Source organism: Mytilus trossulus, chromosome 11 (assembly GCF_036588685.1).
Source record: "Mytilus trossulus isolate FHL-02 chromosome 11, PNRI_Mtr1.1.1.hap1, whole genome shotgun sequence".
Lineage (NCBI taxonomy): Eukaryota > Metazoa > Mollusca > Bivalvia > Mytilida > Mytilidae > Mytilus > Mytilus trossulus.
Genome location: NC_086383.1, coordinates 19,124,360 through 19,368,549, shown reverse-complemented (window position 1 = coordinate 19,368,549; position 244,190 = coordinate 19,124,360). Strand labels below are relative to the sequence as shown.

General features: G+C 32.2%; 3 protein-coding genes and 1 long non-coding RNA gene across 4 annotated transcripts; 2 read left to right on the top strand and 2 right to left on the bottom strand.

Moving 5' to 3' along the window:
• Positions 1-41,777: 41,777 nt before the first annotated feature.
• Positions 41,778-45,538, bottom strand: LOC134689811 (uncharacterized). The gene is given in 5 exon segments (XM_063549777.1): positions 41,778-41,863; positions 41,866-41,995; positions 43,876-44,007; positions 44,181-44,372; positions 45,476-45,538. Coding segments are annotated over 5 exon segments (603 nt in total).
• A 6,409-nt stretch (positions 45,539-51,947) lies between these two features.
• On the top strand, positions 51,948-82,067 carry LOC134689810 (mucin-2-like). The gene is made up of 8 exons (XM_063549775.1): positions 51,948-52,119; positions 71,363-71,723; positions 72,647-72,694; positions 74,104-74,222; positions 78,112-78,179; positions 79,502-79,710; positions 80,407-81,197; positions 81,954-82,067. Exons 1-8 carry the CDS (start codon positions 52,096-52,098, stop codon positions 82,065-82,067), a joined length of 1,734 nt encoding a protein of 577 aa, XP_063405845.1. The 5' UTR covers positions 51,948-52,095.
• A 3,929-nt stretch (positions 82,068-85,996) lies between these two features.
• LOC134689809 (MAM and LDL-receptor class A domain-containing protein 2-like) lies at positions 85,997-242,966 on the top strand. The gene is made up of 87 exons (XM_063549774.1): positions 85,997-86,062; positions 87,403-87,560; positions 87,904-88,442; positions 92,650-92,771; positions 93,961-94,118; positions 95,311-95,397; positions 97,575-97,832; positions 98,953-99,072; positions 100,757-100,804; positions 109,303-109,490; positions 110,533-110,695; positions 111,898-111,951; positions 113,280-113,531; positions 114,390-114,515; positions 115,841-115,882; positions 117,729-117,916; positions 118,958-119,120; positions 122,581-122,667; positions 126,990-127,159; positions 127,593-127,761; positions 128,301-128,384; positions 128,507-128,626; positions 130,637-130,774; positions 131,752-131,893; positions 133,316-133,491; positions 143,248-143,336; positions 143,876-144,011; positions 144,345-144,523; positions 144,748-144,829; positions 145,347-145,532; positions 146,415-146,750; positions 147,133-147,288; positions 147,882-148,229; positions 149,327-149,443; positions 151,240-151,605; positions 151,855-151,977; positions 152,442-152,780; positions 153,329-153,424; positions 154,170-154,505; positions 155,258-155,368; positions 155,830-155,916; positions 156,645-156,977; positions 157,596-157,706; positions 157,938-158,072; positions 158,642-158,980; positions 160,909-161,781; positions 165,526-165,762; positions 166,469-166,585; positions 168,511-168,597; positions 174,079-174,232; positions 176,561-176,697; positions 178,405-178,515; positions 178,820-179,152; positions 181,015-181,140; positions 181,627-181,781; positions 182,315-182,528; positions 183,693-183,857; positions 184,396-184,749; positions 185,285-185,443; positions 186,056-186,397; positions 187,502-187,642; positions 188,284-188,622; positions 190,139-190,243; positions 191,513-191,641; positions 198,526-198,776; positions 200,152-200,269; positions 204,348-204,458; positions 205,035-205,166; positions 208,183-208,527; positions 216,577-216,684; positions 218,431-218,490; positions 220,742-220,833; positions 225,008-225,134; positions 225,813-225,985; positions 229,402-229,483; positions 229,848-230,040; positions 231,012-231,184; positions 232,346-232,459; positions 233,076-233,186; positions 233,630-233,744; positions 235,061-235,168; positions 237,474-237,511; positions 238,273-238,447; positions 238,935-239,215; positions 239,636-239,787; positions 240,607-240,763; positions 241,130-242,966. The coding sequence occupies exons 1-87, from the start codon at positions 86,004-86,006 to the stop codon at positions 241,186-241,188; spliced, it is 15,369 nt and encodes a 5,122-aa protein (XP_063405844.1). The 5' UTR covers positions 85,997-86,003; the 3' UTR covers positions 241,189-242,966.
• LOC134690818 (uncharacterized) lies at positions 196,206-197,630 on the bottom strand. Its single transcript, XR_010102030.1, has 3 exons — positions 197,544-197,630; positions 196,793-196,884; positions 196,206-196,334 (listed from the first exon to the last, which is right to left on the bottom strand). It is a non-coding gene; the product is annotated as an uncharacterized LOC134690818 (long non-coding RNA).
• Positions 242,967-244,190: the final 1,224 nt, after the last annotated feature.

The following is a 244,190-nucleotide window of genomic DNA, read 5'->3' as shown; positions in this document are numbered from 1 at the left end:
GTTTAGAAATAGGCTCGTTCTACAAAACAAGTTTTTTAACCATAAAAGAAAAGGAATATTAGGAAAATTATTTAAGTGTATTTGAATTGTTTGAACTGATAACATGGTTGGCAAAGTTATCATTGTGTATTAATTAATTTATTATATAATTTTGTATTTATTTATGATGCTTGATAGACATTAATTACAATATTTATATTATAATCTGGTACGAGGCATTATACATTACAAAAAAAACAACAACAAAAACAGCATAGTTGTTCTTTGACTACCGTACGACTATTATTCTTTCAAATTATAGCTGTCTTACCTGAATAATGATGTAGATCAAAGAAAATTACAATCTTTTTCGATATTGATTGAAAAAAACGTTATCCGGAAACACATGGAAACTGATAGAAGTCATCCCAAACTCGGATGAACTATGAAATTTTCCGAAAATAAGACCAGATAATATAAATACTTTAATATAATTAGAATAGCATTATTTATCTATATTGATGTAATATTTATAATATTTTGTAAATGACTAACAATATGCAGTTTATCTACCTGAAGAATCCCTGAACTTCTGGTACTAATGAAACAGGGACCTTCACTGACATATCTGTGTCAGTGGAGTAATTGTTAACAGCGAGCAATACTGTTGTTGAATAAAAAAAAAATACATAAACAAACGACAACCACTGGATTACAGGCTATTAATTGAATGTTCATATCACACTAAATATTGAAATTAATAGACAACCAAAAATTGGAAATTTTGGAAATAAAGGAGGAGGGATAAAAAAACACATTTTCCTGTCCCCAAGTACCTATGACTTTTGATACTTTTCCTCAAATTCTCCAGTCATTCAATATTTTACAAAATTCTTCCAACAACACTTTACATACTTTCAACTACGCTCTGAATGCCCCGCGATTTCGCGGGTGTGTTCTAGTAGTTTATTCACTAGAGAAGCCATATTTATTTGTGTATTGGCGGTCTAATACACGAGATTGCCTGTGAACATAACAAGCGTTTTGATTGGTCGATCCATTGACCGGAAAATTATAAATAGAAGGTTGACGAAACGAACTTTAGAATTATTCTCATCGTCTGCAAGAGCAGTCACATTTCTCGAAGCAATATATATATTTAGTAAACCTAAATCAGAATGTCTGAACCACAGTCAACCATAAGTATGGTACGCAGGTTTTAATTGTTTTAAGAAAAACTTAAACCTTCTAGCACATGGCTATTGTTTGTTTTGCAAAAGTCAAACTTCGACCTACGGGAAAGTCCCGTCAACCATCGTTCCACTTAGTCAACCTTCTATCGATGCAATAATATGAAAGAGGTTTTCTGGAAACCTACTTTCGTTTTAGGAAATAAGATATATGAATATTTTATTATAAACCAACCCTTTTAAGTATTTCATACTTTTGGAAATAGAAGGTTGAAAAGTTCAACCTTCTATAAAATCAACCTACGGAAACAGTCAACCCTATATAAATTTGAGGTCAACCTCCCTGACCAATATTAGGCTATAAATAAAGATGATTACGGCCCATTGTTTACAAATATTAATGTATGTTTTATGATCAATTGTAAATATTGGATTATATAGATATTATATAAAATACCTATGAAATGTTACCTGACTTAGTTATTATTTTAACCTTTATACCAACTCAAAGGATCCATGCAAATTATGTTCGATCGGGCCTCCTTATTCCATTTAACTTACCACTCGGTTTAAGGGGCGAAATCGTTACATTGGTGTCAGAAGTGGGATTCTTTGAATTTGGTGGTTGAAATACATAATTTTTAAATTATACTAAAGAAGCTTTAGTATATTCACTTCATGTAAATCTATTTCACTAAATTTTTATAATAAGAATTAATAAAATTTTAGTACATTATGGATGAATCTGGAGAAGTAATTATAGATGTAAATCATTTTTTCCAAGAGGAAAATGATGGAGAAATAACCATTCCTTTAAATGAACAGAAGGTTGATAGTGTTGACTATGCAGAGTAGACAATAAGCCATGACAAAGAACAAAACTTATTTATGAATGAATTAAGAAACCTTAAAAGTTTATTTCATAACCAATGAGGGGAGATAACCCACGAGTTTTCTAATTTTCAAAAAGAAGTTATCATTGCTGTAAATCAGATAAAAAGAGATTTTGAAGACAAAATTTCTTCTATTGAGGGTCGCATTATCCAAATTGAAGATGATGTTCATGACAACAAGAAAAATATTTCTACCATTTATGAAATGATGGAACAAAATAAAGATTTAGTAAATCACAGTAATCACATGAGTGACATGGTAAACACTGAAAACATATCTAAAGGTGATGGGCAAGCTTTTCCTGATGAAGCTAATCAGACAAATCAAAATACAGAAAAACAACAAAACACAGATACTATTTATTCACTTAATAAAGATAAAATGTATAATATAAATCAAAACTATGCTGTACTGGATAGACCTCAGGTTTCAAGATTGACCAATTCCCATACCCATTCACCCAAGTCTAGTAATGTCACCATGAAGCCACAGTTGCACGAGGGAGATGAAGATTTAAATGAATATTTAGCTGAGTTTGAAATTTAAGCTGAAATAAATGGTTGGAATTATGCCATCAAAACATTATATTTGGCTGGTAGTTTAAAAGGGGGAGCAAGAGCTCTTTTAAATGAACTAGATAAAGAATCTAGGAAGGATTATGATAGTTCAGTAAAAGTTTTGGACAATAGATATGGTTCAGCTGAGAAATCAGAACTTTTTAGGGCAAAACTCCAGACCCGTATGAGAGGCAAAGAAGAAAGTTTACCTGAGTTGGCTCAGTCAATTAAGAAATTGACTAAGCAAGCATATCCAAGAGCCCCATCTACAATAACTAGTGTATTAGCACTCGAAATTTTATAGATGCTTTACCAGATGCTGATCTGAGACTAAAACTTAGGGAATCTAACCCTAAATCTATACACCAAGCAGAAACACTAGCTGTTAGGCTAGAAACACTAAAGTTAGCAGAGAGGCAAAAAGGTCGCATGGTAAGACAGGCAGATTCAGTTCAGACTGATGCTAGATTTAATACAGAATTTAATGATGACAAGGGGGAAGATTTAAAATCATTAAAAAATGAATTGAGTGATTTTAAAAGAGAACTGGTCTCATTGTCCCGAAATATAAAGGGTATGTCCCAAAACCAAAATAGGAATAGCCAAGTGGGAGGTAACCAACAGAGGAACTATCAGTATGGTCAGAGAGGATATAATAACCAGAATAATAATTTTGGTCAGGGAAATAGAAATTTTAACCAGAGTAATAATAATTTTGGTCAGAATAGACAAAATCAGAATAATTACTATCAACAGGGAAACCAGTTGAGGTCGGACTCAGGGGTCGGAGCCAGGCCGGGACAGAATGGCCCAAGTCGATAAAGATTAATGAATCTTTGGCAAATAATGAGGGACTATTTGTTAGAGCTAAAATTAATGATAAATGTTTAGCTTTTCTTGTGGATACAGGAGCAAATGTTACTATTTTAAGTAAGAAATTTATTGATGAAATAAATCCCTCATTATATCATAAATGAATCCTGTAAATATTAATTTAATTACTGCTACTGGTGATAGTGCACCATTTATAGGACAAATTGATGTTGAAATTTGTCTTGGGAATTATATTTATCACCACAATGTTTTAGTGGCTGATATTTCCAATGAAGGTATCATTGGATTGGATTTTCTTGTGACTCATGACTGTGATGTCTTGTTAAGTCAAAATAAATTGAAGATTAAAGGGGAGATAATTCAAAGTTATCATTATGCAAGCAGTGCTTAATCTTGTTATAGAGTTGCTATACAAGAGACAGTAGATGTACCTCCTAACTCAGAAATGATTGTTTCTGGGGAGTCAGACGAGCCTATTTTTAGAGGTTTAGCTGGTTTGATAGAACATAATGAGAAATTTATGGAGAAGATGGTTTATTGGTGGCAAGATCAATTGTACATCCAGAGATGTATAATATTCCTTTGAGGATAACAAATTTAAATAAAGAGCCCTGCACTTTGTATAAAGGTACAATTATTGCTACCTGCAATAAAGTAAATGAAGAAGATATTCAAACTTCTGAGTTTGTCAATAGTGTGGCTGGTGGCTAAGCTATAGTAACTAAGGAGACAATTACCTGATTATTTACATGAAGTATTTGAGTTTTGTCAAGCTAATCTTGATAAAGATCAAAAGGAAAAATTTAGAGACCTTTTAATAGAATATAGTGACATATTCTCAAAGTCCTCTGAGGACATTGGTTTAACTGATTTAGTTGAACATACAATAAATACTGGAAATCACCCTCCAGTACGTCAGCGACCCAGACAAATACCCCTATCTAGAATGAAGGATGCTGAAGATGAAATTCAGAAAATGGTTAAGTAAGATATTATAGAACCCTCTACCAAGTCCCTGGAACTCCAATATTGTTCTTGTGAAGAAGTCAGATGGTAGTTGGCGATTCTGTGTTGATTTTCGCGCCGTAAATTTATTGGTTTTATGCCCATCGTACCCCCTACCACGTATAGATGACACAATTTATTCTCTGTCAGGCTCTAAGTTCTTCTCAACCGTCGACTTAAAGTCAGGATATTATCCGATTCAGGTAGCCAAAGAGGATAGACCAAAAACAGCCTTTTCCTTTCCAGGGGGTGGTCTCTGGCAGTTCAAGAGAATGCCAAGGGATCTATGTAGTAGTGCCCCTGTTTTGAACAATTGATGGAAACAGTTTTATCAGGTTTGGCCTGGAAAATTTGTTTAGTTTATTTAGATGATATAATTGTTTTGTCAAAATGATTTGAGGAACATATGAAGAACTTGAAAGAAGTTTTTCAAAGATTAAAAGCAGCTAATTTAAAGTTGAATCCTAAGAAATGCAACTTTCTTAAGAAAGAAGTTGAGTTTTTAGATCACATTGTTAGCGAAAGTTGAGTAGCTACTGACCCTAATAAAATTCAGTCAGTTAAGGACTGGCCAATGCCCAAGAGTATAAAAGATGCGAGAAGTTTTCTAGGATTAACATCCTACTATAGAAAATTTATTTTAAAATATGCTGATAAAGCTAAACCTTTGTATAAGGTTACTGAGAAAAACCAAAAGTTTGTCTGGACAGAAGAATGTCAACAATCTTTTGAAGAATTAAAGACTACTTTAATTAGTGCACCTATTTTAGCCTACCCTACCAGGGAGGATTTATTTATTTTGGATACCGACGCGAGTAATGATGGTATGGGAGCAGTGTTATCCCAACTCCAGGATGGAGTAGAACAAGAATGTGTCCAAAGTACACGGATGCCCCACTCGCACTATCATTTTTCATGTTCAATGGACCGTAAAATTGGGTAAAAAATCTAATTTGGCATTAAAATTATAAAAATCATATCATATGGAACATGTGTACTAAGTTTCAAGTTGATTGGACTTCCAACTTCATCAAAAACTACCTTGACCAAAAACTTTAACCTGAAACTCCCACTTTCATTTATTATGTTCAGTGGACCGTGAAATTGGGGTCAAAAGTCTAATTTGGCTTTAAAATTAGAAAGATCATATCATAAGCAACAAGTGTACTAAGTTTCAAGTTGATTGGACTTCAGCTTCATCAAAAACTTTAACCAGAACGGACGGACGGACGGATGCACAGACGAACGGAGGCACAGACAAGAAAACATAATGCCCCTCTACTATCGTAGATGGGGCATAAAAAGTAATTTGTTATTTTAGTAAAACTCTCAGAAGATCTGAGAGAAAATGTTGTGTTACCAGAAGAGAACTACTAGCTGTAGTAGTCTCTATTAAACATTTTCACCATTATTTATATGGTAAATACTTCAAGGTTAGAAGTGACCATGGTGCATTAAGTTGGTTGTTTAATTTTAAGAATCTAGAAGGTCAATTAGCTCGTTGGTTCGAGGTCCTGGCATCATATGATTTTAAGATTGAGCACAGAGCTGGAAAGTCCCATAATAATGCAGACGCCCTAAGTAGAAGTCCTTGCTATAACAAAGAATGTCCTCACTGTGCTAGAGCAGAAATAAATTATGAATTGGTTCCAACTCATAAAAACGTTTTAACGGTTGAAAAATGTAATGATAATGTCACTATTCGTGAATCTTGCAGAAATGTTCAAGATGTTAGTGTCAAACAATCAGTTACAACAACTAGTATTAGCGGTATAAATGAAGATTGGCCAAACATGACAAGTGACGAAACGTGCCACCAAGTAAAAAGTCATGTAATTCATAATGAATTTAGAAGTAAGTGTCCAGATATGAACCCTGATGTACTCCTTGTTCAGTCTAAGATAGTAAGAGTTTGTACCAGATCTAAGGATTATGGTTGCAGTCAAAATGAGAAGGACGACCCAGTAAAAGAGATAAATTTTGAAAATGTTTCAGAATCTCAGTTATCTGATGATGTAATCAGTATAATTATCCAATGACAAATAGATGAAGTTAAACCCATATGGGCAGATGTATCTCATATGAGTTATGAAATATAAAAAATGTGGTGGAAGTTCTTGTGCAGTCAATGGTTGCTGTAATAACCGTCGGAAATTAAATTTATGGAAAGAATCAATGTGTGAAATACACGGACAATTTCACGAAGACTGTGCATGTTCAATTCCATAAAAATTTCATCTAATGCCGTCAGATTGTCAAATTAGAGCAGAATGGACGAAGGCAATTAATAGAAAAACTTTGCCGAAAACAGTTTTCGTTTGCTCGGAACATTTTCTAGATGGATTGCCGACGGAAAGAAATCCATTTCCAAAACTTAAAATGGGTTATGAAAGGAAAGTTACACCTGGCCGGCGAAAAATTCATAAACATGATTCAGATGTTAAAAAACGTAAATTGATTGACTGTGATGGTGACAATTCAGACTTTGAAGAACTTGATTTAAGTCTTGAAGTAACTGACCAATCTTTGCCCGAAGCGTCTGTAGTTTTAACGTTGTCAACCCGACTACATCATGTGCGTCAACACAATGTGATGAAGCTGACTTTGTACTGCACAACGAACATTCATATGCACACGCATGTACTGACTTACAGGATAAATGTGCCCAAACAAACCTTACATTAACTGAAGAGAAAGGAGTGCAAATAAAATTAGATGTAGGTACTATGTCAGCTACCCGACATATTGTGACTGATAGCGACTCCTTACTTTATACTGGTGTGACTAAGGAAGTTTTTTTCACTTTGGTCGAGTGTATGTCCCAGTTTAACACTTTCAGCTTTCAACTCGATATTGCCGATCAAATAATGTTAGTTTTAATGAGGTTAAAACTTAACTTGATATTTCAAGATCTAGGTCGTAGGTTTGGAATTTCTGATAGCCTAGCATGCAAAATGTTCAACTCTTGGATCCCGTTGTTGGCAGATAAGTTGAAAGCTCTTATATGGCTTCCAAGGGAAACATTAAGAGACTGCTGCCCAGAATCTTTCAGAGAAAACTACCATCGAACAACGTGCATAATAGATTGTGCCGAGACATTTATCCAAAGACCTACTAATTTGAAAAGTTGGGGCGAGACATATAGCAACTATAAATCTCACAATACGGCTAAGTACATGGTAGGGATATCTCCTCATGGACAAATAATGTTTATATCAAAAGCGTTTTGGTGGACGTGCAAGTGACAAATTTATTGTTGAAAAAAGTGGTTTCCTTGATTATCTGTTACCTGGTGATGAAATAATGGCCGATAGAGGCTTTAAAATAGAGGATTTACTTTTCCCGCGAAGGGTTAAACTTAATATTCCGTCCTTTACTAAGGGTAAGCCACAATTGAGTGCTGAGGACGTCACTTCTACACGAAGGATTGCATGTGTAAGAATCCATGTAGAAAGAGCAATCAGGCGACTGAAAGCGTTTAAAATCTTGAGTGGTACAGTACCTGTGTCTTCACTTAAACTTTTTGACGATATTTTTATTGTTTGTTCTGCACTTGTGAATTTAAAATATGATCTCATTCGAGATACATGTACAGAGGAGGACACTGAATGAATAATATCAAAACCAATGTCGTACCGCCCGTATATAATAATAAATATTAATTTGTTTAATTAAAAATGTAATTGCATTGTTTTGTTTTTTGTGTATACATTTGTAGTTATTTTTGTCCTTGTATTTTGTATTCAAACTTTTTGGTACTTTTTTCGGCACATCATATACAACGTAACATGAACTACACATGACTAGAGTACCAAACATTTTTTAAAAGATGCATAACACGTGTGTACTGTGTAATATGTACCAAATAAAACAACCAATGTGTGGATAATAATAATGAGCCAACTACTAAAAGATAAAATTTCAACTACAATGTACAATATTCTCACCACAATACACCAAAGATATTCATGACATGACATGACATAATAAAATGTTACTTGTATAAACTAATACTTCATCAACCCATTTTAAATATCCACACTGTGTAAACATTGTGTATATCATTTGATCTCCAAGATAAACATTAAACAAAATGCCATGATTTTAAAAATTGCAACTTGTATGAAAACAAATGGAAGAATAGGCATCTATCCACTTAAAAGTACAGGTACAATGAATTGACTAGTGTTTCGTGTGTTTAGTTGATTAATTGATTGTTGGTTGCTTAACGTCCAATGGAAAATACTTCGTGCATATTCAGGATGATACATGTAACTTGATTGGTATCCTTAGTTGTGTTGATTCGGGGCAGTTCACATTAGAAACTTGACTACTGTAAAATCAGATATTAATTAATGTTTTTATTTATTTCAAAAAAAAGTTTGATTTTTAAAATGTTCAATTTTAAGATACATACATGTACATGTATATTTACTATTGAAATTTGACATGATAAGAATGAATGCACTAACTAATTTCTGAATTTACAGTTTTAAATGATTTTCGTGATTATATTTGCAACAAGATCACTTTGAGGAGGTTCATATATTTTTTTTAATTCTGAGGATTTTTTAAATACATGTAATTAACAATCATATAGTACACGTAGTATGTACATGTACGTATGATACATGTAAATAAATATGAATGTTGTATCTACATTATACATTACATTATTTATGTATGTGCCTGTCCCAAGTCAGGAGCCTGTAATTCAGTGGTTTTTCGTTTGATTATGTGTTACATATTATTGGGGCCTTTTATGGCTGACTATGCGGCAGGGGCTTTGCTCATTGTTGAAGGCCATACAGTGACCTATAGTTGTTGATATCTGTCTGTCATTTTGGTCTCTATAGCAGTTGTCTCGCTGGCAATCATACCACATCTTCTTTTTTATATATATAATTCAAGCAAAATGAAGAAAAGAACTTGGTATTAATGTTCTACTTGATTTAGTAAACATAATGAAAATACTAAATGACTTCAAATATTATAATCCTAATAAAATGTGTATGATATCACAGTCGCATAAATTTTATAAAAGCTTTGCTAAAAACTAATCTATCATCTTCAATTTCATCAACAATAATATTCCTCATTTTCTTGAAATAAAATGTGCGCAGTCTAGCAACATGCTCACATACATATTGTTCATCATAAGGTACTTCAATGAACTGAAATTCATCAGGATTTAGCCAAATTAATAGTTTACATTTTCTTAGTCCAGTGCAAAACATAGTTAACTGAATTTGCAGAAAAAATCCTCGAATCCCTTTCACTTTTAAAACTAAAATACCATTGTTATTCATCTGAACATCATATTTTTGACCTGTGAATAGTTCATTCAATGTTGTCCACTTGGCAGAAGGTACAGGACATTTAATTTCCAGAAATGTGTCATCATTTAAAATACCATCCGGACTTGCAGATAGCCAGTTCTCTTCTGATGATACATATGTTCCCTTTTCAATGACACGGTATCCATTTGTCAATAAATACCCCTTAGCTGCAGTTCTTGGCCGTGCTTCGTAAATATATTCCCTATAAACTTTGGATGAAGATGTTCACGAATAAAGTTTGTACAGTCTGTAGTCTCCTTAATCGGAACTTTGCTTGCGCTGCTTGCAGTTATTCGAATTTTTCTTGTGTCTTTCCACAGAACACTCTTGCTCTGGTTAATAGTGTCAGTTTGTAATTTTACAGTACGGGCCAAGTCGACAGCAAGATATTTGGAATAAAAGGATGCGCACCTTTGACAAGAACTTAATGAATCATGTTCACCATGGTCTTTAGGAATGTTCTCCTTAGCGGCTGGTTTGCTAACGAAACTTTTATTAATTGTTGTTCCTTTTATTTTGAACAAGGGGAGAAGAGGAGACTGTTCTACAGCTGTTCTGAGTTCTTGGGAAGAATAATACATTGGTGTGTCACGAACACCTGGAGCATTTACATTTAAATCTTCAAGTAAATTTTCACCCTGTTTTGGTTTTTTGAACAAAGGCCTTGGCTCAATGTTTCTCTTGGTACCTCTATTCCACATGGCATTTTCATCTGTACAGCTAGCACCAGTCATGTTATTCCTGACAGCATGTTCAACCTTCCAAAGCACTGCACCTACATGGCTACAGGATAGCCCTTGCCCTGCCATACAAGTACACCATCCTTGTTCAACGGTTCCGTCCATAGAGCAAATTACATAGGCTTCGTTCACTCGACTTACTGTCTGGGAAGCACGAACATCTGCTTTCAAATACATTCTGGCATCCGAGATAATGTTATGCAAAACTTTGTCAACATTGCCGCTCTGAAAATAGTTGTAGCTTTGGAGACTTTTGAAGATTTTCATTTCTGCACCATCCACGGCTTTTGACGATATCAAATAATTAAAAATGTCCCCGTACATGTTGTTTGGCCACTTTCTCATGTCGTCAATCCACTCCGTTACGTTATTTAATTCTGAGGGCTTTTCACTTGAGTAGTCATAATACAGGTAATAATCCAACAGTTTTACGCACTGATTCGCTATGTTTACAATATTTCTTTCACTAATGCAATGGCGGACTGCTATCGTTACGCGCAAGTGGCAGTTATCTTATCAAAGGGCGATAATTGAATAAATCCGTCTATAGTACAGTTTTAAATTTATTTATTTTATGAAAATATATTAAATCGCAATAGCAAGCTTTTAAAGGAAATGTTCCTTTTTATACAGGTCACAATGTATACTTATGGTATCTGCAGTGATTTTACGTTTGATCAGTCTATAATCTGTAATAAAATTAACGGTACCAATTTTCTTGCACCAGATGCGCATTTCGACAATACATGTCTCTTCAGTGATGCTCGTGGCCAAAATATTTAAAATCCAAAGCTTATATAAAAGATGAGGGAGATACATTCCTTAATTTATAATAATTTCTATCATTTTGTAACAGTAAAATTTAATAACACAAAAAATCCGTATTTTCATGCCTGTAAGAGGCACATGACCGAGAAACACAGCGGGTTCGGCTGGAGATGCGAAGAATGAAGAGTCCTGGTGAGTCGCCGAGCAGCTCACAAGAAGTGTGAGGGAATTTTAAAACTTATAAATAGATCCACCATGACTTACATCAAGGAGGAAGAAGATCAGTTCCTTCTGTTCCAAAGACAGAGAGAGGATAAAATGATCAGAGAAGGTTGATAAGAAACAAAAGAAGGAATTACAGAAAGATAGCAAAAAGAGGTCACACAGGAATGAGCAGGACCAAGGGACAAAGAAACAGAGAACAGTGCTGGAGAAATTGTATAATGAAGAAAATATGGTATTTGGAAATGTAGGAGAGAAAAAGAAGATGAAAAAGGGTGAGGAAAAGAAGACAACACCAGAGGAAGAAAAGGAGAAGGAAGGAGGAAAAAGAAGGAGAGAAGGAGAGTAAGAAGGGAAAAGAGAAGGAGAACATAATGGAAAACAGAAAGGAGTCGGTAAAAAAACAGAAGGAGGTACTTTCAAATTTATTGAAAGATATGGAAAACTCTTCAGTGGGAAGTATGGAGGAACATGAGGAAGTGTCACTATGTGATCCAGAGGAGAACCAGCCCTGATCCGGTCATGCCATCTATAGACGTCCCTGTTACAGCCTTCCCTATTATAACCATCCCTATTGATGCCCCATTGTAGAATCATCATCATTGGAAATACCACTCATCTCTACTAGCCTATGTCTTCCTATATCAACCCAACCTTGTCCAACATATTCCCCAACCCAAGAAATCCTCTCCCCGTCCGATCTACGACAAGCAACCGCCATATACACCCCTACCCCAGTAAAGAAGTTGAAGCTAGAGTAGATGAACAAGAGCCAGCAATCCCGTTTCTTCATAAATGTGGACGGAACTAGGTTTGAAACTTCTGCTATTGCTATACAATCCTGCCCAGATTCACTCTTGTCAGAGATGATAAAGGAAGATTCCATTGTGAAGCCATATTTATTTGATGGATGCCACACATATTTTTTAGACAGAGATGCAAAACATTTTTACTTAATCCTTAATTATTTGAGGAACCAGGCCAAGATCCATTCAGATATGCTGCCTAGAGATGTACGCAGCTTGAGGGAGTTACAGGTGGAGTGCAACTACTATGAGTTGCGACACCTGGAACTCGCTGTACAGTAGAAGATATTGGATTTACAGCAGTTAAGCTTGCTTTAAGAAGGAACATTGGGGGGAGGGGGGGTAGATTTCATTAAGACAATTTCGGTCATAGGATTATGTGAAAAACATTGGGGTGGATATTATGATATACCTGTGTGTTATTTAAATATCTCTATTATGCATGGTGAGATTATGTATTCCTAATACAGCTACAGTATTACCTTAGAAAGCCCCATGATGTCTTGATGACTGAGAAGTAATTTATCCTTTTCTTTTCTCAGGTTTTACTGTACAGTATTGGCTTATTTATTCACATGTGGTAGAATGGTTTGTTAATTATGGATTTTATATCCATTGATAGTGCTATTTGATATGTCATTAATTGACATAATTTGTTGTTGAACTTTCATTACCCATTTACTGGTATGTGAATAGAGTGTATAGAATGAGCTTGTATCATATGACAGGGTTGTCTTATTGGATTTTTGTTTTCGAGTTTTCAGCCAACCAACCAATTTAATTAATGTATAGATAGTTTCTGTGCATTTGAGGACAAACGCTTAGTGGTAAGGGGGCTGTGTTACGATCTAGTGATCGTATTATTAAAAGAGGGACGAAAGACAGCAAAGGGACAGTCAAACTCGTAAATCTAAAACAAACTGACAACGCCATGGCTAAAAATGAAAAAGACAAACAGCAAAACAATAGTACACATGACACAACATAGAAAACTAAAGAATAAACAACACGAACCCCACCAAAAACTAGGGGTGATCTCAGGTGCTCCGGAAGGGTAAGCAGATCCTGCTCCACATGCGGCACCCGTCGTGTTGCTTATGTGATTACAAATCCGGTAAATAGTCTAATTCGGTAGGTCAAATTCATGAAAGGGAAGGGGATTGTAGTTACGACGTAAGGAACATATCCGATATCATTTGTGAAACGGTTATTCCATAACGGTCAACCAACTCGTGATGGCGTCCGTAAAATTTACGAAGGGATGATTTCAACTTCACCATTTGGAACTCTTGGTTTAATAGCTTCCTTGTGAGCAGTAACCCTCTATCAAGAAAATCATGATAGGAAATGCAAGCACGGGAATATCGTATCAATTGGGAGATATATACCCCGTATGCAGGTGCTGCTGGAATGTTGCTACTTAGAAATGGAAAGTTCACAATTGGAAAGCTGAAATCATCTCTTTTGTCGTAAAGTTTTGTCTTCAACCGACCCTCATTGTCAATTTCTAGATGTAAGTCAAGATATGAAGCCGACTTAACTGTATCTGTAGTATCCTGTATCTCCAATTCGATGGGATAGATGCGATCCACATAGTCACCAAATTTTGAATTGTTTAGTGAAAGAACGTCATCTATATAGCGGAAAGTAGAGTTAAAGGATATTGCTAACTTCTTATCTTTCTTCCTAAGAAGTTAATTAATAGTACTCGTCTTCTCCATATTCTATAGTAGTAATTTTACGAGTCAGCTGTTTTTGTTTACGTTTTCGCATCGCTATTTTTACGATGGAATGTCACCTCGTACAGAATATTTACGGTTGGTTGGCAGGTATTTGTATTATAAATGATTATGTAATGTGTTTACCTTCTTTGCTTACTGATTTTCTTAATGTAATAACTTGTGTTTTAGCCGTAATCATCTAAATACCAGCAGTGCCATAGTTTATTTACTAGAGAAGCCATATTTATTTGTGTATTGGCGGTCTAATACACGAGATTGCCTGTGAACATAACAAGCGTTTTGATTGGTGGATCCATTGACCGGAAAATTATAAATAGAAGGTTGACGAAACGAACTTTAGAATTATTCTCATCGTCTGCAAGAGCAGTCACATTTCTCGTAGCAATATATATATTTAGTAAACCTAAATCAGAATGTCTGCACCACAATCAACCATTAGTATGGTACGCAGATTTTAATTGTTTTAAGAAAAACTTAAACCTTCTAGCACATGGCTATTGTTTGTTTTGCAAAAGTCAACCTTCGACCTACGGGAAAGTCCCGTCAACCATCGTTCCACTTAGTCAACCTTCTATCAATGCAATAACATGAAAGAGGTTTTCTGGGAACCTATTTTCGTTTTAGGAAATAAGATATATGAATATTTTATTATAAACCAACCCTTTTAAGTATTTCATACTTTTGGAAATGGAAGGTTGAAAAGTTCAACCTTCTATAAAATCAACCTACGGAAACAGTCAACCCTATATAAATTTGAGGTCAACCTCCCTGACCAATATTAGGCTATAAATAAAGATGAGTACGGCCCATTGTTTACAAATATTAATGTATGTTTTATGATCAATTGTAAATATTGGATTATATAGATATTATATAAAATACCTATGAAATGTTACTTGACTTAGTTATTATTTCAACCTTATACCAACTAAAAGGATCCATATTATGTACGATCGAGCCTCCTTATTCCATTTAACTTACCACTCGGTTTAAGGGGCGAAATCGTTACAATATATATTGGATGTAAATGTAAGCAGCCATGATCAGTTACATTATAGTTATTAAATCATATGCAACGTGAAGGGAGAAAAAAGTAAAATCACAAAAATACTGAACTCCGAGGAAAATTTAAAACGAAAAAACCCTACTCAAAATGTCCCTTTCTCTGCGCCTTGGCAGCTATTTACTCTTTTGTGGTGCCATCAGATGTATTTTGGAGGGCAACATTATTTTTAATGATAACAAAACCTATCTCTAGTATTTGTTGTTAGCATGATGTCGTTCAAATAATCCATAAAATATTTGGCACTGGACGTTATGTCTCTTGATCGTGTTCGGGTCTTTAGTGAAGCTCGAAGTTTAAAATCAAACTTTTAAAATACCAGAACTGTTAAAAAAGGGGGAAGTAATTCTGCCGAGACCCCGCCGTGTAATATTTTGATTACTTTAAAAGGCATTATCGGAGTTAAGTACAAAATAATTCAATAAATTAATGCAATTGTACTCAAATTAATTGTATGTTCGCTCTAAATAAACATGAAATACTTGCAACTGAACAATGATGACATGTTCTAGCGTTTGACAGTATAGACACGTTTTTGGCGAATCGCTAGTATCGGACATGTTTGGGCAAAAGTGACACATTTTGGGGGGATGAACAGGTTTGGGAGTGTTACATATATAAGTACGTCTGAACCAGTGACAAATCTAAGACAGATTTCGTCCATCGGTGTGATACAAGGCTTTGTCAAATTTACATATCTAACATTGTTGGGCTGATAGACATATATGTATACCGATGTTTAAAAATGAAATAAATGAAACTTTGTTCAAATGCTTATAACCACAAGTGTATTATTTGTAAAAGGCATATAGGTAAAGCACATCAGCAATATTAATATCTTTATTTATTTATATATATAAGTAACATTATACTTGTGACATAAACAAAAGTAACAACAACAATAAAATAGTTGAGTTGAACACGTACATATCTATATAATTTTTATATATGTGTCCGGTGACCTGGCCATCAAATCAAGATGGCCGCCACAGCTAAAAATAGAACATAGGGGTAAAATGCAGTTTTTGGCTAATTACTCAAAAACCAAAGCATTTAGAGCAAATCTGACATGGTGTAAAATTATTTATCAGGTCAACATCTATCTGCCCTGAAATTTTCAGATGAATCAGACAACCTGTTGTTGGGTTGCTGCCCTTGAATCGGTAATTTTAAGGAAATTTTGGTTATTATCTTGAATATTTTTATAGATAGAGATAAACTGTAAACAGCAATAATGTTCAGCAAAGTAAGATTTACAAATAAGTCAAAATGACCGAAATGGTCAATTGACCCCCTAAGGAGTTATTGCCCTTTATAGTCAATTTTTAACAATTTTCATAAAATTTGTAAATTTTTATTAACATTTTCCACTGAAACTACTGGCCCAAGTTAATTTTAGATAGAGATAATTGTAAGCAGTAAGACTGTTTAGTAAAGTAAGATGTTCTAACACATCACCATCACCAAAACACAATTTTCTCATGAATCCATCTGCTTCCTTTGTTTAATATTCACATAGACCAAGGTGAGCGACACAGGCTCTTTAGAGCCTCTAGTTTATTATGATATTGATTTGTTGATTTGAATATAATTTTCGGCATACGCATTTTAAACACTTCTTATTTAAAAAAAAATTCAACAAAAAAAACAAATCCACTGAAATCTTTCTTTTATTTAAGTTTGTTTGATAAATACTAAATAAAGGCAACACTAGTATACCGCTGTTCAAACTCATAAACCCATGGACAAAAAACAAAATCGGGGTAACAAACTAAAACTGAGGGAAACGCATTAAATATAAGAGGAGAACAACGGCACAACACTACAATGTAACACACAGAAACGAAACGGAACATTTTCCTCGCGTATGCATAACGTTTAAGTTATACGTTATATAAGGCATGTTAAAAGAATAAGTTAATTTGAATAACTCTTCCTAGTCGGCGGATAAAATTGAAAAAGTAAATTAACAAAAAATGCCTCCAAGCAAAGTAGTATAGCAAGCTTAACCTCTCACTATAGTATGACAGTTGCATAGAATCCATAATATTTTCAACCATGTGTGAGCTAAACATACAAACATGGATCTACAATCTGTCGACACCTGTATCTTGGCATTGCCCACGGTCATGTTTTTCTCAGACTGTTTATGACGTCTTTAAATCCATTGGATGTCGGATGTGTACGGATTGATAATTTAGTCTTGGATTCATGATTTGTTTATTAGTTGTTACTGGCTTTGGACTAACTGTCAGTTAACTGCGAGTACTCTCATATCTGTACATAGTGTCTTTTAATTGTTGGTATGTACAAGTACCTGCCCATATCCACTTGTATTTTTATCCATCTGATGAGTTAAGCCTTTTCCAACTGATTTTTATAGTTCATTCTTAAGTTGTACTGTTATACCACTGTCCAAGGTTAGGGGACATTATGTATGTGTGTGCCTTTCCCTAGTCAGGAGCCTTTAATTCAGTGGTTGGCGTTTGTTAATGTGTTACATATTTGTTTTTCGTTCATTTTTTGTACATATTGTAAATAAATAAGGCCGTTAGTTTTCTCGTTTGAATTGTTTTACATTGTTGATTTTGGACCTTTTATAGCTGACTATGTGGTATGAGCTTTGCTCATTGTTGAAGGCCGTACGGTGACCTATAGTTAATTTCTGTGTCATTTTTGGTCTCATTGGCAATCATACCACATCTTCTTTTTTTTTATATGTGTCGGACCAGACGTGACTGCGTATTTATACATCCCTCACTGTCAATGAGAGGCCCTTTTCAGTCTAGTCTACATAGTCCGAAGGGTGCAGTTAAGGTGACCTTAATTCTTCCTAACATGTCTGTTTTAAGTCAGGAATGTGATAGTTGTTTTGTACTCGTTCCGTTGGTTGTCAATGTTATCTTTTAATACTTTAGTATAGTTACCGAACGATTACAATTATCTTCATTTGCAATGTTACATGTATCAAAAAGATGATCACACGTAACAATAGTTACAACTTATCCGTGCAAGCAGCTAATCAAATGTGAAGTTTTTCCGTTCTGAGAAAAATATGTGTTGGACGAGCGGATTGACATGAAGAATGTAATATAGCCCCCGTTTTTAGAAAGGAAACATGTTATTTTCTTACCAAACCTCTATGTTATCGTTGTGAATAACCAATTTTCTAAGCATCAAAAGAAAAAAAACTATTTTGTTGAAAAAATTATATGCACCTCAAATGCGCTCATTTCCGAAATGAGGCCATCCGGGCTGTTGCTTACACGTTTTGCGTCATACCAGGCTCTTACAACTGTAGTTCTTCATTGTTAGTTAATGACGGTCAATGATCATAGTATTGTATTTGAAATCATTCCTCAACGTACTTTGTTTTAAATACTTATCAATCTAATTATATGTAGTAACTTAGTATAACGAAATCGGAGATCTATATTTTAATTAGATTGCATACTTATCAGTGAATAGCGCTTTTGACGTGGTTTTTTGAAGACTGTAACTTATGATACACTATGTTATATTCTGCAGACCTAAAATAAAATGTGCTCAAAAGTCTCTTTTCGGTGTATCTATTATTGTACAATTTACCTGTATTATTGGAACGGTAGTAAAACGATTGCCATAGTAGGGCCTCCGTTTTGGATGTTGGAGAATTACAAGTACTCAGCTACGTCCGGTTAGAAGTGGACGTTAAGAAAAGTGCCACGCTCTTTGCACATTCAGAATCTTTGTTACAACTCTTTAAATATTTAAATATTTGCAACTGAACTATAATCAACCAGTTATCATCTTCGTGTTATATTGCCGCAAATAAAAAAAAATGTTATTGTTTTTTTTTGCTGAGCAAATGGAAGCATTACGGCGCAAAAGCAATGAACCGTTTTTCTAAATGCTTTAATCATGTGATTTAAAGTAAATCAAGTTTTACATATTTTAAATATTGAAGATTATTCTTCCATAACAAGATTTATTTATTTTATCACTTTCAAAATGTTTTGTTCAAGAATGCAGTGGCGGATCCAGGGAGGTTCCAGGTGTTGCAAACCCCTTTCTTTTGGACGAACAATGCATTTGAAAAGGGGCACATAGTTTAAACCACTCGCCCTTGATATCCTGGAATGCATATAGATAGTTACATATGAAGTGCTTCATGAAAATGATTTGGAAAAAAAATGCACGAAGTTTAATATGATGTTTTTTTTTTATTACTGCCTAGTAACTGACATAACGACCAAAATCAGCAGTTCACCAACACGCAATCTTTTTGTATACAATTCAACCAATGTCAAGATATTTTTATACTCTATTATACCTTTATTTTTAAAATGTTAACATAGTTTGAATGAACCGTAATCCGTAAACATTTTTTAAAGTTTAGTTATTTACGGTTACAAAATATGTATATATATACGTTTTTATATTAGAAAGTATCCATTAGGGAAAGTACCTTTAAAGGAAAATCCCTTAGTACAATGAAAATTCAAAACAGAAAATCCCTTAATAGATGGTTAAATCAAAGCTCAAACATATCAATTATTAAGTGAAAACCAAAAGAGGTGCGAAAGATACCAACAAGACAGTCAACTGTCATATTCTTGACTTGGAACAGACATTTCCTTTTCGTGTAGAAAATAGTGAATTAAACCTGATTTCGTGGCTAGCTTAACCTCTCACTTGTATGACCGTCGCGTAATATTCCAAAGATTCTTGCAGCTTTCTAATAATGTTCGTCTGAAATATCTTTTAAAACTTTAAAAATCCACCAATCTAAATAAAGTCAAATGAGAAAAAAACAATAACCAAACATATTTTCCTTTGGATGGATGGTCATTCCTTTTATAAATCAGAAATTCCTAATTTTTGCAATGTCTATCATTTTCAGGATGCATATGATACCTAAAATGCTGACGGGAATAGAGATATGGTCACTATATGTCTCCCGACCGGCAATAAGACTCTTTTCAAAGTAAGGCGTCCGATTCGTTGTTCGGGATGTACAAGTACGCAACTACGTCCAATCATAATGGGAACGCATAACCTGATGCATCGTACAACGAGGGTCATATACTCTTTGCACTTTTAGATCACTTCAAAACTTTTTGAGGGTTTCGTATGTGGCCTGTTGCAATGTTAAAATTCTGTCTCTATCCAATTAATCGTCATTTCAAAGAAGCAGTATAAATTTCCAAATTTTCGTCCCGGGTGGCCTTTATAAAGGACCTACCCAATAGATATAAAAAGATGTTGTAAGAGTGACAATTAGACAACTCTCCATCCAAGTCATATTCTATAAAAGTTAACCATTAAAGGTCAAAGTACGGTCATCAACACGAAATCTTGGCTCACACCGAGCTATGGAGGGTCCCAAGAATTACTAGTGTAAAACCATTCTAACAGGAAAACAAACGGTCTAATATACACAAAAAGCGAGAAACACTTATGAACCACATCAACAAGTGACAACTACTAAACATCAGATTTCTGACTTACGACAGGTATATTGCCTATTGAAATATGTTGAATTATGAAATATTTGCTACTAGACGTTCAGCAACCAACACTCAATTAATCATACATATAAGATCTTAAAATGAACTACATTTGCAGTGTAATATGAAAAATAAATTAGAACAAGATAACACCTAGTGTATGGTTCTTAAACAGGTTGTATTACCGTGTAACTACTAACAAGGCTATGCAACACAATAGTTTTCATAATACTTAATAGTTTTAAGGACACTCAACCTATGCCATATCATAATCAGTAAACATTTAAATTACTTACAGTCCATTGCTTTACCTTTAAAAAAACAACACATAAATACATGTGATCATTACTGTAAGTCCCAAACTGGGAAATAACCTTTATTAAAAGGTTGTTGACACCATTAATGTTTAGAGTAAGCAGAATTGCATCTAATTTCTAATAACATTTGGTTGAAACAAAGAAACGAGTTTCACCAAATTTCTTTTAAGCATGTTTTCAGGTAATTTTCGTCTTCGTCGTTTTTATGGCAAAATAGGATATAGATGTCAACGAAGAAGTCAGATTTAATTATGATGGAACATTTGAATGGAGGAGAGACATTGCACACGGTCAAGTTTTTCTCGGACTGTTTATGACGTCTTTAAATCCATTGGATGTCGGATGTGTACGGATTGATAATTTAGTCGTTGATGCATGATTTGTTTTATTAGTTGTTATTGGCTTTGAACTAGCTGTCAGTTAACTGCGAGTACTCTCATATCTGTACCTAGTGTCTTTTAGTTGTTGGGATGTACAAGTACGCGGCCACGTCCACTTGTTTTTTTTATCCATCTGATGAGCCTTTTCCAACTGATTTAAGTTGTACTGTTATACCACTGTCCCAGGTTAAGGGAGGGTTGGGATCCCGCTAAAATGTTTAACCCCGCCACATTCTGTATGCATGTGCCTGTCCCAAGTCAGAGCCTGAAATTCAGTGGTTGTCGTTTGTTTAAGTGTTACATATTTGTTTTTCGTTCATTTGTATGCCCCACCTACGATAGTAGAGGGGCATTATGTTTTCTGGTCTGTGGCTCCGTTCGTTCGTTCGTCCGTCCGTTCGTTCGTCCTGCTTCAGGTTAAAGTTTTTGGTCGAGGTAGTTTTTGATGAAGCTGAAGTCCAATCAACTTATAACTTGGTACACTTGTTGCTTATGATATAATCTTTCTAATTTTAAAGCCAAATTATACTTTTGACCCCAATTTCACGGTCCATTGGACATAGAAAATGAAAGAGGGAGTTTCAGGTTAAAGTTTTTGGTCAAGGTAGTTTTTGATGAAGCTGAAGTCCAATCAACTTATAACTTGGTACACTTGTTGCTTATGATATGATCTTTCTCATTTTAAAGCCAAATTAGACTTTTGACCCCAATTTCATGGTCCATTGAACATAGAAAATGAAAGTGGGAGTTTCAGGTTAAAGTTTTTGGTCAAGGTAGTTTTTGATGAAGCTGAAGTCCAATCAACTTGAAACTTAGTACACTTGTTGCTTATGATATGATCTTTGTTATTTTTAAGCCAAACTAGACTTTTGACCCTAATTGCACGGTCCATTGAACATAGAAAATGAAAGTGGGAGTTTCAGGTTAAAGTTTTTGGTCAAGGTAGTTTTTGATGAAGCTGAAGTCCAATCAACTTATAACTTGGTACACTTGTTGCTTATGATATGATCTTTCTCATTTTAAAGCCAAATTAGACTTTTGACCCCAATTTCATGGTCCATTGAACATAGAAAATGAAAGTGGGAGTTTAAGGTTAAAGTTTTTGGTCAAAGTAGTTTTTGATGAAGCTGAAGTCCAATCAACTTGAAACTTAGTACACTTGTTGCTTATGATATGATCTTTCTTATTTTTAAGCCAAACTAGACTTTTGATCCTAATTGCACGGTCCATTGAACATAGAAAATGAAAGTGGGAGTTTCAGGTTAAAGTTTTTGGTCAAGGTAGTTTTTGATGAAGCTGAAGTCCTATCAACTTGAAACTTAGTACACTTATTGCTTATGGTATGATCTTTCTAATTTTAAAGCCAAATTAGATGTTTGACCCCAATTTCACGGTCCACTTAAGGGCATACGATACAGTAGAGATCCCTCGTTGATTTTTTCTTAAAATTTTGATAGAAGGTCAATTTCAATGTGTACTTTTCAAATATGCAAAGAAAAAAGTACCTTCATGACTTACTTTTCGAGATAATTTGGTTTGAAATTTGCATATTTGGAAGAAAATCCCTGAAATTTCATAAATTATGACTTTTAAAGAAAGTAACGATACTTTTGAACGAAAAGTCATAACTTCATCGGGTTTTTTGTAAAATATTCCCTTGATCCGTGGCATCAACCTGCTGAAATAAGTTTAAGGTTATATTAAATCATCTTGTTCCGGATTAATAGTGCTATATCCGAAATAAAGAAATTGACCATATTTTTGCGTCTTTTCGGAAGTGCCGAAAAAATTTGATCTTTGAATTTTTCCTGAAATTTTGGCGGAGTATTCTTGAAACACTACTTGATTGATTGCAAAAGAAAAACAATGGGGTCCATGTGCTTGTTTTTTCGATAAAAGCCATAAACCTTAATTTTTTACGACGTCTGTCAGTATGGCGCTAAATAACGTTAAATTAAGTTTTAATCGCAACCACGTCGTGTACTCATTCCCGCCGTACACGAGTTCGCTGTCAAGTATATGCAGGTGTTTTTCAAAGCGTTGTTACTTATCATAAAAAATTATAAGATGGTTAATCATAAAATTGAAAAACATTTGTGCTAAACATTTAAGAAACGAACTTTGGACAGGATGCTTTTCATAATAAAAAAAACTATAAAAAAGGATTCTATATCAGATTGCTTTGTCAGATGTACGGCAAAAAAGAAAATCAGATAGAAGTATACAGGCGCATCTCTGTCCAACATAAGTTCTAAATTGCTTCATGTACTGTAAGAGGATAGACAACATTATTGACATGACAACATGTGAACCAACTATAATTTAAGTGAGGCGATACTATAAATTGATAACAGTATTACCTTCAACAATGACAAATCCGATACCGTATCGTCAACAGGACTTTAAAAGGTCCCGACGTATTTTGATTTTTTTTTACATTCAAAAGATAATCATCTCTCAAATTTTAATTATAAGCAATACTTCTTGTTTTATAATATAAAGAGCTGGTTTCATTTGTACAATTTAACTCATGCCATTATTGCCTCAATCGACCGAAAATGAGGTTGTAATATAATTGTTCATAGGAAGTACAGCAGCCGATATAAGAGAATAACATTGCACGATGTCTTTATCAATAGATAAGTTACATAACCTTTTTTACGGCGTATACGTATGAATATTGGCGTACTTGTTTGTCTAGAAGTAGAGCTACATCTAAAGTGTGTCTCATTGGGGTCGAAGCATGACGCGGTATTGCCGATTTTTTGTAAGAGTGACAAGTGAAAATCAAATTATTTTGTCGTGAAAACGGGAAATGAGGTCTAGCAGGACCAGGGAAATCACAAAAAAAATGAGAATTGCTTACGTACATAGTGTTAGCGGGATACGAGAATCTGACAAAACAATAAGAGTGATCCGGGATCGGAACCCCCCAATGAAACCCCCTTGAAAACACTTTGCTCGTCTGTCCGATCGTCTAACTATACGACGAGTTTTAACGTGTTTATACTTTCTGATCTGTCTGTCTGCAATTAGTGTACATTTGCCGATACTTCAATTTTTATCTCTCAATACATTGAAGTACAATAGGGACATACTTATACAAATAGGAAGACATATTATGATTACCAATGAGGCAAATCTCAACCAGAGACCAAATGGCTAAACGACTATAGGACATCGGACGGCCTTCAACAATGAGTAAAACCCATACTGCATAGTTAACTATGAAAGGTCCCCTATATAGCTACATGACAAATGCAAAACAACTCAAACAGAAAACTTACGGCCTGATTTAAGTACAAAACAATGAACAAATTCAAATATGATGAACAATACCAAACAACACCATTTAATTACAAGCCCTTTTACCAGCATGTGAACGGGCGTTTTCTTCTTTTGGTCTTTTACATCCAGTTTCATATACATAAATAATAACTAACGTGTGACAATTCTGTATCTATTGGTTATATTTTGCTTAAATTCAAACCAAAAACAACACCAATACATTTTTTTGAAATCTTTTTAACGGATTTTTATTGACAGATTTTCTACATACACATACAGTATCATATGTTTTTAAAATATCACTTAAAATCGGCAATTTTTTTATGTGCCAATTTCAAGTCAAGAAAAGGATGAGACACTCTCTTTGTTTATTATTTTATTTACGAATATGTGTGTTATACGAACTTGTCCACCAATGAGGGTCTCGCACATGCAGTCGGTTTTGTTATTTCATTGATAGTCTGTTTTATTTGGCCTTACAATGACAATTCTCCGTAAAATTTGGAGGCTGCCAAATGCAAAACAAAAAAAAAAAGAGAAAAAAAAGACACAAACTTAATAATTTTGATTCCGATGTTTTTCAATTCAAGATATTATTATATTTCGACTTCATGATCAATAAATGAAAATAACTGTTCTCGTCATGAAAAATATTGCACAGCTGTACAACACGCCGTAGTAATGACTTATGTGCATGAATTTCAACACCAGACCCGATACAGCCATCATATTTTGTTAATTTTTTCTCATTAATCACGGGTTCATACGTTTACTCATTTCTTTAAGTTTCATTAAAATAATGTTTGGATGTCATAAATGTGCAATTAAATATTTGCCACTGGACGTTAAGCCGCTACTAATACTCATAATTAACTATTGCAGGTCGTTTTGTTCCGAATTGTGTTATTGGTAAAAAAAATCAGTATGTTACAGTTTAAGCAACGAATAGTAAGATAGACCCAATTCCTTGCATTTTTTCTTTCTCTACGCTGAGCAGATTCCGCTCGGCCGTGCTGGTTTTGCACTAAAAAGCTCCACAATTCTTTTTCCGTCTTTCCATGTTATACTGTCAGTACTCTCTTCTGTGTCTATCAACATTTCTTCAATTTCGTCATGCAAAATTGTATTTGAATTGATTTATTTTTGTACATCTCAAGTATTTTCTTTAATCTCACTGCTTTTCGGCGGATTTCTCCGTCTTTTAGAAACGGCATGGCCACTTTTTTAGCAGGTACTTTTTTGAAATTCACACAATCGAAATTAATGACGTCAGTGAATATTCCGCGAAATATGACTTCTTTTAGAGCGACTTCGCGAAATATTAACGTTTTTATTAGAAACATCGCGAAATTACAACGTCCTGGTTACTAACGTCGCGAAAACAACACGAACAGTTTTGAAAACGTTATTATCTGCCCCTGCTACTGTATCGTATTCCCTTAACATAGAAAATGAAAATGGAAGTTTCAGGTTAAAGTTTTTGGTCAAGGTAGTTTTTGATGAAATTGAAGGCAAATCAACTTGAAACTAAGTACACATGTTCCCTATAGTATAATCCTTCTAATTTTAATGCCAAATTAGATTTTTACCCTATTTCACGGTCCATGGAACATGGAAAATGATTGAGTGGGGCATCCGTGTACTTTGGACACATTCTTGTTATTACTATATTATTTTAATTCTCTGTGAACTTTTTTAAGCTACTCTTCTCTATTTTCAAGAAATGGTCACTTGATTGCCTTAATACATAATATTTTTTCGATTTTAAAAACTATTTTAAAAAATATATTTGGCTACTTAATATTTTTCTGTACAAGAACATTTTACTTTCATTTCATTAGCTAATTTTGATTTTTCAAGGAACATATTTTCAAAGCAATCTTTTAGTTTCTTTAATATTTTTTTGAATGAACTCTTCTCTGGTTTATAGATTATATCCGTTATTTTTTTAATGTCTTATTTATTTGTATGGGCTATATTTACTACATATAAGAACCATGAAAAGTAAAATCACAAAAAAATACTTAACTCCGAGAAAAATTCATAAAGAAAAGTCCCTAATTATATGTCAAAATCAAAATGTACCGTGTGTGCTAAGCCATTTAGGTAAACAGAAAGCATCATATAATAAAGGGTTGTTTCATCAATGGATATTTTTGCTAAGTATTTCAATGATTGTACTTTAATAAAGACACTATGGGATAAACAAAATTTGACTCCAGTTAATGTTCTGGGTCACTTTTTGTCACTTTCATTACTTCACATAACTATTCTTTGAATACTTCTTTGAGTTACTGCGGGTGTTCTCAGACGAACCGTTTCATTTAAACTATCTGCATCTGCATGGCATCTTGGACAAAACTTGTTGACTGAAGCGCCCAAATTTTTACAATAGCTAATAATACTGAAATCAGCAACTACTACATCAAATTGTGTCTTGATCACACACTTTTACTTCTTAAATGCATCATAAAATTCTATATTTTATTCATTGACACTCTGAATGTCTTTTATAATTAATTGTGCAACATTCATTATTTCGGTTCCTCTGATGCATCAAGAAAGTGAGCATTGCCCTCCGTGTGCCGAACAAATAATGAGGGGGGATAGGACCTTTATCGGGACTCCGGGATCGGCTATTTTTAAGCTCGGGATTTCGGGATTTATTCCTTCGGGATCCGGGAATTCTTTTTTTCTAATTTCGGGATCCGGGATTTTTATTTATTTAAATTCGGGACCTCGGGATTTCGTGTTTTTAAGCCCGGGATTTCGGGATCATGACCCCTCCTATCCCCCCTCAATAATGGTAAACCTGCAAGTTGCATTTGTATACAATGCAATGCTAACCATCTTCTACTTTTGTTTGTTGATGTATCAACTAAAAACAAGTTGATGTGTACAGACAACACAGGCAAACTGGTCTCAAGATGAACAAAAGCAAAAGCTGTAAAATCCTCTTCTTTCAGCTCTGTTGAATATCCTCTGGAAATTCTGTAGGCATGATTTATCTATAGTATTAAACGAGAAGACCTCATTTTGTGTGTCGTTTCTCTTCCTTCCACGATAAATTAATCATCATGTCTCTGTGTCCTATAGGTACCATGCATAGTCGCAATTGTCATCCATTCTTATGATTAAACAGTTTGGGAGAAAAACGAAAATATAAGGTGTCATACCACCAATTAAAAGTCCCTATCTGTTCAACCAAATTTTACAATTTTCACAGCTTTCTAAATATTTTACCTTAAGTTTAACTTCATAGAAACCAGGTATATCCTGAATCGCACATGTATCAGCTTTCTACATGCCAATTTTCAACAGGTGTTTAAAATCATATAAAAAAGAAAAGGTCTTCCGAATAGTGGTACCGCTAAAAATAACCCCTGGTTTTCGGGAAATCTTAAATTAGTATACTATGGAGTGCATTAATCCTCAATTTTGAATGCAAACTCATAAACAAGTAAATTTTAGCTCAAAATGGTCTTAACATATTTCTCTTTCACCAAAAGTTTCATTTCTGCCAATTTGTTGGTTAGTTTAAGTAAACAATGACATAAAATGCACTATTTTTTGTTCGAGTAGGCCTACTTTCACATACGTTCTAAATTTTAGGGAGTAATTGGTGGTATGACACCTAAAGAGACAAAAAAATTGATTAGAAATCTTTTATTTTGCTTTATTCTTAATCCTTAGTCAATTTGTAGTTAAGAACAGCCTATCTGAGCATTATGTGACTTATATTAAAAATTTCACAGCTCAATTTAAACTGACTGTAATGTATGACTTTGATAGAAAATACTTGAAAATTTCATTTTGGGCTACAGGAACATAAACTTTCATTATCAAGATCAGTTTTTGCTGATTTTTCCTTGTTTGTACTACTTCTTTAAAGACTTTCCACAATTTTTGCAATGAATTGAGTAAAAAATCCAAGGTATTGAAGTATCTAGGAATATTGACCCCCCTTTTTTTCATCTGGTGTCAGTAAAGGACTACAAATTGATCAAAAGTGCAGTCATGGTCATTTAACTGTGTTGATTTACATCAGATAATAAAATTTGAGATATAAAAATTTCATTTGGAATAAAAAATGGTTCTTTTGTGAGTTTCTGCAGTGTTTACATTAGGCCATGCTATCTGCCAAGTACATAGTATGACGCAATGATATAAGGGGTAAAAATCAAATAATTTCATTAAATCTGCATGACAAAATTTGTTTGGGAGTAGTAAACAACCTATGTTTCAATGTTTAACACCACAGAATAACTTTCTGTGCATTTATAATATTATTTAGGACATTTTTTATATAAAAGCATATTGTTAGGATAGGAAAAGCTAAAAATAGCACAAACTCAAGTTTTAGGCTCTAAATTTGCAATATGTGACATTTTGCCCCCAAAAAGATTGAAATGTGGCTACTATTATCTCAAATGATCAGTTGAGACAAAAAAAAACAATTATTTTCTGATTTTGATGTTTCACCGCATTTTGCTTAAAGAGACAAAAAAATTGATTAGAAATCTTTTATTTTGCTTTATTCTTAATCCTTAGTCAATTTGTAGTTAATAACAGCCTATCTGAGCATTATGTGACTTATATTAAAAATTTCACAGCTCAATTTAAACTGACTGTAATGTATGACTTTGATAGAAAATACTTGAAAATTTCATTTTGGGCTACAGGAACATAAACTTTCATTATCAAGATCAGTTTTTGCTGATTTTTCCTTGTTTGTACTACTTCTTTAAAGACTTTCCACAATTTTTGCAATGAATTGAGTAAAAAATCCAAGGTATTGAAGTATCTAGGAATATTGACCCCCCTTTTTTTCATCTGGTGTCAGTAAAGGACTACAAATTGATCAAAAGTGCAGTCATGGTCATTTAACTGTGTTGATTTACATCAGATAATAAAATTTGAGATATAAAAATTTCATTTGGAATAAAAAATGGTTCTTTTGTGAGTTTCTGCAGTGTTTACATTAGGCTATGCTATCTGCCAAGTACATAGTATGACGCAATGATATAAGGGGTAAAAATCAAATAATTTCATTAAATCTGCATGACAAAATTTGTTTGGGAGTAGTAAACAACCTATGTTTCAATGTTTAACACCACAGAATAACTTTCTGTGCATTTATAATATTATTTAGGACATTTTTTATATAAAAGCATATTGTTAGGATAGGAAAAGCTAAAAATAGCACAAACTCAAGTTTTAGGCTCTAAATTTGCAATATGTGACATTTTGCCCCCAAAAAGATTGAAATGTGGCTACTATTATCTCAAATGATCAGTTGAGACAAAAAAAAACAATTATTTTCTGATTTTGATGTTTCACCGCATTTTGCTTAAAGAGACAAAAAAATTGATTAGAAATCTTTTATTTTGCTTTATTCTTAATCCTTAGTCAATTTGTAGTTAAGAACAGCCTATCTGAGCATTATGTGACTTATATTAAAAATTTCACAGCTCAATTTAAACTGACTGTAATGTATGACTTTGATAGAAAATACTTGAAAATTTCATTTTGGGCTACAGGAACATAAACTTTCATTATCAAGATCAGTTTTTGCTGATTTTTCCTTGTTTGTACTACTTCTTTAAAGACTTTCCACAATTTTTGCAATGAATTGAGTAAAAAATCCAAGGTATTGAAGTATCTAGGAATATTGACCCCCCTTTTTTTCATCTGGTGTCAGTAAAGGACTACAAATTGATCAAAAGTGCAGTCATGGTCATTTAACTGTGTTGATTTACATCAGATAATAAAATTTGAGATATAAAAATTTCATTTGGAATAAAAAATGGTTCTTTTGTGAGTTTCTGCAGTGTTTACATTAGGCTATGCTATCTGCCAAGTACATAGTATGACGCAATGATATAAGGGGTAAAAATCAAATAATTTCATTAAATCTGCATGACAAAATTTGTTTGGGAGTAGTAAACAACCTATGTTTCAATGTTTAACACCACAGAATAACTTTCTGTGCATTTATAATATTATTTAGGACATTTTTTATATAAAAGCATATTGTTAGGATAGGAAAAGCTAAAAATAGCACAAACTCAAGTTTTAGGCTCTAAATTTGCAATATGTGACATTTTGCCCCCAAAAAGATTGAAATGTGGCTACTATTATCTCAAATGATCAGTTGAGACAAAAAAAAACAATTATTTTCTGATTTTGATGTTTCACCGCATTTTGCTTAAAGAGACAAAAAAATTGATTAGAAATCTTTTATTTTGCTTTATTCTTAATCCTTAGTCAATTTGTAGTTAAGAACAGCCTATCTGAGCATTATGTGACTTATATTAAAAATTTCACAGCTCAATTTAAACTGACTGTAATGTATGACTTTGATAGAAAATACTTGAAAATTTCATTTTGGGCTACAGGAACATAAACTTTCATTATCAAGATCAGTTTTTGCTGATTTTTCCTTGTTTGTACTACTTCTTTAAAGACTTTCCACAATTTTTGCAATGAATTGAGTAAAAAATCCAAGGTATTGAAGTATCTAGGAATATTGACCCCCCTTTTTTTCATCTGGTGTCAGTAAAGGACTACAAATTGATCAAAAGTGCAGTCATGGTCATTTAACTGTGTTGATTTACATCAGATAATAAAATTTGAGATATAAAAATTTCATTTGGAATAAAAAATGGTTCTTTTGTGAGTTTCTGCAGTGTTTACATTAGGCTATGCTATCTGCCAAGTACATAGTATGACACAATGATATAAGGGGTAAAAATCAAATAATTTCATTAAATCTGCATGACAAAATTTGTTTGGGAGTAGTAAACAACCTATGTTTCAATGTTTAACACCACAGAATAACTTTCTGTGCATTTATAATATTATTTAGGACATTTTTTATATAAAAGCATATTGTTAGGATAGGAAAAGCTAAAAATAGCACAAACTCAAGTTTTAGGCTCTAAATTTGCAATATGTGACATTTTGCCCCCAAAAAGATTGAAATGTGGCTACTATTATCTCAAATGATCAGTTGAGACAAAAAAAAACAATTATTTTCTGATTTTGATGTTTCACCGCATTTTGCTTAAAGAGACAAAAAAATTGATTAGAAATCTTTTATTTTGCTTTATTCTTAATCCTTAGTCAATTTGTAGTTAAGAACAGCCTATCTGAGCATTATGTGACTTATATTAAAAATTTCACAGCTCAATTTAAACTGACTGTAATGTATGACTTTGATAGAAAATACTTGAAAATTTCATTTTGGGCTACAGGAACATAAACTTTCATTATCAAGATCAGTTTTTGCTGATTTTTCCTTGTTTGTACTACTTCTTTAAAGACTTTCCACAATTTTTGCAATGAATTGAGTAAAAAATCCAAGGTATTGAAGTATCTAGGAATATTGACCCCCCTTTTTTTCATCTGGTGTCAGTAAAGGACTACAAATTGATCAAAAGTGCAGTCATGGTCATTTAACTGTGTTGATTTACATCAGATAATAAAATTTGAGATATAAAAATTTCATTTGGAATAAAAAATGGTTCTTTTGTGAGTTTCTGCAGTGTTTACATTAGGCTATGCTATCTGCCAAGTACATAGTATGACGCAATGATATAAGGGGTAAAAATCAAATAATTTCATTAAATCTGCATGACAAAATTTGTTTGGGAGTAGTAAACAACCTATGTTTCAATGTTTAACACCACAGAATAACTTTCTGTGCATTTATAATATTATTTAGGACATTTTTTATATAAAAGCATATTGTTAGGATAGGAAAAGCTAAAAATAGCACAAACTCAAGTTTTAGGCTCTAAATTTGCAATATGTGACATTTTGCCCCCAAAAGGTTGAAATGTGGCTACTATTATCTCAAATGATCAGTTGAGACAAAAAAAAACAATTATTTTCTGATTTTGATGTTTCACCGCATTTTGCTTAAAGGTGTCATACCACCAATTAAAAGTCCCTATCTGTTCAACCAAATTTTACAATTTTCACAGCTTTCTAAATATTTTACCTTAAGTTTAACTTCATAGAAACCAGGTATATCCTGAATCGCACATGTATCAGCTTTCTACATGCCAATTTTCAACAGGTGTTTAAAATCATATAAAAAAGAAAAGGTCTTCCGAATAGAGGTACCGCTAAAAATAACCCCTGGTTTTCGGGAAATCTTAAATTAGTATACTATGGAGTGCATTAATCCTCAATTTTGAATGCAAACTCATAAACAAGTAAATTTTAGCTCAAAATGGTCTTAACATATTTCTCTTTCACCAAAAGTTTCATTTCTGCCAATTTGTTGGTTAGTTTAAGTAAACAATGACATAAAATGCACTATTTTTTGTTCGAGTAGGCCTACTTTCACATACGTTCTAAATTTTAGGGAGTAATTGGTGGTATGACACCTAAAGAGACAAAAAAATTGATTAGAAATCTTTTATTTTGCTTTATTCTTAATCCTTAGTCAATTTGTAGTTAAGAACAGCCTATCTGAGCATTATGTGACTTATATTAAAAATTTCACAGCTCAATTTAAACTGACTGTAATGTATGACTTTGATAGAAAATACTTGAAAATTTCATTTTGGGCTACAGGAACATAAACTTTCATTATCAAGATCAGTTTTTGCTGATTTTTCCTTGTTTGTACTACTTCTTTAAAGACTTTCCACAATTTTTGCAATGAATTGAGTAAAAAATCCAAGGTATTGAAGTATCTAGGAATATTGACCCCCCTTTTTTTCATCTGGTGTCAGTAAAGGACTACAAATTGATCAAAAGTGCAGTCATGGTCATTTAACTGTGTTGATTTACATCAGATAATAAAATTTGAGATATAAAAATTTCATTTGGAATAAAAAATGGTTCTTTTGTGAGTTTCTGCAGTGTTTACATTAGGCTATGCTATCTGCCAAGTACATAGTATGACGCAATGATATAAGGGGTAAAAATCAAATAATTTCATTAAATCTGCATGACAAAATTTGTTTGGGAGTAGTAAACAACCTATGTTTCAATGTTTAACACCACAGAATAACTTTCTGTGCATTTATAATATTATTTAGGACATTTTTTATATAAAAGCATATTGTTAGGATAGGAAAAGCTAAAAATAGCACAAACTCAAGTTTTAGGCTCTAAATTTGCAATATGTGACATTTTGCCCCCAAAAAGATTGAAATGTGGCTACTATTATCTCAAATGATCAGTTGAGACAAAAAAAAACAATTATTTTCTGATTTTGATGTTTCACCGCATTTTGCTTAAAGAGACAAAAAAATTGATTAGAAATCTTTTATTTTGCTTTATTCTTAATCCTTAGTCAATTTGTAGTTAAGAACAGCCTATCTGAGCATTATGTGACTTATATTAAAAATTTCACAGCTCAATTTAAACTGACTGTAATGTATGACTTTGATAGAAAATACTTGAAAATTTCATTTTGGGCTACAGGAACATAAACTTTCATTATCAAGATCAGTTTTTGCTGATTTTTCCTTGTTTGTACTACTTCTTTAAAGACTTTCCACAATTTTTGCAATGAATTGAGTAAAAAATCCAAGGTATTGAAGTATCTAGGAATATTGACCCCCCTTTTTTTCATCTGGTGTCAGTAAAGGACTACAAATTGATCAAAAGTGCAGTCATGGTCATTTAACTGTGTTGATTTACATCAGATAATAAAATTTGAGATATAAAAATTTCATTTGGAATAAAAAATGGTTCTTTTGTGAGTTTCTGCAGTGTTTACATTAGGCTATGCTATCTGCCAAGTACATAGTATGACACAATGATATAAGGGGTAAAAATCAAATAATTTCATTAAATCTGCATGACAAAATTTGTTTGGGAGTAGTAAACAACCTATGTTTCAATGTTTAACACCACAGAATAACTTTCTGTGCATTTATAATATTATTTAGGACATTTTTTATATAAAAGCATATTGTTAGGATAGGAAAAGCTAAAAATAGCACAAACTCAAGTTTTAGGCTCTAAATTTGCAATATGTGACATTTTGCCCCCAAAAAGATTGAAATGTGGCTACTATTATCTCAAATGATCAGTTGAGACAAAAAAAAACAATTATTTTCTGATTTTGATGTTTCACCGCATTTTGCTTAAAGAGACAAAAAAATTGATTAGAAATCTTTTATTTTGCTTTATTCTTAATCCTTAGTCAATTTGTAGTTAAGAACAGCCTATCTGAGCATTATGTGACTTATATTAAAAATTTCACAGCTCAATTTAAACTGACTGTAATGTATGACTTTGATAGAAAATACTTGAAAATTTCATTTTGGGCTACAGGAACATAAACTTTCATTATCAAGATCAGTTTTTGCTGATTTTTCCTTGTTTGTACTACTTCTTTAAAGACTTTCCACAATTTTTGCAATGAATTGAGTAAAAAATCCAAGGTATTGAAGTATCTAGGAATATTGACCCCCCTTTTTTTCATCTGGTGTCAGTAAAGGACTACAAATTGATCAAAAGTGCAGTCATGGTCATTTAACTGTGTTGATTTACATCAGATAATAAAATTTGAGATATAAAAATTTCATTTGGAATAAAAAATGGTTCTTTTGTGAGTTTCTGCAGTGTTTACATTAGGCTATGCTATCTGCCAAGTACATAGTATGACGCAATGATATAAGGGGTAAAAATCAAATAATTTCATTAAATCTGCATGACAAAATTTGTTTGGGAGTAGTAAACAACCTATGTTTCAATGTTTAACACCACAGAATAACTTTCTGTGCATTTATAATATTATTTAGGACATTTTTTATATAAAAGCATATTGTTAGGATAGGAAAAGCTAAAAATAGCACAAACTCAAGTTTTAGGCTCTAAATTTGCAATATGTGACATTTTGCCCCCAAAAGGTTGAAATGTGGCTACTATTATCTCAAATGATCAGTTGAGACAAAAAAAAACAATTATTTTCTGATTTTGATGTTTCACCGCATTTTGCTTAAAGGTGTCATACCACCAATTAAAAGTCCCTATCTGTTCAACCAAATTTTACAATTTTCACAGCTTTCTAAATATTTTACCTTAAGTTTAACTTCATAGAAACCAGGTATATCCTGAATCGCACATGTATCAGCTTTCTACATGCCAATTTTCAACAGGTGTTTAAAATCATATAAAAAAGAAAAGGTCTTCCGAATAGAGGTACCGCTAAAAATAACCCCTGGTTTTCGGGAAATCTTAAATTAGTATACTATGGAGTGCATTAATCCTCAATTTTGAATGCAAACTCATAAACAAGTAAATTTTAGCTCAAAATGGTCTTAACATATTTCTCTTTCACCAAAAGTTTCATTTCTGCCAATTTGTTGGTTAGTTTAAGTAAACAATGACATAAAATGCACTATTTTTTGTTCGAGTAGGCCTACTTTCACATACGTTCTAAATTTTAGGGAGTAATTGGTGGTATGACACCTAAAGAGACAAAAAAATTGATTAGAAATCTTTTATTTTGCTTTATTCTTAATCCTTAGTCAATTTGTAGTTAAGAACAGCCTATCTGAGCATTATGTGACTTATATTAAAAATTTCACAGCTCAATTTAAACTGACTGTAATGTATGACTTTGATAGAAAATACTTGAAAATTTCATTTTGGGCTACAGGAACATAAACTTTCATTATCAAGATCAGTTTTTGCTGATTTTTCCTTGTTTGTACTACTTCTTTAAAGACTTTCCACAATTTTTGCAATGAATTGAGTAAAAAATCCAAGGTATTGAAGTATCTAGGAATATTGACCCCCCTTTTTTTCATCTGGTGTCAGTAAAGGACTACAAATTGATCAAAAGTGCAGTCATGGTCATTTAACTGTGTTGATTTACATCAGATAATAAAATTTGAGATATAAAAATTTCATTTGGAATAAAAAATGGTTCTTTTGTGAGTTTCTGCAGTGTTTACATTAGGCTATGCTATCTGCCAAGTACATAGTATGACGCAATGATATAAGGGGTAAAAATCAAATAATTTCATTAAATCTGCATGACAAAATTTGTTTGGGAGTAGTAAACAACCTATGTTTCAATGTTTAACACCACAGAATAACTTTCTGTGCATTTATAATATTATTTAGGACATTTTTTATATAAAAGCATATTGTTAGGATAGGAAAAGCTAAAAATAGCACAAACTCAAGTTTTAGGCTCTAAATTTGCAATATGTGACATTTTGCCCCCAAAAAGATTGAAATGTGGCTACTATTATCTCAAATGATCAGTTGAGACAAAAAAAAACAATTATTTTCTGATTTTGATGTTTCACCGCATTTTGCTTAAAGGTGTCATACCACCAATTAAAAGTCCCTATCTGTTCAACCAAATTTTACAATTTTCACAGCTTTCTAAATATTTTACCTTAAGTTTAACTTCATAGAAACCAGGTATATCCTGAATCGCACATGTATCAGCTTTCTACATGCCAATTTTCAACAGGTGTTTAAAATCATATAAAAAAGAAAAGGTCTTCCGAATAGAGGTACCGCTAAAAATAACCCCTGGTTTTCGGGAAATCTTAAATTAGTATACTATGGAGTGCATTAATCCTCAATTTTGAATGCAAACTCATAAACAAGTAAATTTTAGCTCAAAATGGTCTTAACATATTTCTCTTTCACCAAAAGTTTCATTTCTGCCAATTTGTTGGTTAGTTTAAGTAAACAATGACATAAAATGCACTATTTTTTGTTCGAGTAGGCCTACTTTCACATACGTTCTAAATTTTAGGGAGTAATTGGTGGTATGACACCTAAAGAGACAAAAAAATTGATTAGAAATCTTTTATTTTGCTTTATTCTTAATCCTTAGTCAATTTGTAGTTAAGAACAGCCTATCTGAGCATTATGTGACTTATATTAAAAATTTCACAGCTCAATTTAAACTGACTGTAATGTATGACTTTGATAGAAAATACTTGAAAATTTCATTTTGGGCTACAGGAACATAAACTTTCATTATCAAGATCAGTTTTTGCTGATTTTTCCTTGTTTGTACTACTTCTTTAAAGACTTTCCACAATTTTTGCAATGAATTGAGTAAAAAATCCAAGGTATTGAAGTATCTAGGAATATTGACCCCCCTTTTTTTCATCTGGTGTCAGTAAAGGACTACAAATTGATCAAAAGTGCAGTCATGGTCATTTAACTGTGTTGATTTACATCAGATAATAAAATTTGAGATATAAAAATTTCATTTGGAATAAAAAATGGTTCTTTTGTGAGTTTCTGCAGTGTTTACATTAGGCTATGCTATCTGCCAAGTACATAGTATGACGCAATGATATAAGGGGTAAAAATCAAATAATTTCATTAAATCTGCATGACAAAATTTGTTTGGGAGTAGTAAACAACCTATGTTTCAATGTTTAACACCACAGAATAACTTTCTGTGCATTTATAATATTATTTAGGACATTTTTTATATAAAAGCATATTGTTAGGATAGGAAAAGCTAAAAATAGCACAAACTCAAGTTTTAGGCTCTAAATTTGCAATATGTGACATTTTGCCCCCAAAAAGATTGAAATGTGGCTACTATTATCTCAAATGATCAGTTGAGACAAAAAAAAACAATTATTTTCTGATTTTGATGTTTCACCGCATTTTGCTTAAAGGTGTCATACCACCAATTAAAAGTCCCTATCTGTTCAACCAAATTTTACAATTTTCACAGCTTTCTAAATATTTTACCTTAAGTTTAACTTCATAGAAACCAGGTATATCCTGAATCGCACATGTATCAGCTTTCTACATGCCAATTTTCAACAGGTGTTTAAAATCATATAAAAAAGAAAAGGTCTTCCGAATAGAGGTACCGCTAAAAATAACCCCTGGTTTTCGGGAAATCTTAAATTAGTATACTATGGAGTGCATTAATCCTCAATTTTGAATGCAAACTCATAAACAAGTAAATTTTAGCTCAAAATGGTCTTAACATATTTCTCTTTCACCAAAAGTTTCATTTCTGCCAATTTGTTGGTTAGTTTAAGTAAACAATGACATAAAATGCACTATTTTTTGTTCGAGTAGGCCTACTTTCACATACGTTCTAAATTTTAGGGAGTAATTGGTGGTATGACACCTATAGGCGTCCGGATATTGGTTCCGTAATCAGACCAACTTTTCAGTCATAGACAAGACCTCCGGTTTTAAACTTACACATAAAGTCCTCGGGGACAGGACAATTTTATATGCATGTATACTATGATTCTCTATACAATATAGCGGTGATCGCCATGGAGAAGAAACTTGGAATTGACAGTTATAAGCAAATACACTTATAATATTATATTAACAACGATGTGTGAACAAATCAGATATAATAAGACAATAACAATCAAAACCAAGGAGTAAACAAAGACTCAAAAAAACAAAGGACATTTACATCAACATTTATAAATAATAAATAAGAAACAACACGAACTCAACTAAACACAGGGAGTGAAATCAGGTGCTCCGGAAGGGTTTAAGGATGTACACCTCTGAGGAGCCAAAAATTTCTAGAATTAAACTTTTTTCTAACCCTGTTTTTTGGGTTCATATGATTGTAAAAAAATAATTGGTGAAGAAAAAATCATATGGTGGTGCACTTCTTTCTTTGCTACGGCCCTTTGAAAGTACCCAATTTTGATGATTTTCTCATTTTTCATCAGTTTTTACCTATTTTGGGGCTATAATCATGAAAAAAATCACATTTCCACAATTAAACTTTTTGTCATACTTTCAATAAAGATAAAGGGGACCAATCTGAATAAATTTGAATTACAAAAACTATAGGTAGGTGTTAATATAAGAAAGTTTTATCATATTTTGATGCTTTTTTGTGCCAAATTTACCATGTTGTCAATTTTGTAAATTTGAGATTTTTCTCCGTTTTAAGTACAAATTGCATATTTTTTCAACTTCTTTGTTATAAATGTTTGAAAACATACATATCTAAGAAATTTGAAAAGAAAAAAGGGATGTGGGATGTACATGTTTCTGGTAAAATAATTTTTTGTATCCCTCACCCATTTTCTCGAAATTTTGGCTAAAAATACTGACTTGATTGGTAATAAAATTTGAAAAATTGATTACTCAAAAACTACTCGTTGGAAATACCCAATTTTTTCACATAGTTGAATTTGATTATAACATTTTTTAAATTCATTCATATTTTCCACTTGTACCACATGTTTTAGACATAATTCCAGAACGAGATTTCAACGAGACTGAACGAGACTGAAATGTCAGAAGAATACATCCTTAAAAAAAAGCATTCCCGGCACCGTATACGGCACCCGTCGTGTTATTTTTGTGTTCAGTTTGGTAATGATGGAAGGTTATTAAATACAATAGTCAAAATATAGGAACAACAGTCATCATAATTTTAAAAGAAACAATTTTACAAATAGCACAAAAGCATCTATCAAACATTGCTTCGCGTGTCTGACGTCATTTTGTCGTTCAATGTTTAAACAAAACAATTTTATAATTTCACATGGGGAATGTTGGCATACAAGGTTAAAAATCAAAAGTATGTTAGAATTAATTTCAGAAATTGACCCGAGATTTAAAATTGTCCAGAAGTTCTTTGGAATTTCTAAGAATCCACAAATGGTCAATACCACTAAGCGACCAAAATATATTTTTTTCGTTATTCCAACGTATTTTCTTATTTATAATAGAACAATAACATAATGACGGGATCTTATAAAGTACAGTCACGTTATAAGAACCAATGAAACACAAAAAGTCTCATAAACAAAACACACCAACAAAAATTAAAGATAATGCAAACACATTGACGGGATGTATAAGTACCGAGCCACGTCAAATGGATATCACAGAAAACAATCCAAACATTTAAAGTAATATTAATAATAGAACAACAAAACACGTTGTGAAGATGATGAACGACGTCAGTACGCAGAATCGATACATCAAGACCATCATGAATTGTGAAGTTGATACAGAAACGGGAAAATAATGGAATTTAACAGAAAACAAAAAATAACGGACTTTGGAAAAACAGAAGAGGGCTTAAAAAAAATGTCCGGTCTCTAAGAAGTTATGACTTTTGATACCTTTTCTGAAATTCTCCAGACATAAAATCGATTACAAAAATTCATCCTTCATCAGTTAATATATACTTTAAACCAAGCTCTAAATGCCCGCGATTTCGCGGATGTGTTGTTATTTATTTAATATCAGCAGGTTTCAAACAGGGCACTATATTAATTGATAGCTTCTGCATTTTTCAAACAGAGATTTAATCGTATTCTTCAACATCTGTGTGATGTGATGCAATATTTATGGTCACCAAGGCTTCAAAAACGGATGTCTGTAAGTTATCTCGGAACTTTTCAACCCTTCCATATACTGTATATAGGCCTTCTTGAATAGAATGAAATATCATTTAACAAAGACATTTTGTTCATAGCTAGGCGTTTTGAAAAGAATGTCATATCTCCATTTTGAAGAATTAGAAGGGTGGACATTTTAATTGGACTGTTGTGGATGTCTGATCAATGACTTTGCAACATCTGGATGAGCAACAGATAATCTGACTACCTCTTTAGTCATAATTACCTAGAAGGGAACATTTTCTGTATATTTAGTTTCTAAATCTTATATTTATACAGGGTGTTCCTTTTTCGAGAATATGCACCATGGAATACGTGCAAGGATTTGAGATAGAATTGTCTAACTTTACAAATTCTTAATAACATGTGGTTTTCCAGTTAAATATAATGTTAATATGTTTCAATACAGTGAATATGACCACATAGATAACCTTAGCCGTATTTTGCACAACTTTTTAGAATTTTGGATCCTCAATGCTCTTCAACGTTGTACTCGTTTGGCTTTATAACTATTTTGATATGAGCGTCACTGATGAGTCTTATGTAGACGAAACGCGCGTCTGGTGTACTAAATTATAATCCTGGTACCTTTAATAACTAAATACCCAAGTCAGGATTCATAAATTAATTGGTCTTTGGTATGTTCTGTGTCAGGTTTTTGTATTTGGAATTTTTATGGGGAATCCATCATATTTTTTTTTATATATGTATAATTTGTGATGGCGCTGACCAAGAATTTCAACAGAAATTTAGGATGATAAATAGGGAACACAAACATTCACTTTTATATATATTGCCTAGGCAAGTCGCCCAACCATGAAACCCCTGTATTGCCCGAATGGATCGGGGTATTTGTCCCTTATCCTTCAAACGCAACACGATGAATTACTCTCCTGTTGTCAGCTCCCAATTATCCATGGTTCCACAAGTTGAACTGCCTGTATGCCTAATGCCTTTTCCCTCTGCTGTTATCTTCATTGTCCCCGAATCCAAAGACAGTTTGACTATCGTTGGGCTAAACACTACCTGAGTTTTTAAAAAGAAAAGTAGATTTTTTTTCCATATTTCTGATCAAAGTTTTCAATATAAAGTCATATGTGTGCACTCTCTGTAAGCAGCAGTTATAAATGCTAATTGAACCTATACAATACTGTAAAACTATATCAAAAAGCTCAAGCAGAGAATTAATTTGGTAACGCAGATGTAATGAAAGTAACACTTATTGAATCTGCTGTACATGATTTGGGACATAGATCCTAATGCATCTACCATACCGATCGCAGGTTAAAAGATGTGATAGTTCTGGTGATCATGTTCATTATTGTAAGCATAACCTCCTGAACCATGGCCATTTGATAGATTGCAATGGAAGTTTACACAACATGATTCAATGCTTAAAAAGGATTATCATGTGGAACACTTTCTAATAGCGACATTTCGAATCTGACATAAGACAAGTATTTTTTGATATTGATCATAAAATCTTTAATATTACCAAAATTTACATTTTTGGCTACTTCGTGTAAAGTTCCAGAGATTTACTTGAAAGAAATTGAAATTGAAAGCTGCTGTTTCAAATACATTTGGGAAGGAAAAAATGACAAAGTAAAAAGTAAAAAGAAACACACTTATTGGAGAATACCAAAAAGGGGGGTTAAGAATGATAGATTTTGACAGTTATTTTACAGCACTGAAAGCCTCATGGGTCTCAAAATTAACAACAACCAATATGTCGAATTGGAAGATTATTCCTACTAAATATTTTAACAATCTTGGTAAAAACTTTCTTGTTTTTAGCATGAATTTAGATAATATTAAATCAATAGATAGACTTGGAAAAATACCAGACTTTTATTTACAAGTAATTTCAAGTTGGGTTAAAACAGGAGGAGGTTTATTAACATTTTCTAATCACTTCTCTAATATTAGAAAACAGATTATTTGGGGAAATAAATATATTAAATATCGCAACAAATGCCTGTTTTTCCCGAACTGGGTTAAAAGTGGATTGGTTTATATAAACGACATGTTGGATAGTAAAGGAAATTTATCCGAAAGTTTTATTTTAAAAAGGTTAATTAATAAAACAAACTGGATTGCAGAGTTTAAGATGTTAAAATCCTGCATCCCAAAAGAATGGATGCAAGTTTTAAAAAAAGAAAACTCCGTTAAGAGTAACATCAATATATGTAAGGTTAAATTAAGATGGCAAAATAAACAAATTGAATCAAAAGATATCAATAATAAAATACTCTATAAAACTTTAGTAGATAAAAAATATACAAAGCCAATCGGTATCAACATTTGGACAAGATATTTAAAATTAGAATACGTACCACAGATGCCATTTGTATATGATTTTATATTTAAAATTTTAAAGGAAAATAAGTTGAAAATTTTCAGATGGAAACTGCTTCAATATATCATTCCTACAAAGCAGCTACTATTAAAGTGGAAAATATCTGAGAACGATAAATGCAACTTTTGTAAAACAAAAGAAGAAGATTATTTGCATTTCTTTATTACATGTTCATTTTTGAAAGATTTTTGGGAGAAAGTACATTATCTTTTAGCCAAAATGAATTTTCAAAACAAGATATTGGCAAAACATATAGTATTTGGATACAAAATATCAGATCAAGGATATAACGGTTTAAATTATTTCTTGACAATTTTAGGTTTTTGTATTTACAAGTCGTACTATGTGTCAGAGCAAAAACTGAAATTTTTAGATGTGTATGCTATGTTTATAAAGGAACTACGAAGGTTTATGAATGAGAACAAAACAATATCTCATAATGTATTTTTCATAAAGTATTTTTTTTATGCATGCTCAGCGTTTAAAGCATTATAACCATGCTCGAGTGAATGTTTTCTTCTGAATCTTTCACAAACCTGACGCCGGGAAATGCTGTTGAGAGGAATCTGATTGCAACAGAATCTCTCTTCTTCTGTTGGCATCTCTCGGTAGTGGGAGAACCGATACCAGCTTTGGACTGCTCCACTTGAGGGAAGATGCTGGCCTTCCTGGCGTTGATTGGTGGGTCAGGATGTCGAATACAAATTGGGGATGTTTCTCAACCATCTTTGTAATCAACCCCTGACGAGCCTCATCCGTCAACTGACTGACACATTCCTACAAATAGAAAAATAAGGAATAACAAAAGTAAAAAATAAGTTATTGTTTCCTAATTACATACCCTATAATGTCTCGAACGTTCAGCTGTATCAGCCATAATTGGTTGAGATGGTCCTGTTTCTGTATGCCTTCCACGGCCCTGCGTTCTTCCTCTTGTCTGCCTACCTCTGACTCTACCCCTTACTCTTCGAACACCTAGTGTTGGTGAAGTGTCATCCGGGTCAGCGGAAGATAATCTAGCTTGGTCCGAACTCTATCAAATATGTATCACAAAAATGTGATATTGGAGTATAACTAAATTAAATTTCTTGTGTCGTTATCAAGAAAAATTTAGTGCAGAATATTTTGTATTAAAAAATGTGAAGATTTTGAGTACAGAAGGTTTTTTTTATTAAAAAATGTGAAGATATAGTTGATCCCTTATGTCGATTCGTTTGAACTTTTGATTGTTACAAAAAATATGTGTAAGATTTTACTTTTTTTTATGTTTTGATAATTCTTATAGGATTTGCATATAAGGGAATACGTTGATATGATTGGTCGAGAGGACTTCCGGTAGTTGATCTTGCCGTTTATTATTTTTCGATAGACGACGTTGACCGAACTTCTTTTCGTAACCAATGTAAACAAGATGGCGGCGATAACAACGACGTTATTTTTTTTTATTTTCACTGCAAGTTAATCGTTTAATAAAACAATACACAAAAACATTCGTTTGAATGATAATAAGAGTTATTGCAGTTTATTTTTTATCAGATAGGAAATTTCGTTGAGTACATATGTTAACGTTAACCAACAAATATCTTCAATGACATAAATATACAATTGACGTGTAATAAAGGTAACGAGTGTGAAAAAATATATTCCCTTTCTCCAATTTATAAGGATCAAAAGCCTTTTTAAAGGAATTTATTGGTGTATAAACTGGACCAAGTCACTCACAAACATATCATAAAAGTCCGAGTTTGTGAGTGAATCAAATAAAAGACCTTTGAAATTCGGGCTATATGCATTTATTATTAGTAGAAAATGTCGTATATCCCCCGATTAAACTCTTTTCGTGTGGCATTATGAAGATAGTGTGAGATATTTTCATCAGAACATATAATAAGAATATTCTTTCGAGGTTGACAGGTAGAACATCAAAAAACGAAATTCTGGATGTTCCCCTATTGGTGCCCCAATAGCCCCGTCGTTCGAAATTTTATTAGCGTATGCTATAAGCTTAAGTTATTTTTGTCATGAAGACACGTTAATTATTTCAGATCCCTCTCATGCAGTACCATTATTTTCTTTTTTTCAGCTATATATTACATTCAAACAACACTAGCATAAGTACTATAAATATTTTCTTACCTCAGCTGCAAGGTCAAAAGTTGAATTCAGCGTCGGAAAAATCCGGAATCGGTGACGTTGCATAATTAATGAGATCTCTATGGAAAGATGACGCTGGAACCGTCTCGGTTATTTTGTTCAATACAGGGTTAATACACGAATATCGATGTTTAGAACATACTTGAGTATCGATTTTTAATATAAACTTCGAAATGAGGCGCCTATTTCCCCCCTTTTTTTCTCCCCAAAATGAGCTTTCATTTGACTTGAAAGAGGCACTAGCTGTCAAATTCATGTTCACCGATTTTAATCAACTTCTCATATTTGATTCATAACAATGTACAACATGTATCCAAACTATCAAAAGTCTAAAATAATTAATGAACAGGGCACGGGCACGAAAATACGTAGCTTCGTTTCGTGTGTATTTTAGTCTAGACGTCATCTAATTAACTATCGAGTTGACCTCTAAAGTCATCCGATGACCATATAAGCGATGTAAACATAAATATTATATAAATAGATTAACCAGATTTTTCTAGGTCTATTTAATTTCATATTATAGATGTTTATCATCGTTTTTACCTGTATAAGAATTATTTTTTGTGGATCGAATCCATCAATGAAATGATTTATCTTTGTTTCACTTTCAATGTTGACATTCTTTTCCTTTTTGTAACTTTACACATACAATTAACGTGTTATCCATCTCAAACTAAGGGGTTAAATTGAAGTTCACATGAATACGGATTCAATGAGGTCAAATTATTCACTTGCTAGTGAAAATTTCATAATCAATGTTTTTTTAGCTTATTTTGACAAAATTGAAGCATATTTGCTGCTAAAAGCGAATTATTATTTCACTATTTGCATTTCATTAATGACAGCCGAAACAATAATATATTAGATTTTTTTTATATATCTCGTAGCTAGTGCCCCTTTAAGTGAATTTTTACGAAAACAAGAACGTGTCTCCAGTACACGGATGCCCCACTCGCACTATCATTTTCTATGTTAAGTGGACCGTCAAATTGGGGTAAATACTCTAATTTGAAATTAAAATTAGAAAGATCATAGTATAAGGAACATGCAAACTAAGTTTCAAATTGATTGGGCTTCAACTTCATCAAAAACTACTTTGACCAAAAACTTTTTTTTTTTTTTTTTTTAAATTGATACTTGTTTATTCCAAATATTTCCTGTCTACAATTTCCTCAGTTGCCCAGGATGCAAACTATGGATTCCCGTTTACATTTAAGCCAACTGTCCGGGAAGCAGGAGGTTGAAAAATGTGCACTATATTATCCGAACAAAATAGTATACATGTAATAATACTTATATTCTTTTATATGACAATGAGTGAAAAAGGAATATCTTTATAGAATGTACTACTAGTGGTAAATAATATAACATTATAAAAACATAAACGAGTGCACCTTTAAACCAGATTCACATAATATTTTAACATAATCGAGTGCATCTTTAAACCATGGATTACCGTAATCAATATAAATTAAAGAGATATAAAAAAAAAACCAGACAACATGACTGCTATCTCCTGCAAGGTATGTACTTATAGTATGAAATTAATTAATGTGTTTATTTTCTCTTTGTCTAATGTATTAATTGATAAGACCAAAAACTTTAACCTGAAACTTGCACTATCATTTTCTATGTTCACTGGACCATGAAATTAGGGTCAAAAGTCTAATTTGGCAATAAAATTAGAAAGATCACATCATAAGGAACATGTGTACTCAGTTTCAAGTTGATTGGACTTCAACTTCATCAAAAACTACCTTGACCAAAATCTTTAACCTGGAGCGGGACGAACGAACGAACGAACAGACGGACCCACAGACCAGAAAACATAATGCTCCTCTATTGTCGTAGGTGGGGCATAAAGAACTCATTAAGTACAGTTCTGAGAGAGAACTCTCAGTTACCGACAGATAGTCCAATGCCAATAACTTCTCGTTAAAAAAGAACACTTTCTTTTTTCACACATCGTTGTCAATAGAATGTAATTTCATGCGACTGACATACAAGTGAGATGTTTATCTAGCTATAAAACCAGGTTAGAAAATCCATGTTCCAAGTCGGGAATATTTTCTTGTGTAGAAAATGGTGGATTAAATCTGGTTTTACAGTTAGCTAAACATCTCACAAGTATGATATTGACATAAAATTCCTTCATATTGACAACAATATGTGAATAAAACAAACAGATATGATAGATAAAAGTTTCTAAAAAAAAAAGAGGGGACAGCAGTCAACATTGTGCAATCATCCTAATCACTAAAATATACATATATATATGTAACAAAGAAACCCTAAAAGGCATTAAGACAAAGCACAAAGACAAGAATACAACCATAGCCCATTAACAAAAAGGCGGGATGCACAATTACTGAGCCACGTCAAATGAATATCAACATAGACTAAACAGTAAAAGTAATATCCCAAAATACAAATAAAAGAAAACTATAATACGTTATTTAAATGATAAACAACATCAGAACGCAGAACATATACTTTAAGACCATCGTATATTATGTGTAAATAAACTCATCATAGATACCAGGATTCAAATTTTATATTTACGCCATACGCGCGTTTCGTCTACTAAAGACTCATCAGTGACGCTCGAATCATAAAATGTTTAAAAATCCAAGTAAAGAACGAAGTTGAAGAGCATTGAAGACCAAAAATCCCTAAAAGTTTTGCCAAATACAGCTAAGGTAATCTATTCCTGAGGTAGAAAAGCCTTAGTTTAAACGGAATATGTATTAAGAAAAACCGATACCTGTATAAGTAAGCTGTCATAGGCAGTGGGATAACAACATGAGAAATAATTCAAAGAAGACAAAAAACTGCCAAATTTCCTTTAAATTACCAATTTAGTAGCAGCATCCCAACAATGGGTTGTTCAGTTCTTCTGGAAAAAACGATACCTATACGTGTAAGCTGTAATAGGCCTTGTGATGATAAATGAGAAATAATTCAAATCAGACAACAAACTGCTAAGCTTATCGTACTAAATACTTCAACCAACACAAGACAAAAACAAACAAAAACTATAATCATCATAGACAGAAATCAAAGACAACCACTGGACTACATGATCCTAGAATAGGACAGGCACATACAGCATATTGCTTGTTTTAGTACTCATTAAGATTATAACACAATGTGTACTGCTGTATTCATATTTTTGTCATTTGTACCGATTATGACTGTTTGCTTTCAAAATTCAAACCAACATAATCTTACAATGAAGCCAACTGATAGTAAATTTTGAAATTGTCAATGACTTTAACAAAAAAAAACATTGGTAGTCGTTAAAAGAAAATACACTTTCTCAAACAAATAAACAACAAGGGTAAATTAGAGAAGAAACAACAATGTAAAAACTTTTTGTGTCTAATATGACGGATTTTCTGTTACGAGAAAGTTCACGTACACGCGTTTTATAAAAACAAAATTAAGCTATTCTATTCAAGTGTCAATCGACAATCCTCGGTAGAATCCGCTACTCTCCTTCTATCATTAGATGAAGGTACGGAATCGGCCGATTTGTGACGAATGATTCAAGTGTATAGTATATTCAATTGGTTTTTTTTTCAATTTTAACTTTAATATAATAAAATTAACGGTACCAATTTTCTATAACTCATTCTTACATAATTTTTATAAGAAAAAATAACACAATACAAGAACGTTGGAAAATTGTTAAATAAAGGTTAAAAAAAATCATATATAAATGTCACAGATATGCATATCTATTTTTCGCTAAGGAAATGATCATTTAACATCCTTAAAAAATATTATAATCCCCAATTTGATAAAAAAAAAAAAAAAAAAAATCTTCTGAATCCAGGTTTTTTCCTTAACCTTATAGTGTTTAATTTTAAACAATGTAAATTGATTGATAACGTTGAAAAACTAAAAAGAATTGTTCAACTTCATTTTTGGTGAAGGATCATGGGTTTTTTTATGTTTTTTTTCCGAAATCAAAGAGGGTCGAAAGATAACAGAGGACAGTCGAAGTCATAAATCGAAAATAAACTGACAACGCCATGGCTAAAAATGAAAAAGACAAACAGACCAACAATAGTACACATGACAAAACCTATCATATATATGACGATTAAATGGGAAATCGTATAGACAACAACAGTACACATATGACACAACCTAGCATATATATGACGATTAAATGGGAAATCGTATAGACTGTCATATTTTTTTACAAACTGTTCATTATATCTTTAAATATTTTTTTTGAATTCGATGTGCTTGGTTGAATGAAATTATAATTTATGAGTAAATATTATATTAATAAAGAAAGTCATAATATATGTTTCTCTATTACGTCCTAGGTAAAATGATATTCAAACTCGAGAATTATTCAGTGATCTTTTTGCTGCACGAATAATAAAATCTCAAAAAAATACTATTGTTAAATAGTAAAATACCGTAAATAATTTTGTAATTGATATAGTTTGCACAATGCCTTTGAAATTAATAATATGTAAAGACTATCCTGTTATAACCTCATCGTATAATACATTTATGCACAGTGTTCTCGACATATATACATAAAACATGTAATCGTATTGTACCCAGTTGACGAGAAGGCAGTTTTCAAAGATCCGCACGATTGTATTAAAGCCGGTTAGGTTTCTTAACGGAAACGTGTTTAAACTATTTCTTATACGTTCCAAATATAAAATGCTGTTGTTAAGTTTACATTATCTTATTGTATATTCTTTTACATCGTCGTAATAATAGAAGGTGCAGTGGCGGATCCAGGAATTTTCATAAGTGGGGGCCCACTAACTGACCTAAGAGGGGGCCCGCTCCAGTCACGCTTCAGTGATTCCCTATATAAGCAAACAAATTTTTTCCCAAAAAGGAGGGGGCCCGGGCCCCCCCCCCCCCCCTTAATCCGCCTCTGAGGTGTGTCACTGAGGAGTGGTATAAAAGAAAAAGATAATGTGCGTACCATAATACAGGAGGGGCGAAAGATACCTACCAAAGGACAGTCAAACTCATAGATCGAAAACAAACTGACAACGCCATGGCTAAAACAGACAAATAATAGTACACAAGACACAACATAGCAAGCTAAAGACTAAGCAACATGAACCGTGGGGCCCACCAAAAACTGGGGGTGATCTCGGGTTTTCCGGAAGGGTAAGCAGATCCTGCTCAACATGTGGCACCCGTTATGTTATTACAAATCCGGTAAATAGTCATAAACAGACTTCAGGATTAAAATGATTTGCCCCGGGAAAATAAGCATTTCCTATTCTGTGCATTGTACCTGTTTAATCCATTTATAATTGTTAACTCATAAACAACACGACGGATGCCACATGTGGAGCAGGATCTGCTTACCCTTCCGGAGCACCCGAGATCACCCCTAGGTTTTTGGTGGGGTTCGTGTTGTTTATTCTTTAGTTTTCTATGTTGTGTCATGTGTACTATTGTTTGTCCTTTTTCATTTTTAGCCATGGCGTTGTCAGTTTATTTTCGATTTATGAGTTTGATTGTCCCTCTGGTACCTTTTGTCCCTCTTTTATAAAATTCATGGTCACTGAGGAGGGTGGACTCAACAACTGCATGTCATGATGATAGATACATATATGTATATAATGTTTCCTTCTTTTTTTGCTTTTTATGATGTATTGTAACAATACTATGCATTCAAACACTAGATTCTGTAGTTTAGGGCGTAAAATATGGACTATTACTGGAAAAGAGGGCAAGTATGTTAAGGACAGAACCACAAACCCCTGAAAGCGTTGTTGCACAGGGTTTTTCAACGTTGAGAGAGCATGGCAATTTGGCACACTCTCTCTACACGAGCCATATGTTGTAATCATATTTTAAATTGAAAAAAATATATATATCACGTCCACATGCTGTATATGGACGTGGCTACGTACTTATACATCACTTGCAATCAAACGGACACCCGCTTTATTCGAGTTTAACTGCTTATCGGAAGAGGACCAGTAGTGTAATGACTAGATAATAGCCCGAATCAAGAAGCATATCTATATCTTCTTTGATTCTGTGTGTCTGGAAATACATTAAACACTTTTGTTTAAAACGAAACCGTTAGAAAAAATATGAAATGTTTAAACAGGTTACAAATATAGGAAACAATATAATAAAATTGCACTAAACTCATCATAGCTACCAGGATTGAAATTTAGCAAATTGTTTTAATTCGTTATCACGAATCTAGAGACAACGAGAAAAGTATTTCAAACAACTGAACATATCGATTCTTTTGATAATCAAAAGCAACCTGATACGTTACGACTAAATTACATCCTAGTACCCGAGTACCATAATCATTCTATTCTTTGTACATACGACATTAAAATTTATTCCCATTCATTAAATATAGCTTGACATTGGAAGCAAGTCACCCGTATCTTTAAAGTTTGCCCCCATTTACTTATAACAAGTACCCAGTTAAAAACAGGTGAAGGTGTGTTTACAAAATTTAAAAAAAAGTATTTCGCAATTTGGATGCAAAATTCAATTATAGATATTACGCAGGATAAAAGGATTATGTATTAAATAGTGATCATTTGTGTACGACTTAAATCATTTTATAGAAAATGGACAGACGCTCGCGATATGAGGTAAGTGTTGCTAACCCTTCTTGTGTTTTGTCTGATGTATAAATTCTTTATATTTCGTTCCTTTTCAGTCTTTAATTAAATCAGGTATGAAAGATAAAAAAAAATGGTGCTTGCTGGCTTTAAAAATAAATAAGGACAGACTAAACATAAATAAATAAAAGAATAGAGCAGAATTAAATGTTCTTCTTTATTTTTAAATATGTATATGTATAATCGATTTATACAACAAAGCATTGATTATGTATTTTACCTCACGGACTCGTCATATTTTCTCTATATTAGCCTTATTACCAAATCCAGCTGGATGCTGACACAGTTGGTTCATTTAAATTTTCAAATGGCCGGTGTATTAAAATGTAATTGTTAATTTAATTATTCACAGTTTGGTCGTGTATGAAATACAATGACGATTTTTAAGCGAACAATTAGTTAATATAATGTCAGGGAAAACATGGCTTCTCAAATAAATGCACATAATATATTAATCAATCGCTATTAGGACATGCTATTTCATACGCTGAAACAGTTCCTTTCTGTCAGGTGTCTTTTTATTAGAGACTATACAATCGTGACGAGTAATTGATAAAATTTGACCAATTCACTCAAAGTGGAAAAAAATACCTTGTAATAATTATCGTTCCAAAAAATATATAATTATATGATCTACTAAAAGAAAGAATTGCAACACTTCCTTTGAGGTTAATGGTGTCAAACTGCGGGCTCAAATCTTTGTAGAAAATTCTCAAAATGATCTGAAATTAATAGTATTCTGGGGCCGTGTCAACGAAGCTGTCCTAGGACTAGGACATGTCTTACGATGGTCTTAGGATACGTCTAAGTCCTAAGTCAGGTTAACGAAAGTGTCCTAAAATAAGATATGTCCTTAATATGGTCCTAAAGTTAGGATATACAAATAGGTGTCGTAGGATAGTCCTAAAGGTTACAATGTCCTAAAAGGTAATAAAAACAAAATATATGGCATAAACTCAATACTAAAAATACTAATACTATATTAAACTATCATACTGTTATTAGAATTAGATTAATAAAACAAAATATTTTTCAATTTTGTTAAAGATTCAATTTTATTACATTAAATTATTTCGTGCTGCCTTTTTTTAAGCCTACAAAATACTACTGACTACATGTATCATCATAAGCAATATTTTTTGCGAATAACCAAAACGGTGCAATATTAATTTAAATATGGGAAAATACTACTTCTTTTTTTAACTAATCCTGTATCGATATATGTAATGAAATCGAGAGGACCTAACGACAAAACTAGTTCATGTACTAAAATTGCAGCACGGATATTGCATTTAACAATGTTTTCTGACTATTTACTTTTGTTTTCGTATTAGATTCTTTTATATCTTTTATCATATTTAATAACGTATTTATTAGTATTACTTTAAATCTTTAACTTTTATTTTGCGTTAATTGTTTTCCATACAAGAGTCGTCCTCTCTCTCTTTACATATAGATACTAAAATACAATAAAATCTATGTCATAGACATCTCTACCTTTTTTCCAATTGAATAAATGTGTTAGGATGGTCCTAGGACCATCGTAGTTAGGACTGTCCTAAGACAGCTTTGTGTTACATCCTAAGACATGTCTCAGACACGTCCTAAGACCATCCTAAATAATGTCCTAAGACATATCTTAGGACATATCCTAGGATACTATTATTGACACGGCCCCTGGTTTTTAAGGATGTTGAATAGGTTAAAGAAGAAATCTAAAAAATACGATAATTTTTTTGTAGGGTTTAAAAAGAATCCCTCCCAATTTATTTTTTTAATTTGGCGAGGGAAATGTTAGTTTCTGGTAATATGTTATCCACTTCGTCAATTTTGAGCGTTGTATTAATTTTTTAACAAGACCAGACATGTGAAAAAGTTGTTAAAGATATGCTTTTCCATTTTGAATACCTTCCCTTAAAATTTTGCAATAAATGTACCTGTCTGAAATTTGGCCAACATATTTTTTTTTTCAAGTTCAAGTACAAATATGAGTGAATGATATTCAAAGAAATGAACTTGACCGATAATTCGAGATTTTTTTTCATTTAATTTTCTTTTCTGTCAGATGTTGCGTTGCTTAACTGTGTTTTTGGGTAATATACAATTGTGTATACATATGTGTGGTACTGACTCTTCTACTGTATCGGATGGATTTTAGATCCTGATGTAAATCAAGACTACAAGAACTTTTTTTTAATAAGTTAAAAAGTTCTAGTAAATATAGATGTTTATTCGTTGCAGTCAGCAATGAAAGTGCTGATAAAATATATTAATTTCAAAGTGCTAGAACATTTTTTTTTTAATTTTTTTTTTAATACAGAAAAATTATCAAAAAAAGTAAAATCACAAAAATTCTGAACTCCTATGAAAATTGAAAACGGAAAGTCCCTTTCCAAATGGCAAAATCAAAAGCTCAAACACATCAAACGAATAGATAACAAGTGTCATAAACAAAATATTCCTGATTTGGGACAGGCATGTTTTTAAGGAGAATATGGTAGATCAAACCTGGCTATATAGCTAAATCTCTCACTTGTAAATTTACCTATATAATGAATGCTGATATTTCTTCTCTTTAATTCTTTCTTTTATATTAATCTGTGTGTTTTAATTATTTATTATACATGTTCATGTTTCTACATAACAAAATAAATATACATCAAATTTAAAAGTTAAAAAATGTATTGCCGAATAAGTTAGTATTTGAGGTATTCTCCAATTAAGTTTTCTTTAAATAGATATAGGAAGATGTGGTCTATTAAACAGTGTGCTCATTTCCTGAAGGTTTGCAGGGGGGTTAACAGAATAGAGAATAATGGGCAAAACATGTAAAGAAAGATAATTATGGATTAAAAGAACAAAGAATAGAGAGAAATGGACCCAAAAAATAGAGAATAATGAGGAGCTTAAATATAAAGAAAAGAGAAAAATGGCAAAATAAATTTAAAATATCGAAATAAAGGATCCTATAATATCGATATGTTTAACATAAATATGACGAAATAAGATTAGAAAAATAGCTTTTTAAAATTGAATACCTCTATCTATGTATATTAACCTTTGGTTGAGACACCTATGTATATGTATGTTTATACGGGGGGAAATGTAGCGAAAATTTAAAAACGTTAAGAAATGTAAATTGTTTGAGTAAAGAAGGTTGTATGTACATGACATAAAATGATGGATAATAATTTAATGTTACAGTTAAATTTTTCTTTACCAATGTATTAAATTTCTTTCAAAGGAATGCGATCCATTTCATCCTTTAAAAAAATCATATAATAAATTTTGATTCGGACTTTGTAAATTTAAATTGTGATTTTCAGTGTGAATTATTTGCATAGTAACCGTATCGAAACATTTAGTTAATCTGTATAATTTGTATTGACCAGAATATGTCATTTAAATCTTTAATGGCTTGTTTCTCATTTTTATAGTCTAGTGAAAATATACAAAAGACTGTCCTTCTAAGTTAACTATAGTTTACAAAACATCTTTATAATAAACTTATATGTATTATTGTGTAGAAACATAATATTTACCTCGAAAAGTTTGCTTGCAATATTTTGTTGTACATGTAACACCTAAGCAGTATTTTCTGTATTAAGGTATAGACGAGTAAAATTTATCTTTATACAAAATTGTCTTAAATGAAGACTATATTAGTACAAAAACAAATTATTGTATACACTCTGTCATATTTCATTAATGCAAAGATTAATCACCAATATTCATAATATGGAACGCCATAGCTGTCTTATGTGTCTTTTTTATTGCTTTTCTATTATAAGATGGTGCTTTTCTATTATAAGATGGTGCTTTTCTATTATAAGATGGTGCTTTTCTATTATAAGATGATGGTTTTCTATTATAAGATGGTGCTTTTCTATTATAAGATGATGGTTTTCTATTATAAGATGGTGCTTTTCTATTATAAGATGGTGGTTTTCTATTATAAGATGGTGGTTTTCTATTATAAGATGGTGCTTTTCTATTATAAGATGATGGTTTTCTATAATAAGATTGTGCTTTTCTATTATAAGATGGTGCTTTTCTATTATAAGGTGCTTTTCTATTATAAGGTGCTTTTTTATTATAAGGTGCTTTTCTATTATAAGGTGCTTTTCTATTATAAGGTGGTTTTCTATTATAAGGTGCTTTTCTATTGTAAGGTGCTTTTCTATTATAAGGTGCTTTTTTATTATAAGGTGCTTTTCTATTATAAGGTGCTTTTCTATTATAAGGAGCTTTTTTATTATGTGATGGTGGTTCCGGTGATTAACCGGGAGTGTGGGGAACCACTAATGACAAGACGATTGTCCGGATAGTGACAAGACGGTTTACCGGACGAGATATAAATAGTCATAACTTTTTTGTTATTCGGTAGATTGGTTTAATATTTGTAGACCTTAAAGATATTAAAATATATTTTATGAAAATCGAACAAAACAAGTGAGAAAAAAAATATTTTTGAGCAAATAAAGTTGACCGGACGGTATTCACACTCGTCGTTATACGCTGTACATATATTCAACTTGTCGACAACAAGTGTTAATATCTTTGACAATAATTGTCCAAGTAATTCAGGAATCTGTGAGATTTAAAAACAAATTATACGAAAATATAAATTTATAGTAAAAACAAATATGTTTCTCCTAAAAAAGTTGACCGGACTGAATTCACATTCGCCGATGTGTTTAACAGAGACATATATGATACATGAAGAGATTCGCACATCTATAATTGTATTTTAGGTCTTTGGTTTTAAATATATTAACAGGATTTTCTTTCTTCACAGAAGGTTGACTGTCAGTAAGAAGTATCTGATGATCTTGACTGCCATTATCAGCATACCTCAATCTTAGTAGATTTCGGTGTTTATAAAACCTTTCTGTTTTGACTGAGGTATTTTTTAACTTGGCTGGTGTTTTCAACTTGGCTGATGCCTTTAACCTGGCTGGTGTTTTGTTGTTTTTGGAGACTGAGGTTCCAAGGGAAAGGACACTCAAATAATGTGCCTCCTAAGAGTCCGAGAAGCTCTCGGGATGCACGATTTTGCGTATTTTTTTTCAAGGCTTCTGGGGGTCTTAAGCGACCGCCAGACCCCTCACCGAATGGTGAATATATTTTGCCTCAATTTTAAATTTAAATATAGTGACAGACTAGTTAGTGACAGTGCAGTATTATACAAAAGTAACTTTGTGTTCGATGCCCGTCCTTTATTTTCTATTGAAAAGTGTCTGAACACGACTGAATGCAAGTTTACTTCTTCGATGTTAAAGGTCATATTGGAATACATTGTTGTTGTTTTTTCAAATGATTTGATACCGGCAGATTGGTGGTCTCACTTTAATTTAATCCATGTCAGCTATCTAGTTTTATCTTTAAAAAAAAGAGAGAGCCAGTTTTGGCATTCTTTAATAAAAAGTTCAATTCACTGTAATCTTTGTTTGGATTCTGATTGCCATCTGATTATATAAGTTAATTCAATTAAATGTATTTGATGTCTCAGGTGTGAAAACTTAAATGACATGATTATTTGCTTGATTAGTGATTACGACAGGTGTCAAAATTAGATAGTAATCTAATTAAATACATGTAATAAATATTTTATATATCAGGTCTTCTAGTGTGCTGGTGAACTTACTCAAGTCAATATTTTGAGCTCAAAGTTTTTATTAATTAATTTTATTTATTTATTTATTAATGAAATGCACATGTATACCCCTGGGGGTTAATAAAAAAGCACCTTATAATAGAAAAGCACAACCATCATCTTATAATAGAAAAGCACCATCTTATAATAGAAAGCCATCATCTTATAATAGAAAACCACCATCTTATAATAGAAAACCACCATCTTATAATAGAAAAGCAATAAAAAAGACACATAAGACAGCTATGGCGTTCCATAAAAAACCATATAGTTTGCTGAATATATAGTATACAACAGCTAACTGTATATTATTATATTAAATCTGTTTCATTATTAAATGCACCAATCATTCAGAATATGAATTCCTTATAAAGTTAAAATATGAAAGCACCGGAAATTATTGTACTGCACAATTCAAGGTTGTGTTTTTATAAAGATTGTTATGATCATATCAAAGGAGTAGGTCCGGTAAGGGCTGATTTTGGCCTCAAATTTCATGTTCATCTAACGAAAGATTTTGGTCACTTTTTAAACACTTAAGTATCTATTTCAATTGATTCAATTAAGTGAAAGATTTTAACTGATTAAGTTGTTAAAAACGCTCCGATTCAAGCCTAAATATGAAAAATCTATCAAATATGCCAAAAACCGTCACTTTTCAGATGGTTTTTGTCAAAAATGAAAGTGGCCGCATCCGTGTTCATCCTAAACCTGTATATATGTTATGTATTAAAATCAAATACAACTTCCATTTCAATTTTATGAATGAACTCGAATGCGGCCACTTTCATTAAAGACGGAAACCGTCTAAAATTGGACTAAAATGCTCAAATTGTGAAGATTTCAGTAATTTTGCATGACTTAATGATGCTAGTACGCGATATGTGTGCATTGTATTGTAAAAAAAAAAAGCCCATATTTATGTAGCAGAAGCATTCTACTTTCCAAAAAATACCTTAAAGATTGTATTTTCACAATTTTGTAAAACTGCTATATTTTGGGGCCAAAAAGGGGTCTTACTGCACCTACTCCTTTGTAAAAGTGTTTGATAATATTTGTTTTACCTTTATGTTGTATTCAGTAAGATATATATTGAGTTGAGATCATCCCGGTTTTGTGTGGTGTTTGTGTTGCTCAGTCTTTAGTTTTCCATGCTGTCACGGTTTTGTGTACTGTTGATTCTCGTTTATTGTTTTTTTGCCATGGCGTTTTGTCAATTTGGTTTGACTCTAATGCTCCTTCGTCAACGAACATAAAAGGTCATTTGACAGAATAATCTGCAAAAAATGTTTATTTGATTGACTTAGTCCCAACTTTACAGCTAATTTCCTAATTCATGTAAAGCAAAACTTTGGTTGGCTTGCTTGCTCTGTTTGTATAATTGTTTATACAAGCTTGGTAAATAAGAAAGCATCTTTCAACAATACATATTGGCATAGTTTAACCTGTATATATAATATTTGAATTTAATTGGGTGTTATCCTAATGATTGTGCAATATAAAAACAAAGCAAGCAAGTTAAACAAAGTCTTGCTCTACATGCTTTTGGAAATAAGCTGTAAGACAAATATGGGGTTACATCTACAATATCTATGCAATTATCATATGTTATAAAGCTATTTATATTAGCTATAACAAAAAAGGATATTTATTTAAATAACTATTAAACAGTAATGTTTCGAAGCAACTTTTTGTCTAAAAAATTCTAAACATTTCTTCTAAGGATAATTTAGAAATTGTTTCATTTTTTTTCTAATCGTATCCAACATCACACAAAATTTTTAAAAAAATATTTTAATTATCATCCTACCCTTGAATTAACAATGTATTTGACCACGTATACCTGTTGAAGCATTTGTTATTAACTACGCTACTATAAAACCATATGTCCGAGAGCTGCCCTCATTTTTTTAGTTGATGACGAAATTCCCACTAGAAATCCCGGTAGACAAATTATGAAGAACTTATTTAATAAATTAATAGTTGGCTTGATATCATTTCCAATATGCATTAAATATCTGCTACTGGACGTAAAACAGAGAGCCGTGGTGTAGTGGTACTAACACAAAAGATCCTGGTTCGATACCCGTTCCGGGATGAACATTTCAGGGACTGAATTTTCGGCTGTGACTCTCCCTTGATACCATTTGCGAGTATGGTCTGGAGGAAACGATGATAGTCCGTTCGAGGGAATGGGACGATAAATGACTGACCTGTGAAAAGAAAGAGCCATATCGCTTACACGTAAAAGACAACCAACCGTGTAGATTTCGAAAAAGAGCAGGCTAATGTCGCTACAAGGAAGCACTCGCACCCGTAAAGTGGAAAAAGATTATTATAAGTAACAATTAAGCAATCTAGTAGACGTCGAAATTCCCACCCTTTATCCTTTTCTACCTGTATGCAGCCCTCCATAATAAACCTATTGTAAGTTTATCTTGTTCTAAATATGCATCAATGTATGCTAATTTGTGGTTAGCAAAGAGCATATATCAGTCATAAAACTTTTCTAAGTGGGATTGCTAGTCATCATGTTTGTTTGCGGGGGACCGGGAGAGGAGCACTTTGCTACTGCGAAGCAATGTTTTTACTCTTTTTGTTCCTGAAAACTATGAACACAAGACGGAACTATATTTCAGACTGTGCTTCACAGTGTATATATTATGAATTTCAAATCAATCAGGCTCGTAATATGAAATAGTTAAAAAGTTAAGAAGAATGCTATTTATTGTTTAATCTTTCTACAAAACAATAGTTTTTTACATTTCAAATTGGTCCAATATTTTCGAGAACATTTTTATTAAAAAATATTTTCAAGACACGACCTATTGAAACTGGGCTGTTTTATACAAACAACTTTTCATTATACTAAATCGTCGACAATTGGACTTTATTTTTTAACGTGTGAAAAGGCGTAGTCATTAGGATTTTTCAAGGCATGATGACTTTCATAAGCACTTTCAATTATATAAAACTTACTCATTGGAAAAACCGTACAATTATTTAAAAATATTTTAACACATGAATAAAGCTTATGATTGGTATTTACACTAGTACTGTTACAATTCAAAGTTGACAAAACTTCCGGGTTTTCTCGATTGAAATTTGAATTACTTACTTATACATGTATGCATGATTTTTTTTCATCCATGAAGACAACTTTAATGTTCTAGGATTAACCAAAATTCGCTAGCGTTATAAATAGTTGTAATGCAATCTGTATGGTTTGATTCACAAACTGAATAAAAGTGTCCTAAAATTATAACTTTAAGCAGTTGTTTAATTTTCTTTCAAGTTTTACTTTCTTGGAAATCCATTTGTTATTTCGCCAGTAAATTCATCGTACTAGTGTTATAATATATGACGAAAGTAGATTTGGCAAAATGGTCTATCAAAGCGTAAACCAAGGAACGAAATTCGAATGAACCAATCACAGATCATGATCTGCTTACCCTTCCGGAGCACATGAGGTCACCCTCTAGTTTTTGATGGCGTTCGTGTTGCTTAGTCTTTAGTTTTCTATGTTGTGTATTGTGTTTTATTATTTGTCTATTTGTCTTTTTCCTTTTTAGCCATGGAGTTGTCAGTTTATTTTCGATCAAGAGTTTGATTGTCTCTCTGGTATTTTTCGCCCTTCTTTAAGAAACTCGTCAGTAGTTGTCCTATGTCATACCATAATGATTTTGTTGGTTGTTTAGATAATTTGTTTTTGATAAACTATCTTTGATAATCTTTACTATTTTAAAAGTAATGCCCCGCCGCTAGGCGAAAAGTGCATTACGTGATACAATTTACCGTCCGTCATTCTGTCCGTCCTTCCGTCCGTTCAAAAATCATTTTCACATAATCATAAGCAAGCTTGAGAGGGGGCATTCGTGTTAAGAACTAAAGACATAGGCATTGTTTGAAGATTTCTCGTCCATATTCAGAAACATATTTGGGATTTGCTCATTGCTGAAGGCCGTTCGCTGACCTATGTGAAAAAAATTTATACATAAAAATGATCTGAATCTGTTTACACTATGTAATAACTGTACTAAAGTTTATTGACTGTAAATATATGTTTTTAAATATAATGAATTAAATTAAAATTCTTTAAAGGTTGTCAATAAATGCACGACTCCTTAAATCAAACAAAACATGAAATGGACCGACACAGCAAAATTGTTTTGATTAAAGGAAACCATTCAATATTTTTAAAATACAATATATGATGTATGACTCGTTATTTAAAGATAGAAAAAATATGAATAAGGCCTTGAAATCAAATCCACGGTGACAATGTCATTGGTTTGAACACGCTAACATTGGTGTTTTTTTTTCTTTAACTAGCTACTGTAAACAGAGACATATATGCATGCCTCTGTTGTTACTTACCAAATGCAACAGACTTTGAAAAAATCGAATATAAACAACAATAATTGTTTGTTTTTTTCCCCTTCCGGGATATTTTAATTTCAAACGAGAACCAAAAAAATTGCAATCAAAAGAAACGCTTTTTGTTACTGTTATTGATATTGCTTTTTTTTTTTTAAATGTCTTTTTTACATTGTGTATTATCCCCTCGACTCTTACACAGCATTTTCATTTTAATGCCTTTTATAGATAAATATGTGATATGAGTTGTATTCATTGTTGAAGGCCATACGGTTGGACCTATATTTGTCTTCTTGGCAATTATAACTAGTATATATTTGTTTAGGGGACAGCTGAAGGACGCCTCCGGGTGCGGGAATTTCTCGCTACATTGAAGACCTGTTGGTGACCTTCTGCTGTTGATTTTTTATTTGGTCGGGTTGTTGTCTCTTTGACACATTCCCCATTTCCATTCTCAATTTTATTAATTATATCGCATTTTCTTATTTTTATATCCAGAAGATTATAAATTCCCCCTAGATAACGGCCGTATGTGTTGGTGTCAATTTAGAGGGGAGAAATGAAACGTTATTTTGTAATACCAAAAATATTGAGGCATATAAAAATAACATTCATTTGAAGTAGACACCGTCAAAAAAGAATAAAATCGTTCCGTTTAAAAGCGATTTTGTTATGGATTTTACCAAGTGTAATTCTAATAGATTATTTTGGTGTAAATGAAATGCTGCTGAGCGCAATTGCAAAAGACTGTAGATGACTTTAGAAGAGACAAAATACATAATTGTACGTCTGTTAAAATTGAAGGAAGAAATACACAATGAACGACAGTTTCTACTGATACATATACATCAGCATTGTAGTAAATAGTACAATCAAGATTATTCTATTGAAATGGGCCTTTGTTGCTAGTCACGTTTGATAAATGATATGAAGACATGTTTGTCTATACTCTTGAACTTTGTTACTTTAAATGACATTTTGAATTGGATTTATAGACATGAATTTTAAGACTAGTAAATACTGGTAAAAAGGTAACATCTACCCTAGCTAAATACACTCAAATAGATACCACGACTAAATTTTGTATATACGCAGGACGCGCGTTTCGTCTGCAAAAGACTCATCGGTGATGCTCGAATCCAAAAAAGTTTAAAAGGCCAAATAAAATACGAAGTTAAAGAGCATTGAGGACCAAAATTCCTAAAAGTTTTGCCAAATACAGCTAAGGTAACTTATGTCTGAGGTAGAAAGCCTTAGTATTTCAAAAAAATCAAAATTTTGTTAACAGTTAATTATTTATAAGTATAACCATATCAATGATACACTTTAAAATTAAAAAAAAATCATCTATTGTGTTAAGTTGAAAATGGAAATAGGGAATGTGTCAAAGAGACAACATACCAATCAGAGAGCAGTGATTAGTCCCAAGGACATCAATGGGTCTTCAACACAGCGAGAAAATCTCGCAACCAGATGCGGGCTTCAGCTGTCCCCTAGTTCAGAGTGACTGTTAAACCTAAAGTTGGAGATATGTTGGTTGTTGAAATATTCAATTCGAACGTATAGAATCAGTTGAATTCGTTATAATTAACTTGACTATAGGATTTTTGTCATGCCCCGACTTTCATCATTCATTCGGCGAAATTGAAATTAGAACCACAGATGTACTTTAAATCATTTTCCGGAGAAATAAGAAAACTGCAAGCAAAGTATCATTAACCCAGTAACCAGATCATTGTAAGGATTGGTTCGCTCATGCACAACACTACACCGTGTGAAATATAAATTTTGTAGGTAGTAATTGTATCCTATTCTTACAAATAAGATCTATATTAAAAACTTATTTAGAATACAAAAATGATTATTTATAGAGCTTACTTAAAAATTTTCGTCGCATTATAGCCTTTTTGTACTGAGGCGATATTTGAAATTCTCAAAGAAAAATATTTGAAATTCTCAAATTACTGAATTTAGATTGATACATGTATATATGAACATTTTCGGTTTATGTCAACCGAGGAATATTTGACGATATTAAGATATTTCTTTGATACACCTGGAATTTTGGGAAATTCAATACGGGTACAAATGTACAAAAAATCATGTACAGAAAAAACTAGTACCGGGAAATTGACAATCGACAATAAGTGCAAGGATTTAGAATAATAAAAAATGAAACATCTTCTTCTGGAACTATCATACTAATTTATAGTTCCAGCCTTCTACTTCTCTTTGCTATTTCTGCTACATGTATTACGCGGCCACTTGTTGTATTCCACTTTTGGTCGCGCATGTTAATATTTTACAAAAGACTTTTGCTTACATTCTACATATTGTTAAGTAAATATAGGGTTATACTAAACTCAAAGTGAAAAACTTGCACTGATATTAAATCCTACTTTCATTGACTTTATTTTTTCGGCTGTACTTCCGATCCTTACACTTATATGCAATCATACTTTCATTGACTTTATTTTTTCGGCTGTACTTCCGATCCCACCCCTTTCCTTCCTTACAGCAACATCATTAACAACATTTACGTCATGAGCAGTACTAAAAGGCATGATCCTTGTCATAATAAATGCAATTTCAATTTCAATTTTTATTTACAGCTATTATTTAGACTGTTAAGCCTAAGTAGTAAGATTTAAGGGACAATTAAAACGGATTAATGCAAAATCGTGTTGACTCACAGCAAAAGTAAAGCAAAATAAACCACTCAAAATTTAAATAAATGCAGAATTTTGTTGATAAAACATACAAACGTATCAAAGTACTACGCGGTAATAATAGTTTTATAGGTTGTATTTTATAACATTCTACTTACCATTTAGCTAATATGTCGTTTTATTATAGGTATGACAATTTAACACTAACTTGAGGCAAGCTTTGATACAAACTACTTTATAAGTACTGGTAAATTATTAGTTTATTACATCAAAAGGTGCATATCGATTTTGTACTGTCATGAAATAAAAGGTAAATAAATTCAGAATTTGCATTAGCACCGGTTTTTGATGGGATTGCTCTATATATTTCTATATTGTGTATTGTATACTTTTGTTTGTCTGTTTTACTGTTTTCATTTTGAGCCATGGCGTTATCAGTTTATTTTCGACGTAGTTTGATTGTCCATCTGGTATCTTGCTTCCCTCTTTGGCAGGCCATGACTTTCTTAATTTTAGCAAAAGTCTGAAAATCGAAGGACAGTCAGATGCACTTCTAATTCTTTTTTGGGTAATGCAAAATCACTTCAACCTAGTTTGTAACATCTAAGTTACCCGGATTTAGCATAATTAACGTTATCAGATCTTTGTAGGGATGTTTTCGACCGTACACAGCCATACATCAAGTGTAATATAAATTTTGTAGGCAGTAATTTTAAACTCCAATTACGCTGTAGTCATACAAATGAGATATATGTTAAGAAATTACTTCAAATTATTTTTAGAGCTTATTACATTTCTCTAGGCACTGAATCTGTATTATTATATGTGCATACTTGGGGTGCATGTGAGATAAACAAGTCTACTAAATAATAATAAATAAGGCCGTTAGTTTTCTCGTTTGAATTGTTTTACATTGTCTTATCGGGGCCTTTTATAGCTGACTATATATATATGCGGTATGGGCTTTGCTCATTGTTGAAGGCCGTACGGTGACCTAAAGTTGTTTATGTTTGTCATTTTGGTCTTTTGTGGATAGTTGTCTCATTGGCAATCATACCACATCTTCTTTTTTATACTAAAGACGATTTGAGGTTTGCACTCCGTCTGTCTGGCTGTCTGTCCGGAAGGCCGGCAATACAGTTAGACGTACTTTCATTGATCTACAAGTGTTGGTCAACCATCGCTTAAATAATTAAATATATATATTTGTATATTTTGTATTGGCATCAACTGAAACAATATTTTCATTCTTCATTTATTTAATGAAAATTGAAATATATATTTATCACTCGACATATATATATTAGTCACACATGAAACAATTGATATAGGGTTCCTGGCTCTAAAAAGATATATAAATGCATGCATAAAAATTCATAAAACATTTTAGTCTAGCTACAAACTATACATACACGAATAGTTTTACACCCCTACCCACCCCGGCTAATGAAAAGGCAAAAACAGACTTTGATTTTATTCAACGACAACAATATTTGTAAGACATTCATCGGTAAAACTGTTGCGTCAAACAGAAAGATTTATACATGTAGGACAAGTAAATAGGATTATTGCAAAGGTAATATAAAAACACTCAAATCTGAATAAAATGTAGTTTTTTGTTGATAAACCATAAAAACGAATCATACATATAGTACTACGTGGTAATAATGGTTTTATAGATTGTTTTCTGTACTATTCCGCTTAATGGATGTGGCTTACAACCGTTTTATAATGGGTGTAAGAATTTTTCACTTTTGGGGGTATAATATACTATTTAACATGTACCGTTCATGTCTTAACTTATGACCTCAGCAGGTGCATTTGCGAAAGTAAGGTGAATAAGTTTACTAAAAGTGCTATAATGATAAAATACAACCCGACCATAGAAAAAACAACAGCAGAAGCTCACCAACAGGTCTTCAATTTAGCGAGAAATTCTCGCACCCGGAGGCGTTATAGCACTTAGTAAAAGTGCTTTAATGATATACTACTGGAATTGTTTCTGTACTGGTTGAGGTGTGCTGCTGTCTGAATATTGTTAAATGAAGACCTGTATGTGGTCTTCTGCTGTTGTCTGCTCTATGGTCGGGTTGTTGTCTCTTTGACACATTCCCCATTTCCATTCTCAACTTTATTTTTTATACGTGTGTCATTTTATCAGATATCGTTTGTCAGAATGATCCTTATATCATCCTCGCTAGCCAAGAGTTATAACCCACACCACTTATGGAGTGGGTCGTTACCCTTGGTTAGCGAAGATGCATTAAATCATAACATACATATATAAAATTCCTCGATGAAGAAATAAGGTCTGTGTATCTAGACTAATGCTAATGTGGTTCCTACGCAATTCGTGGCATGCTCGGTTTGCAGGTTTGATGTCGGTTTTCGTTTTAATTAGATATTCGTACTATTAAAAAAATAAAAAATAATATGATTTAATTTAATATTACTTTTAACCTGCACGATGTCTTCTGTTACATTTAAATACTGTTTTGAAATCGACCAAAATCAAATATGACGACTAAATTCTTACAAGTACTCATAAAGGATAATCAACTGTAAAATTTTCAATAGCATATTTTTAGAATTTTTAATGTGAATCGTGATTTAAACCACTTAATTACTATAATTAATTTAAATTGAATACTGCAGAATACTAAGAAGTTATACTGAACTATATATCTTTATATAAAACTAAAGTTTGCAGTAAAACCTTTTTTGAATCTTGATAACATTATTATGAATTAGAGGTAATTTATATAGTCATCGGTTTAAATATCAATATTAGTTTAACTTTTCACATGTGTCTGTACAAGGTCAAGAAGCTTGTCAGATTTTTTTTATGTTTTAATTTATTGGATTTTGAATAAAATGGCTTATAGTTAAATTATGGTTGAAAATTATATACTTAATATATTTAATATACTTGATAAAGTTATGGTATGTTTAATTTATTTCAATTTGTCATCGGGTCGGGTATAGGTTTGACAGCCATATTATAGGAAGAAAACGCTAGTTTTTTTGTATATGTTGTATTAACGGCCAAAAATTAAAAACTGCCAAAAAATATAAATACTAATATCACACGCTCTAAATCACAGTCAGTGATACCAAAATCCTTAAAGAACTAATACCAAAATCCTTAAAGAACAAATACCAAAATCCTTCAAGAACTAATACCAAAATCATAAAAGAGCTAATACCAAAATCCACAAAGAACTTATAATAAAATCCTTAAAGAACTGATACTAAAATCATAAAAGAACTAATACCAAAATCATTAAAGAACTTATACCAAAATCCTTAAAGAACTTATACCAAAATCCTTTAAGATCTAATACCAAAATCATTAAAGAACAAATACCAAAATCATAAAAGAACTAATACCAAAATCCTTAACTAATACCAAAATCATTAACGAACTAATACCAACATCATCAAAAAACTAATACCAACATCAAAAAGAGCTACTACCAAAATCAAAAAGAACTAATACCAAAATCATAAAAGAACTAATACCAAAATCATAAAAGAGCTAATACCAAAATCCACAAAGAACTTATAATAAAATCCTTAAAGAACTGATACTAAAATCATAAAAGAACTAATACCAAAATCCTTAAAGACCTAATACCAAAATCCTTAAGAACTGATACCAAAATCATAAAAGAACTAATACCAAAATCCTTAAAAGAACTAATACCAAAATCATTAAAGAACAAATACCAAAAGCATTTAAGAACACATATCAAAATCCTTATAGAAAAAATACCAAAATATTTATAGAACTTATACCAAAATTACAAAACCTTTAAAAGAGGGACGAAAGATAACAGAGGTACAGTCAAACTCATAAATCGAAAATGAACTGACGACGTCATGGCTAAAAATGAAAAAGACATACAGACAAACAATAGTACACATAACATAACATAGAAAACTAAAGAATAAGCAACACGAACCTCATTTAAAGAACTGATACCAAAATCCTTAAAGAACTAATGAAAAACAAGGGATAATAAAACAACTTGGGACAGATACAATTACGTCGAGGGATTGATTTCGGTTTAAATTTATCCTTTCCATGTTGAACTGTAAAGCAACAATAGATACAGAAAATACCACAAAATTCAGCTTTAAAAATTATTGAGTAACAGACAAGAAAAATAAAGTACGTAAATCAAATCCCAGTCTAGTGGCTAATTGTTCTTGAATGTTCCGGACGATTCTGACATAGAACGGCGTCCAGCAATGTTTTGGAACTCAAAAACGGTTCTCCGTACTAAAAAGTACCATTAACAGCAAATGGACATTTATAGAAAGTGTCTGTGAGAGTAATATACCTGATGACAGACAAGATTTAGACACATGAGCGGTCAATTTGAATAAGCAATTATTTGAGATAACAAATTAAGCGTAAAGCTCTAAACTTCCGCGTTCTTTCGTTTCTTTAGGTGTGTCAAAATTAAGGTAAAATAATGTAGGATGGAAATTTTCGTTCTTTAAATTTAAAATAACAAGGACTTCGCTAGGGGTTATTTATTAAATCTATTTGTACATATATATGTATGTTAGCGGCAATAAGTGAAATTAGACATTAAGCTTAAATCATAGGCAATAAGCTAACGTCTAAGTGGAAGAATATTCCACAAGCATTTCTTAAATCAATGATAAAACGTAGAAGTTTTTGACCAATTTAAAGAATCCGTTTTACGTTTCAAGTAAATAAAGTGCACCTTTCTTTTTGATTTTTTCATGCTTTGTAAATTTCCTTTTCTTGTTTTGATTGTAATATAAGTGGGGCATTTAATCTCAAGTATCATTGAAGATTACTCGTCATTGTTGAGATTGAAATTAAGTCATTTTACCTTCCTTGTACATATTTGAAAATCCATTGTTACAGTAAGTATCACTTGGGTACATTGAGGTCATTCGAGCGATTAGGAATTTCCATAGCAGCTATGTATCAGCAAAATTTTCGTATTTAGTCAACAAAATAGTAACTTGAACCTTGTTCATCGTTATATATCACGTACTCAACTGAATGGGTTTGACACGTGATATTATATTTTATATTTTATGTCAAATGAAAAGAAAATCCATATAAAATGTATATAATTTGTTATATATATAATACATTTATGTCAGTACTAATTGGCATTCTTCCTTTGTTTGTTTAAGTGAGAAACAAAAAAGAACCAATGAAATTATGTACACTGATTTAGTGCTGACTGCGCTTTGGAAATACCCCGAAAAGATGACAAGCCTATACGATTATATGACATTAATGTTTCATGAATTGCTAGATACTAATATTACCCGCACGTTTAAAGCGCTGTTTCCTAATACTCCATATACACCAATACGTGCACGTGCTCGCCTTGCCAACGTTACACCAATGCGTTGTTATATTTGAACCGTTCATATTTTTTTTTATATATCAGATATAGAAAATAAACGTTATTATCATTTGATGCTCCTCTGTTCTCTTTTTCTATTTTTGAAGCTTTTTCGTTTTTAAAGAATCAAATATTGAGCATACTATATATTTTTTCACAGAAAACCATTATTGTCACTTGATTGATTGCTGTAGCAATCTTAATGATTCTTATGACCCACGTTAATTTTTGTGCAGATATAACAAATCATTCATCATAATTATTTGAAGATGTGACCTTTCAAAGTAGGGTTTTCATTATCACATATGAAATCTACATATGTAAATATACAAAAAACAAAAACAAACAGAAATAGAAAGAAAAAAAAAGATAACACGGAATCAAAACGAGCATTGTGGTCGGGTTGTTGTCTCTTTGATACATTTCCCATTTCCAATCTCAATTTTATTGATGATGAGCCGTGATATATCATTGTCATAGTCATGATAAAATTGAGAATGGAAATACGGTGACTTATAATTGTTGATGTTTATGTCATTCTGGTCTTTTGTGGATAGTTGTCTCATTGGCAATCATACCACATCTTCGTTTTTTATAAGTCAACGACCATATAAAAGAGTAGAAAACAACCGAAGGCCACCAATGGGTCTTCATGCAAATGAACAAGCCAATAATAAAAATCCTCAATTTATGACACAAAGAATTAATGTGATAACAGGTAGGGGTATTCACGTGTTTTAGCCCTTTTTTTTTTACTTCAAGAACTTATTCTGTCTGCTCGGAAGGGGTAGCTTGTAATTAGATATAGGAAGATGTGGTGTGAGTGCCAATGAGACAACTCTCCATCCAAATAACAATTTTTTAAAAGTAAAAAAAGGTCAAAGTACGGCCTTCAACAGGGAGCTTGTAATGTTTGAATACAGGAGGATGTCATAACTTTTGCTATGCTGTTTAACTGACGTTTAATTTGCGCAAATAAAATGCCAAATTGGCGCAAATGCAAAATGAACACTGAAACAAAGAAAATACAAATTAAGGCCACAATATTTCTTAGATCTCAAACATTATAAACAAGTTGTAATTTTAAAACATTTTTTCTCTCTTCGCAGGAGCATCGACGACATGACAAAGACCACTACCACCGTGATAACAATTCTTACGACAACCCAGGCTACAACAGGGATGGTAATGGTCAAGGGTATGGGCCAACTGGCTATACACACAAAAACTATCTAACCCCAAATATTAATGTTTGGGATCCTAAAAATTTTCCTCATCATGGATATCCAGCTAGTCATCACCATGGAGAAAATCAGAGAGCAGGTTCCGATCAGCCTCTGCATGGTAGTATATCTTCTGATTCAACATCAGGAACGAAGTCTCGGAAAGCTATAGCCATTGCTATAGGATTAGGACTTTTAATAGTTGTCGGAGGTGCAATAGCTGTAGCTGTTTATTTTACTAGTCTTAGTAAGTATGAACAATTTCTTTTAATTCTTTATCATTCTTAATCTGTAATATTTTTGAATGACGTAGTTTATATCGCTGACAAGCATATTATCCGTTAAAAGAACTAATTAAAAACCCGTATCTGATATTCAAGATATAAGCAACATAGTAAATTAGCGATACAGCATCCATAGTGTGATATAAGACTTAAAGTCAATTGCAAGAAAATGCGATTTGATCACTAAATAATCGAAATATATAATCGTTTGACAAGTGTTTTCTGTTATGAATTGTGCAGATCACAAGTATACTTGAAAATAGTGATATTTTGTATGTATCTTAGAGATTCTTTTATGAATTTGTTATAAGCACTTTTATATGTTACAATAGTTTAGACAAGTTTAAGAATGCACCCGGTAAGATCACCAGACTTTCGATATTAATAGTTTTATTACTGTTTTCGATAAAACTAATACGTTTGAGTCTTCGACCTGGTACAGATTGATTATGAAAAAAAGAAGATGTGGTATGATTTCAGATGAAATTCAGATTCAATTTGAGACAGCTCTTTACAAGAGACCAAATGACACAGAAATTAACAACTATAGATCACCGTACAATAAAATTGAAAATGAAAATGGGGAATGTATCAAAGAGACAACAATCCGATCATAGAAAAAAACAACAGCAGAAGGTCATCAACAGGTCTTCAATGTAACGAGAAATTCCCGCACCCGGAGGTGTCCTTCAGCTGGCCCCTAAACAAATATATACTAGTTCAGTGATAATGAACGCCATACTAATTTCCAAATTGTACACAAGAAACTAAAATTAAAATAATACAAGACTAACAAAGACCATAGGCTCCTGAATTGGGACAGGCGCAAAAATGCGCAAAAATGACTATTTTTAATAATATTTTTTTCAAATTTCTAATTTAACAGCTGATGTTCAGAGAACGACTGTCTCGACAATACCAACAACGACACCTGGTAAGTAAAGCGACTGGTTCCCTGTTTAAATCATTGATTGGTTGGCTAAGTGTGGTTGAGGGTAAGATATTTGTTGATTGGTTGGTTGAGTGAGAAGTTGAGATAAGTCTATTTGTTTATTGGTTGGTTGGTGGGGAATTGCGATAAGTATATTTATTGATTGATTGGTTGATGAGCAGTTGATATTGGTATATCTATTGATTGAATGAATGATGATGAGTTTAGTTTGATATATGTATTGATTGATTGGTTTAGTGATATTTGAATTTCAAATAATACATATATGATGTTTGATTAGATGGTAAAGAGTTGAGATTACAATATGTGTTGATTGATTGGTTGGTTAATGAAGAGTTGAGATTAACATAATTATTATAAATTTATTGGTGAGTAAGGAACTGAAATTTATATATCTTTTGACTGATGGGTTAGTGAAGAGTCAAGATTAAGATATGTATTTATTGATACCTTATTGAGGAGATATGATTTAGATATTAATATTTTTTTTGGTTTCTTCTATGGGCGTTGAGAGTAACCTATTGATTGATTGATTGATTGGTTAGTGGGGAGTTGAGTTTAACACAGTTATTGATTGTTGATGCTAGTTATGAAAAATATATGTTTCCTCTTTGATTTTTATACCTACTTATATGAAACGAAAATAATACCATGACAACTGACGTGCATTGTTTATGTGTTACATTATGTATATAATATATGTCATATTTCTTTTTCGTTCATTTTTTTTACATAAATAAGACCGTTAGTTTTCTCGTTTGAATTGTTTTACATTGTCTTATCGGGGCCTTTTATAGCTGACTTTGCGGTATGGGCTTTGCTCATTGTTGAAGGCCGTACGGTGACATATAGTTGTTAATGTTTGTGTCATTTTGGTCTTTTGTTGATAGTTGTCTCATTGGCAATCATACCACATCTTCTTTTTTTTTTATATTAACGGATAAAGTGGACTAAGGGAGCTGTCGGTTTACAAAGTAACACACCATGTCCGGTAGTTGGTTGGTCAAAGACATCCTCACCTGTACCCTCTCCTCCAAATAATTCACCTGTAACTTTTAGAGATATCAGCTATAAAATTTCCTGTCTAGTTTGTTATTGGTTCGTCTTTCTTTTTTTTTTTGTTATAAAAAATCAACAACCGCAGTGGTAGATCAAGATTTTGTATAACTTGAGGACTTCTGAGGCATAAGAGGGGGCACGCTCCAGTTCTCAGTGATACCCTATATAATCAATCACTTTTTTTCCACAAAATGGGGCCGGGTCCCCATGCCCCCTCTCAATCGGCATCTGTACTGTGTTATCTCCTGAATCGTTACCGTTTATGAAAGAAAAATCCGGTAAAGTGTATAATTTTATATGGTCTGTGAATTATCTGCTTCTTTTTTCAATAGTTCCACCTCAGGAGCTGAAGTTTCAAGGAAACATAACAATTGATAACAGCTGGGATGAAGATTTGAAAAACTCTTCTTCGCCTGTATACAAACAGAAAGCAGCAAATGTTTCAAATATGGTAAGTATATGATAAACTTTATTAGTGAATCAAAAATTCCATGTAAGTCTCTGACATCTACCATATTTATTTTTTTAGTTTTTATTGGAGTGCTCACTGGACATGGGATCCTGCTTTTGATCGTCTGTGTTGGCACATATGTATGTCCATATAATGGTAGTTATGACCCACATGCACTTGTTTCTATCCATTATGGATAGTCAACCTTCCCATAGTTATAAATAAGCTCATCATAGAAACTAGGATTAAAATTTTATATTTACGCCAGACGCTCGTTTCGTCTACAAAAGACTCATCAGTGACGAAGTTGAATAAAAAAAGGTGTAAAAGGCCAAATAAAGTACGAAGTTGAAGAGCATTGGATACTGACCAAAAATTCTTAAAGTTTTGCCAAATACAGCTAAGGTAATCTATCCCTGAGGTAGAAAAGCCTTAGTATTTAAAAAATGCAAAGTTGAGTTATAACAGTTAATTTATTATTATGAACATATCAACAGAGACATATAATACAATGTATTATATGTCTCTGATATCAATGACAACTCAAGTCAACACAGAATTTAGTGCTGACTACTGGGCTGGTGATACCCTCGGGGAAATAAATCTCCACCAACAGTGGCATCGACCCAGTGGTTGTAAATAAACTCATCATAAATATAATGACCCGCAACACATAATGCGGATTATTACTCAAGTTGATCCGAAAGATATCTCACAAACCTGAATTTTTGTGTGTTTTAAAAAAAGATTAAAAATTAGGTTTTTGAAAACCAAAACATAATTTTAATTAGACGAATATACCAACTTCTTCTTGTCGTCAAATCTTGAGCCACACAGTGAAAAACACGAAATTTAGGTTAGTGCCTTCCGAGATTGGTCTGGGAGTTATAAAAAGAATTTCCGGTTGCTGTAAAAAGTTTTCTTTCGTGTCTTTCTTTGTATATATCACATATGTAAGCCTCAATGAAGTAAACACTTGATAGACTGACCGAATACATAATCTAGGGGATAATGTTTTTTCGGTCTGTGTCCGTTCATCCGTACGTCCGTCTGTCTGTGACTGTCCCGCTTCACTTCAGCAGCAGCAAGCACAGGGGCTTGTTACCATTGCCGGGTTTACTATCCATACGAACCCCTAAAAAACAACAAGCCCCTGTGCAGCAAGTTCAGATTAAAGTGCACATGCACTTGTTTCTAATCTATCCATAGGAAGGTCGACTATCCATATAAATAGAAGAAGCGACCTTCCTGAAACAAGTGCCTGTGTTAAAGTGTGCCTTCTTATGGGGTTTTGGATTTTGTAAATTACTTGGTCATTTTTTTTAGTGATTGATTATTTGATTACCAGAACAAATATTTCATGATTTTTTTATAATCTAGGAGTTCTGAATGTATTTCTTTAATATTATTTGATTATCTTGTTTAATTTTTTTAATGATGATGTGATTACTTTTTACTGATTTTATAAAAAAAAAAAGAAAGAAATTTCAACTTTGTCTTTGGTAAGAGACGTATCTTATAATATATTTGGTTACTGTACATTGTAGATGCCTGTTGTCAATGTTTGTGCTTTAACACATGGTAGGAAACATATATTTCATTGTTGAATTTGATTGAATTTGACCCAGTTTTATGGAGAAGTAAATCAGCTCAATCCTTTGTTTATAATGACTCAGCACAATCCTGAAGATCATCTTTCATACACAATTATTAAACAGCAGCATAACATCTCTTTACTCTTCATATAAAATGTATACATGACATAGTTAAAATAATAGTTTCCTCGATAATCAAGTTTGATTTCTACTTGATAAACGTCAATAATGTTAAATTGAAAGTTGTAGTGTTACAGTCTGTAGATAGCTGCATTGCAAATGTAAATGCTCTTTTGTTCCGACGTTGGAAAGTACTGGGCGGAAAGAACTTATTAGCCGAAAAGTTCCGGAGGAACTTATCAACTAGTTACTTTGTTCCTTCCTCTAGTTTAAAAGTTCCACTGGAACAAATTGACTCGTTGAAACGTCCGAACATATTAACTAATTAGAAAGTACCTTTTTGCCAAATTCGTCAAAACCGGAACTAACAAACCAGCCCAAAAGTTCCAACGGAACTTAACAACCAGTCACAAAGTTCCATTTGGAGAAGTGATGCAAAGTAAAAGCGTAACATATTATCTTTGAAAGTTTTCTAACGGGAATAAAGATAATAGCCACAAAAGTCAAACGGAACTTATCAACTAGTCACAAAGCTCCTCCTTCATCATGTCCATTTGCGAATTAGCCCAAATTGGAAATAGCAGTTCAAACAAAACTTATCAACTAGTCACAAAGTTCTTTTTTGTCAAATAAGTCTATAAAGGAACTAATAAACAAGTCAAAATTACCAACAGAACTTAGTAAATAGTCAGACAGCTACATTCAGAGAATTGGCTAAAAAAGGGAAGAACATATTAGCAATGAACTTTTAAAAAACGGAATGCAGAGACTATAAGACCCTAGCCACAAATGCCTAAAGGAACTCAAATAGCTACAAAGTCCCTCCTTCATGGGCGAATTAGCCCAAATTGGAAATAGAAAACTAGCTTAAAAGTTTAAACGGAACTTATCAACTAGTCACAAAGTTTCCGTTTATATAATTGTTGTTTCAAGCAATAACAAAACTAAAATAAATTGACTAGCTGATTTGTTCGGGATCTATGTAACTAGTTGTTTTGTTACGGCCATAATTTTTCAACTAGCTACATTGTTCTAGGACTTTTCAACTAGCTACTTTTTTCTGGAACTTTTCAACTGCGCTCGGAATAAAACAACTACTGAACTAGTTGGAAAATTCCATCGGACAAAATAACTAGTTGAAAAGTACCGCTGGAACAAAGAATCTGGCGGAACATAGTGGCTGTTACACATATACATAGCATGTGAATGATGGGTAGGATCAATAATGATGTTGAAGTGAAAAGATAATATTTAAATTTCTATAATTTTTTATGATATTAATAATGGCTAAGGTAAAAACAGGGATTGAAGTTAAGTTTTTGGCAATGGTAGTCCACAGCTAAAATTGTGTAGCCGATATATATAGTTCTCTACAAGAAAAGAAGAAATAGGGGCCATTAGCGAGTGGGCCCCTGCTAATTTCAAACCCTGCAAAAGTATAGAAGTATTCAGTATGGACTGATTTGATGCTCAGTCATGTCAGATGGATGTTACATTGTAAATATTTTACATTTTTGATTTACCATAGGTGGCTTCCTGTCAGTCAGTATTATTTCAAGTGACTTTGTTTAAAAATTATGTACATAGACCCTCATAGTTGTAAAAGGACTAGGGAATTGCTGGATACCCAAGATTACCTCTGGATTTTGATGGGTTCTTGTTGCTCAGTGTTTTTAGTTTTCTATGTTGCGTTTTGTGGACTTTCAGTTTGTCTTTATTTTTCTTGCCATTGTTTTTGTTGCAAGTTTTTCTATGACAATTCACAATGAACGAGTTGTGTATGACTGACCTCTTGATACAAGAAGTACCTACCACCTCTTTTATAAGGTTAACATTTTCAAATGAATGCAATTAAGTATTCAATACAATGTGTTACCGTACATTGAGTTATTTTTCGCAGGGTGAAAAGTATTGCTTATTTTCGCAAATAGAACAAAAGTGCCAAAATAAATTGCGCCAATTTAAAAGTCTGCATGCAAATGTATGGATAAAATTTTGGAATCCTCCAAAATAATAACCGCCAAAATATTTCGTATAACCATGGATAACCTTATTCACTGAAAATGACAAAATTTTACACCTGCTATACAGTATCAGTGAATTTATAAGAAAAGAAATATTTTGTTAACTAGGTGAAATAACAAAAAGTATAAATTTATCCTTATGTTTTTCAGATAGACAAAGTCTACAAGTCTAGTGACCTAAAAGATATATATCTACGAAATGAGGTTGAAGGCTTCAGGTATTAAATATCATTAATTGTAATGTCTAAAATTTCAATTAAATGTACTACAGCATATGAATGTCGAAAAAATTAATGCTTTAGAATTTATGACTTTAGGATCACTATGTAGCATTACCACTGGATATAGATATACCCTCAATGAGATAGCAAAAAGTATCTATTCTAATCCCTGTACAGTAAATGTCTATTCTCCTTACAGTTTATCCTCCTTTATATTTTCAATAGAATTAGAATGCAGTGTTGTAAATGTGGTATTCCTTAGTTCAAGAAAATGTAATATAAATAGTTAAGGATAAATCGTCACATGCTTTGTTAAACAGGTACCATGGGGGGTAACCACCCTATCCAATTTCAATTTGAAGAAAGAGACCGCCAATTTAGGATCATGATCAGCCCCTAAATAGAAGCTACATTATCACAAAACTTTAATTGTCAGTAAAATTGAGTTTATAAGGCCAATATTAAAATTATGATTGTTTCCTGTGGCCAGTCTACCCACCCGGGTAAAATGGACCATTGTAATGCCCCACCTACAATAGTAGAGGGGCATTATGTTTTCTGGTCTGTGCCTCAGTTCCTTCTTTCGTCCGTCTGTGCGTCCGTTCGCTTCAGGTTAAAGTTTTTGGTCAAGGTAGTTTTTGAAGAAGTTGAAGTCCAATCAATTTGACACTTAGTACACATGTTCCCCATGATATGATCCCAATTTCATGGTCAACTGAACATAGAGAATGATAGTGCGAAGTTCAGGTTAAAGTTTTTGGTCAAGGTAGTTTTTGATGAAGTTAAAGTTACATCAACTTGAAACTTAGTACACATGTTCCCTATGATATTATCTTTCTAATTATAACTCCAAATTATAATTTTGACCCCAACTTCATGGTCCACTGAACATAGAAAATGATAGTGCGAGTGGGGCATCCGTGTACTATGGACACATTCTTGTTTAAGTCCATGGTTCAAAAAATTATTTTCCACAAACATGACAAAAAAATGAAAATTATCATGATTATTTTAATTCCTGAAAATAATTTGTTTCCATTTTTGAAAAGTGCTTGAACATGTTGAAAGCAAAAGGATGGATAATCTAAATAAATACACTCAAACTGAGCACTAACAACTGACTGAACAAGTCAAACCATTCATGTGACCATGCTACATAAATGTATCACATCCAGTATAAATTAACCTGCCTTACTGGTCTGTTAACGAAGGGTAGATCTGGGGAAGGTGAAACAGACATTCTTTTAAATGTGGCCTAATGAAAATAGTAAGAATTGGATCTGTAACAATGAAGCAACTAAATAATCATTTTTTTTCAGACAAGGCAGTACAGAGGCAATTATTGATATTATCTTCAAGAACCCTGCAGTAGTCAAAGAAGATGTTTCAATTTCAACAGCAGCGCCACCTGTTGTGAAGTTGGATAACAAAAAGATTGCTGAGACTTTTGTTAAAAGTGTTGAGAATGGTGATTTGGAAGAGTACAATGATGTGTTTGATATTAACACAAATACAGTCTCATTTGCTGGTAACTATTTTGTTGCAGGATTTAAAATATCTTTGACTTCGAACTGCCTTGTTGATTTTGAGGTAACGTGCTTGCCTTGAATGTGGGAGATTGTAGGTAAAATCGACCCCTGTCAGGGTTAAAAAAAAAAAGAGTGTAAGAATGCCCTAAATTGATTTAAAATTTTACCTTGTTTTGTCAAGATATCCCACTGGGAGAATATATTTATCATCCTCAGATCGCCAATCAGGCAGGCAACCAAAAATATTTTGCATTTAATCCCATGTCAATCTTTCCCCCACGACATAAACAAAAAATGTTCCCAAACTATTATTTGGGATTGTCGGTTTTGCCACACTGTAAATAACAGAGTTGCAAACTAAAATATTTGATCTGACCATACTAATGTGACTTAATGGCTAATTTAGATATGTATTATTTAAAGGTATGGCCCACATATTTTTGAAGCCATTTTAAATGACAATTTATCACAAACATTCATAACAAAATGTATTTTGTTTACAAGTATGATTTGATCAGTGATGCCAATTTTTCAAAAGAGGTTCACAATAAGATCAATTTTGTATAATCAAGGCAGCAATATATTCTAACTATAAACCAATTAGTCTAGTATCATTCTGGTATTCAAAACTCTGTACTACAGAGCAATACTCAAGTACTTAAATATTTGTTGACATTCCTAATATTTACTTTTAGATATCACACCACCAGCCACAACTACTTCACAAACAACAACACCAACAGCGACTACTACAGTACCAGCTACCACAACACCTGCAACCACAACACAGACTACAACTACACCAACTACTACAACACCGACTACTACACCAACTACTACACCAACCACTACACCAACTACTACTACACCAACTACTACTACACCAACTACTACAGTACCAACTACTAAACCAACTACTACAGTACCAACTACTACACCAACTACTACTACAGTACCAACTACTACAGTACCAACTACTACAGTACCAACTACTACACCAACTACTACAACACCGACTACTACAACAACTACTACACCAACCACTACACCAACTACTACACCAACCACTACACCAACTATTACACCAACAACTACTACACCAACTACTACAGTACCAACTACTACACCAACTACTACAGTACCAACTACTACAGTACCAACTACTACAGTACCAACTACTACAGTTCCAACTACTACACCGACTACTACAGTACCAACTACCACAACACAGACTACTACTATGCCAGCTACCACACCAACTACCACTACACCAACTACCACAACACCTACAACCACAAAACCTACAACCACAACACCAACTACCATACCAACTACCACACAGGCTACTACAACACCAACTACTGTTCCGATAGAATCTCTTGTTGTGTTCTATATACAAGTTCTGATGAGAAACATGACCTGGATTCCTGCATACAATGACACTGGCTCAGCAGAGTATCAAAGCATACTTCAGACTGTTAACCAGGTACTTTGGATTTATCTCTATAGATTTTGTATCTGTACTCAATTTCTCATTTGTTTATTATTACAAAGTTCTGACAAATGATTTTTAAATGGCATGTCTAGAAACTCTGTGTTATCATTTTGTGTTGCCTGGACACTGACAGAATCAAAAAGCGAGACACAGCTTTTCAGGTTTGCTGTGTCTCGCTTTTTGGGAGGCTTCAACAATGTTTAAGTTTCTGATTTCCTGATATGCTTATCCTCTTTGGTCCTGTACCTTTAGTCATTGACTTTGAATATTTTTCTTCATATACAGAAATAAGAAGATGTGGTATAAGTGCCAATGAGACAACTCTTCATCCAAGTCACAATTTGTAAAAAATAAACCATAATAGGTCAAAGTACAGCCCTCAACACAGAGCCTTGGCTCATACTGAACAACAAGCTATAAAGGAACTTAAAAAAATACTAGTGTTAAACCATTTGAACAGAAAAACAGAGGGTCTATATAAGAACAAGAAACACTTATAAACCACATCAACAAACAACAACTTCTGAACAACAGGTTTCTGACTTAGGACAGTTGCAAACAAGGGCAACAGGTTTAAACATTTTAACAGGCACCAACCTTCACCCTAACCTGAATGTAACATCAAAACACAGAAAGACACAATTTAAAATATCAATTGAAATTACATGATAATATCTTAGAAAATCGATACAGGACTATAACTTTGATCATTTATAATTTGTCCATGATGGTTATTCTGTTCTGTAGATGGAGGCCAGCCTGAGACAACAGATGTTATCTATGGATAATTCACCTACAATGTCTAACACATCACCAATAGCAGAAATCTTGTATCGACTTGTCTTAACAGGTGCTCGGTAAGTATTTCTACTGTAAGATAGTTAACATACAATGTCTAACACATCACTAATAGCAGAAATCTTTTATCTACTTGTCTACACAGGTGCCAGGTAAGTAATTTTACTGTAAGATAGTTTACCAATAATGTCTAAAACATCACCAACAGGAGAAATCTTGTATCAACTTGTCTTAACAGGTGCTCAGTAAGTATTTCTACTGTAAGATAGTTTACCTACAATGTCTAACACATCACCAATAGGAGAAATCTTGTATCGACTTGTCTTAACAGGTGCTCAGTAAGTATTTCTACTGTAAGATAGTTTACCTACAATGTCTAACACATCACCAATAGGAGAAATCTTGTATCGACTTGTCTTAACAGGTGCTCAGTAAGTATTTCTACTGTAAGATAGTTTACCTACAATGTCTAACACATCACCAATAGGGGAAATCTTGTATCGACTTGTCTTAACAGGTGCTCAGTAAGTATTTCTACTGTAAGATAGTTTACCTACAATGTCTAACACATCACCAATAGGAGAAATCTTGTATTGACTTGTCTTAACAGGTGCTCAGTAAGTATTTCCACTATAAGATAGTTTACCTACAATGTCTAACACATCACCAATAGGAGAAATCTTGTATCAACTTGTCTTAACAGGTGCTCAGTAAGTATTTCTACTGTAAGATAGTTTACCTACAATGTCTAACACATCACCAATAGGAGAAATCTTGTATCGACTTGTCTTAACAGGTGCTCAGTAAGTATTTCTACTGTAAGATAGTTTACCTACAATGTCTAACACATCACCAATAGGAGAAATCTTGTATCGACTTGTCTTAACAGGTGCTCAGTAAGTATTTCTACTGTAAGATAGTTTACATACAATGTCTAACACATCACCAATAGGAGAAATCCTGTATCGACTTGTCTTAACAGGTGCTCAGTAAGTATTTCTACTGTAAGATAGTTTACCTACAATGTCTAACACATCACCAATAGGAGAAATCCTGTATCGACTTGTCTTAACAGGTGCTCAGTAAGTATTTCTACTGTAAGATAGTTTACCTACAATGTCTAACACATCACCAATAGGAGAAATCTTGTATCGACTTGTCTTAACAGGTGCTCAGTAAGTATTTCTACTGTAAGATAGTTTACCTACAATGTCTAACACATCACCAATAGGAGAAATCCTGTATCGACTTGTCTTAACAGGTGCTCAGTAAGTATTTCTACTGTAAGATAGTTTACCTACAATGTCCAACACATCACCAATAGGAGAAATCTTGTATCAACGTGTCTTAACAGGTGCTCAGTAAGTATTTCTACTGTAAGATAGTTTACCTACAATGTCTAACACATCACCAATAGGAGAAATCCTGTATCGACTTGTCTTAACAGGTGCTCAGTAAGTATTTCTACTGTAAGATAGTTTACCTACAATGTCTAACACATCACCAATAGGAGAAATCTTGTATCGACTTGTCTTAACAGGTGCTCAGTAAGTATTTCTACTGTAAGATAGTTTACCTACAATGTCTAACACATCACCAATAGGAGAAATCTTGTATCGACTTGTCTTAACAGGTGCTCAGTAAGTATTTCTACTGTAAGATAGTTTACCTACAATGTCTAACACATCACCAATAGGAGAAATCCTGTATCGACTTGTCTTAACAGGTGCTCAGTAAGTATTTCTACTGTAAGATAGTTTACCTACAATGTCTAACACATCACCAATAGCAGAAATCTTGTATCGACTTGTCTTAACAGGTGCTCAGTAAGTATTTCTACTGTAAGATAGTTTACCTACAATGTCCAACACATCACCAATAGGAGAAATCTTGTATCGACTTGTCTTAACAGGTGCTCAGTAAGTATTTCTACTGTAAGATAGTTTACCTACAATGTCTAACACATCACCAATAGCAGAAATCTTGTATCGACTTGTCTTAACAGGTGCTCAGTAAGTATTTCTACTGTAAGATAGTTAACATACAATGTCTAACACATCACTAATAGCAGAAATCTTGTATCGACTTGTCTTCAGAGGTGCTCAGCAAGTATTTCTACTGTAAGATAGTTTACCTACAATGTCTAACACATCACCAATAGGAGAAATCTTGTATCGACTTGTCTTAACAGGTGCTCGGTAAGTATTTCTACTGTAAGCTAGTTTACCTACAATGTCTAACACATCACCAATAGCAGAAATCTTGTATCGACTTGTCTTAACAGGTGCTCGGTAAGTATTTCTACTGTAAGCTAGTTTACCTACAATGTCTAACACATCACCAATAGCAGAAATCTTGTATCGACTTGTCTTCACAGGTGCTCAGCAAGTATTTCTACTGTAAGATAGTTTATCTATAATGTCCAACACATCACCAATAGGAGAAATCTTGTATCAACTTGTCTTAACAGGTGCTCAGTAAGTATTTCTACTGTAAGATAGTTTACCTACAATGTCTAACACATCACCAATAGGAGAAATCTTGTATCGACTTGTCTTAACAGGTGCTCAGTAAGTATTTCTACTGTAAGATAGTTTACCTACAATGTCTAACACATCACCAATAGGAGAAATCTTGTATCGACTTGTCTTAACAGGTGCTCAGTAAGTATTTCTACTGTAAGATAGTTTACATACAATGTCTAACACATCACCAATAGGAGAAATCCTGTATCGACTTGTCTTAACAGGTGCTCAGTAAGTATTTCTACTGTAAGATAGTTTACCTACAATGTCTAACACATCACCAATAGGAGAAATCCTGTATCGACTTGTCTTAACAGGTGCTCAGTAAGTATTTCTACTGTAAGATAGTTTACCTACAATGTCTAACACATCACCAATAGGAGAAATCTTGTATCGACTTGTCTTAACAGGTGCTCAGTAAGTATTTCTACTGTAAGATAGTTTACCTACAATGTCTAACACATCACCAATAGGAGAAATCCTGTATCGACTTGTCTTAACAGGTGCTCAGTAAGTATTTCTACTGTAAGATAGTTTACCTACAATGTCCAACACATCACCAATAGGAGAAATCTTGTATCAACGTGTCTTAACAGGTGCTCAGTAAGTATTTCTACTGTAAGATAGTTTACCTACAATGTCTAACACATCACCAATAGGAGAAATCCTGTATCGACTTGTCTTAACAGGTGCTCAGTAAGTATTTCTACTGTAAGATAGTTTACCTACAATGTCTAACACATCACCAATAGGAGAAATCTTGTATCGACTTGTCTTAACAGGTGCTCAGTAAGTATTTCTACTGTAAGATAGTTTACCTACAATGTCTAACACATCACCAATAGGAGAAATCTTGTATCGACTTGTCTTAACAGGTGCTCAGTAAGTATTTCTACTGTAAGATAGTTTACCTACAATGTCTAACACATCACCAATAGGAGAAATCCTGTATCGACTTGTCTTAACAGGTGCTCAGTAAGTATTTCTACTGTAAGATAGTTTACCTACAATGTCTAACACATCACCAATAGCAGAAATCTTGTATCGACTTGTCTTAACAGGTGCTCAGTAAGTATTTCTACTGTAAGATAGTTTACCTACAATGTCCAACACATCACCAATAGGAGAAATCTTGTATCGACTTGTCTTAACAGGTGCTCAGTAAGTATTTCTACTGTAAGATAGTTTACCTACAATGTCTAACACATCACCAATAGCAGAAATCTTGTATCGACTTGTCTTAACAGGTGCTCAGTAAGTATTTCTACTGTAAGATAGTTAACATACAATGTCTAACACATCACTAATAGCAGAAATCTTGTATCGACTTGTCTTCAGAGGTGCTCAGCAAGTATTTCTACTGTAAGATAGTTTACCTACAATGTCTAACACATCACCAATAGGAGAAATCTTGTATCGACTTGTCTTAACAGGTGCTCGGTAAGTATTTCTACTGTAAGCTAGTTTACCTACAATGTCTAACACATCACCAATAGCAGAAATCTTGTATCGACTTGTCTTAACAGGTGCTCGGTAAGTATTTCTACTGTAAGCTAGTTTACCTACAATGTCTAACACATCACCAATAGCAGAAATCTTGTATCGACTTGTCTTCACAGGTGCTCAGCAAGTATTTCTACTGTAAGATAGTTTATCTATAATGTCCAACACATCACCAATAGGAGAAATCTTGTATCGACTTGCCTTCACAGGTGCCTGGTAAGTATTTCTACTGTAAGATAGTTTACATACAATGTTTAACACATCACCAATAGGAGAAATCTTGTATCTTCTTGCCTTCACAGGTGCCTGGTAAGTAATTTTACTGTAAGATAGTTTACCTATAATGTCCAACACATCACCAATAGGAGAAATCTTGTATCTACTTGTCTTCACAGGTGCCTGGTAAGTAATTCTACTATAAGAGAGGTAGAATTGTAGTTATAAAGTTGAGAATTGATATCGGGTATGTGTCAAAGAGACAACAACCAGACCAAAGAGCAAATAGCAGCTGAAGGCCATTAATGGGTCTTCAATGCAGTGAGAAAATCCCGCATACGGAGGCAAGCTTCAGCTGCCCCCTAAACAATAATATATAATAAGTTCAGTGATCATGGACATCATACTAAATTCCGAATTATATAAAAGAAACTAAAATTAAAAGTTAAACAAGACCAACAAAGGCTAGAGGCTCCTGACTAAGACTATATATATGAATACACTGTAGCTATGAAAAGATCTTGTTTGAAAAAATGAATAAACCAAGTAAAGATTTTTTTTACAATAATAGAAAAGTCAGCAACTGTTTAGGTTGCACTTCTGTAAAATTATAATAGATAGGTCAAATGTTCACATAATGTTCACAAGGTAAAATGTTCACATAATGTTCAAATAAGATATCTTGCTAAAACTGTCCCACTGTTAATATTTTGAAAGTTGAAAACAAAAATATCTGAGATTGAGAAGTTCATATGCATTTCCGTTTTTATCAAATGTCAAAACATAGGGCTGTGCAGCATATTTTCTTAATCTATATGCCTAAAAATTTCAAGAGTTTATAAACTTATTCTAAAATTCTGTACTACCCCTTTTTTCACTTATTGGGTCTCCCTCAAAATTCAATTTGTCCGCTATCCTTTGGTATTTATACTCTGTCAGCAGTAACTTTTACCAGATATATCATCATGAGAATTGCAACATAGAGATCATAAATGAGAACCAGTACAAAATAGATATCTACTTACCCAACCGGACAAGGCAAGGGTAAGGCAGTCAGCAACATCAAACAAATAATTCTTTTATCTGTGGTCTAACTTGCTGTAAATAGTTTGATTAAAGTATATTTAAATGTGTTTTTTTTTTTTTTTTTTCAGTCCATTGAATACAAATGTTGAAATAATGTTCAATCTGGAGTTCAAAGGTCGTTATGCTAAGAAATCAGATGGTTCTCAAATGATGTTGGACTGGTTGACCATCAAAGACATTTTATCAGCTGGTCTAAAAATAGATAGAGACGATTTTATCATAACAGGTTTGTTTTATGTGTACAATAAATTCAATAGGTATTGTAATTAAGATTTGATAAATGGGTTTCAATTGTTTTTAATGAAATGCAATTACATTTCTTCAGAAGCAGTTTTTCAAAACTATGGAAAATTTCACATTCAATTTTTAAGCCATGAATACTCAAATTTGTTTTGTGTATTAAAAGGCCCAATAAAGAAATGTTATGAAATTATTATAAAAGTTATACTTTTACAAACTGAAAGACACAGATTTCTTTCTTTCATTGTGATATTTTAAGAAATAAACTTTTTTATTTGAATAAACAATTTAAGTATTTGATATTTATCAATTACCTGGTTTTTTTTCAGATTTGACACCAATGTCAACAACAACTACAGCTGTCAAGGATTCAACAACCAATACGACAACAGCAACGCTTAAAACAACATTCTCTCAACCACATAACATGTCTTCAACAACCAAAGCTGGCAACTTTTCACCAACAGCCATGCCAAACACAACACATTGGCAACCACATAACATGTCCACAACAACCAAATCTGGCAACTTTTCACCAACAGCTTTGCCAAACACAACACATTGGCAACCACATAACATGTCCACAACAATCAAATCTGGCAACTTTTCACCAACAGCTTTGCCAAACACAACACATTGGCAACCACATAACATGTCAACAACAACCAAATCTGGCAACTTTTCACCAACAGCTTTGCCAAACACAACACATTGGCATCCAAATATTTCTACAACAACCTCCAGCTCTGTTCCCAATGGGACGGTGATTTTCTTTGTACAACTTGTGATGATTAATATGATCTGGACTCCTGCCTATAATGATACTGGTTCTCCTGAGTATCAAATGTTGATGTTGGAAATACAACAGGTATTATGAATATTATACTGTGGATTCATTATTATTCGTTGGATACCAATTTTCGTGGATTTCTTGGGTATAGATGAACCACGAAATTAAATGTTCAACAAATGACAAATTTTCTAAAGGCTTGTATAAAGACTTTGGCAAAATCACGAAATAAAATGTCCACGAACATGCAAGTTTTCCTTCATCCACGAAAATTGATACCCACGAAAATAAATGAATCCACAGTACACAATATAATGCTAAATTGTTCAATGATATTTGAAACAAATGCAAAAATTATGGCAATTTCTTCATTCACTTAGATCATAAATACTTTAAAAGGGGTAATAAAGATCCTTAGAATAAGGCTGAGTACAACAGACCGCATAGACCACTGACTCCACTAAAGAAAATAAAAACAAGGGTTAAAAACAACTAACAACACATGGTTTAGAAAACCTAACTTCTTTTCCACTTTTCTTTATAATAAAATCCCAATAAAAAAATAACAAGATGTGGTATGGTGCCAATGAGACAACTCTCCACTAGTGACTAAAGGTGTAATACCACCAAATCATGGTACGTCACATCCGGTTGCATACAAAAGTAGGTCTAAAAAAATATTTCCTTGAATTTGACAGTTGTAGGTAATTTATCCTACATTTTATTGCAGTAAAACTATTTCTGTGTCATAAACATATGTCTTGGGTATTTCAAAACACCATTATTTTTTATTTGTGATTTCTATAGAAAATTTTGTAATCTTGAGGTTACATGGTGACTTAACCTTGTACACAGATAGAATAAGGGGAGAAATTTGATTGGTTACCTTCCAATGATGATTATTTTCTTATATGCAATGAAATGTGATGTGAAACTTTTTCTATAGAACTGGACAGGATAAAACTTTACTCATGCCAAGTATTTCTTTATTTGAAACAAAGATAAATTCTGCACAATTTTTTGAAAAGTGCAAATTTAACAAAGACTAATAGGGGAAAATCAATGGTGGTATTGCACCTAATATGGGAAGCTGTACATGCACCTATGGCCTTGTGAGTAATCTCATGTGTTAAAATTTCTTGCTATTTAAGTGAAATAATACAAAAAAAGAAATATTCTGAGTGGATTGAGTCTCCAAAACACATTTTATTAGAAAATTGTCTTGAAATAGGACTGCACTATGAATATTCATTTGACAGAACAAGCCATACTAAGTGCATACATTTATTTTTTTGGAGGGGGGTGGGCTTTTTCTCCTTATTTCTTATATTTTGCTATGATATAACATTTTTCTAGGTAATACTTAAATAAATATATAGTTATAAGTAAATGAATTTTTTTTTTATGTTGTAACGACAAGTTATTCACTAAAGAGAAGCCTTTTAGTCCCTCTTTGGAACGCGGCGTAAATTTAATTTTTACGTAAGGACTTATTGAAACCTCCTTGGAGACAGTAAACTTTTATATGGATTGTTCATTCTGCTAAAATGCTTCAATTACACATTTCTTATAACATTTCTACCATAAATGAATGAAAGTTACCCCAATATTTTTATTTATTGGCCTGAAAAGTTGAAATTTTGAGGAAATGAGAGGTATAAATTGACCCAAAGAGACCTTATAAAGAAGACATAGAGGTTTATTAGTGGTATTTTATCTTCCTAAAATCATCTTGTGTATCATTTCCAACTGTTTGTAGGCAGATAAGATAGATATTTGATCATTTATTGGTCCACACTCTATTCTATCTTGATGTGGCTTGGTTTGGATTTGTCGAAGAAATTTTGCTCCGAATCACTGTAGATGTCGTCTTTCAATATACATGTACTAGATTTTTCTCAATCTATTGAACTGATTATGACAAAACTTGACAGAAATGCTGGAAATAACCAGTATTATTGTATAGCAATATAATATTTCCCACAGAACGTAACCAAAAGTTAGCGAGCAATAAATTCTAATATTGCACTAGTGCAATAAATCTTCAAAATTCATGACGTCATCAACGTTTAAATCTTAGTTTAAGGGGGCTCGCGGGTCTAAATCAACTTTTTTTTTCTAATATAGGATTTTCCTATATTTTTCTATGATTAAACCTTATCTTATACCTAATGGAAATATAAAATAAAAATATGGGGTCACCGTTCATTTAAGGTCACAATTTGCCTCCGAAAGAAGCATACATTTTTGTTAATGTCCTTTTTTTCTGTTGAACTAATAGGAGAAATATTGGTAATATCGAAATAAAAAAAGAACTAAATTACAGAAATCGCTAAAATTTTACAGTTATTTAGTTTATGTACAGCATGTTTGAAAACAATAATAAAAAATATATGTCACCGATGAGTTAAAAAAGATATTTCAATTTAAACGTCCAAAAATGCCTTTTTTGCACCAAAGGGAGATAATTTGGAGCTTTTTCAAGGATATGGACATTTTAAAAGTCATCTGTGGCCTAACCAAATCGATTTTCCTTGATGATGTTTGTGCTATATAATAAAGTAATAGCTAATTATGTAAAAAAATAAAATTTGTAATTAAAAAAAAAATGTTTAATTTTTTGCCGATTTTTTTATACCCGCGAGCCTCCTTAAACCAATTTTTACTTTCAAATATTATATTGCTATACAATAAAAGGGTTATTGCATGAATATTGGGGATATTGTCCCTCGTAGAACATATATTGCACTCGCAAGCTCGTGCAATATAAAATTCTACTCGGGACAATATTCCCCAATATTCATGCAATAACCCTATATTGCAAAGAGAAAAAGTCACATTCAGTTTATTGAACAAAAAGGTCTCCTTTAGGTGTAATACTACCAAATCATGGTACATCACATCCGGTTGCATACGAAAGTAGGTATAAAAAAATATTCCCTTGAATTTGACCGTTGTAGGTAATTTATCCTACATTTTATTGCAGTAAAACTATTTCTGTGTCATAAACATATGTCTTCGGTATTTCAAAACACCATTATTTTTTATTTGTGATTTCTATAGAAAATTTTGTAATCTTGAGGTTACATGGTGACTAAACCTTGTACACAGATAGAATAAGGGGAGAAATTTGATTGGTTACCTTCCAATGATGGTTATTTTCTTATATGCAATGAAATGTGATGTGAAACTTTTTCTATAGAACTGGACAGGATAAAACTTTACTCATGCCAAGTATTTCTTTATTTGAAACAAAGATAAATTCTGCACAGTTTTTTGAAAAGTGCAAATTTAACAAAGACTAATAGGGGAAAATCAATGGTGGTATTACACCTAAATGACACAAAAATTAACGACAGGTCACCATAAGGCCTTCAATGAGCACAACCCATACCTCAAAGTAAGCTATAGTATGTAGACCTAGTTATATTTTAATCAGCATATTTACATGTATTTCAATCTAAAAGTTTTAAAATTCCTTGTTTTTAAAAGTTATCAAACATACTTATGTTGTTACTAGAATACACCCGTGATATCACTGGTCCGTGACTGAATTAAAGTATATAACTATGCGCAAGCCTTATTTGAGTATAAGTTTTGTCATCTGGTAAAGTCATGCCGATTATAAGATACACAGTTATTCTCTGCTTTCAAATCTTTCTGTTTGAACCCGTCGAACTGGAACTTATCAATTATTGGTAATATTAATTATTTGGAAAACAAAAGGTCCTGGAAAGGAGTATTTTTTAATCAACAGCATTGTCCTATATTAATTATGAATAAAGTTGAATTCTTTGATTCGCTGTTTTACGTCATGCCCACTAACAAATTGAAAACTGTACCTTTACGCCTTATTTTTAGTCCAGATTTTTAGTATTCGTATTGTTATCTTAGAAAGTCTACAATAGGTAACAATTTGACTATTTAGGAGTGTCAACCCTGTGATTATGACCCGTGTAAAAGCATATTAATCCCGAATACACCGTTTGGTGGTGCGCCTGTCAGATGCGGAACGTACAGATAAGGTAATAGGTAACAGGTGAATATACTATTGGTATCGGTATCGGACTCGACCCGGAACTTCTTAATTATTGGCAATATTAATTACGTGGAAAACAAAAGGGCCTGGAGTGGTGTAATTTTTAATCTACACCTTTGTACTATATTAGTTATATATAAAGTTGAATTCTGTGATTCGTCGTTTTAACGTGATGACGGCTGACAAATTGGACCTCGTAATTTTAGTATTATAGATTTTCTTATTAAATTTTCTTTTCAATTTTAGATGGAAGTTAAAATGCAGCAATACATGTCATCAATGGATAATTCAACAACCATGTCTAGGTCTTTGTCCAGTTTTATGCCTGTGTCACAGATATATGGTGGTTTTCACTTTCATAAAATCAGGTATTGTGTGGACTACACTGTAAATTCTGAAATTATTGCGTGCATTTATCATTGCGATTTTGTCATTTTGGACTAAAATGTGATTTTAATTTTTGCAATATTGTGAAAAATCCCGTTTTATTCATATAAAAAATATCTAAATGAGAGTTTGAATTATTGCAAAGATAACCCTATCCCATTTTTCGCAATTATTATAAAAACATCGCAATAATTTCTGAATTTACAGTTCTAGTCCTTTTCTTGTTTCACAGATTTATGATAGAGATTTATGAGATAACAGTATTGTTTTATCACATATGGGGACATCAATTGGCCATTTCTGAACCAAACACCTAGACTTAAATTAATTTGGCCTGTTTAATTTTCATAAAATTTTGACAGAATATTTACTTTATAACCCTTTGTCAAAATTGAACCACACATTTTATTGGAAAAATTTCATTGGATATATAGCAGTTTGACACACTAATTATGATCGCTGAGAAGCTTAATATTTCCTTAACAATAGAATGTGATAAAAACGGTTAACTGATTTTTACAGAGCTATCTCCCTTTAGTATTATGTACCACCTTAATAATTGAATAAGTGGAGAAGTGTCATTAAAGCCAGTAAAGGTATTTCCAACCATAAAATTGAAAGATTTTTCTCATTACTGCATTCCTGTCAACTGACCTGTGAATTTACTAGCATACCTAATATTTTTGTCTAACATTGATGGAGTCAAAATGCGAGACATAAGTTTGCTTAGCTGTGTCAGTGGCATCAACAATGTATTAGATTGTTAATAGGTGTAGTTTATGGTGAACCACTAGTGGTAAGTCAAAGATGTTTGGTATGCAGTTGTATTAGCCAAGGGGGTGGTTTATAAAATTCATTAACAAATTTGGAGTTCATGCATTCCCTGAAGGTAGTAAAGGGGGGTATCTGCACGGAAGAACGCAAAATAAAATTGCCATTTCACGATGATCAAACAATTAAAAATTTCTTGCATGTTGATCTTTTTACCGATTTCATGAAACACGGTGAATAACGAAACTTTTTCACGGCTGCACATGACAAAACATGTTGCATGAAAAAAGCCCTTTACCACCCTCTTCCCTCAGTTTCTGTTTGTTACAGGATTTGAATATTAGTAAACAACTAGTAATGTAGTCTAAATTTACTAAGTTTTTTTCATTTATTTTGCAGTGAATTCTATGGCAATGTTATGATAATGTTTAACCTAGTGTTTAGAGCTCGTAACGCTATTATGCCAGATGGTTCTATGATGACGATGGATACCAACATGGTGGGAAATATTTTATCAGATGTAATTCATGTACACCCAAGTCAAATGCATATTAAAGGTAAGTATTAATTCTACCCCCCAAAAAATTTCTACCTGCAAATCTAAACCTTTTCCTATTGCTGAGATTCAGTGAAACTTTATTTAACATTTTTGTAACTGGCAGTGTTCTAGTTATTTAAAAGTGCCAGTCTTTGTAAGAATCAGGCAATTTAGGGAAAAATCAAAACATGATCAGAAAAAACCCACCGAGCTAATCATGCTATTTAATACTAACCATCGTCCTGAGTTAAAAATAATTGGTCTTTCGTTTGTGTGTGTCTGGTAATATCAAATAACTTGGTTAGAAAATTGGTTAGAATGATAGCAAATTATAACAAATTACAGAGTTATCTCCCCTTATTCGTTAATTTCTAGTGCATTTCAACCAAATTGTATCTTCTATTACCAGAACAGATAATGGAAATAAATGTTATTTTTGTGCATAACTACATTTTATGAACTGAAATCAATGTCAAATTGGGTGGGTTTTTTTGGTCATGTTTTCACCACTGCCTGATTCTTAGGCAGACTGGCACTTTAAAACTATGATTTCATTGTAGAAGGTTGTTGTTTAAAGACAGTTTCTCAATCATATTTATAGATAAGAAAAATTATTATAATTGATTAAATTAATGTATTTTTGCTAGATTTAATGTATTTTGGTGTTGTTTAAAGCTTTTTAAAAGTTGAAACTATTCATTTCCATTAATTGTAAAGTATTTTTTCCCCTTCAGAAACAATAATTATGCACTATTATTAAATGAGTACTATGCTAAATAGTGTAATGTTTTTTTAGATAATTTTGCATTCTGGAATAGACACATACTGAAAAAAGACCCCATGACCCACATTCAATAATTAAACTTCCCTTTCGATCCTCCTTCATACATTTTAATGGATTAGCCCTTATTAAATGGCAAAATCAATAGCTCAATTTACAGCTAATTTCCTAATGCTTGTAGAGTAAAACTTTGGTTGGCTTGCTTGCTTTGTTTGTATAATTGTTTATACAAGCTTTGTAAATAAGATTGGCATTTTTAAACAATATATATAGGCATAGTTTACCTGTATATATTATATTTGAATTTAATTGGGTTATATCCTAATATGATTGTACAATATACAAACAAAGTAAGAAAGCTAACCTAAGCTTTGCTCTACATGCATTAGGAAATTAGCTGTAATGTTTTTGTAACATTTGATTTTTATAGATTTGATGTCTGAACCAGAGAGAACTACACATACTGGAGGTAACACCACTACAATGACTCCACCAAGTAATACAACAGTACAATCAGGTATTTACTCTTCTGTGTACTTTTATACCATAGGGTAGCCATTTTTGTGAAAAAAAAGTTGTACATAAGAATCTGGCATTTTAAAGCCTTCATACCTGCCAACTTTCCAAAATGCCCATGCCTGGCCCAATGGGGGGTTTGGGTGCAAGATGGCTGTCATAGTCGTAAAAAAACTTCATGGGGGCCTTCAAATACATTTTAATGTTGTTTTTGGCTTCTTCATACTTTTACAAGCCTAAAGTCATTATAAATTAATTGTTTTGTTTAAAATTGTGGACAAAATTGCTCTTTCAAAATTTCAATTTGGAAACTTCCATGGGAGAAATCCCCCGCAAATAGTGATAGTTGGCAGGTATGCTGTGATGGTACTTTTATACCATAGGGTAGTCATTTTTGTGAATAAAAGTTGTACATCAGAATCTGGCATTTTAAAGCCTTTTGATTTAAATTTTTAAAAATGATACCTAATAACAAAACTATGATCACACACAAATCAATTAAGAAAACCAGAAATTTACAAACACAATAACTTTTTTGAAAATATCAAGTTTAGATATTTTGGTTTTGATCTGCTTAAACATTTTTCCCAGTAATTTTGTGTAATAATCTAGAGAAAAGTGTATTAAAAGATTAGACCTGACAGTTTCATTGTATAATATGAACGATGACACCAGGTTGATTAATATTAGAGTAAACTCAAGGGGCAATTACCTGAAGGTTTAGGAGCAGAACACAGCTAAATTTCTAGTAAATGTTTAATGAATTGTAGCAAATTTCTTCCATCAGATTCTGATACTGTAAACTCAGAAATTATTCCAAGGTTTTTATTATTGCAAAATCCCAATAATAAATGGCCATGTCATTATATCTGAATTTACAGTTATAGTGCAAAAATCTATCTTCATGCCTTATATATCATGTACTGTAGTACGCCGCTAGATTAAAACTGACGTGGAAAGGTAACATATGGCCACCGAAAGCTCTTTTTTTGAGAGCCCAGGTGGTCGTGTGGTCTAGCGGGACGGCTGCAGTGCAGGCGATTTGGTGTCACGATATCACAGTAGCATGGGTTCGAATCCCGGCGAGGGAAGAACCAAAAATTTGCGAAAGCAAATTTACAGATCTAACATTGTTGGGTTGATGTTTAGACGAGTTGTATATATATATATATATATATATTGTAGTACGCCGCTAGATTAAAACTGACGTGGAAAGGTAACACATGGCCAGCGAAAGCTCTATTATTTTGTAGAGCCCAGGTGGTTGTGTGGTCTAGCAGGACGGCTGCAGTTCAGGCGATTTGGTGTCATGATATCACAGTAGCATGGGTTCGAATCCCGGCGAGGGAAGAACCAAAAATTTGTGAAAGCAAATTTACAGATCTAACATTGTTGGGTTGATGTTTAGAAGGGTGGTATATACATTATGTACACAGCCATGTATCACCATCATTGATGGCAATCCGATGGATACATCTGTTGTAGAGTTGTCACTGACTCAGACGTACTTATAAATATAATTATTTTCTGTGACTGTATACTACATTAATTTGTAGGATCCTTTACTATAGATAATTTAGCTGATCTGTAACAATAACATCTTCATGCCTTATATATCATGTACTGTAGTACGCCGCTAGACTAAAACTGACGTGGAAAGGTAACACACGGCCAGCGAAAGCTCTATTATTTTGTAGAGCCCAGGTGGTCGTGTGGTCTAGCGGGACGGCTGCAGTGCAGGGGATTTGGTGTCACGATATCACAGTAGCATGGGTTCGAATCCCAGCGAGGGAAGAACCAAAAATTTGCGAAAGCAAATTTACAGATCTAACATTGTTGGGTTGATGTTTAGATGAGTTGTATATATATATATATACTACTACTTTTTCATTAAGATGCAACTCATCTTAAACCATACAAAATTAGGAAAAATATGATATATATGATGAATAAATAAATTTATCTTTGAAATAAACTTTTTTTTTCGACAGAAAAAATGCAAATTGAAAGAAAATATCAAGAGACCTTTGTCAATCCGTGTATACATATTATACGCTTTCACGCATGCTCAGATGTACTACCTGTGAAATTTAAAAGCTTTTTATTTTAAGATTTGACCACTTGTACCACGATAAAATGTTTATGTTATAATTAGTAATTTCTATGATATATTTTCAGCTGTATGTATAGAGGCCACATCAAATTACCATAACTCTTTCTGTAAACCATTGGGCTTTAACTTAACGTCATATCCCAACTTTGTTGGCCACCAATCAGAAGCAGAGGCTAGCCAGGTGGCGTTAGTGTTGCTAAATTACCTGTTCAACTGTACAGTAAATTCAAGCCCTGTACCTGTATTTGTAATGATGTGCTCAGTTTTAACTCCCTCCTGTGAAGATGGAAGAGTTATACCACCATGTTCAGAGCCATGCTACGGTTAGTTTATATCTATAGCAATAACATAGAATTTTCTTAACATGAGAATACAGTCAAACCTGATTTAAAGAGACCACCTGTATTAAGGCTTAAAGCAAAAACCTGTGGTATAAGACCATTGATTTTAGATCCCTCTTAATTAGTGCATTCAATATCTATTGAACCTGTTTTAAAAGAGCACTTGTCTTATGAGACCTCTTTTTTTGCTTTCCCTTGAGTGATCTCTTAATAAAGGTTTCACTGTACTTTGAATTCATATATTTTTATGGATATTTGATTTTGTGGTTTTTCAAAAATATGCATACAAGCCTATAGACAAATTTAGAATAAAAAAGAATGTTTTCCTAGTTTTTTTTATGGATGTAATGCTTATAATCCTCCTTACAATTTTTATGATTAACCAGTTTTACACAAAATTTGTTTGGAGAACACTGGACCTCTGAAATGAAACTTCTAGAATCTCTTGAAATTCATAATATTGTGTATGCATTTGTTATATCCTAATTGTTGAAAAAAGCAAAAAAGTACAGTTTTCACCCATCTGATTACAATACAGATATTGTGGTTTACTTTTTGTTCTGGTAATTATTAAATCTGACAGCCAATGAAACTGCAGCCTTCAACTTTTTGAAGGTGTGTATCAATTAGACAAAACCAGAGGATATCGAAGGACTTTATAACAGATTGTGTTTAGATCCTTGTAAGCTTTAAGGTGGTACCTAACACTACAGGGAGATAACTCTGTAAAATCAGAATAACGTTTTAATGACGGTGTGTTCTTAAGAGAATATTAAGCTTCTCAATGATCAAAATAAGTGTTTGTCAAACTGCCATATGACCAGTGTAATTTTTCTGATTAAACGGTTGGTTCAATTTTTTTGATTTTTTTTATATTTTTGTCAAAGGGTCAAAGTAAATACTTTGTCAAAATTTTCAGAAAATTAAACGAACCAAATTAATTTTAGTTCAGGTGTTAAGTGCAAATGTACCACCTTAATGGCTAAGACTCAGATCTAAATTTTAATTAGATTGAATTATCATAATCTTAAAAACTTCGCAAAATTTTTGAATGTTCAGAATTCAAGTATGCAAATTAAATAACAATAATTTTTGCTTTCAGAGGTAGCCATGACTTGTGGATTACAGAATATTTTAGAAAATGTTCTTGAAATGTGTAGCTCATTTCCTTCTTACAGTAGTGGTCAACAATGTATACATTATTTGGATCGAATTCCTTCAAGTAAGTTTATGAGTGATGTAAGATTTTGTATAGGGCTATTCAGGAAAAAATATATGTGGGGTTTGAAGGCTCTTTAACTATTATTGTATGGGTTTGGGGATGTCAGAAAGATTAAACTTTGTGATTTAATGTATGCATAGTAAAATCAAATTGTATGGGTGATGGCCATAAAAAAAAAAGGTGCCATCCAAACCCTGACACTGCTTTAACAGTGACCTGATGTTTTTGGGTAAGAACAATGAAAGGTTTTAAAGGGCCGATTTTGGCCTCAAATTTCAATTTCATCTAACAAAAGATTTAAACACTTTTTTAAAACTTAAGTGTCTATTTCTATGATGAGTTTATTTTCAATTGATTCGATTAGTTTATGTGAAAGATTTTAAATGATTTAGTCATTAATAACGCTCCGATTCAAGCTTATATATATGAAAAATCGATCAAATATGCCAAAAAACGTCACTTTTCAGATGTTTTTTTGTAAAAAAGGAAATTGGCCGCATCTGTGTCCATCCTCAACCTTTATATATATTTGTATTATTATCAAATACAACTGTCATTTCAATATTATGAATGAACACAAAAGCAGCCACTTTCATTTAAGACGGAAACTGTCTAAAATTTAACTAAAATGCTAAAATTTTGAAAATTTCAGTAATTTAGCATGACTTAATAATGCTAGTTCCTTATATATGTGCATTATATTGTAAAAAACAGCCCATATTTATGTAGCAGAAGCATTCTTATTTTTAATGAATAGCTTAAATACTACATTTTCACAATTTTGTTAAACTGCTATATTTTGGGGCCCAAATGGGGCCCTACTGAACGGACTCTTACCCAGAGACCTTTAGATTTTGAAACAACCAATGTTTACATTCTTTATGTGTCTTTCTCTTAATCAGGTGCCTGTAGTTCAGTGGTTGTTGGTTTGTGTCAGTTATATTTGTTTTTGTAAATTATTTTGTTATAAATTAGTTTTCTCAATTGAATTGTTTCGAATTTTTCATAATGGAGCCTTTTATAACCGACTGTACTATATCATTTTTTCTCATTGTTGAAGGCCATACAGTTGCCTTTAATTGCTTACATCCACTTCATTAGAAATTTGACACTCTTATCACATCTACTTAATTTTATGAATATATGATTATTATAGCATTAAATGCCTTTTTAAAGGAATTTTGGTGTATAAACAGGACCAATTCACTTACAAACAAACAAAAGTAAGGAACTTGGAGCTGGTTTGTGTTATTATTGCTCACTACATTGGTTACGGAAAGTAGTTCTAGCAACATCACTAATGAAAAATAAATAAAGTCAAGAGCTACTTTCGGAAACCCTCTCCACCAATCATATTAATGTATTCCCTACTATCGCAATTTTTTCGAAAATTTCCTTTGATCTTACTGGCTGATTATTTTCTTTCTCAGCACAGTAGAGTGAAATGAAAAAATTATCACTAGAAACCAAGGGAGCAAGTGTTCCTTGTCAATGAAATTAATTAAGGTTGTCATAGGTAAAATAGCGATAAACAGATTATCATTGGTTATCTCATCTTGATTGCTTTTCTCACTTTCTCACTTTTGCCATGTCAGCTCAAGCAATAAAATCAATCTCGTTGAGATGATTAACGATAATCTATTAATATTCAAATAATATAAGAATTATTATTTTATTTTTCCAGCACCTGTGCCGACAATAAGTAACACAACTACACCATCCAATGGGAATGGTAAGTTTTGTTAAGGTGATAAGGAGATGATGGAAGTGTTTAAGGTGGTACCTAACACTACAGGGAGATAACTCTGTAAAATCAGCAGAACATTTTAATGACGTTGTGTAAATAAGAGAATATTAAGCTTCTCAATGATCAAAATAAGTGTTTGTCAAACTGCTATATAACTAGTGTATTTTTTCTGATAAAACGGTTGGTTCAAATTTTTATACGACCGCAAATTTTGAAAAAATTTTCGTCGTATATTGCTATCACGTTGGCGTCGTCGTCGTCGTCGTCGTCGTTGTCCCAATACTTTTAGTTTTCGCACTCTAACTTTAGTAAAAGTGAATAGAAATCTATGAAATTTTAACACAAGGTTTATGACCATAAAAGGAAGGCTGGTATTGATTTTGGGAGTTTTGGTCCCAACATTTTAGGAATTAGGGGCCAAAAAGGGCCCAAATAAGCATTTTCTTGGTTTTCGCACTATAACTTTAGTTTAAGTTAATAGAAATTTATGAAATTTTGACACAAGGTTTATGACCACAAAAGAAAGGTTGGGATTGATTTAGGGAGTTTTGGTTTCAACAGTTTAGGAATTAGGGGCCAAAAAAGGGCCCAAATAAGCATTATTCTTGGTTTTCGCACAATAACTTTAGTTAAAGTAAATAGAAATCAATGAAATTTAAACACAATGTTTATGACCACAAAAGGAAGGCTGGTATTGATTTTGGGAGTTTCGGTCCCAACAGTTTAGGAATTAGGGGCCAAAAAGGGACCCAAATAAGCATTTTTCTTGGTTTTCGCACCATAGCGTTAGTATAAGTAAATAGAAATCTATGAAATTTAAACACAAGGTTTATGACTATAAAAGGAAGGTTGGTATTGATTTTGGGAGTTTTGGTCCCAACAGTTAAGGAAAAAGGGGCCCAAAGGGTCCAAAATTAAACATTGTTTGATTTCATCAAAATTAAATAAATGGGGTTCTTTAATATGCCGAATCTAACAGTGTATGTAGATTCTTAATTTTTGGTCCCGTTTTCAAATTGGTCTACATTAAGGTCCAAAGGGTCCAAAATTAAACTTAGTTTGATTTTAACAAAAATTGAAACCTTGGGGTTCTTTGATATGCTGAATCTAAAAATGTACTTAGATTTTTGATTATTGGCCCAGTTTTCAAGTTGGCCCAAATCGAGGTCCAAAATTAAACATTGTTTGATTTCATCAAAAATTGAATAATTGGGGTTCTTTGATATGCCAAATCTAACTGTGTATGTAGATTCTTTATTTTTGGTCTAGTTTTAAAATTGGTCTAAATTAAAGTGCAAAGGGTCCAAAATTAAACTAAGTTTAATTTTAACAAAAATTAAATTCTTGGGCCTCTTTGATATGCTGAATCTAAACATGTACTTAGATTTTTGATTATGGGCCCAGTTTTCAAGTTGGTCCAAATCAGGATCTAAAATTATTATATTAAGTATTGTGCAATAGCAAGTCTTTTCAATTGCACAGTATTGTGCAATGGCAAGAAATATCTAATTTCACAATATTGTGAAATAGCAATTTTTTTTTAATTAAGAGTTATCTTTCTTTGTCCAGTATAGTAAGCAAGAAATATCTGCAAGAATTTTTTTTAATTGGAGTTATCTTTCTTTGTCCAGAATCAACTTAAATCTTTGTTATATACAATATACAATGTATATTCACTTTTTACTACCAACTGATAAATTTAAATAATCTTTACCATTCAGTGATAACAAGCAGTTTTTTTACATCTTAATATTTTATGATGTATTTAAATGAGTAGTAATTGTTGCAAACTCCATTAGAATATTTTAATTGAAATTAGTTTTGGAATAAGGGAAAGGGGGATGTGAATAAAAAATTGGGTTCAATTTTTCTCATTTGAAATTTCATAAATAAAAAGAAAATTTCTTCAAACATTTTTTTGAGAGGATTAATATTCAACAGCATAGTGAATTGATCTAAGAGAAAACCAAAATTTTAAGTTCATTTGAATACATTCATTCTGTGTCAGAAACCTATGCTGTGTCAACTATTTAATCACAATCCAAATTTAGAGCGGAATCCAGCTTGAATGTTGTGTCCATACTTGCCCCAACCGTTCAGGGTTCAACCTCTGCGGTCGTATAAAGCTACGCCCTGCGGAGCATCTGGTTTGAAATTAGTATATTTTTGTCAAAGGGTCAAAGTAAATACTATGACAAAATTTTATGAAAATTAAACTAGCCATATTGATTTTAGTGAAAGTGTTGGGTACCACCTTAACAACCTTGAGTGGCTTTACAGCCCCTGCACAGTCGGAATACAGTATAGGTGTCTTTCCCCATCTTGGATTGTTCATTTACAGAGAATCTAAGGTCCAGATTTTCAATCAAGTTACCGAAATTTGATGCAGGAATACAGATAACTAATGTGAATTATTGTTTCAAAGAAAAAAATTATAAGATTTTAACTTAAGTGTAGATTTTTTTTGCTTGAACAAATTCTATCATTATTAATTTATACTTCCATACCATAGTTCCTTTTATTCATGTTATTAGCATTTTCCTTATTTCATGGGTTAAATCTATACCCAGGAGAAGCAGAAATATTGCTGGCTTTCAACGAGGATTATGTATAATAATTTTATATTAAATTGTTGGTTTTATAATAAAAAGCTTGCTCAGAAATATGAATTTGTAATTTTAAAAGAATAAAAATCTTGAATTTTGTGTCTTATTTTTGAATGTGCGTTTTCATATTTGCATGACCTTTTCTCCTAGCAACTTTAACAATTATTAAAGCATTGCAAAAAATGTTGACTGTATTATTTGCTGTGATAGCTGTTGTATATGAAAGTTTTTATTTTCTAGATTGTACATTAACTGGAAAAGTGACCTGTCCTGATGGTTCCTGTATTATGTCCCATTTGTTGTGTAATGGAATTGCTGATTGTTCAGACGAATGGGATGAACAAAATTGTAGTAAGTGGGGTTTTTTTTCTATCTTTTTTTTTGAATTTTCAAATCGATTCAAATGCCCTGAAAATTTTCACTTCAAATTGCTGTTTTTATAATAAACAATTTCCAAAAATCCAAAGGTAAGTGCATCTTAATTTTGCCAAAAATGTTTTGCTACCTAACACTGTTTGTATTTATGACTTTTCCTGTTGTTGAGATTCAGGTAAACTTCAGTTAACATTTTGTACCTTTTGTAGATTTAATGTATTTTTTGGGGTTTTTAAAAGCTTTTTTAAAAGTTGAAACTATTCATTTCCATTAATTCCTTCAGAATCAACAAATGCACAACAAATGTATTATGCATAGTAGTGCACAAAATGTGGTGAGCTGCGTCCCTCCATTATGGGCTAGTAAGGAATCTGTCTGACATTGTTTACCTTTTTCAATCTTTGATTTAGCTCATATATCAGGTTTACTTTTGTCCATACATAATAATATTATTGAACAATTAAGCATTATTTCACTTTTGTAGAGAGTACTCATTACAATTTTTAGTGTATGCATTTGCCTTGCCTGTTGAGATGCCTAAACCATTGTTAGAGAAAATAGTAAACCTTATTTAATAATGATAAATTTTATACAGTAATTGACCACCACCAAAGTGTCAAATTTAAATTTATTTTCAAAGATTCGTCAAATTTCCTTATCCAATCCTTTGATTAAAAAATTATCATCAGCTAGCTAAAAAGTAAATGGCTACAATACCAAACTCAATGGAAAATTCTAAATAGAAAGTTCCTTATCAAATGGCAAAATTAAAAGCTCAATAACTAAAAAAATATGTTCTCAATTTAATGTTTTTGTAATATTTGATTTTTATAGATTTGATGTCTGAACCAGATAGTACTACACATTCTGGAGGTAACACCACTACAATGGCTCCACCAAGTAATACAACAATACAATCAGGTATTTACTGGGATAGTACTTGTACACCATTCTGCACTTTTTCTCCATAATACTCCACATTCTTCAAACCCCATTTACAAGTGCTGGCAGTAATACCACTACAATGCCTAACCCAAGTACCACAACACCATCATCACAAATTTAATAGTACTTTTACACCATAGGGTAGTAGTTTTTGTGAATTAAAGTTGTCATCAGAATCATTCATTTAAATTGCAAAAAGAAATGTTCCTTTGATATTTTGATTTAAATCCTGAAAGTAAAACTATGTACTCTGAAACACCCAAATCAATAAAACTAGAAATTAACAAAGAAACTTAAGGAAGCTGGCTTGTCATGTTTAGATTTTTTGTCAGATTTTCAGAATCCTCTGGTTTTATCCATTTGAATGCCTTGAAAAAAATTGCCCAGTGACCCCCATTTTTATTTTTGTAAATCTTTTACATGTATAATGATAAGCCATAGCCATCTGTTAAAGTCTTATTAATTTTTAATTACTTTTTAACTGTTTTTGAGAACTTTAACTTGTCAATGATAAAACTATGAAAAGTCAAGAGAGAATATTTCCCCGCCAAAATTTCAATGGCTAATATCTTGAAAACAAGCACAGTGACCTATATATCTGTTTTGCTCTTTGGATACCTTTATTAACCCCCTATCTATATAAACTACTGTTTTGAAAAGTTAATTACCTTGAAACTGAGAAGCGAACTCCCTTAAACACCTGCAATTTTATGCATATTTTTCCACTGCATTGAGAAAGTTTCAATATATCTGCAATTGAGAAAGTTTCAATATATCTGCAATTGAGAAAGTAGAATTTTCAAATTGAATAGTAGGCAGACATTTTTGACCTACAATAACATTTTCCCAGTAATTTGTTTAATTATTTTACTGAAGAGTGTATTAAAAAATTTGATATGACAGTTCCCTTGTATCTTGTCATTTAGGTTGGTACAATGTAAGAGTAAAACTCTTGGGGAAATATCTGAAGGTTGTATGAGAATAACACGGCAAAACTTATGTTTTACTTTGTAAATTGGAGTAAAATCCTTCAATCAAATTATGAAAGCAGTTCTTAAATAAAGTAAAATGTTGATGTTAATATTAGTACTGTGGTTTCATTTATTTTCGTGGGTACCAATTTTCGTGCATTAAGGAAAACTTGCATGTTCGTGAATATTTATTTTTGTGGTTTTGCCAAAGTCTGCATACAAGCCTATAGAAAACTTGCTATTAGTTGAACTTTTAATTTCGTGGATCACCTGTATCCACAAAATCCATGAAAAATTGGTATCCAATGAATAATAATGAATCCACAGTAAATTAATAAAGTGTTTTTTACTTCCTAAATTTGTCTTTGAAATAATCTTTTTTCCACAAAAACATCAATTTTGAGAAAATATCCAAATAATAAGATCGTTATCAATCCAAGTCTTATACGCTTTCGTGCATGTTGAGTTGACATACTGCCTGCGAAATTTAATAACTCTTTGTATCAACACTTGCCCAATTGTACCACAATCTCGTGGGCATCTTCTAGAATTAAAAAAATAAAATGTTGATGTTATATTTAGTTTCTTCTATGATATATTTGCAGCTGTTTGTATAGAGGCCACATCAGATTACCATAACTACTTGTGTAAACCATTTGGTTTTAATTTAACGTCATATCCTAACTTTTTGGGCCACCAATCAGAAGCAGAGGCTGGCAACATAGCATTAGTCCTACTAAATTACCTCAACTGTACAGTAAATTCTAGCCCTGTACCAGTATATGTAATGATGTGCTCAGTTTTAACTCCCTCCTGTGAAGGAGGAAGAGTTATACCACCATGTTTGGAGCTATGCCTTGGTAAGTTCTTATCTATAGCAATAACTTAGGAATTTTCCTAACATGGAAATTAAGGTGGTACCCAACACTTTCACTAAAATTAATTTTGCTCGTTTAATTTTCATAAAATTTTGACAAAGTATTTACTTTGACCCTTTGACAAAAATATAAAAATTAAAAAAAGATTTGAACAAATTGTTTTGTCAGAAAAATTACACTGGTTATATAGCAATTTGACAAGCACCAATTTTGATCATTGAGAAGCTGAATATTCCTTTTTCAACACAACGTAATTAGAACGTTTAGCTGACTTTACAGAGTTATCTCCCTGTAGTGTTGGGTACAACCTTAAGTTCTGATATTTATTTTCATGGATATTTGATTACATGGTTTTTTTCTAAGTGTGCATATAGGCATAAAAAGTTATAGAAAATTTTTTAAAAAAATCTCAGATTTTGTTCTGGATGAGATGCTGTTTTTTCTTCTAACAAAATTTATGACAAATGCCATGAATTCATTTATTTAAATGGATATTCGATTTCAAGGTTTCACCAAAGTGTGATTACAAGCTAGCCTATTAGAAAATTGAAAAAAAGATTTTTTTCCCAAATTTTGTTCTAGATGTGATATTGCAATTGATGAAAATTGAAAAAACGTGTAAACTTCAGCCTTCAACTTGAATGTGTGTATCAACTAGACAAAACCAGAGGATCCCCAAAGGACTTTCAATCAGAAAGTAGAATGAAATTGTGTTCAGATCCTTGTAAAGATGGCTTGGACACAGATCTGAATATTAATCAGATTGAATTTTCTCAATCACAAAAATATCCCAAATTTATTATGAACATTTTTGAATGTTCAGAATTCAAGTATGCAAATTAAATGACAATAACTTTTGTTTTCAGATGTGGCCATGACTTGTGGCTTTCATAATATTCCAGGACTAGAAAATGTCACTGAAATGTGTGCCTCATTCCCTTCCTACTATAGCGGTCAACAATGCATACATTATTACTATCGTATTCCATCAAGTAAGTTTATGAGTGATGTAGAATTTTGTATAGAAAAAAATATTTGGGCGGGAAGACTTTGAAGGCACTTTGATTATTTTTTATGGGTTTGCAGATGGCAGAAAGATTTAACTTTGTGGTTATGTATGCAAAGTAAAATGAGATTGTATGCATGGTAATGGCCATAAAAAAAAGGCGCCATCCAAACCCTGACACTGCCTAAACAGTGATCTGATGTTTTTGGGTATAAGAACAAAGAAATTACCCAGAGTCCTTTAGATTTTGATACAACCAATGTTTACATTCTTTATGTGTCTTTCTCTAATCTGGCGCATGAAGTTCAGTAGTTGTTGGTTCGTGTCAGTCATATTTGTTTCTGTAAATTGTTTTGTTATAAATTAGGCCATTAGTTTTATTCAATTGAATTGTTTCATATTTTTCATAAGGCAGCCTTTTATAACTGACTGTACTGTATCATTTTTTCTCATTGTTAAAGGCCATACAGTTGCCTATACATGTATAATTACTCACATCCACTTCAATTGAAATTTGACACTCTTATCACATCTACTTAGTTTTATAAATATATGATTATTATAGGATTAAATGCCTTTTTAAAGGAGTTTTGGTGTATAAACAGGACCAATTCACTTACAAACAAACAAAAGTAAGAAACATGGGGCTGGTTTGTGTTATTATTGCTCACTACATTGGTTATGGAAAGTAGTTCTAGCAACATCGCTATAGAAAAATAAATAAAGTCAAGAGCCACTTTCGAATACCCTCTACACCAATCATATTAATGTATTCCCTATTATCGCCATTTTTCGAAAATTTTCTTTCAATCTTACTGGCTGATAATTTTCTTTCTCAGCACAGTAGAGTGAAATGAAAAATTATCGCTAGAAACCAAGGGGGCAAGTGTTTGTTGTCAATGAAATTAACAATGTTGTCATAGGTAAAATAGCTATAAACAGATTATTATTGGTTATCTCATCTCGATTGCTTTTCTTACTTTTGCCAAGCAATAAAATCAGAGATGATTAACGATAATCTATTAATATTCAAATCATATAAGAATTATTATTTTATTTTTCCAGCGCCTGTGCCGACAATAAGTAACACAACTACACCATCCAATGAGAATGGTAAGTTTTATTAATGTGGTAGGGAGATGATGGAAGTGTTTAACGACCTTGAGTGGCTTTACAGCCCCCGCACAGTCGGAATACAGTATAGGTGTCTTTCCCCATCTTGGATTGTTCATTAACAGAGAACATAAGGTTCAAATTTTCAATCAGGTTACCATTTGATGCAGGAATACAGATAATTAATTAATGTGAATTGTTTTTAAAAGAACAAATTTATAAGATTTTAAATTATAAATATTGATATTTTAAAAGTGTAAATTTTTTTGCGTGAACAAATTCTATCATTATTAATTTATACTCCCATACCACCTTTAGTTCCTATTATTCATGTTATTATCATGCCCCTTATTTTAGGGGTTTAAGCAAAACCCGCGAAAAGCGGAAACATTACTGACTTTCAACAAGAAGTATGAATAATAATGTTATATTGTTGGTTTCATAAGAAAAAGCTTCTTTGGAATAATAATTTGTAATTAAGAATTAAAATCTTGAATTTGAGAATCTATTTGAGTCACTAGTTGGGTGACCTCTTTATTAAGCATATTCAGACTGTTAATTAAGCATATGTAATCTTGTTTTATTTCAGTGTCATGTGACGAAGATCATTATGCCTCCTATGGCTGGGTAGAGACACCAAATTACCCCAACAATTATCCTAATAACGAGAGACATAGCTACTGTATACAGAGTCCATTGTGGCTACCAATAACATTACAGTTTGTGGATTTTGATGTAGAGCCTTCAAGCACTGGCTGTCCTTTTGATTATGTGAAAGTAAGTTTGTTAGGGGCTCGCGGTTATAAATAATATTTTCTTCTAATATAGGATTTCGCTATTTTTTTTCAATAAATAAACTTTTCCCTATACCCAATAGAAAAATATAATTAAAAAATGGGGTCACTGTTCATTTAAGCTCTTAATCTGCCTTCAAAAGAAGCATCCATTTTTGTTTAGGTATTTTTTTCTGTTGAACTAATAGGAGAAAAAAGGTAATATCGAAATAAAAAATGAACAAATTTCAGAAATCGCTCAAGTTTTACAATAATTTAGTTTTAAGTACAGCTTATTTGATAAAATGATAAAAAAAAATACAGGGTACCAATGAGTTAAAAAATATATTTCAAATTTAATGCAAAAAAAAGGCTTTTTTCACCAAAGGGAGATAATTTGGAGCTTTTTCAAATTGAATGATATAAACATATCAAAAGTCATCTGGGGCCAAAACAAATTGATTTTTTTTGTTTGATTTTTGTACCATTTCATAAAATAATAACTAATATTGTAATACATAAAATTTTAAATGAAAAAAAAATGTTTAAATATTTGCAAAATTTTATGTACCCACAAGCACCCGCAAGCCTCCTTAAGGATATTCGCTGATTTGTTTCAAACAACAAGATTCTATAAAGACGGTAATAATTTAATCGCTGAATAATTGTTAGGATGCAGATTATTAAATTTAAATACTATTAATTGTCTACACTAATAAACAGAACTGGAATGTAATATATGTTGTACCAATTACATAACTATTAATATTTAATGTTTACTTTAAAATTAAAAATTGATTTGAAATATTAAATAGTTCGAATGCATCTAATTTGTAGATAAACTTGATTGAAAAATAAAGTAAAATAAAAAAATGGCTGGAAATGACATGAACAAAAATGATAAGTATTTTTACATTCTATTTTTTATTAATTAATTGAAAATTAATGACATTATTTTTATTGGTATGATGTTTGCCTTTTAATATCAAACTGTATTGTAATGTGTTGAAGAGAACACAAGTTTTATTAAGTAATTCTAATTATAGATTTATGATGGGTCATCATCGAGTGGTTCACGGCTTGCATCTTACTGTGGAACTTCAATACCAAGCCCTGTTACAGCTTATTCTGGACAGATGTACATTGAGTTCTATTCAGACGGTTCACAAACTAGAAAAGGATTTCAAGCAGTCTTTTCAGATGAATCAAGTATGTTGCAATATTAATTTTATCATTAGAAGTCTGTATGTCAAAATATTAAAAGAAGATGTGGTATTGATTGCCAATGAGACAACTCTCCACAAGAGACCAAAAAGACACAGAAATTAACAACTATGTTCACTGTTTGATATAATTGTTCTACCTAATAGATGTTCCTCTAGAAACTTTGTTATAAACAAAGTCATAATATCCAATACTATTATTTCCATTAAGAACATAGACTGTTATATTTATTCTACAGGAATTAATATTCCAGAATGCTTTTTCGTTTGAAACCTATAATATGAAGTAACTGCTATTTCTTCACAGGTAAAATTAAGCCTTTTTCATCATGACTTTGACTAAATACATTTTGTCAAATATAAAGATTATGATTTATACTTTGTTAGCAGTGTCAATGAGGACCTTGTTGTCTTCATGCTAAAATTAGCATACTAGATAATATAAGTATGTATAGAGGTTCTAAAGGGGGTAAATTGAAATAGAATGAGTAATTTATTATTTTGAAAGAAAAAAAGTACTCCAATGCCTTTTCATTAAATTTCAAGAAACAAGGCCAATAATGAGCAAAAAGTACAAAAACATGAAATAATAAAAATTGAAATAAGTTGCATGAAAGTTATTACCCTTTACTGTTCTCATTAATTTCATGGTTAACATGGATATTGAGACTTACTTAAAAACTGTAGCAAAATCTATTTTCAAACTTAATACCATGTAATACAAAAAGCAGAAGATGCCAAATATTCAGTCAAACCTGCCTTAACGGTCACCGCATGTCAAACTTTGAGCAGTCATCTGTTTCTAATGGTCATGAACTTTCAGACCCTAGCTTCTAAGTGTTTTCTTATTATGATTTAACTCAAATCAACAAAATCACCTATTTTTGCACTAAATCTTTATTTCAACTTTTTATAATTATCATTTTCAAGTTCTAATTTCCAAAAAAATCAATACAAATGTGTTAAGTCCCAAAGTCAAATGAAAATCTAAATCTGTCAACATAAGTCAATAGAATTTTAATTGTATATCCTCATACATACATGTTATTGTAGTGGAAATATGGAAATTTTATAAGAAAAGTCTTCAAATTATATTTAATATGCTAAATTTCAAACTTTTAAGAAATAACTTTTAATAAATTCTGCTGATATTTTTTCAAATCACTAATTTCAGATTTTTATTTTCAGTTCAAAACAACATGACAACACCTGGGACACCAACAAACACTACAACAGGGCCTGGTAAGGTTCATCACAACTATTGTGGATAAAGCCATATTACTTTTATATTTTGTAAACATAAATTCTAAAATAAAACCATGAACTCTAGATCTGTAACACTCTAATAGATAGGACTAGTAATTCACAAATAATGGAGATTTAAAACACTAAATTTATGCATATTTTTCAACTGCATCAAGAAAGTAGAATTTTCAAATTGAATAGTTCACAGAATTTCTGATATTTTTGAGCTGTAAAAACATTTCATAGTAATTTTGTGTTATAATTCAAGAGTGTACAATGTAGAAAGAAAGGAGTAAGTTCGGTAAGTGCCATATTTGGCCTCAATTATAAAATTCATGGTTACAAGACAATAAATGTTTTAAGTTGCATTAAAGAAATGTTAGAAAGTTAAACAGAGCTGTTTTTGACAAAGTTTAATACTAACATGTTGATTTTTACATCCATGAAAGGTCAAGATAAGGGATTTGGTGAAATTTGACAAAATCAGCTGGATTTCAACCAAATAAAGGACCAGGAAACATAGAGCGCAGGTGTCGACAAGCTTAATATCCAACTAAGACATCTTAAATGTCTTCACAAACATTATTTTAAAAGATCTTTGTTGTGGAACGTATGCACTCTATGTTTCCTGTCAAATAATCTTAGGAAATTTACCCATTTTCATTGATTTTTTGTGAAAAATCAATATGAAGAAAAAATCAATATGATTACAACTTTTGACGTCATAATGTAAAGCAAAAACATAAATTTTTCAACAGAATGGCTTTTATTCTATCTAGTCAATGTATTAGCTATAATTTATCGTGATATTGGTCAATAAATCTGAATTTGAAATTTATGCTAAAAAAGGGGGCCATTTTAGGACCTTATCGAACATACTCCTTTGAACTGAGAGTTTAATTGTATAAAGATGTCATTGGGTTAATTAGAGAAAACTCAATAGCTCTAGCTATAGGCAATTAACTGTAAGTCATAGAAGAAGAACAAAGCAAAACTTATAATTTTGTTTTATGAATTAGAGGTAATCTTACATTTAATTTCTGATAGAGAATCCTCCACCCAATAACAACTGAATGGCTAAAAATAGCCCATATATGGCACTTAAAAGTGGCGTTAAAAGACCAGCAATCAATCATATTCTGATATAGCAGTGCTTTCATGTTTAAAAAAAATAAATTGATTATTTTAGTGTTGATGTTTTTGTATTTAAAGTAATTTCTATTTCTGACATGGCAACTAGTGCTTAAATATTGTAAAAAACTAAAATTAATTGATTTTATTGTTGATGTTGTAATAAGTAATGTTTTATTATGATGTACTTACAGATATTTGTATAGAGGCAACGTCAACGTACCACGACTCCATTTGTAAACCATTTGGTTTTAACTTAACGTCATATCCAAACTACCTTGGGCACCAATCAGAAGCAGAAGCTGCACAATTTGCATGGTCTTTACTTAATTCAGCCAATTTTAACTGTACAGCTGATGTACCAGAACTTGTAATGATGTGTGCATTTTTAACTCCCTCCTGTGAAGGAGGAAGAATTATACCACCATGTTCAGAGCCATGCTACGGTTAGTTTATATCTTTAGCAATTACATAGAATTAACTACTTCTGTAAACCATTAGGCTTTAATTAACGTCATATCCCAACTTTGCTGGCCACCAATCAGAAGCAGAGGCTACCCAGGTGGCATTATTGTTGCTAAATTACCTGATCAACTGTAGAGTAAACCCTCTACCTGTATATGTAATGATGTGCTCAGTTTTAACTCCCTCCTGTGAAGGAGGAAGAGTTATACCACCATGTTCAGAGCCATGCTACGGTTAGTTTATATAGATATATATATATAGCAATTATATTTTTGAGGGTCTCATGGTAGTTAAATCACCTCATATGTGGGCGGTTCTGGGTTTAAATACTATCTGTGTAAAACCAGAGACTTTAAAATTGGTATTTGGTGCTTCATTCTTTGAGGAGGGGTAGAAGGGGTCCTGATCCCAAAATCCTGGGCTTAAAGGTTTTGATCGCCATTATCACCACCTGACAAAGCTGTGTCGTTTTAAATTTTTCCATGCATTTGGTTATCAATCAGGTGAAGTAAAGAAATGACACTATTTTAAAAGATTTCTTATAATGTTCCACAAAACTTTTCTACTATTGAACCCTGGAAACTGATACTTTAAGGTAACAGAACCCATAATATGATTTTTTTATGCTCCATTTATGGGCATTTATGTTTAACATTGTGTTAAAAATGACAGGAGAACATTGGACCTCTGGATAAAACTTGTAAATACAGCTATGTTTGGATAGATTTATTATTGAAATAGTTGAACATTGACAAAAGTTTTAATTTAAAACATTTTTAATATATTAATTCACTGTATTCAAGAATGCAAATTAAATGACAATCATTTTGATTTTTCAGCTGTGGCCTATGGTTGTGGATTACAGAATATACCAGGACTAGAAAATATCACTCAGCTTTGTGCCTCATTCCCTTCCTACTATAGCGGTCAACAATGTATACATTACTTGGATATTACTTCTACAAGTAAGTGCATGTCAGGATGCAAGATTTCATATACTTTGTAAAAGCAGAATTTTTCAAGGAGGATTTTATTTCGTTTATTTAGTGCAAAGAATATATCTATGAAATTAAAAAACCCATGAAAATTAACCTACATGTAACATATAATTATAATATCACTTCCATTTACTGGTAACCACGAAATTAAATCCCTATGAAACCTTATACAGATACAAAACCACTAAATTTTAACCCCATAAAAGTTAATGTTTCTACAGTAAATGTATTAAGAAATGAATGTTTTATCTCCCTCCTGTGAAGAAAAAATAAATGTAACATGCATTTTATAACGGGAAAAAATGTGACAGACAACATTCTAATATATAAATGACAACACATAAAAGTTTGGGAAATACTAATTCAAAAATTTGTAAATCTAAATAAATTCAAACTGATTTTTCATAAACAAGCTGCTTTTTGGATCTGTGAGACGAAAATCTCCTATTTTCTAATGTACTTAGGTGAGGTTTTGGAATTTGTATCAAATGTTCGGACTTCTTGGTAATTTTCCTTACAATACAAGGTAAACAATTTACCAAATAAACCCAGTTATTTTTTTACATAAGACTTAATAGTATATAAGAGGTGCATGCATTCACCAAAATTTGAGCAGATTCTTGATTTTTTTTTTTTATTTGAGACCAAAATAAAACCAATATAAGGTGAAAGTCTAAGTAAGCCTTTTTCTGCCACATTAAAATATTAAATATCGTGAAAAGGAATCAATATTTATAGCTTTTTTGGATCCTCAAATAATGCTCTTTTGGCATTTAGTATCAATTTTAAATTCTTCATTTATTCAATTTCACCAAAGTACAGCCTTAGGTATGCTTAATATACAACATGAACAAGTGCTTGTATTCTTATTGTCCTTGGAACACACAGTTGGTTAAAAGCATCCTAAATACTGTGGATTTTTTTTTTGTGGATTGAGGAAAACTTACACTTTAGTGGATATTTCATTTCATGGTTTTGCTAAAGTCTGCATACAAGCCTTAAGAAAATATATAATTGGTTAAACATTCTGCTGTACCCTCAAAATCAACAAAAATTGGAACCCAATGAAAAAGAATGAATCCATATAGTTATGGAAATTCAACAAATAACTTGGCAGTTATTTTCATTTTGGAGTAAGTTCATGTTGTATATTAAAAAGTAGTAACGCCGCGGCATAAAGCAACCAACAATCAATCAATCAATCAATCATTTTGGAGTACAAACAACTGAATTACCCAAAGCTTCTTTTGGAATCTGAAATAGCCAATTAAAATGTTGTATTATATTTCCAGCACCAGTGCCAACCATAGGTAACACAACTACACCATCCAATGGTAAGTTAATGTATTATAAGGGATGACATAAAAAGTTCAATGAAGGATAAAAAAAACTTAATTCACATAGTTTTTTTCATTGACCCTCACACCCCCATCTGAACTTAATTTGGGATAAATTGATTGACCAATAGGGATATATGGAAAATCGATTTTGGATTAAACAAACCTTGCAGCAATGTTAACCCCAACCCCCAAAGTATTTGATTTAAGTTTTTTATCCTACATCAATTTTTTGATGTCCTCCCTAATATTGTAGATTTTGTACCAATTTTTGTGGATGTAGGAGAGAATGCATTTTGTGGATATTTGATTTTATGGTTAAGCCAAATTTTGCATACAACACTATTATTTTAAAGATCTTTAAAATAGCGGTTTACCTGTTTCCTCAAATCTACTCAAATTAGAAGCTGAAGATTATAATAATGAATTTACAGTACTGTTGATTTTACATTTTAAAGAGCTTGCTCAGCAGTTTGTTATGAAGAATTGCATTGTTGAATTTGTGAACTTTTGTATTGCCAGATTGACATTTTGAATATGAATTGAACAGTATTTTTCTCAATATTGCAAAAAAATAAAATAGCATTAAAGTCTGAAATGACAAAAACACAATAATAAATGTACGTGATAATTTCTGAATTTACAATATTCAAGTAAAAAAAATCAATTGTTATAACAGACATATGTTCTGTAAAGATATTTATTTTGTCAACATTTTATAGTCAAATGGAAATTTTTAGCTGTTTCACTGAATTTTTGCAACTAACTGTAATTACACTCTTATATAGAAAATTGTATCACCAAATAGACAAATAGTATTTACTTTCAAAGTCATATTCTATTTAGTACTTATTTTTGGGCTCTCACAATTGTAATTTTCTTTTACACATGCTATTTAAACTTCTGGTTTTAACATACACTAAATAATAATAAAAAAAAGTGTGATTTTTACTTATTTTAACAATCATGAAGTGTTTTTTGAATCATTTTCAAGCAGTTACAACTTCTGTTTGATGATGGAAATAGGTTTTTACATGCAAAAGTTGCAAACGATTACACATTGATTTCAAATTACCAGAGTTCCATTAGACTTTTTCTAACAATTATAAAAAGGTTATTTTACGTAAAATGTCATGGTAAGAAGGGAGACAATATCCAGTGCAAACTACATACTATCCTGTTTATGGTTAGCATGATTATGATCTGAATTTGAAATGCTCATGACTGCCAACTTTTCAAAATGCCCATGGGGTTTTTCCGTGCAAGATGGGTGTCATAGTCCTAAAAAACCTTAAAGGGCCTTCAAATACATTTTAATGTTACTTTTTGTCTTCTTCTTACTTTTACTGTCACGGAATAGAAGTTCCTTCATGATATAAGTTCCAAATGGAAAAACTATTCTGGAATATTATTTCCACAGGAATAAATATTACAGTAGATGTTCCTAACGGAATAAATAGTATAGAATATTTGTTCCGACAGGTACAGGTATTATGACATTGTTTATAATAAAGTTTCCACTGGAACTTCTGTTAGGTGGAACAAATATACGTTGACATTACAAGCCTAAAATCATTGTAAATTAATGGTTTTGTTTAAAATTGTGGACAAAATTGCTCTTTCAAATTTTCAATTTGGGAGCCTCCATGGAGGAAATCCTCTTCAAAAAGTGATAGTTGGCAGGTATTAATGCTTTTCTAGAAACAGCAGCCATATTGGGGCCTTCATTATCAAGCTGTATGCTAGGATCAGTGATCAAGATAAAGTTTTCATGATTAAATATGATTTTAAGTTGAATAAGCAGATGAAACTGTTCAGAATATGCATTCTTCTTGTTTTACAGTTTCCTGTGATGAAAGCTATATTAGTTCCTATGGCTGGATAGAGTCACCAAATTACCCGAACAATTATCCTAATTCAGTGACTTGTACTTATTTAATAATGAGTCTTAGGCTGTTACCACTTACATTGCATTTTGTTGATTTTGAAGTAGAGGCTTCAAGCAGTGGCTGTAATTATGATCATGTGACTGTAAGTGTGTCTATTTTACGAAATGTGTTGGGTTTATTACAGGAATAAACGCCTTTTTTCAAGGAATTTTTTGGGGTATAAACTTGCCCAATTCACTCACAAACAAATAAAAGTCTGAAGTTCTTAATTGTGAACAGTAATGATTTATTTATTTTAGTGGGTATGAGAAAAAAAAATGGTACTGTCCTGGAAATTTTAGTTTGTGTAATTGCAAAAGTTTTTTTTATGAGCCTATAGAAAATTTGTTAGTATATGTTTTATTAGTTTTTTATGCCCCACCTACGATAGTAGAGGGGCATTATGTTTTCTGGTCTGTGCCTCCCTTCGTCTGTGCGTCCGTCCGTTCGTCCCACTTCAAGTTAAAGATTTTGGTCAAGGTAGTTTTTGATGAAGCTGAAGTCCAATCAACTTGAAACTTAGTACACATGTTCCTTATGATATGATCTTTCTTATTTTAAAACAAAATTAGACTTTTGACACCATTTTCATGGTCCACTGAACATAGAAATTAAAAGTGTCAGTTTCAGGTTAAAGTTTTTAGTCAAGGTAGTTTTTGATGAAACTGAAGTCCAATCAACTTGAAACTTAGTACACATGTTCCTTATGATATGATCTTTCTTATTTTAAAACCAAATTAGACTTTTGACCCTATTTTCATGGTCCACTGAACATAGAAATTAAAAGTGTGAGTTTCAGGTTAAAGTTTTAGGTCAAGGTAGTTTTTGATGAAGTTAAAGTCCAATAAACTTGAAACTTAGTACACATGTTCCTTATTAGTTGATCTTTTTACTTTTAAGGCCAAATTAGATTTTTTACCCAATTTCACGGTCCATTGAACATGGAAAATGATAATGCGAGTGGGGCATCGGTGTACTTTGGACACATTCTTGTTTGTTATTATTATTGATGCCCAACCTGAACATGGTTTTCAAGGCTATAAATAATATGTAAGGGTTAGTTATTATTAATTGTCTACTCTGGTGTGAACAAATATTTTATATTTTAGAACACACAATTTTTATTAAGTATTTCTATTTATAGATTTATGATGGGTCATCATCAGATGGTACACAGCTAGCTAAGTACTGTGGAAGTTACATACCACGTTCTGTTACAGCTTCATCTGGACAGATGTTTATTGTGTTCTATTCAGACTATGTAGTACCTCAACGAGGATTTCAAGCAGTCTTTCAAGATGCATCAAGTATAATTGCTATATAATCATTCTATCCTCATTTATAATTATTGTGTCACCCCTTGTCTGTCCCTCTGTCCTTCAATATGTCCTTCTTGAGGAGAGGGTTTAGTGTTTTACCCTTCTCTGTTGGGCGGACCTTCTTGAAAACTGTCCTGAGATGGGGAGTTTATTGTTTTATCCCTTTTTTCGTTCATCTTGAAATCAGGGCTTAATAACATGAAATACTGAGGTTCCAAACCAGGGGTCGAAATTAGCGCTAGTCCGGTAGTCCGGGACTAGTGAAATTTGCGTCGGACCAGTAGATTTTGTCAGCTGGTGGTCCGGTGGACCAGTAGAAATTTGTCAATAAAAATCCCTAATTGCATCGCAATCTCGGTTTGTTTACAAAACAATTTACCTGTGAAATCAATTACACAGTACTGGGGGGGGCATTACAATTGATCAAGTAAATTAATATCTCGGGTGAGCGTCCTTCACAACAATATAAAATATGGAAATTTTTGGAACCGCCTGACAAAAAAATTAAGATAATTTAATCCTATTCCGTCCTGCTCATTCTGCTGATGCAGAAAGTTTTTTTTTAGATGAAACTTATGAAGAATGATTGGCGATCACAATTGCTTCCAACTGTTTTATCAGATCTTTTATTCATTTTGTTTCACACTGAAGATATAGCATCATTTGATCCAGTCCCGGCTATTGAAATGTGGAATATTTCGGGACAGCGCTCCAGACAACCTAGTCAGGCACCCTATGGTCGTCATGAGAATTGCGATGACGTGGAAGACAATGTTGATTTTTTTTCTGTTCTTGATCCTGATTTTGATAAAGAAAATCATTGAGATTACAAAATCCTTTATTAAAATCAGAATAAAGACTATTCCTTTGTTACTGTCTAACTTATGTAAACGAAAGCATCAAAATTAAACATCTGTCATTTATATTAGTGTTTGTCAAATTAATGTCATTTTTGCAGGACCAGTCGATTTGGAACCGGACCAGTAGAGTTTTCAGTCCACTGGTCCGGCTGGCCAGTACTCAAAAAAGGTGAAATTCGACCCCTGTTCCAAACTTAAAGAAATTTCAATCCTGACATCCCACAATTTGAAAAATGAATTCCTGGATCTCAAAAGGATCAATCCCGAAATCCTGAGCTTAAAAACACCTGATTCGGTAGTCCCAATATAGGTCTGTCTTATGACTCAATCAAAAACCATGTTACATTACACAGATGTTTATTGAATTCTATTCTGACAATACTTTTAGGCCCTCTTTTCAGATGCATCAATGTGAAAATAAGGAGATGTGGTATAAATATAGAATAACCATACATTGTCTCAAAATATCAATGTTATTTGTACAAGGCTTACAAACAGGTAGAAAGCGAGGCTGTGCCGAGCATTTCTACCTGTTTTGAGCCGAGTACAAATAACAAATTGATATTTCGAGACAATGTATGGTTATTCTTTATATACTGCAACTCTTAAAAATGTTCTGAATGAAGTATTTTGGGTAAAAAACGTCATTTCTTAATTTGAAGCGGACGACGTTAAATTTCCGCGAATCTGTATGTTTTATTGACGTCATAGATAAAACTCTACGGAAACCCATTGTCAACGTCATAAACAAGGTGATATACGGTCATGGACTGTATATAACATATGAATATACAGTCAATGCAATTTGACTGCTCAAATAGCACAGCTGCAATATATTTGCCAATATGATACAACTATCCTCCAAAGTTCAGATGTTGCAATATAAACAATATTTTACAAAAAATAAAAATTTTACAATCAAGGTGGATGCAGGGATTTACTTTTTATCTCAACCCATCCAGTTTATTGTCCCCTACCAACAAAGTCAAAGGAGACTTTAGGCTTGCACTCTGTCTGTCTGTCTCCATTCTGATGATTTAGTCCAGAGTTATGGTCCATAAAAAAAATCCATATCTAATGTTAGAGTACTATGTTAAACCATATTTTTATACAAAAAAAAGAGAGATAACTCATTTTTTTAAAAGAAATTCTTTAGTAAATTGTTTGAAATTTATGCCAGTTTGTTTGTTTGTTATTTTGTAATAACTAATTTTCTGAATGCTTCATATATATACATAAAAATATTATTAAGTGAAATCCTTTAATTATTAAGGTATATATTTCCTTACATACAGTGTGTATATAAAAGTTGTTGACACTATAGATAAGTTACAAATCTATATTTGTTTGTGACAAATGAAAGAAAAAATATTTGGAACTATTAATCATATTTGATTATAATTTGAAAAAAGATATACATTGTATAAAATCATATCTAATTTTAGAGAACTATTTAGAATTATATCAAATGTTAAGAGCGTTTTCCACACTTTTTTCCATCATGCTTGAAGATATTGATTCAATTTGATAATTGGTATAAAGTTTTATCATGACAAGTTCCAAATTAAGTTCAAATTTTGTTTTGGTCTGATAATTTTCTGCATGTAATGGTCCTTGGACTTGAAAAATGGACTCATATAATCAGTTATTCACACGGTTTTTAGTCATGCTTAAATATAACGACTTGATATTTACTTTTTGATTACACCATGACAAGTTATAGAACAAGTTAGCATTTTGTTCCAGTATATTGTTGTTTTAGCCCAGTAGGGGGACTACGTATTGCCATGCAATACTCCCACAATGCTTGTTAAATGTCTGTGTTATATGAAAAATAAAGTAATTCATTAGTATTTCAATTAATCTTTTATATTGCAAGATCTGATTAAAATGTAGGATGATTCACACAAACCTTTGGAAATGGCAGAACAGATTCTTTCTTCGATTCTTCAAATAAATTTGTTGTGCTTATAAGAGGGTATGAATACACTTTAGCGTCAGGCATCAAATTGTCATTTTCAGCTACCGTTAGCATCGATCGGTTAAAATTTTACAATGATTTGTTAGAGTATTTTTAGCGTGATGCGTCAGAGGTCTCAAGTAACTATTGTTAATGTTAATTTTGGAAAAAAAATATGGCAATTCACAAAAATCAACTGATTTTTGTATCATCTAAAAGAAAATGTAAAAAGTACTTTTACAACTTGTTACTTGGATGGAGAGTTGTCTCATTGGCACTCATACCTCATCTTCTTATAGCTATTCAAATCGTCATGCACCAAAAATTACTTTTAATGTCATTTGTGAAGAATTTGTACCATTACTTGTCATGAAGGTATTCCCATAACTATCTTCTTATAAGATCCACTGTCAACAGTAAACTCAGGAAAGATAACTCCATGTTTTTTAATTGCCAAATATGACTTATATACCAATATGCCAACATGATTTGCAAATCAATAGTAAGCTATATAGTTTTCTTATATATGTTTAGTAATAATTCAGTCAAAAATTACAAGATAAATTCTTGACCGAGACATTACTGCTGACATTATACCATAACACTGATACCCGATTTTTATTTTCAGTTCAATCCAATTTCACAACACCATCAAGACCAACAGGTCACACCAATTACACAACACCTTGGACACCAACCACCACTTCACCAGGAGGTAAGGTCAATCACAACTTATATTGATTTATTTATTTTCATGAAACCCATTATTTGTGATTTTGCAAATTGTGTGTATGTAACCAGCCTTTTCGAAGTTATTATTTCCTTGATTATTCATAAAATCCAGAAAACTTAGTATCCTATAAATAATAACAAATCAACAATATCAAGAAAAGTCATAGTTGAAAAATTAGTCTTAACAATGAAAAGAGAAATGACAGCTATCCCCATCCTCATACACACACATTCTACTCAGACACTTTAAAGTTAAGCATGTTTAAAACAATTCAAAGGATAATATTTTTCAAAAAATAAAGTTTTAAATCTAAGTAGTTCTTCTGCAGAAATAACTAATCTGTCATCACTAAGGTTTAATTTAGAGTCCCCCTCTTTACATTTGACTGAAGTCTTTATATTGACAATAATTGGGATTTTTAGCTCACCTGGCCTGAAGGGCCAAGTGAGCTTTTCTCATCACTTGGTGTCCTGCGTCGGTGTCGTCCGGCTTCGTTAACTTTTACAAAAATCTTCTACTCTGAAACTACTGGGCCAAATTAAACCAAACTTGGCCACAATTATGGGTATGTAGTTTAAAAAATGTGTGGCGTGACCTGCCAAACCAAACAAGATGGCCGCCATGGCTAAAAATAGAACATAGGGGTAAAATGCAGTTTTTGGCTTTAAGTCAAAAACCAAAGCATTTAAAGCAAATCTGACATTAGAATATTGTTTATCAGGTCAAGATCTATCTGCCCTAAAATTTTCCGATGATTCAGACAACCTGTTGTTGGGTTGCTGCCCCTAAAATGGTAATTTTTGGGAAATTTTGCTGTTTTTGGTTATTATCTTGAATATTATTATAGATAGAGATAAACTGTTAAAGCAATAATGTTCAGCAAAGTAAGATTTACAAATAAGTCAGCATGACCGAAATGATCAGTTGACCTCTTTAGGAGTTATTGCCCTTCATAGTCAATTTTTTAACCATTTTTCGTAAATTAAAGTAATCTTTTACAAAAATCTTCTCCTCTGCAACTTCTGGGCCAAATTAATCCAAACTTGACCAAAATCATCTTTAAGGTATTTAGTTTAAAAAATGTGTTCAGTGACCCGGCCATCCAACCAAGATGGCCGCCATGGCTAATAATAGAACACAGGGGTAAAATGCAGTGTTTGGCTTATAACTCAAAAACCAAAGAATTAAGAGCAAATCTGACAAATGGTTAAATTGTTTATCAGGTCAAAATCTATCTGCCCTTAAATATTCAGATGAATCGGACAACCCGTTGTTGGGTTGCAGCCCCTAAATTGGCAATTATATGGAAATTTTGCTGTTTTTGGTTATAATCTTGAATACTATTATAGATAGAGATAACCTGTAAACAGCAATAATGTTCAGCAAAGTAAGATTTACAAATAAGTCAGCATATGGAAATGGTCAATTGCCCTAAGGAGTTATTGTCCTTTAAAGTCAATTTTTAAAAATTTTCATAAAATTTGTGAATTTTTACTAACATTTCCCACTGAAACTACTGGGCCAAGTTCATTATAGATAGAGATAATTGTAAGCAGCAAGAATTATCAGTAAAGTAAGATGTACAAACACATCACCATCACCAAAACACAATTTTGTCATGAATCCATCTGCTTCTTTTGTTAAATATTCACATATACCAAGGTGAGCGACACAGGCTCTTTAGAGCCTCTAGTTATAGATAGAGATAAACTGTAACCACAATAATGTTCAGCAAAGTAAGATTTACAAATAAGTCAACATGACCAAAATGGTCAATTGACGCCCTAAGGAGTTATTGTCCTTTATAGTCAATTTAAAAAAAAATTCATAAAATTTGTAAATTTTTACTACCGGTAACATTTTCCACAGAAACTACTGGGCCAAGTTCATTATAGATAGTGATAATTGTAAGCAGCAAGAATGTTCAGTAAAGTAAGATGTACAAACATATCACCATCACCAAAACACAATTTTGTCATGAATCCATCTGCGTCCTTTGTTTAATATTCACATAAACCAAGATGAGCGACACTTAAATACTATTTACTATATTTACTGATGAGTAAATATATAATTATACCCCCGATTTAAAAAAAAGGGGGGGGGGGTATACTGTTTTACCTCTGTCTGTCCGTCTGTCAGTCAATCAGTCCGTCCGTCCGTCAGTCCGTCTGTCAGTCAGTCCGTCCCATGAATATTTTTCGTCGCATTTTTCTCAGGAACTACAATACAAGGATTTCTGAAATTTGGTTTCAGGGTTTATCTAAGTCAGCTATACCGTGTGATGCGTTTTCAGATTGATCACTTGAAAACTTCCTGTTTACCGAACACTTGTATGATTTTACACATGATAGCCAAGTTGAAAATTTTCGTCACACTTTTCTCAGGAACTACAATACAAGGATTTCTGAAATTTGGTTTCAGGATCAATATAAGTCAGCTATACCTTGTGATGCGTTTTCAGATTCATCACTCGACAACTTTCTGTTTACCGAACACTTGCATATTTTTACACTATTTATTTTTACGTCGCATTTTTCTCAGGAACTACAATACAAGGATTTCTGAAATTTGGTTTCAGGATTTATATAAGTCAGTTATACCGTGTGATGTGTTTTCAGATTCATCACTCCACATCTTCCTGTTTACCGAACACTTGCATATTTTTACACTATTTATATTATCCACTTGCAGCGGGGGTATCATCAGTGGGCAGTAGCTGATGATGATGTGTGGATTTTTAAGTCCAGCTATCCTGTTGGATATTGCGGACTGAGTAACCTATTTTATAGACTGGAGTCTGTTGGTCGTTTTGCCTTCATTTTACTCCGACTGCGTTGGTGTTGCTGGTACAGAGTATCTGGTTGAGCCGCTTGTATAGCTGATTTCATTGCCTCTTTGGATTCTTCATTGATGACTGGCGATGTGTGTGGTGGTCTGCACAGTAGGTCTGGGTGGTCGATGTCAAACCCATCTTCAAAATCCATCCTACTGCACTTGCCTCTGTCATTGGTGGAGGTATAAAATACTAGGCGGTGACAGGCCTTGTTGGGGTTGTAGGGACTGGTGACAATATCCCTACTGACTACAACCCCAGCTGGTTCCCCCTTGTACTTCGTTGGTGTTAGTACAGGTCCAACACCGCTGTCTCTTGTTTCTGTTTGTGTGGTGGTATGTTGGACTTTGTCAGCAGGTACCTCAGCTGTTTTTGTTGCCTTCCACTGGTCAAAGCGCTTTGCGTCTCTTCTCCTGGTGGAGGGTGGCTTACTCTTCAGGGCCGGCTTGGATTTACTAGAGGGTACCTCTGGTTCCTTAGCCTTTGTCTTGGTCCACGTGAGCTGTACAGACACCTGGTCAGAACTTGCGGAAAACTTCCAGGCAGGTTCTTTTCCAGTTAGCTTCATGGCTGCTAGTAAGGCATTCAAATCATTTGGAATTTCCATTATGTCACGAAGGGTAGTGAGTTGTTTTCAGCTGTGTTCAGTACCAATACTTCAATGCGCAGTTTCACTTGTTTTATAAGTATAAAAAAGAAGATGTGGTACGATTGCCAATCAGACAACTCTCCACAAGAGACCAGATGACACAGAAATTAACAGCTATAGGTCACCATACAGCCTTGTAAAAAAAAATGACAGGAAATTAAACCTCAATGTTATAACTATTATATTGAAGTAATACAAATCAGTATACACTGTTTTTTGTTATATATTATATTAATAAAACAGTTACATGTAATATGATTTTCATCCATTTGAATATCATTCTATTCTCCTATTCTAATGATAGTGCAGTGCAAGTGCAATTGGTGCATGGTGGACACTTTTCTATAAAAATTAGATTTTTTCAAAAGATTGGATATTTCATATTTTCCCACAAAAACAATTACAGAGTTACTGGTTCTTGCAAGGATTGTCGCAAAACATTCTGTGGAGATATTCCCCCATGTCTTGTGCATGCTTAAACACAATTTTTTCAGTTCGTGTGTTTTAATGCTATTACTGATTTTTTACTTGTATAGGTATAATCTAAAGACAGAAAAAATCATATTATTAAACTGTATGTTCTACACAAAAATATTTTTATCAGTATTCATTGAAGAGATGTATTTATAACAAACAATAAGGAATGTTAGTTTGAACTGGTCAATATCCGCGTATTTATCATGCTTATAGATTGGTTATAAACCCCAAAAGAAGCTTAACTGTGCAAATTTAGGCAATAGCAAAACATCGGAATGACCTCAAGGTCATCTCGATGTAAAAAGGTGTGTTTGATGAATAAAATCTGTTTATTTGTTGTAGCATGTGGTGGATATTTCACTGGACTTACAGGAATTTTAGCATCACCAAATTATCCTGGAAACTATCCAAATTATCAGAGTTGTAATTACTATATTGTGGCACCAATTGGTTACACAGTACTGTTGACCTTCACCCATTTCCATACGGAAAGCTGCTGTGATTATGTGAATGTAAGTATAACCATGCTGAAACAAGCTAGAGCTTAATGGCCTTTAAACTGCTCATGGGTCCATTGTGTTTTATATCCCATATATTGAGAAGAGGTATATGCTAATGGGAGTGTTTGGTTTTCGATCCCACTTTTTGTCAACAAGAGTAGGGTATATCCATTGTAATTTAATGAAAAATTAACATAATATTAACCAGATATTGCCATTCACACATTCACCACATTCTCCTAATAATTTTTATTTTTTTCAAAAATAAAAGTCCTGGTTGATTTCAGAATAATGCTGAGGGTTTCTCTTTTAAAAGTAAAGAAAACTTAAATACTGTACTGTCAGGAAATAGAACTTCCTTTACTATATAAGTTCCAAGTTTTTCTCTGTGCTTCATTATTGTTAATTTTGATGAAGAATTATTTATGCTTACCCTATTTTATAGGTATTTGATGGCCTAACTAATAGTGATTTGTTATTGGTCACATTGAAAGGAGATTTGAGTGGACAAAGAGTAGTAGAGTCTACAGCCAACAAGATGATGGTATACTTCTATACTGATGGCAGTGTTGTTTATAATGGTTTCAGGGCTATTTACACCACAGACATGGAGCGTAAGTTAACTTGAATACAATCCTTGTATTCTGCGCATCTATGATTACTTTATTAAAGCCTGAATGCATAAACAAAGAAAAATTAAATAATTTTTTGAGTTTCATTTTTATGCCCCACCTACAATAGTAGAGGGGCATTATGTTTTCTGGTCTGTGCGTCCGTTCGTCCGAATGTCCCACTTCAGGTTTAAGTTTTTGGTCAAGGTAGTTTTTGATGAAGTTAAAGTCCAATCAACTTCAAACTTAGTACACATGTTCCCTATGATATGATCTTTCTAATTTTAATGCCAAATTAGAGTTTTTATCCCGATGTCATGGTCCACTGAACATAGAAAATGATAGTGCGAGTGCATTCGTGTACTGAGGACACATTCTTGTTTACAGTGAGTCTTATTTATAATTATTCTATTTAAATTGCATGCTTTTGGTTTTATTAAAATTTTCAAAGGTGATATTGTTCTGAAGAGAACCCTTCTTTTTGGAGGAACACCAGATAGACTACAAAAAAAGGTAGTGACTGATTTGTTATTTTCTTTCAGATTGTCCTATAGACCATGTGCAGTGCTCTATGAGTGCATCAGATTGTGTATCTGTGTATAAACTGTGTAATGGATTCCCAGACTGTGTGTTATTTTCTTTCAGCTTGTCCTATAGACCATGTGCAATGTTCTATAAATGCATTAGATTGTGTATCTGTGTATAAACTGTGTGATGGTTACCAAGACTGTGTGTTGTTTTCTTTCAGATTGTCCTATAGATCATGTGCAGTGCTCTATGAGTGCATCAGATTGTGTATCTGTGTATAAACTGTGTAATGGATTCCCAGACTGTGCTAATGGATTTGATGAACAGCATTGTCTCAATTGTAAGTTATTTGTATATATATACAGTGCAGTCAGGTGTATCCGCGCACCTAAGACTTATGACTTCACTTCATTTAACTGATAAAACCAATAATTGGATAATATTGTGTGAATACATTCATAACATACTTTTATTTCATAAACTTATCAGTTTGTAGGGTTTCACCCTCAAGATTTTGTGTAATGGGTTTCCAAAATTGGGGAAACCCCTGTTCTAAGAGTTCCTCCAATGTCTGGTGATTTCGCGCATGCCTTCCAAAATAGATAGAGGTAAGATTTGCAGCTACAAAAGGTAGCTAAATTCAAAGCAAGCACACTGCCAATGATGCAGAGCAAAAATTATTTCAATCTGATAAAAAATTGACCTAAGTACTGTGGATTCATTTATTTTCGTGGGTACCAATTTTCATGGATTATGGAAAACTTGCAAGTTCGTGGATATTTAATTTCGTGGTTTTACAGAAGTCTACATACAAGCCTATAGAAAGTTTGTTATTCGTTGAACATTTAATTTCGTGGTTCACCAGCACCCACGAAAGCCACGAAAATTGGTATCCCACGAATAATAATGAATCCACAGTATAACAAATTTTATCTGATGCTGTATTTTTTTTTAATGGCCATTGGCCAAATATTGTAAATCATGGGATGGCAGTTATTATTTCAATCTCGAATTTATCAATTTTATTCTTTTTTAACCCTTCGGAATGCTAAAACAATAACAAGAACAATTTTTTTGTGTTACGGTGTTGATATAACGAAATCAGCTAATGCGCTGTGTCACCGGCTGTGCAGACACCAGGGACTCCACTGTATGAGGATATGAATGGGTTTATAACAAAATAACAAATAATTGGACTAGATTGCATAAAAAAGAGGAGGAGAGCAAAAATAGAGAATAATGGGCCAAAAATATAGAGAATGATGAATAAAAATTATTATTAAAAGAGAAAAATTACCAAAAATATTAAACGATTTAGAAGTAAAGACCCCTCATCCAGAACCTAATGTTTGGTATTATTAAAAGAGGAAGTGTTGTATATATGTTCCAGACCGTATGAGTATTTGGACCGTACACGTACGGTCTGGACCCAATGCGTACTTTTTCAAAATACTAATAAGTACGGTCAGTATTAAGAAGTTGGCAAAGTTAGATGCATATAACAGATCAATATAATTTAACTCTCAAATTGATATAAAAAAGTTTAATTGTAATTGAAAAAAATCTTTTTATTTTAATGATTTAAAAAATTCACGCTAATTGAATCTGTTAATCTCTTGTATTTAGCATGTTGATCACTCAGTAAAAAAATTAAAGATTTTGATTAATGTTAATTTGTTTAAATTTAACCCATATGATCTAATAACATGTATGGTCAGCTTGTACTTGACCATACACATATACTCATATGGTCCGACCGTACTCGTATTGTCGGACCGTACGAATATACGTATACGGTCCGGACCGTACGCGTACAGTCCAAATACTCATATGGTCTGGAACATATATGAATATGTAAATGAAACAAGAACCATTTAACAACACTACAAGAACCATTATAGAGATTTAGAGGTTAGATATTGTCATCAATAATTTACAAATTTGTTTACCTACTGTGCCATCCTTCATGTATAGTCAAGATTGATAATACTTTTCACATTTGTCAGACATTTTCCTGTTTCTGAAACAGGTTGACTTGTGAGTGGTGTATACCCAGCATGGCAACGCATTCCAGGCGCGGATCCAGGGGGGGGGGGGGGGCGGGTTTTGGATCCGCCCCTGCATTCTTGCTAGTTTTTAACCAGAGCTGTATGAAAAATCCAATAAAGAGAATTATTTCAGAAAAGATAATGGAAATGTTTGTGTTTAGAATTCTGGTGCAAATATTAGGAAAACCACAAATGGATGATGCCCACATTCCAACTTTTAGACCTCTGTGTTGGTTTAGGTAATTAACCAAAACAGATAATGCCTGGCAATTATTTAATGTAATGATGCAATAATATTTTAGATACAACACTGACTAGTACCCAAAGTACAGTCAACACTACCACCATCATGACCACATTGATGCCACACAATGCCACCATGACCACACTGATGCCACACAATGCCACTTATACAACTACTCCTGTCCCTAGTAACATAGGTAAGACAGTCTAATTAAAACATAGAATACCACTGTATATCAAATTATCTATTGTAAAATCAGCAAATTAAAGCTAATTATAGGAAAGAACCAATTCATGAATTGTGTACTCTTTATTTCACAATCCAAGATGGCAGTATACAGCTACCCTGGATTCATTATTATTTGTTGGATACCAATTTGCATGGGTTTCGTGGATACATGTGAGCCATGAATTAAAATGTTCAACCAAATAAAAATTTCTATGGGTTTTGTTTTTAGAGATTGATTTTACCATGAAATCTATATATACAGCTAATTTTAATCCACAAAAAAGCAAATTTTCGTCAATCCATGAAAAATTGATACCCACAAAAATAAATGAATCCGCAGTTATCTACCTTAAACTGATTCTGTTTAGGAAGAAAATCAGATTTCATGATATCCTTTTTCAAAAATTTACATTTGTATAGCAAGGAAAAGCTGTAAATATTTGGTCCATTTTAATAATAACACTTTCACAAGCCAAGAAGAGATATATAGATTCCTACACTGCAACAAGTGTATTACAATATTTCTCCACTTGAGACAGATAAATTTTATTATTTAAAGCGCGAGGCTTGCCAAGCTTTTTAGATAATTAAAATTTAACTGTCAAGAGTGGAGAAATATCATAATACTCGAGTTATAGTGTGGGAATCTGTTTCTCTGATGATTTTTTATCCTTTTTTTTCAAAGATTTTCAGAAACTTGAATTCTTTATATGCGCTGCCATCAGGCATGGTTGCCTTTTCTCATGACGTCACAATAGGAAAATTCAGAAGAAATCAAATTAAACATTTTGACGTCATAATCAAATGTCGACTAATAATTTCCCGAGAACAGATATTTCACTAGTGAGGAGAAATATTTTTCTCACACCGATCAAGAAATGTGAAAATAGCACAAAAATTAGAGAAACTTAATACATAATTTGTTGTAAATATCTTTTTTCTTAGAACTGCGTCTTGTTAATGGATCTAGCTGTTTAGAAGGAAGGGTAGAAATAAAATTAAATGGAGTATGGGGAACTATATCTACATCTAATGCACCATTTACTACAAGGGAAGCAAGTGTCATCTGTAGAGTTTTAGGATTTAGGTGAGAGTCAAGTTTTTACTGCCAGAAAGGCTGGTGCCATCTATAATTGTTTGCTATTAAATGAGATATTACTGTCATAGAGGCTACTGTCGTCAGTAAAAAGATGGTTTCAGGTAAGATCCTGCAGTCCTGTGTCATCTATAAACAGATGGATTTATATTAGATGTCTCTGTCCAAGAAGCTGGTGTCAGTTTATATTTTACTGTCAGAAAGGCTGGTGTCAGGTTATATTTTACTGTCAGAAAGGCTGATGTCAGGTTATATTTTACTGTCAGAAAGGCTGGTGTCAACAACAAAAAGTTTGTCTCAGGTTAGATTTTACTGTCAAAGAGGCTAGTGTCATCTATGAATAGTTGATTTCAGGTTAGATCTAACTGTTCTTAATAGATATATTTAAATTAAGGTTAATGTCAGGTGAGTTCTCTCTGTCATATATTAACAGTTAGGATTCATGTGATATTTTAAAGTCAGAGAGGCTAGCCTCGTCTATAAACAGACTTTTCTGTTGGATTCTACTGTCAGAAAGGCTAGAGTCGTCTATAAAAAATTAATTTCAGGTCTGAGGTCATATATAAAAAGTATTACCACCAAATCATGGTACGTCACATCCGGTTGTATACGAAAATAGGTTGAAAAAAAATATTCCCTTGAATTTGACAGTTGTAGGTAATTAATCCTACATTTTATTGCAGTAAAAGATTTCTGTGTCATAAACATATGTCTTGGGTATTTCAAAGCACCATTATTTTTTTGGGGGGGGATTTCTATAGAATATTTTGTAATCTTGAAGTGACTAAACCTTGTACATAGATAAAATAAGGGAAGAAATTTGATTGGTTAACTTCCAGTGATGGTTATTTTCTTATATGCAATGAAATGTTATGTGAATTTTTTTCTATGGTACTGAGCAGGATAAAACTTTACTCATGCCAAGTATTTCTTTATTTGAAACAAAGATAAAGTCTACAGATTTTTTAAAAAGTGCAAATTTAACAAAGACTAATAGGGAAAAATCAATGGTGGTTTTATTATGGGAAGTGTACTTACAATCAGAGAGGTGCCTTCATCTAAAAAAAGTTGGTTTTAGGGGAAAACTTTCTGTAAGAAAGGCAGGTGTCATCAATAAACAAATACTTTCTGCACACAATTTCATACGTATCCTTTCCTTAATTTCTGTTTTGTTAAAAAAAAAAAGTTTGAGCCTTGGTGGGTAAGTGTTCTAAGTAGTTTGTGTTTTCCACTCCAATCTTTATTGACTGCTAGTTTTCCTGCAATTTATGTTGTGTTTCTTTCAAACACTCAAGCTTCCTCCATAAATTAAAAACTGACTATTATTTTAAAGCTGAGGGAGCTCGAAGTGGCATTAAATACAAACAATCAATCAATAAAACAAAGGTTCTAATTAGCGAATTTTCATTTTAGCGGAGAAGGTGCAGTACCATATCAGAATGGATATTTTGGACAGGCAGAAAGCACAGTACCTGTATGGTATACCTATTTGTATTGTACTGGTTCTGAATCAAGACTGGAGCAATGTTCTAAACAAAAATACGCTGTTCTTAGCCATGCCTATGATGTGGGCGTCAAATGCCAAGCAGGTACGTCTGCATGCATACACAAAATAATATGGATTCAATTTTTAGCTCATCGGGGCCCCGAAGGGGCCCCATGTGAGCTTATGCCATCACTTGGCGTCCGTTGTTTGTCTCCGTCGTTGTCTGTCGTCGTAAACTATTTCAAATATCTTCTCCTCTGAAACTGTTGGGCCAAATACCTTCAAACTTTAACTAAATGGTTCTTAGGGTACCTAGTTTATAAATTGTATCCGAAAGTTTTGATCCATCGACAACCATGGCAGCCATAGCTAAAAATAGAACATAGGGGTCAAATGCAGTTTTTGGCTTATTTCTCAAAAACTAAAGCTATTAAAGCAAATCTGACATGGGGTAAAATTGTTCAATTGGTCAAGATCTATCAGCCCTGAAATTTTCAGACGAATCAACCAACCCATTGTTGGGTTGCTGCTACTAAATTGGTAGTTTTAAGGAAATTTTGCAGTTTTTTGTTATGATCTTGAATATTATTATAGATAGATATAAACTGTAAACAGCATTAATATTAAGATCTACAAAAAAGGTAATATGACCAAAATTGTCAATTGACCCCTTAAGGAGTTATTGCCCTTTTAAGACCATTTTACACAATTTGTTCATCAAGTTTGCTAACATTAAAAAATCTTCTCCTGAAACTGCTAGGCCAAATACCTTCAAACTTTAACTAAATGTTCCTTAGGGTATCTAGTTTATAAATTGTATCCGAAGTTTTGATCCATCGACAACCATGGCAGCCATAGCTAAAAATAGAACATAGGGATAAATGCAGTTTTTGGCCTATATCTCAAAAACTAAAGCTTTTAGAGAAAATCTGACATGGGCTTATACTGTTCAATAGATCAAAATGTATCAGCCCCTGAAATTTTCAGATGAAACGAACAACCCATTGTTGGGTTGCTGCCACTGAATTGGTAGTTTAACGAAATTTTGCAGTTTTTTGTTATTATTTTGAATATCATTATAGATAGATATAAACTGTAAGCAGCAATAATGTTCAGCAAAGTAAGATCTACAAAAAAGTTAAATTACCAAAATTGTCAATTGACCCCTTTGTCTTTGGGGCTTTGAATAAAACTATATTAACGGATCAGTAGAAAATGAAATTAGGTTTTTGGTATTCCATAAATAATGATGAATGCACAGTATTATGGCACGATGTATCGGGATAAGTCAAGGTCATTTAGTAACTAAAAATATAGCTAAATTTGTGAAGAAAAAGGTTTTCTGGATGCTAAACCAAAGTCTATTTAACATATATTCTAAAGAAATGATGAAGAACGTCTTCATAGAACGAAATCTTTATCTAAACTACATGTAGGAATACAATAACGTCGCTAAGTAGCGACGTCGAATATACAGTTACGTAATTACGGCGGTAAACGACGTGTAGACATTTACCAATTACACGAAAATGTCTATAATAAAAGAATGTAAAAGTATTTTACAACATTCTGGGGGCCTCAAAATGAGTTTACTGTTCATATTTCAAGAGGAAGTTAACAATTGGCCGTGTAGTAATAAGTCCATTTGGTTCTGTTGATGCGTTCATATTGTCCTCTGTGTGCATAAAGTTCTCAGGTGATATTCTCCTCCCTTGAAATAAATGTGACGGTGTCAATTGCTCTGGATCTCGGATCCCGCGTAATGTACGATACTGGGCGATAGTTGTAAACTCTTTCAATCTCCGTAAAATCTGTTCGTAACATATTTGCATTAACAGTGGGTGGTTTGTAGTGAATACGGCTTGTCGTAAAGTTCTCTGATGTCTTGATTTTCTCACATTCTTCATGTCTGTGCGGGGTTAACATATTCATGATTGGTGAAAATGATGGACTGTAATGTTCTGATGAATTTCAATGCATAGGCCCAGATAATAGGTAGCCTACTTTCGATTTCACTGCGGTTGGTCCCGGTCCTCGAATAACTTTGTCCTCTACAATATCCCAAAAGTAATTAGCGCCAATTAATATAGAAACTTCAAAGTCCTCGTCACGTGATACAGGGTGTGCTAATTTAAATCCATTTAAGTACGGAAAATGTGACTGATTTCTTGCGTAAGTTTGTATAGGGTGAGCAATCTTTAGAACGATAAGTACATTTATTGGTATTAATTTTGTAGTCTGGGCTCGTAAATAAACAGTAGCCACTTGAAGATGTCTTACCTTCGTATTTGTTTCACCGAATCCTGAGACCGTTATATCTTCATTTCTCACGGGTTTCAAGTTTAATTTATCTGCCATATCCTTGGTAATAAAACTGCGCTGTGCACCTTCGTCGATTAAGGTGTTTGCTTGACTAAAATGGGTTTTGTCGGACGAGACTGTAACTATCACGGTTTTCAAAAGTACTTGAGCTCTTACTGATGTCGTTAATGATTGCATGCTTGCTACTGAGAGATTGCTGTCTAGTTTTTCTGAATTGTAATATTCCGTTTCTGTTTTTGCTTCGTTTTGCGTATATTGCTCCGCCTTATTGCAAATACTTGTGTGATGTCGTTTACCACAAATTTTACATGTATTTATTGATTTGCAGTTTGCAATTCTGTGTCTTCCCAAACAATTAAAACATAACTGTTTCTCCTTAACTGTGCGCTTTCTGTCATCAATATTTATTACCGTCATGCATGTAGTTGGAGCGTGAATGTCGTTACAATATCTACAGGGTTTGCTGGTTAAATCTCTGTTATTTGATTCGTAGTTTCGTTTTGTACTTACTATAAATGCTGACGTAGATGTATATTCTGATTCTGATTCATAACAACTTACGGACTGACCTGCTTCTTGGATAATAATTTCATGCTGAATTGCGTCACGTAGCAACGTTAACTGTAAATTCCATCTATCATTTCCATTAACGCGTACCATATTTTGTCGGATGTTTCCGGGAATTTTATTTAAGATAATTGGTACTAGAAGGCTCCCTTACGATTCATGTGTTTGTCCCATTCCCTCAAGACCTCGAATGTAATTCTCCATACTGTCGTAAAAGTTCTTTATGTCTCTAATATTCGCGGATGGATTAGGTAGACTAATAAGGCTTTGCATATAGGCATTCACAATTTTGTGGGGTTGACCAAATCTCTGTTTCAATACATGTAGGGCTTGAGCGTAATTTGTGTTTGTAATTTGTAATCCTGAGATGCACTGGCTTGCTTCTCCGTACAATTGAGACCTTAAATAGTTAAACTTCTGAACGTCGTTTAAGGACAAATTTTCATGAACTGCTGCACAAAAGGAATCCCGAAATGGCTGCCATTCCAGTATATTTCCTCCGAACGTGGGTAGGGTAAACTTTGGTAATTTATGGTACATACTAGAGTTTGAAAATGTAGATGACGAATTATTTGCTGGCGTAAAACTTACTGGAGTCGGGTTCATTTGGTTGTTTGAAAGTGTAAATTCTGTGGCGTGCGGGTTTAATTGTTGTTGTTTCATAGATGTTGTGTTATTTGCTTCCTGGATCACTTTTGCTAATTTCGTTAAAGTAATTTGAATATCAAATTCATACCTGTCGGCTTCTTCTATCTCTTCTTGAATATCCTCTTCCGAAATTTCTTCCACAATTTTGTAGTTGAGTTCCGAGATAACTGTTTCCTTTTTCCGTATCATTTCCCTGATTGAAATTATTTCATTGACATCGTATTCCTTCAATAACTCCTCCACATTTCCGCTCACTCCCTTCAGTAGTTTCGTGACTGCACCACGATGTCCAGCTCTAATAGCTTTGAGTTTAGAACTCATCGTTCTTTTTGTCACGGCACCAATTTGACATATATTCTAAAGAAATGATGAAGAACGTCTTCATAGAACGAAATCTTTATCTAAACTACATGTAGGAATACAATAACGTCGCTAAGTCGCGACGTCGAATATACAGTTACATAATTACCGCGGTAAACGACGTTAAGACGTTTACCAATTAAACGAAAATGTCTATTATAAAAGAATGTAAAAGTATTTTACAACAGTCTACATATGGGACTGCAACCTTATACTTGCATTATAAATGGTGACATTTAACAATAGAAAGATCCCTATTGATTTTAGATTAATAAGGTCAAGGTCATAGTGACTAAATTAGACTGAACTTTGTGCAAAAAAGTGGTTCACATGTATCTGGATACCAAATCAATTACTACATATGGGATTGCAACTTGGATATATGGTCACATAGAATAAAAGGAAGATCCTGATTAGTTTTAAGGTCACTATGTCTAAGGTCAAGGTTGTATTGACTAAAATTAGATTTTAATAAAAATTGTAGTTTTGTGAATATTTGATTTTTAGTTTTGCCATAATCTGCATATAAGCCTATAGTAAATTTGTACCTAGCTGAACATTTTAATTCATTGTTTTTTTTTTACCTATGAAATTCAATCATGGGTTGTGCAAAATTATCAGCTTATGTAAGGATTATACAATGAAAAAGCATGTTTGTGTAAATAGTAGGAAAACTTAATAAAGATAGAATTCTAAAATAAGATATGAGAAAATAAATTTTATAAAGTGTTTTGAGTAAATAAAATTATCAAGGATTATCTCCCTCTTTTTTGTGTTACATAATAAAACAGATAGATAAACTTTACATTCCAGCTTAAGTTTTATAAAACTTAATTGTCTGAGTGATCTCCCCTTAAAAAATCAAAAGTTTTAAAATTTTGAATTGATGCAAATTTTTATGCCCCACATAATTTTTCGGTCTGTGTGTCCGTTTGTCCGTCGTACCGTTGGTCCGTCTGTCCTGCCTCAGGTTAAAGTTTTTGGTCAAGGTAGTTTTTGATGAAGTTGAATCTTGAAACTTTTTTTTTTATTTTTATTATTTATAACTTCCAATTTACAACATAATATACACAAATATAATAGCAATATATAATATATAAATCTATAGATATTATCTAATCAATACATCTTTCTATTAGGAAGCAATTTTTTTTTTAAATATACAAATATAAGATAAAGAGTAAAGCAGTTTGAACACCGGAGAGAGAGAGATAGAAAGAGAAAGAGAGCGAGAGAGAATAGTGTGGTGAGTTTTCAATATAATTCATCTAGAAATTGAATTCTATTTTAGTATAGTAAATACAGCATTTTCATTTATAACATGTATATACATTTTTGTACTTAACTAAGCATGCTAAGTAATATATCAAAAGCATTCCATTCTCTGAGAAACTGATGTTCACATTTGTTTTTCATAGCAATATTTTTGTCCATTGCATACACATATTTTATCTTTTCTTTTACTGAGTTTATTGTCAGTTGTTTTTTAAAACATCTGGAATTATAAATATATTGCTTTATGGTAAGAAAAATAGTATTTTCTGCATTGCCTTTTGATATTTTTGCAGTGTTACCAAACAAAAAAACTTCTTTTTTAAAAAGTACACTAATTCCATTGGTTAGAAACCAATTTTCAATCTGTTCTAATAATAATTGTGTATGTTCACATTCCCAAAATAAATGTTCTAATGTTTCAATTTCTCTATTACAAAATGTACAATTTGGATTATCATAAATCTTAATTTTATGAAGAAATTTGTTTGTAGCTAAGATTCGATGATTGAATCTAAACTGTAGCCACTGTAACTTAGTATTATTTGTGACAACAAATGGCAGTTTATAAATTTTTTTCCAATGATTTTGATCAAAGCCAAAAATTTCAGTCCATCTTAACTGACTAGTGGGAACACTTCCATTTTTATTCAAAACAATATACATATCTTTAGATCCTTTTGAACTTTTAACAAGTCTTTTAATAGCAGATGGAATTAAAGGTAGTTCTAATTTGTGATTTTTTCCCACAAATGATTTTGATGCTTGATGTATAGCAGATATAATACTATTATATCTCATGAAATTCACATTTATCTGATACATTTCTTCTATCTTTTGATGAGAGAAAAAGGTCCCATCTTCATTTACAATATCATTTATAAATCTTATGCCATTTTCAAACCAGTCTTTATAAAAAATAGGTTTATTTGCTACCTTTATATTATTGTTAAGCCAGATTGGACTAGCAAGAAAGCATTCCCAACTGTCATATTCATCTTTTTCTCTAAGAAGTTGCCATGCTTTCAGAACATCTAGCCAAAATTTATTTTTGATATGTTGCTGTAATTTTTGGATATAAACACTTCCACAACCATAAAATTTTTCAAGTTCTACATGAACATTTGACAAAAAAACATTCTGCCATTTGTTGTCTGTTTTAAATAATCTCCTTATCCATGTACACTTCAGTGCTAAAATAAATGCACTAAGATTTATCATTTTGAGTCCACCATCTTCAATATCATTTTGTAAAACATCTCTCTTAATTCTATCAATTGGTGAACTCCATATAAAATTGTACATAAGTTGAATAACATTTTTTAAAATATCATCACTTGGATTTGGTAAGGATATAAACAAATGATTTAAAATAGGCAATATCAATGTCTTTACTACAGTAATTCTACCAATAACAGTAAGATTTCGTTTTGACCATTGTCTTATTACACATTTAATTTGTACAATTTTTTCATCATAATTAATTTTTACAATTCTATCAAGATTAACATCAAAGCTTATACCTAGTACCTTAAAACATGTTTCTCCCCATGTAAGGTTTCTATTTTGGCATAATACCTCATTACTATACTTTTTATTTCCTATCCAAATAACTTGTGTTTTAGAAAAATTAATATTTAAACCAGATATATTTCCAAACCAATCTAATTCATTTAATGCTTCATTCAGAGATTCTTCTTTACCATCTAAAATAAGAGATGTGTCATCAGCAAATTGTGAAAGTTTGTGCTCAACTTGTGTAATTGTAATACCATTTATTTTATCATTATTTCGTATTTTTAATGCTAATATCTCAGCACAGAGAATAAAAATATAAGGCGACAAGGGATCACCTTGTCTACAGCCTCGTTCTATAGAAAAAAATTCTGATAGATGTCCTCCCTGGTTTACAGCTGATTTGATATTGTTATAAAAAACTTTAACCCAATTAATTATTGATTCTCCAAAATTGAACAACTTCAAGACACTGGTTAAAAATTCCCAAGAAATCGAATCAAATGCCTTTTCGAAATCTATGAGCAGCAAAAGTCCTGGAATATCTTTTTCCTCAGTAAATTGCATAATATCATAAATTAAACGAAGATTTTCTCCAATATATCTCCCACTTATAAATCCAGTTTGATCGAAATCTATCAGTTTATCTAAAACTGTTTTAAAGCGTTTTGCTATAACTCCAGAGCCAATTTTATATACTGTATTTAATAAAGATATAGGTCGCCAATTTTTTAAGAAATGTCTAGGCTTATTTCCCTTCGGCAGGCATGTAATGATTCCTTGTTTTTGCGTAACAGATAGTTCACCAATCTCAGTACTGTAGTTCAAGGAGTTTACAACAAAAATTTTCAAATCTTTCCAAAAAAATTTTAAGAACTCTGTGGAGAAACCATCAGATCCTGGTGTTTTATTATTTTTCATATTTTTCAATATCAAACCAGCTTCTTCAATTGTTATTTCACCTTCAAGATTTTTTTTCTCATCATCAGTTAGTTTTTTTAATTTTATATCTTTCAATCCTTCTTTAAGTTTACTGAATTTATCTCCCTTTGACTTGTCTTTATTCTTGTACAAATTTTCATAAAAAGATTTTACTTCTTTTAAAATATCTTTTTGTTTTGAAATTACATCTCCATTTTCTTTTACTACTTTTGGTATTATCTTATTTGTAAAATTTTTTGATTCTAGCCCACAAAAATAGCTAGTAGGTTTTTCACCCTCTTCTACCCATTGTATTCTTGATCGAATTATCTTCCCTTTAATTTTTTCTTTTCTTATATTTTCTAATTCACATTTTTTATTTTCCAAAATCTGTATTGAACCTTCATCTACCTTTTCTTCCAAAATAAGAATTTCATTTCTAAGATCTTTCTCTTGTTTTTCTTTTACCTTTTTCTTATAACTTGAATAAGATATAGTTTTACCTCTAATTTCCATCAACATTGTCTCAAGAAATAAGTGACTATTAATATTAAAATGGAGATCTTCATTATTCATGTCTTCAATTCTATCTATATCATAAATTACATATTGTTTTTTAACTTCTACTATTTTTTCTTTAACAATCTTTATATATTCTGGATCATACAATAATGAATTATTAAATTTCCACAATCCTCTACCTCGATCAAAAGGATTAAATTCTAGATTTAATACAACCATAGAATGATCAGAGCGATAGCTAGGCTCGATATTACAATTTTTCAAACAGCATAGTAAATCTTCAGATAAAAGAAAAAAATCTAGCCTTGCTTGTTTAAAGGGGGTTCTTTTTCTCCATGTGAAACGCTTCAAATCTGGGTAAAGTTCACGGAAAGGGTCAATGAGACACCTTTCCTGAATGATTTCTAAAACTTTCTCCCGAGCATTTGGGTTATTTACATGTAAATAATTATAATAGTCTATATCAGGGTTGAGAACAAGATTAAAATCACCACATATCATATAGCTATCATTACCAAAATCATCTATAATTGACATAATTTGATCATAAAAAATAGGAGTATCTATATTTGGTCCATAAATAGTTACAAATGTAAAATGTAAAGTATCAACAACTAAGTCTAATACTAAATAATTACCACCAACATCTTTTTTTTCTTTTAGGACCTTTAACTCAAAGTTGTTATTAAACATAACTGCTACACCTCTTGAATTTGAGCTATAAGATGAAAAATAACTATCATATCCCCACATAGCTCTTATATTATTTTCATTTTCACATAAGAAATGAGTATCTTGTAAACAGTAAATATTGTAATTCTTTGTTCTTAAATAGTTAAAAACATCTCTTCTTTTAACACTATCTCCTAAACCTTGACAATTAACAGTTAATACCTTCAGGGCACACATGATATGATGTCAGTAAATACACTAGCACATAATATGACCTTAAAAAAATCTAACAGTAATATCTGATTATTCTCAATGTGTGTAAAAATACTAAAGAAAAACATTTCACCAACATAAAGATGCATAAAAATGATAAACAGGATAACTCACCATAAACTAAACCAAAACAAAATGTAATGGAATGATATTGCAGAAATGCAATAATTAATAAAAAGAATAAAGGACTGGAAAGAAAAAGAAAGAGATAAAAACAAGAATTTAGCATCAAAATGGCAGACATTTTTGATTGAATTAATGTCAAAACAAAATTCTAGTTTTTTGCAGTATAATTGTTCTTTCAATTTTATATATCCTGTATATGATTTATCAGTTATGACATAGTCAACTATTTTACAAAGTGGAGACAACTTTTATAGTATTAAGATTTGTCCCATGAATCTTGAAACTTAGTACACATGTACCCTATGATATGATCTTTCTAGTTTTAATGCCAAATTAGAGTTTTTACCCCAATTTCACGGTCCACTGAACAGAGAAAATGATAGTGTGAGTGGGGCATCTGTGTACTATGGACACATTCTTATTCTTTTTTGGTTAAAAAAGATGCTGCCATAAGAGAAAATCATAAATATTGAAATGTAAAGGCTAACAAACAATTAAATTATATTTCTGCATCACATTTGCTAATTTTAGTAAATATCTAGACCAATCATTTGCAGCCATTTGCAATCAAAAAATGAATTGAAAACCCTCATTAACCTGAAGGGGTGCAATTTACTAATATTCATAGATTTTTATAATATATAAGTTATATTTTTTTCAGATATATCTGAGTACCATTGTTCATTCGACTCTGGTTGTATGTTTTTGTCAGCTTCATCCTCATCATCAGTGTACTGGCTAAGGCGTTTTGTAAGTATCATCAAGTAGAGTTTTGAAACTAGAAAAATGTTATAAACAGTATTAACTGATTGATTGCTGGTTAATCCCCAGAAACAATCTATTTGTCTGGTAGCGGCTCTCATCAAGTGCAGGAAGTCCTGTTTCTGATGCCAAGTGAAGTCAAACCAAAGACAGCTTCTTTTCTTAGCACAATACATTTGAATATTTTAGAAAAATTAAAATAAAATGTATTGTGCAACATTGATTCTGTAATCTTAATTGCTATACAACAGAATAAGAAAATTTGAAGTATAGTCTCTCAAGAGATAAATCAATAGAGTTGCTGTCCCTTTTCTGTCAAATTAAAGAAAAAATATTGATTTAAAAAACTGAAAAAAAATATTGAGAAAAAAATGAAAGAAAAATGTTGATAAAAATTTGATAAAAAAAATCTGTACATTTAAGTTATGAAACATATCTTAAGATCAGAAACATAGATGTTTTGACATATTCCATTTTTTAATTATATGCATTTATGAAGAAACATATGTATGTTTGTGATATTTCAGAGTTGTACACCATCCACTGCTACTGGTCCCTGCACTGGTCATGATGGTAGCAGTTCAAGTTATTATATATTTCTAGAAACCAGTAGTGGGTCAACTGGTATGACAGCTTCACTGAACACAAATGTTACCTTTGATTGTAAGATTTATTTAAGATTGCAACCCTTCCACTTTTATACCTTTATCAAAAGCAAGATGCACTTATAAAAGAACACACAAAGACTTCTATAGCCAACTAAGCAGTATGACTTTTGCTGTACAATGACCTTTATTTATTATAGTTGTTTCATTTGCTATCATACCGCATCTTCCAACTATCATATATACAATAAAAACCTGTACAGGAAAAGCACTAACTCTAAAGATAACTGTATAATAGATTCCAACAGCACTTGATAAATAACAAATTACACACAATTACTAAATTATTTTTCTTAAAAGAATTTGTATGATTTTTCTGATTTATTTGCAGCAACTCCGAGATGCCTTTCTTTCTATTACCACATGTATGGTTCTACTATAAATGAGCTTCAAGTAAAAGTTAGAAGTAGTACTGATTGGAGTGGGACTGTTGTTTGGTCTAAGAAGTACGATCAGGGAAACATTTGGCATTCTGCCAGTATTGATATTCAAGCTGTTTCATCATTACAGGTATATAGGCTTGAATTCCATTTACTGTAAATTCAAAAATTATTGTGTTCATTCATTATTGCGATTTTTTAATATTGAAGAAAAATGTGAGATTATTATTGCGATTTCAGGAAAATATGTCAGTCTCCATTTTTACAACACAAAATTTAGGAGGTGTTGGTTTCTGCAGTTCCTTTTTATCTTTTTTAGAAATTTGATTATATAATATGTTGGTTTTTTTTCAGATTCAGTTTATTGGAATAAGTGGTTCATCATACACTGGAGATATAGCTCTGGATGAAATTAAACTTATGAGGGGAACATGTGGTATGTATTAACTCTAGGTTATCAGGAGTACTTTTCATGAAAAATCTTAAAAGTAAAAATACTTGTTAGTCATACACATTTCAGTACAAGTTTTGATCAATTGTAATCGTAGGATTTTTTGTGAAATGAGCTGCAGAACCATTTGTTTTTGAGAAAAACAAAGGTGTTGACTTTTTACATCTGTCAAGAATTAAGATTTTCACCAAATATCTTAAGGGTAAGATCACTCGAATGTTAAAGAGACTTTAAAATTTTGTCATTTTGTGGAGGCAAAATTTCACAATTTCTTGAGCTAGCATGTTCAGTTTATTTTACATTAAAGATGAGGGACCCATATGAGTCTTTATCAACAATAAGTTAATATTCTATAGTTTAATAAGCCCTTACAGATAATTTTATCATCCTAACAAAAAAATATTGTCATAAAACATGCAAATTAGTACACTGCAAAATACATAAATGAGTTGATAGGTAATACTGATTTTGAATTTTGATTATTTACAAAAATATTTTACAGATTCTAAATCAGACTATGTATGCCCAGCAGATGAAGAAGAACCAGGGGTCAACTGTACTTTTAGTAATAAACAGGCATGCAACTATACTATAGAAAGTATTAAAGGGAATACAACCTGGCAGTTTAAGAGCTTCTCTTCGTCAGGACGGAATCTACCTTCTTCTGATGTTGGTGGCAAATCTATTGGTAAGTACGAGAGATTCTCTCTAGAAATATAAATCAGACTGAGTATATAACTGAGCAATAACAGTATGAAATTACACAAAAATTGAGTAATAACATGATAATGACTCAACTCGGCAATAACAGTATTGAATATAAAAAAGAAGAAATGGAATGGCTTCAACAATGAGCAAAGCCCATAAAGCATAGTCAGTTATGAAATGCCCTGAAATAACAAATGTAAATCAATTCAAATTAGAAAATTAGGTACACATTAATTCAATTAACACGGATAACAATCTAAAATTTCCATCTTCCTGTCTCTGCTACGTATTACCAGAAAAATGCATTTGAGACTGTCAATTTGCCAATTGAAGACAGCAACTCTTCAACTACAGTACTCATGATCATTCCGTAATTTCAGAGTTTTGCTTTATTTTGCACTTTTATAGGTACTGCAAAATATTGTAGATAAATATATAGGTAGACTACCTATTACAAATTTAGTAATTTCATGGTAACATTACTTTTTGACACTGAAAGATTTTTTGAAAATCATTTCAAGTAGAGTATTTTATCAATTAGAATAAAAAATGGAAATAAGCAAATTCTTCAGGCAAAAAGTTAAGTAAAATTTGTATGCTTGTATATATAAGAAAATTATTAAAAGATAATAACAGTTTCAATTCATCACTTTTACTAATATATATATGGCACTCACGCCACATCTTTCTTTTATCTATATATATATATATATATATATTTTATTTTTTATTTTATTTTAGATTGATAGATAGATTTTTTTAATTTAAAGTACAACTTGGTACATATACATGAAATACAATATATTACAATTTTAAACCGATGCAATCAATAAGCATTTTATATTTATATTTTTATGTATAGGATATTTCTACTACCAGAATAGAAATGGAAATGAAGGAGATTCAGCCAGACTCCTGTCGCCAAAATTTACATCCTCTTCAATGTCAACATTACAATTTTATGCCTACTTTGGTGGCAACGATGTAGGTTCTCTACAAGTTTCCACAGTAAATGGCAATGGTCAGAGATCTTCATTATGGAAGAGAGAGGGTGAACAAGATGAAGGATGGCTTATGTCCTGTGTACCCCTCGCACAGGAAGGAGATTTGTCGCTGGAGTTTGTAGCATCCCGGAGCAGCGGTGATGATGCAGTGATTGCTGTTGATAATGTGACAGTGTCAGATGAACCATGTCATGGTAAGATTATATCCATAAACTATTGGCATATTATGGCATAATTTTTTTTACGATAATGATGTAAAACAATTTAGTTATATTTTGACTCAGTTTATTTCAAACAATTGCACAACTTTAAAAATGCAATGTAATGGGTGGTTAATTTTTCAAATGCACATTTTTGTGCTGTGATTTTATGTCGAAAACATCTTGATGTAGAATTTTTACTAATTAATTTTATTAATTTTTGCATCCATAAGTCTTCAATTTTTAAAATTACTCCTAGAAAACCTTGTTAATTACTTTATAGAAGACACAATGTAAAATATTTTTGAATAACCATAAATAAATTTGTGGTTACTTTTACCCATAAAATTAAAGTATTTTTTTTTATAATTTACAGTTGGAATATCAGAAGAGAAATGTGGATTTGAGCAGCCATTAATCTGTGGCTACAGTGTAAACTGTACCTGTACACTACCATCACACACGTATAAGTGGATCAGACATAGTGGACCAACAATGTCTAAACAGACTGGACCAGACTCCGACAGCGATGGTACTGTATAGCTTTTATACAGCAGAAACAGTCATTTTTAGAAGGGTTAAACTTTTGTGGTTTTGTCTCTATATAAGATTTTTTTAGGGATTTAGTGGTGTGGTTACCATTAAATGGAAGTGATATTATATGATGGTCACATTTTTGTGGAGGTTTTAATTTCGTTGATATATTCTTTCCACAAAAAAAACAAACAAAATTGTCAAATCCTCCACTGCTTTTACAGTAGTTTTTAATTTTTTTTTTAACAAAATATAAATATTCTTTTAAAATTGCTTGTTACAACTTTACTTCATTGTCCAAGCTTCAATAAAGTACCCCTGTGAAATACTTTCTGAGTATCCAGGAAAATACACAAAATATAATAAAATATAAACAGTTGTAGTTATTTTTAGTAGCTTTTACAGTAGATATAAGTTAAAGATGTTAACATTATGATAGACAATTAAAAGACCTATCAGGATCATTTTCTGTTAGTTCTGTTCCCAGGTTATTTTCAACTCAATTTCCTGAGGTTATCATCCTTTGCATAACAAGTTTAAAATTTTGAATGAATTTTTTTTTTGAAAGATGAAAATTTCTGTATATTTCAGGATATTATATGTATGCTGAAGCAACATATGGTAGCCTTGGTGATGCAACAGCCTTAACCTTCCCAGAATTCAAAGCAACAGGAAGTCAGAAACTTCAGTTTAAATATCATATGTATGGTAATGATACAGGCACATTATTGGTTCAAGCCAAAGATAAGGGAGATAATTCTCTTACAACAGTCTGGACTTTAACTGGTCCTCATTTGGATGAATGGAAACAGGTTTGCATGCCACTTACTATACTAGCTGGCACTGACGTAGAATTAACTTTTGTAGCAGTCCATGGAGATGGTCCCCTTGGTGACATTGCTATAGATGATGTTCTAGTAACAGAGGAAGATTGTCCTCGTAAGTTTAGTTTGCAAATCAATTAAAATCTTTTCTTGTCAAACTAGCTGTGAATAAAATGATCCTTAAAACAGATAGATTTTTTTAAAACTTTATTATGAATTTTCTTATGAGCTGCATCAGATAGAAATTGACCTGATGCAAATGAATATGAAAATTTCCTTGCATAGTTCCGTTGATTTTATTACTACCACTGGGTGGATGCCTCTGCTGGTTGACTATTAGTCCCCGAGGGTATCATCAGCTCAGTAGCCAGTACTTCGGTACTGGCATGAAAATACTGATTTTTTTGTGTTATCAAAATTTGCTGTTACAAAATATTAGAAATTATTATAAATTAAGGATTGTATCTCCCTCATGCAAAGCTCTGATTCCTTTCAGGGATTTGGCTATACTTTTTGGACCTTTTGGATTATAGCTCTTCATCTTTTATATAAGCTTTGGATCTCAAATATTTTGGCCACGAGTATCACTGAAGAGAAATGTTGTTGAAATGTGCATCTGGTGCAAGTTAATTGGTACTGTTAATTTTTTTACTGTAACTGTTTAAAAATTGAGTTGATATAAAAAAACTTCCAAAACAATCCAATTTGAAAGTTCATCTTTTATTTTGTAGTTGAATGTTCCTAATTCATACAAAGTCTTGTACATTTACATGTATATGTACCTTTGCATAAGGTTGATTTCTGACAAGGATACTAAAAACCTATGATTATCAATGTCAGAATTGTGAAATATACCTTGAATAAATTTTAGAATTAACATTACATAATGTTGGCTTGAAAATAAAAAAAATGTGGAAAGAAATAACTGCTGGAGGATAGTTAACATTGAGTGATTTTTACTAAAATCTTAATTGTAGATGAAATTTTAGATTTTTCATAGATAGAATGTTGAGAGGCCAGCTAAAGCATGCCTCCTGTGCGAGATTTTCTCGCTACATTGAAGACCAATTGGTGTCCTTCAGCTGTTATCTGCTCTTTGATTGGTTGGTGTCTCTGACACAATCCCCATTTCCATTTGCAATTTTATGTTGTTGTCTTTGTAATAAAAGTTTGTTAATTGTTTAAATAAACATTTTCTTTATGTAATTTCAGATCTAGCATCATGTGACTTTTCCTATGGGTCATGTGGTTATCTTGTTACCTGGAACGATTACCGTGTGAAGTGGGTCAGAGGTCAAGCTAATGGTGTTCCAAATAACACCATTGCAGGTAAAACATAACAATGTTTTGATTTATGTAAAAATTAAATATGCAAATATCTACTTTTTTCCGAAATATGTTCATGTTTTCACATTAGGAGAAGAGTCAACTTTAACTTGTTTTTGTGTAAATTTGTTTTGACATCATTTTCTTAGTGCAAAGTTTGCCAAAATATATTGCTGGTCAAACAAGGTAAGATTTTAGGCCGTTTTTATTTAATAAGTTGGTTTACAGACATCAGCCCAAAAAACTTAGGGTAGGAGGAGGGAAAATAAATAAATTTAAACTAGATCTTTCCAGGTTTTTTTTTATTTGGTTTACGGATATCTGCAGGGCTCACACTTCTTCAGAATTATAGGAAGAAGCAACTTCTCTTTTTGAAACTGATAGGGAGAAGTGGTGAGATTTGAAAGAGAAGTGCTCATTCGTGTGGTGCCCTACAATGTTTGGATTTTACTATAGTATAAAGGGTCATATGTAAATAATGTTCTTTTTATATTGTTCAATTCATATCTGAGTATACAATTAAAGTAACATTTCAAATCAAAAGTTTACTTAGGTTCTTGTGAGAAACTTCCAACTAAATATTTAATATCTAGCACTAAATTGGTTTTTTTTTATTTTGAAAAATGTAAAGAAATTATAATATATCAATTACAATTTAATTCAAAACTATCTTAAGTATAAAATTCAGTGTTTCTCATCAAAAAATATATAAGTTATTAACCTGGTCCATAATATATTGATATTAGCTAACTGTGATAGTCTCAGAGTTAAGCAACTTTAATCAAGTTTGAAACAAATTTAATCTATAAAAAATAAAGGGAATTATAGACACCAATCAATTAGATGTAACTAAAATGCCTCTTAATGCATGTGACATACATAATTTTTCCCTTTGTGGTCAATATTCGTCTGTCAGCTGTTTCGCCGGTGCGTCCATAATAATTATTGTAAAAGTACGGATTTCGGTCTTAGCTGGTCCGGTTCAGATCCGTAGTTTAGAAATCGGTAAATGGCGAACGAATGCAAGAAAATTTACAAAAATAAACGATGTTTGACAAGTTATTTGGAAAGGAACATGACGTTTTCAATGCAATAAATGGATTAAACATTTACTAGAGGCAACTTTTATCACGTTTAAATGAAGTAACAAACTTATTTTGCCGTCGAAATTTAGGTTGATGTACGTTTTCGAGTGACAAGCACCAGAACTTGCAAAAATGTTCGAGGTGCTGAGTTGTATTTTTTATCAAATAAAATGCTACACACTGCAAATACAATGCTTTGAACAGCCTCTTTTCTTAAGATAATGAACCGTTTATGTCTTAATTTCTTAAATTATCAATAAAAAAACGATGTTTCATCAACTTGTTAAAAATTGAAAATGTCCGATGACGGATGCGACTGGTATCGTCAAGAACAGGGCGACCTTTTTTCGCTTTTGGGTGTCAGGGAAAGATAACCAGTTACGTTTCCGGTGCACTGGTTTACGATTTTTTTAATGCAGTAATAGGAACCAGAATACGAAACTTAAAGACAAAAATTCCGTTTAAAATTTTCTTAGTAAATCGATAAATATGAGGTAGGCGGAAATAATTTTTAAGGACAAATGTGCGTTTATTTTTATTTGAATTAGCGAAAATTCGGGTCGGCGGATCCGTAAACCAACTTATTTAATAAAAACGGCCTTAGTGAATAGGAGCAAAGATATTAAATAAAGTTCTCATTTATACTAGTGTTTCTTCCAATATTTTATTTAACATTAAAAAAATTAGACTTTAAAAAAAATATTTTTATTTCAGGAAGTTACTTTTATGCTTTAAGTGGCAGTTCATACGAAGGAAGTCAGACTTTTCTTTTTACCAAATTTTTCCAAGCTTATGGTACAGAGAGTGTTACCTTTGACTATTTGAACTCTCGTTACACAAAGTTTGAAGTTGGATGGATTAGTGAACAATCTGGTAATACTACCATGAGAAGCATAGAATATAGTGACATCAATATTTTATGGACAACAACTAGTCAAGCTGATCAGTGGACAAAGAAATGTATAAGTTTGGGTGCCGTGACTGGGAATATAGCAATAGTATATGTACATACAACTACTGTTTGGTACACTCAGATAACTGCGGTGGATAATGTTGAAGTATCAACAAGTGGTTGTAATGGTAAGTTTTGAGCTTGCAACAATCATCAGTTCAATGTTAAACTGTTATAAATAATTAAATATTTAACATAATTATTTAATTTACAATACAAGTGCTGATCATTAATTTATGAATTGCATACATGAACATGAAGAAATTGACTAAATGCCATATATATGTTATAAGTGAGAATCAAAGCATTGTATATTTCAAAACAGCGTTATTTACCTATTTACAATCATTCATCTAATGTTGTTTTATTTATTGTAGATGGTATTCACGAATCTGTATGTGGATTTGATCCCTCTGATTTGTGTGGATATAATATCATCACACCAGATAAATGTCCCACAGTATATACATACAAATGGACTGTTCACAACTCTAATGGTGGTAAGTATGAATCATGGGAAATATCTGTTGAAAAAAAGATTACACTTTTTCAGAATCTGAAGGACTATGGGTAATCTCATTGATCTTACACCCAAATGAAAGTTAGGTGATTTGTTGAATTTCCATTGCTTATCACGTTTTTAACCAATCACAACCTTTTGGTGTTTGCTTTTAAAAATATAACCCAGAATGCATTAGATTCTGAAACGTGAATTGTTGTACTCTTTAAAGTACTTGAAGCTATCAGATCTTTTCAAGGGTAAGGGACAGAAGACTTGATGATAAATATATGGTGTGTGATTGTTTGCTGATGTAATGTATTGAAATTTTAATGAGTTTCAAGATTTGCATTTATTGTTGATATTTGAGGATGGGGTGGAAAGCTCTGACAAAAAAAACAATGTATATCAAAAAGGATAATGTTTGGATTACCAATGAGTTAACTATTTATGATTTGATTTCAGATAATTTTTTGGTTGCCAATGGATCACTAGGAGAGGAAGGGGATACAACAATGGTAGAATTTCCCAATATCACCATATCATCTACGATGTACTTACATTTCAAATATATGATAAACAATTCGAACAGTGCTCAAAACCTGATGTATTCCATCAGTAAAGATGGAGATTTTACAACAGTTATGACAACTAAGCCAATATTAGCTGCATGGCAGGCATACTGTGTTATTGTACCATCTCCAAGGGAGGTAACACTGAGATTTAAGGCTGACAAAACTCAAATGAATAACCATACTGATGTATATATTGATGATGTTGTGTTGTCAGCTAAAACCTGTCCAGGTAAGTTATTACTGTAAATTGGGTTATTTTCTGGTTAGGTTTTGCTCAGAGTTTGATCCTTAGATGGGACACCCGAAAATCTTTGCTATATTCATTATTCATTTTTATGGTCTTTAACAACGAAATTAAAATCCTCCTGAAGAGTAATTTTCACAGATAAAGGACCATATAAGACACATGTTTAAATTGAAGTCTACATAATATTTTGATATAAATTTCAACAAATAAAAAAGCACACAACTAAAAGTGTCAGGTTGTGCTTTATAGTTTCACACTTATTGACAATAGTTCGTCATTGACCTTCTTTAGAGACACAGAATCATCACCTGTGGTTAAAATTCTATGAGTTTACTAAAACTAGCCTCAATTTTTGTCAAGTTTAACGAATGGAATTTACAAAAGAATCACCTTTTTACAATGTTTGACGTAAAAGGGATGTGAAATACATGATAACAATTTATTTACTTAGCTGTAGACAAATTTTAGATTGAATGTAGAGGCCAAAGTTGATAGGAATGTATTTATATAAACTTATTAAATCTTTACAGTTAAATCTTTGTCCTGTGATTTTGATGACTCTGCCGTATGTGGATACTACATGTCGGATGCCTGGAAGAGAAAAGAACATGACAACAAGATGGGAGGTAAGATTGATATAGGCTATATGCAAACTATACAACTGTCTAAATATAGAGAATTCTGACGATTCATTTATTTTCGTGGGTACCAATTTTTGTGGATTAAGCAAAACTTACAAGTTTGTTGAATTCTTCGTACAGTCCTAAGGAAAATTTGTTATTTGTTTGACATTTAAATTTTTGGTTCATCTGTACCTTCGAAATAAACAAAAATTGGTATCCAATGAATTATAATGTATCCACAGTAGAGTATTTAGTGATATTATTCAGTTTAAAAGTGACTGCTAAATGAAATCGACTTTTTTCTAATTCGCCTTCAGAATCTAATGCATTCTGGGTAATATTTTCAAAAGCGTACACAAAAACGTCGTAATAGGATGAAAATGTCCAAAACAATGGAAATTTAACCAATGTCAAGTCGTTATTTTCACTTTGGGGTACGAACAATGAAATTGCCCATGCTGCTTTATGAAAAATTCTGAAACAGCCAATTACCGACTTTTGACTCCAGAGTTTACATTTTTTCTGCAGGTTACCTACTCTTTGGTAGGACATCTGGTACTTGGTTAACTGTGATCAATTTCAAGAAGTAAAATCTAGCTTACAATTTGTACAATTTTGAGGGAAAAATTTCTGTTCTATGTTTTCTATGCATGATAAAATCATAAAAAAACAGTAAACTTTCTTGAATATCTTTTATTTATTTGGTTTAAATCGAAGAAGATTAAACTCTTTAACATTTATATTACAGATTTTTACATGTCAGTCACAGCCACCAGTTACTCTAGATCCTTGTTAGTTTCACCAAACCACCTCGACTCGAGTAATACTCAGTGTTTACAGTTCAATTACACGTTCACAGGGAGTTCAATTGCTCATCTTACATTGTTACTCAATAGAGAAAACTCAGAATCTACTAGAGTCATCTTACAGGGAACCAGTACATGGAAGAACTTCCTGTACCAGATAGAGGAACAGTTTGATTTCATTAATTTTGAGTTAGCTCCCTTTTCAATGAGTTCTTCCCGTATTGAAACAGCTGGAGTTGATAATATATCTATTTCACCAGGAATTTGTCCTCCAATTGGTGAGTAAGAATTTCAGTCAATTAGAAATAAGCTGCATTTGATAGTAAGTAGGGTACTCACTTAGGAATTTTTCATGGTGAGCCCTGGGATCTATGTATTACATAAATTTTTCCACATCAACTTCCAGTTTAGTTTTCTGCCAAAACATTGTCAGTGATCATGAATCTTCTTGGCCAGACGATGTGTTTCGGACTTAGGGGATACAAAAATAACATCTCCAGCTCGATTTTCATGCGTCCAGGATGCGTATTCGCGTCTTTAAGAGAACCCTGAGTAAGTGACCTTATGCAAATGAATATCATTACATTTGTTAACCTATTTAGGGTTGAAAACATTTCTACAGAAAGTATGTGACTGTTTGAAATTGAAGTTAGTTTAAATAAAAACTTTTAATTAAAAGCTTCTTATAAACACAGACAATTTGAACAGAGAGGTATAAATATTCCTCACTGGCAGTTACATTTATCAAATAGATTTCATTACCTTTTTTAAGAAATGAAACAATCCTAAAGGTCACAATATTCACTTCTGCATCATCTGAGATTAAAAAAGAAACAGTGTTATGAAAATCTGATTAAAAAAGAACAATATCATGAAAATCTGATTAAAAAAGAACAAGGTCATGAAAATCTGGTTAAAAAAAGAACAAAACTCAGGAAAAACTATTTTTAAAAAGATAATTTCATGAAAATTTGATAATAAATAAGCTATGTCATAAAAATCTGATTAAAAAAACCCCATTTTTTTACAGTTTGTGATGCTGATGAACATCGATGTGCTTCTAACCTCCAATGTATCCCAGAATCCTCTGTTTGTGATGGTATTGAAAATTGTAATGATGGAAGTGATGAGAAATCATGCGGTGAGTTATATTTCCCTTGAAAATATCCTTTGGAATGAAATACCATATGATTTCCCAGCAAAAATACAAAAACAAATATAAAACGGGAATGAAATCTGTACTTTTAAAAACAAACATGATACAATAGTCAGTGTTTTCAAGTAGTTCCTTGTATATATATAATTATTTTCGTATCTGCATGAACATGTCAAAAGATTGCAAAAATGTTGACCTGTTTTTTGGTGTTTTTTTTTTAAAGATTCTAGCAAATTACTTTTCACCACCCATATTTAACATTGATCAAGACTTTAAAGGTTTTAAATTTCTTTAAAAAAAAGTACCAGCTAGATTGATTCTGTTGTATATATATATGTTATAAAAAAAAAGCTAGCAACAACATTCATTATGTGTTAACAGTTATCTCCCTTGAAACTAAATTGTCTCCACTTGAATATTTATCCTATGCAATTTTATAATTTCAGATTCCTCCATCTCTTGTGATTTTGAGTCTGCTCGAGCTTGTGAATACAACATAACAGGCAATTATATCATCAGAGTCAATGACTCAAGTAAGTAGGAATATTTATTATATAGTATTCAGTTATTTTATTAGATATATTATAAATAACTTATTCTCCATAAAAAAAAATCTGAATATTAAGCCCATTTTTTATACACAGTAAATAAACTGTATATATCTCTAGTTTTGATTTATCCAAGGACACACCCAGTCTATCATTATTTGTAGTTCATGTGACTCCCTAAGTAACTTATTCACTCTGTTTGTATATACTAAGTTGTATAACATGATAGGAAGACAATACCCTATCATTTACACATCAATAAAACAGAAAACAAAAAAACAAAAACCACATGTAATCTAAAGGCATCTAGAAGTTCATTCAGAGATGATTTTCATTGAAAAAAAAAGTATAAACTATCATAGGTCAATTAAAGTACAGCCTTCAACATAGAGCCTTAGCTCACATCGAAAGTATTATGAAGGTCCCAAAATGACTAGTGTAAAACCATTCAAACAGGAAAATCAATATTCAAAACTATCTGAAGAAACAAGATACATCTCACATCAACAAATTAAAACAAAAATGTAAAATTTTATTCCTATTGTAATTTCTTTTTAAAAATCATTATAACAAATCTCGAAGTATCTGTCCATTTTTCAACAATTGCAATAATAAATGCATGTTAAAACTTCTGAATGTACAGTATTCAAACTGGGTTTAGGTTTATAATAAAATAATGTGAGAATTTAATCTATCCTTATTTATATTTTCAGGTGGCAATCATCACATATATATCTCCATGGCTGGCTTCCACTTACTACGCTCGCCAATGGAATATATTCCTACCGTGTCTTGTTTGTCATTCTTGACCCAGTCCTATCCTTTTACCAATGGTCACTTGAGAGTGGCACTCCAAGATACAGATGGTCTTGTCACACCATTGTATACAATTGATAGCATGGTTGGAAGTGCATTCTGGGTAAAGTACAAGACCACTGTTCCAAGTGGAAATTTCAGTGTGATTTTTGAGACATTTTTCCCGTCCAATAATTATGGAGGTTTACGAATTGATGATATTGTATTACAGCCAGGGGAATGCATGGAAGGTAAGTTAATAGGTTCTTTCAAAAAGTTTTTCCAAATAAGTATTTTAACTATGATTGATATATAAAAAAGATGTGGTTACAAAATAATAATTGCCAATGAGACAACTCCACAAGAGACCAAATGACACAGAAATTAGCAACTAAAGGTCACTGTACGGCCTTCAACAATGAGCAAAGCCCATACTGCATAATCAGCTATGTAAGGCCCCAAAATGACAATGTAAAACAATTCAAACGAGAAAATTTGACTCTTAGTACACGTATATATGCTGTTCATTATGGTGTGAGCTTTTAAAATTATGTGCTGTATTAGTGTTTAAACTGATTTTATTATTCCCTGAACATGGGCAGAAAATGAGAAGACACCATGTCTAATAATAGCAGACAACAACAAAGAAAAAAAGGAAAAACAAGAATAACAAAAAATTGCACAGAAAACTAAATATTGAGCAACACAAAGTGTTGAAATCTGATAGACCGTAGCATGGTTTCCCCAAGGACATATACTCATGTTTTATTATTTTTGAAATGACGTGATTTTGCAAAGTATAAAAAGTTGCATTTTTTTAATGCTCACATGCAGCCTGAAATAAGATAGCTTTATTTGTTTAATTACAGGTTGTGGAGATGGATATTTTAACTGTTCCATGGATGACCTTTGTATACCTCAGGATAATGTATGTGATAGACAGTGGGCATGCTCTGATGGACAGGACGAACAAAACTGTGGTAAGATAGCAGATTTGAGGAATATTTGGTGGGGATGACAAGCTTTTTAGGGGTATGAGATTTCTGACAATTAGATTAAGTTTTATGATTTAACAAATAAAAGTCTTTTTTTTAATTAACTGGTTTATATGAAATTTGTTTGAAAACATTGAAATCTATTATCAACACAGAATATGCAACCAAGACCAATAATAATTAACTAATTTAAATCATTTGATCATTCTTTTTCAGAATATAGTATAAGTTGTACTTTTGAAGAAGAACTTATGTGTGAATATGATATTGGTTCATGGACAAAGAGATCCGGTTTTATTGATTCAGAATTTAACCTGGAGGATCACACCTTTCACAATTCCTCTCATACAGGTAAAGCATAATGAATAATAACTTGCATTGTATAAAACACGCTTTCAGTTTTTAAGCTTACTGCTAAACTTACAATCTATTTAAAGTACCCTTTAAGACTCAACGCTCATTCGCACTTAACTTTTACTGTATAAAGTATTCTTCTAGATTTTGAATTTATATTCATATAAAAATTTTAAAACTTGACTCCCCATATTAATACTGTATAAAATTTAAGCCTCCACTAAAATTTTAAATTTATTAGTTTAAATAAGTTTTAAAATTGTTTGACACATCTCAACACGAATTGTGTAACACATCTCAATACACATTTACAATTGTATATGGTATTCCATAAATGGAAGGCTATCCATGCAAAAGAAGAAGTAGAAAGAGATGTTGTATGATTGCCAATGAGACAACTCTACATTGCCATTCTAAAAAATTACTATTTCATCAATAATCACAGTATCAGGAAAATGATATAGGGTCGATATATGTTGAATTACTTTGTCTGTATTCAAGGACTAAGAAAAACATACGGTACCTAATTAAGATGCAGTTTAACAAAAATATTATCTTTTTAACAGGATCTTTTATGTACACTGGTGATTTGGATGGATTATACGAAGACAAAGAAATGAATTCTCCTTACCTCCAAACTAATAATCCAATGTGTGTAGAATTTTTCTATATTGTTATCAGACCTCATGAATATTCATCAGCACTTTTGACAGTTCATCAGAACACTTCTAACATGAACAATGAAGTGTTTTCATTGGTCGAATATCGGACAGATGTTAACCTTCAGTGGCAGAGAGGTGAATTCCCTGTAGATGCTGGTGTGTTTAGTTTGAGGTTTACCGCTGGTGGTCATAGGTCAGTGGTAGCTATTGACGATATTCTGTTATATAATGGAAGCTGTTCAGGTTAGTAATAATTTGTATTTTATATCAACATGAGTTTAAATTCTAAAATGCAACATAGTTTGTACTGTTCATTTTGATTGGATAACATCACCAATTCTCATTGCATCAATTTACTGTCGATGCAATGAAAATGTTCTCCCAAGCGCAAACAAAATACAACAGATTTTAAATGATTTGACGTGATATGGGTATAACAATATTGTATTTTAAGCTCTAACGGCATCAGAAAACTCAATTTGCAACCATCACATCACCAATTGATGCGGCCTGAGCTTAAAATACAATACAGATATCTCTTAACCCTTTCCTCCATAATGACGCCTTTTGACGCCACCCACTTTACTTCATAATGACACCTTTTGACGCCTGTGTAGTACCTCAGTTGAGACACTTTGACTACAAAGTGTCTGCAGTAGACTTAATAAAATTCGTATCCAATATGAAAAGGAATATCATAGGAAAATTGGACTGAAATTTATTGGATGAAATAGTTGTTTTTCGCAATGCCTTAATACTTAAAAGCATATGTTCAGCATTTTATTAAAAAAATCCTATGCGAATCAGGTATGCAAAAAAAAATATTTCAATGGAGGAAAGAGGTAAAGCTACATGTTTGGGCAGAATTGGTCTTATAAACTAAAGAACAGTCAAACCTGTTATAATGTATAAATGTATTTTTGTTTATAGGTCAATCTCTACTTGTCCCTCTGTTGTAATACTTTGATAGGCTGATCAATTTGAGCAGTTGGTGTAACATAAAATATTGTCCCCCATTAAATATTGTCTGTCGGACAAAATTTCATATAAAATATTGTCTGTCGGACAAAATTTCATATAAAATATTGTCCACTGACAGTATTTCATAATGAAATATTGTCTTTGTCCATGAAATTTTGTCACCTCCTTCTGGACAATATTTCACTATGAAATTCTGTCAGTGGACAATATTTTAAAAGAAATTTTGTCCGACAGACAATTTTGAAATACTGGCTTTAAAAATATTTCTTAATCAAATTAGTACACAATTAGAAATAGTACACAAGCATGCATCATGCACATTTTTAGATTTATAAATGAAATGGTGGTTTTGTATAGCAAGGAATTTAAAGTATTACTAATAGTGAGTTTCAAATTTGCATAAAAACATCACAAATGGTTTATTATAGATTAAAGAATTGGCTAACGTATAAGTTTCATTGTTTTACATTATAATGTACTACAAATATAAGTAATGTACTGACAGTCATTTATTTTGTAAATATATACAGGCGTGTGTCGCAGGAAAACCAAATCCTATATACCTTCTTTTACATGAATATATGTTGATAACCTACCCTTCATGAGACAAAATTCCATGACAAACTGTCAATGAAATATTGTCGCAATACTCGCAAAATATAACCTCCTTTTAACAGGACAAAATTTCATAGTATTCCTCTGTGAAATATTGTCTCAATTCTCACAAAATATAACCTCCCTTTAAGAGGACAAAATTTCATAGTATTCCTCTGTGAAATATTGTCTCAATTCTCACAAAATATAACCTCCCTTTAACAAGACAAAATTTCAACATGAAAATTTGTCCTTTGGACATTTTTCCATAGACGAGGACAATATTTCATGATACATAGTAATGAAATATTGTCTTGTGGTACAATATTTCATAGGACAATATTGCTTTACAATGGAACTAAATAAGAATTATCTCACTTATCTGCTTATGATTTGAAATGATATTTGTATTAGATATGGTATCTTTTGGTCCTAGAGCATGCTTTTTTCTCTTTATGTAATAAAGAAGTGAGTTTTTTCTGCACATTTGGTAATTTTATCTATGCTTTTGAAGTTTGAGCATGTTAATTTTTTGACAATTTTATCATGATTTTGAAAAGTTGCATTATTTTATTTATTGATAATGTTAAATGCAGATGTAGATGTCACAACTCCTTATGCATGGCAATGGCAGACCACAGAGGAAACTACTGCTGAATATCAACATGGACAAACTACTAATTTACAACCAGAAAATGGACCAACTACTGATTTACAACCAGGAAATGGACCAACTACTAATTTACAACCAGAAAATGGACAAACTACTAATTTACAACCAGAAAATGGACAAACTACTAATTTACAACCAGGAAATGGACAAACTACTAATTTACAACCAGAAAATGGACCAACTACTGATTTACAACCAGGAAATGGACCAACTACTAATTTACAACCAGAAAATGGACAAACTACTAATTTACAACCAGAAAATGGACAAACTACTAATTTACAACCAGGAAATGGACCAACTACTAATTTACAACCAGAAAACAGACCAACTACTGTTTTTGAACCAGGAAATGGACCAACTGCTGAATCTGAGCCAGAAAATGGACCAACTTCTGAATCTGAGCCTGAAAATGGACCAACTGGTGAGTCTGAGCCAGAAAATTGGCCAACTGCTGAGTCTGAGCCAGAAAATTGGCCAACTGCTGAATCTGAGCCAGAAAATTGGCCAACTGCTGAATCTGAGCCAGAAAATTGGCCAACTGCTGAATCTGAGCCAGAAAATGGACCAACTGCTGAATCTGAGCCAGAAAATGGACCAACTGCTGAATCTGAGCCAGAAAATGGACCAACTACTGAATCTGAGACAGAGCATGGACCAACAGATTCAGAACTCACGACATATGCTGAACCAGAAAATAGACCCACTAATTCAGAATTCACGACCAATATGGAACCAGAAAATGGACAAACAACAGAAATTGGAACAACATCAATGCCAAGATCACCATTCAATGGTAAGTGACATATAAGTTCAAACAAGCAATTGTATTGAAATACAAAAATATATACTTCTATTGTCTATATTGAAATACAAAAAATGTTTACTTTTAATGCAAATATGTTGATTTATTACCGTGAAAATTTTCAAACATTAGATTCAGCCTATCAGTCCTACCATGTTCATATCTTGGCTGAGACATTTTACATGTTGCCATTATATAGTTAGTATATAAGTAAACCTCTGTTCATTTGCTGTGTTTGCTGACATACAAAAACAAGATAATGCTTTGATCAAACATTGTGAATTTTTGTGACCAGATCTGGAGTAATGAGACTAAAACTGCCAAATTTAGGTGAATGTATCGCAAATCGCAAATTGTGCACTACCTTCAGTATGTATGTACATATGTTTTTGCTGAATTTATATTAAAATCTTATTCTGACTTTTTGTTAGCTCACCTGGCCCAAAGGCTTTTCTCCTCACTTGGCGTCCATCGTTCGTCATCTGTTAACTTTTACAAAAATCTTCTCTGAAAATACTGAGCCAAATTAAACCAAACTTGGCCACACTCATCACTTAGATATCTTGTGTAAAAAATGTGTCCAATGATCCTGCCCACCAACTAAAATGGCCGATATGGCAAAAAATAGAACCTAGTGGTAAAATGCAGTGTTTGGCTTGTACATGTATCTCTGAAACTAAAGCATTTAGAGCAAATCTTACAAAGGGATAAAAGTGGCAATCAGGTTGAGATCATCAAAATTAAGAAATAATTCATGGGGGCTTGAACATATCATGATTTTACCACAGGTTGGCCCTTTATGACAAATATTTTACCCTGAGCGATAGCGGGGGTATAATATCGGCATAAAGGGACAACCGGTGGTAAAATCTAGATACATTCTAGTCCCCATGAATTATTTCGATTCTAATAGGACAAATATGGCAATTATTTTGGATTGAAGCGCTCTAGGTGATGGCATTTTTTGCCTTTCCAATAAATAAACGCACAATTAAATTGACTTAAATAACGAAGCAAACTGAACAAATAATGATGCTTAAACTATTTATAATAACATATTTAGATAATTTTAGATGAACTTAATCATTATTGTACTTATATGTCTCATATGTATACAAAAATGGCTAATATAACTCGTTTTAGCATCATTTGTTTACGTTTCCTTGTTGTGTGCATGTATTTTCCAGTAAATTGCTTATATTCTGACGTCATTGTTCTATGACGTCGAGTAGCTCATTCATAAAAAAACATGTTATGTGGGAGAACAATCGGAACAGCCCTTATAATATATTCATATTTTACCACGGTTGTGTACTCAAAGCGTTTGAAGGACGTCATGTTGGAATGTTCAATTGACCCCTTAAGGAGTTATTCCCTTTATAGTAAATTTTAAACAATTTAAAAAAAAATTGTAAATTTTTGTAAATTTGTACAAAATATTTTCCTCTGAAACTAATGGGCCAGGTTCATTATAGATAGAGATAATTGTAAGCAGCAAGAATGTTCATTAAAGTAAAATGTACAAACACATCACCATCACCAAATCACAATTTGTCATGAATCCAAGTGTGTCCTTTGTTTAATATGCACATAGACCAAGGTGAGCAACACAGGCTCTTTAGAGCCACTAGTTTCCTCAGATGGATGTATTAACCATAACACTTAAATATTGTTCTAGTGAATTTATAGTAAAACCTTATACTGACTTAAATCTTTAAGATTGATATATTAACCATAACACTTAAGGGGGCTCGCGGGTCTAAATATTTTTTTTTATTTAATATAAGATTTCGCTATATTTTTCTATAAATTAACTTTATCTTATACCTAATAGAAAAATGAAATAAAAAAATGGGGTCACAGTTCATTTACGCTCACAATCTGCTTTCGAAAAAAGCATACATTTTTGCTAATGTCCTTTTTTTCTGTTGAACTTATAGGAGAAAAAGTGGTAATATAGAAATGAAAAGAGAACTAAATTACAGAAATGGTTAAAATTTTACAATTATCTAGTTTATGTACGGCTTTTTCGAAAATAACAATAAAAAATATAGGTCACCGATGAGTTAAACAAGATATTTAAATTTTAAGGCCAAAAAATGGCATTTTTGCACCAAAGGGAGATAATTTGGAGCTTTTTCAATGATATCTACATTTTAAAATTCACCTGGGGCCAACACGTATTGATTTTTTGGATGAATTTTTGTACCATATGATAAAGTAACAACTTCTTAAGGTAACTAATAAAATTTGTAATGAAAAATAAACGTTTGATTTTTTTCTGAAAATTTTATACCCGCAAGCCTCCTTAAATATTGTTCTAGTGCGGGATGATTTAATAGGGGTGGGCGGGGATGAAAATCTAGCAATTATTTTTAATTGGCCTTATATATGTTCAAGTGAATTTACAGTAAAACCTTATATACTGACTTATATCTTTCAGATGGTTATTATAACCACAACACTTAGGCCAACTAAAATTAATTAGTAGATTTTCATCCAAATTTTTGAAAAAAATGGGGCGGGTGGGAGGATTTTATTTTTTAAATTTTATTTCATATGAAACACTCGTCACGAGTTTTTCATACCGCGGAGTATATGCTAGTGGAAAACAAGTTGTATAATGTACATACATGCTGTATAAGGAATCCTACACTATTTTTTAAACTCTTAAATAAAAATCCCTGATTGGCAACAACTGTTATACATGTAATTTCCGCCTTAGAAACCTATTTATAGTATACATCAAAAAGAAGAGAAATGCTCTCTTCAGTTGGACTATACCTACACCAAATTTATTTTGCTTTCTAAGCAATGGTTTGTAGTCCCCATAGAATCAGGAAAATGTATTGGTACAATTGTATGCAACACGTTTAATGACTAAATTGAGGGTATTGGGACAGTTACAGAAGGTGTTTGCTGTTTGTCAACAAAAACAATAGCCATGGGTAAATATAAGGGCTTGTTATAATTAAAATGTGTGTTTGTCGACTTTTTTTTCTCAATATACGGTCATAAATCAAATAAGTTCGCGCTTGTGTCAATTTCTTTAATCCAGTCATGTTCTTTTGTACCAATTTGTTCTACAATTCTTGCGCTTTGGAAATCATTCAGTCCAAATTTCCTGACACAAAGTCATTGTATTATAAATAAAGTAAAAAACACAGTTTTCGATTCACTTGTGACTACCGCAATTTGCGTTCTAGGACAAGGCATTTTACTCGTAACTCGAATATTTCATGCCCTTCTCGTTATCAATCTCTATTCTCGGTAGATGATATTGTCATCATAGAGCAGCAGAATATGTCGACTTAATCATTTTCGTTAGATTACTTGAAAAAATACAAAAACGAAATTTGAAACAGGAAGTTTTAAATGAAACGAAATTATCGATGGTTCCCGGTAACTGACATGAACAAAATCCGGAAATCATATTTTTGTTAAATAAAAAAAATCAGGGCGGGACGATTTAAGAGGGGCGGGCGGGGATGAAAATCTAGCAATTATTTTTAATTGGCCTTATATATGTTCTAGTGAATTTACAGTAAAACCTTATACTGACTTATATCTTTCAGATGTTTGTCTCAACCCTAACACTTACATATTGTTCTAGTGAATTTACAGTAAAACCTTATACTGACTTATTTTTCAGAGGTTACCCTTTCAGATGGATGTCTTAACCATAACTCATATATATGTTTTAGTGAATTTACAGTAAAACCTTATATCTTTCAGATGGATGTATTAGCCATAACACATACATATGTTCTGATTATTTTGGAATGAATTTTACATCATTCCCAAATGTTTTCGGTCAGATGAATCTATATGAAGCAATGGACCAATGGTACTCTTGGGCAAGAACCCCATACGATACTTGTAGTACAGTGTACTCACACACATTGTGTGCTTTGTCACTTCCAACCTGTCAGAATGGTACCACTCAACAGATCTGTAGACAAAGTTGCCTGGGTATGTATTAAAACTAACAAATGTTACAAACAAAATCCTCCATATGTTTAATTAATAAAATGAAGAATGGAAATGCGAAATGTGTCAAAGAGACAACAACCAAACCAAAGAGCAGATAATGGCCGAAAGCCATCAATGGGTCTTCAACGCAGCGAGAAAATCCTGCACAAGGAAGTGTGCTTCAACTGGCCCCTAAACAAATGGACGTCATACTAAACACTGAAATATGTATATCTAAGCATTTTTCTTCGTGAGTCTCTAGATGGTGCTTATAGAATAGGAAAAATAAGGAATGACTGTAATATTTTTTCTGCCAATGAAGAAAGTACATAAAAAAATGTGGTGTAAACTGAATAACCCGTGCAGTGAGTTATTTTAAAGTGTGCACCACATTTTTATGTTACTTTGAACATGCAGAAAAATTATTACAGTCATTCCTTTGATTTTGATTTTAAATTTCATTCAAAGCCAGAGTAAATTATGAAAAAACATTGATAATGTCATAGTTACATGACTATGTCTATGAGATGATAGACAAAACACTGGCAACTTCAAATTTTTGATATATTGTTTTCACCTTTGTCAAAAGTGTTGCAAATAAGATATCTTGTTATTTACGATTTTTATCTGACACAGCTCAGATGCAAATTGATATTATTTTTTCACCGCTATTTGAATGAATGTCAGTATTAAATATATTTTTTAGATGCCTTCCATACATTACATTTTGGAGTATGTCGTCACCACAATTTATTGAACAACTACAATCTGGTTTACTACTGTAATCTGTTGCGTGATGATAAGGATTGTATAAAGCTACCAGGTATGTTACTATAGTTGCCGTCACGTAAAATTGGCATCACGATTTGTCAAAATTTTCTTAAATATCGACCGTGTTTACTCGAGATCATGCTTTTTAATTAGCGGAAGACAAATCCAATTAAATATCTACTACTGTCCTACCTTTTATTGTATTTGCACAGTATGCAAGTACATACAAGACGTGACGCCTACTATACGTTTGTTTATGATTAAAAGTAAAATCACAAAAATACTGAACTCCAAGGAAAATTCAAAACGGAAAGTCCCTAATTGAATTGCAAAATCAAATGATAAAACACATCAAACGAATGGACTACAACTGTCATATTCTTGACTTGGTATAGGCATTTTCTATGTAGAAATGGTGGTTTAAGCCTGGTTTTATAGCTAGCTATACCTCTCACTTGTATGACAGTCACATGAAATACCATTATATTGACAATGACAATAAAATGTGCTGTTACACCACTTGTCCCGGTAAGTTTAACACAACCAAATTCTTTATGTGCCTGCCCTAAGTCAGGAGACTGAAGTTCATTGGTTGTCATGGAGTTAAAGTCATAATGTGTTTTGTAATTTCTTTTGTTATTAATTAGGCTGTTATTTTCTCATTCTAATTGTTTTACATTTTTAGCGTGTGAGTGAATATTTTTTTTTTCAGAAACACAATATTAAAATATTTTAAAAGAAAATATTTAGTTGCAGGGGTGTGGAAATGCTATGCCCGACTCGCCCGACTCGTACATTTGAACAACCGGACAAGTAATTATTTTTGTCTTGGTTGCCCGTGGACAAGTAAAAAAATATACAAGACAAGGTTCAAATCCAACAAAAACATAAAATTAATTTCAAAACGTATAAAGATGTTTAATTTATGTAAAAGAAACCAATGTTCAGCAAGTAAAAACATCAATGTTCATGACGATAATTATTACATTATACTGGAAATAGATCGCTTACCAAAATAAATTAAAAAAAGTATGCGAACCCAAGTCGCGTAACATTGCCATTGGCTTTGTCCATTGACCCGGGATCGTCGATTAGGTTTTATCCATCATTTACCGGAAGTGTCATTTCTTTAAATTTTGTATTGAGATTCAGATTAATAAATACTTAATAAAAAGCTGGGCAAGCAAGACAAAAAGAGTCATGAGTCGATTAGAAAACCTTAAATGCAAATGAAGGACACAGAGTATTTAAAAAAAAAAAACGGAAGCAAGAATTTCAGACATCGTGAATATCAAATTGCCCCTGGTTATCTATGGAAATTCGGAAAATAAATTAAGTTTTTGTCTTATTTATAGATGAAAGATCAACATAATTTGTTGTCCAAGTGGTAAAAAGAAGACTGAAGGGACGCTTTAATTGCCCATCAAGACAATAATAAATAATCAAGAAAAAATCAAGTGTGTCAGTTGAGAGAAACACCACAAAATCAATAGTTTATCTATTATTTAGTTTATATTTCTTCAATCACTGTCCTCAAATTTAGTATATGACTGGCTTCAATTTTTATTCCAAAACTGCTGCAAAATTGTCCTTTTATACATGTCATTTCATTGGTTGGTTTGCTATTAGGTTTCTGTCCAATTGATGTAAACCCTATCCTACTTTCCTTATTTATTACACATATAAACAAATGGATTTCATTTGTTTGTGATGCACAACAGTGCTAAGTAAAAATCATATATTAGCTACATAAAACAAGAAATACTTCAATATTTATTGGGATCATCAGGGCAAGTAAATTTTTTTCCGGACAAGTAAAATTTTAGGTTTCACTTGCCCGGGGACAAGTGCTCACAACAAATATTTCCACACCCCTGAGTTGTCAAACTTTAAGAGTAAATTTTCATAACAACATTGATGCAAAAATTGAACTCTTTAATACATTTTAATTAGAGTGTAATATTAATTTTATTTCAGACTATTTGAGAAATAGCAGTACAGGAACTAGTCAATCAACAAATTATTCCACTAATACAACCCCTAGAACTACTCCATATGGAACAAGTAAGTATTGACTGCCTATCAACAAATTATTCCACTAATACAACCCCTAGAACTACTCCATATGGAACAAGTAAGTATTGACTGCCTATCAACAGATTATTCCACTTATACAACCCCTAAAACTACTCCATATGGAACAAGTAAGTATTGACTGCCTATCAACAGATTATTCCACTAATACAACCCCTAGAACTACTCCATATGGAACAAGTAAGTATTGACTGCCTATCAACAAATTATTCCACTAATACAACCCCTAGAACTACTCCATATGGAACAAGTAAGTATTGACTGCCTATCAACAAATTATTCCACTAATACAACCCCTAGAACTACTCCATATGGAACAAGTAAGTATTGACTGCCTATCAACAAATTATTCCACTAATACAACCCCTAGAACTACTCCATATGGAACAAGTAAGTATTGACTGCCTATCAACAAATTATTCCACTAATACAACCCCTAGAACTACTCCATATGGAACAAGTAAGTATTGACTGCCTATCAACAAATTATTCCACTAATACAACCCCTAGAACTACTCCATATGGAACAAGTAAGTATTGACTGCCTATCAACAAATTATTCCACTAATACAACCCCTAGAACTACTCCATATGGAACAAGTAAGTATTGACTGCCTATCAACAAATTATTCCACTAATACAACCCCTAGAACTACTCCATATGGAACAAGTAAGTATTGACTGCCTATCAACAAATTATTCCACTAATACAACCCCTAGAACTACTCCATATGGAACAAGTAAGTATTGACTGCCTATCAACAAATTATTCCACTAATACAACCCCTAGAACTACTCCATATGGAACAAGTAAGTATTGACTGCCTATCAACAAATTATTCCACTAATACAACCCCTAGAACTACTCCATATGGAACAAGTAAGTATTGACTGCCTATCAACAAATTATTCCACTAATACAACCCCTAGAACTACTCCATATGGAACAAGTAAGTATTGACTGCCTATCAACAAATTATTCCACTAATACAACCCCTAGAACTACTCCATATGGAACAAGTAAGTATTGACTGCCTATCAACAAATAATTCCACTAATACAACCCCTAGAACTACTCCATATGGAACAAGTAAGTATTGACTGTTTACAACAAATTATTCCACTAATACCACCCCTAGAACTACTCCATATGGAACAAGTAAGTATTGACTGCCTATCAACAGATTATTCCACTTATACAACCCCTAAAACTACTCCATATGGAACAAGTAAGTATTGACTGCCTATCAACAAATTATTCCACTAATACAACCCCTAGAACTACTCCATATGGAACAAGTAAGTATTGACTGCCTATCAACAAATTATTCCACTAATACAACCCCTAGAACTACTCCATATGGAACAAGTAAGTATTGACTGCCTATCAACAAATTATTCCACTAATACAACCCCTAGAACTACTCCATATGGAACAAGTAAGTATTGACTGCCTATCAACAAATTATTCCACTAATACAACCCCTAGAACTACTCCATATGGAACAAGTAAGTATTGACTGCCTATCAACAAATTATTCCACTAATACAACCCCTAGAACTACTCCATATGGAACAAGTAAGTATTGACTGCCTATCAACAAATTATTCCACTAATACAACCCCTAGAACTACTCCATATGGAACAAGTAAGTATTGACTGCCTATCAACAAATTATTCCACTAATACAACCCCTAGAACTACTCCATATGGAACAAGTAAGTATTGACTGCCTATCAACAAATTATTCCACTAATACAACCCCTAGAACTACTCCATATGGAACAAGTAAGTATTGACTGCCTATCAACAAATTATTCCACTAATACAACCCCTAGAACTACTCCATATGGAACAAGTAAGTATTGACTGCCTATCAACAAATTATTCCACTAATACAACCCCTAGAACTACTCCATATGGAACAAGTAAGTATTGACTGCCTATCAACAAATTATTCCACTAATACAACCCCTAGAACTACTCCATATGGAACAAGTAAGTATTGACTGCCTATCAACAAATTATTCCACTAATACAACCCCTAGAACTACTCCATATGGAACAAGTAAGTATTGACTGCCTATCAACAAATTATTCCACTAATACAACCCCTAGAACTACTCCATATGGAACAAGTAAGTATTGACTGCCTATCAACAAATTATTCCACTAATACAACCCCTAGAACTACTCCATATGGAACAAGTAAGTATTGACTGCCTATCAACAAATTATTCCACTAATACAACCCCTAGAACTACTCCATATGGAACAAGTAAGTATTGACTGCCTATCAACAAATTATTCCACTAATACCACCCCTAGAACTACTCCATATGGAACAAGTAAGTATTGACTGCCTATCAACAGATTATTCCACTTATACAACCCCTAAAACTACTCCATATGGAACAAGTAAGTATTGACTGCCTATCAACAGATTATTCCACTAATACAACCCCTAGAACTACTCCATATGGAACAAGTAAGTATTGACTGCCTATCAACAAATTATTCCACTAATACAACCCCTAGAACTACTCCATATGGAACAAGTAAGTATTGACTGCCTATCAACAAATTATTCCACTAATACAACCCCTAGAACTACTCCATATGGAACAAGTAAGTATTGACTGCCTATCAACAAATTATTCCACTAATACAACCCCTAGAACTACTCCATATGGAACAAGTAAGTATTGACAGCCTATCAACAAATTATTCCACTAATACAACCCCTAGAACTACTCCATATGGAACAAGTAAGTATTGACTGCCTATCAACAAATTATTCCACTAATACAACCCCTAGAACTACTCCATATGGAACAAGTAAGTATTGACTGCCTATCAACAAATTATTCCACTAATACAACCCCTAGAACTACTCCATATGGAACAAGTAAGTATTGACTGCCTATCAACAAATTATTCCACTAATACAACCCCTAGAACTACTCCATATGGAACAAGTAAGTATTGACTGTCTATCAACAAATTATTCCACTAATACCACCCCTAGAACTACTCCATATGGAACAAGTAAGTATTGACTGCCTATCAACAGATTATTCCACTTATACAACCCCTAAAACTACTCCATATGGAACAAGTAAGTATTGACTGCCTATCAACAAATTATTCCACTAATACAACCCCTAGAACTACTCCATATGGAACAAGTAAGTATTGACTGCCTATCAACAAATTATTCCACTAATACAACCCCTAGAACTACTCCATATGGAACAAGTAAGTATTGACTGCCTATCAACAAATTATTCCACTAATACAACCCCTAGAACTACTCCATATGGAACAAGTAAGTATTGACTGCCTATCAACAAATTATTCCACTAATACAACCCCTAGAACTACTCCATATGGAACAAGTAAGTATTGACAGCCTATCAACAAATTATTCCACTAATACAACCCCTAGAACTACTCCATATGGAACAAGTAAGTATTGACTGCCTATCAACAAATTATTCCACTAATACAACCCCTAGAACTACTCCATATGGAACAAGTAAGTATTGACAGCCTATCAACAAATTATTCCACTAATACAACCCCTAGAACTACTCCATATGGAACAAGTAAGTATTGACTGCCTATCAACAAATTATTCCACTAATACAACCCCTAGAACTACTCCATATGGAACAAGTAAGTATTGACTGCCTATCAACAAATTATTCCACTAATAAAACCCCTAGAACTACTCCATATGGAACAAGTAAGTATTGACTGCCTATCAACAAATTATTCCACTAATACAACCCCTAGAACTACTCCATATGGAACAAGTAAGTATTGACTGCCTATCAACAAATTATTCCACTAATACAACCCCTAGAACTACTCCATATGGAACAAGTAAGTATTGACTGCCTATCAACAAATTATTCCACTAATACAACCCCTAGAACTACTCCATATGGAACAAGTAAGTATTGACTGCCTATCAACAAATTATTCCACTAATACCACCCCTAGAACTACTCCATATGGAACAAGTAAGTATTGACTGCCTATCAACAAATTATTCCACTAATACAACCCCTAGAACTACTCCATATGGAACAAGTAAGTATTGACTGTCTATCAACAAATTATTCCACTAATACCACCCCTAGAAATACTCCATATGGAACAAGTAAGTATTGACTGCCTATCAACAGATTATTCCACTTATACAACCCCTAAAACTACTCCATATGGAACAAGTAAGTATTGACTGCCTATCAACAAATTATTCCACTAATACAACCCCTAGAACTACTCCATATGGAACAAGTAAGTATTGACTGCCTATCAACAAATTATTCCACTAATACAACCCCTAGAACTACTCCATATGGAACAAGTAAGTATTGACTGCCTATCAACAAATTATTCCACTAATACAACCCCTAGAACTACTCCATATGGAACAAGTAAGTATTGACTGCCTATCAACAAATTATTCCACTAATACAACCCCTAGAACTACTCCATATGGAACAAGTAAGTATTGACTGCCTATCAACAAATTATTCCACTAATACAACCCCTAGAACTACTCCATATGGAACAAGTAAGTATTGACAGCCTATCAACAAATTATTCCACTAATACAACCCCTAGAACTACTCCATATGGAACAAGTAAGTATTGACTGCCTATCAACAAATTATTCCACTAATACAACCCCTAGAACTACTCCATATGGAACAAGTAAGTATTGACTGCCTATCAACAAATTATTCCACTAATAAAACCCCTAGAACTACTCCATATGGAACAAGTAAGTATTGACTGCCTATCAACCAATTATTCCACTAATACAACCCCTAGAACTACTCCATATGGAACAAGTAAGTATTGACTGCCGATGGGCATGAAAATTTTGAAATTTTATTTTTGTAAAGACTTCTATTAAGGCATTAAAGGGACACTGGCGTCATCCTAAGAAGTGAAAAAGGGCATAGTGTCATTTTAAAATGGCAAAGCGTCTATCCATGCTCAACATGCATGCTTGGGGAAAACACTATGACTATAAATTGTATATTTATATGATTACAATCTTCTGTTTCTGTAGATTACATATGTATGTGTTAGAAAGTACAATAAAATGTGATGCCCAATGACATGTTACCATCTAAGATTTAAGATGTGTTAGTCAAAAAATTAGTTTCTGTTCTCTAACTTTAGTTTGCCTCAACCAAATGTTATTAAACTTATACACAATGCTAATATTATCACAGCTTTTGAACTTTGAGTTGTGTCACTTTTACAGTTCTCTAGCTCACTCAGTGTCCTTTAACTTTACACGCAAGGGGCATCATCTACAGTGTACATTGTCCCATGAACACAGTCATTCTTCATTTATAATTAAAGAATGTGCACAAATATATTTAAAATGATGTATTGCTTCTAATTTTGTTTGTATTTTATAGCCAAGATATCCCATATGGATGTACTACCAACAACTAATATCACTTCCGCCATTGAAGGGATCGTGGAAATTGTTATCAACAACCAATTTGGTTATGTGTATTGTTATGATACAGCATACTGTCCGTCTCTAGTATGTCAGTATCTAGGATATGCGTAAGTCCAATAATTATCTCTAGTCTGTTGGTATTATCGTGTTTATTCAATTGGACAATAGAACTGACAGAAGAATAGATTGACCAATAGGAGATGACTCTTTAGAAATGAATCAGGCCATTGGTTATATCAATTGAATAGATTGACCAATAGGAGATGACTCTTTAGAAATGAATCAGGCCATTGGTTATATGATATGAATAGTTTCAATATTTTTCGTGTCAATAAAATTGAGAATGGAAATTGGGAATGTGTCAAAGAGACAACAAGCTTACCAAAGAGCAGATGACAGTCAAATGCCACCAATCAGTCTTCAATGCAGCGTGCAAATCCAGCACCTGGAAGCCTTTTATAGCTTTCTATAGCGCCTGGGTCTTGCTTACTATTGAAGGCAGTATTGTGACCTCTAGTTGCATACATCCATGTCATTTGTACTCTTGATGGATTATTGTCTCATGTATTGCGACGATGCCACATGTGGAGCAGGATCTGCTTACCCTTCCAGAGTACCTGAGATCACCCCCAGTTTTGTGTGGAGTTCGTGTTTAGTCTTTAGTTTCTATGTTGTGTGTTGTGTTCTATTATTTGTCTGTTTTTAAAGCAATTGCTTTCATGCCGTCGCGTATGGCCATCTTTGTGACCCAGATCAGAGACTCCGCCCAGATCAAGCCATAGTATTTCGTTAAACAGGCTCCTGGTCTGTCATTGTTAAACACCTATGTATGTTTTCTAATGCAATACATAGCTTGAAACTTTTGAAAAACGTTAGTGGATTTAAGAAAGTTCAGCATACGTTCTTGTAGATGTATTTTTGTATTTAGGGGGACAACCGTTTGACTATCAAAAAAACATAGACGTCCGAGTGAAAAAATGCATTTTTATACCTGCGATTCCGTTTTCCGTTCGTACGATGTTTCAACAAAATATGGAATCATTTCAGTTGTTGATTTAGTATTGAAAATTGGACTGAATTATCTTTTATAATATACGGTTTTATATGTTTAATTGCTGTTTTTTTAAGAAAGAGGTCAGGTGCTCTTGTTCATTCATAAAATTGTCTTTCATTCATAAATTTATCGTAAAATCAAAATCACTACACAGGTTATCAGGTTATACGTAGTGTCAAATGATTACCTGTAATCTAAAAATAGACAAAGTTAACTGACCTATTTTGTTGATTTGTTTGCGCAAATAATTTGGAGGAACGAAACCCTTGTTGAAACACATAACAATAAGTTTGTTTTCCTTTTTTGTCAACTCCGTAAGATTTATCGATCACCTTACAAGTCCAGATGAAGAGATATTTACAATTTGGAATTTTCTAGTTTCATAGATTAAAAAAAGTACATCCTTTTTGGATATCATATTCAAAACTGGGTATGCATGACAAATGATGAAACCATTATCCTCGTCTTTCCAATGGACGAGTCTACTACGTTTGTTGACCCTCGACGGTACACCGTGTTTGCAATTTTATTTCACATGTTTGCGAAATATTGAAGATCATTTTCACAATGTTTCCTGGAAATTGGATAAATATCAAAGCAACTTAGAGCTGTTTGTTCTTGTTCGTATAATGACGATTTAATGTCATGTTTGTCTGTGATGGCCCCTCTTTTCGGGATTGCATGAGAATTATAGTTATCTCGTACTGCATGAGGATGACACATATCAACTGAGCAATAATGTTTGGGACTTAGTTTTTAAGAAATGATGACAAAGTAACATTATGAAAATATTTTTAGTCAGCTGAAATATATATTTAATTTTTACATGTTTATCTCTTGTAAAATATTTTGTTTCTTTCCCGTTTTTCAACATTTGCGTCTGGAAAGTTGAAATGTTTTAACTGAAGTGTTAAATTTAAATTAATTATGAAAATTTCATCAATAAAGGAAATTATTGCCCAGTTACAAACACTACTAGGGGATAATCCATAATAATTTCTCTTGGAGTTTATATGTTTCAGCACATGTATATTTGACCCCAACTTTAGCCTGGTAAACGTGTTGTCTCCTTGTGAAATATAAAACATATTAAAAATGACTTTCTGCTAAAGTCTTTAATTGATATAAAGTTAAAACCTTCTTAATTCTCACTAGACAACACTCCTGTCATGTTTAATTCTTAAATATATGTGGATGAAAAAAAGTCCCCAAAACATAAACATGGCAGCAATTGCTTTTACAGCCTTTCAGGCTTTGATTCTTTTTATTTTTAAACCATGGTGTTGTCAGTTTATTTTTGATCTACAAAATTGATTGTCCTTCTGGTATCTTTCCCCCCTCTTTTACAATCAATTTCAACTTGTTAATTTTCTATTTTCAGGACTGGATCAGCAGCAGGAAGCTTTAGTGAATACGATCTTCCTAAACAGCAGGTACATTGTGTATCTTCCAGTAAACATCTGTCTGATTGTTCCATTTACTCAACTACTACTTACTCTGTAACTTTAGTAAGATGTGGTAAGTCTATGAATTAAGGGGGTCTCATTGGGGGGTTACGATCCCGGATCCCGCTTACTGTTTTGTCAAATTCCTGTATCCCACTTACACTAAATAAGTAAGCAATTCTCATTTTTTCGTCATTACCTGGGTCCTGCTAGACCTCATTTCCCATTTTCACGACAAAAATATATGACTTTCACGTGTCACGCTTACAAAAAAATCGGCAATCCTTTGTCACGCTTAAACCCAAAGAGACCCACAATTAAGGTAGTATGGGTATCTTTCGCCATCTTGGATAGTAAAAAACAGAGAATCTAAGGGCCAGATTTTCAATCAAATTAGCAAAATTTGATGCAGGAATGCAGATAACTTATGTGAATTTGCATTTAAAAGAACAAATTATTAGGATTATAACTTATAAATATTAATATTTTTACAAGAATAGGTTATTGTTGCTTGATTTTTAATGTTTTTAAATTTGCATTTTAAGGGGAGATAACACTAAAATAGTGCATTTTCTGAAGGAATCTACATGGAATTTTGCTTAAATGTATTTTAGGCAGAAAAAATGCATGGTGACCCTTTTTGATTTTCTAAAAGCTATCTTCTGGTATTTAATTTTACAATTTTATCATTTATTTAAGCTTCTAATCACAAAATGACAAATATATTTCACTTTAACTGTGCTTAATGAAAAATGACCAAAAAATCTTTAGGATAGGCTATTATTAAGACTAAAAAGTAGGGTAGGTAAGGTCACTTGAACCACACATAGTTTTTATTTGACCTAACTGTAATCCTATTTATGTTTGCAGATACATGTACTTCATTTCACTTTTAAAAATAGCCCTTTCTACTTTACTCAATGGAGATTTGATTTTGGCATTTTGCTATTATGAAATATATTTGATGTAGTTAGTTAGGAAAGATCCAAGATTAACATATTTGCTGCAATTTATATTTGGGATCTTTTTTTTTTTCACGAAATTAGTTGTTTTACAGTATCTCATTGTAATGAAAACTTACAGAAAAATAATGTTCATTTCACAATGAATGATAAATTAAAACTAAGCTTATTTGTTTCTGTTCATTTCCATATTTGCACACACCTTTGAATAATCCATTTAAGGTGGTTACCAATACTTTTACTAAAATTAATTTGGCTCATTTAATTTTCATAAAATTTTGTCAAAGTAAATTTAACAAAAATTTTAAAAAATTTGAACCAACCGTTTTGTCAGAAAAAGTGCACTGGTTATATATGATCATTGAGAAGCTTAATATTCCTTTTACAACACAATGTAATTAAAACGTTAAGCTGACTTTACAGAGTTATCTCCATATAGTGTTAGGTACTACCTTAATGCACAGAAACAATTACAATCAAACCCTACAAAAAAAATATCCTGTAAATAACTTTTTACCATTGCCATTGAATGATGACACAAACATTTAGTAATAGAAATACATGACAGATAAAAAACAGGCAAATAAACCGATGCTAGGGATTATCTTAAATCTATAAAGGTACAAGAGTTTAAGCCCTATTTTGAAGACTTCACCACGACTGCGATGGATTTAAGCAATAAAAGCACTGTCTTTTTTTTTTTTTTTTTTTTTTAACACAATGGTGTGTATGCCCTTTTTTTGTGTCATGAATTATACCCATATCCTTAAGCTTTTTTATTAAGTAAAATAGATATTATTTTTAATTTTCTGTTTTAGTTGATGCTGTTCAGAGTAGTGCAATAGATTGCAAGTTTGGTATTTACAATCAGAGAACCTGTTCCTACACAGTCAACAATTACGGCAATGGATGGTCGCAACATAGTTATGGTATGTGGGGTTTTCTGTTTCTTATTGTGATTTGTCAGAGCTCAATGTCTTAAATAATTGACCGTTACTGTCATTTTAGGAAAATAATTAATGTGATTTGTTAAAATCAGTTGATTGTTTTATTGTCACATATGCTGGTATAAAGAGTGCACAAAAAGTTACCATTAATGTCTTTTCGCAAGATTTTTGACTATTATTCGTCATGAAAGTACCCTGTTGCGTGCCTCAAACTTTTCCTCAAAGTTTGTTTCAGATTTGCAAGTTACTCAATGATAGAGAAATCAATTATCTGTTTATTTCACAGGTTTTGCCTTATATTCTAATATATATGGAGGTGTATCATCAGAATTAATATCCAACATGTTCACAACGCCATCTAGTGGAAGTGTATTCCTAAATTTGACAATTTTTCATCCGGCTGTACAGTTACATGTCCAACTTAAGACAGCGGATATGACCTACGACCTTGGATATGCCGAACCTGGAGATACAAGTGCTTGTTATGATTTACCATCATTAGTAAATGGTAACTTGGTTATAACAGGAAAACTTACTTCTCCTCTTCCTTCTGGAAGTTATACATATATAAAGGCTTATGTTTATGAGATCAAAGTTCAAGAGCAAGAGATATGTCCAAGTGAGTACATTTAATTGATGTTATGTACTTTATTTATTGAAATTTTACTTGTCTAAAGATATATAAAAGAGGGACGAAAGATACCAGAGGGACAATCAAACTCATAAATAGAAAATAAACTGACAACGCCTGGCTAAAAACGAAAGAAGACAAACAGACAAACAATAGAACACATGACTCAACATAGAAAACTAAAGAATAAGCAACACAAACCCATACATATAAGCTTTGTGTTAAAACCTCCAAAAAAACATGCAATATTCAGAAAATTGTCCACATCAACAATCAGAACTTGACAATTCTCATATATCATCTTAATCCTTGACATAAGATAAAAGTATTTTACCACTTAATTTTTCCCATAAACATATCTATTTTTAGTAAGCCTCATTTGCATAATCATATTAGATATGAGGCAAGACTCTGTAAAAGGCCGTACTTTGACCTATAATGGTTTACTCTTACACATTGTGACTTAAATGGAGAGTGTTTTAATGCCAGGCATTCATACCGCATCTTCTTATATCTATGTATTTTAAAAAGATTTGTAAGTTTGGTAAGGGATATATTTGGCTTGATTCTTTAGATGTTTTAGGATAAAGAATGTTTAAGTTGATAAAAACACTTGTGATAAGTTTTAAATAGAAAATGTATTTTTGTCAAAGTTTTATTTGAAAGCATTGATTTTAACATTTAAGGTGGTATCCAACACTTTCACAAAAATTAATTTGGCTCGTTTAGTTTTGATAAAATTTTCACAAAGTATTTACTTTGACCCTTTAACAAAAATATAAAAATTTCAAACATTTTTAACCAACCGTTTTGTCGGAAAAATTACACTGGTTATATAGCAGTTTGACAAACACCAATTTTGATCATTGAGAAGCTTATTATTCCCTTTACAACACAATGTTATTAAAACGTTTAGCTGATTTTACAGAGTTATCTCCCTGTAGTGTTAGGTATCACCTTAATGTACTGGTAGGTAAAAAATTGAGATTTACCTATAATTGAAAATCAAAAAGATTGCTACATGCAATTTTAACATAGTGAATAGAATTTTCCACAAAAAGACATCTTGCCTATATAGTCATTGTATATGCTATATATGATTCATTGTGGTATTGGTCAATACTGTATAGCGGGTTATTTTAGTAGGTGTAAAATTTCACTATTTTCATTAAATAAGTTATACGAAATATTTTGGTGGATTATAAACTTTTATCAATACCTCTGCATGTACACTTTGCAGTTAACAGAATTTATTTTGGTGATTTTGTTCTATCTGCGAAATTAGCGAAAAATTTACACCCCTTGAAAATAACCAACTATGCGGTAAGTCCAAATTTAAGTAAGAAATAGGAGCCATTTTAGGGCCTTACCGTGACCTTCTCCTCTCTATAATTTAATGAAATGAACATGATTCAAAAGTAAGCAAATTATGATACATTAGGATATCAATGAATGAAAACTTAAAATTTGATATATATATATATATATAAAAAAAAAAAGAAGATGTGGTATGATTGCCAATGGGACAACTCTCTACAATAGACCAAAATGACACAGAAATTAACAACTATAGGTCACTGTACAGCCTATAAGTAACCTGTTAAAAAATGAAAAATTCAAGAGTCAAAATTCGGTTTTATGAAAATGGGAGTTTTGAATTTTATGACATATATTGTGTTGCATTTTCCTCAAAATTCATAGTATATTACATTGCAAAAATTTATGAATTCTAGGTTTATATATGCAAACTATCATGTATATAAAATAAGAAAACAAAAATTTGCAGTTTATATATGCAATAAACAGTATATGAATTTGTTTTTATATGTTATTATTTTTTTTATTTACAGAGCCTTTCCCGTATAGTATATGTGAATTTGATAAGAATTGTCCATGGGACATAGAATGCTCTACCAGAATAGCTGATCCAATTCCATTCCAATGGGTTTGGGCAGGTTTTAATACTTCTTTGTCAGGTAATTTTTAATATTTAAGTTAATATATGCTTATGATAATATGATACTAAATGCTCTTTGGTCAGGTTGTTATTTCTTTGACATATATCCCATTTCAATTCTCAATTTATTATAGTATGTAAAAAAACAATTAAGACACCTCTGTACTTAAGAAGCATGCTAAAATATTCTTAGTGAACTTATGTTGTATACTTTAATTCATGCAATATCATATTTGGAGGATGAATCACATTATTTGCTTACATGCACAATCTTCCTATACACTTATTTTGGTCTGCTTAGTTCTAGGATCTTCTAGTGGTTTGTATAATAAAAGATAATAACTGCACAATTTTCAGATTGACCAATTTAACTTTGACAATTCTATATTTAGTGTTAAGTCTTTTCTAGCCATTTTTGCTGCTTTTTAACAATATTGTTTTCATATTAATTTATTCTTATTGATTGTTTTTTTTTCCACTAACTTTTTTTTTTTACTCCACCTAGATGCTGGTAAATATCTAACAGCAGATGCATCATTTGGAAGACATGAGGACAAGGCCAAATTTACATTGCCACTCAATGCCACAACCAGTCACAATCTGAAATTAAAATATAGGAATACTGGCAGCAGAAATGATAGCTGTAGTGGATCTTTACAGGTATTCCAGTATTTGATTTGATTTGATATTTTGCATTTTTAACGCCACTTTTAAGCACCGCCTTTGGGCTATTTCATGGTGGCCCTTTTTTATTGGTGGTTGAAGTGCCTGGAGAAAGACTTTTTATGCCCCCATCACGCCCCCATCAGAGGGGGCATTAAGAGTTACTATTGGTTGTCTGTACCTACCAAAGTTGAATTCCATTCTCTTATCTTCACCTTAACCAAATGTTATGAGACTTATACACAATGCTTATTACCACAAAATACAGATCAAGTTTAAATTTTAGGGGTGTCACTTTAATTGTTACAGGAGTTATGCTCCTTTGCAAATGCAAAAATTGCTGAATTTTTGTTTTCCTTCTTTAACTTGAGTTAGCCTTGTCCCTATATAACTTTATATTGGTTATGTCCCTTTATAACTTTATACATTATATTCCAAATAATCAGGTTTTCTTTTATTCAAGGTGAATTTGAACCATAATGGAGTAACAAAACAAATACTTATCAAAGATCATGTTTATTTTATTCAAGGTAAATTTGAACCACAATGGAGAAACAAAACAAATATTCCTGAAAGACTCTCTGGACACCTATGGATCATGGGAATCAGCTTGTGTGCCAATGTCAGAGTTCACCACAGGGGAGATAATCAATGGTCAACTTGAATTTGTTGCCACTAGAGGGAGCTCATATGCTAATGATATAGAAGTAGATGATGTTGAACTGTTAGGAACTGAATGTCCACGTAAGTTTATACTTCTATTGTCGTAACTACAATCCTGATCGCTTTTCCATGAATGCAACCTACTGATTCTAATCTGGGAAAAACAAAACTTTTGTTCCTTTGAGTTAAACAGGTTAAAAACAGTCATGTTAATTTAAACTCTTTTTGTTCTTTGAATCGATTCTGTTAGCTAAACAGGTTTAAAAACAGTCAATTTGATGTGATGAAAAAAAAGCCTCATAATAACAAAAAAGAAACTGTAAGTTTTTCAATTGCAATTTTGAATCAGCAATTTCTTTAATCTGTATATTGTATAACATTTGGACATAGGTTATACACAATACATGTGTATTTAAGTAGAGATATATTGTAACAGCCATAATTATGTAGGTTATACACAATACATGTGTATTTAAGTAGAGATATATTGTAACAGCCATAATTATGTAGGTTATACACAATACATGTGTATTTAAGTAGAGATATATTGTAACAGCCATAATTATGTAGGTTATACACAATACATGTGTATTTAAGTAGAGATATATTGTAACAGCCATAATTATGTAGGTTATACACAATACATGTGTATTTAAGTAGAGATATATTGTAACAGCCATAATTATGTAGGTTATACACAATACATGTGTATTTAAGTAGAGATATATTGTAACAGCCATAATTATGTAGGTTATACACAATACATGTGTATTTAAGTAGAGATATATTGTAACAGCCATAATTATGTAGGTTATACACAATACATGTGTATTTAAGTAGAGATATATTGTAACAGCCATAATTATGTAGGTTATACACAATACATGTGTATTTAAGTAGAGATATATTGTAACAGCCATAATTATGTAGGTTATACACAATACATGTGTATTTAAGTAGAGATATATTGTAACAGCCATAATTATGTAGGTTATACACAATACATGTGTATTTAAGTAGAGATATATTGTAACAGCCATAATTATGTAGGTTATACACAATACATGTGTATTTAAGTAGAGATATATTGTAACAGCCATAATTATGTACATCTCAGGGTCTGTGCCAAGTATAGATATATTAAGAATTTTATCAAGGTTTTGGTTACAAAACAAAAGAAGCACATCATATTAGATTATTCATTAAAACCTTTTGAGACCCTCTTTATGAACCTTTCTATTGTAGATTTTGCGTCATGTGATTTCCAGTCGGCCACATTCTGTCGTTACACCAGATTGTCAGAGTCACCCTTTGCATGGAATTGGGGAACATACAATCTGATGCAAAACTATTCTTCCATGGCGGCACAGTATGTACCAAGAGTAGATCATACAGAAGGTACCAGTTCAGGTAGGTTTTTCCTGGATCCCTGATTTGATAATTGTATACTGGTCTGCAACTGAACAGGCAGATCTGTCAGACACCTACTTCCTGTCTACCAATACTTTGAATTACAAGTAAGTGCATGCTTAGCATGCGTTCTTGTTATGTTTATATCATTACAATAAATATATAATGCTTTGAAATGTTTGAGTGATTTTCTACTTATTTGATACTAAAGAAATGAAAACAAAATGCATAATGGTCAATATTGTGTATTTGACCATTAATCATGTTTGGTTAATGTATAGTTTTTCAAAGAGATTTAAAACTTTTTATGCCCCAGTCGTTGACAATGGAGGCTTTTGCAGGGGCATTAATTGTAACCTTAACCTTCGTCTTTCTGTCTTTCTGTTTCCAATCCATCTGTCCTTTTGTCTTTCCGTCCTTTCCCCCTTAAGTTGTTTTGTCTTACCATCTGTCAAACCAATTTGAGTTGGGGCATTTGTGTCCTGAAATACATGTTTTTTTTATTTTTGATATACAGATGATTTCCTTATTCTTGTAGGAGGTTACATGTATACTTCAACATGTTTGCCCAACACATTTGAAGGAAACCTTGCCCATCTTACCACCGTTCCATTTGAGGTGCAGCCATCCAAACCAATGAAGGCATCGTTCTACTACCACATGAATGGACTCAACATGGGAACATTCCAAGTTTCTGTAAACCAACACGGTACTGTAGTCCAAACGTCTTTGGTATTTTCAATGGCTGGAAGTCAGAGTGACGAATGGTATTATTCCTGTGTAAATCTACCAACCGGTAATGCATCTGTAACATTTTCCGCTGTTTTGGGTGACGGATGCGATTCTGTGTTCGCTCTTGATGATGTCGTGATTTCAGATGGAATGTGTCAAGGTAAGTGTCAATATTTATCTTTTCAGAATCTAAAGGACTATTGGTAATCTCATTGTTTGTACACCAGAATGAATTTCACATCATTGGTTGAAATTCTATTGTTCTTGACATTTTAAACCAATCACAAAGTTTTGGTGTACCCTTTTGAAAATATCACCCAGAAATTGGCAGGATGCAATTGATTGTGAAATGGCTAATTTTTGTGATGAATTAATTACTATTATTACAATGAAAACTTCTTAAACCATAGAAATGTTTTAATTCCATATGTTTTAAGTTTTCACATTTTCAAGTATGATCATTTAATTCCACTGACCTTTTTTACTTACCATTAATTTTTTCAATGTTCAAATTTTAAAGAATAATTTCTTTAGTATAGGTATAAATTTAAAAGTTCAGGGTATTCTTAGGTATACTGTTCTATATTAGTTTTGTTTATATGAAACCAACAGTTAAGAATTGTTACAGGTCATATTTGCCTGCTTTTAATTTTGAAAAAAAAATTGTATGTAGATGTATTCTAATATATTTGCAGAACGACTGGATGAAGTTACATGTAACTTTGAGGGGACCAACACTTGTCAGTACTCCTCCAATTGTACCATAGGGTCTAAATATCAATGGTCCAGACAGCAAAGTAAGACCCCATCAGATAACACGGGGCCATATGGTGATGCTTATGGAAATCTTGCAGGTAATTTATACATTATGTTTGCTACACTACAGAATATAATGATTAAAGAAAAAAATGGTGCTAAGCATTACGCTTCCATTATATGTACTTTTAAATGTGTCTAAATTCCCTACAATGTAGGACAAATAGCATGCTTGTACTGTCCCCCATACCATACAGGGAGATAATTACTATGAATTGATTTATCTTCATGGGTACCAATGTTGTTTGGAAAAGACTAGCAAATCAGTGGCAGATCCAGGGGGGGTTCCGGGGTTGGAACCCCCCTTTTTATTGGGCCGATCAATGCATTTGAATGGGGACATATAGATTGAACCCCCCCTTTTTTTGTCCTGGGTTGGGAATCCCCTCTTTTTAAAATGGCTGGGTCTGCCCCTGCAAATGCAGTTTTTTTAGTGGGACTGACTTAATTTTGAAATATTTTCTCTTCTATTCAGTACAGATTTAGTAAAAATTATACATGTTTAAGATAGTGTATGTAAATTCTTTCTAGTTTATCTGAGATATTCATACTTTGCATCTTTTTATCAGTCATAAATAACCAAGAGACATTGTTGTAATTGTCATTATCATTCACAGAGGGATAATATCAAAGTATGTTTTCATTTACAGGACATTTTATGTATGTTGAGAGTTCCCATGGTAATCCAGGCGATACAACCTACTTATCCTTCCCATCATTCACCAGTAATAATCCCAGCAGTTTATATTTCTCCTACCACATGTTAGGAGATGATATCGGCACACTAGACATTATGTCACATGACACAGGTACATCTACTGTTACCCAGCTCTGGACTAAGACAGGGCAGCAGGATATGGCATGGATTAAAGGGTGTGTCTCCTTACCATCTGGCACAGAACAGAATATATATTTTGTGGCAACCAAAGCTTCAGGATTTAAAGGAGATATAGCAGTAGATAATATTTATGTTATGGATGGCAGTTGCCCAGGTAATATTTAAAGTTATTTTTCTATTAGATGTACTTACGCTTGAGGGTAATTGGCATACTTTTCTTAGAAAGATCCCAGATCTGCCTCCAAATAACTTTCTAGCATCATGTAAAATCACTTTTTCACAGATTGTGAAACCACATTTTGTGGGAAATTATTTGACTTTAATTAAAAAATGTGAGACAACTATTCACCTGAGAACAAAGGATGTAGGTTTGAGGTCATTAAGTTCACTATACAGCCTTCAACAATGACCAAATCCACACATTATAGTTAGCTATATAAAAGAACCCAAACATTTCAAAATACAAAACATTTAACAGAGAAAAATAACAGACTGATGCTGAAACTATAAACAAAGAAAATATGAAATATAACAATGGCACTTGTGACCTGTTACCAATGATAAGCTGTGAATGACACTAGGATCCTGAATTAAGGACACACACAAATACAAGGTGACTGTGTTTAACCATATTGGCGGGTGCCTTACCCTCAACTAACCTTGAACACTGGTGCAAACAAAAATGGACAATATGTTTTAATCAGGGCAGAATCTTTTATCCTTGTTTTAGACAGACTTGATGCTCACTGTCTTATTTCTGTGTACTGTAAATTCAGATTTTATTGTGTGCATTTGTATTTACATGTGTGACAATTTTTGTGGAAAGGACAGAAATACAAGGTTAGTTTTCCAATTTAAAAAAAAATCTACATACAATTGTATATGTAAATCTGATATCAAAATATAAGTTCCTACATATTGCTATACTCACTCAGTTGCATTATTATTTGAATTACAGTAGAAAAAAAATCTGACAGGAAAAGTCCCAAATTTTTCATTGTACTAATGAACTCAAATTCGTTTTGTAATTTCCAGGTCTGCGCAGATATCTACTTCCGTTTCTGGTCTTGTTTGCATGAGACTGAATAAAATTTATATTTATCAGTCAAAGAAAGGAACTCAATAAAAATTCATTTTTAAAAATTTTAAAAATTGTTTGTTATAAAAAAGACGTTACCTAATGACAGCGTTCACAGGTAATGCCTGCCTCATATTAAAAACGTACAATTATTTCTGCATACATATATTTATTTTGTAGGGACCACTGTACCATGTGATTTTGAGGATGAGACTTTCCTATGTGGTTACAGAAATAACACTAATCTGTTAAGTGATAGTGGTTGGACGTCAGCATCACATGATTCAGACAATATGGCTGCTGTAGCTAGTTCAGATACTGGTATGTTCTAGTTATTGACCTTTGAAGATTTAAATTTTGTTAAAAAAATTGTAACAAATTAAAACCATACAGTATAAAACAGAAGGTGTTCAGATTGATATAGCTTTTATTTGGTAATAAAGCAAAATGTCGGAGGTCAAGGTCATGTTTTAAGTTCAGATATTGGTACATGCTACTTATTGACTTTTGAAGATCTTCCATTATTTCAATCAATTTCTTCAAATCTAAAATCATACTGTGAATTCATTATTTTTCGTTGTATACCAATTTTCGTGGTTTTCATGGGTGCAAGTGAACCACAAAATCAAATGTAATGACATATTTTATATAGGCATACACGCAGACTTCTGCAAAACCATGAAATAAAATATCGACGAACATGCAAGTTTTTCTAAATCCACGAAAATTGGTACCCATGAAAATTAATGAATCCACAGTAAATTGAATAGCTGTTTGAGTGGGTATAAGTTAAACAAACATTCAACGAAGAAAACATCTTCCGCAGGCTTGAATCCAGAATTTGAGAATTATTGAACCAAATATGAATGACAATTCAACTTTTTCCTCAATCTACCAAAAACTTGTATCCACAAAATTAAATGATTTCACAAAAGCTTTTAACATGTTTTTGTTTTTTGTAGGACGGTTTTTATATTGTAATTCTAGTAACTTCCAAGACGGCTGCAGTGTGTTATCACCAATGTTATCAGTAACAGAGAAATCCTGTATAACTTTTGATTACTATACTAAGTTTCTGGCAGGATATAATGTGTCATTATCTATATATATGATGTCATACCGTTTCGGAAATGTTGTTTGGACCCCTGCATGGAGTATGAGAAGAGACTCAGGCAGTTGGAATCGAGGACAGTTTGAATATACAGGAAATTTAACAGATGCTTCTCTAATTATTGACATGCAACTTGGACAGGCCGGAATTGATAACATTGCTATTGTACCAGGAGATTGTCAAGAGATAAGTAAGTACACTTTTATTTTAACTATAATTACTGTAAACCTACCAATTTTTGCAAGCAATTTATTTTCCTGATTTTCACAAGTACTAATGTAACTTAACACGAATTAAAATCGTCACAGAAACATTAAACTTGTATTTTCCCTTATCTGTTTACCTCCAGTGAATCAGAACATCTGGAAATTGAAAAAACAATTGGACTAGAAAATGTAAAGTAAAGTATCCACGAATACAAATTGGTTTACAATGCTTTCAAATAAAACTTTGACAAAAATACATTCTATTTAACGTATCACAAGTGTTTTTATCAACTCAAACATTCTTTATCCTAAAACATCTAAATAATCAAGCCAAATATATACCTTACTGAACTTACAAATCTTTTTTAAAAAATACATAGATATAAGAAGATGTGATGAGTGTCAATGAGACAACTCTCCATTATAGTCACAATTTGTCCAAAAAAAAATATTTTTAGGTCAAAATACGGTCTTGGCTCACACAGAAGTCAATTAAAAGTCAATACATGTATCAACAAAAATTCTATGTACAAAATTTCCCCGACAAGAATTTTTAGATTTGGTAATTTCCTTCCCTGTCTACGATATTTAAATTGGCATTATTTTTTTGGTCTGTGCAACTGACCATATCTATCTATCCATCCATTAACTGTTCATTCATTTCTCAGATGATGAAGGTTTTTAGATTAGGTATAACAACAAGAAGATGTGGTATAATTGCCTATGAAACAACTTTCCAACATAGAACAAATGGTGTAAAGTAAGCAGCTTTAGGTCACAGTAATGCCATCAACAAAATGCAAATCCAATACCTCATAGCAAGCTTTAAAGGCTACAAAATGAATAATGTAAAACAATTCAAATATAAAAACTTACTGCCTACTAAAGGAAAACAAATACTGTGGACTCATTATTTTTCGTTGGATACCAATTTTCGTAGTTATCTTGGGTACAAGTGAACCACGAAATTAAATGTTCAACAAATGGCATATTTTATATAGGTGTGCAAGCAGTCCTTGCAAAACCACGAAATTAAATATCAACGAACATGCAAGTTTTCCTGAATCCACGAAATTTGGTACCCAAGAAAATTAATGAATCCACAGTATATGATAAACAGCAACAAACAACATCCACTGAATTACAGGCTCCTGACTTTGGACAATCAAGCAAAAAATTTGGCTCAGGGTTGAACTTGTTTGCAGGTGGTCAAGCCACTGTTTAACCTGGGTCGGTAATGGAACAGAACAACATGAGAACAACTATTAAAATCATTTGAATAAGGTTCATCAGACTTGAAAAAAAGCACACAAAAAAAGGTTACAAAAAACAAAACTAAAAGACACAATGCATACATATTGAGAGTACTCACATTCACTGAAAACTTAGTTCAAGGCCAATAACAACAAATAGAAAGTTGTGTATAATAATATTTTATTTTTCAGCATGTCCAGGACAGTTAAGATAGGTTTCACTGTATAATATTATTTTATTTTTCAGCATGTCCAGGACAGTTTAGTTGTGGTTATTATTGTATAGATTTGAGTAAAGTTTGTGATCTCAATTTTGACTGTGACGATCATTCCGATGAGACAACATTGTGTGGTAAGCTGTTTATTAAGGTGGTACCTGACACTACAGGGAGATAACTCTGTAAAATCAGCTAAATGTTTTAATCACATTGTGTAGTTAAGGGAATATTAAACTTCTCAAAGATCAAAACTAGTGCATGTCAAACTGCTATATAACCAGTGTAATTTTTTTGATAAAATGGTCGGTTGAAATTTTTTGAAATTTTTATATTTTTGTCAAAGGATTAAAATAAATGCTTTGTAAAATTTTATGAAAATTAAATGGGGCAAATTAATTTTAGTCAAGGTGTCGGGTACCACCTTCAGATTCAAATTAAAAAATTTCTAAATATGTTACACTTAATTCATTTTGATCAAATGTTATTTCCCTTTAGTGACCATAATGGAGATCTAAGCAAGAACACATCAATTTACAGATAATTGGATGACGGAAAACAAAGTTTACTTTCTAATTTTCGAAATCATTAAAAAACAGATTTCACTATAGCTACTGAATAATCGTGCAATACACCTTATCGCTAATCCCGGCTGACCCTGCCGCTTGAACTTTTGACGTCAACAACAATCACTTTTCCATTGTGGCGTCAGATATTTTGTTTTGTGACGTCAACATTTTACGGGAACCTGTGTGAACTTCCAGCAATGGCGGATAAATAGCGATAAGGTGTATTCAATATTGTACTAATAAAACAAAAATATTCATATTGGGAAAATATTTTCATATATAAAACTACTGGAGAAATAGTAATGTTATCATTGTTAAAAACAAATTTACTGGTTATTAAGGTGGTACCTAACAATACAGGGAGATAACTCTGTAATATCAGCTAAACGTTTGAATTAGGTTGCATTGTGAAGGCAATGGAAAGCTTCTCAATGATCAAAATTAGTGTTTGTTAAACTGCTATATAACCAGTGTAATTTTTCTGATTAAACGCTTGGTTCATATTTTTTGATTTTTTTTATATCTTTGTAAAAGGGTCACAGTAAATACTTTTTAAAATTTTAAGAAAATTAAAAGAGCCAAATTTATTTTGGGGAAAGTGTTGGGTACCACCTTAAAGAGACTCAATAATATAATATTTTTTACTTATTATTCATTAAAATAATGAATACTCTTTGTGATCTGATGAAAATTCATCCACCCATATTTAATTAATTAGAGTGTCTCCCATCCCCCCTATTTTTGTCTTATAAATTAAAACACAGCCCTAACTTTTTATATTATCTAATGGATGCCAGAATTAATACATTCCTAAAGATAAGATGTTTCTTGTTACAGATAGAAGTATAAGTTGTGACTTTGAAGATAAGTTCCGGTGTGGATATTACAGTAGTTATGACGTGATAGAGTCCAAACAAGTTATCTATCAAGAGATGATCTATGATCATACTTATGGCAATAAATCAGGTGAGAGACATGAGATATATATTGGCTTCTAAAATGTTGTATATGACTTTTTTGGCAAAAAATACTTTTTGACACAAATGGTCTGGGGGGAGGAAATCTTTGGTTTTACAAAATAGCATACAGTTAGACCAATCAAAATGTGTGAAATAAGACATATTACAAAATTGCCAATGTCAGTTGTTTGTAAAGTTTGCTTCCAAAATGTTGTATAAAAACTTGAATATTGTTGTAGAATTGCTTTATGAAAAAAATAATTGTACATTTCTTTATTTCTGTGAAAATAATTAAGTTCTTGGATAATCCAGAAATGTCAAAGTTTTTATTTCACTGCTATTTACAAAAAAGTTCAAGTTCACATACAACATTTTGGAAGCATGCATTTTGCCAAAATTTTGAAAGCCTGTTTGTGAGATATTTTTTTCTTGAAAATTTTGTAATTTACAACATTTTAGAAGCATAGCTACAATATTTATTCCCACACTGCAACAAGCTTAAGTGTATTACCATATTTCTCCACATGAGACAGTTAAATTTTATTATTTATTAAGCGTAAGGCTTGCCGAGCTTTTCAAATAATTAAGATTTAACTGACAAGAGTGGAGAAATATAGTTATTCATAAGTTATAGGGTCAGAATCGCCTTTTTTCATGACGTCACAATAGGAAAATTCAGAAGAAAACAAAACATTTCGACGTCATAATCAAATTTCAACTATCATTTTCCGAGAACAGATATTTCAACATAGTGAGGGATATTTTTCTCGCACAGATCAAGAAATGTGAAAATAGCACCAAAATTAGAGAAAAATGGGATCATTCTTATGGCAGTCAATTGGGTGAGAAAGGGGAGATCACTGCCCAGCAGGCACTCAACGTTGATTCAACATTGAAACAAAGTTGATTCAACGTTGAAACAATGTAAAATTTATGTTTGATTTTAAAAATTTGAAATAACGTTGTCATTTCAACGTTGAAGTTTCAACATCCATTCAAAGTTGATTCAAGGTTGAATAGTAGTTGAAAGTATAATAATGAAATTTATTATAAAGCTACAAACACCACATTTTTTACCTGCTTTCCAAATTTTTGCTGTTGTTAGATGGTAAACAGGCAGTGTGGTTGAACATGGTTTTTTAAAATGTTTTTCCCTCTCAACAATACACATATGAACAAAATAGATAAGTTAAATGGAAGACATCTAAATAAAGACATCAACTGTTACTTTAAACAACATTTGGTGCTTGTACAAAGTCAAAAATCTAGACCATAAATGTCACATCTTAAAATCCTGTTGGCAGAAAGAATAGCTGAAATGATTGTGTATGTCCACTTGTATTTAACAATAACTATAGACATAATTATCTATTCAATTTATAAGTGGACACCTATCATTTTTGATATATTCTTACTTGTAGTTTTTCTTGTTGTGAATAGCTTTAAAAAGACAAATCATTCAATGAATTTGCACAGTTTGCATAAAAACTAAGACATGCACTTTATTCCCTGACACCACAGAAAGGAAATAATACGGTATGTTGAATAGTTCTAAACAATTCTCACAAGTTCAAAGTAGTTTTTATTAAACGACCAACCCAATGTTAAACCCTTCTTGAAAGTAGTATATATAACTAGGAAGAGTGAAGACATTATTAGATCCAATGTGTGTTCAGGATGATCGCAATATTTACGAAAATAAGAAGATGCTGCATGTCTTCTAACCGGACAACTATCCACAAAAAACGAAGGTCCTTGATTATATATACATAATATAATTTATATAAATGTATATATTACCATCATAAACCATTACATTACGGTCCTACTAAAAAGCGCCTGAGAGCGCCCGGGAAAAGAAAAATCGCCCGGGGAAAACCTAAAAGCGCCCAGAAAAGGGAAATTAGCGCCCGGAGGAGAAAATTATAAATTAAAATAAAAAAATTAAACAAAAATTTTTTTTTTTTTCTTTAAATATAAGTTAGAGTGTATAGAAGAATCATGAACGATATTGTCCTCAATCAAAATGTATAAGTTTGTTATTTAAAAATAATCAGTGCCTGAGGTGTAATATTTTCGCAACTGCATGGTGAACACTTTCTTATTCAGATACTGATACATATTTATTATATCTTTTTGTTAAGCTATAACTGTTCCAATGGCTATGCTTATCAGGGTTTTAATGCAAAGTTTTAAATTGACACAAAACTCCTGCTCTTTATCCCCGTGTTCTAACTCCGGTACATGTATAGTACTGCTTTATCTGCTGATTAATTATGTGTAATTTATTTAATTTTGATTAAATTAATATTTATCTGTGACTTAAATTTAAGGTTGTTTTTTTTTTACATTTTTCATGTTGATATCGTTTTTAAAAACATGTATTTTGACGTGTTACATTTTATAAATCTTCCGCATTAACTGTGATCCAGTATTATCTGTCTTTCGAAATAGTATTCATATATTATTGTTAAAATTGAAACATTCTTACTTGTTTTTGTGCTTCATTACAAATGTCTATTATCTGAATTTGCAAATAACTTGTCTAAAATTAAAAAAAAATCAATGTTCATAACTGATTTCATCGACACAAAGTTGTCTCAAGCCAACAAAATATTTTTTATATTTTCCCCAGTCGCTTTTTCTTTTCCCCAGGCGCTATGTTTTCTTCCCCGGGCGCTTTTTCTTTTCCAGGGGCGCTTTTTCTTCACCCGGGCGCTCCCGGGCGCATTTTAGTAGGACCCTTACATTAATACTTATTTACTCAGGAACAACAATATCAAAAAAAGTAATACAATGATATTTCTTTTGATACAAGATTTATTTTATAAATTCATTTGTTATTCTAATATGACGTGCTTCTTTCGCTTTGTAAACAACACTGTGATAAAATTCTCGATATATCTATACTTAGCGCAGACTCCGTGGTGTACATAATAATGGCTGTTACAATATACTTCCCACGTAAATCCACATGTATTGACACCTAATTGCAAACCCTTTGTCGATTTAATTGTTTTAAAAATTGCAATTCAGAAAAGACAAAATCACTTTTAGTCTTATTCGGATGCATAATAAAAAGAAGTAATGCATAAGAGCTCGGAGAAACCAACAAAATAAAAATTAAATAAAATTCCGTGAAAGTCTATTAATGTTTTTGGCGCATTTAAGTCATTTCAAAACATGACGTCATACAAATGAAAACTCTAGAGTTGAACGTTTTCTGTTACGTAAACTATTGACATGTCGTTTACAATTGTATTAAAATTGATTATCAAGGTAGGTTATGTTTGATTTTCTATTCTATTGCATTATTCGCATATGTACTGATTTCAGCAAGTCAACATGGCGGCTCATTGGTTACGAAATGTCAACTTTGGATTTGACGGTAGCTCACGGGAAAAACATATAAATCAACATGACAACTGTTGGTTTTGAGAATGAAGCATATTTTTTTTCAGCAGTTGTTCACGAAATAATCCGTGCAAGCTACGGATCTATTAAAATGATTAGCTTTATCTAACAGGGAGTAAAAAAGAACAGCCATACACACAAATTTACCCACCCTCGCTTCAGTTTTTTTAATGATCGTATTTTTCCTATTAGAATCGAAATAATTCATGGAAGCCATAGATTATTGGAAATTTACACATGGCCTGGGCCGTGATATTCGTTGATTTTATCCCTCGCTAAAGCTCAGGATAAAATTCGAATATCACGGCCCAGGCCATGTGTAAATTTCCAATAATCTATGGCTTCCATGAATTATTTCTTAATTATACCCCCGCTTGGGTATACTGTTTTACCTCTGTCTGTCAGTCCGTCAGTCCGTCCCATGAAACTTTCGTCACATTTTTCTCAGGAACTACACATCCACTCTTTCTGTAAATTGGTATCAACATTTATATATGTCAGCCATACCGTGTGATGCGTTTTCAGATTCATCATTCATAGACTTCCTGTTTACCGAACACTTGTATGATTTTACACATGATAGCCAAGTTGAAAATTTTCGTCACATTTTTCTCAGGAACTACAATACAAGGATTTCTGAAATTTGGTTTCAAGGTTTATATAAGTCAACTATACCGTGTGATGCGTTTTCAGATTGATCACTTGACAACTTCCTGTTAACGGAACACTTGTATGATTTTACACTTGATAGCCAAGTTGAAAATTTTCGTCACATTTTTCTCAGGAACTACAATACAAGGATTTCTGAAATTTGGTTTCAGGGTTTATATAAGTCAACTATACCGTGTGATGCATTTTCAGATTGATCACTTGACAACTTCCTGTTTACCGAACACTTGTATGATTTTACACATGATAGCCAAGTTGAAATTTTCGTCACATTTTTCTCAGGAACTACAATACAAGGATTTCTCAAATTTGGTTTCAGGATTTATTTAAGTCAGCTATACCGTGTGATGCGTTTTCAGATTCATCACTTGACAACTTCCTGTTTACCGAACACTTGCATATTTTTACACTATTAATATTATCCACTTGCGGTGGGGGTATCATCAGTGAGCAGTAGCTCACAGTTTCACTTGTTTTTGTCTCTTTTTGTCCTTATTGCATGTCATCATTCTTCCACCACCTCGGGATCTTTCAGCGGTAAATTTTAAGCTGGAGTGGTCTTTATCAGATAAGTATTTCCAAGTGACATCTTTTTACTCTTGCAGTATATTTAAACTCTGGAAAAAATCAGATTATATATATATAATAAATATAAATTGTATGTCCTGAAAAGATATTTTAAATTTGAGCCACTTTTAATTTGTTTCTAGAAGCATTCAAAATTAATAAAACCATAATGACGAAGCACATATTGTAATAAGATAATCATTAATAAAAATATATACATTAATGTTTACTATTAGTAGTTTTTTGTTAATGAAGAAGCTTCAACCTAAGTTTTGTAAGACTGTGGGTTTCACTATGTTATTGATAACAATGAAAACACTTTACCTAAGTAAGATGTTTTTTTTTATTGATGACTGCACAATTTCATTAACATAAAATAAAGAGCTTTACTAGAATAGCTTAGATATAAAGACAAACATATTATGGTATGTAAGGTAAACAAAATTAGAATAAACAAGATTAATCTTTGGACACAAATGGTATATAGCTATACAGACAAAAAACCTACCTTTGATGATTTTAAAGACTGGAATTCCCAAAACTGAATTTTAATTTTGCTCCACTTGATGCCTTTTAGCCATTGATCTGTTTGACAAGCTTCTGTAAAATAAATAATACATGTTCATGATATCAGATAATGTACTGCTATAACATTCAAAACAAGGTTACGTACACATTAAAGTAAACATGCATTTCTCACATTACTCAGAGTTAGAGATCACCTAGGCCTGAAGATCAGTAAAGGCTCAGACTGACTTGTTTTTGTAAAAATAAAACAATAAAAGTATCAATTTTCCATGATCGTTCAAATTCAATACTGTGTTGTCCAGTTGAAATTCATTGTTTAATATGATTGTCAAAAAGTATGTGATTTACCAAGCCTTAAAGTTAAACTAAAAGAATCGCATATATATAGTATAAAGTAAACATGTTGGGAAATTTACCTGAGCAAAATAATGTAAACACTTGCTTATCCCCCCTTTTTCTTATATGAATCTTTAAGCATAATATTTGTAACAATCTTTACCTAAACTTTAAAATGAAACTAAATATGCTTTCCACATTAAATGCTCTTAGAAATAGTATAATTGGAGGAAGTTATATATGATGGCCCTTCCATGTGTTCTGATCTGTTTTCTGGAATACAATGTTGACGTTATAATTTTCTCTAATTGTGCAATATGATACCAAATTAGAGTTTCTAAACACAATTCGTAAATATGACAAACCGTGATAGCCACATGCAAACATATACATACCATAAATATACGTGATAAACGGGAAGTTTCTCTTTCGACTTCGTCCTTTGACTTTGTTGTTCTTTTTCAAATACAGGAAAGGTGCGTGTTTGAATAATGCGCATGGGCAATCTAACTTCCTGTTCAAATCCCGCAAAAATATGAATGAAAGAAATCGTTTGAATAATCAACTATTTTAAATTTCTTTACATTGTTATCTTTATGTTCAAATTAAAGTTATGTGAAATGAAATGAATAAATTATATTTCTTATTCCCTAGAAATTTAGTATCAAACGACTTACATGTACCTCCCCCCCTTTTCTCATACCGTCACGGTGACGCAAAACTCAAGTTGAAATAGTGACCAATAGTTAGTACTTTACTGTTTTGTGAAACCCAAAACTCTTTTTCATTCTTTTCTTTATAAATATATACTTCTACAGTTATGCATATATTGCCTTCTGATAATGATTTTTTTATATAGGCCTTCTATGAGTAAATAAGTTAATGTTGATTCAATGTTGAATCAACGTTCCAATTGCAACGTTGAAATGATCAACGTTTATTCAACGTTGAATGTTGGTTTATTCCTCAACGTTGAAAATGTTATGTTGTTTCAACGTTGAATATACGTTGATCACATTTCAACCTCATTTCAACGTTTATTAAACGTTGAGTGCCTGCTGGGTGTGGTTGAGAGAGGAGAGACAACTTTAGTTGAGATAACTATAGAAAGTTTATTAGAAACTGTGGCAAAAGAAGAAACTTAAAGAAATTACACAATTGAAAGCTACCAAATACATATTATTTTTAGAGTAAAAACTTTTACGAAATTGAATGAAATGTATACAACCATGTTTGGTTGCAGTTTTCTCCTATATATATTTATAAATTATCTGAAAAAAAGTTTTCTCCTATATATAAATTATTTGAAAAATTGAACTGCCTTTAAATATCAACACATCAAACATTGAAATTTCAATTTTTTGTTTTAATTTTCAGGCACATTTTATGGAATGGTCAGTTATGCTGGCAGCAGTTTCAGTTTCAGCTCTCCAGTAGAAGAAGTTACAGTCCCCTCGTGTCTCTCACTATATTATATAGGTCATGTAAATTTATTTGAATTTGAGGTCAGTTACCTTGACCTTGAGATTATATCCAGAAATGGAACATTTAACAGCACAATGTTTAACAATACAATGTCTGTTTATTCGACCATGACAACTTTGTCCAATGTTTGGAAACCAACACAGGTAAGAGTTTGCTCCCTTGGTTAATGTGATACTGTAAATTCAGAAATTATTGCCTGCATTTATTGCAATTTTGTCATTTTAGACATAAAGTTTAAATTATTGCGTTTACAAATCTGTTGCATTTTTTTCGCAATAATAAAAACCTTGCAATAATTTCTAATTTACACTATTAATATTGGTAGTATATTTTTTATTAGAATATCATTGAAAAAAAATATAAAAGACAAAGAAGCAGTGGTTTTTTTTAATTGCTTTAACGTATAACGTAACGGTACCTAAATTGCAACGAATACCCAAATTGCACCTATTTAGCAAAAATAGCAGTGGAAATCTTACAAGATTTCCTAGAGACTAAATAAGTTGTATTTTTATGATCCAATAGTATGCACGTCTTTCAACATAGGTAAATATATTTAGATATACACAAAACGTTTACAGTATTTATCAACAGATGAAGTGTTTACTGAAAAAGCAAAATGTACTGAAACATCGCCATGCCACGTTATTAAAACATCATCTTTTTAAAATTAGCAAATACAATATGTTTCAAGTATCCATTTCTTAAAAAAAAAAGACTAAGCATGGACAAATATCCAATTGTTCAAAATATTTGAAAAAAATAAACAAAAGCTTTGTTATTTGACTTTTGACGATGCAAATTTAGGCATGGATGCAATTTGGGTACTCCTCATTACAAAATCATTGATGGTTTGGAGGCTAGTTCAGACCAATTTTTCTATGATTCCATATGAATTGAAAATCAAATTGGTGTATTTATATAATAAAGAAGGATACACAAATGGAAATGTTTGTCTTCATCATAAAAAAACGTAGTTGAAAAAACTGTCAAAATAGGTGCAATTTGGTTAGTGTCACAGTAGGAATATTATTATGGAAACTTTCCATTTTACAGAGATAACAAGTTTGAATAGGATGATATTGAGTTCAAAGGTTACAACACAAACTCTTGATGCGGTCTTAAGGTGTTACCTAACACTACATGGAGATGAATCTGTAAAGTCCGCTAAATGTTTTAAGTACATTGTGTTGTAAAAGGAATATTAAGCTTGATCAAAATTAGTGTTTGTCAAACTGCTATATTACCAGTGTAATTTTCTGTTAAAACGGTTGGTTCAAAATTTGTGAAATTTTTATATTTTTGTTAAAGGGTCAAAATAAATCCTTTGACAAAATTTTATAAAAATTAAACGAGCCAAATTAGTTTAAGTGAAAGTGTTGTGTACCACCTTAAACTTGTATTTTATTTTATTGGAAGACATTTATAACCCACAATATAACTTATATATAATTGATATACAAATTTTACAAGGCTTTTTGGTCTATCAAGAGTTTACATCAAATATTTTATTTGCAGATGCCCATTGCTCCTGGAAGGATGGAAATCAACTTTCGTTTATATGATTACGCCTATGATGTTAAATACTTTGGAATAGATGATGTAAAAATAACCCCTGGAGATTGTCCTCCGTTGGGTAAGTTTTGAATAGATAATTATACACTGGCCTCTGATTAGTATTGACATTGACCTCTGTATAGTGATGACATTGACCTCCGTATAGTTGATGATATTGACCTCTGTATATTGATGATATTGACCTCTGTATAGTTGATGACATTGACCTCTGTATAGTGATGATATTGATCTCTGTATAGTGATGACATTGACCTCTGTATAGTTGATGAACTTGACCTCTATATAGTGATGATATTAACCTCTATATAGTGATGACATTGACCTCTATATAGTAATGATATTGACCTCTATATAGTTATGACATTGACCTCTATATAGTGATTACATTAACCTCTGCATAGTGTTAACATTGACCTCTATATAGTGATGACATTGACCTCTATATAGTGATGATATTGACCTCTGCATAGTGTTGACATTGACCTCTATATAGTGATGGCATTGACCTATATAGTGATGACATTGACCTCTATAAAGTGATGTCATTGACCTATATAGTGATAACATTGACCTCTATATAGTGATGACATTGACCTCTATATAGTGATGACATTGCCCTCTATATAGTGATGACATTGACCTCTGTATAGTTTTGACATTTACCTCTATATAGTGATGACATTGACCTCTATATAGTGATGATATTGACCTCTGCATAGTGTTGACATTGACCTCTATATAGTGATGATATTGACCTCTGCATAGTGTTGACATTGACCTCTATATAGTGATGACATTGACCTATATAGTGATGACATTGACCTATATAGTGATGACATTGACCTTTATATAGTGTTGACATTGACCTCTATATAGTGATGACATTGACCTCTATATAGTGATGATATTGACCTCTGCATAGTGTTGACATTGACCTCTATATAGTGATGACATTGCCCTCTATATAGTGATGACATTGACCTCTTTATAGTGATCACATTGACTTATATATAGTGTTGACATTGACCTCTATATAGTGATGACATTGACCTATAAAGTGATGACATTGACCTTTATATAGTGATGACATTGACCTATATAGTGATTACATTGGCCTCTGTATAGTGTTGACATTGACTTCTATATAGTGATGACATTGACCTGTATATAGTGATGACATTGACCCCTATATAGTGATGACATTGACCTCTGTATAGTTTTGACATTGACCTCTATATAGTGATGACATTGACCTATATATAGTGTTGACATTGACCTCTATATATTGATGACATTGACCTCTATATAGTGATGACATTGACCCCTATATAGTGATTACATTGACCTATATATAGTGTTGATATTGACCTATATATAACAATGACATTAATCTCTATATAGTGTTGATATTGACCTCTATATAGTGATGACATTGACCTATATATAACAATGACATTAATCTCTGTATAGTGTTGATATTGACCACTATATAGTGATGACATTGACCTCTATATAGTGATGAGGCTGACCTCTGTTGAGGGATGAAATATGCATTGACCTATATATAGCAATGCCATTAATCTCTATATTGTGTTGATATTGACCTCTATATAGGGATGCTGTTGACCTTTATATAGTGATACCATTGTTCTAGTTTGAAATAAAGATAGAATTATGTCCACACTGAAAAGTGTTATAACCAGCCAGTACATTTGGAATATATTCATACATTTGCTTCAGTTTAGTGATGACATTGACCTCTGTATAGTGACTATATTGACTTTTATATTGTGATGACATTGATCTATATATAGCAATGAAATTGACCTCTGTATAGTGATAACATTGACCTCTGTATAGTGATGACATTGACCTCTTTATAGTGATCACATTGACCTATATATAGTGTTGACATTGACCTCTATATAGTGATGACATTGACCTATAAAGTGATGACATTGACCTTTATATAGTGATGACATTGACCTATATAGTGATTACATTGGCCTCTGTATAGTGTTGACATTGACTTCTATATAGTGATGACATTGACCTGTATATAGTGATGACATTGACCCCTATATAGTGATGACATTGACCTCTGTATAGTTTTGACATTGACCTCTATATAGTGATGACATTGACCTATATGTAGTGTTGACATTGACCTCTATATATTGATGACATTGACCTCTATATAGTGATGACATTGACCCCTATATAGTGATTACATTGACCTATATATAGTGTTGATATTGACCTATATATAACAATGACATTAATCTCTATATAGTGTTGATATTGACCTCTATATAGTGATGACATTGACATATATATAACAATGACATTAATCTCTATATAGTGTTGATATTGACCACTATATAGTGATGACATTGACCTCTATATAGTGATGAGGCTGACCTCTGTTGAGGGATGAAATATGCATTGACCTATATATAGCAATGCCATTAATCTCTATATTGTGTTGATATTGACCTCTATATAGGGATGCTGTTGACCTTTATATAGTGATACCATTGTTCTAGTTTGAAGTAAAGATAGAATTATGTCCACACTGAAAAGTGTTATAACCAGCCAGTACATTTGGAATATATTCATACATTTGCTTCAGTTTAGTGATGACATTGACCTCTGTATAGTGACTATATTGACTTTTATATTGTGATGACATTGATCTATATATAGTAATGAAATTGACCTCTGTATAGTGATAACATTGACCTCTGTACAGTGATGACATTGACCTCTGTTAAGTGATGGCATTGACCTCTATACAGTGATAACATTGACCTCTATAGTGATGAGATTGACCTTTATATTGTGATGTCTTTGATACTATATATATTGATTACATTGACCTCTATATAGCAATGACATTGACCTCTGCATAGTGATAACATTGACCTCTATAAAGTGATGAGATTGACCTCTTTATAGTGATGGCATTGACCTCTATATATAGTGATGATATTAACCTTTTTATAGTGATGACATTGACCTCTGTATAGCAATGTCATTGACCTCTGTATAGTGATGTCATTGACCTCTATATATATATAGTGATGATATTAACAACTTTATAGTGATGACATTGACCTCTGTATATCAATAACATTGACCTCTGTAAAGTGATGACATTGACCTCTATATAGCAATGACATTGACCTCTGTATAGTGATGACATTGACCTCTGTATAGTGATTACATTGACTTTTGTATAGCAATGACATTGACCTCTGTAAAGTGATGACATTGACCTCTGTATAGTGATGGCATTGACCTTTTTATATAGTGATGACATTGACCAATGTATAGTGATGATATTGACCTCTGTATATATACTGTACATTCAGAAATTATTGTAAGGTTTTAATTATTGCTAAAATTGCGATAGAGTTGTAAAGGCAATAATTTAAACTCGCATTTTGAAATACTATATATTAATTAAACAAGATTTTCTCGAAATCATAAGAAAATTTAAAGTAGAATTTTGTCTAAAATGGCAAAATCGCAATAATAAGTGTCTGAATTTACAGTAGGGATGCCATTGAGCTCTGTATAGTGATGACATTGATCTCTGTATAGTGACAATATTGACATATGTATAGTGATGACATTAATCTCTATAAAATGATGTCATTGACCTCTATATAGTGATGACATTGACCTCTTTATAAGGATGATATTAACCTCTGTTTAGTCATAACATTAACCTCTAAATTTTAAAAAATTAAAAAGTAAAGTTATATTCACATTGAAAAGTGTTATCTATCCTTGTATTTTGGAAAAGATATTCATATATTGGCCCTTGTTGCAAATTCAGTGTGCTATATGTTCTGATGATTTTTATGTTCATTTGACCTTGGGAGAGTCTCATCTGCTGTTTTTATTTACAAAATATTTATTTTTAATTATATTTTCAAAGAAATTTTTATTATAAACAAATTGAATCTGCAGTTTTTATATATAGTACATAGGAAAAATTGCAACATATGTTTTTCATATGTTTTGAAAACATATGATAAACACATGTTGCAATTTTTCCTGCATACTGCATTTACAGATGATATATTTTATCTTGTATATTGAAAAATTTGTTTTTCTTTTCTTTGCAGTTTGTCCAAGTGGTCTGTCACCCTGTCATAAAGATGGTATATGTATTGAGGAGAAGATAGAATGTGATAAGATCTCCCAGTGTCCCTCTGGTGAAGATGAGGCAGACTGCCGTAAGTTGATTTGAATTTGTTTTTTATACCCAACTTAGGTGCATTTTGTTTTTTCAGTCTATGTGTCCGGTAGTTCATCCGTCAGTCTGCCCAGATTAAAGTTTTTGGTCAAGGTAGTTTTTGATGAAGTTGAAGTCAGATCAACTTGAAACTTATTACAAATGTTCCCTATGGTTAATAATGATTTTTCTAATTTAATGTCAAATTAAAGTTTTGACCCAATTTCACAGTCCACTGAACATGGAAAATAATAATGCAAGTGGGGCATCGGTGTACTTTGGACACATTCTTATTGGACCTTACACTAAAGGAGCATATGATTTCTGGTAAATTTGATAAAGCCAAGTCAGCAGTATGTAGGTCTTCTTTATCTATATATAATATTAAGACACACGATTTTTATTAAAAATGTGATTTAAAATGGGGAATATGTCAAAAAGTCAACAACTCCACCAAAGAGCTGAAAACAGCCCAAGGTCATCAATGGATCTTCAAAAACATTTTAGATGCTTAAAATTTGACACTTGTAACATAAATTGTCATGGTAATGAAGTTATATACTATTTACCATTTCAGCCATTAGCATAAGTTGTGACTTTGAGCAGCCTTACGGATGTGGATATTATTTTGGTAGCTATATTTGGAGAGATGCTTTTGTTCACCATTTGCCAGCAGCTGATCACACCATGGGTGCTGGTAACCACACAGGTAATAACATATAGACAATTTAAAATACTGCAAAATTTAAAAAAAAAAATTAATGTTTTTATTTTTGCGAAAATATAATATAATATATTTGCAATAATTTTAATTTAAAGTTGCATTTTGAATTTTTTTTTTGTTATGAATTAAACAGGATTTTTCTCAATATCGCAAAAATTTATATCACATTTTTGTCAAAAATAGCATAATAAATGCAAGCAATAATTTCTGAATTTACACTTATATAATTTCTAAATTTGGGATCATATTATCTGTGTTCTTAAATGAATTAAGACAGTAATCTCCATTCTCAATTTTTTTTTTGCCAATTATTCTATTTTAAAGTCATATGAAATGAGTGAGTGGTGAAAAATAATGTTGATCCAATTCTTGATCCAATGCATGTATATATCATAAACTTAGTCCTCTATGCACGATTTTATCATTATTTTCGCATATATGTCAAATAATCGTCAATTTTTTTTCTCTCTGTTTGTTATTATTTAACAAATGTGGCTGCTCATTAAATGCCGTGTTTTAAAGCCGAGTTTTACTGATTGTCACCTTATAGTAAACAAATCACAAAAAGCATGGGTATTGAGCACGTGTTTAACATGTATAATCAGATATTTGTTTATTTCAATGACAGATCCATGCGTATTGCGATCACCAGAGATTTACGTGGAGGGTTACGCTCGGGTCACTATGCATACAGAAAATATGTTGGCGAATTGCTTCCTGGAAGCAAGCAATTAAGAATAAGTAAACTTCTTCTAAATGTGGACAAATTAAAGAATTTTCCACAGAAAAAAGTATATGTACATAAGTTGTATAATGAAAACTATCCAGTTAGTTATAAAAAACATATGCATATTTTTTTGTAATTTGAGGTTTCAAATGACTTTAACACCCCATTGTTTTTTATTTTCTATTTTTTGTCACGCCTTCAAGTCTTCGACTTTAGTCGAAGAAGCAAGACATAGTGATTCTACATTCTGTCAACCTCATTGTTGGGGGTGGTGTCCACAAATATTCACTCTGTGGTTAAAGTTTTTGAAATTTTAATAATTTTCTTAAACTAGGCAATATAGGAAAGGTGTACTGACATAAGTAGTCTCTAAACACATTAACTCCAAATGGAGTTTTCCTTAGTAGAAGCCATATTAACTATGTGTATCAGTGAGAAAAATGTAAAAGCATAAAAATATAGTATATATACCAATACACATAATTAACAGCGCCTGGTGATGTTTTATAGCCTGACCGGTTTCGGTCCATAAAGGACCTTCATCAGAGGCAGAATGGTGGATTAATGTTTGCACCCTATTTATATAGATATGGTAACCGGCAGTTGAGTTAACCGGCAGTTGAGTTGACCGGCAGTTGAGTCGATCGGTGGTTGAGTTAACCGGCGGTTGAGTTGACTGGCGGTTGAGTTAACAGGCGGTTGAATTGACCGACGGTTAACTACCATGAAATACTATTCCAAGACTTGATATTTAGGTGTATCATAAGCCAAAGATCAAGACTAAATGGTTACCATGTACTTCTTAAATGATTAAACACCCTTTATCGAATGCTAAAGCCCAAATATGGTTATATCATCAGGTCACATGTTTACCGTATAATGTAAAAATGTTTACCGTAACATGTCAAAAAGTTTACTGTAACATGTACATTAGCCAAATATAGATAACTGTAACCATGGAAAATCCCACTGGGATTTATCACCGGTTCACTCAACCGCCGGTCAACTCAACCGCCAGTCAACTCAACCGTCGGTCAACTCAACCGCCGGTTAATTCAACCGCCAGTCAACTCAACCGTCGGTCAATTCAACCGCCTGTTAACTCAACCGCCAGTCAACTCAACCGCCGGTTAACTCAACCGCCGATCAACTCAACCGCCGGTCAACTCAACTGCCGGTTAACTCAACTGCCGGTTACCATATCTATATAAATAGGGTGCAAACATTAATCCACCATTCTGCCTCTGATGAAGGTCCTTTATGGACCAAAACCGGTCAGGCTATAAAACATCACCAGGCGCTGTTAATTATGTGTATTGGTATATATACTATATTTTTATAATTTTCTTAAACTATCCTGGATTCTAACAAACTTGGACAGAAGCTTGTTTATGATTATAAGATAGTATCCAGAAGGAAATTTGTAAAGAAAAAAAGAAAGAAAAATCCGTATTTTACATATAAATGAACTTAGTTTTTTCTACCAGTTAACATTACACACAGTCTGAAGTTTTATAACATTCATTTGATTCATAAACTATCCTGAATTTTTACCAATTTTGGACAGAAGCTTCTTACAATCAAAAGATAGTTTCTAGAGGAAAAATTTTAATTGATTTTTTTTCCCTCATTTTTGTTGAGCCTGCTATTAATAGCAAAAGATGGCAAGATATTCAGTTCTTTGGAACCCTAACCATTATTTTACCCTAATTGTCTATTCAAACCCCAACCAAACACTTCAAAAGAGTGTTATTTGATAAATTGAATATGCGCAGATTTATTTTCATATTCTAAATATAATATTCACCTGAAAAAGGGTAGTTCGCAATTAATCTTAGCTTTTACACTTAAAGAAAGATCGATTCGAATAAGATTGATATTTTTAAAACCACCTCTGGAGGTGCATTTTAAAGACCGATTAAAGATTGATCTTTTCGTTTAAATTAGACTACAGGTTGATCTCTTTTAGATTGATCTCGATCTATCTCAGGAAATAATCTTTTTTTACAAGTGTAAACAGGGTCTAAGTTGAAGATAATTTATTGTACCCCTAGATAAAAAGAATAAATGTCATAGTAATTAAAGCTAGACTGAAATTTTTGCAAAAAAGTGGTTTTGGGAAACCTAAAATAAGATAATAGATATGTGTCAGAGATCACAATTATTTATAGTTGAGTCATGGAAATTTGAGCATATCTACTATTAAAAGGTTCTTGTTCATAATGTGTCAATGTCTATGATGTGATAAATTTTCATGTTGTTTTTTTTTTCCAGGTCACTACATGTTTGTCACATCTGACAGTAGACAGACAGCAACCTTGACCTCTCCCCCTTATCTGACAACACCTGGAGGATGTGTAAAATTCTATTACAACATGGAAGGGGGCGTGTCAGCAGAACTGAAAGTTTATTCAAGAAGATCTGGAGTAAGGCAGTTGGTATTCTATGCCAATGGAATCTATGTGGAGACTGATGATTGGTTGGAAGGATCTTTTGAACTTCCTGCAGGGGAGACAACTATTGAGTTTGTTGCCTATGGAGACACTTCCTTTTTAGCACCCGCCATTGTTGCTATTGATGATGTAACCTTGATGGAAGGACAGAGTTGTCCAATTAGTAGTAAGAAAAAATAAGTTATTTAATTGACTATCAGATTCATATGTGTTTGTTATGATTAACAATTTGTCAAATTATCAAATGTTTAATACTGTAATGATTTTATAGGGATAGTGTATGCAATATATTACCTATAATATCACAATCCTAGGCTTGAGTCATTAGCTATCTTTTAGGCAGCTCGACAACTTGGGACGTTTGATCTGGATAACAACTTGGGTAATGACTCAAATATACTATGGAAAACCCCGGAACTATTTGATATGACGTAGTCGTCTTCCGAATGAACACTGGTAATAGTTAACCCAAGTCTGTGTAGTTCCGAGTAAATTGGTGTTATCCCATATTCATAACATTACCAATGTTCATAGGTTTGGTTCAAGTTTTAAAAGCTTTTGGAGTTATCATGAACGACCTTGCAACACCCTCATGGGTAGTCGATGTTGTTAAAAAAAACCTTGTCATTGTCTAATTGGACATGATCCACACTTCAAATGCATATGAAATCCAAATAGAATTAAACCCAGTTGGATTTTTTAATTAATAAGGAATCTTACCAAAAAACTCTAGGAGACATTAGTTACATTCATTTTTACCATGATTGTACTTAAGTATTGCAATAAATCATTTCATATAATAGTTATCAAAGGTACCAGGACTATAATTTAATATGCCAGACGCACGTTTCGTCTGCATAAGAATCATCAGTGACGCTCATATCAAAATAGTTGTAAAGCCAAAGAAATACAAAGTTGAAGAGCATTGTGGACTCAAAATTCCAAAACGTTGTGCCAAATGGGCTATTCCAGAAATAATCCATCCCCCCCCCTATGGAAGACATTGGAATTCCAGATTTTTTTTTCTTGATTTTTTCTAAATTTCCAGACAAATTTCCAACCTCGACAAAAAATTTCCAAACTTTTTGTCTATTAGTGCACAAGAAATTCCATGATTTTTTCCAAGGGTAGGGTAATTTCCACATAATATTTACTGGAAGTCATTAAGAATTTCCAGAAAAGATTTCTTTGCAAATCATTATTTCCAGGTATAAAACACAAGAGTTCTATGTATGTACATCTCTTAAAAGACTTCAAAATAATTGGAGAGGAGACAAAACTTTGATACAGTGATAGTTAGGTTAAAATTTAGAGAGCAGGAGCATTAAAAATGTTGTTCAATTCATTTTATAGGTTGCACTTTGCAAAGACAGTTTTTTCACAGACTGTCTCTTTATAGGGGATATATTATTCATATATATTTTGTTTTGTGTATATACTGATATGAGATATGACATATGATGGGTAGGGTAGCCCGGGTAGGGATATACTACAGAATTATCAAGTATAAATTAGTTTAAACTCTTAGCCATTCTTAAATGTATGTAAATGTTAAAAGGATATGCTGCATGGCCTTTTGTTTTGACCTTTGAATAAAATAGAAGTACATATCAACAACTTGCCATTTTAGTATATAATACTAAGGAGTATAATAATAATATATGAAACTTCATAGTAAAAGAGGGCATAGTTTGAGCTGTAAAGGTACCCATAGTTCCTATGCGAAATTGCATTGTTTTTAATAATTAACAGAAGTGCAACTTATATAATTTTTAGCTAGAGTTGTTTTAAATACAAATGTATATGTACATGTATATACAAACTGATGTATGTAAATCGGGTGCAAAAGTCACAATAATTGGATTAATCTTAAACTGCTATTGATAAATTGTGTCTCATGGAAAGATAGAAACAAAGAAAATTTGGTTTGATCATGGAATAATTATATGTTGAATATAATATTTCCATGGTTAAATTTTGATGCCTTAATGACCTTTGTTCAAACATAAAAAATCTATCTTGACATATAATTAAATGTAGCTTCAGACACTTGTGATGTAATCAAGAAGATGATTATTTCAACCAAGGTATAATAAAATCTGTATTTTTCACCCTTTTCATATAAGGTTTAATTTTTATAAACCAATAATTTGTGCAATTTAATTTGATATCTTAAATTTTATGATGAAATTTAGGGTTTGTCCTATAACATTATTAACTAATGCCAGATTTTAGGTCATTTCAGCTAAATAGCCATAACATTTACCAATTAACAGATAATTGATACATCATTTATTCAAACACACTTGTTTGTCTTCACAGCAGGATATTGTCTAATTACCCCAATATTGTAAAAGACTGACCAGAAATGACCAGCTGTGGACCATGACTCTACTATAGATTGCAAAATACTGATACAAACAAATAGATTGTTATCAGAATCAGTGGAAAACTGTCTCTCACTGACTTTTGATTTTATATTCAGAAGATCCCCCTTTTTTTAATTGATAGTCTTAATACAAGTAGTTATAAATGGTACCAGGATTATAATTTAGTATGCCAGACGTGCATTTAATCTACATCTACAAAGCATGTTTTATTTTCACATAAAAAGCATATAACTAAAGATAAGGAAAATGGATATGAATAAGAAATGACGGATGTTTTTTTTTTTTTTTAAAGAAATGAGTTTTGAAAATTTAAAAAGTTGAGAAAAAAAATTTCACAAAAAGAACTCACACTCCTATAAGGCAGCAACTACGGTATTTGATTTTCAGTTTGGTTTTTTTTGGGGGAAAAAAAGTGTTTCCAGTTTTCAGATAAAGAAATAATTTGTTTTTGACCTGAGAAAAAAATATATGTTTGTTTCAACCTCAGCTGCCACTATATATGTGATGCTAAAATTGAAAGAAAAAAATTAAAAATTGTCCAGAAAAAAACACCTTTTGTAGAGAGAACCCTATCTGGTGTTCATAAGTTTGAGCCTGGTATCAACTTTGTGTTTTTTAAACAGTCTGAGCGTTAAGCTTTTTTAAAGACTTCAATATAAACTTTGTTAAACATTATGGAATAGTTGATATGTTGATTGGTGTTTAATGCCACTTCTGCACAGTTGTGCTTTTTTGTCAGTTTTTATTGGTGTTTGATGCAGGAGAAAACCATGACCTTACGGTGGAAAACTAACAGTGAATTATGATTAAAGTTTAAGGGCACTGCCTTGTGTTGTATTAAAGCCTTACACACATGTCATAGTTGACAGGCCAATGCTGTGGCGGATCAAGGACTTTTGGTAAAAAAAGGGGGGGCACTGACCGACCGAAGGGATTGGGCTGCTCCAGTCATTTCTTTTATAAGCAACAAAACTTTTCCCACAAAAGGGGGGGGGGGGGGTCCCTTCATCTGGATCCGCCTATGCAATGAGCCAGTGATAGTTAAAATACTTAGAACACTTGGACACTATATCTAAAGCCCTTATTTTTGTTCAATTAACATTTAGATTTAGAACACTTGGACACTTAAGCCCTTATTTTTGTTCAATTAACATTTAGATAAAGCCTAGGGTTGAAGGTAACAAAATATCAATAAGCTCCTCAGAACTTTAAGCAATATCAGGGAACTTTAAAAGAAGATTCTTCTTACTCTCTATATATAAATACCTGACATGTAGAGTAAAATTAGATTTTTTTTGGTCCATTTTTCCATTATTTACTTATCAATAATTATTTTGCCGTCAATCTTTAGATATCAAAGTGCAAGATTTTGAATAACTTTGTCAAACTCCAGGAAATTTTACAAAACTTATAAAAATTAGACAGAAACTTCTTCTTAAATCAAGAGAAAGAACCAGGAGCAAATTTTGATTTTATTTTTAATGTAAAGATATAATAATTTTTATTCAAGAGATAAACAGGGTCATATAGCAGATGGGGATTAAAGGGGAGGTCGCCACCATTAAAGGCTACCACTAACGCTAAAATGCAACATTTTAATTTAACAGATCAGGCCACACCAATTTAATTTCTTGTTCTACGGATTTTTGGACTCCAAAAATTGGGGCGAGCGAGCGATTTGAAAATTTTAATAAAAAAATATTTAATTTGCAAATTTTTGAGGCGAAGCTTAAAAAGTAAAGGCGAGCGATTATAATTTTTTTTTGTAAACATAAAATAGAAGGTTTTGACTATATTAAAACTTGATTTATCACTTGTACCTTGACATTTCTTTAATTTATGAAGTATTTTTTCCCTGTTCAACAAGAAATAATTGAATAATTAAATCTGGTCTATGTATGTGTGACTGACAATGAGACAATTCTCTATCCAAGTCATAATCAGGTTCAGAACAACCCCTTAATGTTATGAATATCCCTTTTATGAGGGGTCAAAATAAGTTATATATTTTTTTTGTAAAAACACTTCAAGTACAAAAGGGCTTATATTTTCCCAAAGAACTATAATATTTGGTATTAAATGGTCAAAACATGTCCAAGAATTTTGTAATATTCCTGGACTTTAACCATGTTAACACATTTACTTTAACAGTTTAATATTACATGTATTCAAAATAAGTGGACCCATCCCTCCTTTAGAAAAGTTGTTTAAAATATAATGTATTTCTCCTCTTTTTGAGTAAAAAATTCTAAGTTGAATTAACTTATCACTGTACAATCCTTAGTATTTCTATTTTCTTTTCTACAACAGTAAACATGGTAAAATGACCCCTTCAAGGCCCTTGTCTGAGGGAGGGTTGGTCCCAACCTGATAATAACAAACATAGGTCAAAGTACGGCCTTTTACACAGAGCTTTGATCAAGACCAACCAGCAAGCTATAAGGGACCACAACTTAGTATTGTACACAATTCGAACAGGAAAACCAACGATCTAAATTATATTTCCAAACGAGAAAATACCAATGAACGACATCAACAAACGATAACTGCTGAACGACAGGTCCGTGAATCAACAATGACAGGTGCACAAACCTGCAGCGGGTATGACCGTAACCATACATTATAATTGCAGTTGAAGGCAAATCCTTCAGAAGTTCTTTGTACTTTATTTTAACAACGAACATTTATTTAAAGGGAATATAAGTTAGGGGGAAAGAAATCAACGTTTTGTTCTGTACTGGTATTTCTATTTATATCGGAGCACTCCCGCTTGGAATAAATTGGTTTCATGCTGAAACAAATATTCTCGCAGATATTTACAGTGTTGTGGGGTGCTGATAGGTTTAAAATCGTTATATGAAGGCTAGACTGTGATCTTAAAAAACAAATGTTGAGATCTTTATATAATATTTACAAAAAAAATGGTGCGGGAAATGGACATGATTTCATTTCCGGATGCGGGAAGCGGGAATATAATAAAAATAAAAAAAATCTGTTTTGAAAAAAATAGATGCGGGCGGGTCCGTCGAACAAGGAATCAAATTGGTGTGGCCTCACATTATTTTTATTTAATAGTTCACATGATTGATAAATAGTGCAAACATCCAAGTATGAGCACTTATTTCGTCTGAATCATTTGTAATCAGCTGGTGATTCTATAAGTTAACAGCAAACTAGTACATATTTTTTTCAACTTTTGATCTAAAGATTTATAGTTTCTGCAGCGAATGAAAGAATGAACCTTAACAACTTCTTCTGACCAATTTACAGCATAATGCGTAGAACGGTGATTTTTTCCCATTCAGTAAAACAAGTAAATGTGTCCAAAGCACTCGCACGATTATTTTCTTTGTTTAGGGATATTTTTTTAGAAATTGATCCACCTATAATTTTAAGTGCAAATCATTTCTATGGCCTTTCTTTGATACTGTACTGTGCATTGTTTTGGGTTTTTCAAGAAATGTGGTAATCAAGGGAGATTTTCAGCAGAAACCACCCTTTCTGTTTTTCATTTTTTTTTCACATGTACGTTTTAATTTTTTTTCTCTCATAATTTTATAAAATTTGTTAATTTGAATTTAAATTTAGAATTTCTGATTTTCCAACTATTTTAACCTTAGTATTTCAATAAATGTTGAATTAAGCATTTGTTAAGTGTTAGATGGTAAGAATTTTGTCTTATAAGAATATCTGTATACATGTGTGGTTTTCATGACAATTGCCATTAATTAGTTCTGCACAGTGGGAAATTTTGAAGGAGCTGCTATGTTCATACAAACTATTTTATAGCTCATTTCACTAATTCACCAATGTTCTATTTCTTTTGAATCCTATGGATAGGTTTTAATAGGATATATAGCACCTATTGAAGAATCTGTTTTAATAAGATGCCAGTATTTCCTGCACACCTTTTGAAGTTTCTCTGCTTGAGGATGATAATATATAATGATTGATACATTTCATTGATATTCAACTTGGTTCTTTTTCTTTATTTTATCTTGTCTGTCTTGGAATTTGACTATAATTTGTTTTACTAATTTCAGTTCATAAAAGTTTTTTTTTCTGGTTTGTTTTTCTAGGTTATGAATAACTTTGCCTTTGATATAGGATTTAAAGTTCCAAATGGGGTGTTTGAGTTTTTAAAGATATTGGAAATTTTCTGTGTTTTTTTTTATGGCTTTTTATATCTAAAACACCAGTATTTTCATGTTTTTGTCTTTGAAGATTTCAAGGTCTAGAAATTTTATGGAATACTTATTGCATTCATAAGTGAACTTTAGCAGGTAGAGTTGTTGAATAACAGGAAATTCAATTTCAATAAGTGGTAGGGATGAGCTGGTCACCATGGTCACTATTTCAAGCTTCCTTACATTTACCATGATAAAATCTGGACATATGGATGAAGGTCAAGTTTTCAACTTGCCTGTTTATATCACAAGCATGACAAGTGTCTGAAACTAATTAGATGTCTTAATCTTGTGATGTTTGTAAATGTTTCCAATTGTGTGGTCAAATCAATTATCTCTTTATCAATTTTCCCATGCATTCTTACCAGCTATTAATTTGATGTTTGTGCTTTTATTAAATCCTATTTAGTTACATTAAAAATATATAATAATGAAACATTACATTACTATCCTGAAAAGAAATTCTGATTTGTTTATAGGAAATTCCAATGCAACTTTTTTTTTGTTTAATATATATGACAGAAGTAAAAATATGAAATGAAAAGGGTGGGATATATGTGCTGGATCCCAATTCTCATGAAAATAATGACGTACGTCATGTCATGTACATGTATACGCTGTTAAAGTTAAAAAAGTAGTTTTTATTCCGGAATATGTTTGCCCTAAATTATAAACTTTTAGATACGCTTCTCATGGTTATGACTGCATTTACATGTACATGTATTACTAAATAAATTCCAGATTTTTTTGGCATATTTAGACAGAAACAGATAAATTCCAGACAAAATATTAAAATCTGATGTCTTCCATAGGTATTGCTTCCGACCTTTACACTCAAATTTCCAGACATATTGACAGCATCATGAAAAAAATTCCAGTATTTTAAAGTACAATTATAATTTCAAATGCTGGAATTCCGGAAAATTTTGGCAATGGTGAAAATTATTTCCATGGATTTTTTTTTTCACAACTGATGTCTTCCATAGGGGGGGGATGGATTATTTCTGGAATAGCCCAATACGGCTAATTTAACCTATTCCTGGGATAATAAAATCCTTAGTTTTTCGAAAAATTCAAAGTTTTGTAACAGGAAATTTATAAAAATGAACCACATAATTGAAATTCATGTCAACACCGAAGTGTTGACTATTGGGCTGGTGATACCCGTGGGGACGAAACCTCCACCAGCAGTGGCATCGACATATAAATCTGCCCTTAATTTCAACTATACAGTTTTGCTATAAAAGTCCATGCTAAAAAAAAGTTAGAATCAACGAATCATATTTTGTATTTGAAAGTGGTGAAGCATAATCTTCTGTGGAATGTGGGGATTTGGTTGTATTTTAAGAAAAACAATATTTTTCAAATATAATTAAACAAAAATAAAAAAAAATCAATTTCAAACTGATGTTAGAAATTAGCTGCTTCTCCTCTAGGCTCAATGCATTTAGGAGTAATGGCAAAGACTGTTTGGATTATCAAAGATACCTACTGTACATGTATTTGTATATTCTTATTTTAACTTTAATGAACTTTATAGGTCAGGGATATATACAATCTTGACAAAATGGTTCTTAAAAAGGCAATTGCAAATTAGAAGTGTTTTAATATAATAAATGTATATTATTTCAATTTTAGGCTGTGGAAATGGTATGAATACATTTTCCTGTCAGAGTTCAGGAGTATGTATCCCAGAATTCCTTGTTAGAGATGGATACCCGGATTGTTTGGATGAATCTGATGAAGGTAAAGTTATTTTTAGCTCACCTGGCTGAGAGGGCCAAGTGAGCTTTTCTCATCACTTTGCGTCCCTTGTCCGTCGTCGTCGGTTAACTTTTACAAAAATCTTCTCCTCTGAAACTACAGGGCCAAATTAAACCAAACTTGTCCACAATCATAATTGGGGTATCTAGTTTAAAAGTGTGTCCGTTGACCCCGCTAATCAACCAAGATTGCCGCCACCATGGCTAAAAATAAAACATAGGGGTAAAATACAGTTTTTGGCTTATAACTAAAAAAACCAAGGCATTGAGAGCATCTGACAAGATCTATCTGCCCTGAAATTTTCAGATGAATCGGACAATCCGTTGTTGGGTTGCTGCCCCTGAATTGGTTATTTTAAGGAAATTTTGCCCTTTTTTGTTATTATCTTGAATATTTTTATAGATAGAGATAAACTGTAAACAACAATAATGTACAGCAAAGTAAGACCTAAAATTAAGTCAACATGACCAAAAAGGTCAATTGATCCCCTAAGGAGTTATTGTCCTTATAGTCAATTTTTAACAATTTTCATAATAAATTTTTACTAATATTTTCCTCTGAAACTACTGAGCCAAGTTCATTATAGATAGAGATAATTGTAAGCAGCAAGAATGTTCAGTAAAGTAAGATGTACAAACACATCACCATTCTAAAACACAATTTTGTCATGAATCCATCTGCTTCCTTTGTTTAATATTCACATAGACCAAGGTGAGGGACACAGGCTCTTTAGAGCCTTTAGTTTCAAATCAGTTTAATTTTTTACATATTCAATTTTTTGACAATTTGAAGGGTTAGAAAATCAAAGGATTGAAATCAATAAAACCACATATGTACCGCATCAAAAAGACAGTTTTCTTGCAAAATATTTTTTGTTGGCCTAATAATATCTCCTTACAATTTAAGTGCCATATTGTATTTTTTGTACAGATGTATACATGTATCCACTATTCACACTATTTTTTGTCTGTTGGGTAAAGTATTGTTTAGTTGAAATTTATGATGCTTGTTTTTTTGGGTTTTTTTTTCTTATATATACCTGGTTTTCATTTTATGCTACAACAATATAGGTTTGGCTGAGTTTTTTTCAATCACCCTGTTATACAATCACATAAAACATGTTGGACTTTTAAACAATTATAATACTATTTAAATTCAATGGCTTCTTTGTTTTCTTGAATTATTGAAAAACTGAAATTACAGAAAAAACTATGAAAAAAGATCATTTGAAACATAAGTATTTAACTGATAGATTTTGGTGGTTAGACATATATATATAATACATCTGCAAGAAAGATAAATTATTTTTTGTCTTTGGGCCTCTCTGGCCCCTTATCTCAGTAATTCATTGATAGTGATCATTAGCCTTTCTTGTAACATTGGAGATGTGAATTGGCAACTTCCTTTGGCAAAGGTTGGTTTCGACTCAGATCTGGCTACTTCCATCTATAAACAATTTGCCACCATGAATAACTACAACCAATCAATCATTTCTTTTTCTATGCTTGCATGTAGGAGGGGTCCTGATCCCGAAATCCTAGGCTTAAAAATTCGAAATCTTGACATCCCGATATTCAAAAAAAGAATACATGGAACCCAAATGGGTCAATCCTGAAATCCTAAACTTAAAACACCAGATCCCAGAATCTGATAATGGGTCCTATCCCCCACATGTAGTATATGAAAATAAGAAATCAAGATGATTTTTTATAAATTTTTTAATTTTAGTTTTGAGAATTGACCCAGAAAACAATTTGAACACCACAAATTCCACAGGAAACACAACAAGTAAGTATACTTATAATAATTTATAAGAATTGAGTAGGGTTGAGAAAAATTTTGGGAAGACAGCAAAAACTTATGCTTTTATGGTCCTCATTTAATCTTGGTCAACAGAAATTAGAATACTCCCACTTTTGCCAGAATTATTTCTTAATTCTGATCAATTTTAAAATTGCTATGAAAATTCACAGAAATCATGTATAGGGTGGATAAATGAATTCAGTCTTATTTGATATGTGTAGGTTTTTCAAATGGAATAAAAAGGTTCCTTATTTTTGATTTGTTATTGAACTCCTTTTTGTGATGTTTGATTTTTTTAAATGATGGAAAAAGGCTTTTTAGGAGTTTTACCTCATATTTAGCTTCTTTTTTTTAAATTTTTTATTGATCTTTTTGGTGTTCAAACTACAGTGCATACATATATCCATACATTTTTACAATACATAAGTGATTGACCTATGGCATAGTCATACCATTGATATTTTACAAATAAGACATAGTAAAAATTTACAAGTAAATGATGTGAATACTCAGTATACATGTATAATACCTCTTAAGGATACTTTTGAATACATTGAATATATATGATCATATAGAGTATAAATTTGATTAAATAACTTCCATAAATCCTTCTTTACATAACTAATATAATACTTTGCCTGAGAATACAATAGTTTAACACTAAGTAGTCAGAATTCAATATTCCAAAAATGACACTGTCTTTATTCAAAAATATTTTTACCCCAAAAACTAAATACCACCAATTAGAAAAATCTCTCAAAAATTGTTTTATTTCTATACATTCAAAAAATTTATGCTCTATAGTTTCTATTTCTTTACAACTGGCACATTCATTAGTTAATGAAAGTTTATATTTAGCATTGGCATTAATATTATTTGGGTCTTTAATTGTAAGAAAAGAAATCTGCTCAGAATGTTTATTCATGACCTATTATGCGCTATTAAAAAGTCTTCTATGAAAAGAAAAGTTGGTGATTTGGTGCAAAATATTTTACCTTGTATTATCAGAAGAAAGGAGTCGAAACGTTTGACAAAAATTCCTAAACTTTGAAAAACTACATCCTTAAGCTGTGTCATTGTTGATATTTTGCATACTGTAAACCCACTATTTTTCACCAGCATGATCTTGTCTCTCAACATTCAAGATTAGAAAAACTATAAAGATTCATAAAAATATTAAACTTTGATCTTCCCTTATAATATTAGTAAAGTTAACCCTTACCATGCGGTGACCGTCTTTTGACGGGCGGACCCTAATAACCGTTATTTGGCTCCAATGGCGTTCCGTACTTTTAGAAGTCCACTTTATGATACTTATTTTAAAATTTATGTATGTCCCGTCAACCTGAGGCTATCCATATTCATGTTTCTCATGTATAAGTAGCATTTTGAGCACAAATACGGACATGGAAAATTGAAATTGGCTAAAACTCGGTTTTCTGGAGGGGTAGGCTTCACATCTGTATCTTACACAAGAAGTCCAGAGGCATAAAACTGGCAAAGATAGTGCAAACCCACGGCCATATAACTACTGATCATTATTATTAATGAAATACGCATAGGAAACAACTACTTCCGGTTTTGGGTCCATTCAAAGTCAAAAATCGGCAAAAATCGTGAAATTCGGTATTTTGGGTCCAAATGACCTTCTGTAGACTGATGAATCAAGATCAGATTCACTCCGATCTAACAACTGTTGTGGTCAATTTGTTCACGAGGGTCCACTCTACACGCAGGCTACAGCTGGATACCTGAACCAGCAACCCTGGGTCTTCTGGGTCAAGAGAAGGGGTGAAAAATCGGCAAAATTGACGCTTTTTGCACCTGAAGACCCTCTTTGGGGCAAATTTCCGCCAAAAAAAATTCCGCCTGCTCACCCCGACCACCCCACCCCGTGATCACCTATATTAGATTTAAAGAATTCAATATGCTACAGCAACAGGGCTAAGCTCATTTGCATATAATTTGCATATTTTTGCAAATAAACGAAAATTAGACATTTTCTAAAAACAATTCCGCATGGTAAGGGTTAAGACAGTAAGAAAATCCTAAAAAAATATCAACACAATTTAATTGCCTTTAATTTTAGAACTTAACATGTAAGTGGTCAGTCTCTATATGACCTCTAGTTTCAAAAGCCTTTGAACTGACCAGTAACAAGAAAATAAGCTTTTTCAAGCTATTTTGCTTTTAATTGAATTAAATTTTAAACAATATAAATTATTTTATATTATAGATGTGTTGAGTGCCTGTACATTTGAAATAGCAACAGAACCATTTTGTCTCTTCTACAATCACCAGGGACAAGACAAGTGGATAAGACATTCAGTATGTACATTTGTTAACTTAAGTTTCCATTTTTAGCTCACCTGGATCATTTTTTTAAAGGGCCAAGTGAGCTTATACCATCACTTTGTGCCTGTCTTCCGTCGTCCGTCATCATTAACTTTTACAAAAATCTTCTCCTCTGAAATTACTGGGCCAAATTAAACCAAACTTGGCCACAATCATCATTGGGGTAACTAGTTTAAAAAATGTGTCAGGTGATCCAGCTAACCAATCAAGATGGCTGCCATGGCTAAAAATAGAACATAGGGGTAAAATGTAGTTTTTGGCTTATAATTCAAAAACCAAAGCATTTAGAACAAATCTGACGGAGTAAAATTGTTAATCAGGTCAAGATCTATCTGCTCTAAAATTTTCAGATAAATTGGACAACCCGTTGTTGGGTTGCTGCCCCTGAATTGGTAATTTTATGGAATTTTTACTGTTTTTGGTTATTATTCTGAATATTATTATAGATAGAGATAAACTGTAAACAGCAATAATGTTTAGCAAAGTAAGATTTACAAATAAGTCAACATGACCAAGATGGTCAGTTGACCCCTTTAGGAGTAATTGCCCTTCATAGTCCATTTTTAACTATTTTTCGTAAATTTTAGTAGTCTTTTACAAAAATCTTCTCCTCTGAAACTATTTGGCCAAATAAAATCAAATTTGGCCACAATTATCATTGGGGTATCTAGTTTAAAAATTGTGTCCAGTGACCCGGCCAATCAACCAAAATGGCCGCCATGGCTAAATATAGAACATAGGGGTAAAATGCAGTTTTTGGCTTATATCTCAAAAACCAAAGCATTTAGAGCAAATCTGATAGGGGTTGTTGTTGTTTTTCAGGTCAAGATCTTTTTGCCCTTAAATTTTTAGATGAATCAGAGAATCTGTTGTTTGGTTGCTGCCCCTGTATTTTTAATTTTAAGGAAATTTTGATGCTTTTAGTTATTACCTTGAATATTATAATAGATAGAGATAAACTGTAAACAGCAATGATGTTCAGTAAAGTAAGATTTACAAAAAAGTCAACATGGCTGAAATGGTCAATGAAGTTATTGTCTTTTATAGTCAATTTTTAACAATTTTCATAAAATTTGTAAATTTTTGCTAACATTTTCCACTGAAACTATTGGGCCAAGTTCATTATAGATAAAGATAATTGTAAGCAGCAATAATGTTCAGTAAAGTAAGATTTACAAACACATCACCATCACCAAAACACAATTTTGTAATGAATCTATCTGCCTGCTTTCTTTAATATTTACATAGACCAAGGTGAGCCACACAGGCTCTTTAGCCTATCTATACTATTAAACGAGAAGACCTCATTTTGGGTGTCGCTTCTCCTCCTTCCACAATAAATTGATCATTGTGACTGTATGTCCTACAGGTACCATGCACAGTTGCATTTGTCATCCATTCTTATTATTCAGTTTCAGTTATTTTGGGAGAAAAACGGAAAAAAGAAGTCCGGATATGTGTCCGTCATCACCCCGGCTTTTATTCATAGACAACTTCCTTTGCCGTTCATTTTTCCAGAAGGATTGTAAATTTACATTACATACCCTATATTATCATGTTTTATTTAAGAATCGTTATATAAGAATGTTGTCCCAAGTGTAAACAACAACCCAGGCCGTGTGAAAATAAACACAATCATTTGTGTAATTCACTTATCGTAACGACATATGCATAGCCTATATTATCATGTTTAATTTAAGATTCATGCAAGCCATTTTCACATTGACTGAACCATTATATGTTGTTCTAAGTGTAAGCAACGACCCAGGTTGTGTGAAAATAAACACAATCATTTTTTTCATTTACATATATCGTCACATAAATAACGACACAGGCATAGCCTAAATTATCATGTTTTATTTGTCACGTAAATAAAGACACAGGCCAAGGATTTGTATAGTGAGACTATACAAATCCTTGCTCAGGCATAGCCTATATTATCATGTTTTATTTAAGATTCATGCAAGCCATTTTCACATAGCCTGAAGGGTAATATGTTGTCCCAAGTGTAAGCAACGACCCATGCCGTGTAAACACAATCATTTTTGTCATTCACTTATCCTCACGTAAATAACGACACAGGCATAGCCTATATTATCATGTTTTGATTAAGATTTAACGACACAGGCCCTATGAAAAACAAGAATGTGTCCATAGTAAACAGATGTCACATCCGATCGGCAATATCATTTTCTATGTTTTGACCGTGAAATGGGGTAAATTCTCTAATTTGGCATTGAAATTAGAAAGATCATATCATAGAGAACATATTTACTAAGTTTCGAGTTGGTTGAACTTCAACTTCATCAAAAACTACCTCGACAAAAACTTTAACCTGAAGCGGGACAGACGGACGGAAGAACAAACTAGAAAATATAATTCCCATAAATGGGGCATGAAAATTTATTGTTGAAAGTAAAAAAAAATTAACCTGAAGCCGGACAGAAGGACGGACTAACAAACAAACAGAGGACTGGGGCACACAAATTTATTGTTGAAAGTGAAAGTAGTGATTTGGTCGAAATGAAAGTAGGGTATAGATTAGAAGGAGGCAAGACTTATTAGGAATGTCGGGATCTGATGCTTTTAAGCTCGGGATTTCGGAACTGGTGTTTACAGGATGCGGGAATATTTTTTTTATTTCGGGATGTCGGGATATGAATTTCGTTAAAAAATACGCATCTCGGGATTTCATGTTTTTAAGCCCGGGATTTCAGAATCAGGGCCCCTCAAACCACCCCTCAAATGAGCGTTAGCCATTTATACGAGATTCAAATCCTACCATTGGCATGTTAATAGGGCTTTCAAATGGAAAAGCACTGATGGATTGTTTTACAAGCACATTTTATGATCTTATAATAATGGTATATATGCAGTTTCATTTGTTTCATGTTTGAAGCGGTGCAAATTTTTAATTTAATTTGACTTTTAACAAAAAATGCATTGCACCAAAGAGAAAGAATAATTGTGGCATAAGGCCAGAAACACAAAAAAATAATTGAATTTAACAGAAAGGTAACACATAACAGAGGGCTTTTTGATACCTTATATGAAATTCTCCAGTCAAAATATCTTTTACAAAAAAATCATCTTACAAGCTGTATATGCCCGCGATTTCGCGGGTGTGTTCTAGTAGTTATTAATCTAATGTTACTTTTTATGTCCCATTTATGGCCATTATGTTTTTGGTCTGTGCGTTGTTTGTCCATCGGCCTGTGCATTGTTTGTTCGTCTGTGGGTCCATTCATTTGTCTGTCCCGCTTCAGGTTAAAGTTTTTGGTTGAGGTAGTTTTTGATGATGTTGAAGTCCAATCAACTTGAAATTTAGTACACATGAATATTATGATATGATCTTTCTAATTTTATTGCCAAATTAAAGATTTTGCCTTATTTTCATGGACCACTGAACATAGAAAATGATAGTGCAGATGGGGCATCCATGTTCTATTGACACAAACTTGTTTTCTTACCATTCTTAATGATATTGATGCTTCCTCATCCAAACCTCTTTTCAACACCCATTGTTTTATGACATGAGAGAAGTGAAATTATCAGATCCATTTCACATGTGAAATAGAATTGAGAATGGAAATTGGGAATGTGTCAAAGAGACAAAGACCCGACCATAGAATAAAACCAACAGCAGAAGGTCACCTACAGGTCTTCAATGCTTTATGAAAAATGTTTACAGTTTCTTTTTCATTCAGAAATCATGGTATTTATTGCACCCAATGTAATAAAAAAAAGACAAATCAAAAAGTTGGCCTGATAATTTAGATAGAAGATGATGTCACAACTTCAACTGATGTTTAGATTAGTCTATTATAATAGTGACTCTATGCTTAGAAGGCATAATTATTTACTGGAAATATAAAAAAGAAGATGTGGTATGATTGCCAATGAGACAACTCTCCACAAGACACCAAATCACATTGTATTACAGCTTTATGTCACTACATTGCCTTCAACAATGTAGAAAGCCCATACCATATAGTCAGCTATAAAAGGCCCTGAAATGACTAAAAAAACAATACAAAAAGAAAATTAATCGCCTTATTATTGTGCAAAAAAATGAACGAAAAACAAATACTTATCACAGTAACATACAACAACCATTGAATTACAGACTGTTATGTTTGTTTAACAGGGTTCAACAGGCTCAACAGCCACGGGACCAGATAGTGCTGTCATGGGTACTTATTACATGTATATAGAAACCAGTAACATGGTACTAGGGGACAATGCCAGCTTGATATCAGCTTATTTAAATCCAGGTAAGTTCATTACATTTGGTCAGATGACACAATTATCGTCCTTTAGTTTTTGTTGTCTGTGAATATAGTCCCTAGTGTGTGGGTCTCATTAGTACTTTCAAATATGGTATATAATAATACTTTATTCCGAAAGCAATACAGCTTATAGGATACATATACACAATTTTACACCAATATAAGAATTTCACAAGAGATATATAGTATATATAAATATAAGGTGTGCATGAAAGAACATATAATACATAATACAAAATACAAAATACGAGCGGAGAATGATATGATACTTAAATAAAGTGAGAACAAAAATATTATTTACTGCAATTAAATTCTAAGTTTTTCAGCAGATTTTAGAAATATACCTAAGTTATTCAATTCTTTAATATTTCTGACAGATAACAACTGGATAAGTTTGAATGTAGAAGGATTCCTCCAATAATACTTTTTTATAAGTAATATGGTTCCCTACTGACCCCTATAAATCTATAGAATGAATTTATCGCACACAGGACTTTTTATCCTGTGTTTTAAAGAAATTTAAACAAAGACACAACAATAGATGATGTCACCATTTACATTAGACACTACGTTATGAATTCCATATGAAATTTACTAAACCCCTACGGATCCATAGTGTCATTTAACAGCATTAATTAAGTATCTTAAAAATTTGTTTTATAGATACACAGATGTGTTTATCATTTTATTATCACATGTATGGCGCTAGTATCGGAAGATTGAATGTGATACGTTCAACACGTTTTACAAATCAGACAATGTTTACAAGGTCCGGCTCACAGGGAAATCTATGGTATTTCCAGAAGCTGTATATTCAACCTGGAACTAACATAAAGGTATATATAACAGGCTATTTGGTTCTCCAGTTTGAATGGTTTTACACTAGTAATTTTGGGGACCTTTATAGCTTGAAATGTTCGGTGTGAGCCAAGGCTCTGTGTTGAAGGCCGTACTTTAACCTATAATGGTTTACTTTTTATACGACCGCAAATTTTGAAAAAATTTTCGTCGTATATTGCTATCACGTTGGCGTCGTCGTCGTCGTCCGAATACTTTTAGTTTTCGCACTCTAACTTTAGTAAAAGTGAATATAAATCTATAAAATTTTATCACAAGGTTTATGACCACAAAAGGAAGGTTGGTATTGATTTTGGGAGTTTTGGTCCCAACATTTTAGGAATTAGGGGCCAAAAAGGGCCCAAATAAGCATTTTCTTGGTTTTCGCACTACAACTTTAGCTTAAGTTAATAGAAATCTATGAAATTTTGACACAAGGTTTATGACCACAAAAGAAAGGTTGGGATTGATTTTGGGAGTTTTGGTTTCAATAGTGTAGGAATTAAGTGCCAAAAAAGGGCCCAAATAAGCATTATTCTTGGTTTTCGCACAATAACTTTAGTTTAAGTAAATAGAAAATAATGAAATTTAAACACAATGTTTATGACCACAAAAGGAAGGTTGGTATTGATTTTGGGAGTTTTGGTCCCAACAGTTTAGGAATTAGGGGCCAAAAAGGGACCCAAATAAGCATTTTTCTTGGTTTTCGCACCATAACTTTAGTATAAGTAAATAGAAATCTATGAAATTTAAACACAAGGTTTATGACCATAAAAGGAAGGTTGGTAATGATTTTGGGAGTTTTGGTCCCAACAGTTTAGGAATAAGGGGCCCAAAGGGTCCAAAATTAAACTTTGTTTGATTTCATCAAAATTGAATAATTGGGGTTCTTTGATATGCCAAATCTAACTGTGTATGTAGATTTTTAACTTTTGGTCCCGTTTTCAAATTGGTCTACATTAAGGTCCAAAGGGTCCAAAATTAAACTTCGTTTGATTTTGACAAAAAATTAATCGGTTGGGTTCTTTGATATGCTGAATCTAAAAATGTACTTAGATTCTTGATTATCGGCCCAGTTTTCAAGTTGGTCCAAATCGGGGTCCAAAATTAAACTTTGTTTGATTTCATCAAAAATTGAATTAATGGGGTTCTTTGATATGCCAAATCTAACTGTGTATGTAGATTCCTCATTTTTGGTCTTCTTTTCAAATTGGTCTACATTAAAGTCCAAAGGGTCCAAAATTAAACTTAGTTTGATTTTAACAAAAATTGAAATCTTAGGGTTCTTAGATATGCTGAATCCAAACATGTACTTAGATTTTTGATTCTGGGCCCAGTTTTCAAGTTGGTCCAAATCAGGATCTAAAATTATTATATTAAGTTTTGTGCAATAGCAAGTCTTTTCAATTGCAAAGTATTGCGCAATGGCAAGAAATATCTTATTGCAAAATATTGTGACATAGCAATTTTGTTTTTAATTAGAGTTATCTTTCTTTGTCCAGAATAGTAAGCAAGAAATATCTAACTGTAAGAATTTTTTTTATTTGGAGTTATCTTTCTTTGTCCAGAATCAACTTAAATCTTTGTTATATATACAATATACAATGTATATTCACTTTTTACTACCAACTGATAAATTAAAATAATCTTTACCATTCAGTGATAACAAGCAGTTTTTTTAAATCTTAATATTTTATGATGTATTTAAATGAGTAGTAATTGTTGCAAACTCCATTAGAAATTTTAATTGAGATTAGTTTTGGAATAAGGGAAAGGAAGATGTGATTAAAAAAATTGTGTTCAATTTTCTCATTTGAAATTTCATAAATAAAAAGAAAATTTCTTCAAACATTTTTTTTGAGAGGAATAATATTCAACAGCATAGTGAATTGCTCTAAGAGAAAACAAAAATTTTAATTTCATTAAAACACATTCATTCTGTGTCAGAAACCTATGCTGTGTCAACTATTTAATCACAATCCAAATTTAGAGCTGAATCCAGCTTGAATGTTGTGTCCATACTTGCCCCAACCGTTCAGGGTTCAACCTCTGCGGTCGTATAAAGCTACGCCCTGCGGAGCATCTGGTTAAATTGTTACTTGGATGGAGAGTTGTCTCATTCGCACTCACATCACATCTTCCTATATCTATTATTTGAACTTGGAATTATTTTTAATTATGGAATTTGCTTGATTTCTTGTTTTTAAAATTTATGATAAATTTCATGTTTATTTGGTATTATAATCTTGTGAGTGGTTAATAACACTTTCCATACACTGTATTATGGTTAGATAGTGTTGTGCGCGGCACAGTACATTCTATTGAAAATACACTATTTTCTTTGTAATAGAAAGTGTTGTGCGCAGCACAGAAAATTTCAGTATAGAATAAACATGGAATTTATTAAAAAATTCAATAATAAGAAATCAAGCAAATTCCAAAATTAAAAATAATTCCAAGTTTAAATAATAGCCTTTTATATTTTTATACTCCTGTTTTAAAAAAGTGGGGCTATACTGTTTTAGGTCTGTATGTCTATCCATCCGCCCATTCATTTGGACACAATAATAAAAAATTATTGCAAGGTTTTTATTATTGCTAATAATGAAGCAAGGTGAGAATTGCAATAATTAGAACTAATATTATGATATCCATACCTGCCAACTTTTCATAATGACGATGGGGGTTTTGCGTGCAAGATGGCTGTCATGTCCCAAAAAACCTTCAAGGGGGCCTTTAAATATGTTTTAATGTTGTTTTTTGGCCTCTTCATACTTTTTTAAGCCTCAAGACATGATAAAATTAAAAATTTTGATTAAAATTGTGGTAAAAATTGCTCTTTCAAAATTTCAATTGGGAGCCTCCATGAGAGAAATCCCCCACAAATATAGACAGTTGGCAGGTATGGATATCTGATACATACATTAGTATGAAAATTTTCTTGAAATCGCAATCATTGGTCATACATTTTTGTCGATTCTTCAAATATCACAATAATTTACAGTCTATATATCTGTATGCAGATTTTATTGAAATTGTAATATTTATTCTGACATTATTGTCTATTCTTAAAAAAAAATAGCCATAATAAATAAAAGCAATGATATTAGAGATGCAAAATTAGGGCCTTTTATAAGGAAATCATATAAAATTTCTGGCTCCAAAGTTAAATAACACTTTTAAATTCTTAAATCACTTTATCAAAGCATAATATTTTCAAGGAGCCAGGCCAAGCCTTCTTTACAATTAAAAAGGTAAGGTTTAGAAGTTTCTCTTAAAATGGGGCCATTCATGAAAAAATTTCAGTAAGATTTCTAAAATAATGCAAAGCCATCCATTCCACTCACCATCCCTTTTTCTGACCCCTAATATAATATTTTTGGAAAAAATGTTATTGATTTTTTTAATTTTTCAGATTATTTTTAATGGTGTTGATGGAGATAGTTACCAAGGAGATATAGCATTGGACCATATAATGTTGTTTTCTGGTGAATGTGGTAAGTAGGATCTTTATTGAGGGGGCCGGGGGCAGGACCTTTTTCAGGACGTAGGGATCAAGTGTTTTTAAGCTAGTGATTTCAGGATTGATTCTTTTGGGATCCTGGAATTCTTTTTTCGAATTGTCCGGCTATAAATTTAATTATGCAAAAATTTAATTCTAGTTTAAAAATTCAATGAAAACTGACTTTAAAATATGATATGCTACTGTTATTTCACAGGTACATAGAAATGGGGAGCAAAATGCCATATGTTTAAGCAAAAATAAAAAAAAAAAACCAAGTCTAAATCCTTCAATTTTTGCAAATTGATATTCAAGAAAATAAAATTATAACAGGTATACATATTGTTTTTCTTCTTCAGATAATTCCACAGTTATAGATGTAAATGATGAAAATGATGATTTTGATCCATCAGTACATTTGGTCGGTGGACAAACCAGGGCTTCAGGTCGCTTGGAAATAAAACCAACCTCTTCTGGTGTATATTCCCCTGTCTGTGCAAATTATTGGGATTCAGATGACAGCAGTGTGGCTTGTCGACAGCTAGGTTATAAGTAAGTGACACTAAAGTGAATTGTCGACAGATAGGTTACAACCTACATTAATCTGATCTTCAAGAAACTTTTTTAATGAAATTTAGTGGTTTTGGAAAAAAATTATTTATTATTGTTATTTTATTTACTGAACAATTAAATTGCATAACACAACTCATCAGACTTTTTTCAATATTTTTTTTACCATTAGATGAAGGGTAAATGACCGAATATATAGCATCATAAAAAGAAACCATTTATACAGTGCCATTATATTTTTAGTTTCATGAGAACTACTGATAATTAACCAATGTGAATTATAAATTTAAAATTTTCATCCATCTTTAAGCTCTTATAATATAAAAAAGGAAGATGTGGTATGATTACCAATGTAATAACTCTTCACAAGAGACCAGATGACACAGAAATAAACAACTATAGGTCACATACAGCCTTCCATAATGAACAAACCCCATACCGAAATGACAAATGTTAAATAATGTCTTTATTATAATAAACTGTGGTAGGATTCTTGAAGCTTATGTTTTTAATTTAAGGTTTATTTCAATTATTTCTTGGGTGAGTTTGTTAGTCAGCATGACTGATCAATTATTTTTACTGAAATTGTGTCCCTTTAAAAATTCCCATTGCAATGTCAGAAGTATATAGATATAAGAAGATGTGGTATGAGTGACAATGAAACAACTCTTCATCCAAGTCATATATTATGAAATTGCCCATTATAGGTCAAAGTATAGTCTTCAACACAGAACCTAGAGCCCCTATTGCCCATACAAATGGTAAACTTTTTTTGAAATTCTGTTACAAGTTTCTTATACAAACTCTTAATGTATGTAATATATTCTATTTCACATATATTTTACTTTATCAAGCATAATCCATGTGAAACATGGAGAATAAGCTTTATTACTGAGACTTTAAAAAAAAGATGGAATAACTTTATTTCATTTTTGCTAATTTTTCTATTTTAGTAATTCAAGAACGCATAGCAAATCAGAATATGGTAAAGGAAGAAACGAAAGATCAGGGTTTGGTTTCTCATTTTTCTGTGACGGCACAGAGGCCAATCTCACTGAATGTGCTCATAGTGATGTTTCCTGCACATTGTATTCTGATATAGTGGCTATTGACTGCTCTAATACAGGTATGATATACCAATGATCAGGATCAGCTCCTTATTTTAGTCTATTAAGCATGCTCATATTTAGTGTTGTGATATTTGTTGGCTATTGACTGCTCTTATACAGGTATGATATACCAATGATCAGGATCAGCTCCTTCAAACAATGATTCATTTAACAATTTTTCAATCAATGTTAAACATGACAGTAAATAAACTAAGTATATAAAATAGAAGAGGTGGTATGATTGCCAATAAGACAACTGTCTACAAGAGACTAAATGACACATATTTGGTCATAATAAACTATCATTTTGTTCATTCGAGATTGAAAAGATGTTTACCAAAAGACATTCCAAATATTACCTGTTAGTAAAAAAAACCAAGTCTATTCCAATTTAAAATATTGACTAAAATCATTAAGCAACCTGACAACACAAAACAAAAATACAGATCTATTATGAAAGTGACCTGCAAAATGAAAACCTGTCTTGTATGCATCTTGTCACTCTTTTCCTATTCTGATGTATTAACATTTTGATCATGAATTTAGTACGTAAGTTTTTATAGTCCTTCAATGTACAGGTTTATTTGTGTAAGTAATTATATCATGTATATTGTGTTCAATAATGTCCTTTTTTTTTTTAAATATATAACATCATTATAATGAAGACTTCAATTTTCAATAACTAATTACTGTTAATTCATTATTACTTGTTGGATACTAATTTTCGTGGGTAAAGGTGAACCATGAAAAATTAATTGTTAAATGAATAACAATTTTTTTATATGCAGACTTTGCATTGTCTTATCGGGGCCTTTTATAGCTGACTATGCAGTATGGGCTTTGCTCATTGTTGAAGGCCATACGGTGACCTGTAGTTGTTGATGTTTGTGTCATTTTGGTCTTTTGTGGATAGTTTTCTCATAGGGAATCATACCACATCTTCTTTTTTATATTAGCGAAACCAGAAATTAAACATCCACAAACATGTAAGTTTTTCTTCATCCACGAAAATAATTGAATGCACAGTAGTAAGTTTTTGTGGTCCTTAGATGTATGTTCAGTTTTAACTGTATAAGTCATAAATATATATTGTGTTAAATAATCCACAACTGTGTTCAATAACTTATTATGCATGAAGCAAAAGACTGAAAAATAATCAATTCATGTTTTTTTCCCAGAATGTTTTGAGAATGAGTACAGTTGTGGTGACTCAGAATCTACATGTATATCTATGGATCTCTTGTGTAATGGAAATGTGGATTGTCCAAATTCAGCTGATGAACAAAACTGTGGTATGTGTTTGAGTGTGAATGTATATAATGTGATATGATCTGTAATATAATATCAGGGATAAACAGACGTCTGAATGCTATAGCCGTTATTCCGTACAAATGGATGCTTCAAAATGTGAAACAGGCAAAATGAACTTGTTTGTTTAAGGATGCAGGGATTCAGTTTGCCCATCAAATATTTGAATTTAACAGCAACAAAATTCCACGAAAATATGCATCTTGATGTCAAGCATTGTTCCAAATAAAAATGACATTTCAAATTCAATTGTTATGTCTTAGATTTGTTCCCTGTGTTTTAATGGAATTGAAACTATGCTTAATGTGTTTATATGCATAGAGAAGTATTATATTATAAAAAATGACTTTACAATGAACAAACCTTATTTACAGTATATCTTTTTGTATAAAATTCTGGCCTTCTTTTACTTTAGGGGTCCAAACCCATAAAGAGCTATTTTAAACTATTCTTAACCCCAAACCTTACCATAACCCATACCTAAACCTAACACTATTCCTAAATGTCCTAACCCTAAAACCTAACCCTAACTTAAAACATCTCCTAACCTTACCATAACCATGAATGAACCTTAACTCTAAAGTTATTTCTATTTTTCAGCCACATGTGGTAGTAATGAGTTTGAATGCAGTAACCATGAATGTGTACCACTAATGGAACGTTGTGATGGAGTGCCACAGTGCTCAGATAAATCAGATGAATTTAGATGTGGTATGTTTACCTATATAGAATATATTAAAAAGATTTTACTATGTCAATGATTGTTTTAACAATTATATATTCAAGGAAACATACATAGCTGTATGTCGATTTGAGGGAAAATCTCAATAAATTAAGGCAGTACATTACACTACAGGCAGATAACTCTGTAAAAATAACTGCTACAGTAGGAATCATCATGCTGTTTGGTTGTTGGTGGGTTTTTTTTTTTTTTAAGATTTGTCATGCTGGCATTGGGCTTTTAATATCTAAATAAAGGTAGGTTTTGCTCATTGTTGAAAGCCATAGTGTGACCAATAATTATTAACATACTTCTCCTGTGGTCCGCAGTCAGGATAGTTGCCTGATTGGAAATCATACCACATCTCCTTATTTTTATATAAAAGTTTAACAGATGGTATACTTATTTTAGTCATTCTCTTTTTCTTTTTCAGTAAAGCGACAAGACAATGGCCAAGTCTCAGTATATACAGATGGTGCTTGGACGACATTGTGTTATTTAAATGATCAGACACTAGCAGAATATCTCTGTAGCATCACTGGATATGGGTAGGTAAAACACACACAAATACACACACACATACACATATCAATATACACAGATGGTGCATGGACAACATTGTGTTATTTAAATGATCAGACACTAGCAGAATATCTCTGTAGCATCACTGGATATGGGTAGGTAAAACACACACAAATACACACACACATACACATATCAATATACACAGATGGTGCATGGACAACATTGTGTTATTTAAATGATCAGACACTAGTAGAATATCTCTGTAGCATCACTGGATATGGGTATGTAAAACACAAACACACACACACATCAGTAAATGCATCTGAATGTCATGTGGTCATAATGTTAGTTAAATATCACTATCACTGCGATTGGTTAATTAACAAATATTAATGTGTTGAATTCATTGTACATGACACTCTAAGAAAGACACTATATAAACTAGAATAACAATGTCTAATCAAGGCAAAATAGCAATTGTAATTGAGAGGGTCTTAGAAAAATTCAATTATTTGAGATGCTTTAATTGATGCAACAAACTATCTTTGAAACAACTATTTGGGGTTAACCTTGTTTGAGTAATTATTTTCGAATAATTCTGACCTAAAATAAATCAATAGACCACTTTTGAGTTTGTCCGTCACCGAAAAAAATCATCAATTATGCACACTTTTATGACATTTACCAGATAGAAGGGATCGCTTGTACCCCTGCACTATAATTGTCTAAGTGATAGTCATTGTGTAGGATAAACTAGAAATGATATTTGTTTTGTAGGTACTTAATCACAATTCGGTAATGACAGCAGTGCTGAATGACAATTATGAGAATTCAATTTGCCGAAAAATTCGTGCAATTTAGCTTTATAGTTTTCCAACCTTTCACTCAACATTCGAATGGAAGTGACTATGCCCCTAAACGCACGAATGATGTTCATCAAAACCAAAATTTTTGACGGAAATGCATCTATCTTGAAAGTTGTCCATTGAAAGGTGTTTTATCAACTTTTTAACAAAGGTTATCTGTAGTGAAACCTGGACTTTAAAAAATCCAGATTCGGAGTTATTTTTTAAAAGTATTTAATTGTGAATATCTTTGTAAGTGAATTGCGACCATAAAACTTTGTAGTACAATAATCATATTCGTACTCAGAAATCAACCAATCAAAATACTGAAATTGGTGTTTCTGTAAATAACAAATTTAGTACTCTGAGTACAGAGTAAAGTTGTAACACTGAGGACCCAGGATACATAATCTGTATTCTAATGATAAGGAATCTTACTTACATCTATTGAGGTTTTTAGTCAGTGTTAATTTTTACATTTGTTTTATTTTAAGACCATACAGTAGTTACTCTGCTGGAGCCTCAATAACTGATGGGTTTCTGGCACAGTCTGCTGCCAATCCTAATGGTATCATCACTAACTATGTGTTAAACGCTCAAATGTAAGTATGGAATGTGGTTACTATGGATTCATTTTTATTCGTTGGAAACAATTTTTTTTGCATTTCGTGGTTACAATTAAACGAGGAATTTCAATCTTCAAGAAACTGCAAGTTTTCTATAGGGTTGTATGTAGACTTTGCCAAAACCATGAAATCAAATATCCACGAAAATGCAGGTTATCATCAATCCAGGAAAATTGGTACTCACGAAAATAAATGAATCCATAGTATATTATATAAATAACACATAGCTGAGAGGGTGATAGAATAGATTGGTACCCCGAGAAAACATTGTCAACCGCGGCGAAGCCAAGGTTGACAATGCCTTTTCGAGGGGTTCCAATCTGCTCTATCACCCTCTCAGCTATGTGTTATTTATATAATATACTATGGATTCATTTATTGGTATGACGTTGGCGTTGTCGTCGTCGTCGTTGGCGTCCGAAGACATTTGGTTTTCAAAATATAACTTTGTTATATGAAAATAGAAATCTATGAAATTCAAACACAAGGTGTATGACCATGGAAGGAAGGTTGGGATTGATTTTGGGAGTTTTGGTCCCAACAGGTTAGGAATGAGGGGCCAAAAAGGGCCCAAATAAGCATTTTTCTTGGTTTTTGCACATTAATTTTAGTATAAGTAAATAGAAATCTATGAAATTTTAACACAAGGTTTATGACCACAAAAGGAAGGTTGGGATTGATTATGGGAGTTTTGGTCCCAACAGTTTAGGAATTAGGGTCCAAAAGGGTCAAAATTAAACTTTGTTTGATTTCATCAAAAAATGAATTATAGGGGTTCTTTGATATGCCAAATCTAACCGTGTATTTTGATTCTTAATTTTTGGTCCTGTTTTCAAATTGATCTACATTAAGGTCCAAAGAGTCCAAAATTAAACTTAGTTTGATTTTAACAAAAATTGAATTCTTGTGGTTCTTTGATATGCTGTACTTAGATTTATGATTATGGGCGCAGTTTTCAAGTTGGTCCAAATCGGGGTCCAAAATTAAACTTTGTTTGATTTCAACAAAAATTTAATATATGGGGTTCTTCAATATGCTGAATCTAACCATGTATTTAGATTTTTAATATTTGGGCCTGGTTATCAAATTGGTCCACATTTAGGTCTAAAGGGTCTAAAATTAAACATTTTTTGATTTCATCAAAAATTGAATTCTTGGAGTTCTATGATATGCTGAATCTAACCATGTATTTAGATTTTTGATATTGGACCATAATAGGTAAATGTCCAATTTAAAATTTTTAAGTTTAGGTTCTTAGACCACATTCATTTTGTGTCAGAAACCTATGTTGTGTCAGCTATTTAATCACAATCCAAATTCAGAGCTGTATCAAGCTTAAATGTTGTTTCCATACTTGCCCCAACTGTTCAGGGTTCAACCTCTGTGGTCGTATAAAACTTCACCCTGCGGAGCATCTGGTTTAATTGTGTCATAATTTGATTTTCAAAAAGCCAGTATTTCATAGTGAAGTATTGTCATGAACAGAATTTTGTAGTAAAATATTGTCCAGAAGGAGGTGACAAAATTCATAGACCGGCCACGTCCACTTGTATTTTTTGTCTATCTGATGAGTTAAGCCTTTTTCAACTGATTTTTATAGTTCGTTCTTATGTTGTACTGTTATACCACTGTCCCAGGTTAGGGGGAGGGTTGGGATCCCGCTAACATGTTTAACCCCACAACATTATTTATGTATGTGCCTGTCCCAAGTCAGGAGCCTGTAATTCAGTGGTTGTCGTTTGTTTATGTGTTACATATTTGTTTTTCGTTCATTTTTTTACACAAATGAGGCTGTTAGTTTTCTCGTTTGAATTGTTTTACATTGTCTTATCGGGGCCTTTTATAGCTGACTGTGCGGTATGGGCTTTGCTCATTGTTGAAGGCCGTACGGTGACCTATAGTTGTTAATGTTTGTGTCATTTTTGTCTTTTGTGGATAGTTGTCTCATTGGCAATCATACCACATCTTCTTTTTTATATAAAGACACTATTTCATAATGAAATATTGTCCAGGACAATATTTCATTACGAAATACTGTCAGTGGACAATATATTTTATATGAAATTTTGTCTGACAGACAATATTTCATGGAGGACAATATTTTATGTTACACTATAGCTAGCCTCTTGTTCTCTTGAATTAGAGAATCTTTAGATTTAAAAGTTCCATTGGTTTTATCTCAAATATTAATTTCTTTATAATTGTATACCTTCATTACTTTGGTTCAAATGAGTAGTACCAGTGAAACCAGTTATTAAAGAAAATTTATATCTCTTTGCAGGTCTTGTAGTGCCTTATCTCTTCAGTGTGGAGACATAGGTGAGTAGAAAACGATTTCAATTAGCCGTTTCAGAATCTAAATTACTACAGGCAATTATATAAAAAAAAACTCTATCTAGTTATTGGTTGAGTTTCCATGGTTTAGGATGTTTTAAGGATGTTTGCTTGTCATGTTTTTGAATTTTTGTCAGATTTTCGAAATCCTCTGGTTTTATCCATTTGAATGTCTTAAAAAAAAAATCTTTTTATAAATCTTTTACATGTATAATTAAAAGCCATTTGTAAAAGTCTTATGAAATCTTATTGTTTTTTTAATAGTTTTTGAGAACTTTAACTGGTCAATGATAAAGCTATGAAAAATCTAGGAGAGAACATTTTACCGCCAGAATTCCAATGGCATATATCTCGAAAACAAGCACATTGACCCCTATATTTTTTTTGCTTTTTTGATTCCTCAATTTATCCCCTATCAATATATACTAGTTTTATGGAAAGTTATTTATTTTGAAACTGAGCAGCAAACATCCTTAAACCATGCAATCACAACAATGTGTTGTAAACTTTTGAAAATATTAAGCAGATTGCATTAGTATCTGAATTACACATAGACATATACATTTGTATATTGTGGGAACCAATTTTCGTGGAGTCTACATAAATTCCTATAATATATGTGTCATTCAATGAACATTTAATTTTGTGGTTCATTGTACCCACGAAATCAATGAAGATTGGTTTCCAACAAATAATAATGAATCCACAGTGCTGTACAATAGATAATCCACCTATTTGTATTACAGAATGTGGAGTTCCCTCCGTTTCCTCAACCTCCATTGGCTCGTACGTACTCTTTGGAAATGATGCCACACCAGGAGAGTGGCCATGGCAAGCTCTGTTTTATATGGATGGAAGTTCTGGATGTGGAGCCACATTAATCGACCCGTACTATGCCATTACTGCAGCTCATTGTGTGGAGTAAGTATAATACCATCTAGAGCCTCTTGATCTTCAAAGTGTCTAGTTCATTGATGAAATACACATTTGACGAAAAATTTACTTTTGGTTTTATTTGATGGAATGAGTGACTGAAATGCACTTTTGATCTTTGCAATATTGAGAAAAATCCTTTTTATTCATATAAAAAAAATCAAAATACAAGTCTAAATTATTCAATTATAACCCTGTTGCATTTTGCAATAGTTTCAAAATTTTCTGTATAATGTTTCATTGGCCCCTGAAGCCAAGTTAAAAAGTTATTAGCTTGAGATTAAGATAGTAAAAGGAAAAATAATTGTAATTGGACTAAGAAGTACAAGTTATATATATGGGTCTTCATTTTACATAATAATGTTACAAACACAAATGTATACAGGTATATTCATTTAAGTATTAATAAATGAAAGAAAAAATGTTTTATTTCTTGAAGATCTCTTTTAATTTTTTTTCAAATTTGTATTTTCAGGAGTTGGAGCAATTATATGATTCACGTAGGTGAAGTAAAAGAATCAGAAATGCTTGGAGCAAGTGATGACGGACAAAGATTGTATGTAGCCCAGGTATGGTCTCACCCAGACTACCGGGGATCCAGTAATAGTTACCTGTCAGACATCGCCATTGTAAGACTGTCACAGCCAGCAAATTATAACGCCTATGTAAGACCTGCATGTCTCGCCACAGAAGTCAAAGAAAGTTTTGATAACTGTTATGTCACTGGCTGGGGATATAGAGAAGACATTGAATTTGGTAAGTTTGATTTTTCAACTGTAGTCCCTAAGATCAAAGGATTATGTGGTATGGGCTTTGCTCATTGTTAAAGGCCTTAATGTGACCTGTAGTAAATTCTGTGTAAATTGGTCTCTCGTGGAGAGTTTTCTCATTGGCAATAATACCACATCTTCTTTTTAATAACTTTAATTTGGATTCATTTATTGTTGTGGATACCAATATTCTTCGACTGAGGAAAAAATAAATGTTCTTTAATTTCTGGGTTTTGCCAAAGTGAATTTTAAGTCTATATACAACCTTATACCAAATGTACCAAAATATTTAATTACAATGTAAGATAATCTTTATGAAACAAATACCAATATAAATTTCCAAACAGTTTTTACATTTATAAGAAACAAAGATTTTTTTTTTAATATTTATATATTTTTTTTATAGCTCCAGTGCCAGACCATCTACAAGAAGTTAGAGTAGACATCAATGTAGATGTAGACAGATGTAATAAGAGTATTCAGGCTAACTTAAATATTAATGTACCTGTGACTGGTATCTGTGTAGAGAACAAGAATCCATACTCCCCATCCTGTCATGTAAGTAATAGAGAGGTGAAATATGATAGAGGGTCTGACAGTGTTCTCCCCAGATATTTCACTTAGCATCCTGGTAAACAGGGGAAATTGAAGTACCATCTTGTATCTAAAAATTAAAGCATCACATCCATAACATAATCTATGTGAAAATTACTTCAGATAGCATCACTCTCAAGAATTATAGCATCACATTTAAGATTATAGCATCACATTGCCATGATGCTAAAAGGCCCAGGGGAGAACACTGGGTCATTAAAACTCACTAGTTGAAAATAAAATGACAACAACATGATATGGCTAAAAAAGAAAAGAATAACACACAAATAATAGTTTTTAAAAAAACACAACATAGAAAACTAAAGACAGAGCTTAGGAAGGGTTGGCATAGCTTCCCTGTGAGCAGCTGAAACCTCTATTTAGGAAATCATCATTAGAAAAACAAGCCCTGTAATATTGTATCAACTAAGAAATACATACTCTAACTCAATGTATTTTTATGTTGTGAAAAAATTTGGAAAATAATTTGCTATAAAATCTTTTGTTCAAGTATTGTAACAAAAATTGATATATTAGTATATATTGTTACTCCAAATTGGATTCCTATAACGAAATTCATTCTCCTGCCATTACATCTAGCAAGTATGATTAAGGCTGTTATCCTAATGCTAGCAAGTTAAAGGTTCGGTTAACTTCCTCATCTATTGATAGCAGATGTCAATCTTGAGCAAACATTTATACAAACAAAGCAAACAAGTAGACCAAGCCTTTAACCTTCTAGCATTAGGATAAAAGCTTTCATGCTACATATTTTTATTCCAGGGTGATTCTGGTGGTCCATTAGTATGTCAAAATGAATATGGACGCTGGGAGTTAGTCGGTGTAACCAGCTTTGGGAAGCCTTATTGTCGTGGAGACCAAATCCCAGCTATCTATCAGAGCGTACCCTATCACATAGACTGGATTATGGAAAAGACAGGTAAAGTTATAAATAGGATTACTGTGGATTCATTATTATAATTGGAAAACAATTTTCATGGAATTTGTGGTTTCCTGAGAACCATGAATATCAATGTCCAACGAAATACACATTTTTCTATAGGAATTTAAGCAGACTTTGGTCAACCATGAAATCAAATATTGAAGAAAATGCAAGTTTTAATGTTTATTAAAGATGCTAAAATGTATATATTTTATTAGAATAACAAGAATATAGACAGTAAATTTGTGCACATGTGTCAAACATATTTTATGCTAGTTAGAACACGGCTTTGTTTACAAGGCGTAATAAGGACGTCCTATTAGAATCCCACATCTCAATTAATTGACTTTTGATCTTTTTTAGGTATACAGATAAATATGGCAAATAGACCAACACCTCCACCTATGCCTGATCAACCATAGGTGCCTGGACTGATGGACAATATTTTGTACTTCCTTAAACCAAAGATATGATTTGCTGTTTCTTGCAATCAAATATTATACATGAATGTACCATTCTAATTTTGGTATTTAAAAGGCGTGAATAGAATGAACACTGACTTATATTATTGCTTTTTCATGAAATTCTGACAGTGCCATTGTTTCTTTTTAGTTAAATATGTATAAATGTACTACTATACTTTTTTTTTATCATTTTTATGAAATTGAATACTGTGTATTTATTATTATTTTTGGGGTACCAATTTTTGTGGATATAGATTAATCATGAATAAAAATGTTCAACAAGTGCTAATTTTCTATAGAATTGTATGCCAAAATTACCAAAACAACAAAATCAAACATCTACATAAATACAATATTTCCCTAATGAAAACTGGTACCCACGAATATGAAGAAATCAGCAGCTTCATATTAAATGCCATATACTCATTAGGTTATTAAGAGGATCAGCATTCATTTTTGTATCTATATATTTTTATTTCAAAAGAAATTATTAAAAATTTTGTTTCAGAATTCAACCCATAAACTATATAAAAGTCATCAATTTTGGTTTCTTATTACTGGTTTAAAATCATACTGTATCCAGTTCTGTTCATTGACGATTATGCTGTTGGGTTGCTGTCTCAACTGTTTACTTGTTACTCCATGGATTTTGTTTATTAATTTACCTATAGCTACTTTTCAAAAGATTGTTGCAAAAAAACCTTTAAAAAATGATGACTCGTTAAATGAATAATCAAAACATTTAGAATAATAACTCCCAGCCCAAAAGATCAAGGAAATACAGGCTAGATATTCCCAAAATATGCTTGTTTATGTTTAAAACACATTTCGTGCAATCTGCTAAAGATTTTTTTGAAGGTAAAGGTTTAAGATGTAATTTTTTTTATTTTACCATTTCAAATGACTTATTAAAGGAATGAATTTTGACAACACTATCAGGCACAAATTGTATGATAATTTATTTAAACCAGTTCCAACACATAGAATAAGAGAAATATAGTTATTCTTCAGATGTAATCGAGACTTGTTAAATACATGTAGTATAGTAATTTATTAAAAAAGGTTTTAACATTACAGTATACCAAACTTAGCCTCTTGTTAACTATGCATTGAAATCAAACATAAATCAATCAATCAATTAATCAAGTTTTGTTTATCTGACTTTCTTAAGCTGATACCTAACACTACAGGGAGATAACTCTGTAAAGTCAGCTAAACGTTTTAATTACCTTGTGTTTTAAAAAGATATTAAGCATCCCAATGATCAAAATTGGTGTTTGTCAAACTGCTATATAACCAGTGTAATTTTTCTGACAAAACGGTTAGTTCAAAATTTTTGAAATTTTTATACTTTTGTTAAAGGGTTAAAGTAAACACTTTGACAAAATTTTACAAAAATTAAACGAGCCAAATTAATTTCAGTGACAGTGTTGGGTACCACCTTAAGCTCAGATATATTTTTGATACACATTAATTATACATTTGAAAGAACATTTATTGGCTGCATATGCCAGTGGCTATGTCAGGAAAACATCAATCAATCAAACTAAATGTACCTCTTTATGTATTTTAACCTTGTACATTATATGATTCAACATGGATTCTTTGTTATATCATTTATTGTTATGTATACTGGGCTGGTCCCAGTTTGTTCTCATTTTTTATAGTGTGTGAAAATTTTATATTACAGTTATACTCCAAATATATATTTTAATAAAAAACCAATCATATTCTTATCAAGCTTATTTTTATGCCCAACCTAGGGGCACTATGTTTTCTGACTGTGCTTCTGTTTGTTCGCTTGTCTGTCTATCTGACCCGGCTTTGTGCTGAAGTTTTTGGTCAAGGTAGTTTTTGATGAAAAAGTTGAAGTCCAATCAACTTGAAACTTACTACAAATACTCCCTAGTATATGATCTTTCCAATATTTTGGCCAAATTAGAGTTTTGACCCCAATATCACATTCCACTGATCATAGACATTGATTGTGCAAGTGAGTACTATGAACACATTCTTGTTTAATCATTGAAATTAATTGAATTTGTATGTGTCAAATAGACAACAACCTGACGAAATAGCAGAAAACAACCCATGGCCTACAATGGGTCTTCCTCATCCAAAGCTCTGATACAACAGCTTTTTGGTGTACTTTTGGTCCTTTTTCGTTTATAGGCTCTTAAGGTTAAGTTTAGTTCATGCTAAGAGTTAACACAAGAAGCACATGCACAGATAGAGGTCACTCGGTTCCGAGATATTCAAGTATAATTAAAGAAATTTATCAGAAGATAATGATGAAAAAAGGGTGGACATGTTAACTCTTAGCATAACTATTGGTTTATAAAAATTTTAATCAAATATCGTCTTATAACTTAGCCTCATTTAATTTAACAATTTTTATAAACCAATATTATGCAAGAATTCCCATGAGATTTGAGAGCCAATTTATAGATGTTTTGTAGGATTACAATAATGTATTGAATTCCCAAATTACTATAAAATTATTTAAAGTTTGGTACAAGAGTTACTATTTCAATCATACTCGCAGTAACAATCAGCTGACAATTAGTTATATATATCTATGACTGTTTCAACAACATACGGATACCATTATAACTGTAGGCAACAAAGCTATATCATAATATGGATTTTGGTAATGATAAAGACATTTTGAAATAATATTTTATTAACTTATATACATCATGACCATTGTAACAGTATAAGCAAAAACAAAACTATTTTCCACGAAGTACTCGTACACTATAGTTATCATTGTAAAATTGCCTAAAAGTAGACTCATTTGTCCATCCTGCTGATTTAAGAATAGAATTTACTGACACCCCAACTCTAAGTGCTGCTGATGTAGTAGCTCCCCTAGTACTGTGTGTTTTAAAAACAGAAGTATTTACACCTTCAAGCTTTAAAATCAATTTGATCAAATTAATAAGAATAGAATCAAAACT

Coding starts and splice junctions, on each gene's coding strand:
- LOC134689810 (XM_063549775.1), top strand. CDS start 52,096: ATGGACAGACGCTCGCGATATGAG. Junction 72,695..74,103: donor AATACCAACAACGACACCTG/GTAAGTAAAGCG, acceptor TTTTTTCAATAG/TTCCACCTCAGGAGCTGAAG. Junction 78,180..79,501: donor AATGAGGTTGAAGGCTTCAG/GTATTAAATATC, acceptor ATTTTTTTTCAG/ACAAGGCAGTACAGAGGCAA.
- LOC134689809 (XM_063549774.1), top strand. CDS start 86,004: ATGTCTAACACATCACCAATAGCAGAAATCTTGTATCGACTTGTCTTA. Junction 128,627..130,636: donor TGAACAGCATTGTCTCAATT/GTAAGTTATTTG, acceptor ATAATATTTTAG/ATACAACACTGACTAGTACC. Junction 178,516..178,819: donor ATGGTCGCAACATAGTTATG/GTATGTGGGGTT, acceptor TTTATTTCACAG/GTTTTGCCTTATATTCTAAT.